At 40.5% G+C, this 267437-nt stretch overlaps 2 protein-coding genes across 2 annotated transcripts; both read right to left on the bottom strand.

Moving 5' to 3' along the window:
- Positions 1–60342: 60342 nt before the first annotated feature.
- Positions 60343–60723, bottom strand: PRR15 (proline rich 15; the record flags this gene model as incomplete). Its single annotated transcript, XM_080611231.1, has 1 exon — positions 60343–60723. The coding sequence occupies one exon, from the start codon at positions 60721–60723 to the stop codon at positions 60343–60345; it is 381 nt and encodes a 126-aa protein (XP_080467357.1).
- Positions 60724–68296: 7573 nt separating this feature from the next.
- Positions 68297–236454, bottom strand: CHN2 (chimerin 2). The gene is made up of 13 exons (XM_080610893.1): positions 236026–236454; positions 163368–163406; positions 156029–156084; positions 140087–140118; positions 136914–137027; positions 134646–134931; positions 93354–93431; positions 86647–86731; positions 84057–84230; positions 82243–82320; positions 75341–75478; positions 73671–73776; positions 68297–70129 (listed from the first exon to the last, which is right to left on the bottom strand). The coding sequence occupies exons 1-13, from the start codon at positions 236072–236074 to the stop codon at positions 69958–69960; spliced, it is 1407 nt and encodes a 468-aa protein (XP_080467019.1). The 5' UTR covers positions 236075–236454; the 3' UTR covers positions 68297–69957.
- Between the last annotated feature and the right edge of the window lie 30983 nt (positions 236455–267437).

The following is a 267437-nucleotide window of genomic DNA, read 5'->3' as shown; positions in this document are numbered from 1 at the left end:
ATTAATTTGGTGAAAGGACTGCAAAATAATGGATTCATTATTACTGGATTTGCAATCACTGCAACTGCACATTCTGAGGCAGCTAATTCAGCTTTGGGGAAATTAATAGGTCTTTTTTTGCATCAAAGAGAAGGCTGGGGTAGACATTTCAAAGGTGTGCAGGAAAGCTTATTTAAAATATTGGTCTTATTTTCCTAATTAAAAACTGAAGGAAAAAAGTAGACAACAAAATCTGGTTTTAACTTTTAATCGGCTTTTATATAATCAAGTATGATTTCCCCATTAATTATCCTGTTCAGAGTTATAGCTTTCAAGTCCTTCTATTTTAATAGAAAACTGAAAGAATTTCAAAATTACACAGGAGAAACAGCATCTGCTCAACTTTTATGATCTGAAAAGTAGACAGTGAGCCTAATTGTGTCCCCATTTGCTCCTGTGAAACATCACCAAAGAACAGCTGAAATCACTGGAACAAGCATATCACAGATCTTTCAGAGACAGTAGAACACATGCAGAGGCAGAGAAGAGAAACAAAAATAGAGTAGATGTGTGTTACACAGATAAAGTTTTCTGCTGTCTCTGCCTCACAACTCAAAATGACCTGGGAAAAGCTTCTGTTTGGAATGAACCAGTTTATATTTTAATTATAACAGAATCAAACCACAAAAATTTAAGCATCAGATGTTATATTTCTTTCTACTATTTTCAGTATGAATGACTTCTTGTGTTTAGAGAACAGAAAAAGGAAAAATCAAGGTAGAGCTTCTGAGTACCCTTACAGTCTTCTCCTTTGCAAAAATTACCCCACCCACAAACCCCTTGACAATCTCTGCTGTATATGAGAGATTTAAAGACAGTGCAGAAGTGTTAAACTGTTACAACCTTCTTTTACAGAAGAAAGACAAACACTCATATACATACCCATCTTACTATATGTATTTTAAGACATTCACATATATAATCCTACAGCTGACTCAGAAAATTCTAGTCTTTCATCATTTCCTAACAGATGGTACCTGGATTGTATGCAACTTAGAGAGAGAAATTTCTGCTCTCAGTCGCCATGTACATCACTGCAATTAAAGGCAGAATCTGTTTTTTTCAATTCAGTTGAAATGTACAAACCTTGAGGGCTCTTCCTCCATTTAAGATTTGTCTACAGAGGGTCTGTGGGATTGCCTCACAGCACATAACAGTATCCTGTATTTAAGCCAAGGAACATAAGTTCTCATGAGTTTGGACTACTTCCATCAGGCTCAATACAGCTAAGGGTTGCATCTCTTTTTTTTATGCCTGAAAAAACCAGCATAACTCTTACTCTGTCAGGAGCCTGATAACACTGCAACAAATTGGCCAGGGCTGACCTAGGCACAGATTACAGGAATTTGGAGATGCCTTGCTTCCATGTGTGTTGTGGGCAGATCTCTGCTGGGTTCCCTGCAGTGCTCAGGCTAGAAATTAAAGTGCTATATCTTGACAAAACTCCCTTCAGAGGCAAAGCTGCACAGATGACTTCATGTCCCTGTACATGACTATTTCAGGGTGTAACTTCCTCTGCTTCATGGGGATCTGCCGTAAAAGACTAGTTGCTGCAAGGGAGCAGAATAATAGAATTCATCATCCTCTTTTAAATAAGGAGCAAGAGAAAAGAATGACACAGAAGAAGAAATATATGCCTAATGTAGTGTTAACCTGAAGTTAAGGAGCCTAAGACAAATGAGGTAAATGAGAAGCAATTAGGACTTGCACAAAGACATAACTTTGGAAAGGAAACAATTTATACAAAGGGTGTCCTTTAAATATACCGTATCATCCATATGTATCATTCACTGCCAGATATATTAAGAATGGTGAATTCGATATACAGTCATTAGCAAAGTTAATCATTGGCCTAGGCTGAATAAAGAAAATGCAGCTCAGTGGAAGTTCAAGGTCACTGCCACATTCTGAAGGCGGCTGTTTACTTTCAGACTCCTCCAGAGTTTCAGTGTGAACAGCACTTGAGCTCTCTTAGTAAGCCAATCTGATGTTACAACTTAACACAAGTTTTGCAGTCTCTGCCGAGAAGTAAATGGCATGTTTTCACATGATTATTAATAACATATTTCTTTATAGGCATTCACATATTTCTTTATATCATTCATATAATACAGAGATATTTGAAAAGTGTACCAGTACACAGAATGGTTTCTACCAAAGAAATTCATACAGTTGTTTAATCAATTCCCTCAACAGAAGAAAGTTTTGCTTTCAATTAAGTAGCTAGCATCAAAAGAGAAAAGCCAAACAAGGCAGTGTACAGTATCCAGTATCCAGCTTTCTATATTCGGTATACACAGCTCAACAAATGTCTGCTTTCAAACGCCAGTCAAGTGAAAAGAATTTGCAAATGTAAATTTGCAATCAGCATCAGAAGACTACAGGACTTTCAAAATCCATGTCTCAATTCTAACATTTTCACTTTCAAACACATGATGTTTCATCAGAGATCCTGTTTTCATAGCTTTCCATCTGGAAAATATAAATTTATAGAAATGTGTATGTGTGCCACAACAGGCTAATATCTACCAGCTTAAGAAACACAGTCTAATGCAATGCAAGGAAAATAAATCTGTCAGTTCAACATAAATTATTCTTCCCTACAATGCAGTATCAGCACCATGCCCCAGCATGGGTTGTGGTCACTGAAAGCTGTAAGAAGAATTGTCTTTCATAAAGGATGTAAAATGTGATGATTTGGTGACCTGCAGGAATAAGTTGCCAGGAAAATCCTCACCTCAAAAAAAGAACGGGAAGCTTTGATCCTGGTTTTCAGTGAAGTTGTGATTACTTAATTTCCCTTCCAAATCTATTTCAAAAGGTAAAAATCCTATCCCTAATGTCCTGACAAATTCAACTGTAACTTCTGAACATGCATTCTTACTTTCATACTTTTATCTGTCAGTCCTGTTGAAAATACTGCTCCTTTTCAATGACGTAGTTGATAACTTCATCTTAGATGTTCTTTACCCAGGGTAAGCCTTCCATACTTGCAAGTAAAAGGTATATAAAACCCTATGTTATTAAGGAAGCCTCACTACGCTGCCATATATTGTATTTTTAGTATCTTAACTAATTCATTGTCCTAAAAAAAAAGATAAAATGCAAAGTGCCTTATTGCCCCTTAAATGTCATAGCGCATGCATTGATAAGATTTCCTATGTGCACGAAAATGCAAATATGCTTTCTTGTACAGAAAATTGACAGCTGTTTTTAAAGGCAATGGACAAAATTTTGAAGCTCCAAACTTCAATCCATTTACTCAAGGCAATGATTTCTCTTTATAGAATGAGCAACAAATCACAAAATCATTTGCAACTGCATAAAAGCCATCCCTGACAAAAGATGTTTTGATTTGTAGGCCTAGTTCCAAATTGCTGGTAAAACTATGTTCTCAGAAAAAACAATATGAGTTTTATGAAACTGAAGATTAAGCCCGTTGACTTATTCAAGGACTTCAGTTGCAATTCTTTGTGAAAGTCATTACATTCAGAGAGGACTGTGATTGTACCTATCCCTGTTCACACAGAATAAGCAATAAACACTAAGAATCCAAAAATACTCAATTAACTTCTGCTGAAGAAGGAAAGTAGTTCTAGGGATTAACTGGCAACAGCAGATTTTTTTGAATTTGTGTCTATCATCAATACAAAGCAGCAAAATGGTTTTCTACAGTTTTCTGTCTTGGAACAAGTAGATCAAAATCAGCTGGCAGAATGAGCTCCCAGGAATACTTCCAGCATAGCAAGTGTCTGCTACCATCAGACCAAGCAGGGGGAAGATGAGGATTCACTCATTTCCACCAACTCTGGTGTCAAGTATTATGCTGGATCAGGCCCTTTTCTGTCTCTATTTACCTCTGTCAAAATTTCTCTCCTTTTCAAGTGGTTTATCAATCTCTCCATTCCCCCCCTCCACTTTATTCTTTGTCTTTGCTCTTTTCACCATTCACCTCACCTGTTGTCTGCTGCTGACACAAGGAAGGCAAGACAAATAGACCCAATTCATTTCAAAGGTGGAGTTGCCTGCCATGGGGGAAAAAACACTGCAGATGGTGCAAAAGTAAGTAACTCTGCATGATGACACTGAAGGATCAGCACAGGTTGCTAGTATTGAGAAAAACAGAATAGATGCAGAACTAGGCTGATCCAGCTCTGGAAAAAAGGAAATGTGATTCTAGGAGGTACCAAGAGATAGATACATCCTGACTAGAGCTGGTAAGTATTAGCACCAATGTACAAAGCCTCACCTGATGGACTGGATAAAAGATTGAAATATTGGAGAAAAACAACCAGGTAAAATAATATGGCCAGAAGAAAGCAGCAAAGCAATCACAGTATACACATTCTGCAGCTACACGAGGCCTTTGCAGCTCCTGGTACAGCTTCTTCAGAGCAAGCTCAAGTATCCCACGTAGTAGTGCATCATTTAGTCTTACTGTTTAGTCAATGTAAACTCATGATCACTTGATCCAAGAATATTTTGAACAATCCATTTTTGCATAATTCCCCTGCTATACAGTCATTTCAAGGCTGAAAAAAGCATTCATTCTGCATTAAATGCCCTGTTGGGCTTCGTATCTGTCACTCACACAGCACATAAGTGAGTTAGCCCCTAAATTAGTAAATTGACAGAGGGGGTGGAGACTAACTCATCTCTTATTTTTTATGCTAAATTTTCCTTTATTTTCAATAGAAGTGAGGTCAGTTCTTTAGGGTTTAATTCTGAAAATACTCCAGCAAATACAAGCTACAGCAACACAAGTGACATCACTAACATGTTCAGCTGTTTGCACTCACACAGCTGATCAATCAAAGCAACTTTTAGTCCAAATCCTAGGCAGAATTTGACAGGTATTTCTGCAGTGACTCACGCATCCTCAGGAGGAGTAAACGTGCCCTCTGAAAAGAAGTTGCTGAAAAAAGAAGTCTATGTAAGCCTGGCTTGCCTTTACTGCGCCTTATGATTTGCTTTGTGTCTACTCAACTAACACAGCAGTTCCATAGATTTTGTACAGATATAGTGTTATTTCTTTTCTTCTTTAGCATGCAACAAAAGTGTAACTGACTTGGACAAAAGCCCAAAGCCTGCTAGGACTATTTTATATGCTGTCAGTAGGGCTGGTGCATGTGTATTTTTCGCTGCACAAAACTATGCCAGCTAGGAAAGCAATAACATAATACCTTTCACACAAAAGGATACAAAGGAGGAACAAAAGATCTCAAGACCTCCCTTATGATCCAGTACCATATCATGCTCTCCTCTTTCTCTGTTTTTGTTGCTTATAATTAAGAAGGTAAAACATGATATAGTAACTAGAAAAAGTTAAATGGTACAGGAATCACTTACAGACCTGTGCATAAAGGGACCAACACAAAGGAGTTACTATCTCTAAACCCATTCGTTCACTTTGTTCATCTAGAAGGAAGCATGTTACCCCTATCTTATGAATCAAGGAGAAGCACTGTAATTTCCAGCCAATGTTTTAATTTATCGAGGCAAACACTGCAGTTGCCAACAGTGTAAATGAAAGATATAGCATATCCATCACATAGAAGCTGCAGAGCAGACACAGTAGGTAGTTTTCTTAGACATTTGAAAGAGCAGTGTCAAGACTGAGCAAGTGCTTTTATGTGGAATTTTCTGTTCTCTTGTTTAGTGAACTTTATCTTGTAGGGACCTTTGGTTCAGTTTTCCTCTGGTTTTCACTTTGCATTATCACTTATACTGTAGCAATAGTGTGGCTTTCAACATTGCTCTCCTCTGCCTGGGCTGGCTACAGAATGACACCATTCTCATCACAGAGGGTTATATATCTATTCATAACAGTGCTGTAAGACGACACAGGGTCATTGCAAAGAATCCACCTCCCTATCTTACTTGAGAGATATTTCTGGTAGTCTAAGTAAATCCATTTCAGCTGTTGTCTGAATTACCAAGGCATGAAAGCACACTTTTCACACTCTATGAAAATTCCATAGTTGCTTCACAAACCTTCCAAGCAATCCAAACGCAGCTTCTCAGCTATCAAGTATGCAATACTAAGTAAGTCCACTTGACGATACTCGGAAGTCAAATTAAGGTGGGTAGACTCAAAAGAATACAATTTTGTAAAAAACCACTTTTTTTCTGTGTGATTTGGAAGTCCCAAGGGCATTTTTTTTTCCTGGTTGCAACTATAGCACTGCTTACATCACAATTCAGTGTGGCTACGAAGCCACTGAACAACCCTGCTGCAGAACGATCAAAGATGAAAAAGCAACTGTGAAGTCACATTAAGGTTTTGCTACTATAAGCTAATTTTCAGAAAGCTTCAGCCTTTCAAAGAGAGCAACTACTCTGCCTGAGAAGATCTACAAGAATAGTGGTGAAAGCATTCCAGAAAGCTGTACCTCACAACTGCATAGCAGTCACCAGTAATTCTGTGTGAGTACTGAAGACTTTACATAAAAGAATTTATGGGATATCACAGTTATGACATTTGGTTAGATATTAGTTTTTACATATACTTGGAAGAAGCTAGGAATCTTTATTCTGGCACAACAGAGCCCAATATCATTTTCCAAAGCAATCACCTGCTTCAATTTTTCATCTGTGATCTCATTTATTAGACCTTAAAATGAATGGCATAAAATACCCACATAATAATGCAGCAGATGCTCACACACATCCAGGACCAGTAACTTATGAAAATAGTAAGAGCTGAACTGAGCTAGTCCAGTCTCACCTACTTTTCATAACTGAACAGAACTTGTCCCAGTCACTGAGCACAGAGGAGTAAAGCTTCCACAGAAGCAAATGTTTCTGAAAAGATCATGTAATTCTTATAGGCAAGTTATGACTAACAAACATACAAAGAAATTTGATGCCAATCCTTTTACTGCTTTGCTTTTCTTTGCATATTTTAAAATATTAATATCAGACTATGTAATACTTATTTTACATGCAATATAAAATAGTAAATCATGTCATTCACCTTTAAAGCCTTTAACATCTGTCCCTTACAATGTGCAAATACTTTTCTATTTGTTATGACTAAGTTGCTGGTTTCAGTTCAAGGTCTTCTTTTCAGAGGACAAAGAATTACCCAAAATACTGACCTCATCAGGCAACAAAATTACTTTTTTAAAGTATAAACAGCATCTATTAAGATCTATGCTATGTTCTGTTAAGACATTCAGCAAATGCTGCTGACTTTTATGGTGTGATCACCGTGATGCGACACTTCCATGTTTTAATTTACTGTTAAAAAAAAATGATCTAAATACTTTCTGCAAATTCAGATTTAGCCATCATTATGTACACAGTCCCAGCATGGCTCTCTGAAGTACTGCAGGAACAGAAATTGACATGTTACAGGTCTGTATTTGCATTTCTTTTTGGAGGTACTGATGGAGAGAAACAAAGGAGTCAATTGCTTTTTATTATACTATATGATTTGATAAATACAGTCATATGTTGCTCTTTCCAGTGCAGTGCAATCACAGAATCTGGGTCTCAATCATTTTCAGGAACAGATCCTAAGCAGCAATGACTTGAGCGCTGCAGCTAATGAATTAAGCTTTGCATCTGCCCCTAAGCAACCAAAATCTGTATGCAAACTATTGATCAAACTATTTATACACCTGTCTTCACAGAATTTATATCCTTAATTTAAAAAAATCAATCAATGAATCAAGCTTCATATTGCAAGGTGGCACAGGCACCTGCACTTTCAGGCAATTTCGTACACCACTTAGCCTACTAGAGCCTCAATCTTTGTAAGATGGTGTAGATAACACTTAAAAATGTTTAATAGCAGTGTCATCGTAACATCATGAGGGGTTGCATGCTGGTTGTTAAGCCCCATTCCTTGACCAGGATCTTCTGCAGGAAAAGAATCAACTTATGAGTCTAACCCACTTTTTGTCATCATCACCTATGGCAAAACATTCAAAGCATTCTATCAGCGAAACAAAACACACTTACACAATCCTCTTTAAGGGTCCCACACTGAGCTCCTGGTATGTTACCTTGTACGTAGAAGCTGGTAGCTGACAGCAAAGCAAACTCAATCTTTCTACCTCACGCCGGCAATATCCCTTAGGAGCTGTGGGTGGCAGCAGCGTCTGCACCGCCCGCGCATTCCAGCCGGGACACTGCTTTGGGTCACAGGTCCAGGAAGTGAACGTGAGCCATCCTCATGCACACATATCATGCATATATACATACCATGCACACATACCTAATAAGTGCCCCAGCTCAAGATGCCACCACAGAACAAAGATGTATTCATTTCCTTGATCATTTTCCCTGTGGCTTGTCTTTCAGTACGAAGGATGCAGACTGAAGACTTCAACAATGATTAAACACATGTGGTTAAACACACGGGCATTTGTGCTGGATATACAGATGGAGAAACTGAAAATACTAATTGTATCAGAAGCAGTTCAACAATCAAACTCATGCAGCATGCATGATAACAGTTATTACTGTTATCACAATTTCAGTTATGTTTCACTACCTGAATCAGCAGGACTTGTAAATTTTAGCCACATACTGTCCCAAGATTGTTCTGTGTTGAAATCATCAACCTTTATCTCAGTGTCAGTGAATCTCGTAAATCAGTGTCTTTTCTCGTAAATCAAATTTATTTTGCTACCTTCCAGAAATCTCACTTAGTAAGATTGTTACTAAGTAAGTTTGTTACTTTCAGTAACACATGAAAAAAACCATGCTGGCTGAATGCAGCCTTCCTGTTCCTAGAACTCCTGAACAACTCGTGGGACATAAACACCCATTCCTCCACTCCTCCCTACACGGGCAGAGATGCTTTGAAATAACCTACCACTGCAATACCTTTGATAAAACATATCCTAAGAATAATAACAGAAAACCCTCTTGCTACCTACCCTTTACCAACACATTCCTTCCCTCTCCGTATTAGCGCCAACAGGCTGATGCAAAAGTGAGGTTTTAGCCTTATTTTTACCCACGTTAATTGCTATTAAACCTTCAAGAACTTCTTTCCAACACTTCTCCAGCATTCCCCCTGCAACAGGTATATCAGCATTTAACACACAGTAGCTTTTCCAATTACCCAACCCCGGTTTCTCAGCTGACCTATTCCAGCACACCTATTTCAAGGGCGAGAGCTCGGGAAAAAAGTTCTTCCTATCCACCGCCGCCTGCAAACAGCCCGTTTCCCTTTACTTGGAGAACCCGGCGAGCAGCACCACGCACACCCCGTACCTAACAGCAGCCACTCTTCCTCCACCGCTCTGGGTAACCGCATCCCCAAAGGCGGGGGTGTCCCCGTGTCCTCCTCCCCCCGCCGCAGCCTGGGGTAGGGCCCTGTCCGGAGGGGCAGCAGAGCCGGGCGACACGGCCGGTTACGAACCGCGGTGGCGGCAAGTTTGTCCGCAGAGTTGTCTCGCCTCACGCGGAGCTCCAGCCTCCGGCCCGACTCGCCCACCGCGGACCCCTGCCCGCCCTCACCCCGGCTGACTGCTGCGGAGAGGCCGGTCGGAGACACCGAAACCCTCGCAGCCCCAGCTGCTCCGTGCCCACCCGCTCAACGGCCGCTGCCGTGAGACCGGGGAGGCGCAGCGCGCTCCTCCCCGGGCAGAGGGCGCCAGGTATGGCGGCCGTCCGCCCCCTTCCCCTCAGGGGAAGTGGGAGTTGGCTGGGAGGCGGGGGGAACGATCTTAAGATCTTGAGGGGAAAAAAGCCGGTCCCGGTGCTCGGGGCAGTAACAGTTGTGTTTTCTTTAAGTAGTAGTTAACACACAGGCCGGCCCGAGCGGAGAGCGAAGGGAGGAAGGTGACCGCCAGCCGCATCTGGCCGGGTCTGGAGGCAGCAGCACCCCAGCGCCGGGCGCCGGAGGCGCCCCACGGCGCCCGCGGCCGGCAGCACCACGGCGCCGGGCCTGGCGGTGCCTCCGCGGGGGTATCCCTCAGAAAGGAGGCGCTGGCAGAGCGTCCACCCTTGGGCACCGTGTTCCATCTTCACCCTCGATGAAGTTTCAACTTCACCCTCTGCTTGTGGGTGAAGCCCAGCTGCGGCCTGGCGTGCCCTCCCGCAGGCAGGTGCCTTGGCGGAGCTGGTTGTCTTTAAAAGCCCATGTGGAAGCCAAAATCCTGCCCCATGGACAGCTAGGTGCTGCTACCCTGTCCCGTGCCGAAGGCCATCCATCTGCCAAACTGCTCCTGCCCAGCAGCCTCCTGAAGGCCTGTCCTTGGAGCTGGCTGGGTGCCCTTGTTTCTTGTGCCTCAGATTGTGCACTAGAAGCATTTGCAAAAAGATAAGAAAAAAAAAATCCTGTTTTCTTCTGTATTTTTTCAAGGCAGTTTGCATATGGGAATGTTAAGACCTCACACTAGTGAACCTTCCTTGTCAGGGTGAGGGAGCTGCTGCTGAGTGGCCTTCCAGCCAGCTGGAAGAATGAGGCACCCCCATTTTGTCATGCAGCGAACACCTCAGGAATGGGGATGCTGCTGAATAACTTAAAGATCATAGCGTGGGTTCTTGTCTGCCTGGTTGCCTTTGGATGGTGCTTGCAGGTGGCTGAGAGGCAAGTCCATCTTCTCGGGAAAACCTGTTTAGTTGTAGAAATGTAAAATCAGTTTTTTCATTGCCCTGCTTGATTATAAAGCAGTCCGTCATTTGGTATCTGGACAATGGCAATATCAGCCTCTGAGACTGGTGGAGGTCACTGATGGGCTGAGACACCTCTGCTCATCAGGGCAGGGACATAAAATCTGATTTCTAGGACATAAAACCAGGATCTCTGTCCTGCTTGTGCAGAGGTGTGAGTTTGATTTATCATTCTGGAAATAGCCTCCTGATTGCTTGTCAGACTAAATAATTCTCAATCTCAAGTATCTGCCCCAGTTGCTTCCACAGTGGTCAGGGAGCTTTAAACCCATTTCCAGCTGGTGACTAGTTTGAATTCCAAAGCACAAAGCAAAGCCAAATGTGCCATAGGTAGTGCCCCAGCGGAAAAAAAGTAAGCATTTACTTTTTTTTTTTTTTGCCGCATTTGGAAACAGCTTTCATTGTTCATGCAAATTAATCTCAGCTGAGATTTGATGTTAGATTGCTAATGCTGAAATGGACTTTGTCCACCTTTTGGTTTAGATAAAAAAGGAACTTCAGGGGAACAAGCTGCAAAAGTGCAGGAAAAAATTGGTTTTGTCCTGTTCCTATGACTTTTCTTTCACTTCCTTTCACTTCCCAACGAGGTACACATAATGCCAGCAGAATTTGTATAGTGCAACAGTGATCACTTTCAACTGTGCAGCTGGTACAAAGTTTATGCACTGATCTAGTTTAAAATAATCAGCTTTAACCACGGTACACAGTTTCCGTGTGTTTAGTACACTGAAGTGTACAATACTTGCCTCTTGGCATAGTGGTAGCTGGTTACAGAAACCTTCAGAGAATTAGATGTTATTAAAAGATTACTACAGGGCTGCATGCCAAGGAATTATAAGTCTCCTCATTCTTGAAAGGCATAGGTGAAAAGAAGTGCTCCCTTTCCAATGCTGAATTGGTATGAAGGCACTTCTGGAACACACAATGATAGTGGAAGAGGCCAACGACTTCTGTACAAATGACTTCTGCACAACAGCTTCTGCAAGGAGATCTATGAAGGCTAGTGCACTGAAACCCCCATTTCTGTTTTTGGATATGACATCTTCCTCCTCTCAGCTGCATCGAAGGTCACAGGAAGGGTAATGCAGCAAGGACAAAACTGACCCCAAATTAATATATAGGAGTGCTTTTCCTGGGTTTTATTATCTACCAAATTATTTGAAGTGTTTCAAATACAGAAAACTTGCCTCAAACATTTGTAGCTAACACTGATACATTTTACAAAGTATAGGTATAAATATGAATTTATTTTCCATACGTTTTATCTGCATAATTATTAAATTTTTTTTATACTCAAATTATGTTTTTACTCTTGACAAATGCATTTTAACATGGATCAAACAATCTATCCATTTCTTCAGAAAAGAACAACCTTTGCATCTTGTCTGAGAGGCAGGCTACCAGTGTGATGTTCTTTCTGGTTCCTTGGTTCCATGTTGCAAGCAACTGCAAGACTTATTTTGGGTTTTGCCACAGGTTGGGAACGTGTCTCTCAGGTCGATGTGGGGAGTACTTTCTGAGTGGCTGTGCTGAATGACATAACAGCTATACTCGGTATCTTTCTCCTACAGTTAATTCTCTTGCTATATTTTTCACAGCTGAACCCCAACTCAGACCTTCAGCCTTGACAGCCTAAATGAGATGTTTTGCACCCTTCCATTTCTGGTCTTAGCCCTTCTGTGGAAAGCTGAATTCATGATGAGCCTGTAATTTCTAAGATATTACAATTGTGTAGTCTAACCTAACATAAAACAGGAGGAAACAGAATCTCTGTGCTGTACACCAAGAAGCCATTAGGCAGGAGAGATGTGAATGGCCTGTGGTGACCTGCCATAGTATCTAGTGGGAGAGTGATGCTTTGTAGCAACAGAAACTTCATTTTGATTAGTCTGTTTTTACTATAAACAATTTTTTTAAAAAACCAAACCAAATTCAGAGAATGCAGATTACTAAGTGGGTGATTCCTCCCATTCATAACTTGTTCAATACTAGATAATCATTCCTAGCAAATATATAATTGACCTTTTCTTCTTTAAAAATATCCTTCTCCACTAAGAGCATTCTTATTGTACTGTAATCTTCCAGACCCCTCAAAATCCCACCCAAGAAAATGAAAAGGACCCAAAGTAAATGAAGCAATTTAAGAGGAGATAAAGAGTCTCCCAAACAGATGAAGAAGAACCACGTCTCCTATTTGGCATATTGTTACTCATTTTGAGTAGAACAATCTGACATGTGTACTCAAATGGCATGTTAAAACTATGGGTCAAGGCATTTGAGCATAATGTAAAAAATAGTTTTTGCATAAAAATGCATGAAACTTGAAAGCTTAAGAGGAGAAAGAAAAAAAAGAGTTTCTTGCTTTTAGCATGTCATTTAATTACACTTCTGAATAGGTTTCAACATCTGAATATTCTGTTGCAATAACAGTCTCAGCCATTGTATTTGATGAGCTTTTAACTAACTCCACAATTAACAGAGACATTTCCACGTACGAAGAGAGATATTCCCTTATGTTTGTGTCCAAATACTGATCTTTTCCTTGTTGTCTGTACAAATTCTGTCCTTTCCATAGAGAGTTAATAATAACTCAGAACTTTAGTTTTGCTCTAATATATTTTAATAAGAAACTCCTAGAAGTGGCTGAGTTGCTTTTTACAGAACGATGGAACCATGTTTACAAATGCAGTTGAGACTGCAATACTGAGGAAAGCTGCAGACAAATAATTAGTAGAGATGATTTCCCTAGAGGAGAATATTAGTGTTTACTTTTCCAGTGTTTTAAATCCAAATCCTAAACTGTTACTCCTGATTTTGTTGAGCAAGCTGTTTGCTGAGTTCATTGGAAACGATGTCTAAATACATGCAGGCTCATAGTAAATAATTAGTACTTAATGTCAACTCCTCCTCTAATTGTATTTCTTCTACTTATTTCTGTTTATGCTGTGGGATGTCTTAAAAAGTATTTCTTAGTAAAAAAGCTTCGGATTTTTCTTCAGTGCTTGGTTCTGGTGTTCATTTTCTGCATGACCTCTGTGAAAGTACTTAATCGCTTTTAATAGCGTGAGTGGAACAAGAATGCATTCATTAATATTTGTGAGGCTGCCAGATAATATGCTGTTGCAAGCATTTACAGTACCTTAAAAAAATTATAATTGCACTACCCAGCTGGTTAATGTTTATCCAGTTACTGAACAGCTAAACAAAAAGCAGAAACGCAGACCTACTCTTTGCTCTCCATTGGCATTGAATTTGAAAGGAATTTTTCCATGTTAAAGCTGTAGAATTAGGCAGTAGATGAAATACCATTAGCAGGCCTCTGTAGAGAATAATGGGCTGAAAGCATGCCTGGTGCTAGCCTGCAATTAGGGTGAAAAGTGAAATATGGCAAGAATCAGAATACCATTTTTGAATCTCACTTTTCAGAGTATAACCTTTTCATCCCCACCAGGGGGAGTGTACTTGAAGATAATAATTAGTAGGGACAAATAGTCTGTTTCAAGAGGATGGTTTCCTTTGCCACTTTCTTGAAATAGAAAGGTACTTTGTGATCTTTGTGAACAATTTCCTCCCACAAAATTCCTTTTGCTTCAGCTATCACATTATAGCAAAGAAGCAGCATGACTGTTTTTCTCCATCCTGGGCTTTGAACATACTATTCTGAACACTTCTTTTTTTTTAAGCATTGATGTGTCAAATACAAGATTTAGCTCAGAGTTTACCTAGAACAGGATGATGAACAGCAAAAGTAAGTCTCCTACATCATGGCAAACACAGCTATTAACACTGCATGTGCTGCTTAAGCATTAGCATAATCAAAGAGAAGGGTAAGTCTCTATTTTGTCACCTTGAGTACAAATGCCCAGGTAGTCCTTACTGTTCCTGACAGTAACTCAGGAACAACTGAGTTTTCTCAGCAAATTATTGTACTTCCCTTATACTCTGCCTCTGAACCGCTCCTCTTCTCTATCTAGTTCACCACCACTCAGACCTGAAAAACTGTTCAACTCTGCGGTCCTTAAAATCATGCTCATATAGAAGGACCAGTCTATGCTGTTAGATAGTAGGAGATGGACAGGCAGCAGGTCTCATGATTTGTTTGCATAAGCAAATTTGCAGCTTTACCATCTGGGTATATTATTGAAAATACTCCAGATTTTATTTGAAATAATAATTTGGCTCTTTATGTCTAAAGAAAGGTATAGCCTCATTTGAAACCAAGATTTAAATATATATTAGTAAATGCCTGTTCAGCTTTCCAGCACTTAACACCAAAATCTGAAATATTTTATGGGCTGCTGATCGGAAAAATAATCACGTAAGTCCTGTTGGAACAAATGGGCTCGCACATATTCTTAGCAAGTGATGGTATCAACATTTTAATAGATGTTTAAAGGCATTTTCCCCTTTGAAATATAGTTGCTATCTCTTCCAGCCCATGAGAGCACTTGAAGTACGTTAGACGCATTGTAGGGATCTGAAGAAAGGAGTGCCCTCTGCTGTGCTATATGTAGACAGGACTTTCAATCAAATGGTTAAAGAGGAAAGATGACATTTGAAGGACTATCATCGCATTCACTGTCAATATTCTCAGCAGCAGTTACTGATAGTATCACCATCTGGTTTTGTCCAAAGTGACATTATTATTTTCAGTCATTCAATGACATAAAATTCAATAAAAAATTATTATCATGGACTACTTCTAAGTGGAGATTTTTTTCTCAGTACTGATTTGGAGAAATCTCCAGGAACTCGCCAACAAAGTTCAAGTTGACAAGCAGGTATTCTTTATTGCGGTGCTGGGGAGACACAGGGGATAGCTCCACCTAGCATGTGTCCCCCAGTTGCTAAACAAGCCATCCTTATATAGTCACTAGGCATACATATTCATTACGTAATACATGCATATTCATGATGCTGCATACGTATTACGTCATTCTTCCAGACAGTTTCCCCGCATGCGTACAAAAATGTGGTGGTGGTCTCTGGGGGTTGTTTAAATCTTCCAACAATCTTCATCACTTCTGGCAGCCTTTGAAGCACACACAGCAGATAATGCTTACACCAGCTTAATTGGTTCGGTAACGCTGCAGACATAACCATCCTGTGCTTCTACTTATCAGTTAGTTTAGCTGCAGCCCATGCTGGACATCTGCTAGTTTCAGATACTCTTCTTCTACACGTCCTGTTTTTCTATCCTGTTTTCTTGCACTTATTTTTGTCCTAAGGTCATAAGGACCTAAAACTACGTCAACTACAATGGTTTATCTTATACAAAGATTCTCATTATGTTCTCTAACTGCACTCTGACTATATTTTTTTTTTTCTTCTGTGAAACATGTACCTCAGTTATTTTCCATTACTACTGTTACAAAGCCATCAAACTTAACGTTCCTTAGAACTGATTCTACTTATTTACAAAGGTTTGTATTTAATTTTGTGCCTCCTCATCTCAAATCCCCCCTTTTTCTGTCCTTTTGCAAATTCTTTTGCAACACTTTATATACTTCCATTACTGTTTAGAGTCTTTTTGAAATATTTTCCTGTTTCTACCTGATGCCTCATTTCATTCCTTTTCCAATCTTCATAATTTATCATAGATCATTTACAACATCAGAAGAAACATTGTATCAGACAACAAGTAATCAATATTGAAACAGTTAATATTAATATTCCTACAACCGGTTGCATCAACCAGGAGAGATTAGGTAACCATGAAGTTAACTTTTTCCATATTTCTTCAAAACCCCAAGAGGTATAATCTTTGTCCATTTCATGAAATATTTTAGTTTGTTTCCAAATTTCCTCCAGATCTGTTTCAATTTTGCCACTTTGATCTGTATAGGAACAGCAACTATCTTTGATTATGGAACAAACTCATCCTTGTGAAGCCAGATCTGTTTCAATTTTGCCACTTTGATCTGTATAGGAACAGCAACTATCTTTGATTATGGAACAAACTCATCCTTGTGAAGCCAATAACATGTCTAGAGCCATTCCGTTTTGTAATACCACTTTAGATAGGCTAGTTATCTCCTCCTTTTCTGCTTGGATTATATCAATAGTTTTACTTTCCATTTCCTCTATGGTTGCTGAGATATTTGCAATTGCCTTCTCTAATTCACTTACTCCCAAAGATGGAATCAATCATCTTGCAAAACTATGAAATGCGGTGTTCCATTCAGCAGTAGGGTTAAACTCTCGTTTGATCCGTTTAACAAAACTTCTAACCCAGGTTCCAGAAGGATGTATGTCAATAGTAGTAAGATTGGGTACCACAGCACCTAAGGTGCATGCCCTCTTCCAACTGGGGGGGTAGAATCTTATAAGCATTTTCTGCACACAACCAATACCATCCTTTCCCTTCAGGAACAGGCCACCACTGAACTACAATACCATCTATATTAATAGTGTGATTGCAATTTGAATGGTTACCTACACCTGTGGCATGTAAGCAAACATGATCTCCTACACTGGTTCCTGGTGTAATACATCTTTGTACACAGGTATAACATTTTCCTGCTTGGGTTAGAATTAACTATCCCAAGTCTTAACTTCTCCCTCGGATGTAGATTGCTACTGTTCACCCACAAATTTGTCCATGAGACAGTGTTGGCAATTGGAATGACAGTTAATGGAAGGTCTGGATTTTCTCCGGATTTAGGCAACTGTGCACAAACCCAGCAGTCACTATGATTAAAGACTTCAGTAAAACTCTGCATTAATTTAAGGTATAAGTTTTGGTCCCAAGCTTGTATGCCAACTATCATGTAAGTCCAAATTACGACCAACACAATTTCATATATAAGGGTCCTGAAGGTTCAATCCGCTGTATCTTCTCTGGCTTTGGTGCTTTCTTTATTCTTGAATAATTTATTCAAGCAGATTGTTCCTTTATCTTCACTGCTGTAAAGATAGTCAGTAATATCTGATACGGTCCACTCCTCCTCTAGGGGATCTCCTGAAAAATCCTTAATATAAACCCAGTCTCTGGATCTGAAAGGGTGAATCGGATAATCCAAACCTCTTGCTCTTGTCCCTAACATTCTCTTATTTATTTCTTCTAATTGTTTTCCCAGATTGACCAGAAACTGCTGGAGATAGCCTTCTCCCACTTCCTGAAGACTTTCTTTAAACTGAGATTGATATGGTCTTCCATATAGAATTTCAAATGGACTAACCTCTTCTTTCGACCAAGGTTTAGTTTGAATTCTCAATAGAGTCGGTGGTAAGGCTTGGTACCAATGTAAATTACTTTCCTGACATATTTTACTGATCTGTTGTTTAATCAGATGGTTTACCTTTTCTACTTGCCCACTGGCCTGAGGCCTCTATGGAACATGTGGTTGCCAATCAATTTCTAATTTTTTGCTAATTTCTGGTATCAATTTTGCACTAAAGTACGAGCCTTGGTCAGAAGAAATTGCTTCTGGTACTCCAAAATGAGGTGTTATCTTGTTTAATAACACTTTGATTCCTTGTCCTGTATTATTTATTCTACAAGGGAATGCGTCTGGTCAGCCTGAAAAGGTATCCGTTAACACCAACAAACATCGATAACCTCCTTTTCTCGGTAATTCAGAAAAATCTATTTGCCACTGCTGTCCCAGATAACTTCCTCTCCCAGTTGTCCCAGTTTGATTTCTATTTTCAGTTTTAGGATTATTCTTAAGACAGAGCTGACACTGTTTTGTCACTTACTGATATATATACTGATATACTGATATATAGATTCCTTCCTACAATTTGTCTAAGTATTTATATAAAGAGTTGCTACCCCAATGAGTTTTATTATGTTCCTCTTGAAGTAGTTTCCAGAGTTAATTATAGGGAATTACAATTTGCCCATCAGGTGTCTGAACCCAACCCTCTTTGTTTTCCTGTCCTTTCAGATCTTCAATCAACTTTCTATCCTCTTTCTAATATCTAGGTTTAGATTTCTCGATTGTTTTTTGCCATCAGGGATTAAGGACATGATTTTAGATTGTTCAGCTGCCCCTTTGGCTTCAAAATCGGCCAAATTATTTCCAATTTCCTGATTAGAATCACCCTGTTGATGCCCTCTACAATGCATAATAGCTACTTTCTTCAGGTAGCTGAACAGCTTCTAGTAGTCGCAGAATTTCTGTAGCATGTTTCTCTGTTTCCCTTGTGTGTTCAAAAGTCCTTGTTCTTTCCAGATGGCACCATGTGCATGGACCACACCAAGCGAGTATTTAGAATCAGTCCAAATATTTATCCTTTTGTCTTTAGCCAATTCCAGGGCTATTGTTAATGCTATTATTTCTGCCTTTCGGGTGGAGGTGTTCAAAGCTAAAGGTTTAGCTGTGAAGTGGTGGTAACCGCACACCACGCCTTCTGTTCACCATTTTTCATGAAACTGCTACCATCAGTAAACCAAGAATCAGCATGTTCCAGAGGTTTTTCTTTCAAATCTGGTCGGCTCAAAAATTCAGTCTCTATAATAGCCAAGCAGTCACGTGTTAGTAGTTCTGTCTATTGTTCCTGAAAAAGGATGCTGGATTCACAACATGAGTGACCACAATTTCTATGCCATTGTGTTCCACAACGATGGCCTGGTATTTTAAAAAATGTGAAGGAGATAACCAATGGGCTCTTTTCTGTTCCAGGACTGCTGATACAACATGGGACACTAGCACAGTAATCTTTTGTCCCAAGGTTAATTTGCAAGCTTCTTCAATATTCATGACAACCACTGCCACAGCTCTTAGGCATCTGAGCCATCCTCTGCTCACTTCATCCAGCTGTTTTGAAAAATACCCCACTGCCCTTTTATAAGGTCCTAATTTCTGAGCAAGGACCCCCAACGCTATTCTCTGTTTTTCATAGGAATATAGCCAAAAGGGTTTAGTCACATCTGGAAGTCCCAGAGCTAGAGCTCTCATTAGCTCTATATTTAAATTTCTAAAAGCGTTCTCTGCTGAATCAGTCCATTCTAAAGAAGGAGGATTTCCTTTTAACAGTTCATATAGCGGTCTTACCAGAACACCGTAATCATGGATCCAAAGTCTGCACCATTCGGTCATTCCCAGGAACATCCGGAGCTCCTTCATGGTCGACGGTCGTGGAGTTTGACAAATGGCTTCTTTTCTAGCGTTTCCAAGTTCCCTCTGTCCTCCTGTTATTTCATATCCTGGGTAGGAGACTCGGGTTTGTATTAGTTGAGCCTTTTGTATGGATACCCGATAACCATTCAGTCCCAGAAAAATTAACAAGCCCACCGTCCACTGGACACATTCTTCTTTTGTTTCTCTAGCAGTTAATAGGTCATCCACATATTGCAAAAGAATCCCCATCTGAGTGGGTGGCTTTCATGATTCTAGTTCCAAATGATTTCCAAAAATTGTTGGACTGTTTTTAAATCCTTGAGGTAATACTGTCCAAGTTAATTGAGTTTTCCTTCCTGTGTCAGGATTTTCCCATTCAAAAGCAAATAAATTCTGGCTGTCTTTGGCCAATATAAGCAAAAGAAAGCGTCCTTTAAATCCAAGATGGCACACCATTTCTGATTTAGTTTTAGTTTGGTCAATAAAGTATATGGATTAGCCACTACAGGGTGGATGTCCTCTACTATTTTATTTATTGCCTTTAAGTAAGTCTTAAACTAGCGTATAGCTTTTCCCATCTGCTTTCTTTAATGGTAAAATGGGGGTGTTATATTCCGATTCTCATTCCACTAATAAAGTGTATTTTAGATACCTATCAATTATTTCTTTAATTCCCTTTCTATCTTCTAACCTTAAAGGATATTGTTTTATTCAGACTGGGCAGGCCCCCCTTTTTATTTCAATTTCAATAGGCAAAGCATTCTTCACCTTACCTGGGATTTCAGATGTCAGAACTCCTGGATATACCTGATTGAGGATTTCTTCTATTTCAGGGAGGTCCTCCTGTTCACTTTTCTGTTGAATTAAAGATAAACTCAAAACTGCAATTAATTGATTGTTTTTAACTCTTAATTCCATTTTGCCTTCTTTAAATGTTGCTTCTTGCTCTAATAAAGATTTTGGAGAATTTGGCATGCATAAAAATTTATGCATTTCTGTTTGTTTTCCCAATTTGTACTCTAAGGGTATCAGAAAGAATTCTTTTTTTTTTTTTTTTTTTTTTTTTTTTTTTGGCAGCCAGTAGCTGCCACAACTGCAAAAAATTCTTTTCCCTCTGATTTAACGCCAAATAAGTTGCTCCTGTATCCACTAAAAATTCCACTTTATTTCTTCTAGTCTCTAGCTTTAATTTAACCAGTGGATCTGCTAGGGTAGATTCCTCAGGTTCTCGTCAGCCTAGTTCTAATTCAGACACTGGAACCACCTTATGGGACTGCTTTTAGAGCAGTCTCACTTTCAATGTCCATATTCCTTACAATATGCACAGTGATCCAGTCCCACAGGAGAAGAATTCACTCTTTCACCTCTGCCTGACATTCCTCCTCCACCTCTCCCTCTCATCACCATTCCACGACCACGACCTCTGCCTCTCATCACTATTTCACTATATCCTTCATTCACTTGTCCCAATGCTGTGACTGTAGCCATTGTCAAGACCCTTCCTAATTTTCTTTCTTTTACTTGTTCTCTATTCCTGTATACTTTCCAAGCCACTTCCAATAACTTTTCTATATCTCTTAGTTCCAGATAATTTTTGCCTGATGTCCTCCGATGACTGCCCCAGAAAGGAGTTTGCAAGCTGTAATTTGCCTTCCTCTGAGGAAGAATCCATTGTGGTGCATTTTCGCATCACTTCTCTGAGCTTGTCCAGAAACCCTGTTGGCGATTCTTTTGGTCCCTGTCTTATTTCAAACAACACCGACCAATTTACTGTTTTAGGTATAGCATTTTCAAGCCCATACTTAATCCAATTTTGGTATCTCTTCAGAGATGTATAATCTCCAGCATCATCATAATCCCAATCTGGAGCGGTAAAAGCAATATGATCTTCAACCCTCCCAACCATTGCTCCTGCAGTAATCTGAGCATTTACTTGAGTACAAGCAATTTTTACAGCCAATTGTTTTCCTGTCTCTGCTAATGCATCCAATATTACATCTATGTCCTTCCAATCAGGATCCTGACTTTTTACCAGTATCTCAAATTTTTTAGCTACCCCCATAGGGTCATTTCGATATTTTTTTACAATCTGCTTCCAATTATCTAAATCTCCTAAAGAGAAATTCTCTATTATCCTGGTATGTCCCTCCAGTCCCATTGCTTCCCTAGGAGGAGCTAGTAGGACAGTCTTAGCTTTACTACGGACATGGGTGGCAACAGGAGTGGAGGGAATATTCTTTACACTTTGTTCTCGCTCTTCATCTGAATCAGAGGATTCCTCCTGAATCAGAGGTGGTCTCTGATCCGGTACCTTTGGGGAAACATAATCCTCCATTCTATCCTCAACCATGTTACCCTCAGTTCTTTTCCTAAGTTTCAGACATATATCCCCAATATCACAACCAGAACAACATCTTTCCAATCTGTTCCTAGCCTGCTTCCTTTTTTTTTTTCTAAAGCTAAAATTAAAGGATCCAAAGGTGCTATATTAATCCCACATTCTTTCTGCCATTCCGGGTGGTTTTGCAATGTGAAAAACATATCTGCATACATTACTTCATCCCATTTTCCTTGCCGCCTCAAAACCAACATTAATTGTAACAATGTATTATAGTTCAAAGTTCCATTTTTAGGCCATTTTTCCTGATCCTCCAAAGTATACAAAGGCCACCATTGGTTACAATATTTTATCAATGTTTTCTTATTTACCGAGCCCCCAGGAGACCCTCCCAGGTCTTTCCAATGTGCCAAAATGCACCCTAAAGGACTCTTTTTCAAGATTTCTCCACTCTGTTGATTTCCCATTATTAATCTCTCATTCACACACACACACACACAGAGGATCCCACAGACACACTCCACACAGTTAACACTTGAGACAGAGACTAAAATTCAATAAAACAATTAATAACACAGTTACAACATCCTGTCATGAATACCAAAATCACAAGACCAAAATCATTACTGTAACAAGCCACAAAATGTGTTGAATACCAATAAGATCCAAAACCATTTCCACAGGATGCCCCCTGCTTCTTGTGGGTGTATACCAGATGGACACTAGCAGCCTTTACCTATGAGATTTCCTATTTCGATTTGCAGAAGGCTTCCAAACCTTGTGTACACTTACCAACCCAATTTATCATAGAATCATAGAATAGTTAGGGTTGGAAAGGACCTTAAGATCATCTAGTTCCAACCCCCCTGCCATGGGCAGGGACACCTCACACTAAACCATGCCACCCAAGGCTTCGTCCAACCTGGCCTTGAACACCGCCAGGGATGGAGCATTCACAACTTCCCTGGGCAACCCATTCCAGTGCCTCACCACCCTCTCAGTAAAGAATTTCTTCCTTAGATCCAATCTAAACTTCCCCTGTTTAAGTTTGAACCCGTTACCCCTTGTCCTGTCACTACAGTGCCTGATGAATAGTCCCTCCCCAGCATCCTTGTAGGCCCCCTTCAGATACTGGAAGGCTGCTATGAGGTCTCCACGCAGCCTTCTCTTCTCCAGGATGAACAGCCCCAACTTTCTCAGCCTGTCTTCATACGGGAGGTGCTCCAGTCCCCTGATCATCCTCGTGGCCCTCCTCTGGACTTGTTCCAACAGTTCCATGTCCTTTTTATGTTGAGGACACCAGAACTGCACACAATACTCCAAGTGAGGTCTCATGAGAGCAGAGTAGAGGGGCAGGATCACCTCCTTCGACCTGCTGGTCATGCTCCTCTTGATGCAGCCCAGGATACGCTTGGCTTTCTGGGCTGCGAGCGCACACCGCCGGCTCATGTTCATTTTCTCATCGATCAACACCCCCAAGTCCTTCTCCGCAGGGCTGCTCTGAATCTCTTCTCTGCCCAACCTGTAGCTGTGCCTGGGATTGCTCCAACCCAGGTGTTTAGTCTTTATGTAAGGTGCCCCCTGCATCTTACATACTATATAAGAGAAAAGAAGGAATCTTTCATGAAGATGGTCCTTGTCTGCTACCGCAGTGATCCGAATGAGTCAAGGGGTCCCTCTGGGAAAAGTTCCTGAGGGCCTTAGGCAGCCCTGTCCTCAGTGGGTCCTGCAGCCGAGCAGAGCTTGTCCCATCTGGGTTGCCAAATTGATTAGGAGAAATCTCCAGGAACTCGCCAACAAAGTTTAAGTTGACAAGCAGGTATTCTTTATTGCGGTGCTGGGGAGACACAGGGGATAGCTCCACCCAGCACGTGTCCCCCAGTTGCTAAACAAGCCATCCTTATATAGTCACTAGGCATACATATTCATTACGTACATACATGCATATTCATGATGCTGCATACGTATTACGTCATTCTTCCAGACAGTTTCCCCGCATGCGTACAAAAATGTGGTGGTGGTCTCTGGGGGTTGTTTAAATCTTCCAACAATCTTCATCACTTCTGGCAGCCTTTGAAGCACACACAGCAGATAATGCTTACACCAGCTTAATTGGTTCGGTAACGCTGCAGACATAACCATCCTGTGCTTCTACTTATCAGTTAGTTTAGCTGCAGCCCATGCTGGACATCTGCTAGTTTCAGATACTCTTCTTCTACACGTCCTGTTTTTCTATCCTGTTTTCTTGCACTTATTTTTGTCCTAAGGTCATAAGGACCTAAAACTACGTCAACTACAATGGTTTATCTTATACAAGGATTCTCATTATGTTCTCTAACTGCACTCTGACCATATATTTTTTTTCTTCTGTGAAACATGTACCTCAGTTATTCTACAAAGCCATCAAACTTAATGTTACTTAGAACTGATTCTACTTGTTTACAAAGGTTTGTATTTAATTTCGTGCCTCCTTGTCTTAGTACATATGAAGCAATTGATACAGGTAATGGTGCAACATTCGGGTACTATTACTAGCCACGATACAGCAGGGCTCAAAAATATGATAATGGGTAATTTCAGGATGAACGGCTGGAGAGGAGAAAATAGGCTCCTTGGAAAGGCACTGCATCCATAGAAAGGAGTGTGCGGCAGTGGTGAGGAGAGCCAGAGAAACAAGCTTGCCAAGTGCCAGAGTACAGAAATGCTGCTGGACTGGAGTCTCAAAGGGATAGGACATCTCCAGATATTCCTGGGAGGAACTTGAGTGGTTTCCCTTATGTTTACGTGGTTTCTGAAGGCACCAGACTGGAAGCAATCAGATAACTGTATGGAGGGAAAGAATAGCTTCTGTTTGTGATATTCATTGCTTACTTTTCTTTCTCTGTAGTTGTATCACTTTCAGACTGAACTTTCAAAGTGTAGAGTTAACAGAAAAATGGAAATGAGGAAATACAGCAAGAGTCTATGACCAAAAGTATTTCTTTCTCCCATACCAATTGAGCTCACTCATGCTGTAGACAGCACTTAAATCAGGGAGATCAGTATAGAATAGTGCAGTGCATGGTGGGTTTTTTTTCCATAAAATCATTTTAAAAGCCTTCAGAAAATGTGTTCAAGGCCTCACATGTGTGGCAGGAGCAGTGTAAATGTTACTTAGGTTTTTATCTCACTACATTTTTTTTTGCAGAATAAAACTTGACAACGTATTGACAATAAGCATCAAAAGGTGAGGACTGGATTCTCCTCTTCGTTCTCTTTCTCCAATAATCCTTTTTATTTCTTTCTCTTTTTTTTTCATTTTTTTTTTTTTCTTTTTTTCTATTTATGGCAAACTGACACGATAATTTCTGGGAGTTGGTGGTGTTACCATAGAAACAGCCTTGATTTGATGATATCACTGCAGGTTGCTGCTGTTATTCTGCTATGTTCTAATTAAAATGAAATCTTCCTAGACACATTGCATTTAAGTCTTTGGATGCTTTTCTAGGTTAGTGTACTGGTATAATCTCAGTTTTTCTTTTGAGGCCAAAAGACTTACGATGACCAAGACACCATTCTTTTCAAAGCAATCTTTTTGTCTCAGTTCTGCAGCGTTCATAAAACCCAAGTGGGCTTTTATAGCTAATAATAGTAGTTACAAGTGGCTTTAAGTGATTTGTGGAGTAAGAGCTGTAACTATTACATGCCACCGAGGAGCTGCTTCTTTTTCTCAGCATTTAATACTTTGCAATAACAATTGTTTTTCTTTCAGAATCTCAATGCACTTTCCATTATTAATTATAACTTAAGGTGCTAATGAATTCTGCATTAAAAGCCAGATGTTTAAGTATCTGGGATAAAACTCTCAAGAGAAGGAGTTCAATTGCCTTGCAGTAACTGTCCTGGAAGTGTTGTAAAAGGCCTCTTTTTCAACTTCTTGTTTACATCCACTTCCCCTGTAGGGCACAGAAGAGGCTTAGTTGCCAATTAATTTTTCTAGATACTGTGATGAAGATAAAATTGTGGGGTTTGTCTAGTTGTAAATGATCTTAAAGGATGGAAAGGCAAGTGGAATGTGGTTACTGAAGCAGCAGGATTGCTTCGAGTTTTTGTGAGCTTGGGAGAGACCCACTGCAGTTCTTACTGATGCAGACAAAGAAGCCTCACTTTCTTTAGCAAGCAAAAACCACTGTTGTGAGATTTATTTGCATCCTGTTTGAGGAGACAAAACACAAAGAAAATAGCCCAGCTTTCGTTCTCTGATTTCTCCACCTGTGGCAACCTAACCCACATACCCACAAGCATTAGTACTTCTCAATAGAAGGCAACATGATTAACACTGTAACTTCAATCTCTCCTTAGGAATACTTAGATTAATAATCTTTTGCAAAGGAGATGGTAATTTATGAAACTGTAGAAATCCCACAGGTGGAAAATCTATGAGCAGAATTTGGGGCAAGATCTTTCTTTTGCACTTTCTCTATTACAGACTTGCTATCAAATTCCATTTTATTTAGTGTTTTTATTGTGCTTTTTCATTTGCTTTTGATAATATATTTATCAAGTCACTATGTTCATCCACAGATAAATTCTCATAAATAATTTACCTGAATATGAGCTAAAACAGGCCAAAGCTGAACACATTCTTAGGAAATACTGGGAAATGAAATGTTTATTCTGAGGTTAGAGTGTGCTGTTTATGGTAGGTTCAGAGAAGGCTGTCTGAGGATCCTGGATATGGCAACAGTAAAAAGATATAAGAGTATTTATTCCCTTAGAAAGTGTTGCAGTATCCAGAACTGCCCAATCAGCTCATCTCATAAGCATGGCGTGCATGTCAGCTCAAAACCTAAATGAATAAGTAAACAGAACAAGCCCGGGTAAAATAATTTCTAATTGAGTTTCCAACATTAACAAAGACACACTGTGCAGAGGAGCAGCTGAGCACTAATCAGGTTGATTATTCTGGCATTTAGTGTTTAGTGCCAGAGAGCTCCAGAATGTAGTCTTCCTCTGAAGCCGTGCAGGTAGCTTTCAGTTCCCTTTCCTTCTAGAAAACTCTGCAGCAGGCTGGGTGCCAGGTTCCACAGTTGCCATGCAGCAGCCGGCTTTGTGCAGCTCCCTTCACCAGCTCAATTAGTCTCAATACAAAGGGCAGAATGACCCTGTAGAAAACAAGCCACCAGCACACAGTCAGCAATCAAACACCACCTCTGGGTTGTACTGGGCTGCCAAGTCTACACCAGCCAACCAAGTCATTAACAAAACTCACTTTAAATGTCTCCAGACAACAAGGTCACCACATCTTCACCGGTTATGTCATTTGTTTTTTACCCAGCAGGCAGCTACTTTGTCTTAATGGCTAAATTCTGCCTTTTCTTTGCCTTCTAGTACTTTGCAGCATATTGAATGCTGCAATCATTCTCATCTCCAGTTGGGAGCCAGTTCTGGAGTCCCCACTAAAAAAGAAAGGATTTTGACTTGCTGAAATCAGTGGTTTCACACCATGTGGCTTCTACCACAGCTATTGCATTTAATACAGTTAGTGATCTTTCACAGGTCTTTTTCTTTACTCATCTCTGAAGTCACGTATGTCTCTTTCATTCCAATTTATAACAGATTGTGCCTTTATTTCACTCTTCTCTAAGATTTATGGATTTTTAATTTTGTATTTCAGACAAAGACAAAAAATGTTTATTTTTTAATTTACGGTTCATAAATATTCTGTGAATTAAACAAAACTCATTTTAAGGAAAAAAACTCTTTCTGAGTTTTGATAGAAGTATATACAGTTTGGAATAAAATGAGATCAATTATGCAAAAATGTTGCGCTTATACCAGGTTCATCTTAAGGCATCTTAACGGCATCAGCAAAAATGAATTTTGCTGCTTGGAGAAGAGGTCTGGGTTCTACCTACCACGGGAAAGGAGGAAGGGAGAGAGGGGAAGGGCAAAGCTGTGATGACGAGTGGAGAGGACAGTTCAGGAGAGACAGACTTGCTGCTGCCAGAGGAATGGGTGAGGATGACAACTACTTATTTTGAAATGGCTCATTCCCTGATCTAAGCAGCAGCCCTGACTGGGTTTTCAGGCTCTGGCTCTGACAAAGTGCAAAACAAGGCCATGGGTTTCTGCTGGCCAGGGAGCTCTTGTCTCTGCTGCTTGTACTGGACCTATTTACATATCCAGCTTTCACTCAGAGTACAGGAAGATGATGTTCAGATCCCTTCCTTGACTGATTTGGAACAAGGAATTATATTTGTGTCTGATATTATAGGAGAGTACCTTGGTCATCGACTCAGGGAGTGTTTGAACATCTATCTGCTTTTGAAACTGGCCACTTTGTTTAACTCCAGTCATTGGGACTGGCCCTGGAAGTCACATATGAGTGCTGTGAACTGCACTGTTTCTTGCTTTTTGACCCAAACAACATTTGAAGTGTACGAAGGTCTCCTGTGGGAAAGACACTGATAAAACTGTTTCGTTTCCATGACTCTGGAACTAAACCTGGATGTTGTTCTTTTTGCCCAAAGCACGGAATTTTCTTGATTCTCACCTAAATATCCATGTCCACATTCTGCTTTTCATCCAGTTCAGCACAAAACTGAAATTTATGTTTAGTTTTACATTATTTTAACTACAACATGATTTCACCTCTTTGACTTCCACCCTTCTTGTAGTGGTTCCCTTATTATATCTCACATTACTGTAAGGTTAAGGTGATGCAGAAATTTGAACTGCACCTACAAAAGACACAAGAAAGTGGTTCTCTCTGTTTCCAAATCAAATCCAGTTTTCCTTTCCTGGTTTTTAAAGTTCTGCATTTTTTATGGAACTCTGCCAATCTGATCTAGTGTGTGTTTCTGCAACCTTAGGGCCCACACACGTGATTGAGGTATGAGAGCTTAAATTACTGCACATCAGCTAAGCCATGGCAACTGTCAAGCATTCAGGCTTAGCCCACAGCAAATACAATGTAATGTGAGTTATGTTAAGCCTCTTTCATGATGGACTTATCTATTCTCTGTACTTCCCTGGGAGGCTGCTGGGTGTCATTATTCCAGCTGCACTGATTTGTCTATTTGGGCTTTCTATCCCCCTATCCTGTAAGTAATTTAATCACCTCTTGCTACACATTTAACCTTCAAAATTTTTCCTTTTTTAATTCACTTTAATCATCTGTTGCTGCAGATACCTTATCGTACTTTGCTCTTATGTGGAAGTCTGTACTAAACATTATCGGCTGGTTAGAGAAAGGTTTTCAGTACAGAGGAAAGAAAGAACAGGACTGGATGCAAACAAGTCTGTACACAAAGGCAGAAAATCCCTTTCCAAATGAATTCCTGCTGTATATCAGACCTCTCATCTTACCTGGCTGCTGATGCATGAGACTCCAAAGGTCTCATCAAAAATGATGGATGAAGAGAGAAATATGCAACCAAAAGCAGAAGGCCGCCTGACAGATGTAAGACGGGTGTACAGCTCTTGCTTGGGGATGGCCTTGGTGTAGTCCTCCTTTGGTTATGGGGCAACCCTTGGAGGCTCTGCTGCGGCTTCAGGCCACACATCAGGTGTATTTGTATTGCAAATGGTAGAAGTGCAGACTCTGCAGCGAGGCACAGGTTAATGCAATGCAAAAAAGGGCTGGAAAACAGCAAGTCTAATTATTTCAGTTGTGCAACTGAAGTAAAGAGGCAAGTGTGACTGCTAAGGGCTCAGATACCAGACAAATGAGCAGAATGTCTGTAGCCCATGCAGGCACTAAGAATGATCTACAGAAGATACCTGTGTTATTGTGTCTGCAGATTGGGACAAGTCCAGCTACAGCATTCAAAGAAACATAGCCTGATCTGAGTACCCATCATTGCTGAGGCCTGGGGCTTGTGTGCCTCCTTAGGGGTTAAGTATGTAACCATTTAGAAAGGGCATGATAAAAAATAATACCCAAAAATATACTACAAAATATAAGGAACTAAATAAATGCATACAAAAGAGACAGCTTGAGGGTTATAGGATTTGGGTAGCTGGACAACTGACCACTACTTGATTGACAGTAAACCATTGCTGTTTGTCATCCTGTCTTAATAAAGTAAGCTTAGTGATAAATCTGGTATCAAGTTGAGCGCTCTGGCTGAGCATGGCTGTGAGTGAATTTCCTGGAAAAAATGGGATTTGAAATCAATTTAGGATAACCAATTGTAGTTTAGCAGCTGCACCCTGGAGAGACAGGAGCATGAGTGAGGGGGACCTTTGGGAAGAAGCCAGTGCATTGGAAGCCTGTGGAATGAATTTATTTGAGTGCACTTTGTTCTTACAGCATGAAACACAACAGGTCTGAAAACAATGAACAGAACTGGTTTTGAACAAATATCTTCTTATCCATGTTTTCAGCCTCTGGGGTCTTGGCTTACCCTGCTAACACACAGAAGCGGAACTAAAGCAATCCTGACATCCAAGTCCTGCTAGGGTCCAAAGTCTAAACAGCATTAAGTCACCTAGCCTTTTCCTCATCTTCAGTCACTAGGTTTCTCCTAGTATCCAGCAGAGGATGGAAGTTCTCCTTGGCCCTCCTTTTATTGCTAATGTATTTGTAAAAGTAATTTTTATTATCTCTTATGGCAGTGGCCAGATTTATTCTCATCTGTGCCTATACCTTTCTAACTTTCTACATAACCGAACAACATCCTTGTACTTTTCATAGGGTGACAGTCCCTTTTTCCACAGGTGATACATTCTCTTTTTCACCCTGAGTTCCAGCACTATCTCCCTGTTCAGCCAGGCTGGTCTTCTTCCCCATTGGCTTGATTTTTGGCACATAGGTATTGCCTGCACCTACGCCCTCAGGATTTCATTCTTGAAGTGTCCAGCCTTCCTGGTTCCCTTTGTCCTTCAGTAATGTTTCCCAAGGAATTCTGCATCCTAAACAGGCCAAAGTCAGCCCTCCAAAAGTCCAAGGTGGAGGTTTTGATGACCTTCTTTCTGACTTCTCCAAGGACTGAAAATTCAATCATTTTGTGATTGCTTTGCCCATGACAGCCTCCAACCATCACATCACCGATGTGTCCTTCTCTGTTGTGAACAGCACATTTAGCCAGGCATCTCTCCTAGTTGGCTCACTCACCAGGTGGGTTAGGAAGTGATCTTCCACATCCTCCAAGAACCTCCTGGGTTTTTTCTTCTCTGCTGTGTTGTGCTTCCATCAGACATCGGGTAGGTTGAAGTTCCCCACAAGAACAAGGGCAAGCGATCAACACATCAACCGTAGTTTCACCCTGGCTGGGTGGTACATAACAGACTCCTATCGGGGTATCAGCTTGGCTGGCCTTCCCCCTGATCTTTACTCACTAACATTCAGCCTTCTCACTCACAACATTGAGTTCAAGGTAGTCAATGCACCCTGTGACATACAACACAACTCAACCACCTCTTTTTCCTTGCCTATCCCTTTTGAAGAGCCTGTAGCCATCCATTGCAGCACTCCAATTGTGTGAATCATTCCACCACTGCTGCTGTAAACTGACCTATGGTCAAAACCCGAAAATTCTGGCACTGACACCGGTCACAGAGACAGGAATTAGTGAGATTTTTCTGATGTAACCATTGTCATTGATTGTGGCTGGCAAGGTCAAGTGATTACCTTCTATAAGAGTTTTTATCTCTTTGACAGATTGCTCATTGCAGCGCTGGGTCTGTGAAGAGAAGATAGTTGGCCTACTGCACTATTTCATTACTTTAACATTAATGAAATTGTATAAATTATATATTGTATAATTGTATAATTATATATTATAATTGTATAATTATATATTATAATCAAGAGTTGTGCAGATTAGATGGAAACAGCCAAACATAAACTTAGACCCATGAACAGATGTTTATGTTCTTAGACAGTTGACAAAATTGTGACTATTTTCATCATACTCTTCTACACAGAGAAATAAGATCTCTGCTAAACATGTTAAATTTCCGTTAATGCATATGAATATGTAAAAAGAAAAAGAGTTCGGTTTTACATAAATATGGTTGTCATTATTATAGCTAAGTATATGCATACCCAAACACCGGACGATGCTGGTAAAGAAAGCTGATCCTCATTTTCTGCTTCAGTCTCTCAACATGGCTTAAGCTGACAAAAGGATTAATAACCTTAGAATCATAGAATCATAGAATAGTTATGGTTGGAAAGGACCTTAAGATCATCTAGTTCCAACCCCCCTGCCATGGGCAGGGACACCTCACACTAAACCATGTCACCCAAGGCTTCGTCCAACCTGGCCTTGAACACCGCCAGGGATGGAGCATTCACAACTTCCCTGGGCAACCCATTCCAGTGCCTCACCACCCTCACAGTAAAGAATTTCTTCCTTATATCCAATCTAAACTTCCCTTGTTTAAGTTTTAACCCATTACCCCTTGTCCTGTCACTCTAGTCACTAATGAAGTGTCCCTCCCCAGTATCCCTATAGCCCCCCTTCAGATACTGGAAGGCTGCTATGAGGTCTCCACGCAGCCTTCTCTTCTCCAGGATGAACAGCCCCAACTTTCTCAGCCTGTCTTCACACGAGAGGTGCTCCAGTTCCCTGATCATCCTTGTGGCCCTCCTCTGGACTTGTTCCAACAGTTCCATGTCCTTTTTATGTTGAGGACACTAGGACTGCACACAATACTCCAAGTGAGGTCTCATGAGAGCAGAGTAGAGGGGCAGGATCACCTCCTTCGACCTGCTGGTCATGCTCCTCTTGATGCAGCCGAGGATACGCTTGGCTTTCTGGGCTGCGAGCGCACACTGTCAGCTCATGTTCATTTTCTCATCGATCAACACCCCCAAGTCCTTCTCCGCAGGGCTGCTCTGAATCTCTTCTCTGCCCAACCTGTAGATGTGCCTGGGATTGCTCCAACCCAGGTGTAGAACCTTGCACTTGGCATGGTTAAACTCCATAAGGCTGGCATCAGCCCACCTCACAAGCATGTCAAGGTCCCTCTGGATGGCATCCCTTCCCTCCAGTGTATCAACCGAACCACACAGCTTGGTGTCATCGGCAAACTTGCTGAGGGCACACTCAATCCCACTGTCCACGCCACTGACAAAGATGTTGAACAAGACCGGTCCCAACACCGATCCCTGAGGGACACCACTCGTTACTGGTTTCCAGCCGGATATTGAGCCACGGACCACAACTCTTTGTGTGTGGCCATCCAGCTAGTTCTTTATCCCCTGAGTGGTCCACCCATCAAATTGATGCCTCTCCAATTTAGAGACAAGGATGTCGTGTGGGACAGTGTCGAATGCTTTGTACAAGTCCAGGTAGATGACATCAACTGCTCTACCCCTGTCCATCAGTTCCGTAGCCCCATCATAGAAGGCCACCAAATTGGTCAGGCAGGATTTCCCCTTAGTGAAGCCATGCTGGCTGTCACCAAGCACCTTGTTTTTCATGTGCCTTAGCATGCCTTCCAGGAGAATCTGCTCCAAGACTGTCAACCTTGTCACATCACAGAGGTTAGAAGTCACAAATTGACATCTCTCCTATTGCAATAACTGTAGGAGTAAGAATAAAGGCAAAGAGATGAAGAGACCATTTTGATAGTGCTCTTCATAGCCATTTATTCATTAAACCAGTAGAAGTTTAAACACACCAGTTCATTGTTCAACCCCCTGGCCAAATATCATGTGCTTGAGGTAGCTAGACTCAGATGAAGTGCAAACGCCTCAGGGTATGTGATACAAATCCCATTTGTGCTGATTCACACAGGCATTTTACAGCCCACAGCTACTCTTCAGCTCAAACTGCAGCAGCACGTAGATCCTTGAGGTTCGTTTATCCCAAGGTCCATGGTTCATTCCTCAATCTACCAGTCAAGGCAGCAGCCTGCACACGAGCTTCCATTGCAAAAAAGAAATTGTATGTGGGACCTTGATATGATTGAGAAGATGACAGCCTAGTAAGTATGATTAGACAACACCATATCTTAGGCAGTCAGCGCGAGCAGCTTTTGATGTATAAGCTGTCCACGTAGTGGACTGAGGCATTAACTTTGAATGGTATCTTCACCAAGTAAAGCTTTACACTAATCAAGAAATTGCAATTGTGTGATAAATTTGGAGGCATAAATCTTATGTGATGCACAAATCAGGCAGTTTAGTCCAGCAACAGCTACATGAGTAGAGGACAGATAATACACTGATATGGAAGTGCTTTGCATCTTTATTTCTTACTGCTGCCCAGTTTCCCTGTAGTTTTTCTACTATTTAAGCTATATCATCTTAAACCCAAACAATTAACATGCTAATCATCATTCTGCTAAAACAAGGATGACCTAGTCCCTTGAATTTAGAATTCATTTCTAGGTAGCGTTCATGTGCACCAAGACCACTGTCATAATACAATATAATCCTCACCAGTTTGCATGCATGCATGAGTGGAGGAGCCTTACCTCTCCTGCACTCTTTAGGCCTGCATCCTGCCCACTACACAACAAATTTCAACAGCACCCTGCTCCTTTAAGCAGCAGGAAGCAGGAAAATACAAGTCTGGTGTGCCTTCCAGGTCTTAAGCAAACACGTACCTAGCTACACAGTTTAATGAACACATTCCAACTATGAGTAACATTTGTATAACTACATGCATGATAAAGCACTGGGTATTTTAGTTTTGTCACAGTATCTTCAGGACACGAATTGTTTATGCCATAACAGTGTGATTGTGACACGGGTAGTGGCTGCATGCTGAGCAGTTTGCTCTGATACCCAGGGAGTGACTGGAGCTGGAGCTTTGCTTTCAGGTTTGAGTTCCAATGCAACTGCCAGAAGTTGGACTTAAGTGTGCAATCTGCCTTGAAAGATAAAGTTATTTCACAAAGCAGCAATCTTTATGTAAAATTCTCTTTGGGTATGCTCCAGAGAGGCAGGTCGGCCCTTGCTGCTCAACAGGAAGCCTGTTGGTATCAGCAGTTTGGAGTATGGCGTTTGCTGAAACACAAATCAGGATTCCCTGGCCAAGGTTGTCTGTGTTGGATCACTGCCTCAAAACAGGGTACAATGGAGCTGCAGGAGGCTCTTTATTTCAGAGAATGAAGGAAAAGTCTTCTTGTGTATGTGTGTGTTTTTCCATCTTTGTAGCTGATTGCATTAGGTGATGTATGTGGCTGGTCACAACACAGTGAATTACCAACACGAACATTTAATGGCGATAAGGTTCATGGATCACTGGAGACACAAAAGACTTTCTTTGTTTAAGTGCCCAGAAAGAAGTTACTGTCTGGCAATTTTATTTTTCATTGAATAAATCAAGTGAAACTCGAGACTTGTCTCCCACTGTATAAGTGACATTTTAAAACTCTGGGGTAAACAGGAGAGGATTAATGATTATGCAAGCACTGCATTTCACAGAGGGCAGGATCCCAAACACCCTCGCTTTTGTTAGGTAGCAGATCAAAATCTGAAAATTTCTGGATGAAATTAATTCTCATGAAATCCAGAAACATAGGAGGGAAACACTACGGGCTGGGAGCTGGCCTTCACTTATACTGAATTCTGTGGCTGCACTTGAACATACCATGTGGACCACAGGGTCCTGAAGATTGCATTTTCCTTCTGCGTAATTAGATTTTACAATCAATAAATAATGTGGAATGAGATAAGGCCTTATGATCGCAGAGCCCTCCAGCAGTATTGTGGAACACAGAATCAAGTCTGTCTAAAAATACTATTTTAAGATGACTTTGCTTTAAAGAAATTGCTAGTTTTGATCCCAAGCATTAACATAACCTAAAAGTGACATGTGAGGTACGTCAGCTTTACGGAAGAATCCATGATGCTGGATTTGTGTGTTTTTCTGACTTTTCTCATAGAATACAGAAAATATTTTTGAAATGGCAAGCAAATAAGAATGAATAAAGTAATTGAAAAGTCATATTCAGTGGACTAAATACATCAACCACTACATAAGCTACATAAGATGTATGTACATAAAATGTAGCTGATGAAGTTCCTGTTCTCCCCTCTTTTAGCACTTTCAAGTTGACAGCTTCTTTTTTTGAATCAAGAACTTCACTTTTAAGCAATAGCTCTGGTAAGCTAGGTGTGGTAAATGGAAACAAACCAGATCACTGTCCTATCATAGAATCACAGAATGGCTGGGGTTGGAAGGCACCTCTGAAGGTCATCTGCCCAGCTCCCCTACTCACACCAGATCACTTAGAGCCAATTACCTAGGACCATGCCCAGACAGATTTTCAATGACTCAAGAGAGCGAGACTCCACAACATTCCTGGGCAGCCTGTGCCAGTGCTCCGTTACCATCACAGCGATGTCTGGACTAGATACCTTTAAAGGTCCCTTCCAACCCAAACCAGTCTTTGATTCTATGGACATGTCCACAATCATAGGGCTTTTAGCAACCTGAGCTAGTGAAAGTTGTTTCTGCCTACAGCAGGGGTTTGGGCTAGATGATCTTTAAAGGTCCCTTTCATCCCAAACTATTCTATGATACTACAGTGTTTCCTGATGTTCAATTTATTGTTCCTATGTTTCAATTTATTGTCCTGTCTCTGGACACCACTGAAAAGAGCTCCATCTTCTGTATATACTCCAGCCAGATATCTGTACACATTGGTAAAAACTCACTCCGAGCCTTCTCTCCTCCATGCTTAAGCTCTCTCAGCCTTTCCTCGTATGTGAGATGCTCCAGCTCAGGATACTGCTGGACTCCTTCAGCAAAGGCACACCGCTGGCTTATGTCCAACTCATTGTCCAGGACTCCCTCCGAATAATCCTACCTCTGTGGCAATCATGCAGCTTACCAGTAACATTTATCAGTCCAGAAGAACTGTGACTAAATAATAGCATGCTAATTTTTCAGACTTAGCTACTTGAAACCCAGCCAGCTAAAAATGTCGACGTGTTAATGCAATCATTTCTATTGAGTTTTCTGAATGGTGATAAGTAAGAGTTGTGGAGTCCAGGAGGTTCCTGCCTTCATAATAACCAATGTCAGTAGTTCAAATAATAAGTTACCTAGTTAGGGCTCTTTCTTGTACAGCAGGGCATGGTATGGAAAGCTATGCCATCTACATCTCAAATGGTTTACCTCCTTGATTAATCCGCCCAAAATAAAAATTCATTTGATTGCATGATCCTTAATATTTACTTTGCACGTGTTATTATGGTGGTATTTTGGTCTGCACCGTAGTTTCTAAGCTTTGCTATACGCACACTGCTGCTGCCTACAGCAGTTCAAAACTGACACTAACTCTCTTTCACCACTGGGTGGCGACCTCTTAAAAATTATAAAGGCTGGAAGTATGCTGCCTGATCGTTTAATTCCGGTATAACCAACGAAAGTCAGACTTAATACTGCTGAGCAGCAGAGGCAAAATCATTCTGAAGCAAAACAATATCCAGAAGTCTGCTTTCTGAGCATAAGACATGGCAGCGGATCTGGCTACACAGGAAACAAATAATTTTATAATGTCACCTGTGCCAAAGTATTCAAATGCTGCAGAGTTTATTATGACTTAGAAGCAGCAAAGAGCTTTTGACACAGCCAGATGTAACTCACAGCTTTGGAGAAATGTTTTAGGTGCTCAAGGCCAGGTTGGATGTGTCTTTGAGCAACCTGGTCTAGTAGAAGTTATCCCTGCCCATGGCAGGGGGTTGGAATTAAGGTCCAAGGTCTTCAAGGTCCTCTTCAACCCAAACTATTCTGTAATTCCACAAAGCTTAGCAATTAGGTTTTAAGGCTTCACAGAATCACAGAATGATGAGTCTAACATGTAGCCTTAAAACACCACTGTCTGTACAGGAGCATTGCTGAATACTCTGAGTTCACTTACCTAGTTGAACTATCAAGTTTTTCAAATGAGAGTTAGGTGTAGGTTAGGTACAAAATTAGCATCCAGTCTTGCATCCCTAGACGAGAAAGGTTTGAGAAAGGTTTAAGAAAGTTTACAAAAAGTGATACCTCATAGATGCATGTGTTATTGTACTGCATCTATTTGAAAAGGTATTTGTAGCTCAGGATAATTCTGATTCATGTTGAAATATGATTGGAGAAGTCTTTTATATATAGCAATGCTTCTCTTAAAGTTTTTAAGGACTCTTTAAAAACTCCAGCAATAATGAGCTCCACATTTGGCCTGGATGGCCCCACAGTCCTGCAGCAAAAAACCTAGATTTAATATAAGGTGCCCACTACCTTTTCCCAACCCAATCAGGAGCCACAAGACATGCCCATTTCCTTTTGACAACAACTAAATACAGAGATATGGTTTTCAGTGAATAAGATAAATAAATTGAGCCTGGACTCTGCCAACTGCAAACAAAAGCACATGAGCAAAGGTTGGCACCACACCTGGCTACCTCTACCTCTTTTATTTTCATTTAGTCAGCTTAGTTACAGCCGAACAGCTTGTGATATGCCTTCCTGCAGTTACAGGGCATGCTGCAGAGGTCACAGAACCAAATGGACAAGGGTGTTTTTGGATCTACAGAATCTTTCATCTGCTGCTTATCTCAACAAGATAAGAAAATAAGTGCTGTAATTTTTTGAGTTCATAAGACAGTGTTCAAAGTATGAAACAATATAAAAGCAGTATCACAGAAGGGGAGAAAAAGTCCTTAGCTACAGGACTGCAGCTCCTCTACCAGGGAACTGTTTCCAACATGTTTGTCCATATGTAACACGTCATTAGGATAGCAGTAACTGGTGCCATGTATTCCACAGACTTTCTTCTTTCTTGCTGGCTTTTGGATTTCATTGGGAAACTTAACCCTCTGGATGCTGTGGAAATGCATAATCACCCTTCTGAGCAATCACTTGGCTTGCAGCCGAGACATTCTTGCATTTGCTAAGCAAAATGGAAAGGAATTATGACCGCAATAAAGCGTTCAGCTCACTAATTGCTATTTAATTGCTGTTCAGTGTTCCCAATGCATTAACTAGCAATGCTGGTGTTACATAAATACTTAAAAGCACCAGCCAACTCTTTAGAATGCATGGTGTGTCTGGGTGCACGTGTATGTGTGTTCACGTGCATGTTTGGTGGCACTGCACATGAAAAGGGTTCCTTACCCCATGTTGCATGGCACACAGGCATGTGTGTCCCCTCCATATGGATGTCCCTTACATATGGATGTCCCCTCCAAAGGAGTAGCCACCGACTCTGAGTGATTCTTTCCTACAGACTTAATATCCCCAAAGGATGTATATATATTCCAACTCCAGAGCTCTCTGACAATGGGCCTCCATTTTTTTAAGTGCAAATCCTGGGTTTTGCTTCCTCTCCCATCCAGAAACACCCTGCTCAAACTGTTCGGCTTCACTGGAAATGCAGTCTGAAAATGCAGCATGACAAAAGAAAATTAAAACAAAAGCAAAGAAGAATCATTTCCTCTTCTGTAAATGCAGAGAACAAGGAAGACAGGGAACTAATTAAAATCTGAAGAGATTCAGTGTTTTTAGGAATAGCTGTCAACAAAAACCAGTTCCCTTCAGCTCTTGAAGAATGCTCATTTTTCCATGAAAAATCCTTTCTGTCACTGCATCTCTGCCTGCCTGCCTTGTTCAGGGCTTCTATGTACCAGGCCATCCACACACAGAGGACAGACCTGGAGCAGTTATAATCTCAGGATGGGTTAAAGACCACTCCTTGGGAATGTATTGGATGTGCTGGGAGCAAGCTGGTGTGACCTGTCTGTACCAAGCCCCTTTGCCTCCATCCTCTTGCATTGTTGTCAATGCACAGGGAACAGCACACACAGGGAGGGCTGGGGGAGGTAATGGGACCAGGACCATAGGGCACCCTACAGTGTACATCCAAAGCCTAGACAGTCAGTCTGATGCAATGGCTTCCCAGGAGCAAAGTGTGGTTGTGGTTCTAGTGAGCTGAGAGGTAGCTTCTGGGCTGCATTTCCAGTGCTTCCAGAGCAGTACAAATCCTGGGAGCGTTCTCAGCTTTGTGCACATTAGGAGCATGGACCTGCCTTTCCCATCCCCCCCAGTCTGTGTCTCTGTATCTGGTACTGACAGGTTAACAGCTAATTCACATTATGGGAATCTTATTTGACTGTCCTCTGCAGGCTCTAATAAAAAGAAGAAACACTGATCCAGAAATCCCATCAGTATTGACCCATCAGCAACAGTCGAGATGCCTTCCCTGTGAACCGTACGCACACGCCAGTATTCCTCACCGCTTTCCATCTGCATCGTCCATTTTGCAGCATAAGGGGTGAGCCGCTATAGCAAGTGGGCACTGCAAAGAGCTGAAGAAGGACACTCACTGTGGGAGCACACAGCATTTGCAGATGTCACGGTGGATGTGGATGTGTCAGGTGTGGATGACATTTTAGTTCAGATAGGGCTAAGGACTACGTAGATCAGAATCAATTTTCTGCCACAAACTTCCTGTCTGATTTGTGACAGATCACTTAATCTGCAAAAAAGGGCATAAAATAATTTCTTTTAGAACTCTTTTGGGGCAGAGACTTTCTCTCTGGGCCAGAGCTGTGTAGTACTGACTACCAAGAATTCTGGATTTCATTGAGTCTCTTAACATGCTTGTAACATATAAAGAAATAATAATGTAGCAGTCATGGGAAATTTTCTTAGTAACCCATAGATTACCTGGTTTGAGGGATTATTTTGGTTATTGAATCTGACTTCCTATATACCATGAATTAGGAGGTTTTCATGAACAATTTCTTGCTTGAATTAGAGCCTCTTTTCTATAAATAATTCTCTTACCAGCTTAAGATTGAAACGATTCTATAAAAAATTACATCTTATTTATAATCTCAGTTTGCTGCCATCCTGCCCCAGATCTTGTTGTATCTTTGTCTACTAGATCAAGGAGCCTGAGATCAAAGTTTTGTCATGCTGTGACTCCTTTGTTAAACTAAATAGATTGAACTCCTCTTGTCTTATCCTATGAGGTATATTTTCCAGTGCTTTAATCATTCTTGTATGATCTTGTATGATCAGTCTTCTCTCTAATCATTACCAGATAAATGAACTAAATGTTCTTTTAGAAGTGGCTACACCAGTGCATTGAGGGAGGCAATATGCCTCCCCCTGTCATTCTCACCTTTCTCCTGCTCACGCATCAAGGTTTATAGCAGATATTTTGGCCACTGGAAGCTTGCAAAGGCTTCCCCTTCCTGGGCTGCTTGCCCTGTCATCTCCATAAGAACTAATTTTTATTTGGACACCTTGTTTGATGTGACCAGAAGGCCAAGACTGGTCTCTATCCATAACATATCTTCCTCAGTTCTTACACACTACCTCCAGTCTTTGTGTCAGCTCAAGCTTCCAGCAATCATTAAGGCTGGGAACTATTTTTTATTCCATGTCACTGATGGAAATGTTAAATGACATGAAAATAAGAGCCAATTCATGTGAGATTTTACTGGCAATGCAACCATGCAAATTTCCCACTGACACTGAGATTCTGGACCTGTCAAGTTGTAACTACTAAAAATATGTACCTTTTTTAAAAATTCTTTTAATAAAAACCCTAGTGTCTTTCCATGAATATTTCTGTGCACAAACTTTTTTTATGCCTTATAGGCCATACTCTATAATAAATGTATTTAAGGATCATTTCCCCCCCCCCTGCAATTTCTCCATCCTGTGTTTAAAACTGAAATCTAAACGCATTTGGAAGGGAGCAACTATACCCGGTCTCACATTGTCCTTTAAAGCGGAAGGGGTATAGCTCAGTAAGCATCAAGGCAGCTCCCAAATCCTTCTGTCTAGAGGCAAGCCAGACCAACTCCACATCAGCAACAACAAGGGTAGGTGGGAGCAGGCTCTCCTTGCAGAGGTTGTGCTCCCAGAGGAGCACACATCCGCACCTAGGTCTCCCTGCTTCAAGGACTCTGCAGCCTCCCTCCAACTTGATAGCTTTGGCTTGCTCTTGGACTGTCATGAGTACTGTAACCAACTCCTCTTCTTCATTTTTTCCATCTTATTTTCAGATACCGGTGTTCTGGTGTTCAGACTGGACATCAGAGGTTTACACAGGCAGTTTTTAACCTGCTCTGCTTTTTCCATGAACAAGTGAGAAATCTGTGAAACCTGTTTACAAGTAAGCAGTGAGAGCCTCTCCTCATCTTGCTGTAAGGAGACCCAGCCACGCTAGGGTGGTTCACAGTTGAACATCTGAACTGAATGGGCAGACAGTAAATGCTAGTTCTCGCTCCATGATCTAAAACTTCCCAGCTACAGCCTTTTGCTGCTATTTAATCATTGAATTTTTATTGCTACTCGCTAATCTGAGTTGGCAGATTTACTGCTCCAAGGCTGTGCTTGCTGCTGACAGATGTGAATGTGAATATTTGATGTCTCCTCAGATTTGTGCAGCTCGAGGGTGGGCACTGTGCTGCCCACTGTGTAAAGGAAACGTTCAGGGACCGCTGCAAGGGGCTAAGCTAAGGCATTCCTTCATGTTGACTCATGCCTCTTTTAGGCTTCTATAGCTGCAAACTATCTGAACAGCATTTTTGCTTGGTTAGGAAACGACTGGCTTCTGCTCAGGCTGGAAAAGGTAAATGTTTGTGGGCACACTGTGAGTAAAGCACACACGCTGGCGTGAGATTTGGAATCCTCCCACACTGGTTTGCTCCCGACCCTGGAAACACCTGCGCTGGCCACTTCTTACAGAGCTTTTATCTACTGCTTCTTCATCAAAGCCACTAATCCCTTTAACATGCACTTTGCAGAAGTCATTTATGGCTCCAGCTTCCCCAAGGCCAGATGGCTGCACTCCTCAGAGTCATTCTGGATACGGCTGGGTTTTGGCACCTACAACCCCTTACAAATCTTACTGCTGAGAAAGATCCTGCATCATCCCCAGAAAGAGGCTTTTCTCTGTATTACTCTACCTTCCTGTAGTACATGCCAGGTATGGTGAAGGTGGTTATGGTCTTTGCTGGTGTCAGAATTATCCTAGGTCCATACAGGAATTGCAGTCATCCAGTATGTTCCCAGGACCCAATAAATGCTCTCAGAAAGATCAGCTTGGTATAAATTTCTTTCCTCAGTGGGATTGCTCCTCTTGTGTCCATAAAACAGTCAGTAGAGACAGATAGCCTCTATTTCTCCCTTTACAACCAGCTGCTTGGAAGGCTGGAAAGAATCCAAAGAGATCCCTGGCTCCAGCCTTCTGCCCCAAGGCAGTGTCAGCTGTATTGCAGGGAGGATCTTATCTTAAGGCCATGTGTGGCAAAAGCAAACTTTCCAAACTCTGCTTTTTAAAATGTCAAATCTAAGCTCCCTTTTTGTAGTCAAGACCTATTACTCCTTGAATTAGCTACCAAGGACACAGGAAGCAGATTATTCTTTCTTGCAGCAAATTTTATAGGAGTTTCAAGACCATTATGTTTCCTGCTCTTTCTTTTCCATTCTAGGTTAAAACCCACTAATTTCTTCAGTCTGTCCTCATATATCATGCTTTCTAGGCTTCTGCTCATGCATATCAAGTACCTCCTGCAGACTCCCTTTACTTACCCTCCCTCTTTATTAATGCCTGAAGGATTCAAACCTGGGTGCATGCTCCATTTGCCATCTCATCAATGCAGAGCAGACTTGAAGTATTGCTTTCTAGGCCACTCTACTCTTGATTCAGTGCTTTTTCTGCAACAGTTTCAAGGCACTGTTGGTGGGTAAAAAATGAGACACAGTGTTTAAGGGACTCCGAGTATCAACATGGCATTCCTGGAGACAGGGGCCAGAATGCAACTTTAAGAAGAAAAGAACTCAGAGGCCTGGACACAGAAGTCATTGTTACTTTTCTGTACTTTTCTTGTTTTGCTTTCAAAGAGACTTCCTGCTGTTTCTGCAATGAACTGGAGAACAGTACATCAAATGCATTGTCAGTAAAATTACAGGGATCTTATGCTCATTAAGGGTATAGACTCTTTGGTAAATTACTGTCATTCTTCACTTTCATTGACTTACTTCAGTAATGCAGTTCATCCAGACTGCAGCAATTCTCACTGCCCTAGTTGTTCTGCTACCGCATCCTGTCATTTGTATGAAGCCTTTGCACTACTTTCCTGGTAACTCCCATACTAAAGCTTAACTAAAGTTAACTAAGCTTACTAAGCTTAACGAAAGTTTCTAACAGCCACATTCCCATGGTCCTGAATGGTGATATCCCTGTAAATCAACATCTATCCTCTCCCTTGTTTTCCTTCAGTTCATTAAAATCATCAGGATGCTTCATTTGAGGTGAGCTGGATGGATTAGGAACCTAGAAAGGACACTTCAAGAATGGCTGAGAGAATTTCCCTGGAAAGCAGCAGAAGTTGTGCGGCTAAAACCTATTGAAAATTGCACAGAATTACATAAGAATCCTGTAAAGCTCAGTTGTGAGGCACCCCTTGGCCTCTGGATTATGTGAAAGGTTTTAAGCTAAGTGGTCAGTTGTTATTTATAACAGATGTTCAATCCTAAAGGCTGCTGTTTGTAACTCCTTGAAAAAAAGTGTGATTAATTTCTGAATGTTTTGCCTACTTGCATGAGTAATTCCATATTTCATTTTACAGAGAGCATAAAGCAGTGTCACCACGAAAGAAAAAGGATTTTAAAGACAGATAGGCTAACTCTTTGTCCCATCTCACTCTGAGAGAGCCTTTCTTCTATTCATTTTCTTCACTGAAATGGTCTTCATTTAAAATAGAAGATGTTTAAACATATCTCAGTACTCTGTGGAAAATACTCCACAGAAAACACCAAGGCATTTAAACAGATATACAGACATGAGCAGATCACTAGCTAATGCGAGAAGCGGCGATTCATGACTTGGGTACTCATCCCGAAAAGTAATTTAAAGGGACTGAATTTTCAAGGAGGAGCTCAGCTTTCCCTGAAAACCACAACTGCCAAAGGAGGGGCAGAATTTACCATTTTAGCCAGCTCTGCCAGCTCTGAGCTTGGTTGAGTTCCAGGTTTGTTTTCACCCTCCTTTTAATTTCCTTTGGAAACTTCTCATCCATTTCCTAGGAAGCCATGTTTCCCACGCACTTTGCAAAACTCTGCAGGGCAGGGGTGAAGTTATATGGCTGACCAGGACTAGCCTTACCTCTGTGCTCTCCTGCAGCTTTCCCTCCTTGCCCTTCCTTTACTGTTTACATTCACAAGCCGTTTGGCAGGGGCACAAACTGAAAGTTTGGTCATGGGGATATTTGGTTTTGTGGGTTATTTTTGTTTAAAGTGGAGTGAATCATCGCCTCCAACCCCAAAGCCTGTTTGCTAAAACATCTCCAGTTACTGATCCTCTAGGTGAACCCAAACATCCATTTTCAGTAGCTCATAGTAGCGAAGGGCAGCAGCAGCCACCAGCTTTGCTCACCTCAAATGTCAGTTTCCAGCTTCCCCGAAATGCCATACTCTCTCTCCTCCCTTTCAAAAAGGGAATGTAAGTTGATCAGTGAACAATGGCTTTGCTATTGCTATTTGCTATTGCAAGTATGCGAACTTCACCTACAGGGAATATTCCAGAGAAAGGAGTGATTTCTAAGCTAGCACTCAGGATTGCAGAAGGCGGCACTGTGTGAGTCACGAGCTCACTGGAAATTCAATTGCAGAAGTGGTGTTTGCCAACAGGAACAGGATTGTAAAGAGGGAAGTTCAGTTGAACTCAACCACAGCTATAAAAGGTGGTTTTTGTGACAAAATACAGAATTCTACTGAACTGTCAGATATCCCTTTAGTAAATAATTGGTATGTTGTTAATACAAAGTGCAATGTATTAAAATAATGTGAATATGTAACACAGCAGAGGCATGGACATAAGAGAAAGGTGTCTTCACCTTCCCCTTATGAGAGTAGGGCACTTTCGGTGCCTTTTGCCAGGGGAAATGTTTTAAACCATGTGAATTTTCTGCAGTGAAGTCTTCTGATTCTGAAAAGGAGGTTAGTCTGGTGTCTGCCTACATTAGGTCTTAGTTAATTCACATTTGTAAAACACTTGGAGTTCCTCAGATAATGAATGGTATCACATGAATGGGAAAATGTGCTTGTTCTCTATTAAACATAAACCACTCTTCAGATGGGATACCCCTATAATCACAGAAAAAAAAATCCTTTTCTCAGCCCTCTTTAACACATGGGTTCAGGATATTCATTCAGGTTTGCAGTATTTTGTAAACTCTTCGTTTTTTGAAGTCATGTTTTGTTTTCAAAGATTCATCTAAAACTATGAACTGTAATGCATCTCAGACCCACAGTTTAAGCATATCCTAACTTTTAAGATGTTACATATTTCAATTTATTGCTAAACCAGACCGATCGGTAACAAAACCTTGATCTCAAAGCAACCCTTTGACTTTAACAGAGAAATAACCTTTTAAACTATCATAAGTTCTGGCGCCAAGATTCTACCATGGCCTGTGTTATGAAAATAATATAATCTGCATCAATACAACAGTACTGAGTTAGTGCTGATAGTCTGATAAGAGCATAGATACCAAGCACATCATGCTAGTTTATAATAGCTCCCTGCAATATACTTGCAAGAGAATGATAAACTGCTTGTATACTTTTTATAGGACTCTCATAAGATAGCATGTATCATGCAGCACTATCTGATGCATAAACTTAATTTCAGTGTATTTGCCTGTCAAACAATCAGGTTTATGGTGCCCACATGCAGTCACACTGATCCGAGCAAAGGTCCATCCAGGCCAGTAGCCAGCCTCTGTGGCACTCAGTAGCAGATGTTCATGAAGAATAAAGTGAGTGCACAATTATATTCCTGCACTATACCCTACAGACCCTAACAATTTTGCTGGGGACTACCTGAGACAGAGACCTAACCCATATCTTCGTATTTAATAGGTTTTGATGAATTATTTTTACCTGCAAATGTATTCATAACACTTCTCAACCTACTTACATGCTTTGTTTCCACAACACCCTATGATGAGGAGTTTCACAGTTTCACTCATTGGCCATGAAGAATACAACCAGATTGTTTTAAAAGAACAGCTTTCTCAAAGCTTCTGCATAGAGGGAGAAAACAATGGTGTCCTGCTCACCTTTCTTTGTTGTTCATGATCTTGTATAGCTGTGTTACTCTTTACTGCACTTTTTCCTAGGCAAATCTGTCTAATCTCATCTTGAACAAAAAACTTTCCAACCTCTGATCATCTTTTCACCTTTCTCTATACCTTTTATAGCCCTACCATACGTTCCCTCGAATAAGGACCAGAATTGCCTTCAAACAAAGTCAAACTGTGGTCACATCATGAGCTTGCAGTGTTCAGGTTTGCTGTCTGTTCCTTTACTGATAAACCTTCACATTTTATTTACCCTTCTGGACTACCATGGACTACTGAGTTGGCATTCATGCTGAAATTGCCAACACAACAGTTTCAAGCTCTCTTTACTGAACAGTAATAATGTCTGGAGAGTTTACCATTGTAAGGATTGTCTTCCCTGGATCCATTACTGCACTGATTTTGACTTTCATCTGCCATTTTATTTGCCAAGTCTTGAGACTGTTGTGTAAAGTCTGACTTTTCTGAATAATCAATACACTTTCACCTTGACTTCCACTGTCTTTTCACTGACAGCTACTTCCTGCACTTGGGAAACTGACTGTTCATTACCTTTTGGATGTTTTTGCTTTGTCATTTGAATGACTATTGATTCATGAGAGGACTATTTCTCCTGTCCAGTTTAATAATTTATTTCCCAAGTAACAAGGGAATCATTCCGTTTAGATCTGGTTGCTGTGGAACACATAGCTTTTTAATCCCATGCCCTTTATACATTTACAGCCTCATTCTTCACACCCAGAATTAAAAGGAAATGTCTTTTCTTAAACTTAACATCTCTGGATCCTGCAGTCAAATCTGCATCATTTTATAATACACACAGTGGCGGCTGCACACTCAACTTAAAGCATTAGTTTGGCTGTATAGTCGTATGGCCCAATGATACCACAGTCTGAAAGCACAATAAAGCTATCAGTGAATATACCAGTAATTATATGTTTTCCAGGACTAGCAGGAAATCCCGACTTTTATGCGTATAGAACTTGGAGAATAAAAGCAGAAAAACCTCAGAGTTGCTGTACAGTGGCTGAGACCAGCAGGAACCATTGGTATACTCCACTGAATATTAGATATCAGCAGTACAATAAGAAAGCTTTTCCATCCTCAGCAGATTTTCTCAGTTGGGAAATTAAATGTCCTTTCATCCACCAGCCATGGATCAGGATCAACTTTACTACTTAAAATGCCAATATAGGATTTGTTAACAGGTGTTGAGTCATGCTTATAATGCAGATAACAATAAACACAGGCTGTCAACCCTACCCTGCTTCATTATTAGGCTGTTTTCTCTGACTGTACCAAATGAGATTGCTTGCCTATCACAGAGCATACAACATGCATAAATACTTACATCCAAACCTGTTTTATAATGCATGTCACTTCTGAAGACATACCATCACGACTTATTCCCTTCTGGCAGATTATCCTGCTGCATCTGTAACCAACACAGAGCATTTATTTTCTACTCCTTAGCTGCTGGAAGACCTACTCCTTCTACCTTTCATCCCTGGTGCAATTTACAGTTGAAAGCCACCAGCATTTGCAGCAATCATAGCAAATGCACAAAGATTTAAATTTATTCCTCATGCTCTGGGTAGGGGAAAGCCGGGGGATCAAGGTGCCTTCTCGGGTATTTTCAGAAGCAGATTATCAATCAGGTGCTGGCCTTGTGCAGCCTGACGTTGCTTTCTGTGGAGCTGGCAGTGTGCGTAAACATACTGTGGGAGACATCCACTGATCAGCTTTCCTAGACCAGTAAAAAGCAGAGTTGCTTAACACATGAAAGAGTCAACTCCTCTCACATATGAAGATGGGAAATTAAAATGTAGGTGATGCAGAAAAATTCAGGATTTGGAGAGCGTGAGAACAAAGGATCTTTTACCTTTACCTTACTTGGCAGCTACATACAGCTGAGCAGAGGACAGCAGCCACCACAGGATGTGAATGGAGTTACCAGCTAAGGTGACAGAGCAGGGAGTAAAAACTGTTTTGGTGCTCATTGAGACTGCTCCAGGTCCAAGACAAAACAAGGCTGATACATTGAACTGGAGAGAGACCTGTGTGCTATTTCTTAAAGCTCTGCTTCTGCTACATTTGGCAGAGTGAACTGTTTGTCCCTAGTAGAGCCTTGAGCACCCAGACATCTTTTGCATGAGTGTTAAGAACATCGGATTAACTCTCCCTCCCCAAGGAATCTAATAAAATTATACGCCCGTCTTAGTCCCAATTTAGTTATACACAGTACCCTTAAATTTAAGCTAAGTTAAGCTATTCCTATAGTGTATGATTAGTTGTGGATAGGAGACAGCTTTAGAAACCTCTGAAAGCTGCGTCTTTACCTGGGTCATCAGTGTCAGAAAGAAGGCCTGCAAACACAAAAAATTACCATTTATATGGCTGCTCCTAATGGATAAAGCTTTAGGATATTTATGTTCAAAGTAATTAAAAACCTGATTAAAACCTCTTGGAATCTCATGGATGTATTCTCCCTTGAAGTCCCAATCTGCAATTTCAGCATGCCTCTCAGAACCTTGGAGGACAAAGTGAGTGTTGAGACTAATACATCAAAGAGCAAGAGCTTTAAATGTTATGGAAAGCTTAAACCCTCCTCACAGGATCACTCCTGACGGATAGCCAGAATCAATAACAGCAGCTATTATCAACGCCCAACACAAAGATTGTGAACTGCGTAAGAGGGTGGGAAAAAACTTGTGTGAGCAGTAGATTGAGCCTGAGATTCATAATCCATACAGGATAAAACCTCAGTAGTTACTAAAAGTTGGTGGTCTGATCTCTTTGCCTGAAGTTAGTCAGGCAACTTGCAACAGCTCCTGCTGCACAGGAACTCGGTGATGTCTTTAATAAAAAACAAACCCTCAAACTTGGATTTAATTTTTTTCCTTTTTTTTTTTTTTAACAGATCCTGAAGTACCGATGACAAAATAAGTATTATTAGTGACTTTTTCTTCCCTGGGTTTAATACAGTAGTTCAAAAAGACACCCAGTTTCCATGAGACTGAGGCTGTTGCTGGAGACCATCAATTATAAGATTGCCAGCTCAGGAAATTATCAATGTTAAGCCATTTTATGTACACACAAAAGGGACTATGCAATGGGCAGCCTTATGCAGCTGGAGTCGTACAGGTAAAAGTCTCACTCTTCTCGCAGATTAAACTTCTACCAGGGCACTCCAGATGATCATAAGGTTACACCGTAGCTGATACAAAAAATACTTCCCCTGGTAGGTAGGCTTAAAATCTGGAGAGTCACTAGAAAGAGTACAGGAGTGTAAGAGCTGTCATCCACTGCAAAAGGAAAGCTCCTGGAGCTGACGGGCTTGGGTGTCTCCGTTGGGAAGGAGGTTGAGGATGCAAGATCCTCCCAAAGGATGTGGGTGAAAAGCTTATCACATCAGCCCCTCCCTGCAGCAGGAAGGACATTGTCTATTGCTGTGTAATTGTGAATATTTTATTGTTTGAACATTGGACAGTTTAGCTGCTATAAAAACCAGTATGTCATGTCACCCTGAGAGCGCTGGAGCTGGCTTGCTTTCTTTTTACTCTTGAATAAGACTAGTCATTTTAAAGATACTTCATGTTCTAGTGCAGGCACAGGAACTCCTGCCAAGTCCTCATTCACCCCCAGGAGCAGAAAGCTATCCCTTCTGCTCATACAGCTCCCATGCAGAGGCATTCAAAAGCATTTAGTGAATATTATCTGCCTACAAATTAGTACACGATCTGCAAAAGTACAGGCACGTTTAGATAAAACATAGCAATGATATAGCTCGTCACAGTAGTTGCAAAAAGTGTCTGCTAGGCTTGAACCACAGAGGAATCAGCACTCACAAGTGCAGACCTTACTGTACTTTGTGTAAAATGTCCTTGTTATGGTGCAAGTAGAATGCATGACTTTGGGCCTGCTAGCAAATCCCAGGTTCTCCAAGGAGCTTTGCTCTTCAGACTCCATTCCAGGCTGGGACTCCTCAAAGTTCAGGTGCTGGGCTTAGGTGAATGTCCTGGGGACAGACACGATATTTTTGTGTCCTCTCTTTCTGCTGGGACGTGCTTTCATCAAGGCATGCTCCAGAGACCAGGATCCCCTTGTGAGCTCAAGGGCCAGCACCATTGCTTCCATAGAACTTCATAAGGCTTACTTTTATTCTGTTGTAACGAGACAGATTTTTACCAGGTCAGGCCTAAGTCCATCTACTTCAGTACCCTCTAACAGTAACTGACTGCAAATAGTCCCATGTCTTATAGCCTCATTTCTTGAATGGGATGAACACAAGATAACTCCTTTACTATGCTCTCCCACTTCTGACAAGAGATCAAGGCTTTCTGTCTGTGAAGTTCCCATCAGGGGGTTATAACCCCATTTCTGTGTTAATAGCTCTCCAGGGACTTTTCTCACTGGAATTTGTCCAATTGAGTTTTTGAGCCCCATCAACAGCACTGACGTAGCCAGCCTGACATTTAAAGCACTTATCAAGGAACCTGGCTACCTCAACTGTGTTTCTCTCATGCCTGAGGAGACTCAAACCTACCTCTGTCAGGAGAGTTACCTGAGGCTGCAGATATTCCCAGTCTGTTGGATGGGCAGGTTTCTCTAACTACCTGATAGAGCAAGGCATCTTCCTCCTCAGGCACACTTTTAATAGCCTCTAGGCATATTCAGAGTGAAGATTAACAGCACAGAGTAACAGCAGCTGTCCAAAGCAGAGAGCCATCAGCTGGCCTAATGAGCAAACACCACAGCAAGACTAATCTAATGGCGATGCTATGTTGCCATCAGCATAAAAAAGGACTATCAATGTGCTTTCTTGAACCTATCATTTGAGTGACAAGTTTCCTACAGGTTGGGATCTAATCCATTAGCAAGGAAAATGAGTCTCAGTTTTAAGGTCCCTCAGAACATGTACAGCTTCTACTGTAGCGAAAGAGCATCTAGATCAACTGCATCTTCAGGCAAGATACTGCAGCTCTCATTCACAAGAATTTCACTGGTGGTTCATTAACAGATATGGATCTTAGACAGGGGGAACCCTCTCTACAAATGTACCTTTATTTTATCACACCAAAATGACTTCTCTCCAAGCTCTTTAGCCAAGCTTTCAGTGAACCACACCTCTTCCCAAATCTGTCAAACATATCCACATGATAATCTTACCACACTACTTAAAGGCAGATGAAAGCAGGCGGGGGAGCTGTCACAGCAAAAGGCAGCAGCAACACAGCTCCCACAAGCCAAAGCACAAGTAGCTTTGATTTGGCAAAGAGGATTTATTAAGACCTGCTTCTCCAGAATCCCTGTGGCAGTAACTCCTGCAGCAGCAGCTTTTACTTTCCGTTTTGCTGGTTTAGCAAGCCCTGTTTCCTCTCAAGGGACTACCAGGGTGCTCCAGGAAAGGTGTGGTAGACTCCAAGCCTTCTCAGAACAGTGCCATTGTGGAGTCACACGGGGTGTGCGGGGATGCTCCAGCCAATGCCACCATCCCAGGCAAGACGGGAAGGCCAGCATTTTCAAAATGCTTCCTGCAGGTAACAGGCTATGCTGATTTGCACAGGCCCACACCTAAATGCAAATCTTTCACATGTATTGGCAGCTGGCATCTTATGAGCAGATACCAAAGGCTGGGTGTCTGATACCTCCTGGGAATACTCCACTTGCTAGTGCACACTGGGCATTCACATACATAAGTTATGTTTCAGGAAGCCCGGTTTGTACTGCTGTTTTTGCTCGTCCCCAGACAGCAGACTTTTCTTGGTATCACTTCCAGAAACCACGACAGAGCATGCAAATTCCATAAAGGACCTGCAAAGCCTTGGCAAGTGACCTTTCCCCAGCCTTGGGAACAAGCTGAGGATCTATACGGTGATGGTTCAGAACTGAAAGCAAGTTGAAATTGTATTGCTGGTTTCTGCTGCGGATTGCAGGGTTTGGAAAGGTGTCATATGACTGCTGCTTGACACAGGCATTTGTTGAAGTAAACGTTTTTAAAAAGAGCTTGACAATCTCTTAATGAAATGGGTTTGTATTGTGCTGGGTGAGGGTGTGCCCACGCCGGCTGGCAAAGCGAAATAGGTAAAGGCCAAAGCCGTAACTAATACCGAAACACAGGGAGGGGTGGGGGGGTCCACACACCTCAGGACTTAAAGCAATCTTCAACCTTTGGTCTTGTTCTCAGTGAAGACAAAAAGCACAAGAGGAGATTTCACCCGGGTTTCTAAAGAAGTGGTTTAGCAGTAAAAGCTGATCCGCAGGCAAAGGACAAAAGAACAATGGATCTGCCGAAATGCTACACGGGGCTGAGCTGAAAGCATCTCACTGAGAGGTTCTGTAAGGACTAATTTTGAGTCAAGACTGGAAAAGATCAAATAGCAGCTGGAAAGCAAGAATATATCAGGGAAGAGAGGAGACAGGAGCTACACTGCTTCAGCACAAACAGCTGAAAATACAGACTAAAAAGCCCCATGTGTAATTAGGCAGCTCCTTTGCATTGTTAACTCTATTTGCCTTGGTAAATAAACCAGAAACATACCTTTGTAACTGCCTTACCTCAGTACAGTTTTGACAGTTTTGTGTAACCACGCTCCCTCTTCTAAGAGGTTTTACTGAAGCTTAGATTCACAAAGGCACTGAGACACCATTGAAGCAAGTGGAATCAGACACTTCAATGTTTTTGTCAACGTGACCCTTTGACCACACTGGAAATCTGCAGCTGAACGAGAGGAGATATATACTCACACAACCACACTAGCTCAAATAGACTTCTTAGGTTATAACTAAATTGTTTTTCCTACATGTACAAGTGGGATGTCAATGCCATAAATAAAACTACAGTTCCATTTCTGCCTGTCTCTGAGGTTCTGACTAAAATCCCAGCCGTAGTTTACAATGCACAGCACCACTAACTGTCCTGGAGGTAGCTGTGCAACGATGTCTAAGTTTAAACGATGTTAAAACTCCCACATATCCAAAGATTCCTCTCAGGGATCTAAAACCTTAGAAAGTCCATTTGAACCTCTTGCTACCACCTATTGCAGAGTGGTTTTCTTAGCACTTTCAGCATAGCGTGGTCTCAGACTACACATGTCATTCTGTTCAGGTACTTGCAAGCTTTACTTTAGCCCTGTATCTTGAATTTCCTTTCTTTAAAGCAGAGGCAATGCATGCTTCTTTTCAGGAAGATGAAAGGAACAGTCTTCAGTGGTGAGCTCACTTCTGCAGAGCTCTCCACCACTCCAAGGTATTGTTATTAACTTGAGCTTAGGTTTAGGCATAGGTCATAGGAGCATCATTTTGTGTAAACGTTTTGCAGGGGACAAGACCAGCAAAATCTGTTTTCCAGCACACAAAAAAAAAAAAAAAAAAAAAAAAAAAAAGAAGAAAGAAAACCAATAAACGAAACTAGAAAGGTAATATAGTGTATATACTATATAGTGTATTTAGTATATCGTGCATACAGTTTATATAGTATATAGTGATCGTGATTCCTCACTGAAAAGGTAATTGATGGTAAACTATTACAGCAGAAAAGTAAAAACATACAAATGAAGGAAAAATAGCTGTCTATAACAGAAACAGATGATTTTTTAAGAGCTTCAACTGATCATTTAAAATGGGGCTTCAGCTTTCCAATACTCATGTGGTTTCAATCACAGTCAGCAATGTTTGCTGTTCTAATGTGATTCCTCACTTTCTCACTGTTTTCCATTTCAGATCCAATTCAGCAGATGTTAACTAATACCTGCAATAGCTAATATATTACCTAGAGGCATTTTTCATATCTACTGTTAGCCAGGTGAGAACAGACCATAGCTTCCCAGCCTTGCAGGAAGAATTAAACTACCTTTAAATGCCCGGTGTAATGTCTAGTCATTGGTTTGTCTATTCCTCAAGAGAATGCCACTGCAAAATGCTGTTCATGTGTATTCTGCACGCCTATTTCATCAATTTTACTTCTGTAGCTGCTTTAGGGTCCAGCAAGGAGACTGCTCTAGTATTGGTAAGCCAAGAAAAGAACCCAAAAATAGAGGATCCAGAAAACAGGCTTTTTGTTTTCCTCTCAGAGGTCTGAGCTATTTTCTAATTTCTAATTTCTAGAAGTACTGTTGGTAGCACATCTCTTTTAAGTTTACACCATGCTCCTAGTCCTGAACCCAATGATGTTGAACAGGACAGGTGAATGAACTCTGATTTTTGGAAACCTTTGTCACTGAAAATGCACGCCAAGATAAACACAACTAAGGATGTGCAGACCACGAGGCTCCTTCTGTTCCCACGTAGTTGTGTTTCCAGAATCAAGACTAAGGCTCAGTTCTGCTCCTGTTGACAAAATTGAGTAGGAATGTGCCCAGAAGCACATGCAGAAATGCATCTATTACAACTTTTCCTTTTTCCTTGGCCACTCTCCCATCACTGAGCAATTCTTGTGAGATGAGTGGATAGTTTATCTGCTCACACATTCACAGGCTGGGGATAAAACAAAGACCTGGATAGCAAAATGAACTTGTCAGCAGGGAACAAAAAAAAGATTAAGCCACCAAAGTTCAAGTGCCCATTACCTCTCATTTTTTATTCTAACAGACAATACATAGGTATGGTTCTTACCTTCAGTAATGCAGAGGAGCATGCTTTTTACTTCCTTAGTGTAAAAGGAGCTACCGTAATAGATAGTAACTTTGGATAAAGACCTTAGGCATTGCAAACAGGGGGCAGAATATTCACAGCACACACAGGCTTGCACCTGAGAATCGAGCCTACTTCACACATCCCAAACCATCTGATAGTCTGTTAACTAATACCCTGAAAAACATTCTAACTCATTCTTACTCACACAAAACACGATGTTTAGATCTGATGAAGATTACTCAGCACAGTAAATTTTTCATTTAAAATCATGCCTTACAGCTATCATGGAAAACTGTTTGCTATCCCCAAAACACATATTACCTGATGTTATATTGCTTTATCTAGATAGATGGGCACTAAGTCAATTTTGTAAGCTGCAGCTGCTAATCAATATGCTTTAGTTGAAGACTACATCCAAATATTGTTTCTTAGAGCTATTTGTGGATTTTAGATGTGTCATCAACGATAAAACAGACCAAAAGAGACTACTTCATTACTTCTGGTGTTTATAAAATTGAGCAACTTTATCCCTTTTGGTTTATTCTGAAATGAAAAATCAGAGCCAGCAGGTCTCCCATCTAACTTACAATAAAAGAGTGATGAAGGCGAAAGGTTTGATTTTCAAAATGGTGCAATTATATGGTTTCAAATATAATTCTATAACCAACCCTCTCTCACCCCAGCTTTTTAAAGACATCTTAGAAAATACCAGGTTTGCATTTCTTTCTTTCTTTTGCCCTACCAGACAGGATCCCAAAAGGCAACAAAATGAGCTTCTAGTTTCTACCTGCACTTGAAACAGCTTTTCTTCCAATTAAATGTAAGATGTTTGAATGAGCTAAATTAAACATTGGCTTTAGCATGCAGGATCCAGCTGTGCTGGCCAGGCTAAGGCTGGGAGTTCTGTCCTTCAGATTGTAGCCCTTGTATGCAGTTATTGTGTTAATGCACAGGTGACTTGATATTTCAAATATGAGATTATCATTGATTGTACTACAGTGAAAACAGAATTAAAAACAAAAAAAATACCCAAACCAGTGGATACCCCTCTCCATTCTTTCAGTTCAGTTTAAGTCATATCCTGACATAATATCTGAGGTTAAAAGTCTTGACGCTTTCAAGGCATTTATTCCAGCGTTTCCAATTTAGGATCATTTTCTGCAGGTGCTCCCTATAATCTTTGTTTAGGTCCAGACTGACCAGCCTACAATAGCAGGGAATGATTCACCAGGCAGCTAACTAAGAGATTTATATTTAGTTTTGGCAAGAGCAGGAATAAGCAGGCATATACTTTGCAAGTGTATTTGAAAAGTTCACTCCATTTACTAAATGTCTATTTTTTTGCCCCAACCTTTTCAATCCTTGGTAGTATCTAGAATAATATTAAGAAAATTGCGCTACAACTGACGTAGCTGAGGTTGAACCTTGTCTGCTTATTTCCATTTATTTCGTCAATATGTCACTGCTTGCTTTTCAAAACAAACAGCAACTACTTTCTCAGCTGCCCTATTTCCTACACTTACCTTGTGGTGCACGATCTTTATAAAGGAGATGAGGAAAATACCTATATTAAGAATGCCAAGAGGCTTTTAATAATTCAATGCACAGAAGTGCACTATTGTTATAACTGAGAAAGTATTCCCCAACACAAAAGAAAGGTTGAACTTTCTCCACTCTAAGGGTTAAAAAAAAATATGTAATTCAGGTGTTCCATGAAATGCCACCTTTTTCTGTATCAGCTTAATTCATTTACATGTGTATAGATTAATTAAAGCTTTATCTGATGCTCAGACCGAGAAAAAAAGAGGACTGTTTCTGCACTGCAAGCTGGTTACGGCCAACGGGGCTTCTCACTCCTCGCTGGAGTACACGGGTCAGCACTAACCTAAAGATACTGCTGCGTGGCCCTTGCTCGGAGGGTGGGGAAAGTGAGACGAGGCAGTTAGCCCATTTTCTCATGGATCTTGTTTTTCAGTGGCTGCTATCAAATTCATTGAAGCAAGGATTTGACTGAGCAGAAAGATAGAATTACGTCTCCTTCCCACAGCTCAAGGTCAGGACAAAGATGGAGGATGACTGCGAGTCATTTTACGTGCATTTATTGATTTGGTATTCTGACCAAATTTCCAAGCTGAAAGGATTAAGACACGGCGAATATTTAGTCACACATTAACTGGTATTGATATCAAATCTTAACAGCAGCCATCTCAACAGCATACCAGACTTCTCAAATAAAACCCGAATTGGGAGGTATCTTGTGCCTTGGTAAAGACTTGCCACTAATAAACCTGAAATGTTTACAAAGAGCAAAAGGATGTTCACTGTAGAAACAGCTACTTGGAGATGCAGAAGAGAAGAAACTGTATTTTCACAGCAGTGTAGGATTAAAAATGCAGAAAAGCATCAGCATGAGATGTGCAAAGCACTAGTCTGCATACTCAGGCCTCTGAAGATCTGACCCACACAGAGCTTGCACCAAACACAGGAGTAAGAAATGCACCAGTGCAGTATCTGTTTACTTGTTCTTCCATTTTGGACACACACATACAACAAAGGTTCTTTGGGCCCTAGAATACATAAACACAGGCAGATTTGTTCACCTGAAATAAATATTGCCTTCCAAAAGGCAGTATGACAATCCTGGCAGCAAAGCTATGCCTTTCCACCTCCTTTCCCCTAGCCTCAGGCTAGCCGTAGTACAGCTCTTCTTCATCTCTCCCTCTGTTCCCAGGTTTTAAATTTCCCTCCTTCTCTCTTGCACACCTTCATCCGAGGCTGCATTTGCTCCGACTGTTGCTTCTTGACAGAAGGATTTCAGATGCCCCTTGAATGAAGAGGCTCCATGTAAGAAAAGCATCTCCAAGGAGAAACATTCATGAGCTCCCCCCACAATCCCCCAGCTCTTTTCTTGGTCAGCATGCGGTCAGAAACATTAAAAAGGCAGTCCAGACCCAGAACCTTGTAGTTTTACTAAATAAGAAGAGCATATGTCTATACATTGGGTAGATAAAAAGCTTTTATGGAAATAGATATGATGCTACCATCCCTCTGTCCTTGGGTTTCAGAGTTTGGAGGAGTAGCTGAGTGACAGACCAGTAAGTACCTAACCCAGCTAGGTTGCGTTTTATCACGCAGGAGCTTTCAAAGTTCATTATGTACACACATTGAACCATGGGGCACTTGCCCAGATTGTCAGTGACTGTTTTAATTGGTATTTTCATCTCGAACTCAGCTCTTGTTTCTTTTGGGTCACTTTTTATTTTTAATTGACCTTGAATCATTAGTTACAGCCAAACAAAATCATAACTGTGTAATACTGGACTCCTAGGAAATGATTTTCAGTCTCTGCCACTATGGATTATCTTATCTCACGTTCAGAAAAGGTCTAAAAAATATAAAGTATATTGGGAATGCATTTAAAATAAATAAATCAGTTGTTGCTACATCACCTACTATCCAGAAATCTGTAACTGCTGAGTGTTTTTAGCAGAGTTTGCTCTGTAAGGCACACCACCAGTACAAACCTGGCTTATAGTTTACTTTGTCCAAAAATCCAGGAGCTGTCAAAAGGAGCAGACAGTTACCCGAGTTAAAGCACATTATTTTGCTATCAAAAGAAATCCTGGGAATCTTTAATCTTGCTTCACAAGCCTTGGACATGGTAAACAGTAAAGAACATTTCCAGTGGTGCCCAAGCCTATTTCCACATTAGTGCAACCCTACCTGTGCTAGCCTCATCTTCCAAAAGGGAATTTACGTCTTATCACACAATTTCTTCATCTTCATTATGCAAAAATCATGCGTTCCCTAGGTAAATAGCACAAATTGCTTGACAACAAGCTGCCTCCCTCTGTAACAGAACTATGGGAGACCAGCCTCTGAAAACCCACTTATCATTACATAGTAAGGAGAGGGAGAATACCAGCACAGTCCTGCTTTTTGCATATTTGAATACAATGTGGTGTGCGACATGGGCAATGTAAGCACCTGCCCCTCACAATACCTCTCTTTCGACCCCTACAGGGCAAAGAGGATGGGCTCCCGGTGTGTCAGCGAATGCAGGGCAGGAGCCCACACGGCCCCAACCAGAGGTCCTTAGCCCTGAAATTAGATTAAGAGCACTTTGTTCCCCCTCCTTCGATAAGACAGCGTGTGAGACGAGAGCAGCAAAGCGCCTCCTCGGCCGGACAGCCGGGAGGAGCTGAGGTGTCAACATGTTGGCTCCTGGCAAAGGCTGGGGGAAGGTAGAGGGACCCCAGCATCGGCCCTGGGATAGCACCTTCGAGTCCGCTCACCACAATGCAGGGAGTGGGGTGTTTATTGGTGTTATTTTAAGACAATCACAGCGTCCTGTCACCTGAGGCTTTGGTCTTGGTGGTGCTGGCATGACACTGAACGTGATGCACTTGTCCATATGAGGTGCCGGGCTCCCCACAATGTCTGGTCAGTCCGGGGGGGCGGCTCCACGTTGCCAAAGAGGCTAAGGGAGGCCAACCTGGGCTGTGGGGCAGCCGCGGGCTTCAGCCCCCTGTCCTCCCGATGCTCCGGCCGCCTGTCCAGTGTCTGTTCCGGGGCGAACCCCTCCTGGGCTATTCGCCCCCTTGGGAGGCATGGCCCGCGGCACGGCCCGCGGCACCGCCGCCGTCGAACACGTCGGGGCTATCGGCCAGCAGTGAGGTGCGCACCTTCCGCCTCTCCTTGAAGCGGCCCGAGTGCGAGACGCGGAGGCTCCGCCGGTTGCCGCCGCCAGCTGCCGCGGCCTCGCCGCTGCCGAACGGGACCGACTGCTCCTCCCGGCCGCCGGCGTTGGGGGGTTCGGGAGGGTCCTCGCTGGCGGCGGCGGGGGCCGGCGGCGCCGCCGTCGCTTCCTTGTGCTTCTTCTTGCTGGTCAGCGACTTCCACCAGGGCCCCGCCGAGCCGCCCTTGACGCCAGCGCGGGGGGCGGCGGTGGCCGCGGCGCTGTCCGCCATCTCGGGCTCCTGCAGGGAGGAAGAGGGCGAGGACGGGCTGACAGCCGGGCACGCAGCGCACCGGGCCCCTCCGCCGCTGTTGCCCAGCGCGGGACAGGCGGGCAACGCTTCCGGGGGAGGCGCGGGTCTGGCACCGGCAGCCGGGTGCGGGATGTCGGGCTATGCCCCCGGCCGAGCCCCGGTGACGGGTTCTGAAGCGCTGCCCGCTCCCCCGTGCGCGGCGGACAGTTAAATCAAGCGCCGGAGCCGAGCCGCGGGACACGCTCCCTGCGCTCACCGCCCCCCAACCCCAGGAGTGAACCCTAAAGTCCGGTAGCTTGGGGCTGCTGCCTCCCACCGGGAGCCCGTGTACCTCCTGCGATGAGGCCTCGCTCCCTCCCCCCTTCCCTCCCGCCGGTTCTCGGCGCAACAGGTACAGGAGGCAACACTGACCTGCCCGCCGGCTGCGGGAGCGCTCTCCTTCCCCCCGGGTAAGAGCGGCCGCCCCTACGGCTCCATCGCCGCGGCCAGGAAGGAGGCAAGAGGCCGGCAGCAACGGCAGCTCTGCGGCCCCAGCAGGTGTCGGCCGGCCTCTGGCTCGCCCCTATGGGCGGGGCGGCGGCGCGGCCGGCCCCGGTGGCCGGGCGGCTCCCGCTCACCTGCGCGGCTCCGCCGGGGCGGGGCTGCAGGAGAGTCGGTGACTCCCTAAAGGGACACCCGGCCGTGAGGAGGTGGGAATCGGTCTGGAGTTGAGGGCGTTTTTGTTCGGATGAGGGCGTAGTGAAACCCCGGGCTAAGCAGTGGATGCGGTGGGGTCAGCTTGCGTGGCTGACACGGTAACATGTTCTGTGCATGCACACAGCGGGTGTGTACAGGTGAGGGTTTCACAGCATTAGAGAAGATAGAGTTGTCTTCAATTGCCTCTGTGGAAAAAAACAAAAGGAATGTAGCTGACCCACTAAAAGAGGCAGTGCCATCTTATAGCTTTACTTGAACTGTCTTAAAATTGGGATTTGAATTTCTGTGTGGTGATAGATTCAGAGCAGCCCTGGAGAGAAGGACTTGGTGGTGGTGTTGAATGGAAACTCAACACGAGTTGACAGTGTGTGCTCACAGCCCAGAAAGCCAACCATATCCTGGGCTGCATCAAAAGGAGTGTGACCAGCAGGTCGAAGGAGGTGATCCTGCCCCTCTACTCTGCTCTCGTGAGACCTCAGTTGGAGTATTGTGTGCAGTTCTGGTGTCCTCAACATAAAAAGGACATGGAACTGTTGGAGCAAGTCCAGAGAAGGCCATGAAGGTGATCAAAGGGCTGGAGCACCCCTACTATGAAGACAGGCTGAGAGAGTTGGGCATGTTCAGCCTGGAGAAGAGAAGGCTCTAGGGAGATCTTGTAACAGTCTGCCAGTACCTAAAGGGGGCCTATAAGAAATCTGGAGAGGGCTTTTTACAAGGGCATGTAGTGATAGGACAAGGGGGAACAGCTTTAAACTGAAAGAGAGGAGATTTAGATTAGGTAGTAGGAAAAAATTCTTCACTGTGCGGGTGGTGAGGCACTGGCACAGGTTGCCCAGAGAAGCTGTGGCTGCCCCATCCCTGGCAGTGTTCAAGGCCAGGTTGGATGGGGCTTTGAGCAACCTGTTCTAGTGGCCATTGGCAGAGGTGTTGAACTAGATGATCTTTAAGGTCCCTTCCAACCCAATCCATTCTATGGTTCTGTGATATGGCCATACAAGTGTTTTTACCTTTTTTTATTCATCCAGAAAGGAGAAGGAATATTTGCTTGTACCATGCCATCTGTTAGAAATGGTGATTTGTTCTTTGGAGAGCTCTGCCCTGTAACACACATTGGATGCCTAACACCCCTCCCATGACCTACACAGTTACTCAAGGATGTCTATGATCATGTGGAGGAGTTTGTGAAAGTGGTATTTCACCTTCATTGTCAGCAGATCACCTTCTGCTACTTGCAGCTTCTCTGAATAGCCCATAAAGATGTATGGAAATTGGTGACTGCAGGCTACTGAGAGAGAGGAGCCTGGGGTGTGCACTTACATTACTCTCTAGATTGCTCTCTTCAAACCCAAAGGATGCACACACCACTTGAAAGTGCTCTAAGCTGTCTATTATACTAATATCAGCAGCAAAAAAATCTTTCCTATGGAATAAAACAGTAACTTCCAGTGAAAAAAGACAGCCTTTACATTCCCTCCTAACACGTATGAAACTAACATTTTCTAAGATGCGTAGCACCAGGGCATTGGGCTTTCTTGGGCTAAGGACAGTAACAGATCATAGGGTCAGGTTTCCCTTACTGAATATGACCTACTCCTTTGCTGCCTATTTGTACCTATAGAGAAAGAGAGCGCCAGCATCTCTCCTCATCTTGTGTCCCAGGGGACTGCCTAGGAAAAAGGGAATTTATGGAGAAATAAAGGTAATTATGATTTTTAAAAGCTTTTTTCACAATGTTATTGTTTGACATTTATAGCTTCCATTCTGGTTACAAGCTTACATAGCACATTTGCTACTGTATTACTTGCATATATTATTTTGATTACCATGGACCTGACCTCTTAGCTCACATAAAGCCAAACTTACATCAAATTGGTGCATTTTTTCCCAGTCAAGCCTGTTTCAAAGAGTCTCCCAGTGAAAGAGGTTTGTCCTTTTTGACACTGCTGAAAGCAGGATCTGCTGAAAAGAGACAGGCAGGTTGGAAAGCTTTGTAAGAGACGTGCGTGTGGGAGGGTGCTGCCTGTGTGTGTGGTGGTGCAGAAGGACAACAAAACCTGCTCTGCATTTCAAAGTCACTGCTGGGAATCAGTCACAACATGCTGTTCCGCAAGATTGTCACTAAGGTTAGTGTTTATATGAAAACAGCTCTGACAGTGAAAATGTATGTCCTGCCCTTTTCTTGCTGCAACAGCACTCATTGCGTTCCTTCACTAGGCATAAATTTACAGTGTTGATATAAAAACGGAAGTAAAACAATCCACTCTTTTCAATGCATGGAAGTCACTATATTCATTAATAAAATTGGTCCTCTATCATGGTATCTGAAGATAAAACTAAGGTCCTGTTCCTACAGCAGAACAGAATACAAGTATTTGTGGCTGTTGACACCAGTACCCTTCCTAGCTCTGCAGGCCCTGCAAAAACCCCAATTCATTCAATATCCATACTCGGGAGCAGAGAACCCACACACTGAATAGGGAGATGGAGTTGATCATTACTGAGACCATCACGCTGCAGTTTTTGCAACTTCAGTAACAACTCTGTTCTTTAGGCTTTAGATTTCCAAAGTCTGTCCCTGATCCCTACCCTAACTGTGAAGCTCATGCCTGTAACAACAGAAAACCCCACTATATATTAACTGTCCTGTACTGACACTGGCCTTCCTAATACTGAGGACTGGGCAGCATGCAGTAGTAATAACACAGGTTTCTCAGTGTTTAGGTACCTAACCTATTACCTTGTTATGAATACCTATGGAACCCCAATCTCTTAATGTTCTTGGGCAGCAGCATGTGGTAAATAATACAGATCTTCATGCACATTGGTCATACCCATGCCTGCCGTATAATAGAACAGAAAATAAGGTATCACCAAATATTACCAGCAGCAGTTTATGTTCTTCAATATCTACAGTTTAAAATCCTGGAGCCAACCCTACTCCTCATTCTAACCTTTGTGTTAATAACAGATGGCTCATGCTTTCAAGAAAGAGAGAATACTCTGACCCTCACCTTGCCAGGCCCTGCAGAGCTTTGATGAGCTTGGATCCTGCTATCCCCAAGTCTATAGCAAACTGAACCCTGACAGGTTATAAGTGAACTGAACTGGCTATAAGTAGCTTCTCTACCTATAACCAGCTTATCATTTCTGTTGTAGCTTATAAAGCACTGGCTCCAGCTGGCACAAGCTTTCTTCTTACCTGCAGTCCTTACAACATCCTGCAATAATCCAGGGCCTTGAGGCTTTGAACTCTCAGTTCTGGCTCTAGCTGTAGCATCAGCATAATTATATCCAGAATACCATGCCTTCAGAGAAAGATAATAAAGTATGGCCCCCATGCAAGATCCATTGATGTCCTGACTCTGCAAGCCCCAGAGCATTCAGCTATAATCATAGTTCCCTAAGGTTCAGATTTCTGAATCTTAGCCACGATCTTTAATCAAGGAATTAATCTCTACAGCTAAAGAACATAAAATGGAGATAAGATTGAGAGCATCAATACATGAGCCCTATAGTCTCTTCATTGCCTTTGGATAGCTGTAGGGGATATAGCAATATAATTCTGCTTTGAAGATCCGGTTAGATGGCATTCTTCTCCTTGTGTGTTTGTGAATTACCTTCCTACTCAGAGTTTTCATCAGTTCTTGGTTATTGGCACAGGGGTCTGTTGGCACTCAAATCATCCTCCCTTTTCTGCAGACCTTGACTTTGTGCTTGTCAATAAAGAAATAAAAGGGAGCTGAGCCTGTTCAGCCTTGAGAAGATAGTGGGATCTGGTCAATATGTGTAAGTATCTGATGGGAGGGTGTCGATGGGAGGGTGTCAAAAGGATGAGGCCAGATTCTTCTCGGTGATGCCAAGTGATAGCACAAGAGACAATGGGCGTGAACTAAACCACAGGAAGTTCCACCTGAACATGAGGAAGAACTTCTTTACTGTGCGGATGATGGAGCATTGGAATAGATTTGTGGCCACACAGGTTCATGTGTAGAGCAAGATTTGGGGAGAGTGCAGCATCAAGGGAAAATGATGTAGCCTCTCCAGCTGCTGACACTCTGGGCAGCTTGAACAGCTGAAATGCCCACTTGTGGACTTTTCTGTAAGCCTTCCTCCCAGCCTCATCTCCTTTTCTGCCCCCTCTGGCCCCAGCCACTAGCAGGATCAGGGGAGCAGGCTGCCCTTGCCCTCTGTACTCTGCATGCGGGAGCGTGATGCTGGCAGCAGCTGAAGGTAGAGCAGGAGAGGCTGTCGGCTGTCTCCATCTCCAGGTGGGAGGAACAGGGAGAAAGCAGCAGCCTAGATAGGTTAGGAAAATGCTCTCCCTCTGGGTATGAGTGCAGGCAGGGCCCTGTGCAAACACAGTTAATCATCTCACAGTGTTTCATTTTACTACACTGTGCAGTGTTTGAGCTTATCATAAAAGACACAGCTGCTCCATGTACTCTGCAAATCACTCTCAGTACCTACCTTCAGTTTCACCACCTCACAGTGTGACTTTAAGCCTTCCTTCAGCCCAGATGTTTACTCCCACCACCTCTCCAAGGTCTCACTAAAACCAGAGTTTTGCCCAATACCACAGAGTCCCTCCTGTATCCTAAATTTGACAGTAATGCCCAGCTCAGGTCTTTCAAGCACCTTGTTTCAGAAGAGATCCCAAACCTGATACATTCCTCCCCGGAGTCTCAGGTGAAGCGCCCCTGCAGCCCTGTCTCCATCAAGGATAAACATTGTGTAAGCTTTGAGCCTGTTAAGTGTATAGCAAAGTGTAGTCTTACCTTTTGCTTAGAAATAAAATGAATGTGGTACCAGTTCGCCCAGTTTTGTGCTCTGTTAGACCCATTGTGCAGCTTAATCCGACATCAGCTTGCAGAATGGTGAGTTGAGAGCAAAGCTCTGTCTGCTTTGTAGCTTCATTTTTAAGAAGTCTTCCTGAGGAAACAGTATCTGCACTTACACTCTTTGTTTCTCTTGTTTTGCAAATTCTTCTTCCTCAGAAACTTCTACATCCTTGTCTAATTCTAATGGTATTTGACAGCAGGAGAGAGATCATTAAGTTTCACAACACTGGTCTCTGGGTAGAGGAGCCCCAAATCAGTGTCTCAGTTAGGGAAACCCTTCAACAGTTAGTTCCCTGTTTGGTCTTGACTGCCAGCTGCCTTTTCAGTACACTTTGGAGTCAGACACAGCACGTGCTGCCTTGTCTCCACCGTGGTGTTCTCAGGAAACAATTCCTTCACTCAGCTGCCCTGGAAGGTTTGAAATATTTAAACCTGACAGCAGCGAGTCTTGCAAAAACAGGTATAAAGAAGAGATTTCAGCTGTTCCTCAGCACTCAGGTAAGTTACCACCTTACGAACCATTAATGTCAGGACATATTTTAATAATTGTGACTAAGACACCTCTGCTTTATGGGTGCCAAGCTGTCTCACCCGCAGCTCCAAGGATGAGCTGTAAGGGGGCGCAGAGTTGCCTCCATCACGTCAGAAGATGGGGCTAGCTGAATGGCTGGTGGGATTCATGGATGGATGCCTGCAGTAGGGCACTGCCGCTGCACCCACGGCACTCCACCAAAGGCCTTCTGCAGCACCTGGAGTAGAAGATGGTTACAGCCCAACATCTGGCTGCAGGCAGGCTCCAGTGCAGTCAGATGCAGGTATCTCACCTGCTTCCAGAGGAGCAGAGCTGGTTCCACTGAAGATGAAATGACTTAGCAGGGAAGTTGCATCAGCTCGAACACAGCCTCATGGAGCCTTTCTCAAATGACTCTTACCACTCTCTCGTAGTGCCTCATGTGAGAGAAATTATGCTCTTACTGAACGCTTTGAAGCAAAGGAAAGGATTTGCTATAATCCATTTTTTTTCCTGTGTACTGCAGTATAGGCTTCCATAAATATCCTTTTTCTTCTGTTTTAGCAGTGAGTTTTACAGAAGTAAGTCTGCTGCCTTTTTATTTCCTTGCATGGTGGATCCGGAACAGAGACAATCTGATCTCAGACGTCCTGCTTGGCCCCAGGAGCAGCAGTGATGGCCACAGCAAGTCTGACATGAGATGAAGCGTGAGCACAAGGTGGCACTAATGAGGTATGGAGGGGACAAGGTCTCTTCACCTCCATGCTCAGTATGCTGCTGAGGATGCTGGGCATTGTTAAATCAGTTCGCCAAGACAAACATGAACAATTCATGAGATATTTGTGTTTTAAGATGCCTAATCATACCTTTCCTCTGTCCAACAGATTAGAATGTCTGCTCTCTGAAGACACTAAGCATGGGTGTTTTTAAACACATAGGTTTGTACTGTCACTGAATCCTTAGGATGAGAGGTATGTGGAAGACCTCAGATGGTGAGACATTTCAAAGCTACCAGTATGCTCATAGTAGAGGGAAAGGGAGAAGCAGAATGGCTTGCTTGTCTTCCTACAAAAAATAAATAAAAGGGTTCTAAAATACTGCTCCTGCCTTAAAAAAAACAAAACTCATTACTGAACTGACCAGAAAAAATAAAGAAAATCATTGGTAATTCAATAAATATTGAACACAAACGTTTGTGTTCAGGGGAGTGGAAAAGTGCTCTGATGGCATTTTTGGGTATTGGTTGGGTTGACACTGTGATTCATCTCTCACTTGAAGTTTTACACAGAGGTGTCTCAAGATGATCGCACAAAACAAATGTGTGCATAGGCTTGGCTGTGGTAGTGTGGGCATCCAAGTGCCAGTCTGGAACTGCTGACATTCAGTAAAACTGCTCTAAGTTTCCCCAGTAGGAAAGTTTCCAGCAATGTCAGGATTGTAATTAGCGATTGATTTTCATCTGGCAGCTTGCCATCTGGTCAGAGCGACAGACACCAGAACTCTTTAACACATTTAATGGGATTTCTCCTTCCATTTACACTATCATAAATTACAAAGCATATTTCACTTCACAAAATAAAACCATTTCCAGATCATTTTTATGACAGTATTAAGTAGTACATAACCTACAACAAATAGCCCTGTACAAGGCAGGAGGATCTATGGAAGTATTGGGAACTCAGACTATTTAGCATTTGCTCTGCAAACTGGGTTAATCTATCTAGCCCTTAGTTATTTCTCTAGGAGACGACAAGTTTACAGCCATACCCTCCACCTCCTTTCATTATCATAGTTACACGTATTTTTCAATTTGAATAGAAACATGTGCTCCCTGAAATAATTCAGGAAACGGCATCACTGAGTTACCAAGCATATGATACAAATGATCAAGATGAAGGGTTATTAGTTATGAGTTTGGTAGTAAAGTATATGTTGATTTTCTATGCTTGCAGAAAAATCTCATGCTGAGAAACAGTTGTAACATTAGGAATAAGTTGCTGTTAGACTATGAACTCCATAGGTCAATGTGTGAGGGGCAAAAAATAGTGAAATTTGGTAATAATTAAATTTACCAACCCCCACATTTCCTACTTTTTTCTTTCTTTCTTTTTTTTTTTTTTTTTTTTAAACAAACCATTGGGAAACACATTCAAGATAAATACCTACATTTTTAGCAGATTTACTGTACATTTATAAATACAGAAACATGACAAAACATAAGTAGCTTTTTACAGAAAAACCAAATCCTTCATATTGAACCCAAAAAAGTGCTAACTTTTCAACAAGGCCAGAAAATATCCAGTGTCCCAGCATCACTTAACTTACATATTTCTGTAATCCAAGAAAAATCTGGCATGTGAAACTGATTCTGCCACCAGGACTTTTCAGAAATTCTCAATACTGTATTTTACATAAGAGTTAAAAAAAAAAAAAGGAGAGAAAATACTGTGTGTTTTGGGAAACAGCAAATGACTAGAAGTGTACAGTCTTAGGATGCTAGTGCCTAAATGCAAAGAAACTTAAGGAAAGCTGGAATACACACAAGAAAACAAAAAACTCGTAATACAAGAGGTATGTCAGAATAATACTGCAATAGTAGTAATTGTTTTCATTATATCGTAGCAAAAATGCAAGAAAAATTATGTGGAAAATAATCAATGCACCGCATTGATTTATAGTTTGCTAAAATAAAATGCTGGTTTTTTTTCAGCTAGGTAAAGTAAAAATATCTTTATAATATAGGTTCTGCTTCACAATTGACATATATAATTATGTCTCATGGAAAGGGAAATGTATAGGCGTATACAAGTAACACTGATTAAGTACCTTTTTGCTTCTCTAGCCATATTAAAATACGTTTTGTGTTTCTTAATAAGTTAACAATAAAATTGTTTGCAACTTCTCAAAACAAATATACATCTGAGGCAAGGCAAAAGATACAAGGTAAGAGGATTTTTTCTGACCTTTTTTTTTTCCCTTCTACAAAGAGGCATATGTCTATGAGACATAGGCTTTCCTTAACCATTTTGGCATCCATCTGCAACTTTGCAGAAATTGAAGTGCAGTCAAGGAACTTTTTCCTTTCTGTTTAAAAAAATTTAAAGAAATGTTTCTCCTTCAAACGAATTGTTTTAAAACAAATGGCTTTGAAGATTTGCCTATCCCTGTCTAAAAGAGAACATCTTCATTTTCTATTAAAATCTGCACGATTAACTTCTGGTACCGCATGTCATTCAGCGTCGCAAGGGTACTGTCCTCTGGAGGTCTCATTAAAGTAGGCCCAAACACTATTCCCAGGTTTTCAGCATTCATAAAATTATCCTTTTCATGCAAGGTAACCCTAAAATACAAGGAAAAAAAAGGAAAGGTAAGTAGTTGTTTACTTCCAGAAGAAAAGGATATATGCATCTTAATGTGAAGTCCTGCTTCACATCAAGCATTGGTAGATAAGGACATTTTTCAGTCACAATTTTTACTTTCACTTATTATAGTAACTGTTTCCACAGCAAGTCCAATACAGCTATGGTAGAGCTGAGATTTCCAGTGCCTTTAAACTTCCCTCATGTGACTCTTAAGTGATTTTTCCACCATTAGGGTATAAGAATTAGTGGCAACTGCTTTTTTGAAAAGCATAGTCATTATTTAACTGATGATGTGTGGAGCAGTCCCATATGCTACAGGGACTACTCTGGCACTTTGTGCTTGGTGTGCATTACACCAGAGGTGTGGGTGGGCTTTCCAAATATGACTCCAGATTTTATATTGATTACTAACACCTCCTGTGCTCCCAGACATGCTTCCAGCACACAGGAACCTACTCCTTCCCACATTTCTGCCTTGCTGAGTGCCTCAGGTCAACTAGCAGCTGAGTGATTACTTGTTATACTTTAGGAGCAGGCCCAATCCTGGAGCAGCTTGGAGAGGGGGCTTGCTAAAGTCAGGCTGCTACAAATGCCATCTATCCTTGACAGAAAAAAGGGGCACTTCTAGGAAGGAGCCCAGGCTGTTTCGTTCCCTGACATGGGTCATACAATGTAAGAATACAAGAATAGGTAGACTATGTGTGACTGGAGCAGAGACCACCAAGGGTTGCCCAAGCTGCAGAGAAGTCAGCCCTGACTGGAAAATCAGTCAGACTTGCTGGAAAGTGTGCTCAAGGTTTTCCCCCAGGTGGGCCACGTCAGTGTTGTCCCAGCAAGCCTTCGGCATTCAAGTTTGGTTCTGAGAGTGCTTTTGCACTGCAGTGTAGACACAGACACAGTCCCTTGAATGGTCACTGTCCCTCCTGGACCAGATACTTGCTGTTACTAAGTCCAGCATAAGTTCTCCATGGAACTCCTCTGCCAGAGTGGACCACTTCTGGTATTGGAGCCAGCTCTTCTGGGACCAGCTGAGACTGCCCTAGCCATAGCAATTTCAAGCTGGGCAGCAGCGGATTCGCTCATGCCATAGGGGAACGAACAGGCTGAAACCAGAAGTAATCTGGTGTTCCCTTGATTGCAAGGTCTTTAGATGACTAGGTCCTGCTCCTACTATTGGCTTCTGCAAGGAGTGGCTCTGTCACGGAAAAACACTTCCTCTTTGCCTTCAGGACAGAAGTGCATTAATGCCCCTACTCACAGATGCATCCTAATCTTCTAGCACAGACACATTGGCTGGACTTTGCAAGGAGAAAAGACAAACAAAGGCTGCCATCTCTGTGCAAGTGTATGTGTAACATTCTTCTTTCTGTCTGTGGATGTATGCAGCACAGATGTTGAATAGCTATTCAGTGCCACATACATCTTCCTAGCATCTCTGTGCAAGAGTGCTTGCTGGCATAGGGAGAAGACACAGGAGATTCACAGCTTCACTGCAATGTCACCGTGGATGGAGCTGTATGTATTTCACCACATGGGGGACTGCTCGTGCTATTGTATGCCCTTCAGTTTTGAGCAAAAAGTTATTGCAAAGATGAGTGAAAAAAGCAATTAAGTCATTGACTGACAAACTCAATTTTCATTGCTGACATTGTCCTTTGCTGGATTTCCCTGTGCTTTAACAATAACTCAGTGCAGTTTCTTTTCTGTTGAGAAACAATGCTGGTGATCCTGCAGTCTTTACATAGACTCCTTGAATGGGCATGTGTTTTCTCCATGCAGGAAGAGCCCTATGGGGCTGGAGTCGGGTCTCTATGTTTAATCTACAGAACAGCATAGGCTGAACCTAAAGGATCCTTTCCTCTTTCATATTCATATCTCTCAAATAAATTCTCTACGGGAACTAATATGCATAAAAAAGTAGGCTCTGCTTGATTCTTGGCTTAACTGCGATGGGTGCAAACAAACTTGATTTCCTTGCAGACACTGAACGGTACGGTCTGGGAGAGGAAATACATGGCGTGACTTGCAGGTATTTGAGAGAGAAGCTTGATCAGCTGTTTGGACTATTTCTGTCTCATCCATAGCTCAGCTCAACAGCTGAATCAAAGCCTGTTCTGCAGTTTATGAAAAAGAAGGAAGGCAAGTTAATACTTGCCTGTTATTGATTCTGTGTGCAAGTTGCTTGTCCACAGCCTCCACGGGCTTTTTTAAAAGCCAACATAGTTCATCCCAAGTTGTCCAAGTGTACGTGCTGACAAGGGTTTATATTTGCACATCTCATTTCTGCAGAGTCCGAAGAAGTTCCGGCATGCCCCAGTAATGTCTCATTGAAAGGAAAAATTACTCAGTTGTAATGACCTGAGCCGACTCAAAATGAGGAAAAGTCTCTGCATAATGAGAACCTGATTGAGCATGAAATGCACTTCACATAAGCTCTCTGATGGAATTTTACGTGACTTGAGGCCTTTTTCTTTGTAGGTTAGCATTAACAGTGCAGAATGGTGCAGATCAAACCCAGAAAATACTTCAAATTTGCAGCTGTGTTGCAAGTAGTGGGACCACTAAGCAAAGATCAAGGATTTGCTGTATAAAGGTAAGTATTCTATTCCTGCCTTATCCCCTTTTCTGTTGATTCCAAGTAGCACTATAAACTTTAACCAGAGACAAGGGTCATCTTAGGCAATGCACCTTAAAATGAAGGCCTGCTTTGAGATGACAGTGCCAGTTTTTGCTTAGCTTTGATTTTTGAAAACTTACAAAGAAGACTTCCTGGGGCATGTAAATACCCGAAGTAGCAAAGTGGAGTTAGCATGGTTTTGCAAAACAGTTCTGCTTGAAATTAGTGAAAGCCGGGCATCCTCTTTGGAGCACTTCCTAGTTTTCCTAGGTATCTAGCTGAAAACTTAGAAAACTTGGCAGTACACTCCCAAGTCACTTCAGAAAATTAAATATAGGCCTTATGAATCTGTATGTATGCCTAAAGAAGCTTTGTAAAGTGAATGAGGCAGTGTGTTTGAAACTAAAACAAATAAAACGGGTAAGGGCCTGTATTTCTTTTACTAGTCATATAAAAATAGGCCCTGTTTGATTCTTGGCTTAACTGTGATGTGAGCAAACAACTCGCAAGAGACAGCTCTTTCCTTTTAGGGTTATCATTCAAGAAGACAAATCAGGAGGTAAGGGGAGGCAGAAGCAAAGCATGATCTAGTGACTTACTGCAGCACATCTAGTACCTACCATTCCAGTATTTTTCAGATATTATCCATCTCAGAAAAGCGTGACAAACCTCAATTAACTCTTCGAAGGTTTGCACTGATCTGCCAGCAAAAGGATCTATGCTGTATATGTGCATAGCTTCTATGCATTTACACAAACATAGCTTGTCTGCTGATTTATAACATTACTGTTTTAGTGGCAGTGTTCTAATGGAAGCTTCATTGGCACTTTCTGTAATTCTCTCTTTCAAAGCAGAAAATTGTTAAGCTCTTCAAGAATTATCCTGCATGCCAATTAACTTACTTTTTGAGATGAATCATTAGGTATCTAAGTGTCTCGTAGTGAGCAGCAGGGAGTAACATCAACACTTCATGTATTGCTTCTAGTCGTTCATCAGGATTGGAGATTTCTGTTAAAACACCGAACAGGATTAATGCTAATAGGGCTTTCCATTTGTAAACAGCCATAATTCAGGAAGCAAACTTATTATTATGGAGTCATTTACAAGCCATTGAGTGTGCTTAGAGGGATAAATATTAAACTCATAAACATGGAGCTTATCAGCAACTGCCGAATCCTCAAAGAAAGAAAAAAAAGCTTTACAAAGAAACCAGCAACAAAGACCACCCAATAGTGTGGTGTGTAACTCTATCTACAGGCTTGTATAGGTACAGTACCTGAGCTTTGCTAAGTGCTTCATAATACTCTGCCCAGAACTGACTCTCTAAAGTCTTATGTAAGATTACTTCCATTAAGCTTCAAAACCAGATGAGAGTGTGGATATATGCCTTTGGAGACTATGCTTGAATATATAAGTTTAGCTAGAGATTGAAATGACATGGAATTGCATAAACAAAGATTTCTGAACATATTAAAATATGTAGGTATCAGTGATGGGAGAGCATCAGTGCTCATTTAAGAATGTTTGTCAATCTCTCTAAAAATCTGATCAGGATTTACAAGTGAAAAGTATAGATTCCTAAGCTGTGAACTGAGTCAGAGATATTTGCTGCATGACTTTTCATACAAATGGCACCAGGACCCCAAAATTTTAGAAAATTAAGAATCTCTATATCCTGCTTTTAAGAGATTGTTGTATTGACATGATAGGAACTGCTTCCTCTGGACAAGTTCTTTGTTGGACAAGTGACAAGAAACAATAATTTCTCTGCCACGGAGGGAGAGGATAGTGCAGGAGAGAGGTACCTGTGGTTGCAGGTGGGGTAAGCCAGAGGGGAACGGAAGGCAGCACAGTCACACAGACAGACCACCCTTCCCGCTGCTTATCGATACACAGGGTACCATTTCAAAATTATTAAGGATACTTTTTTAAAGAAGAAAGCATTTTACTTCTTAGGTACTTCAGGTCTTTGACATGTTTGCTAATAAACCCAGTTTGATGCAATCCATCCGTTGAGTTTTCATTAACGACTATCATTAAATGGAAGGCTGTGCCTGGAGAGCAGAATTTGAGGCAAAATGGTGGGGAAATGGGACACACACTCAAGGCTCACACTGTTCACTCAGCCCTTACCCCTCACTCATTACTCGGTCTTGCACTGTCAGCCAGAACTGTGGCCATGACACCAGCCCTGGGCTCCTCCCAGTGTCAGATGCAGTCCTTGCAATGGCAGTGGACATTCTCCCTCTTGGCATAGAATTTGAGTCATTTGCAAGAAAAACCCTGTCCCAGGGCATGCCTTGGCTTCACTGACTGGTACTGAAACCACACTTTCTGAAACTGGTCACTTATTTTGATACCCTACATTTACTTTTATTTTTTCAACCTGCATGGTGTCCCATCTGATTAGCAATTAAGCAACAGTTTCTTGTTAAGATGGGAATAGCAGAGAAGAAATGAACAGAACAATGCCCTTGCTTCCAATTTATTACCTGTCTTCCTTTTCTTTAACACAGCTTTATGGATGGGAAATGTAATTAAAGATTGGTACAAATTACTATGCAATACTTACTTGCTGCCTCTATGAACTTGGAATAGGTGTCATAGGTGATCACGGGAATGGGTAAGTCTCTGAAGTATAGCTTCAGTGCTCCAGCAATGATGTTTATGTCTGGATAAATACTGGCAGAAATATCAGCCTTGTCACCATCTGGAAGAGGAGGAAGAAATCTTTTTGAAACCAGGCTAATTTTGACTGAAGCAAGGCAAGGCTTCTAATGTAGATTTATTGTGTCCAATCTGACAAGAAGAAACAACCTAATAGCATTTGGAAAGCTTAAATGAAAATATATTGCTACCAAATTTACTGTATATGAATGAGGAACGGTAAGTTCTTTATCTTCTAGCAAACAATTTATTTGCTTACATCTTTAGGAGGGGCTGATGATTACATCAACAATATCTGCAGTTTTCCATTTCACACATAATGTTTTAATGTTGGATGAAAAATCATGTTAATAATATATTTATTGAATTTAGCCCATTCACTGAAAGTAAGCTATTAATAACTGGTTCTGATGTTGTATTTTGTATCTGCAGATCAATGCACAGGAGTATGAACCACTCATTTCATTTTTCACTCAGGGAAACAGAGGCACAGAGAAATAACATAAATTTTCAGTGATCCTCAGGAGATCAGTGGGTAAAGTCAGAGTAAACATCCAAATCTTGTCAATCTGCACCAATCTATCTATACTGATTAGCTAGGAAGAAAGCTGCCTTATTTTCTGGATGTCCTCTAATCTCTTAATATTTGACTTACTTATTGCAAAGATTTGAATTTAAATAGACATGCTATGGCATTTAGCTGTACAATTTATTCTGAAATGTGGATCAGAATTTGTTAAATGAATATGGATGCTTGTAATGCATGAAGAGTTAAATAGATGAATTATGCAACTGAAAAGACATACATTTTGTTTGCCGCATACTGTAACACAATCAGAACTTCATTACGAAGCACTTTTAATCCAATGAGCTTAACATTTACAAGTGTTGCTGGTAAACCCTTGACCAACGCATGGCTTGCAGGGAGTGACATTACAAGAACTAGCAGTGAGGCTGATCACTGTTATTTTTCAATTTCAGATGACTACATCTGTTCTGAACTACCTAGTACCCTCATGCCCACATTTTTCTCCAGACCAAGAAATTCCGTTGTCCTCCCTTCCTGGCCCTTCCAGTAGGAAGGTGGGATAGGACACTGATCAGGCAGGGGCTGGGGCTGTTTGGATTTAACCCCCAACTTTATCTCAGGCTTCTTTGACATCAGTTATACCTCATAGTCCTTATTTCCCACCTTTCAAGTAAAGATATAAGCTCTTTCCTCACAGGAGGTGGTGAAGATTAGGAGCATACAGTGAGTAGGGTGATGTGTGGTTCTGCTTGCTTGAACACCAGAGAGAAGTTCATTTGTATCTCCCAGGAGGTGAAGCACAAGCTTTGGCTGTCACCACCGAGGTGCTGACATGCAGTAAAGCCATCGCCTTGCTTGTCTCTCAGTAGTACTTGTAGACATGCCCTGATACAGACAGATGAATGGGTATGCTTGATAGACGATGTCTAAGATGGTGATAAAGATTTTCACAGCAGGGTAAAATAGTTTATATTGATTGTAGACATTTTATAGAAACCTATGGCATTAATCTTGAAGGGATATGTCCTGTCCGATGTATGCACATAATTCTCATTAAGACTAATAGCACTACATGCTCTCATCAAGAGGAGATTATATGCTTAAGTGTTTAAAACAAACAGCCTTTCTTGATGCAGCTGAGCAGTCTGAATACATCCATCAGCATTTAATTTAATACAGCATCAATAAGCCCTAGGAGGATGTTTACACTGCCCCAATCTTTTGTTTAATCCACACGTTCCAGGCACAGTAGCATTAGTCTTGTAAAGCTTTGTGTGGAGAGCTCTATTTAATTGATGGACACTGAGCACTCAAAATGCTCCACTGAAAACAGATACCTCTAAGGAGCCAGCAGCTGCATCAGAACAGATACAGAAAAGCAGAAGGTTGCATCTATTATCCAGGTCACCAGTATACTAAATGGAAGTGTTATTACAAAGCAGACCAGCAAGCTTCCTTAAAGGGGCACTTCAGCTAGAGGTACTTCAAAGTACAATGTACTTCTAGCATCCCTCTTACTTACATATTTGCTTACTGTAGGAAAAATGCATTCATTCCTGAGTCAGAGATTTTTCTCTTCACTTCAGAGACAAATATACAGCTATTGGAAATGCACTGAAGATTATTTTAAAGTGAGTGTAACAACGTGGCTGCTGAAATATTCCTACATGTTTCTGCAGTGGGTATGTAGGGGGAGGGGGATTTTTACTTCACTTTTATAGAATCATAGTTTGGTAGATTTTGGTTTTTCTTTTGTTTTCCCTTTCAGTTTCAGCAATTGAAAGCCCTTGAAATTCATTGTCAGTAAAGTCATGACACATGTTTCACAGAGGATCCTCTGCAGTAGCATACTGTATGAACTGCATCTATTTCATATGATACCTTCTGCATTACCACAATCATTTTTTTCACCTTTCAGTACAGTAGCTCAGATTGTAATTTGTATTTTCAGTATCACTGCAGTGACCATATGTTCATGCAATCTTTTATAAAATTTTGGATTTTTTTTTGTTCATTTTCAGCTTTACAAATGTAATTCTACTCAAACCCTGTCATTTCTCTTTCCCTGTTACTCTGACTCTCAACATATTTTGTTGCATTATATTGAAGTTTGAGCAGCTCAAGACAAAGAAAGTCTTTATTCTGTTCCTTAAAGGTTTCAGCTGACTTTGGATGCTATAGAAATATATATCAATAGTTTTATTAGAGAACAAAATAGAGTATTACGTTCTTAAAGCCTCAGCTATGCTTTCTGAATACTGAATTACATCTCTAGATAAGTTCCTTTTTGCTTAACGCTTTTTTTTCATGGCAGAGCCTTTGCCATGCTAACGTGCTGCTTTGTGGGGTTTTTTTTACTTGCATTTGACAGGTTTTCAGCTACACTGGCAAAAAAGTGCGTATGAGTTAGGATGCCTCTAAGTACTCATGTAATATTTAACAGCATCATATTTTTAGTAAGTGTATTGTACCAGCCAGTCACACAAACAAGTGGGAGGGCAGAATGCATTGGTGACAATGGCAGCTGTGTGGATAAAGTGCACAATGAGGGTTTTCTGGATGCTACACCACCACAGCTCAACAATGCTGACAGAGAGCAACTGTCGTTCTACAGCACCAACATTCACCAGATTAAATAAATCCACATTATTCCCCTCCTTCTCATTACAAAAAAATCACTAAAATGGAACATTGTCAGTGCCTCAGAGAGCCTAATGCTAATTTACAGTAGGGGTATTTACACTGCTTAGGCTTTGGAAGGGAGTCTTAGTTTAGATCTCCCTGTTTTGAAACTATCACAGCTTCATTGAGCCCAAATAACATTATGTGGGATCTCACTCTCCTCCTGTCATGTTAACTTTCAAAACTGCCTTTGGTTTTTTTTTTCTTGCTATAATTCTTTGGAAGCAACAAGTGAGTGTCCCTTTGGCAGAGCAGAATTAGCCAGAGGGAGGGCTGGTTTCTCTTCACTGTGCTCCTTCAGCTGCACATGAAATCAGTAGGAGAGGTGGGTACCCTGTGGCTAAGTCAGCTCTGCATCATCCCTGTATCATACTGTCTTCTGGCTGCTGTGGCTTGACAAAGAGCTTGGGAAATCAGAAAGCTTGATGGCATTATTTGAAGGGTGCATCCTGCACATTAAAATGAGAGGGCTCCTTGCTTCTTTATTTTCAAACCCATTTATTAAAAGCTGTATTTCCAGAGATGCAAAAGCACACTGGAATTCCAGCCAGGTGGCTGGGGACTGACTCAGAAAGAATGGGCTGGGAGGGACCTTTGTAATGGCAGAGTGCTCTGCTACTGCAGGCACCATGCCATACAATCCTTCTCATAAACCCCTCAACTTCCATTTCAAAACTAGTTAAGGTTTTTATCCCTCCTCTTATTACAAGGTTGTTTCAGAGCCTTGCTTTCAGATGGTTAAAAATGGTCTTTAAATTGTCAAACTAAATCGATTCCTGGCCAGTGTACATCCTCTAGTGTTGTGCAAACACTATCTATTAGATTAAAAGAGTTTTCTTTTCTGGTTTATACCCCTTCTCCTTCAACAGCAGCTATCCCAAGCTCTGTTTAAACATATTTACCTTCTGCTATGCAGTGTGCTCCAGAGATGTCTGAGATGAGATAGTGACGTGGCCACAGATATGGCTATTTCTGCTGCAACACCTATCTATTAATCAGAACTGATCAGGAATTTTCCACATGAAATTTCAGACACAGTTTTTTCTTTATTTTGCCTTTTTTTACTTTTGAAAATATGTTAATTTCCCATGATGAATGTGGAAACAACAGCTCTGAAACTCCCAGAAAATTCACCTTCTGGGCAGAAAGTGAAATCTGAACAAAAGCCTTCCAGGCATTGCTGGAGGTGAGACCTGCTACTTGACTCTCAGCTCCCTTCTGTCCCAGCTCTGTCACCTGGTTCAGAGATCTGGGATACTCCACATCCTTGGGACAGTCCAATCGCTTCTGCTCTGGCTTCTAGAGCTAAGCAGGGGTAACCAGGCAGCAGAAAAGTGATCCTCCTACCCATCGGGCTGGGATGCTAAGGAGCCGGGGGGAGCCTGTTTCTGTAAACTTGGATCTGACAGGGAAGCAAGCCCTGAGCTGTCAGGGTAGAAGCATCTTGCCAATTCAGCCTTCTGCCAGCTGACATCCACCTTCTAGCTGCACAGCCCTCAAGTCAGAACAAAAAGTCTAGTTTGGTTTTCTTTAACCCCTTCCTGCTAAAAAAAACCCCAAACCCCCAACTCCTTCTGCTTTTCCATCTCTGTTCAGGGGGAAAAAAAGCATTTTCAAAACTGCAAAGTTTTGGAAGTTCTGAGCTTCTGGTCTCTAGTCATGCAATTCTCATAACAAGGTTCCCTGTTCCACTGCTTTTAGCATTACTCACGGCAACACTCTCCTTTCTTAGCTCTTTTCGCTCATGAGACTGTTTAAAGAAAATTAAGACACAGCTTTTAATCAACTTACGCCCAATGGTTTTCCCCACAGCCTTTGTATGCAACTTGGTTCTTGCTTTCTCTGCTTCCATATTTATCCATTCTCTTTTTCCCTTGGAAATCTGATACTGCTGCTGACCTTACTCCTTCTGTTTCTAGGTGCTGCCTTCTTTGCCAGTAAATCATGCTTTCTTCCTTGCTGTGGGTCTAATTAAAGTGTGTATTGCCAGATTATGCCATGAGCAGAGGCAATAATAACAGATATGCTGTCTGTAAAACTGAACTGGCTCAAATGGTTCAAAGCATTTGCAAAGGAAGTACAGCTGCAGCAGCATTAAAGTCATGCTTAGACATAAATCTCCATTTGCTTTCCTCAAACTCTTTCCTCTCCAACCTGTGCTCCTCCTTCTGGGTTTCATTCAGGTTAGATATTTAGAGGAGAATTAACACAAAGAACAAAAGGGTTTGCCAGGCCAGGTCTACCTGCAGAGAACAGAGTGGGACCTATGGGGACTGTGACGCTCTCAGTAGCACTGCTTCGCATGGCACGTCTGCAAAATATATCTTCCCATGATAGAAGTCATATATCAGTGTGCATCTCTTTCGCCTATGTGTGCATATGTATTTATGTTCACAATTGCATCATCCAAGACATTTTCAGATATGCATTATTTTTTAAAGGATATTTCAATACGGCATGAAAACAGTCACTTTGGAAATCCCTAGTTTGAATTTCCAGTGATGTATGCATGACAAACCGTCTTCAAACAAAGAAGTATTCAGGCACAGCAAGTGTAAGATGTGCCACCCATAAACCCTGCTGGTCCTGCCCAGACTCCCCTGGAGCTCCCACACCTCTTGCCTGTGGGATCCCAGTCCCTGCCTGAGTAACATGTAGCTGTCTTCAGCTACACCATGGCCATACCTGTGCCTGGCCATTCACCCTTCTGGTCAGTTCCCTCACCCACAGGCTGACACTCTGGCTTGACCTGGACCTGCCTCATCCCCACAGGCTTACAATCATTGGACTGTGTCTGTCTCCCTAAACATGTTACAGGTAATAACTGAAAAAAATCAAGTAGGAAGGAAAACACTATTTATGGAGAAGGAGAAGAGTATTTATGTAACTTCTTAAATGTACTTGAAAACGTACTTCTGTTGATGATCCATACTCTGCACCCACTTACATGTATACTTGAATGTGTACTTACACGTGAGCAGAGATGGTGTGCACAACCAGAACCAATGTAATGAGCTAAATCATTTCAGAAGGGCTACTCAGATGGTAATCAGGCAATGTTTTAATTATTAGATTTTCAACATGGTGTACAACTAATCTCCTTAATGCTCCTCTCATTTGTTGCGCAGATGCAATCACATGCACGGTGGTGTGGTGCTTTCTACAAGGCTGCATACAGAATGATTTTCCAGTTGAAGTTCCTGGTTTTCATAACTAGATTATTGTATTGTAATGCACTACTAAATCTACTAAAGATAGGACTAAGAATTTTTCCCCTGGTACTATCTAGGCTCATACCTGAACTAGGAGCCCAGGCTGTGCTGCTAAGTTTAGCAATCATCCAGCCCCCTGAGCACTTAGCCTTCCACCTACCATTACTTACTGTTTAATTATTCCTTCCAACTATGAAATATGATTTCTTCTTATGGAAAGGACTACAGATTAATTTAAGAACTCAGAAAAGACAGGATGCTTTCTGTACTAATGCTTATATGCCTCTTTTGTTGCAATGGTACCTATATAAACCTCAGAAGAACTAAAAAGTCCTAGGACTGAAAGCTTAGATTAAAATTGTAGAAGATTAAGAAATGGTATACCTCGATCAAAGGCCATTTTCACATCTTCAATGTGCTCAGTGAAGCCAGAGACTCTATAAAGGCCCTCGGACTTTAAACCTGAAACAAAAAGTTCTTGGTTAACTTCGTTTCTGTAACCAACATATATTTAGGCTTAAAACCAACAAAGCAAGAACAAGAGATCTGGTAAGTGCAACAAAATATTAATTATAATGTGAAACTCTGGAGCATTTAAGGAATGACCAAAATAATTTTAAATAATTTTTTTAAGGTTTAAAGAATTTTAGAATTTATACTTCCCAATTTTGTTAGTTACATGGTTGATTATGTTAGAGGAAAATATTGCAATTTGCTAATGTTGGGGCATGTGATATTATCATGATTTATTCATTTTACGTGGGAGGTTTTCCTGGATTTGGCTACAATTAACAAAGCTTTAGAGGGCGCCTTTCCTTTTACCAGTTGCTTAATGATAAATAGCAACACAAGTAACAGACTGTCTTTTCGTATAAACACATTTGTTCCCAGTTTAGCTGTCAGCTTTTACTTATATACAAATTGATAGATGCGATGGATATTGCTCTTGTCCATCTCAGTATGTCCCTTCTACTTGCACAACTCTTCCCTCATTGCTCCAGACCAACATAAAATGCAGGGCAGCCCAGCAGAGCAGGCAGAGCTAGGCAAGCAAAGTTACACATACATTATTTATTTTAAACCCAGAACTCCTAATTGTGACTGTGCACCGTGAAAACCTACTTGTAAGATTCAATACACTTTGTTTTCTTAAGAACAAAATCTGTATCTTACATAGTTCTATGGCAAATAAAGAAAGAAATTTAAAGATGTTCAAAAAAACGAAGCAGCCACAGATTTTATCTTAATAAATGTACAAGTGATTAGATCTCAAATACAACATTGCTTCCTGCTATATCGCTGCAGTGAAGCTCTTCCGTTTTAGTAAAAACTAGTCTATTTGTTCCTGCAATGATGATATAATCCCGGTAGAGCTTTACGGAGCGATGCAGGGGATTTACTTGTAAATCTTTGATTCATTTCAGTAGACAATGTGTGGCTTTGAAATCCCTATGGCTAGTATCAGCGTGTTGCCATGCAGATTACTGGGATGCCAGGAGTTCAACATTATGGGATACCTGTGCTGAAGCTATGACTAACAGGGAAATTTAGGCAGCATGACATAGACATTTGCTTTCCAAAGCAAAAATAAGTGATCATTACTGTGTTGTGTTGGAAGGGATATGGCATTTCTTCAGTCTGCCACTCATCTGTGTATCAAAAACCTGTCACAAGATGGAGTCTTGGCTGCGACATAACACCTGATCTATGGTATCCATCAGTCAGCAGCTGAACATAATGCGAAACCCTGTGCAGTTTGTGACATACCACAAAATGCCACTGCCTGTGACCTCACTTATCTGATCACTTCTGTTCTCTTGCCCATAATGTCTGGAAAGGTTATTAATAAGGATTTGATTTAAACTGATTACTCTGAAATTGGAAGTGTCCCTAGGTATGTTAAAAGAAAATAATGAAAAAAGACACACAGACATGAACTTAAAGTTCACTTTAAAGTTCACCCCTTTCAGAAGTGTAATGTAGTACATGTTTTGACATGTTTCAGAAAGCATTTCAGGAAATTGCATTATGAAATGCCATGATTTAATTTTACTACCTAATGCAAAGCAATGTATCACCTACACTAAGAAAACTCTCCTTTCATCCTGTCTTCAGTGGGCATGAGCATACTACCCTGTCCTTAGCTTAGCACTTAAGTCATCTTTATTTAATCATTCATTTAACCTAAGCACACAAACCTCTTGCTTCGATCTCTCGAATGCATGAGTCCACAACCATCGGCCTTTGGGTATTGTGGGCTTTCACTAGCGTGGTGAGATCGCAGCAGTAGACTCGCTTTATCCTCTTGAGGTCTGGTTGGCAGTCATTGGGCACGTATTTGGAGCACTGCTTATGTACGTTCAACCCACAGTCTGTAAGCAAAATTAGCAAGGTTAATTAATACTAATGCTGGTAGGTCTTGTTTAACAATTGCTTTCCTTGGGCCATATCAAGCAAGAGGCATCACTTCTCCATCAGTTAACAAAACTAGAATAAATAAAATGGAGATGAGAAAGATGAGCATGGAAATCTGTAAAAAAACTATGGTGGGTAAAGCGAGCTCTAGTAAAGCTGTTAAAAAGCTGCAAAAGCTTTGGATGTCCCTCACACCCCTCTGTGCTGTCTGGGTTAGTTCACTGCCAGACACATAGCTCTAGGTGTTGCGTTTGTATCCGTGGGACTTTACTGGTATTATAGTTTAGCCTTTTATAAGATTAGCACAGTAATGATTGTCTTCATCTGGACAGCTTGTGGCTTAGTGCTGCTAATGGATGAAGGACCAAAAATTCACCTGAGCACTCAAACGGGGACAGTGCTTTGAGATGGAGTGCCTCCCTTACCCATTCCTGCAGTGTTGCATTTTGGCTCCCTTTGCCACACCAGCACCCTTCCCATCCCTGTCTCATCACTTTACTGGTGACTAAAGTGTCTGCTATGTTTAGTCTGTAGGTCAGTTTAAGAATATAAAATGCTGCGAAAGGCAGGATGTAAAAAAGTGATTCACTTTACAAATGGTTCTTGGTATCTTACTACAGCATCAAATCCTAATCTTGGTTGCACTAGAGGGTTTCTATTAACTTAAAGATCACTGCTTCACCTCCACAAATTGAATTTTCCTAATAGATTCAAATATTCAGCCAAATGGACTTATAAGCCTTAGTAAAGCAAATGCTACCACTGTGAGTTACATTATCTCACATAACTCTGATTCCTAATTTAATGGCTTCCCAGTCATGCCCATCATTGACAGTACCCTTTGGGATAACTTCACACAACTAATATCATCACTAGCAAGTTACTTACTATTTTTTCATGTAGATTTATTACCTGAGCTATTAAAAATGTAAACATGATACTATTCCTTGCAGCACATTTCAGTATTATTCTCTATAAAATATTAATTGAGCAAAATAACATAATCACTACAAACACACCTACACATTTAATGGAATTGCATTGGTGTTTGTGTGTTTTTCTATACAGTTATTACTGCATAATACATTATTGTTCTGTGAAATCTAAACAAATGTGAGCAGCTGCAGTCAGGAGCCTCACTGTATTGTTTTCAGTGCTGTTCTCCAAGCATGTAAAGTTAAATACAAATGCATCTTTCTACTTAGAGTTAAATGTTTGTAATTTAATGAGGGAGAGTGTTATGTTCCATACTAAATAAATAAGCTTTTTCATAAGTTTAATATTTTATGCATGTGAACAAAAACAGAGCTATGCATTAGTGAGGTAAGTTTTTGCACACGTGTTGAAGATCAAAAAGCTTGAACAGCAAACTACTACTCCTCTTCCTCTTTTTTCATGTCCTCATATTCTTTGTGTTACCATTATTCATCTACAGGCAGACAAGACATAGCAGTAGCTGAGACTGCACTTACTAAAACTGTGCATCTGTAAAAGGTATTTTGATCCTTCAAACTGTGGTCTAAATTTTATGTAACAACCAACTCCTCTGTCCAAGACAGACAGACGTTAGGATTGGATATGTTCAGTGCCAATTTGAGATCAGGAATGCCTGGAGGTCAGGGCAGGGAGAGGTAAGACAGAAGCATATGCAGGTGAGACACAGAAGGGATTAAAGGTCCGTAGAAAGAACGAAACCCCATTTGCAGTGCACTGAATACTTTTCCTTGCTGAATCCAAAAGCTCATGATGTGATGATTATTGCACTTTACCAAAATGATTATTTCCCACAAATTTTAAATTATTAAAGCACTATTAAAATGCTAATACAGTTATAGTGGCACCAGAAAACTAATCCTTCTATGAAAATGAAGGTTGCACTTTTTGCTTTCCCTCAAGGTGGGATTCTTCAGGCTTGCAGCAATGCATGGTATTTTCATAGGAAACAGGGGACAGCCTTTTTGCAGACAAAGGCGCTTCTCAGCAATTGGTGGCAAAATGATGAGTTATGAAGCCTAGTTGCTGTCTGGGTCTGCCATTTCCAGGGCTTGTTTCTTAAGACATTCAGGGATAACTTGACCATAAACACCAATTCTTTATGGTTAAGTTATCAATAAAGATCAATACACCATGGCACACACATAGAATATAACCAAGGTACTACCGAAAGGATGTCATCCTCAGTGACCAGTGGCTGGTGGCTCCATTTCTAAACCAGCTAATGGGGTAAATGAGAACAGTCTAAGTTACACAGAAGGATTTCACGCCTTGTTCTGTAAAGTAATCCCTACCCCCCATCCAGCAGGGAGTGCAGGCTGGGGGTGGGAGAGGTATGTGAGCATTTCAAGAGAATGACAGAAGATGTTGAAGGGCTACCTGAACACCTCACTCCCTGAGCGATGAGACCCCACATGAAGTTGGCGCAGTATTCACACCAGTGTGGACCTCGAAACGTATGGACCTGTAATACAAACAGGAGGGGAAAAAAAGAAGAAATGGGGTCATTGGGAGGCAGATGGTCTGACAGATGGAACAGCTGAAACAGATAAACAACAGAAGACTCAGGAGGAGTAAATCTTTAGCACGCAGTGCCCACATCTTTCCAAAGTCTAGATGAAATAAACCACGGGAACAGAAATTTGCTTTGATCTTTAAGTTTATCTTTCAGTAGGCTTAACATAACAGAGAACTGGGTTGTGTACAACATTGAAAACAAATCATTTCTGCTAGCTGACATTTCAGCTATAGCAAAGGGCAGGAAACCAGGTTTAGTAGGCAAAGGAGAATAAAGTAAAACTAATAATCCAAGGAACTGCAGTCAGTGCTTTTATTTGAGTAGCTCAAACAAAACAGGAATGTTTCTGAGATTCAAATGCTCTTCAGCTGCCACTTGAAACTAGGGGACACAGTGACAGAAAGTCCCTTTGAATGCACCATGTTTTGGTTTCCCGTAACCATGTGTGACCACAGATCTGGTGTGAGACCCATGTTCTAAGAACACTGCTCAGGTTTGAACACACTATGACTATGGTGTTACGTGTGCATTTCTATGCAGCTACACTGAAAAAAACTTGAGGTGATTGCTGTAAATATGTATCAGGGATGAATGATTTCTGCAGCCACTCCAGGCAGCAGTTGGGTAATGATCTTTGCACACTGGAATCCTTTAGTGGTAAAAGCAAACGATACTCTTCCCTACTCTAGTGAGTGAACTGAACTCACAGCGGGAAAAGATGTCAGTAGGCTCTTTTTCAATAGACCAAACTTCATTTTGCTACAGTCCAAATATAAGTAAATAAGGAGGAATAAAATGCCCTGCGTGCTGACAGAGCCCACAGCTCCCTGGCCAGGTTTTGCATACCACCACTGCTTACTCCACTGCTTTTCTAAGGCTACAGTGGAAGACTGTTTTATTTAAGATGCATGTTCTGGTAAAGTAAGCATTTCATTTTCACTGAAACCAAGAGTAAATAGTGAGGTCCACATCTGTGTGAATGGACATGGTATGAGCTAGTGCTGGCCAGAGACTTAACTGAGCTTAACAAAACATAAATCATGCACACTCTGGCTGCTAATGCTTTCTTTTCCTTCTCTCTGCTCTTGTTTACCCGTCGGGTGGATGGCTGAAAGGCCACTTCCACCCCCTGGGCTGGGGAGAGCTGCTCTTTTCTTTTCATAGAGTTAAAAGAAATGGTCATTGCCCTTTTCAGGCAAACTTTGTGAAGTTTTAAGCCAAGCATTTGGCTTGCTAATGTTCTGGCCCCATTTGTCTGCAGGATCACACCTATAAGAGCCTGTACTCTTGAGTCCATTCCCCAAGAATGATTTTAATACAGACCTCTCTGATTAAGGATAAAAATGTGAGCCTGACCACAAATGAATCCTGACCAACTGCTCACAGTCAATAATTGAATTGCATGAATAAACTTAAAGCAATAGTAATTATTCCTCCCTTGTGATAGTAAAAGGTCAAAACTGAAATGTCTGACTGGTCATATTTATTTTCTGAAATGGTATTTTACCCTTCAGAAAAATGTGTAGTCCTGGGCAGCAACACTTTGCAGTAAAGTTTGAGATAGATTGAGAGATACAGACACATACTTCTTTCGCATTTTATCTTATTTTTCAGGGTGGGTAGCATGAATTTTCAGACATGGCTTTTAGTGGGGGTAAGCATCCATACCTAACATTAGTTGATGACCTGAGTTTCAGGCATATGCTTTATGTGACCTCCAGTGGATACAAAGCTATGGATACAAATAATTATGCCTGCATCTTTACCATTTTTAGACTGATAACCACATAATTAGTAGGTCTGCACCTGCATTTAATTGTGGGTGAAAATCATCTGCTGTGGGAAGATCTCTAACTGTTTTCTGCTAACCTTGTGAGAGGAGGCTGTAAAAGCCCATTCAGGATTTTAAAACCACTGCTTTTCACATTTAATGTCCATCACAGTTGCTAGGATATTTGGGGCCTACTTGCTCACTTTACATAAAGCTTATTTCAGCTGATCTCACTGCAGCATATTTAGAAAATACCAGCTGATTATTCCTTGAGTTCTGCCGTCATTAATGCAAAAGTCATCAGCGCTGGCTGAGGGCTCCACCTGAGAAATGCTGACTGCACATCCTTCCCTTGTTCCCTTCTGCTTGGTGGCCCTCAAAGGTTTAGCTCTCTTTATTCATGCACTTCAGTTTTTCACTGATCTGCATTTTAGCTCTAACGGCCAGTTCCCAGCTGAAATGTCCTGTGAAAAGCTAGTCTTGGTAGCTTCTGGTCAAGTTGAACAGGGAAATATTCACTATCTCTAACTGAAAAAGGGAGATCTTCAAAAGTTTTTATTAAAAGTGCAAAAAATCTCTGAAGATGCAGTTTTGAACCAAGCCTCTTATGGCTTGCCATTAATTTTAAAGAAATAATGAGACAGTCTGTTATGAACACAACACTCGAATGCAGCCCAAAGCTTGCACGCAACACTTTTGAATGGTAAATAGGAATTTTGCCTGCAAGACTGGCCTCTTTTCCATTTTAAACAAGGAGAGGAAGCAGCTGGTCTTAGGTCTGTGAGATGGGTTTTTAGATTTTGCCCCATCCTTTGTAACCACATCATTACAAATGGATCTGGCTGAGGTGTTCAGGAAACGTGATGAAGACCTATATATTACTGGTCCCCACACCATTCTGCAGTCTCAGGAGACCTCTCTGTGTACACAGACCATGGGCTCAAGCTTCTTGGGCTACAGCTGATACATCATTCTGACTTTGAAAAGAATTTACAGGGAAGTATTTCTTCATGTAAGCCAAACCATGATGTTTCAGACTATACATTGTACTTCTCTTGTTCACTCTTTCATCTTCTTTCCAAAATGTCTAACTCCTTCACTTTGTTTCCTTTCCAGCTCTTTCATTGAAAAATTGTTGCTTACATTCATCCTCTGTTCTCTGTGGGACAAACCCCATACTACACTGTGTGACTCTTATTGCCTTCCTGTGCTCTCACCTTGGCCCTTTGGCCATCTGGTGCCTTTGTTTCTAAATAGCAGAATTCCCCCCTCATGCCATAGGTGCTGTCTTGTTCATTTTCAGTTTGTCTGAGCCATTTTCACAGAGGAGAGAAACTGAGTCCAAAGTTGAGGACTGCCCATACATTGGAAAAAAAAAAGAATAATCCCTTAAAGCAACATTGCAGAAACAAACTAAAACATTGCCTTCATTTGAAATGCATGGGTTTTATTGGCATTATATAGTGCTGGTTCTGAGACAATGTTATTGTTTACGTGACCTGGGTTTGAAAACTTTTCTATTTGCCTCCAAAGAAAACACCGTTTTTTTCATACTTTCACCTGAATATATGCACATTTGTGCTCTCCTGTGGACTCCTGCTGAACCTGAGCTGTTTGCAAGGAATAGCTGACTTTGCTGCTATTTTTGTTTAAATGTATACACATGGTCTTCATGATGTCTGTAAAATGCCTCACCCTTTGTTTCCCAGAAGCAGTTGATCTGCAGTGATTAACACAAGGGGAATTTTAGTCCAGAGTATCCTTTCTCCCAGCAGATCTTCTGACTTGTATGTAATCAGCTGCTTTCACTCTGCTAGCCCGCCTGCAAATGGGATTTGCCCACACTATACCGGCAAACAGGCACTATACTGTGGTAAATGCACATTATTCAGCTGTATTTGGCTCACTTATAGCAGCAGAGAGGCCTTCTCATGGATTCTCAGCCTAGAACAAAACGTATGGAGCATCCCCAAACCCCACACTGCTGTCCTCAGGCATGAGGCTGGCCTCACCACCAGCTGGGACCCCACTGAAGTTGTCAGGTAAAGCACAATCCAGTGACCCTGCTGGATCCTATCTGTAAGGAGACGCAGGAGGACTTTGTGTTCAGGTTAGGCTGACGCCCACAGAGTTACAAAAATACCAGTGTGTTTTTTCTAAGCAGGGCTTCAGAGATTTATTCTCTTTCCGGAGTTACGGTGTGTCTACGCTGGCTTATGCAAAGTTGTCCCGCCAGACAGACGCCAGCTCCAAGCCTAAATCCATGCGATTGCGGTGTGCGCTCAGGATGAACCCAGCTTAACAAATCAGTCTGGATACTGATCTTTTTTTTTGTTCATTTGCCATGAGTACTTTGAAATTTGGAAGAGAGGCTGAATGAGGAAGCGGATGCTCAGAGGGGCATAATGTGGTACCCTCATGCTTCAAACTCCAGCTCTCCTTTTTATTTTGTATTAGCTTGGAAAGGATGGAGGGAGAACTGTCCTTGCTCTGAAATTGTGCCTTGAGTCTACTTCTTTCTATTGTTCTTCTCTCGTCCAGTAGGTAGGATCTTCAGTGTATGATCTACAAAAGTCTCATCAGCTTTGCTAAAAATGTGCCCTACATTTTTAAGATCCTTCATGGCTAAAGGACAAGAGCTTAAAAGTGTCTGTTCATGAAGAATTGCCTGTGACAAGATTACGAAGGACACTGACACATAACCTTTGTTTCTATGGAGTAAAATGAATGATACAATACATGTCAGTATTCACTTAAAAATGGGGAAGACAACTCATTGAATGTCTGCAAAATAGCTTTCTCCTTCAGATAAATCCCATATCATCATGGCCTGAGTGCTGTCAAAAGCCATTAAGGATTTTGCCCAGGACCCATGAAACCATTCTTCATGATTTCTTAACCCTTTAACGTAATGAATATATTAGAGATATTAGACTTGACTTTATCTGTCTTCTAAATCTAAAAAATTCTAATCTAAGCTTCTATCCACATTTTTTGTTCTACAGAATTTTTAAATATATTCCTTTGTTTTAATCCATGTTTTAGTATATTCCTTTGGAAAACTAACTGTATTTGCATAGTGAACATATTTGTTCAGTAAGTAAACGTAACACTTTTGACTTGCCTTTCTGGACAATGTTTCTTCCCTAAGATTTTTATTGCCTTTACTAGGATAAAACAATAATTTTCTCCTGTCAAGCCTTTGAATACATATATACATGAATCATGTGATTTTCCAGTTGAACTGTGACTCTTTTGAAACAGAAGGGAACAGAGACTATACAACAGCTAGATTGTGCAAACGCAAAGTTAACTGGGCACATGTCCAATTATAAATCAAAGCCAAAACAGGGGAATTTTGAAGAGCAAAGAATGCATGGGTCAAAGTGGAAAAAAGTCTCAGTCATGAGAAAATATTTTCTCGTTAAACTAAAATAGTTTTGATATTAAATGATAATGAGGGCAAAACCCAGAAAAAAATGAAACTGGTTTAATCAAGCAAGAAAACTCAGAGTATTTCCCCTATTTCCTTCAGTGCCAATCAGTGAGATAAATATTGACTTTTCTGTAGACTGGGTCAAGGAAGGAGAATGAGAAGAAGGATGCTATTATTTGCTTTTCTTGCTAATATTAAATTATTGATTACCAACTACAGCAGAAGCACTGCAGAGGAGAGCAATGTCTGCACAGTGGAATACATAGAAAAATAAGAAGTGAAGCTCTTTTGCTAAGCCAGGAAATCAGTGAAATCATTTTAATCAGTGCTTCTCCTTTTTATTTATTTTTTTTTTTTTTTTTGACAGGCCACAATAAATACCAGAAAATTCTCTTTCTGCTAATGAGTTGAATTATTCTGACTGCGACCCAGATCAGCATCCTCAAGGAGCATTAAGTAAACTGAGGTTTCAAAGCTGAGATATGTTCCTTTCTTGCCTTGTTACAGACTCTTCTTCTCTCTGTATCCATTCCGATAAGCATCAAACCACAATTTGACAGCATTAGATACAGTAACTGGCTGGCATACTCCGAAACTAGCACAGTCCCTTTGGCAAAACATTTTAGTACAAGCTGCCTGGAAGGTCTGTCTCCAAAGCTGAGTCACTTCCCTGCTGCAGCATGCCAGACACAGCACTTGGGGCAAAAAGCCCTAAGAATCTGATTTTGTATGTATAAGACAGTCAAAAGATGATCCATTTAAGCATCTCCGTGTTTGTCCAGCTATTTGGTTTAGTTTGACAAGCAAACACAAGCTCAGATCCTATAGCTCAGTGAGACTCTAAGAGCATTTCCTTAGCATATGGTGGTGGAACAAAAGCGAGGAAACAATACCACCGCTGTGCTCTGCTTTATTGTTGGGGAGCACCCCAGCTCCCTCAACTTCTGAGAACAGAAACAATCAAAATGTTTGCAGGTAAAATCCTATTGGCTTCCGACAATTGCCAGGTTTTGAAAAGCGGCCCTTTTCTCATTTAAAAATAGTTACACTTTAAGATAAAAACTATCAATATGAAGTACTTTGTTTCTGAACAAAAAAGAAAGAAGAAGCTGGGCAAAAAGAGCTAAAATGCCAGTCAAGTAGTGAAGTGAGTAGCAAACCTGTTAGTTGGATGAAGTGCCTATGTAAAGGCACATTAAGAACGCAGTCAAGGGGACTTAAAGTAGAAAGAAAAAATGATTGTTTTCAACACTTTTCTCAGAGCTAATATAGATGGATGCATGAAACCCCCTCACAGTAAAAATCCAAACGTGAGGCATCTAAACAGAACTTTTTAGCCAAAAATAGGAAGTTGTGCTTACCTTAAAATTGTGTGCTTTTTCATAGTTGAAGTGGTTGTCATTTTGGGTTAAGGCTGCTCTTCTGACCAAGGAGGTGATCTGTGAATAGGCAAAGAGTTTCAGAGGTTGCCACAAAAGTGCCCCCTTGACTCCCACCTTCACCCCCAGGGCTACGGCCAGGAGCTCTTGGCGCTTCCTTGCTCGCTTTGACTTGTGAACAACAGCACAGTTTTTCTCATTTTCCAGCCACAGATCCTCTGAGAACATAGCGCTGGGATCCCAAATCTTTTCTCTGTCTTCCTCGGCGCCGGGGAGCCTGACTGTAGTCAGTACAGCACAGTTTGTCCAACTGCTTCTGATGTTAGACAGCAGATTTGAAGCAGCTGCAGCCCATTCTGCTGAGACCTCTGGCATGTGACTTGAATGGGCTGTCTTGTGGGACGGAAGGAGCTTCTGCATCTGAATAAGTAACGGCCTGTGCCGTGCGATTTCTTAAGGCAGATGTGTGCCTTGAACAATAGCCCGAAGTCATACACTGAGCAACTTTCCTTCCCACCTCCCCTCCTTGAGTGGTGGTCTCCAGCTAGGTGCTGCCAAAATGCAGGCTGGGGGGGGGATGACAACGTTACAGCTTCACACCCAAAGGCATTTCCAGGGACAGATCACTTCAACTCTGCAGTGTGTTAAAAATGAAGAGACACACAAAAAGCCCCAGGAAAGCCCATAGAAATGAATCCAATGCTGCATCCAATTACACTCAGACTTATCAGCCAGCAGTCTGCATGCAGATTAAGCCCTTAAAACCATGATGACTGTTTAATCTTATAGGGCTAAAAAATCTTTTCTTTTCCCTTTACTTTTCATATCCTGTACAAGGAGAAAAACCCAGCAGCATTCCAAGCATTAATAGCACTTTTATGCCATGTTTTAAACTACAGCATTTTCTCAGTGTGCACTTGGCAGCAAGCAGCCAGCTCACTGTCAGGGAAAGCTGAAAACGCAGCAGGTTAGGAAGCCCCTGAGCCCTGTGCAGCGCCCAAGTGAAGGCAGCGGGGGAGCTCCACATGGATTGAGGAAGCCCATGTGCACAGCCCTGTTTGCAGAACGGGGTCTGCAAAGTAGCAAGAGCACTTGTCCTTCACTCTAGTTATGTGCTCCATAGATTTGGGGGCAGGGGTTAGGGGAGAAACTGATTTCTAATTAAAGGAGGGATCTGGACCCTGACCAGTCTGCCTTACAGCTTTTAGTGTTACTCTGGTCACCTGATTCACTTCTTTATGGGCAGGTAGTTCCCTGTCCCAGGACATAGAAGATGGGCACATTCAGTGCCTCCACCCTGCCAGCTCCCCTCTCCTGCTCCCTTAGTGAGTATGCCGATTCCCCACCCGTAAGAGGAAGATACGGGTTACCTCCTCAGCAGAGCACTCTGAGGTTTAATTCTCTAACGTGTGCCTAATGCTAGAGATGCTGTGACAGGGCGAAGTAGGGGGTTACCAGTGCTTCTGGGAAAACTGTGTCTTTGAACTAGAGACACTAAAGACCGTATCAGCCTTTTAGAGTCTGCCCCACTTCAACTTGCCCAGAAAATATGTGAAATTAAAGTATGTAATTCACTTATGCTAACTTGCGGAGTTGAACTTGACTCTATTTTTTACCTCAGGCTGAAAAGTCAGAAGGTTCACTTAATTCACTTACTCCACCATATAGACTGCCTGCTCTTAGTAAAAGTGATGTTTTCCTGATTTGAAAGCCTGTGGGGACAGATGGTTGGCTGTCAGTAACATCAGGCCACACAATTTCATATAGTGCCCTACTTACGGTTTTCAAGAAGTTGTGCAGCCTGCAAAATCAGCTTCTAGGCTATAAAACGATGCACTTAGTTCTATGTATAGCACACTAAATTCCTTTCATTTCCAGGTAACTCACAGCAGCTCTTTTTATGTACTCCCATCTCCAAAGCTTCTGCCCCCTGGCAGGGAGGACTTCTACACAATACCATTGCTCTCCAAGCATTTGCTGCCTGGCCTTTCCCCAGGGCTTGGCACTGTTACCTGACCACTGTGACAACTGGTTGTGGTGTTATGTATGAACACTGCTTTGCCTGGATGAAATCCCTGCTGCTCTTCCCATATGTCTTCCCACTAGTGAGTCCTGATTTCTGCTAGCTCAGGAGCTGTATCTGCTTTCCATCAGAAAAAGAAAGACTGTAGCTCCCCAGCTCTCCCTCAGTGTATATCAAGAGATGAGGAGCGCTGGCTTTAGGGATCTCTCTGACTCCAAAGGCTTCAATTTGGTCGACCACAAAGGACACTTTAGAGCAGCTTGAAGTTCTTACCACACTCCAATTTCTTTCCCCAGTACTATTTTAAATGTATTTACACTTGTCAGGAACAAAATCCCCAAACTAGCTCTGAGTTGTTAAGATATTTCTGAAGCTGTAGCATCTAAATCCATGTATATACATAAGCTACTTTCTCTCTGACTTCCAGCATAACAGATTCAAAGTCACAGAGAGGTTGGTTTCCTAATAATGCTCTAATATTTGCATTTATGCCACTAGACTGATTAAAATCCCATTATATAACCAATATATATTATGTAACATGGCAGATTTGATACTCAAACTACAGGCTTATGATGATGCATTTTGGAATTTCTATTTATTAAACTATTTTTGGAATATCAGTGTCATCCTGGGATCAGATGTTCAGCACTATACTTAATGGAAACTCTGAGTGTTCACATAGAAGCATTAAACTTAATAGACTTGGAGGAGGGCAACTCAGCCAAACCAGTTCATATGACTAAGGCGGATCAGTATTTACTGTTTATCATATATGAAATTATATTTATTCCCTAGATTGCTTTTTCCGCCTTGCTTGGGCCCTGTTTAGATAGCTGTTTAATGGGATCCCTTGAAAACACAGGATGTGTACAGAAAGCCACAGTGAGTGCTTCTTCTTAAGAAGTTTAATCATACGACTGGAAGAGGGTAGATTGAGATTAGATATTAGGAAAAATTTCTTCCCTGTTTTGGATGGTGAGGCACTGGCACAGGTTGCCCAGAGAAGCTGTGGCTGCCCCATCCCTGGCAGTGTTCAAGGCCAGGTTGGATGGAGCTTGGAGCAATCTGCTCTAGTGGAAGGTGTCCCTGCCTGTAGCAGGGGGTTGGAACTGGATGAGCTTTAAGGTCCCTTCCAACCCAAATCATTCTATGATACTATACAAAGCCCAACCAGGTTTGGTGTCCAAAACGTTGCTGTAAAACTGAGATGAGCCGGACCACACATATAACCCCTTCCCTCTCTAAAAATAATGTAAACAGCAGCAATGACAAATTCTCAGCAGCAACCAGTTCCAATGTAACTGATGCCATGGGCCAACCCCAGTGCTCTCCTTTATCCATCTTCTTTTTCTTAATACAAAATTTACTGCACATGGTGTCAACTCACTTAAAGAGCATCTCTTGATCAAGTTAGCAACTTAGCCTGCAGCTAAGGAGAAGAATACCAGTGGCTAAAAATATTATTGCTGGTTGTCACTGAATGTCTAAGCTACTGAAGGCTGAAAGGCAAATACGGGTTGCCTGCGTTTTCAGACCAAAGGATTTCTGCATAACGTATGATTCTAATTTACTAGTCTCTCTGTAAAACACATGCACTGTGTAGCAAATTGGGCATTTACAGCAAAATAAATGTCACTGAACCAGAATAATAAAAATAAAGTGGGGGGAGAAGGGAGACTCAGCTGTTGGCCATTTCCAGCATGCCTTCACAGAGTGAGCTGAACCACACCATTGTCTCTCCCCTCAAAGACTGGCGTCTTGTTTGCTAACAAAGGCCTCGGGGGTAGGAAAGAACAAATTGCAGTATGAAAAGCTTTCGGTTTTGTACATGTGGCATGATTTCTATTGTAGCTGTGTGGGCAGCACTGAGAACTCACTGGAAGCAAGCCATAGGGGATCTTCACATATCGCTCTTCGCATGCCGCCCGACTCCTCCATGCCAGCGTCACCATGGCAGGAAAAGTTGCTGGAGGAGCAATGGCTCTTCTCCTGCAGCCGCTGCTGTGCCTGCCCAGGGCTGGCAGGGAAGGAGTATTAAATGGCATGTCCTTGGCTCACTGTGGCCCTTGGCTCACTTGGCTCCTACCTGCCAAAGGGCACAACTATGGCAGACGGGAGCAGCATGTGCATGTCTCCTTGGACAACACCACAAGTGAAAGGGAGTTTGCTCCATGATGAGGCATTGTGACAAATCAGTGGCTGCTCACTAACTAAATACACGTAACACTGCACATAGATACAGTCACAGGTCAAAGAGAGGCCTGTTTCCTTGCAGGCGTGGTGTACTCAGTAATCTGCCAGACAGATTATGTTTGCTCAATTGCAAACACACCGTGGAGATGACACACAATGCAGGAATCTCCCAGCTATTGGTATTTTCCTGGTTTTCTCCCACGAGCTCTTCCCACAATGTACTCAGGAGACAATGCCAAAGAAGAAGTGCTCTCTTAGGAAAATACAGGGCACAGAGGGGAAATGATGACGGAGGCTGGTCAGATAAAGGTCTTTGCCATACCACAGTGCCTCCAGCCTATGCCTCCCACTGCCAGTAAAAGGCTTCTGTGCTGCTGAAACAGTGGGAGGAAACAAACTCCAAGCAGAAAACGCAGTGTACATGAAGCAGAGCACAATGCCTGCAGAGTGGCACTTGCCAACCTGACCTTGCAAAACCTACTTTCCTAAGAAACCCTTCCTCTGGCGGGAAGGCTCTTGACATCAATTAGCTGAACAGAGACTGCAGAGGTGAGCAGGGCCAGGAAGCTTCCGTCAAGACTTCTCCAGTCTTGCCCACTGAAAACCCAACAATCCCTTGTTCCTAGCACAAAACTTCCTTTCAGGTGTGCTGGTGCTCAGTAAACTGTACACTGTCATTAAAAACAACATAACCGCAGGTTTTTTTAATGGATTAAGACATAACTATGATTTTGACTTTTACTCCACTGAGTTTCAACTTTCTTTTTTTAATAACCACCTCAGACTCTGCAAATAATGAGTCTGAGGAGCTACCAAAAATATGCATAAATGCTTGTGGCAGCAGATTACCTACACTGAGCTCCCATTCTGGAGAGCCATCACCACCAATCACACTTATCTTTTGAGGATAACCCACTTCAGAGCAATAGGAACTGCCCATTTAGGAGGACTCCTGCAGTAAATGCTCTGAAGCTAAAGTTATTAAATTTTAACCTTGACTTTTAACCTCTCCTAAATCAATGTGATTGACTGTTTATTAGCATCACAGTGACCAGCTGTCATTTATATGTACTTCTTTCTCATAGAGTATTTAGTCCCCTCTCCTGATGATAAAAGACATAATTTACCTATGGCAAATGGAAACATAATCTCCCTTAAACTTCAGATCCCCATTCTAAATCCTCCTCAAAAAGATTTTTCTGTATGCATCATCATTATTTTGTCCAAAACAATGTACTGAACCAAAAAGTTAAATGCTGTAGAATCAGCAATGCACTGGTGAGACTATTATTAAAAATAGTAGTTGCCTCTTATAGAGTATTAATATAATAAACTATTGCTTATTTTGGAACAACAACTGGAGGTTACATTGAGTGGTATGCAATTACACAGTCATCTCCAATTAAAAAATAATGGGTGGACTAAAACCTCTCGTGATGTCAGGCAACTGTATCATTTAATGTGTTGTGTATGTTGCATCCATCACTGTATTTAATATGCCCGCAATAGTATTTTGATTTCTTATTTTTATGAACTATTATAAATATGCATTGTGTTACAAATGCAATGTCAGTATCAAGGAAGAACTAGTCCAGAATTAAGGGAAGGATCCAGGTATAGTATGAACTAATTCAGCAATTCCCTCAAATATCCCTGTAGAGATTAACACGGTAACAGCAGGTCTAGCCTATTGGTTGCCTTGACTTCCTTTCCTCCCACTCTCTCTTTTATTCTTCCCAATCCATCTCCATACTTGTCAAGGTTATTAATGACATTTTCCTGGATAAGTTCATGATCCTCTCTTCTGTGCTTAATATTCATGACCCAAATGGCAGCAGAGCAATGAAAGAGTGAGTGCGTGAACACTAAGCAGGACGGATGAGAGCAGAGCTGGACACCACTGCCATTGTGGGTGCCACAGCAGAAAAGACGCACCAGGTCTCCTGTGGTAGGGGTGGCAGGAACCACTTCATTTGCAAATAGGACTTTCTCAGGGAAACTGCACTGAATTTACTTCTGAATTACTTCTTCTTCTCTGTGTGGATACAACACACAGTTGACTGCAATGCATGTGAATGAGTACTGTTATCACACTTATAAATGACAGTGTGTCTATAATAACATCTGGCCTGTAGGCAAACAAAAATTCAAACAATTTTTATCCTGATATTTGTAAAAAAATCAGCAGTGATCCCACTATTGTGTCAATGAAGTTGCTTTTGCTGGCAACAAAACAGAGTATTTTTCTAACAATATAGCCATTTAAGGATAGGATGGATGGATGGATGCATGCATGCATGGATGGATGGATGCATGCATGGATGGATGGATGGATGGCAGATGTCTGATCTAAAACAGTAACTCAGACTCTCTTTATAATCAAAGGAGAAAAACCAGAAACCTCCAGACAGTGATTCATCCTTTTATATGACAGATGAAGTTTAAAATGGGTGAGCACAAATTGCCTCCTTGCAGCTCTCTTATGGATCTTACAAAGAAATTAGATGACTCAAGTAGAAACAGATAGCTTACTTTAAGATATTAAAAATTAGCTAAGATTAATGTCTCTCCAAACTCTTTCTATTTCTATTATATATTCAGTATAAATTAAATAAGGGATCATTTATTTCATCAGCTTCAAATACACCTATAAGTAATTACAGAGTAATAATCGTATTTTGTTTTGGTTATCAGTACTTCCCATACTTCAGACCTAGCTAAGACTCATGCTCTGGCAACACAGAATACCTGGTTTACTGTATAATTTGTTACACTGCACGTACTTCTATTGGCTTATCTGGGCTCATTGGATGAACTTGCACAAGAAGTATAACTATAGTGGAATCAGTGTGTAATTAATAAAGATTTCTGATGCTGACTATATAGGTAGCCAATATTTCAACATTTCACCCATAGAGGAAATAGCCTAGCAACATAATGAACTTAATAGGATATACAGTGACCTTTCTGAATTAGAAGGGAAGTGACTCATGCTCTCTGCAATATATGGGACTATTAGTCAAGAGACAGAGATTTAAAAAAACATCCTAAACATCACAGTTTTTATCCAGACCCCAGTGGGTGCTGGCCCGGCACCATGTAAACCATACATGTATATGATGTATTCATCTTTTTATGTTTTTGCTATGAAGCTCCTGCTTTCTGAAGAAACAGCACTTTGTTTAGGAAAGCCAGCTTGCCATTGATCAAAACTGTCACTGCCCTGCAAGGAGACTGCAGAGCTTGAACTAGAGCCAAACCTGCTGAGCTACCAGAATGAAGTGGAGCAGTTAATGTGCTTACTTCCTGGTCTGGGAAGAGAGAGGAAGGCAAGAATGTCCTCAGTAAGAAAGGTGAAGCCTCCGAGTGCTGCGCAGCACCCTTGAAAGGATGGGAATGGGGCTAGGGGCACCATAAGTGCAGCAGTCCTGCCCTTGGGGCCCTTTCGGCTGGCTCTGTGGGGTTGTCATTAACCATAATTGCTTGTGCACTGAAGAAGCTGGTTGAGTGCCATGCTCAATCACAGGGTTAAACTGAAGACCATGTTTTGTGAGACTGCATTAAGTCTGTTTCGTGTCAGGACATCAAATGAATGAGCTTGATAATAAATCCCAGTGCTATAGCCAGTGGGCATAAGGCCTGCATGTTTGACTGTATGCCTCATTACACACCTCAACACACACACAGCACTGTACACAAACACCTATATCTTCATATTTGGGATAATTCTCATTTCTGTGCCTCAAACACTACTACACCCTACATGCAGGTATTACCCCAAAGCAATACAGTAACCAGCTATCTGCTCTGTACACACTAAAACTTAACACAACAAATATAAATACCATACAAAAAATAAACCACATAAATTTCTTTTTTTTTCTCACTTCGAGTTCTGATACCCTGTGCTGGTGGGAGTAAAATTGTGTCAGAGTGAGAGCAATTCAACCTTGCAGCATACGCTCCAGGCTGGATCTTACGGACCGTAGTCAGAGTTTCTGTTCGTACAGAGAAACAAAAATCCTCCCCTCCTTGGATTGTGGCAAAACATGGAGAAAAACAGCCTTCAGGAAAGTTTCCCAGAAACCACAGACTCAGACAGCAATGGGATTTATGTTTAGAGCCACTAACCACTCAGCAGAGCCAGCTGATCTCTGGGGGGGCTGTAAAGCAACACCAAGAAAACTGCCAGAATGTAAAGTATGCTGTGGAAGTCTTGGGAACCAACAGCAGTGCCCTAAGTTTTGCTCCAGCTCAAGAGAGCTTAAAACAAGGGAATTTAATGTGAGTTAAAGAAGACATTTATGTAAGTGAAAGAGAACAAATAATTTTTGAACCGGCAATTCATGAACCAGTGATCATCTTGTCTAAAGTACAATGGAAATCTGTAAAATTGTTCCTGGACAGTAACTGTTCAGGAGCGGAGTTTCAATGGCGTGATGCTCTGTTCATTTAGCACTCACAGGGACATGGGAATAATAAGCAATTTGAAGGGAGGACAGTGCAATCAAGCATTAAGCATGCAAAGCATCAAGCATGCATCAAGCAGCAAACAGGATTTTTTCCCAGTTTTGGCAGTTTCTGTGTGGTGTGAAAGAACTCTAAAGCTTTTCAAAATTATAAACAGTGTGACTGAGTTACACTGCGGCTCAGCAGGCAGGACACTTTTGGTAGAACGCACAATAAAGGACCTAGAAATCTAGGCATGTGTTTTCCATCATCAGTAATATTTCTGTCCCCTTTTACTGCAGCATCTTGTGACTTCTTCCTGTAAAAACACACAAACTAGGTAGACAATCAACGGTGAAAGGAATTATGCATGCTATTTAGGACACAAAGTAGGTAATTAGCAAACAGGAACACAAGTTTTCAGTTTGAAAGAATATTTTTTAACAAGCCTGAGCCATTGTACTTTACCAAAAATACTGTACTTCATGTCTGTGAACTTCTATTTCAGTATCCTTTATGAACTGCATGGCAAAAAAAAGAGAGAGGGCAATAGGAAACCATTTTCCATGTGCGTAAGTGGTACTGTGGAATGGAAGGGATCACCGGCTTTGGTGCTGAGCCAGCCATGGCTGTCTTATGGCTTGTCTGAGCTAAGCTGTATATCCATGAATGCCTCTGCATCCCAGAATGTGTTCCCCTGTGGTGGGAGCATGCACTGTTTACAGCTTACCCATTTATGAAGTATGTGCTTCTGTCCCATCAAGCTTCAAGGAATGTCACCCTGTCCATGAGAGACGGGGTCAAATCCCAGATTGTCATCCCAAAAGAAATATGACCCCTGGTACATCTCTGACTAACGGCTCCAAAATGCATGCTTGCTTAGAAACAGAGCAGGAATCCATGCAGACAAAAGTGGTGTGGTGTTAAAGAAAAGATAGGAGGGTCTGTACTCACCTATGATCATTACCCATTTCCTTATATGTGTGACCTTTACCCTATATTTTATGTTCCCCCTTTGAAAGGTTTCTATCAGCTTCTGTTGTCCTTATGGACCCAGCACAGAAAAAGAATAGCTGGGACAGGACTAGTACCACTTGTTGAAAAGTAGAAAGTGACATGCAGGAACGGGCAATTTCATCCTGTGGAGTATGCACCCTCCTCCAAATTACCATGCAGAAAAAGCAGCTCAGAGCTTAACCAACTTCTCCTGGATGTGGCTTCTGAGCCACACTCAGCTTCCCTTTTCCCACAGAGGAGCTAGGGAACTACTGTGTGCTGCAGGCTGCACATGAAAAGCATGGTTCACTGAGCTTTTACAAGTGTTTTATAGGATACACACTTGAGATCACACTCTCTGAACTTGTATAAAGTACCACAATGAATCCAAGTTGTTTTATTTTCCCTTCGAAAGCACTGTTTTGTGTCATGTTTGCTTTGCCTGCTGCTTGAAGCTGGTTTTGTTACTCCATTACTCCGTGGGTAAGTAGCAGTGTGGCTAGCCTTGAAAACACACATGCATTCCCATGGCCAGTAGAGAGAAACTCAGACAAAGACTGACCCCACTTCTCTGCTAGTGAATGAACACATAAAGGCTGCATAATCTGTGTTTTATTTTTCTGTACAGGTGTCATTTGACCCTGATATCCTTATAACTCCCTATGACCTGCAGTCCGCTGCTCTCTGGTCTGAAGCAGCGGCTTTTGTTCCTGCTGGCACACCATGCACAGCTGCTTCCATCATTGTTTGGAGGGGGACAGATGGCTGTTCTCAGCACAAAAAGGAGATTAAAAAGAACTGAGCAAATGACATCACTTCTCCCCGGGATTTAATTCACAGGGCCTATGGGGCTACCACCAGCATGAATCAAACTGCAGTCAGCTCTGCCCATGGAAAGCAGAAAGTTTGTGTTTTGCAGAACGCAAGACATTGCTTTTGAAAAATGTGGTTTCCACCACCCTAATATTCATATTTTTTAACAGCTCTCAAGCCAAGCTGAACAGACACTGCCCTATCAGCAGCAGCACATACAAAAAAAGACTGATACTGTACCCTACCTCTATCCAGGCCTGTAGTTCAACTGCAGTAACATGACTTAAAGCTTATTTATTTTGTTTCATTTGTGATGAGGAATTAATAAGAAATGGTTGGGGAAACAGGAAGCACAAGGAGTTGCACCAGTCCTGCTAAGACATTTTGTAGGTAAAACATTTCATCCGTATCTCATAGCCCCACTTGAGTCAATGGAACTAAACAGCACAAAGTTTGAGTTCTGGAAGTAGTTAGCTTTGTAGTCACTTTTCTGCCTTGAATTAACCTCCAGATCTATGAAACCACTTTCAATTCTCCCCTTCTGGACAACAAAGGACAGCAACCATTGTGGTACTTCACAATGAATTCTCTGGGGAACTACAAATACCTTCAACGGACTGTATATACAGTGATCTTGTCCAGCTAAAGTATTTTCTGCAGCTAGTGTTTATCTGAATTTATGTTTTACCTTAAGTATATTACCTGATCACTGTTCGGGACAGAGGAATTTGGCCTCTGTGTATGCATGGTACTTGGCACCATCTGTACCAAAGTTTTTCTGCAGAGCAGAGAATTTTGCTTTTCAACATGTCTCACCGAAGACACTCATCAAAGTGGCCATGCAGCTGCTATCACCCTCTTTATGTTACTTACAGTACTAGATATGCAGGAATGGTGCCATGTGAAGATGAAACCATTCCACAAAGAATAAAAAGCTCCTTCAAGATGGCTTTGGTTGTGTGGGTTTTTGGTTTGGTTTGGTTTTTATTTGTGTGTTTGTTTTCCTTTAAGGAAAAAAAGGAAGCAATTTCTTCTTTCCTTGAACGACTGGGAAGAGCAGAGTCATACTCCTCCACTCAGCCTGAGCTGGGGCTGGGATCCGCTACCCTAATGTACCATACTGCAGCTCCTGCCCCAGCCTCCATGGCTGAACCAGGCTCAGATTAAGGATGGTTTTACTCCTAAGTGCAGATCAGCATCCGTGGGAGATGTCACTGTCTGTGGTTTAGCCCAAAGAACCAAGCTGAGCCTACTTCTTCCTTTATGTAACCACACAGAGTAAGGTTCAGATTATCCCCTTGGGCACAGCTGTACAAACCAGCTCTCTCTGGGAGACTGCTGGAGCAAACCCATGGGTTTGCACAGCTGTGGCCATCGGATAGGAGCACACAAAACCACGATGCTGATGAGACAAGAGATGTAACAGTTCCAGTCAAATGTGCTCTGAGTTTAACTGTCTCAGCAATGCTGACAGCAGCATCAGCATACACTAGAAGGGCTCGAACCAACAATGCACTGCACGTCTTCCACTAATTCATACCTGAAAGCATTCAGCACACCACAGAGTTAGACCAGAGGTTATGATAAAAAAAGAGGGAGGACTCTTCGCTTCATAAAGTATCATCATTTTTTACTTAGCTAATCTGAAGAGTAGAACAGCCTATCAATCAGCCAGCACACTTGAACTTGGAGGGGGATTTTTCAAGGAAATGTTTTTTGTTACAGAATACGTGACTCATCAGACCAGGAACTTTACACAGGGAAGTTCTGACCAAGACCCAAATTCCATATTATTTTCGAACTTTGGAAACATTTAGTTTGAAATATTTTTAAAAAGCAGTTTTCTGTTTGCAGCTTGAAACATTTTGTTAAAAACAGTTAATAAAACATTAAAAACACTTGGAACAGTTTCAGTCAATCTAATTCAAATGTTTTTCTGCCTTTAATCGTGCTTCCTCAGGGCTCAGTCATGAGAAGTTCAGTGTTTTATTTTTACACAACTCAGAACAAAGTAAGAACAAAAGTGCAGAAATTGCCCATTACTGTTATGACCCTCCACTACAGTCCTTTCACAAAATGTTAGTTTCAAAGGTGATCCTCTACCCGAGCAAAGTTCCATTCCCCTGCATCAGCTCAATACAGAAACACAGGGGCTTTTCGTTCACTTTTTTCCGTTAATCTGTTGCTCCTCAGGGCTCTTTTAGTCTGCAGTGACAGCCTCAGTCCCACTGAGAACACCTTTTCTCCTACTAAAACAAAAGGCACATCTCTAATACTTCATTAATTCCAAGCAGGGAAGTGTTTTGGTTGAAGAACGCAGTAACAAAAGGCTCATGTCTGAGCAGGCTGACCTGAATCGCAGCCTTCTTCTGCTTTCAATTTTGCTCTCTTGGGACTCCAACTGAAAGACAGACTTAATCTAGCCAGCCCAGGAAGAAGGAACCACACTGCAGCCATGCCCTTGCAAATGCCTGTTGACAAGAAGCACCCATGAAGGAATGCCTTAGAAAGACTCTCAGCTGTTTGTAAAGGATCACACTTCAGCCCCAGTGGAGGGGACAGACACACTTAATATAGAAGGCATTAACGAAGGATTTATTCAGTCAGGAGCAGACAATGCAGCATTTTAAGCCTCATGTTTACACAAACTAGTCAAAGACTTGCCAAAGCACAAGACAACAAATAAATCAGATTAAACTGCAGTGAAAGAAACCTATAGCTCCACACATCTTTTTGGTGGCACATTTTCACACCGCATTAATTGCCTCCATTTACATCAAGTTCATTTCCAAATTAGACAAAACTTTCTTTTTTCTTTTTTTTTTTTTTTCATTGCAACATTGAAAGTAACAGCTTGTCAGCTCTACATTTTGAAAAATAGGCTGAGCACTGAATTGCCCATTCAGAAAAAGTAAGTTAATTTATCACTTAAATGCATTTTCACTTCATTTTAAAACCATCTGATTTTCTTTTAGAAGTTTAACAAGTTGGTTTACTATTGCTCTAATACAGGGAGATTTCATTAAATGTCCTGCCATCTTCTATTAGCATCATCATGATTACATGCTGCCCTTGTTAAATTTTAATTTATAGGATTTTTTTGCAACTTGCCAACATGCATTCTTAGCAATTTAACATAAGTACAAGATCAGTATGGAATACAAGCCAGTCGCTTCCGTTTCCCCTGTGCTCCACATTTCCTTCACACCCCAGTTTCACAGCTTTCAGTGCTGCATGGCACGTGTAAGGCACCAGACCTGGAGACTTTCCTGATGTATAGGATGAGAGGCTTTTTGCTTTCTTACTCATCTTCTTCATTAACTTCAGCAGTGGCAAAATGTTACAAAGAGAAAGGTTATCTCCACAGGCAACAGTTCACAAATGACCTCAAGCTTTACAGGCCAAACCCCAACATCCTAAATTTGTTTGCAAGTTAACAGGCAAAACGTGCCTTACAAGACAGGCACCACTTGCTCCGCAATGCTCAAACCACTGAAGAGGCTGTTGCTCTAGCACCGGTTCCTAGCTTGGTTTTTAGTAACAAGCAGCTTGTAGCAGCAGTGGGACAGACCGTGGTGGCAAGGAATGCTTCTAAAGGAAACCACTGCAATCCACAGGTAGATTTAGGTTAAAAAAAAGAAAATGTCCTTACTAGGTACTAATGCTTATAAATGCCAAAGAGCAGTGGAGGGTGTAGTAATACCCCCAGCTGCAGGCTTCCAGTAACACACACCAAGCAGACACCAGCACTTGAAGGAGCAGCTGTAATCACCAACAGACTTACAGGTTGCTTCATCACATCACCTAGATTGGCTTCCAAGTCTAGAGCTTGACTTTGCCACTGACTGCCACACTGTTGCCTCTATCCACATGATGCACTGGATGTTGGTGAGATGAAGCCCTGCACCTGTATATCGCCTCAGCTGTATGGACTCTGTGGGGCAGAGGCAAGGGGGAGCATCTGTTCCAGGGAGCCCCTGCTACAAACAACCAGCCGCTGGAAATGAACAAGTGGTTGCTTTTGGCTAAAAACAAAGCCATTAAAAAGCAATTGTAGCTTTTCCCCCAGCTGTTTCTCCTGACAGTCCAATCAATGATGGTCTCAACAGTGTGAAAAACATATCTGTTTACTCATAAGGGGAAGAGTTAAGAACCTTCTGGGTTCCAGCTCTCTACCCCAGCCAGTAAGGGCTCGGTACCAGGTTTTCGCACACTGTGTGCAAAGGGAAGGGATGAGGGGGAGGCACCACTTCTCAAAAACCATAGCAGCGCTAAGCACCAAACGAGATCAGAAGGGATAAGGAGATCACTCAGGGACAAGGAGATTAGCTCCATGGTTTCCCATGGACCAATGTCATGGGAAGTTTAGGCCACAGGTGAGGAAGAACAGTGGTGATGCTGGCAGATCAGAAAAACACCAGCTAGGGAATCAGAAAGTTATCCTGAACAGCCAGAGCAATATGACCGAAACACTCCTACAAAAGTGCATCAAAGACAACTTACAGCTGCAGTACTTTCATTTCTTGTTTTTGAATGAGAAAAAGTTCCACTTGAAAGGAATTAAAATTCAGGGAATTTTCTACTGAGACTCTTCCATAGTTCAGCACCAGCTCTAAACAGGATCTCTGCCATTTCATAATGACAGACTTTCACCCTGTGCATTCTTCACCTTCTGCTTCTTGCCCTTTTGTAATTGCCTGTCTGACATTAGAAGTGGAACGTCCATCCTCCTGAACATTTTTAGGCCACTATTTTTAATGCACTTTTACATACTATCAATATCCTTGTCATTTTCTGCTCGTATTCAGCTGAGATGGTCCCACAACCACATGAAACATCAAATGAGAAAAACACTTGCTGAGCTAATTCCACTGGTAAAGTTTCATTTTTATGCTCTAAGGTGAACTAGAGAAACTTATTTCTTTTTATTTTTTAGAAAAAATTAAACGTCCTCTACTGTTATCTATACAGTAATTCATGTAGTGAATTGAATAATCAGACAGTCTAGCTTTACAGAAGTACTTTAATGTATACTTTAGCAATTCTGCAGTTCACTGTGATTTATATTTACAGATTCCTTTAGGATTCAAGGGCTTTTTAAATGGCAGGGTCACAGAGTAAGAAGAAATTTCCTTTGTTTATTTGGAAAATGTGTACAGTCTCACTATTTATTGTTCAGAAGAAATTGTCATCATATTTATCATCAGTAAATCTCCTAAAGTCTACAAAACATCAACTAGCTGCACAGCTAATTTATGAAACTCATTACTGTTTTAAATTGTTGCTATGTGCTGAGCAACCCATAATGGAGAGCATTGATTTTGACACCTAATTTCCTTGTGTTCGTACTTGGGCAAGACTCCAATTGACGGAACAGACTATTTTTCAGTAGTGTTTATTATTTGCATTGCAATAGTGCACAGGAGCTTGAGCCTTTGACCAGGCCAAGGCAACAGCAATGCTGTACAAACACGAAGTAAGAGACCGTTCCCTGCCCTGAAGAGCTTACAGTCTAGAAAGCTGCCCCACCTGTGCAACAAAGGCTTTTTTTCCACACAAGAAAAAATATGAAATGAAACATAACCACAACAGACAAAGACATTCATGTTTAAGCCTGTGAAAAAGAATTTGCAAATATTGGAGAAGGACCGAACAGCAAATTACCAATGCGTTTTAAAAGTGCACTATATATTACATACCAGGTAAAGATCCTCTCTCTGCTTTGCTTAAGTGCTAAATTAATGATTACCATCCAAATGAAGAGGAGGAGGGAAGTAGAAACCCCATTTTAATTCACAGCTTTTTCTCCTTGCTGTCCCAGAATAACCAGATCCCTTATTTCTTTGGAGAATAAATCTGTACAAGTTCAGGAGAGAAATGTGTACAACAAAGGCCAGTCAATTTATTGAACTTTTATAAAAGTCTTGAGCTCTCCTTGAAAATTATAATAGGATGCAGATGGTTTTACAACCCGATACTCCAGTTTGCAATTCCTAACAAACCCCAATCTGCCTGAGAACCAACCCTTGTTATTGCAAAAGTCTGCTGTAAACAACACATACGCAACTAAAATATTTTTAGAACATCTACTGAAAAATCACAAGTATCTCAGTTCTAAATGAGCCTCTCTTAGACTTTCCATTAAAATAAATCTTTAAAATAACTTCCTAAGTATATAAATAGACGCAAACTAAAACATATCGGAGTCAAGAAATACCAAAGCTAAGAATTATCTGAAGAATTCCAGTACTGCCCTTCTGGGTACAACACGAATCTACCAACTTACAGACAACATATTTTGTCTAATTTTGTATATATATATATATATACATACACAAATATATATGTATTTATAGAGTCTGTCATTCCATGGACATAATAGGAAAGCGGCAAATATTAAGATAAAGGTGATAATGTGTCCATGAGTGTGAGCGGATTAGACTTCGCTGAAAAGCAAGGTGGTTTCTTCTGTGTAAAATCTCTCATGTTTGTTTTCCAAAGTGTTAACCCCAGGGGAAATGGTGCACTTCTGGTGGAAGGAGTTCTATGGCAAAATTTACATAGTTTCAGGTCTGCTGTGTCTGGGGAAGATCTGCCAGCCAGACTGTGGTTTGGGTTCTCAGCTTAACGGCTGACTGCCTGAGGCCCAGGGATCATTAACTTCCAACATAATTAGCCAATCTATCAGGCAGATTACACCAAGGCTGAGGACACCTAAAGAAATCCAAGGAAGTGGTGAGGTGTGATGTGTGAATATATATGGTCACTTGGATCGAGCATATTTTTTTTTTTTGAATGAAATATTTCAGGCTCAAACATACATTTCCTGAAAAATAAAAAAAGAAGAAAAACCCTAGGTGTTGCTGGAAAATTTCCAAGTATATCTAACCTGGACTCCTGCCGAAGGAGATAAGACTGTGCTTACTGGAAGAATCAGAACTAATTTAACGAGCAGTGGGTCTACTTTTTCAGCAGTGAAGGCAAAAATAAATACTGAGCAGCTGCCTACTTCACTATGCAGTGACCAGAGGCCTTAATCCATTTGATAGACCATAAATCTGCATGGAAACCAAAGAACAGTGGGTGCATTTTTATATTTATGAATCTATTATACCCATGTAATATAACATTACCCTATTTTTCTTTAATACATCTGCATACGTATATATCTTTTGATATGCTAAGCACATACAATATATATGCATATAATATGCATATCAGTATAGAAGCATCTCTGTATCTAAAATTAACTAGTTCGTGATATTGGCATGTCGACTGGAGCCATGCACAGTAAACACCACCCTCACGTACCCAAAGTCTGTCTCTAAACCAGACATTATTGTGCTAAAATGAGCACAGGTAAAATACAATTATCAGAATATTTCATCAGAAATATGCAAATATTTAGACTTTTGGAACCACAGTTCTATATATTACAGTCCCATACAACTGTATTTTTAGCAGTGGATATATAGGGATAAAGTACAGCAGTTAGAAAGATTGCACACATTTTTTATAGGGATTGAAGTTCACAGCCAAATTAAAATAAAGCTTTTATTCTAAGCAAAACATGTCACCTGTTCCTCTTCCTGCATACCATTCTAATGTTATTGTTGAAATAAAGACAGCGCTAAGAAGTATACTATTAAAATAGCTTTCTATCTCGAGCAGCTGCGTACATTTACTGTCAGCAAGTGTGTTTGCTAAATAAAAGCCTGAGCTGCCTACCAAAGGAAAAGAAATTATCTTTCCTTAAAATGATATCAGCAATTAGCAGAATTTATTAGAGCTATCCCTTCCCGTCAAGGAAGAGTAGTGCCTTACATCCCTTAAAATGCCAGTGAAGCTGTGAATTTTTTTCTTTCTCATGTAAACTTTGCAAGAGACTTCCTTGCTTTACCCACTTTCAGGGTGAAGTCCTGAACACATGTTTAGGTTTGCTCCTAAACATGCCATTTGTTTAGGATCAAACCTGGAGCACCCACTAGAGACTCTGCAGGACACAGGTTGCAGCCACCACCCTCCTTGGCAGGGACAGGATGCTCAGAGCACCCAGCATCTGTGCTGAGCTCTCTGCTATTTACTCCTCTCCAGTGGTTCTCCATCAGGGAACTGTGCTTCTCCCGTTTCCTTCTAACATATACATTTGGCAGGCTTAAGAAACATCTGCTTGGCTGAGTTTGAGATGGCTACATTTTGGAGGCTGAACAGGAAGAAAACAAACCAGGCAAGATTGATCTGTGAATGTCTTTTCTTTGGGTTTGTTTTTTCCCCTTAAAATATCATTCCAGCTGCAGGTCATGCTTTGATTCCACTGTGGATCACCCACTGCGTTTTAGTTTTTGTAAAACAAGAGCTGTCACAGCCAGGCATGCAAGATAAATCGTTACAAGTAATAGATTAATAAATACAGCTCAGAGAGATTCATTTTACACTACTTCAGGCAAACTCCTATTGATTGCAAGCTTCTAGGAAAAGTAACTCGCTTCCTTATTTGTCTGTAAAGTGCATAGTATGCACTGGTGCTCTTATAGAAAATAGATACTAACAACAAGGGAAAATATTAATAGTAATCCTCAGGATATCTGTGAAATGAGCAGATACTTGCTTCTGGGTGATGAAAAGCAAGTGACAATTGAGCATGGTCTAGGGAGAAAGCCTCCAAAGCATTTTCTGAAAAAGCCGATTCATTTTCCTTTCTTTTTATTACAATATTGTGACTAAAAACTTTGCTGCAACAATCACAATGCTGGCAGACTGCTGCCTTACCCACAGAGGTAAGAAATGCGCCCTTCAGCCACATTATGCTCTTAAAAAATATCAAACACTCCCTGTGTCATTTGTTTTATTTGTTTCTTCCCATGACTTTATGGAACAAACTGGTGGCTATTTTTCCATCACGCTGACTTGCACTCAGTGAACAGCTGATTGCTCACTATCATGCAAGCAAATCTTTGATGTGATAAGCAAAGAAAAGAATGTCCCTATTTACATCTAAAGTGAAATTCCAGCATCCAGCAGAACTTTAAAACTGATTTTTCTAGGGCAGTGTTTCTTTTTCATCTTCCCAACACTAAATATTAAAGAAGAGAGATCTGTCTTAATTCAAGCTGTCCTCTGATCCTTGAAGTCTTATGATGCTGTCTGTGTTTACATGAGCACAGACTATTTTTTTCAAGACAGTTCTCATCATGCATGTTCCTCTCAAACTCTCTTCTAAATCATAGAATCACAGAATGATCCCAAATGTTAATGTCCCTGCCTCATTCCCCAGCTCTCCAGGGAATCAGGAAGCTCTGTAGTCTGGATGCTGCATGACAATTTTCATCAAAAGGCTGGTATTATTCCCATTTCACTGGCAAAAGACTGACTTGTTATGTAAATCTTTTCTTCTTTTTGGCACCTAATTGGAGTTGCAGCTTGCATTTCTTTTTTAATAACATTTAATAGGGTATATTATTTTCTATATTCAGATAACATATCCCATTAGTTTCACCTGCATTTACTCAATACTCCTGCAGAATCTAATTTGTGCACTCAGTAACAGAAGTAGCCTCATTAGCCTCTGAACATGTTTGAGCTACTTGCCAAAATGAAATGAGGGCTCTGGGCAGGGATGTAATCCAGCCCATTGTGCAACTTTGAACCAGTTTCATCACTGCAGTAGACTTTTTTCCTTCTCGTCACATGCCTTTCACTTCCATAAAGAGCAAGGCAAAGCCACCCACAGCCACCCACGGACCCACAGCCATGACCTAACAGTCATCAAGGAGTGGAAACAGTAGAAATTGTCGTCAGCTACAGCTCTGTCATTTAGGGAAAGCAAACTTTGGAAATTCTTCCTGGTTTTAAACCACTTGAATCCAAACCAGGGGCAGCAGAATGTTTAACTACATAACCATGCTGAGCAAAGTGCACTGAACGAGGGAGAAGCCACACAGCAAACAAATGCGTAACTAAAAACTCTACCATCATGTAAACACACAGATGGAGTTGTACTGGAGAGCCTTCGTTTGGCCTTCCCTGGCTTCCAATACTTAACTTTGTGCCTTCAAAGCTCTTTTAATGGTGAGTATTTTTCTAAATTCTTTGGACTCCTGCAGCAACGTGAACCCCCTTCCCAAGCTAAAAATATGAACTGCAGAAACCCAATGACCCCAACATTAATTTGGTTAATCACCCAGACTAGACCAAAGCTTAAAAACCCAAGGACAGACATCTGCAGTATGAGCCAGCACAGTGACTGCCAGCCAGGAGCGGGTGATGACTTTGCGGGTGGGTCAGTCACGAGAGACATCATGAGCATGAGGCATCAATGAATTTTCATTACTTTTTACTGACAGCAGGGCAATGATGAGACTTTGGACTCTGAATTTTTAAGCCCTATGAGGGAGAGAGTCATAGGGTACAAACACCACCCTGTGGTCATCAGCCTGAGCCCAGCCTCTTCTACCTTCGGGCTGTCTCTGTTGAAGTGAGTCATTTGTTGGAACGGACCCTCCTCGGCAAGGGATTGGTATTTTTCAACAGAAGAAAACACTGTGTAGAGAAATTCCCATTGAACTGATGTAGCTGGGATCTTTCACGTTCTGTCAAAACCTTGTACTTCCCCGCAACTTAATCTGAGCAGTTTTCTGCAGTCAAAGAAGAAAAGCCAGCTTGACATGTGATGTGGAAACCTCCCAGCCAAATGGCTGACCACAAGCATTTCTGGGGTCTTTTTCAAAGGGAGAAAACCAGACATTGACCTCTGCACAATCAATACAGTAACTCACTAGGAGTAGTCTCATTAAAGAAGTAAAAGATTCACTTCAGAGGATTCACAAAACAGATTCCCCTGAATGATACAGTGGTTGCTCAGATACAAAGATAAGACCCACTCTGAAGGCCCTTCTTGCCACTGCAGCAAGGACACAATGTTGACTTCTCAGCCAGGGACCTAACTATCACAGAAGCGTGATGCCCTTTGTCCACCACGCAGAGCCTTTACTTTGAAGGATGGAGGTAAAAATGGGCAGTTTCACAGGGATATCTGCTAAAGGAGGACAAGGTAAGAGATTCTCTCTTTTATCCTCTTTAGGTAAAGATATGGGCACTTAGCCACTTCCAAAGCTGCTATTCCCAGGTGCTAAAGACAGCAGCAAATGCTCTCCTCCCTTCAGTCCACCCAAACAGCAGGAGAAGGCTGGGAGCCACATGTTACTCAAGAGCATAAAGAGCAAGCACAGTAAAACCTTTTTTTCTCCATCCCATACAAACCCACCAGCCACTTTCTGGAGAGGCATGAGTCAACCACATCACAGATTCAAATGAACAGGTCTCAAACACTATCAGCAAGGTACTCAACTCACCCATAGCCACATCATCTCCCAGCAGCCATCAAGCCGTGGAAATTGCAGTCAGCTACAGCTGTGGCATCAGGGAAAGGCAAAATCTGGGTTTTTTTTAAGCCACCTGAAGCCAATCTGTGGATATTGTAAGTTTGCAAGTTGCAAGGTACCTGGCTAGCTCTATAAAACATTCAGAAGTAGTCTGTGTGGCAGTGGTGGAAATCAGAGGAGTTTATGCAGCCAGGTATTTTGCAAAAGAGGTATGTTTACAAAGATAGTGGGAAGGGAGAAAGAAAGAGAGGTGGCTCTTAATCACTGCATTTACACTTACAGGGTGGTAAAGAGCATGTGTGGAAACCGTACCTATGGAACTTAAAAAGTTATGAGTAAAAGGTAATATCCACCTCAGATCAGCTTGGTTGCTTACAGAAATGTGATTGTAGTGGTAGTGCATGCCAACCTGTCTTGCTGCTTGCCCTGACTATCTTCTGAACCAGCTGGCTAATTTTAGCTGAAGTTGATGGAGCAATAGATAGAGTTTCATGAAATTTCGTAGATGGATGGAGGTGAGAGATGCAGTCTGAGCTCCTGTGCTCTCTCCTGCCCAGCCTACTAGCAATGGTTTCTGTCTCCATTTCAGGTAGCAAAAAGGAAACGTTGAGAGGACAAGAGGGTAGGAGAAGGAATGGGGGTGAGGAAGAGATGAATGAAAGTTCTGGAGGGATGGCTGGGCTTCCTACGGAAGTGGGAGTAAGGTGTGCAGGAAGATAGATCACAAATGAATAGAAAATCCCGCATCACCAATTCCAGTGCTCACATTAAAAACCAAAACCCTTTAAGTGTTTTGTGTCAACCACAAATATCTGGAATTGTAAAGATTTATTCTCTTATATATTCATAGATTTTAGTACTTAAAATTTCAAGGCATTGCATATCTTTGCTATGGGACTCCCTTTAACCCCTTTGTTGCTGGTTCTTCTTGCATCTTCTGGGCTGCGGCAGAATGTGACTGTTTTCCTTTGCTGTACCGGTGCTCCATAGGTAGAAACCAGGGTATCTGTGTTGGGGTTTCTGAAGCATAAAGTGGGAAAAAGCCAAAAGAAAGTCTTTTTCTTGTCCTGGGAAGGCAAGAGGGGAAATAATGAGGAAAAATAAAGGTGGCACACAATGTTTTTTAGGATGCTAGCTTAAATAAAAGGAAAAAAAAAAAATTGATGGGAAAATTGCAGCAGGGAGGTGGAGGAACTCCAGTGCAACAGATTGGAGAAGAGTTTGTTGGTTTCTAAGGTGATGTTCTTATTGAAGAATTTAAAAAGAAGGATCTTAAGTGTGTTAAGTCAAAATTCTTATGGGGGGGGGTGTGCTTTTGAGAGACAATTTTATTTAGCAATTGAATTTGCAACTTTTGCTGACTTTCTCACAGCTGAGTGGGGCAAAAGTTATCTTCAGTGTCATTTTCTCCAAGACTTATCAGAGTAACACCTGAGAACTTTGTAGGCAGAATCCCAGTGTAGGACCCTGTTTGAAAGACCCGGTATGTTGGGATTCAGTATGTTTAGTTGCTGCCTGTGAATGAGGAAGACTGAGGAGAAGCACAAAGCAGTGTTCCCAGTCATGACAATTCAGCTGCCAGAGAACAGGTGTATTTATTTTTTTAATGGAGCAGCTCTGAATTGCCTTCTTCCCATCCAGATCCCTGCTGTCAGCAGTACTCCTCCTCTACCTTCCATGCTCCTCTTCCAAGAAAGCTGAAAGTAGAAGAGCACGAAGGCAGCCAGGCATGCCGCCTCATGAGCCTCAGCTTCAGAGAAGGAGACCCAACAATGTACTGGGTCTTTCATATACCTCCCCAGGGCATTTTTCTCTCCAGATTCTCTGAAGAGCTCCTATTTCCACTGGGACATCTGAAAGAAGGTAGCAAGGGCTGAGCAACCTGGTAGAGACTGTCTGTTCTGACGTTGCTTGCTCTGATTAATCCTGCTATGGCCAACACAGCGTGTGATGTCCAAAGCTCTCTTTCCTAATAAGGGAAAAGCTGAGATTGCAACACACTTGATGTAAAATACTCCCTTAATGAGGGTTTTACACACGCAGTCTGGATGACCTTGCTGGGGAAGCTAAAAAAGGGCAATATTGACAATGCCAGTCTTTTTTTTTTTTTTTTTTTTTTTTTATCCTGTCTACCTGTGTACATGAATACACATTTTTTTTTTTTTTTAAAAGGCTGTTTTTCTAGAAAAAGATAAATGTTATGGACATAGAATTCCTTAAAAGTTATTGTAAGAAAAAAATTTGTATGCATATATATATATCATGACCCTAAAAATAATGCTTCGAATTCTGCAATGACTTTTTTTTGGCAGGCAAGTCTTACACCAGCCTCAAACTGATGCAAGCTGTTGGAGAGCCAGATCCAACAGTTTCTTAATACAGAACTTCTTTTGCTTAATGTAATTTTCACATTCACATATTACCGACATTCAGTACTCGCATAATAGTTATGCTATACATTTGGGGCCAAAATTAGTTTTATTTCTTCATAACCTTGTTCCTTTAAGTGATGGCAAGTGGAGCATTTGTTACCATTCCCAGATGTACTAAAAGGACTGTTCCTGAAAATTAATACTGTAGCTTAGTATGCCGTATTAGCTGGATCCAACCCTTTATTACATATTATGTATATATTTGTAAAATATGGCCATTTTGTTCTGAATTCGAAGACTTCTTTCCTCTTGTTCCTGTGCCTTCAAGGCGACTTAAGACAGGCAAGAAGGCAATTCTGTAAATCCTTTAAAAATTCACAACTTTGTTGAATAGTTTGCTTAAGAATGTGTCTACATCTTTAATGAAAAGAGAAGTCAATGGAACTAAGATTTGCCAATGGACAGATCTTTATTTCATTTTTTTGAGCTTGCCTTCTTCCCTCTTTGCTTCTCTGGAAGGGATGTCACTTGTCAGAAGAAATTAATAATGCTCTGTTCTTTAGCAGCAGCAATAGGAAGCCACATTCCTTACCATGTGCTTCTCTTTGCAACAGAATCTGGATAAACCTCAAGTCCCATTCTTGCCAAAATTATCTGCCATTTCATCCTGTGAGAGAGATTTACGTTGCAGAATAGGGACTGAGGCTGACCTCCTGCCTTTCAGGGTGGTATTCAGTGGGTGGGGAAGATTTGCAAGTATTGATAGGAAGAGTATAGATAAGAGCTGGTGCTACACCCTCTTCCTTCTGTGGGATTAGGGTAGATGCCACAACACAGCTATGATTTTTATCGAGTCTGGTCATTCCACAGACAAGCAAAGGATGAGGCAGTAGGACATAGTTTGGGTTGCCTCTTCCCAAGGTCCAGGTACTTGAACTTATTCTAGTTTCAGCAATGGCCTGTTGTTGGAGTTTCCCCTTCACTGAAGGGTGGCCATGTCAGTAACTTAATGTCTCTTACCCTGGGGAAAACTGGTGGTGTACACAGTACAGGAATACAGACTAGTTAGAAATCACTGCCTCTCCTATCCCTCTTGCCCAGTGGAATAGGCTGACTGTAGAATCATAGAATGGTTTGGGTTTGAAGGCACTTTAAAGATCTAGTTCCAACTCCCCTGCCATGGGCAGGGACACCTTCCACTAGACCAGGTTGCTTCAAGCCCTGTCCAACTTGGCCTTGAACACTGCCAGGGATGAGGCATCCATAACCTCTCTAGAAATAATATTGAAAAAAAATACTGAATTTTATTTCTGCTCCCTTTGACCAGAGCAGCAGAACCTCTCCTGAAGTGACAGCACAGCATCTGCATTTTTAGAAAGTCAGCAGCACAGATTTAAAATAGAGAAAAAAATGGTTACTGAGGTAGGACATACTTTCTTATACAGACCACATGGTCAGATTCAGCAATACTTCTTTGTTTTGAAGTGTCTGCTTCAGATGTGGAATATAACCATGGTAATGCTTTTAATTTTTTAGAGGCCGCATTTCCTCAGCTTCTGGCTTGGACAGTCTCTTTTGCCAGAACAAGTTCCCTGGACTCCCTTATTACACCACCAAAAGTTCTCAAGCTTGATTTTGGGAGAAAAAGTAAAGACCTGTAAAAACAAATAATTAGACTGAATGGAAAGGCCCAAAGCTGAGGAAGTTAAAGCTTGAAGCACCATTACCAGAGATACACCCATGAGGAGTTAGCAAAGTCATAGGTGAGAAAGCTGCAAAGTGTTTAACGGAAAAGGATGCCCTGGCTGCAACACCTTACTGGCCTTGACTACAATGCCAGACTAGGCCTAGTCTTGTCATGGACACAGGTACATGCTCAGGTACAACCTTGGCCTTCAGTCACAGTCCCACTAGCACAAGTGTGCCTCCTTAACATCCTCCCACCAGACCCCCTCCTTTACAAAGTGACTTTTGACGGCAGCTAGATATACAAAATACATCATGCATCAATATTACTATTCCAGATAAACTACTATGAGAAAATATTTAGAAAACTACCCTATTACCACAGCCACCTCAGGACACATCATTCTTAAACAAGACAGAACTGTAATTCTGTCTTAAATTCACTGTGCACTTTTGCCTTCCTATCTGTGAATGGAAGGAAGAAAGTATCTGCCTATAAAGCCATATGTGCAATGGTGGCAGAGATAAGGACATCGTGGAAGCCAGAAGAAGGTACTTTACAGCTGCTGAGATACTAACGTTAATTCAGCTGGGTAAGGCATTTAACCCTACAGTGATAAAGAGCAGATAGTGAAGAGTGTCCAGTTATTTTGTCAAGCAAATGCCAAATGGGTTTTCAGTACATTGGGCAACATGACCATTGACAGGCCAAATGCTCTGTGTAGAAATGGTGAGGGAGAAACCAGCTCCTGGGTTCAACAGAATATGTGCTGCTAATGGAAGGAAAACTGAGAAGGACAAAGAACAACAGCATGCTTTCTGGGAGCAGAAAGGTATCCTCTGATGCTCTGTGTGACAACTGTTTTCATTAGGCACAGTGAAAGCCAGCCAAAAACCCCCAACAAGGCATCCTGCTGAAAATAAAACAGATAGTTTGAGGCTCATTATTGCATATTTTGCCTGCACCTATGTGTGGACTGAGAATCCTTTCTGCTAGGTTTCTTGCCTTTTAACTATATCACACACACAGATGAATCATGAGGCATAGACCTGTCAGGTGGCAGACTAATGTCATCACTTCAGCTTCCTGGCTGTCAGGTCTGATTCCAAATAACCTTTTGTCTTCTTGCTCCAGCTACTAAATTACAGATCAAGTGAAAAACATAATTATTCCCCAAAAGGCCATGGCTAACTTCTGAAAATACATTGAACTGTGAACAGAGCAACAATAATAAAAAGATAAGGTAGGATTACCCATGGTGCATAGCCAAATGCTCCATAGTCCCACATGCGTTATTATAGAACTGTTTCCTATTTGATGATTTCTCTTTTGCAGGGACAAGCACGTTCTCCCTTCCCCCTGCCATTTTTAGTATAATTTTTGTATTTGAAGTCTTGTGAAAAATACATCTCCCCTGTTGCAATAAGAACTTTGTTATCCTGTTTCTGAATTCTACAGTATTTGGTGTTGTTTTTTTCTGAGATGATGCAGAACTTGAGCATTTGCATTTTTTGAAGTAAAATTATTCCTAGCAACACCTGCCAAGGTAAAAATAGGTTGTGGTGTTGAAGAGTGCAAACCTCAACAACTGTTAACTCATTCTACATAAAATCAGAAAGGCTGCTGATGGCTAAAATTTTTATTTCCTCTTTCTTATTAATGTAATGATTCTTGCCTTTATTCAACAATTTGAACTCATGTTTTAAAATTAAAAATAAGCAATAAAATGGAAAATCGTTAACATTTCAGTCACTGCCCCTTTATTTGAAATCTTCTACCTCAAATACACCTTGCAGAACAATCAAACTCACCATCCCCATCTGTTTGCACCAAAGAGGGTTGTCCTGAGTTAGAGAAGATACGAATATTTATTGCTCCATAGATAGCTCATACACTAGCCAACATGGTACTCTGTTCCCAAGTCTGATCTTGAATTCTGCTGCAAGTAAGATGTTCTGCTTGTGCAGTAAAAAGATACTAGATACTAAATTGAACTAAATACTGATTGATTCCCATTACAAAAGTCTACTTAAAAGACACTGTGGTAGATGTCTGAACTCCATCTGTGTTCTAATGTGTGGTGCTTTAATCTCCCTCTTATTGCCACCCAGTAAGATGCATGTACCCAGATCTCCAGGTAACCTGGTCACAGCACTAGCCCACATGCTCTGTGAACTGCACCTGAGCTGATGTATGACAAAGCCACCTGAAAGGGCTGTATGAGCTGCCTACACTGTACCCGGCAGTAGGCTGGTTCACCATAGCCCCAAGGCACTGGACTCTGCAGATGTGTATCACAGCATACTTGTCCGCATTTTCAGTTCCGGGCAGCTCTAATGGGAAACCTACATACCTTGACCTGTGCTATGTAGGCTTGCTTGCATTTCAACAGCAGCAGAGCCATGCCTTCGTTGTAAGCATACACTGTGACCTACAAAGGAAAAAGATGCTATGTGTACCCTCACTACTTCTAACTACATTTTTGTTTATATTAAATTTGCAACATAAAATTTAGTAAGAAATAGAGCAAAGGAAATGTCAGAAGATTTTTTATTTTCTCATGAAACTCAATGTCTATAGCTAGATGCTACAGAGCTTGTACACTGCTCACATGTGGAGAAGGAAACTTAAACCACTGAATTGAGAGCTTATTAAAAAAACACCCATGGAAAAATTCCCTACAAAGCATCACATGGAAGTTATATGCATCCTGCACTAAACACAGTGTCTCACCAGAAGTGGGTTATATCAAATGATGACTTGACTTTATTCAACTAGGATTCTGCCAGGCCACAGAGAAACCACAATATAGCCTTTTCCCTTAATTCCTAGTTCTTTGAGGTCTACAAGAAATCCAATGATGTGAATAATGTCCTTGAAAATACATTCTCTTTAGTCTAAACTCTGCCAGTATACTTCATTTTCAGCCATTCTGGAAGTGCCTTAAGCTTTGTCTGCAAATTCACTTGGCCTGACATTCGGCAACGCATTATAGACCAAATGGATTTAGGAAACTGCACTGACAGGATTAATCAAATTAAAGGGAGAGGAAGAGGGAAATAAAAGGAAATAATTTTTTCTTTTACTTCCTAAAATATATAAATAAATGGAATTAATTTATTTGGAAGAGTTGCCCAGATGTCTCTCTATGTACTTATATTGTAAACCACAGCTTTGTGAATGCAGCCCAGCAGCAGCAAGGGAGCCAGCCAGTGTGCAGGGCAGCAGACCTCAGTTCACTGCCTGAATTACACACTGGTCCACTAGTATTTTCCTGAGAGCTGGGAAAGTTATAGGCATAAAAAACTTTACATAACATAGGCATCAAAAGATACTACTGAAAATGAAAATAGCATAAATTCATCTCTGTGGTACAAACCTGAGTAGATTCTCCTGATGCCAGAGCAAAGATGCTTTGGATACATTTTTGATGTCCTAAGGCAAACTGTAAGATGTTCAGCTTTTGCCCCACCACATTCCCTGGCATCAGACAGTTCAATAGCTACAGCTTACTTCCTGTGGGTCAGGAGAAGATGGAAAAGGGAATGGGACTTTCTTTTCCCCTTGAAGAGGACAGGCATGTCTGGGGCACAGCTAGTGTCAGACAAGGAAAGAACTTACCCCCATAATCCCGTTCTCATAGCAAGGTCTATTTTCCACTCTCCTCAGCCCTGGCATAATGAGCACACCCCAGTTCAGACCTACATACTTAGCTCCTTTTTATACAGCCTGCTTTTGTTTGTAAGAGCTCGCACTGAGTGGCTATAACCAATTCTGTTGACTCGGAGGTCCACACGTAGAATCATAGAATGGTTAAGGTTGGAAAGGACTTTAAGATCATCTAATTCCAATCCCTGTGCCATGGGGTTACATGAGTTACATACATGAGTTACAGCAGAGTCATCCCAGAATTTGGCTGTTGCTGGATGGGGACCTACAACTCCCAGGGAGAGCTGCAATAACCTGTGCAACAAGCAGCATGGATTATCTCCTGCCCTAAGGAAGATTATCTTTGCAGTTAGTCCGAATTATCTATTTGTCTTCTGAAAACATCCATAGGAAGAATAAAGAATTTTTAGAGCAGACATACTAAACATGGGGTATTTTTGGCAGAGACTAAGTGTTTGCCCTGGTGATGGCTGTGGCTCCGGGTTTTCTTCAGGATGAACCATGTAAAAAGGCATTTCTGTAAGACAGTTGTATTTATTCTTTCATTGATGGAGAAGCAGAAGCATATGGAAAAACTGGAGCCTGGCTGAGTTAACAGCTGTCACACAGACATAGAATAAAAGCATATTTTCTGCTTTTGGGTATTTTGTCCTAACCACTGGATGCTACTACTTAAAAAAACAGCTCTGAAATCAAAAGCTGTGTTCTGCATTCACATAAGGAGAAATGTTAGGTTTTCTTCATTTGACTTTTTCAGTGCATTATATATTCTTACATTCAGCCTCTCAGACAAGTTAAACAAGTAAATCATACTATATCTTCGCAATTAAGCCCTCTCACTATTTACACAAGTCCTCTGAGACTGGACTCTGTAGGATCATTGCCATTTTCACCTATTCCTTATTGCACATTTAATAATCTGCATTTATACAGTAATAACTTTAAAGCTAAAGACTAACTTTAAGGCTGAAGTAAGCAATGGTGTCCGTGTCAAGACTTTAAAGAACAAGATGAATGCTGCTTGGTATAAAAAGGCATCAGGTGGTCATGTTCTCATGAAACTACACTCATCACGCAAGCACAAATGGGTGTCAGCAGCGTATCATACCCTAATACAGTCCCTAGAAACTCTTAAGTAAATATGCCACCTAGTGTTTAATTGGGACAATTTCATTCATAAATCATCTTGATCAATCCCTCTCAAGCTCTTCCCTGCAAGTCTAGATCGTACAGAATCTGGCAGAGGCATCTGGATATGCCTTTCCACTTTGTCCCCTTCTTCTCCCCTGAAAACCCCTCACTCTACAGCATTCTCATTGAAGAAGTATTTTCCTTCTCTCGCTCCTGATGGACTGCCAAATGGCCACGCCACACTCCCAGCCCATCTTTTTGGTTTGAGAAGCCCACACCTCAGACTGCTGCAAGCGATGCACAAGGCAGCAAGAACTGACCCAGGAGGGTCACCCCACTGTTAAGATCCCAAATATGCCTGATGACTTTCAGAAAAGCCACTTCGTACACATGATACCTGGACCAGCACATAAGGCATGGAGTGTACCTCCCTTCCTGCAGGTACTAGGCACAATCATTACAGGAAGCAGAAGCACCACTTATTTCTGGCCACAGCTTGCCAAAATGAGATGAGTTACCACAGTGATAGCTATTGTTTTGCTGGTGAACAAGCAAAAAATCAGGTAAAGAGGCTTTTGAAGTGTAACATCTCCACTCTTGACAAGCACTGGAGACAATTTCTTCAGCGTCTATGGCAATGTTCTCCTTCTTCACCTCTAGCCCCTGCTTAATAGTGGCACACCTGGCTTAAATGCAAACAATCCCCTTGCTCTTGACAGAAGAGATACTCCACATACGTGGCTTGGCTCCTTTCATGTGCTTAAAACAAGCCATTATTTGTTTTCTTACATTTTCTAATTGAGACTTTCTTGATGTTTCTGTCATGGACACTGATTATATTTCTAAGGATTACATTCCTATATCGAGTCACATTATAGCATAAACCGCCTGGAGTTTTTGGTAATGTCTTTTTTACACTTTTTACAGATCAATAAAAATCTTAAGTGAAACCCCTGTCCCTGCAGTACTTCATCAGCCACCTTTCCCCAGCTTATCAAGTTGCTGCCTATTTTATTCTTTGCGTGAAATTCCTCTACCTATTTTTGGTCCATGTGACCATGTTCTTGCGCCAACCAATTTGAATTAATGTCAAGAGTATGATTTCACGAGACTTTGTACTACTCTGCTAAAAATCCAATTATTCTGCATCTGCTGCATTCTTTTCATTCAGTACTTTTGTAAATCTATCAAAAAGGCAATCAAGTCTAACTGGCAGCATTCATTCTTTATAAGTCACGCTGACGACCATGCGCAGTCCCACTGTTCTCCAGGGCCGAGAATACATTACAAGAAAAAGCCCATTGTTACAATTTGTACTTTTCACACCACAGCTTCTTCTTTTCCAAATATTAGCAGTTATAAAAACTACTGGTTTCTCTGTAGTCAAGCCTCAGCAGAGAACACTGTAAACAGCATGTGCTTCACTGTGGCCATTACTAGCTGTCACCCTGCCCAGGCTCCTGCCTTCCCCTGCTTGGCAGCTTTGCCAGCCCCGCAGCTGAAACTAATAGCTGCTGAGCCAGCCCAGAAGACATCCCACACCTGGATTCCCAGTATCCCAGCTGCAGGATGAGGATGCAGGCTGCTGAGTCAGCTCCCTGTGGTGATCAAACAGAGGATATTTGCTTGGCCCTGCATCTGACATCACTCGAGTGCCCACATGCCTAAGGGCTGAGACCCACTGCACCCTGGGTATGGAAGAAGATACTTAGTGGACATGACATAGATGTTTCATGCTCAGAAAGGATAACATCCTTGAGCGTGATGGGACAAGTGCCAGTCAGTGTATAGGGACATAGGAAGCCAGGCAAGACCTTCCTTGGTGGGTCTGCAGAGCATATGGAAATAGAAAAACTTAGCACATTTTAGCTAGCATTAAGCATTCCGTGGAAGCCTCTGACATTAGGATCACGGTTGCAGTTAATTTCTCAGTAGTGAAGCAGCGATTCTGAATTGAAGGTGGAATGTACCCTGGTCCAAAGGAGAGAAATCAAATAACAGCTCCTTAGCTACATTAGTAGGATGTATACATCTAGACAAGATGAATCAGAGCCCAAGTAATATTTTTTTCAGGCACAGCAAACCATGGAGAAATAGGACTAGAAGGTACTTTAGGAGGTTTTTCTCCAGCCTGCCTCAGGTATTAGTGCTACCTGTGATGCTTCTCCTAGATGTTTCCTAATGTGTTTTTATGCCTTATGACAAGGGAGATTTTGTCACCCCCTCAAGCTCTCCATTCCAGTGTTTTATTGCTCTTCCTCTTTTTTCTCGTAATAGCTAACCTGCAATGTTCATCACTGTATTTCAGGCTTATCATCTCTTGTCCTGTCCAGCATGAAGACAGAGGACAGGTTATTTTTTTCCTTATAATTAGCCAAGCAAACATATGACCTAAACAAACATGTCAATAAAAATAATTATTTTCTAAACAAAACACAAAGGACAAATGTTAGTCACTACTTAAACACTTTCCTTTTGACACCAGCTCCGAGTCCTCCACTAACAGAAATAAGTTTATCTCTTATTCTCAACACTTGTCTTCCAAGATCAAACCATGGCAGTTTAGAGGTGCTTGTAAAGTTTTGGTGCCTATTCCTACACTTCACATGAGACAATCAAATATAGATTTTTACTTAAAAAAGGGGTTTTCATTTTCCAGTGACTAGACAAATGAAATGTTTATGCTGAAGGCTCCACCTCAATCCCTAATAATACTAATTTAATACCATCAAACTATGTGAAGAGTATAAAACCCCAAACAAAACCATATAAGGCTTTTATTTTTAATACATCAAACTAAGCACGTTTTCATGCAACAGTCATTGAGTTTTATCAGAATTATTAATATGCTCATATCAGGAAAATACCCCAAAGATTAATTAATGTTTTCAGCAGATCCTAGCTGCAGGTGCAATATGTACTTGAAGAGCCAAGAGGCGTTTGCTTTAGGACTACTATAGTACTTCGGGTATATCAAATCACTTTTAGTACTAATCTGACACTCTTCATTTGAGATAATTTCAATCTACAGTTGTAGTATTCAGGTATGAAGTTTTTGCATCACTTCCATTTGGCTACTTTTCTAAAACACTGGATTGCGAAACATCTTGGTAGCAACAAACTTTATATTCACCTTGATTCCATATGCTTAGCAGTGCCCTGACCTGCTCCAAAACTCAGTGAAATCACTGGGAGTCTTCCCATTAATTTCAGTAGCATTTGGATCAGATCATATCCATTACCTCATGTCATCTGTGTAAATAAATCGGTGTTGCTTCCAACTTACAAGCTCTCTTCAGGTATAATCATATCACTTTTTCTGCTTAAGGCAAAACTCATGAATCCTAAGCTGACGGTAATAACATAACATAAACCAGGAACCTGGAGAGATGCTAACAGCTCAGGGAAGCAATGTAAGCAAATACTTTGCAATGGAACCTCTTTTTCTCTTGATTCTCTCAATTTCCGTTACTGTAAAAATGAACCCAAATTATTCCTCTTGGAAATCCTTGCCTGATCAGGCAAAACACTAGGTAGTAGTTAAGAATGCCACAGTCAACCACAGAACAGTGTCCCTTTCCCTGTGCACAAACATACACAGCCAGAGGCAAGGAATTAGAAAAGATACTTCCCGTTATTTTACTTTGGTAGCTTTCTTATTTTTATTTCCTATATATTGCCTGTTTCATATTTATGATGCTTTAAACAAAAAAGGAGCTATAAAGAGACACAACTGGAAAATACAAAAGAAAACCAACACCGAAAGGCAAAAGAAAATAATCAGCTGGCTATATTTTCATAACATGGTATTTGTCTCTTCAAAATATAAAACTGTTTACTAAAATATATGTACTGCTAGATTTGCTGTATTCATATAAAATCCTCTTCACTGTGGTATAACACCAAAGAATATTCTGGATGAAATCACTACTGAATTGCTAACAGTTATTTAAAGAAGACAGCTGGGTATGTAGTTAAGTAGTCATGTCAGGGCATGCAACATGCAAGTATGTACATGTAGTAACCTGTGTGTAGAATACAACTCTTGCAGAACAAACCTGAGTGTCTGATGAAAGGAATTAATTATTTCCAAAGTCATTTTGATGTATAAGTTTGTTGCTTCTAGCCGCAAAAATGCCACACACCTTTTATCACTGCAAGTATTGCTGAAATCTGCAGATAAAGGCCACCTTCCTGTATAGGCTTTATCTATTACTGCTTATCCATGTGGTGTCTGAGCCTCTTCCAGGCAAAATCAGTATTGCCAGGCAGAGGTCCCCCATGAATTCTGTGGCTATGAATATAGGAATGAGACTGTAACCCCTAATAAAAGAAGGTGGTGGGTTGTTAATGTCCCTGACACTTCAATTTGTTCTGACCAAGCATGCTGCAAAAAACCGGAAGCTGAAGGCAATCTAAAACACACCAAGTCAAATCATCAGTGTGGATCCAGATCAGAGTCTGCAGGAACAGATGTTACTGCCCACCATCTTCTTAACCCCATGATCTGCTGCTGGGACAGTGCAGTGCCCTGCAGCCCTCATGTGAAAGGAAATGATCAACATCTGGATAGACATCCCCACAGAGAATTAAACACTAGCTACCAACCTATAATGGGATCATTAGAGGTTTAGAGGAGCTGCAGAATGGGAAGAATAATGAATAGACGAAAGACTGAGGAGATTTCTTTATCATTGGCTAACGGCAGTACCTGTAGAAAATTCAATGAAGAGACAAAAATGGAGTGGTAAGATGAGGCTAAAAGGCCTTCAGAAAGGGACGTGGTGTGAATAACAATGTAGAAGTGTAAATACTTATAAAAATTGAACCAAACCAGAGGTTCTCTTAAAACTGGCTGCCTCCTGTGCACTTTTGATGTAAGGAAAATTGCAGTGCCCTTAAAAAATTTAGTTCCATAACTAGATTACATCTTCAATTAAAGGATGTTAGAAAACAGTCTTTCCTGGAAGTCCTATGTTTTCTTTTGTGGGAAACTGTGTGTGAGCAGCATGACTAATACGGACAGTCATACCAACTACAACTTCTAGCAAAGTTATTCTTCCTTTTCTGTCACCTCTGCCTTAATAGGAATAGCTTTCTTATCTCTCTCTCATTTGTGGAGGATTTTCTGCTGAGGAAATCTACAACCTTCCAGACTCTGTGATATGCTTATCGTTTCAGCTCTTTAGTTCTAGATGCAGTATTAACTGTGGGCTCTGTTGTTTGCACTTAAATGCAAACATTTAATGAGTTCCAGCAAAACAGATAAAGATTACCACGTCAAGCAGCAACACAGTTTTCTGTGCTGTCCTGCTGTTATGTGAAGAGTCCACACACAGCTCCATCCGGTTTAGCTCAAACTGCTACATCGCTCTTTACAGACTATCATGGTTAAATGCCTCTTGCTGCTTCTGGCTTGTACTTGCAACAAGAGAGTAGAAAAAGCATTCCAAGAAAACTTGTATTTCATGTACAACTGGTATGTTTGAACTGACTGAGCCTGATCCTACTTGGAGAGAAGTTGATGGGACCTTTGCCAAATCCAAGTGGAGACCTGGCACTGACAAAACCTTCCTTAATCTTTACTGTGTTTACCAACAGTTTGTACTCTGTCAGATAGGTTAAGATTATCCTTTTAGCAAATACTTTAAGCTCAACCACTGCCAAAGATATCCTTTAACTCCAGCCTGCTGTTCTTGTCATGTCCCCCGTGACAACATGAATACTCAAGAAGCTACAAGGCAACCCAAACCAAGGAACTGCTCGTGTGTACGACCAGCATAGTAAAGAAACTAAATGTAGGGCACAGCTTTTGCCTGACACAGGGTACGGTTTCAGAGCATCCCAGTCTCACTTAAGGCATGGGGTGTCTGTGGTAGTGCACAGGGCAGGTCATAGGCGTGGGAATGACAGTGAAAGAGCAGGGAACTCTCTTGAGATGGTTTCTCATCAGCAATCGTGACAGCTTTTACCTGATCCAAGCAGTCATGAAGCCCCAGGCTGCATTTACTTCCAACATTTCAATTCTTTGACTATATTTTCCTAAATTACACTCACTGGGATAGGGTTAGAAAGGAAGATTTTCTTCTCCTCGCTGGGACACAAAGATCACTGATGCAGTAAGGGCAGCAGTTGCAGGATAACATGATATGTGACAGCAATAAACATTTCAGAACTACATATTTTACTGACAAGACTACTGCATTTATTTTTTCCTACATGTGAAGATTAATCGCTTACGCAAGTTGCACTTCTGTGTTCACCAGCAATGTGATTAATTACAATACGTAGCAGTACCAGGTACTTATCTGCCCTACATCTTCTAGTATGTGTTCATTTGCCCCAAGTACAGCATTCCATAAGCAGAGTAAACACGACGCAGGCAATCACAACTTGCTCAAGCTTAAATCACAATCTAAGCCGACAACATGCAATCTTCAAAGGTTCTTTGCACAAAAAACCTGTTTCACTATCCAAAATCCTTTTGAAGCTGGATCCTGTTAAAATGACAATTGCCTACATTGATAAGAAATACATTTGCAGCATGCTGTTCTTTCACAACACTTCATTCCTAAAAATCACTGCAGCTCCTTTCAGATTAAAGATCTGTTAAATTATCTGGACTAAAATTTGGACTCTGTCTACAAAACTAGCACCTCTTTAAAGTCAGACAGAAATAGCTTTTGGATGAAACATCGGCATTAAGAATCTCAAAGCATGAACATTTTCTTAGGCCTGCTACAAAAAATGTTGGACAAAAAGGCATGAACAACAACAGCTTAATCCAGCCCATGTATCACACCCCCCTTCTGGAATGGGCATGACTCCACTAATTACAACCTCAAAGGAATTATCATTATGGGAACAGACAGGTACCCGAGGCAATACCAAGACACTCAGTCCGAATGCTGGCTCCTCGTGCCAGTCCATGCCTTGGTGGATCCCTTCCATCGACCTACCCCACGGGGAGCGGTGGCGCTCAAGTGATTGAGACATGGGATAATCTCTGCTGCCAATGTGGGAGGCAACAGAATGAGCAGACTCCCTGGATGGTGTTAACAAACCCGCTAAGGAGACAAACGCCTTCAGCTGCGCTTTCACACCCTGGAATTGGTTTCAGTATAAAACAAAATCTCACTTGTAAAAAGCCTAATCTGTAAGAGGATGCTTAACCTTAGAGCACTGAATTCTCACCTTCCTCCTAAGAAATAATGGAAGTTTCTGTCCTGCATGTATGGCTTTCCCCCCATTGTTTCTCAAACAGTCAAAATACTCCAGCCAGTACTTCCAAATAAATGAGCTCAGCTATCAAAAAATGCCATCTGACTGGTTCAACCGGCCAGCGGAAACACACCTTAAAAAAATCTCAATGTTTTTTCACACATGCAGCAAAGAATTCACTTTGCAGAAAAACGTCATTCTGAATATTCATTCACTTATTTCTAAAGGTCTGAAATTTATTGGAGTAATTGAAGTGGGTGAAGGTTTCGGTTTGTGGGCAAACCATGGCCTTTGTCTAAAATGCTGTGCAACACATGACGGCCTCAAGCAAAACATCTGATACAGCTCTCTCTCTACCACTTCCCCACATTATTTTTATATTCTAGAGGACTTCTAAAGTTTATATAAAAACAAGCATTAAATTCCCTTTATCCTCCTTTGTCCCTGTGTGCTGACAAATGCTCAATATTTCACCAGTTTATTCCAAAGCCCAGGCCATACTTTATCTGAGGTTACTGTGAGGAACAAATGCAAACGATGACCCTTGAGTCTTTGTCTTCTACTAAAACCTCTCATGAGCTTCCCCCAGGAACACATGAATCAAAACCAGACATAGTAGGCTTTTCTACATGGATTTTGGTGATTTTTTTTTTCAGGTGCTAATAATTTAGTTGACATAATCTTTAATCACATGGATTTGCATGAGTTGATGGAAAACCACCACTACCAGTAGAGAAACCCATTAGGAGTCCTAAGCATCAATCGTAAGGCTTCATTTGCTACAGCAGGTCTTCAGCCTGTAAGCAGAGTATCTTGCCTTTTTAGCCCTCCTCCTCTTGTAGCTGGGATTGCTCCTACTCCTCCTGGCAAGGAAAATATGTTAGAAACAGCTGCTATTCCTCCTTCTGCTGCTTCCCCTCAGTGGGAGGAAGGCAGAAAGGGTTGCCAACAATGTAATGGCTTAGCTGAAACCAGCTATTTTTACACGACAGTGCAGCCATGCAGCCCAGTCTGGCAGGCTGCAACTGCCTGCACGTATGCAAATCTTGATGAGCGCTAATCCTTGCAGGGTAAGGACCTGTGATACTGCCTTTCACACCACGAGCACCTTGCAGGTAAATAATACTCTAAACAATTATACTTCATTCAGCTACAAAACAAAAGATCTAATCTAATCACTAAAGAGGTCCAGAGGTATATTTTCACTATTGACAGCAAGTTACATCAAGTCCAAACATTTCATCATTTTCTGAACTGTCTTCAGAAACAAGTCTTGTCCTCTCCTTTGTTCTGTGTTCCACTCATATGAGGTGGATCACATAGGAGATTTGACTGAAAATTCAGGCGTATTTTCTTCTGGCTGAGTTAGTTTTAATCTGGAGCCATTTTCTAGTGTCACCTACTGTGTAGCTGCATAAAACCGCATGTCAGCAAAAAGGCGGTGGTGAAGGACAGAGGGCAGGGGTCCTTTCAGCTACAGTTTGCCTTCTGTTGGTGTAAAAGAGTTTTTACAGTAATTACTCAGAACTGCCCAGCCTGAAGAAAAAGATCCAACCCCAAGCACAACAGAAAACACAATCTGCTAGGAAATACATGGTACGAGAAAAAACACCTTTGAAGTCTTTGAGAGCACTGTGAGAGATACAAAGGACCATTGCTCCTCAACTGCAAGAACTCTGAGTAAAGCTGAATACAATTCTGAAATTGTGTTCTTTCCTTGTACAAAAAAAAATCTAATTTTTTCCTGATTTCTCAGAAAATGTAGCATGATTTTCAACTGTCATGACTGCATTATTTCACTACAGTCATGTAATAATATTTACAGTCATCCCAATACAGTCCAGTATTTTCTTGATACAAAAGAAAATTTCCCAAAACATCCTCTGGACCATTCTCCTACTTACACAAAGACATCTGCCACACTGCACTCTGTTTATTTTTTATTGTGCCTCAAACAAAGTCAAAATTCACCTTCTGGTGCCTATTACAGCACACAAAATCAACCAGAGTCCAATCACAGGAATCAACTGAATGAGCACAAAGCCTGTGTCAATGGCATCTGCTCCTCTAGGATATTACAGCACCATCCAATTGAACCAAAACCTATTGTTATCAATGGATTCATTCTGAAATAAAACTGGAATGGCTGACTTGTTGCTGTGCCACTCTCCAAAGGACTTCCCTGTGGCAATATGCCTCCCCTAAAAAATGTCATTGTTAATGGAATTAATTTGTTAGAGGATGAATAGGTTTCTTTGTCAGGTCAGTTTCTCAAGCAATTCTTATTACTGAGAAATCCAAACCAGTATATGATCAGCCAATGCAGATATGTGAACCCAACAGATAATAATGCTAAAAATGTCCTAGAGTAATGAGGATACACACAAAAAAGCTGATATCTTTTCATGCTCAATATCACTATATGACAGCAAATTCACTTCCTGCTTCTCAAATACAAACTACCTCTAGTTCCCAACTAACTAGCCAGCACACTGAACACTAGAACACTGCAGTGGTATGCTTACAGATGCCAGTAAGTCAATTTAGCACAAACACCGAACTCAAAAAAAGTTTTGTTTGACAGTTCTTACTGCCTTACCACCTGGGAAATGAAAATATCCACGTCAGTGCTTACAAGACTGTTTCTTTTATGCAAAAGAATTTCTAGTTTTACATCTTCAAATGGCTGCTAACTGCACAAAATTCTCCATTTATGATCATGTAAGTAAGTCCTAGCCCATACAATGTTGTGGAATACGGATGCATGAGAGAAAGAGATCAAGGAAAGCCCACTTCAAATGAGAAGAGCGAGAAGAAAGGAAAGCAAACACATAATATCCCAATTTCAGACCCATGAGAAGAAAGTAAAGAAAACACACAATATTGCAATTTGAGACCCATCCACCAAAGACTTGGCAGAAAAGAGGAGCTTTGCACTGTGAATGGAAAGATAACAAACTTGAGCTGTGGTGAAGGGTCAGCGGGAACCAGTTTCATCATCTTACTGTATAATATGCTTCAGGATACATGGACGAAGAAACATAACTTGTGAAAAATTTTAGATGCAGTTCCTAGGTTAGATGGTATATATACCTATATTTATACAGTGAAAACATTCGCATTTGGTACTTATTAGAAAGCTTTCATCATAAGCTCCAGTCAAATATTAGTTTGGAGCCAAGATTGCATTAACAGGATGCAAACTTTACAGTGGGACAGTAATACTTAATGCAGTATAGAAAAATAGAAACAGGTCTTCGGACAAAACATTTTTTTCCTCTCAGATTTGATAGAAAGACTGGTATTAATTACCAAAATTTTAAGCTCAGTACTTACCTTTTCAACAGGGGTATTTTCTTCACTCATTACACTCGCTTTTCTTGATTCGTTTTTTGTTCTACTCAGCCTCCGGGACACTTTTTCTCTAAGCAAAGTGGCATATCCAATGTGCTCATAGATGGGGTTTGTTGTCATTTTGGAAATATACTCAGAAGCCTTTGTTTCTATATACAATGTTATCAAGCCATCTGTAACCAGATCGTGGATTGATTCGAATCTTTTCTCCCCAACAAAGTGCTTCCCATCATAGAACAACCTATAGTTCAAGGTCTGATTGCCAAATCTGAAAATACCAGAAAAAAAAGAGGGAGAGCAGAAAGATACAGAGGGAAGAGTGAGAATTCATACTGGCAAAACACTCAAAAGGTAACTTTGCTGGCAAGTCTATGTCTGCATTACATACTGAATATGCATGTGGCTGCAACTGGACCTCTGTGGAGAGACTAACTCAAACCCAGTCCCAAACCTGACTGCATCACATGGACTGGGCTACAGAACTGAGGCCAAGTCTTTGCATCAAGTTACGTGACCCAGACATCCCTTTAGGATTTAGATTAAAGCCTTGTACTACTACAGTGACTGGAAAGGTATGTTTGCATTGACAAGACATCATACCTGGATGTATAACCGTGTTAAGGGCTCTTCCATCCAGAAACATTTTTCAGGTGCAGAAAGTGGATGCTTAACCACCATGGGTGCATTTACAGTCAATTGAAGAGAGATGAGAATCTCTAGCAAGTCATTCAAATACTAAGGGTCAAGTCACTCTCCGGCAGGAAGTCAGAGAGACTGAGCTCCTAATTCAGGGGCCCAAATAAACACCCAAAGTACTGTGGGATAACTGTGGCCCTATTCGTGGCAGGTGTAATCTATGGGCTTTTTCTAAAGTGTTTTAAAAAGCAAAGTGCTGTAGTAGCACATTCAGTTTATAACACCAAGGTTGGAATCTCATTCTTGATTAATGGATTCAAAGATACAACATTGTGTTAAACAGTCCTTATAGTGCATCAAATATGCCTGTCTCTGTATACTTTGTTACTCATTCAAATAAAACTGTTTAAGCCTCTTATTTTTTTCCCCACAGTTTTCATATGAATTCCCAATTTATAATCAAATTCAGTTTTTGATTCTACAAAAAAGATTTAGAAATCATGCTGTTGTGTCAAAACAACAGGCACTTTGCCATAATCCCCATCCTTTAGTAGTTCTTTATTTTGAAATTTCTCACTAAGACTCTAAAAAAATGTGTTTGTTCTTTTTCAGCTGACAAAAGTTGCTTTTAATTTACACCACTTTTTAGTTGGCATGACTCACCAGCTTTTCCAGCTCTACCATCTGCACATCAATACAAATCCTGAGGATGGTTTCAGCATTGTATCACAGCTACTTGGAGTAACTCCTTAAAGGATTTTTCCTTCTGGCTTTCCAGCAGAAGGATAAAATACACAGACTTTTATTTTGTGCATATCTTACAGAAGTAATCATGCTACAAAAACTGCAAACTATTGCCAGGGATATTGTTTTGTCAAAGCCCAAGACAATATCTTGTCCTCCTGCCACTAACCCACAGTAGCTTTAAGACTGTTGCATGGGCAGGTTTTGAATGGCAAATCTAAAGCCAAGAGTGGCTGTATCTTCGAGGAAGGGCACCTGTGTGGGGCAGTGAGGCTGTAGCTTGGGCTCCCACTGAATTTTTCATTCAGTTAAATAGCAGTCTCTTATTTCTTTGAACAGCAGCTTCCCATTCTTTACACTGTATTATATACAGCAAGCTTGAATTCCAGACAGGGAAGAAAACTCAAGTGCAGCATGGTGCCTATGACAGCTGCTCAGCCACGGGACTTCATGATTTTCCAAGTTTGTTCAGGAATTTTTTTGTGTTCAACACATCACTGAACTCAGAGGACAGCTTGGCTGTGTCCTCTGCTGGCACATTCTCCTGTTCTGTTCTTACTCATCTCTTACACAATTTTAAAGGAGAAGCTCCATCTTAACAACACTCTCACCTCTAGGTAGCAAAGATTTTGAAAATGAGCACAGTCTGCTTCTGAAAAGGGACTTCCTAGCCAAGCGCTGATGGAGCGACTGAATTGCTGCAATACTGTGATGGTCAAACTGCTGCCAAAAGGGTGTAAAATCCTTCTGACACCATGAAGTGTATTAAGTAAGGCTGGACGTAGACTTTGCTCAAAAGGGACTGGTATAATCCCCTCCATTAAACAGATTTACATTTGAATTATAAGCCTTCATTAAAACGTTATTTACCTGAGAGCAAGAGTATAGCAGCCAGGTTGCCGCTGGCTTTCTCTAAGTATATATGCTCCTTCTACACCAGCAAGTATTTCATCTGCTTGCTCCCGAGAAATGATCCCGTGAAACCTAAGGGAAGATATCTCAGTGATTTACAGAACAAACCAACCAGAAACACCTCCTCCTCCACCCCAAGAAACCATTTCAAAACTTCTGCACTGTGGAGCATCATGGTCTAAAAGTGGCAGGACAGCCATCCAGCATTGGCAGCAACATTGAGACAAAACAAGAATTACTCTACGTATGCAGTTTCAGTGAGCAAGCACTCAACTGCACCCAAAGATTATGTCCTGTAAATGCCTCATCTTTTCACAGCTTTTCTCCTCTAGCAGTCTATGCCCCTCTTCCGTGTTTCCTTTCTACAGGCCTTACAACAAAACTGAAAACTGGGCACAAAGGCATTATATTTTTAAATGGAGGGTACTTAAAATGAGAGGTGATTCTTACTATCAGTGTGCTTTATTTTTATATTAACATTGCTTCTTCAAATTTATAAGGGAAACTGAGACAAAAAATGGCGATTATTCCAAATTCTATTCTGCATATATTAAAGTAGAAGAATCAGAGTAGCCTTAAGAAAAATACTGGTTTCTTCATTTCAGTGAGTTCCGCGTTCAGTGCTGGAAAAAAGCAATACTTCTCTGATTCTTCTGTCATTGCTATTTTAAGAAAGAAAAGAGGCCCTAGGATACACAATTAACCTTACAATAATCAATATTTAGTGGTGATCTTTCCATAAGTAAGAATGCAGTCTTTACAGCAGTTTAAGTCTTAACTCCTATGCACATTTTGTTAGCTGATAATTCTCCAAGGGTCTCCTCAGAGGTTCTGAAAGTTTCTATTTTTGCTGCTGTCTGAAAAAATAGAACTAAAACGTACTGGCCTTCAGCATTTTCTCTTTTCTGACAAAACATATGAAGTGGCACATTTCTAACACTGCCTCTGGCTCCGCAGTGAAAGAGAAGAAAAACATGCTGAATGCAAATGCGATTGTTCTGTTCTCTTTACAATGTCTTTTCAATTTCTACATGTTGGAAGTATTAGGTTTAGGTGATCTTTCCAGAGTGACCTTCTAGTCAAAATGATGTAAATTAATTCATACTTTCTGTCTATGTTGGTGGGGACATCCTCATTTACTGCCACATCCAAATTGAAATGAGCATCCCCTAGATGACATAATTTAAGCATGTCTTTACCAGTAAACTCACGACAATCTGTAACTTTAGTTAAAAACAATGAGCATTCAGCTATTTGCCATCAGAAGCTCAATGTAAAATATAGCAGGTTTTAGGTTAGATATTAGGGAAAAAGCTCTCCTGGTGATCACTTTAAGAAATCACTGGGACAGGATACATGGGGCAACTGTGAAATTTGTTTAACCATGGTTGGATAAGCACTGGGTAATCCAAGATTTCTCATGGATATGTTTGGTACATTTATATAAGGACATAAAACCAGATTGTACATGGTTCAAGGTCCCCTGAATTCAGATGCCTGCCTCTGACAGCAGTCAACAAGAAATGCTTATGCAAAGATTACATGGAGCAGTGACATATTTCTTTCACTTCACATCCCTGTCCATCCATCACTGGTTTAGCCAGAAGTTGTGTATGATCAGCTGTGACCTTACCCTTCATGAATCTCACTTTTAAACCATTTGGTATCTTTATGCTTTTAGCCTTCACAGCACCCAGTTGCAATGAACACTGTGCATGTCCTTCTATTGGACACCCACTGAGGAAGACCTGTTCGTTTTCCTCCTATGGTAAGAGCTGCATACCTTTGCTCCACTGTTGCACTTCGCTGTACCTTTTATTTCTTCTATAACCTTTCTAAAAAGGAGGGAGGAGGAAGGAATAGAGAGGGACCAGAGCTGCATGCACTATTTAAAATGCAGCCACATCATAGATCCATATAGTAATATAATTATGGGATTTTCAATTTCTTTCCCTAGAAATCCCTGATTCTCTTTCCAAGCAGTACTGATCACCAAGTCAATTGCTTTTAGAGGACTGTCTCTGTGGTTCTGAAACCTTTCTGAACAATAATAACTAATGTGATCTTGCCTAGGCAAGTTCACTGAGGTGACTTCTTACAGTTCCTGCCAGCCCTGCTGCTCCACAAACCCCAAGTATGTTAACAGCCAGGCAGGTTCCTGGATAAGAGACTTTGGTAATGGTTTTACACGTTCTGTTTCAGGAAGTGTGACAGGTTACTCAGCTAGGTACTGTCTTCAGCTCTGTGGTACTCTAGTGGCTATTATCTGAAATCCTTGCTGTCAAAGATAATACTTAAAAATGAAACTTCAGTAATTCTGGGCAAAGCTACTGGCTCTTGAGGTTTTTGATGGTAGAAAAGGATCATTAAACACAGATGAAGTGTCTGGGATGGAAGAAAACATAGAATATGTGATCTAAGTAATTTAGCTAGTGATAAGGGCTGGGGCCTCAGCAGATTACTCTAGTAAAGGCCAAATGCCAGATCTGGGTGGCTCCTGCAGTTGCTGTGCCCTTTAACTTCACCTGCCTGAATTTTTATGCCAATGCAGGGTCCAGCCCCTTTCAAGCTATTTTACTGGCAAGAAGACTACTAAGCACAAAGGTCCGTTATTTTCCTCACAACAAAAATACACCTCTTCTTTGGATATTTTTGACCTCATAACTTTAGCAGGGAGGAGAGCATTTATACATGCAGTAGCACATATGCATATTTCCACAGCCTTGTAGGGTGGTGAATGTATAGGAAGACACACAAAATGGTAAGCAGAGAAGCGTGATGCTTTTCTCCTCCCTGGGCCACTGTAGGATGACTAGGAGGCTTAAGCAACAACCAAAATAAAAGGAAGAAATATTGCAGACATTGCTTTTCTACCAAACTGCCCTGAGAAAAGAAAAATAAACGTGGAAGCTCACAGAGCAGCACAGCCCAAGGATTGTGAGCAGCAGTACTGGACTGTAACATAGCTAGATTATGGCTTTGGCATACTTCACTCCTAGTTGATGTGAAAGGTGAAATAAAATATTTTATTATACCTTCATTGTGTCCTTTATTTTTCTTTTTTTTTTTGTAGTTCAAGAAACAAGTACTTTTGGACACACCCAACACACTTCAAAGAGGAAAATACTTACTCTCTTCCATAATACTTCGGTCTGTTCTCCACCTAAATTTTGAAACAAAGGAAAAAAATATTAAAAAACATACTTGATTTTAAATAAACTACATAAAAATCAATTGTGTTTGGTTACTAATGAGAACTACTGCACCCATCTAAGTGACAAAATTCTGCGGATTCAAAACTCTGACTGGAACATGACTACATAGTAGAACAGAAAAATGAAAACACAAGAGGTAGTTTTATTGATGGATTTCTGGGAAGAATAACATGTATCAATGGTGGAAAAGTAGAACTACACATAACTGTATAAAACCTGATCAAATAGATAAAGAATAGTTTACTGCATTTTTGCCAATCTAGTCTTTCTAAAGCAAGAGTGTTTTTGCTATACAGCCTTTAGCCTCTTAAAAAACCTTTTTTGCCTATATAAGTTAACTGCCTGAGGATAAAAAGTTTAGTATTCCTGGGAAAAAACCAAGGTTTCTGGATTTAGACCTCATCTTAAATTCCTTGAAGTATCAAGAACTTGCAGGGCAGATCCAAAGTATGCTTCCGGCTGCTGGAAGGACACCCGACTATTTTTAAGAGCTTTGAACCAAGATTCATGAACGTCCCGTTGTTGCCGAGGAACTCTGGCTGCTTCTGGCACCTGGAGACGGTTCTAAGACCCCACTTTTAAGACAAGTTCTCAAGAAGTGAGGGACTTTCTCAGCCTTCCTCTCCATCAGGCAGGCCTGCCCGGCAGGGGGCGCCCCAGGCCTTTGCGCTGGGGCTGGCACGCGTTTCCTCTCCACTATCGGGGCTCAGGCTGCTGTTACACATCTGGTCACCACAAATGTGTTTTCAGGTGGTTTTCAGACGTATCCATAGATACATCCAACTCATTTAAGTGTGTTTATAAAAAGATGCTGTCTGTCTGCCCAGCTATGGCGCTTGTCAGTAGCATCACCTTACCCACAATGAGTTTTCAGGTGGTCTTCAGGTGTATTCATTAATAAATCCACTCTTTAAAGTGTCTTTATGAAGAGATGCTTGCTCTCTGTCCAGCTATGGTGCTTGTCAGTAGTGGCATCTTTGGCCGGCGTTTCATGCGTGAGCATGAGAGAACTAATGCAAGATATACATAAAGTCTCCCGATTATTAAAAAAAGTCACCTGAGTGAGTGCATACCTGAGTAAAGCTGTTCATACCAATGGAATTACTACTTCATACATACTGACATGGATGTAGAAAATGTGTAGTTTTAAGACTTTCATCCTTTAGTGTAAAACCAATGAATTTTCACCATTTTATCTGACCGGAAACAAGCATTCTTGTTCTTGTTTTGATTATATCACAGTATTTAACACATAAAAACTTCAGATTGATGAAGGTTTCTGTATTTCTTCATGGCAAATGCACAGAAGTCATATTTTTGATTCAATAATCTACATGCCACACGCTAAACTGGAGCAGCTGACTTTCTACCCTGCAGTCACTAGGGCTACAACACAGAGTAAGATGAACGAAGTCTGCACAAGATAATGAGAATCTTCAATGGAAGGCTCATGGGAGTTCAATAACGTCTTGACTGCACTTCTTTCCCAGCTCGGCATTTCTTTTCTAGCACGGCAACTAACAATAGCAGTGTCACACCCTTGAAACTCCTGCCTAGGAATAATACCTTGATACAAACATTTCTGAGCTCTGAGGGGCAGGAATAAGAGGAAAAAGCAAACAAAGAAGTGAAGAGAGCAAAAATCAGAGGAATTGCCAAGTGCAAGTGCTGTGTTTCTATGTGCATATATGGCAGGTCATATTCCTGTCCTCCTTATAGAACTTAATGACCCCTCAAGCATATATTTAGCTGGCAACTTAATTAAAAAAATGGGTATCAGATGCTGGGTTAAGTAAGACCACCACAAAGGCCACTCAGTGCATTGAAACTGGTGACAAGGAATAAACAGATAAACTTTCATTCCCACAGAAAGCCAAATAAAACCTTTACATCACAGAAGATAAAGGATGACTTCCACCTAGCATTCAGAATCTGCTTCTACTTAAAAATATAGATTTTTCTTGATTGTATGTACACAGAAAATAAATCCCAACACTTTTGATCTCCTTCAGAAAGAATTAACAGTACTGGCACTCACCCTCGAAATTACCTGCAAGCACAAGTTTCTCCACTATTGTATACATGTAACTATAAAATCAATCTGGAAATAACTCCCTGTGTAAATGGAGGCACATTTTGTATCCTTCTCACAACACCATTTATACAAACCCAGAAATTTATCTGTGAAATTTTTATCATTAAACTAGCAACTGACTGGATTGCCCTGGACACTGTGATTTCCATTTTTTCCTGCTGATCATGAGCTAAAAGATTTGCTCTTCTGAGAATCCACACAAAGTCCATCAAATCCCATATTCTTCCTCTTCTTCCATAAAACAGAAACCTTCATTCCAACATCGTTCAGCATCCATGTGTCTAAAATAGCCACAACTTCAGCTCTTGGCTTTATGCAAGAAAGATACTGTAGTATTTCCCAAAATGAAGCTCCAGATTTGCCAACCAATCTAGCTGCCCCAGAATCGAAAAATCCTTTCTTGTGCTCACTGCAACCTTTAACCTGAAATAATCATTTCAGTCCTAACCAGCTTCACCAATAGGAAGAAACACAAGGAAACAAAGTTAAAGCAAGATAAAAGATCAAAATAACATCAGGATCTCTAGATCAAAATCAGAATGTTGGACTAAACTTGGAAATAAACCAAAAGCCTGCACTATTGATGGAGCAGGGGCTTAAAAGTATCAAAGGAGCAGACTCTGTATAAACTTAAAGGGAAATTCTATATATCCCAGAAGGCAAAAGTGACTGCAATTCCGTTGGGATTAGCTTTCCCTCTCCTGCTATAAATAGGCTTGCACACACAAAGTCAGGCAGATCTAAGAGAATTCTTAGTGGTGGAAAGAACAGAAAATCCACAGGTAGAAAAGTGACTGTTTCCCAGTGGCAGGAGACCAGAATAACCAGCTTTATTCTGAGGACACATACACTTAGTTTTTTTTCATAGATCTTGGCTATAAAGAACACTTTGGTCACTTTCTGTATAGCTTTCACAATTTCTGTGTTGAAACACGGGCCACTGTTCCCAGGTCACCAGCTGGTTTTATCCATCACTCTGGCCCATCTCCCTAGAGACAATGAGCAATGGAAGAGATCAGAGGGTTTAAACCACTTAGGACTCTTAAGATAATAGACAGAAACAAAGTACAAAACTGAGGAAAATCACAATAAGCAAATAATAGTGAAAATATATTTTGTCTTAAAGAGCTCCACAGCTTGGTTTTACTACTCCCATGCAGAGGATAAATTAAATGGGTTCTCTCTCTCCACTAAAAGTAAGTGGCAGCTTTCAATTCAAATGTGAGATGGTAATTTCCTGGCTTAGAAAAAGGTCTTATTGCAAATCTCAGACCAAAAATGTTGCAGAGCAGGCATTTCTAACCGTTGTCCCAGAAACCATGGGGAAAACCCTGAAAATTACTACTGAAATTCATAGTTGTATAAATTGTGAATAGCAATGAATGCCAAAACTGTTGAAAACTAAAGTGAAGTTGATTAGGAAATAAGATGTATGGTGAAGTAGCCTAAATCACTACTAATCCAGTATTTTTCAAAGCCAATGATTCAATGACATCTAATCTTTAAGCATGCTCAAAGAGAATAAAACTCAGCACAGCTCTCCTGGCACTCTCCAAAAGCTTTTGGAAACTTGTGTTTGAGAGACTCCGCATATTCCAGCCTTGACTCTCAGCCTGCCAAACCTGATTGCCTCTCCCCACCCCCAAAAAAACCCTTCACTTGTACACTTAGTCTAGTTTTACAAGTTTTTTTACAATGCTACAACATCTTTTTCAGGGTGCAGAGTTAGTTGAACTGGGGTTTGAAGTCAACACTGAGAAGGAAATAAGTCTTCTTCAAAACATACACTAGTTATCCAAGCTAACTCAATATATTATGTTTACATAATTTTGAAGGTTACTGAATTTTAATGCCATGGGATTTGTGGCTCCTCTTCTGGCCAGGATGGTTTAGCCCTGGCATGACATACTCCTGCTAATGTAGAGATTATTATATTAAAATCCTACACCACTCTGCAAGATAACTCATCACAAAACTACTGGGAATCATGCAGGCAGGAGGTGAGCATCCCTTAATGTGATAGATTTTCATCACAAGCATTGACATCCAAGCCACAGTGCAATGAAGATTTGAAGATACCCTGAAGAATTCTTTCTGCCTAAGTACCGCCACAGAAATAAGATAACCCTAATTTCAGAAAATTTAATGTCTCTTCAGCTTCATTGAACTGGACATATTTCCTTATGCAGCGGCCAAAGCTGAAACCTAGAAATGTTGGAATGAAAATTTAGAAATCCCTCTAGGACAGCAATCTGTCTGTAATTCAGAAGGGCCAGCAGAGCTTAACATTGTATAGCTACCTATTTCGACCACTGCCTTCACACATCCATGAATGGTATATTAAAGGGGAAGGGAAACAATAAGGAGGGTAGCTGCACCTGGCTCTCTGTTCTCCGCAGTACACAGAAATTGCAGAGAAACAAGATCCAAGAGTTAATAATGTCAGTGTGTTCACTTAGGGCAGGCAGTGAGGCATTTTCCCAAAGGAAGTTTCATCTGATGTATTTTCTGTTTTGAACAATCCTAATTATTTTTCAGTAATTCTAGTTGACTAGAAATAAATTCGTTTTTTAGCTCACTTTGAAATAAACAGAAATAGAAGAGTTGGAACAGAAACTTTCAAGACAAGCCCAGTAAAAACACACTATATAGAAGTTTATTGTCTGAATCATTCAGCTTCTGGCAGAATTGTCATAAGCCAACTGTAAACTTTAGCGTTTACAATCAACAACCAAAAAGGATTAAGGAAGATTGCAAGACTCCATTAAATGTAACAAAGTAAAAAAACTATGTTGCATTTCATTACTTCTGTAATTTTTTTGCCTCCGAATTTTGTATGTCTAACTTTCCCTCCACATAGGACACATTATTTCACATCAATGAAATGGGGAGTGGAGCACCTCTTGTATGAAGATAGGCTGAGTAAGTTGGGGCTGTTCAGCCTGGAGAAGAGAAGGCTGTGTGGAGACCTCATAGCAGCCTTCCAGTATCTGAAGGGGGCCTACAAGGATGCTGGGGAGGGACTATCCATCAGGGACTGTAGTGACAGGAGAAGGGGTAATGGGTTAAAACTTAAACAGGGGAAGTTTAGATTGGATCTAAGGAAGAAATTCTTTACTGTTAGGGTGGTGAGGCACTGGAATGGGTTGCCCAGGGAGGTTGTGAATGCTCCATCCTTGGTGTTGTTCAAGGCCAGGTTGGATGAGGCCTTGGGTGGCATGGTTTAGTGTGAGGTGTCCCTGCCCATGGCAGGGGGGTTGGAACTGGATGATCTTAAGGTCCTTTCCAACCCTAACTATTCTATGATTCTATGATCAATAATTCTTTAGCAATTTAAATTGGGAGAACATTCTTTCTGAAAGAAAATATTTATCTACCTATTTTACTGCCTTTTTATGACTTTCTCACCATTACCTATGAGGCTGTCTGGCACCAATGTTTTCAAAGAGGAGCAACTCTTGGTTTTGTGGAAAGTATTATATCATAATGCTTGCTGCTAATTTTGTTAGTATGAGTAGCAGCAATCTAACATCTGTACTCCCTGGCCAAGGACAGGCCAATTATAGACACTCGCTATGTACATACAGAATGAAAAGATAGTCTTCTCCCCCATGATTTTCAGTCAATGGCATTCAGCATGACTGATGGGACAGGCTTCATTCAGCAAGCCCATCCAGCACATGTAACTTTACTTCACAAGTATGTTCATGTAGCTTGGCTACATGATGAGGGAGGAGCAAAGACATTCCTCAGAAAGAAACTGGCAATGCACAAGCCCCCAGAACACATTCCACCTGTGCTGCCCGTGTTTCAAAGGCTCTCCAGAGAGAAAGGTGACATGAATAGTTTTGGAAGTCTGCATCTTCTTTAGTCATGCAGTCACAGAGCCGCAGGGATGCCAGTGTTACAGCCACTCAACGGATGCACATTCAGCCATGGGACTATGGTGCCTTCAAGAAAGTAGCTAGGAGCAAGATGTCAAAATCATTCAGAATACCAGAGAGACAATGAATAGACAAGTTCCTACAGAAAAGGATCCTGGCATTGTTACAGATCATAAAATGAACATAAGTCACTGATGCTGTCTTGCAAAAACTGCCAAAACCAGAATGTCATACCAGGGTATAAAAACAAGAGTGCAGTCAACAAGACACTTAGAGCAATCTTCTCCTTGCAATATCCACTCAGAAAGTCCCCTGCTGGAATACTGAGTGTGGATTTGGGTACCACATCTCAAGAAAGACTGGAGCAAATGGCAGGGATTTAGAAACTGTGAAAGACATGAAAAGAGGTTGGCCTAAAAAAAAAGAAGAAAGAGAGAGGCTGTAGCAGACAGGTAGGAAAAAACCCACTTTCAAGAGGCTTTCTAGACACAGCAATAAGTAATAGGCTTAAACTGCAAAAAGAAAAGATAGAGTTTAGACCTTAAGAAAGTGTTAAAAACAATTAACAGTAAATAAATAAGCAGAGATGGTCATGAAATCTTCAATCTTGGAAGGCTTTTAGAAGAGGCTAGGCAAATATCTCCTGACACAGTGATGATGACCTCTTGAGTTTCTTCTGGCCCTGAGATATCATAAACCAGCCTATTCTCTCCCTGGACTCCTCTCAGGAGATAAGGATTTATAGGAAGCAGACTGAATAGGTTGTATAAATTACATATAAAACCATAATAATACCATGTCTCTAACCACCTCTCTTAAGGCACTCAGGAGAGAAGGCTGCAGGGAGAAGGCAGTGCATTGACCGAACTGTTCTAGAGGAGAAAACTGAACCTTCAAGTGATAAACTGGTCACTGCTTCTCTAAATAAAAAAACCCAGTTTAAATCTGTCGGCATAGCAACGCACCAAATTGTGTTTGATATCTTCTAACAGAATAGTCTGCAGTAAAATCTAGAGCACTGGGTAGATGGTAGGAGTGGAGTTCACTACCGGGAAGAAAGAATACAAAAGGGAAGACAAAAGTGAAGAACACAAAGAATGCTTTTATTAACTGCTGCTCAAAGCTGCACAGCTTCTCTGCTCTGATAGCATGCTGTAACCCACAGAGAAGGTAAAATGCATAATGACCTGTTCACAGCATAACGCATTGCAAAGAAACATACAAAGCTTAGCAGCTCTGGTTGTTACTGTGGCACTTCCTGCAGGCTGGCTGAAACTCAGTCAAGGTTTTTTCTATCATTTCATTTTTAAAACCAAAGAATTTAAAAAGAATTGGGTCTGCTCACTTGCTTGTACCAAACTTGCAAAATTGCTGCTTTAAGACACCCTTTATTGGGTATTTCTAACTCAGGTTTGTTTCCTATCTAGGACCCTGATCAAACTGTCCAGCAGCCAATAATCAATATACCAGACAAAACACTATAAACTCCAGAGGGTAACAAAAAACTCCCCCACATGGACATCTGCTATTGCTACTAAACCAGAATATATTTCTGTATATATTCAGCACTAGCAGAAAAGAGTAAGACTGAGCAAGGTATCTTCTCACCTAGTAAAGAAAATAATGTGCTCCTGAACATGAGCTAAAATAAACTTAATCAAGAAGGCTGCTGCTAAATAGTCCAGGGTGACAGGGTCAGGTTCAAACAACTTCAACAGCAAAAGCAGGAGTCATCTATTTTATTATGCATCTTGCATTCACATAGTAAGGGCATCATTAAATGTAAGAGGGAATATCAATGTTGCCTTGAATGCAAGATGAAAAATTTGAATATAGCATTTAAACTGTTCTCCCTTTTTTCAAGGATGATGTGTTGAGTCATTTAAATGGGAGGAAAAATATCCCCAGGAGCAGCGGATAAATGAAGTAAGCCACATCAATGCTTTAAATGCTCTTCGGAATTCTGCAACCAGTGAGAGCACTAAAACATCCCTATGACACATGCCACAACAGCCCACAATGCATCTGCACAAAATTATTGGTGGTATGTCACCTACCTTAAAGCATCCTCAAAAGTCATGCTTCCTAACCAGCTCACTGCTACTATTTGAGGCAAACATGTAGCCCTTTAGCAAGGTTCCCTACTGAATCTGCTTGTGAAGCGCCAAACAAATGTTTATAACCATTCTGCTGGGAGACTGGTTATAAACTCAAATATGAGCTGAAGGCATGGAAGAAAAATCAGGAAACAACCCAACAGAACTGAGAGTGGATGGGGTATGTGGAAAATGAGGAGAGGACCTTGGATAAACCTCAGTGCAGCATCATGGGTGAGACGCACTACCACTTAACTACACTAGGAGAACATTTCCGCATGGGGAGAGGGGAAGGGTGAAAGCAAAAATACAAGGAAGAATAATAATATTAATTCAGTTTATCTCCTGTCATTGATTTTATGAATACTTCTGCTCTGTGCTTGGGAACCACAGATGTTTCTCTTAAGTCAGGATATCTGCAAAGTCTGAAGAGGAGTGAGAGAGTTTCGGTAGTGCCATATCTTCCAGAATCTGAAGAGATCCTATTAACTCCTCTGCAAAATACTAAGCAGGAAAATATTTATTTCCCAAATGATGAACAATATGGTAACTTGCAGATGCTTTCATTTCAACAAAGCTGAATGTTCTGATAACTATAAGACATACTACTCACAAAAACATCTCTATTACACACACACACACTGATTTGTTCAGGGCATTTAAAACGTGTCAGTGTAAAAAGACATGTAATTGGATGATTTGATCATTCTGTGTGTGTGTAGCTAATATACATACATGTTCAAGAAGTGTAGGAAGCAAGACAGGTATGGAAAGTTTCTATATTTATTCATATTAGAAAATACAAAATCATCAACTGCTCAATATTCTGTTTCTCGTCTTGAAAAAAGACATCAGACACCTCACAAAGTATCAGTCACAGAGCAGAGATAGTAAGATCCCCTTCTACATATTATTTTACCAGACACAAGGAATACTGTCCTAAGTTGGAACAGATATGTAAATTTATAAAAGCACACAGCATTTTCACCTACACACAGGCGTATTCATAAACTTTATCTAGGCTGAGATATGAAACAGGCTTTCATGTATTTTGGCTTGAAAACTACTTACATTCAACATGATGTCAAAATAAAACGAACTAGATGAAAAGAGTGATATGTAACAAGGATAAAAGGAAATAAAAAATTAGGAGAATAGCAAACACAGACACACACATCATCCACTTTGAAGGGAAAATGGAGAGGAAGGGTGAGACTTCCCAAAGAAGCCTTCAAACAAAGCCAGAGGGATAATTAGGAAGTTCATCAGTCAATAAAGACACCTACATACAGTTTCTGCTCATTAGTCAGAAGTTGCCATCTTGTTTTCCAAAAAGATGGCTTTAACTTTTCCATTTCACAGTGATCAATAAATGCACCAACTGGTTCGTACCGGATTCCACTGACAAACATGAACACTAGTCTAATTTGCACATCATAACCTAGGACATTAGATATCAAACTTGATGAAATTCAAGTGGAACAGAAAAACCTCTTCTAGTTTTGTTTAGCTGCAAATACTTAAATGAAATATTCACTACCATGTCTGCAGAATAATTTGGAAGCTTTCTCCTCCATTCAGTAGTCAATGGACCATTAAAATGAGAATAATGTGGCTTCCTCTGAGTGTTCCACCACTCTACTACTGCAGCAGGATGAGACTTCACGGACTCTAGGAGAGATATTTTCCTGTCAGTCCTTAGTGTGTCTCGAAAAAAAACATTGACAACTTTCTCTGATGTGATAAATACAAGGGAATTTTGGGCAAGCAATATTCCAGACTCTCTTCTTCCTTTCATCTACTGCTGCAAATCTTAGGCATTCTGTGGGACGACATTCATTATGGAGATAAAGATAAAAATGATATTGGGTGTAACCCCACATTTTAAACCTAACAGGAAAACCTGCCTGTGGCCAGTTTACAGGAATGCTGATACAATACATTTTGACATTCCGCAGGTCCTCTGCAACAATATAACTGAAGACACTTCCTGGTCTTCAACTGTTTTCAGCCCTCTCCAGTGCAACCAGGCTTTCTAATTTCGCTATGAATTTCAGCTGAAGAACTTTCCTCCTTTTGTCAATGTCTATTCAAAACTGCTCTTCAGCTTCTGCTGAAGAAAGACTACTGCTGTGTGCTCCTTGTTTCTTTTTGTTTCTATCATAAAGTCAGCATTATAAAACACAATTAAAGCAGCAGCAATATTATGAGAATTTGAAGATATAGGCTCCATTAAGTCTTACGTGTACAAACATTTTCAATGAAATTTTAATGAAAATAGGTTTCGGAACAATTTCTACTTATTTTCACTTAATTGCTAGCTAATGGGATCTCTTGGCACGTCGCTCTATGTGTTCTAAGGTTTCTTTCTAAGGAAAAGATAACATTCTGAATTATCTTAGAGAAGCTCTCAGGACTGACAGTAAGAGACACCTTCTCATGGTAGTGTCTGACTTTTTGCAGTAGAGTGGTTTGAACAAGTGCCATGAAAATTACCATTTACTCCCATTATTCACCACCAATTTTATGGCCAGTTTCAATGCCCTTGTTACAGCTCTCTAGGACTACCACAGTATAGATAACGTTCTTAGAAAGATGAAGACAGAGTGAAAGACAAAATATTCAGCTTGTAAAGGTCACCAAGTGAGCAGAATAAGGAAATTCATGGAAGACTTATTGAAATGATTCAATAGTTATTATCCAGTCAGGTGTACTCTTAGCAAACATTTTACTAAGGCTTAATTTTACCAACCTTGATCAAGCTTAGCTAATCACAAGCTTTTTCGTATGTACAAATACTGAAAGAAGAGCTGACAAAAGTAAGCAGCACTTTTAAAGGACTTTTCAATATTGCTCTTGTTTACATGATACTCTGCTAATTGCTTTGTTCTTAGCTTGAATCCTATGCTTCAGAAGAAACTTTGAGGATAACTGACTAAAGAATAATTTGCAGTGGTTCAGTTTTGGATGCCCACAATGATTCTGTATATTCTCTGATAGTAATGTACAAGATGGCAATATCATTATAAACCTACTAGTGATGATTTCAACAGTTACGCTCTATGAAATGCCACTATCTATACACTTGTTTCGATAAATCTGGGTAATGGATACCCAGAGGGTCAAACAGTTCCTGACCCTCCGGATGGTTAAAGACTCTCAGCAGTACAGTCTGAATATGCCATCTTTATTTTAGTCTCCTACAATCACTTAAGCAAAAAGAGATATACATGGTGGGCTCGGTTGTTTTTTTGTTTTGGTTTGGTTTTGGTTTTTTTCAAAGAGAAGTCTCCATTTGTTATCATTGTTATCATTTGCTTTTAATCAAGCAACTGTAATTTTTATTCTTTAAAGGCAAAGACAATAATTTCTACCACTTCTGACACAACCTATTTGGAATTCAGAATGACGAGGAAGGCAATTAACTGACATTTTTCTACATAATAATATAAGTTAGGGCTCTAAGGCTTTGTCTACACTAGGGAAATTTAGTCGAGCTTCTCACCATTGCTGACACTGGCTTGGCCAAGGCACTGATAGGAATATTCAAGGTCTAATGCAGACAAACTCACCAGCCTCAAAAATTGCTGTCAGCAATTAATGTTTGGAACAGAACAGGAATAGCATTCACAGGCATGAATATCTCTACACAAGTAATTTAAAAACTCATGGGTAAGACTCACTCCCTCTTTGAAGGAAATATTTAACAAGCCTACTGTTTAACCAAAAATATGCCCAAATAATGTCACTATCCTTCCTTAATTCTTTTACTTTGTTATAGCCTCCATTTCTTTAAAATATATTTTAACTTTGATTAGTCTACTCCTGAAATGTTTCTTACAATTAAGAATCCTTTAAAATATTATTTTTGAATAAAACCAGGAAGTTGAATGCTTGAATTATTTTCTGAGAATGTAATTTTTTTATCAGCATTACTGTAAATATACCCTAAAAGATGCTTTATAATATGAATTCCTCACAACACAAATCTGTATTTTTGGTGCCCATCATCACAGTTGCACAATAATTAGAAGCTACTCCTCCACCTGAGTGGCGCTTTTAAACTAAACTTTTTCTATTTAAAAAATAAATCATTAAAACACCGCTGGAAGGAATATGGTTACAAATGAGGATATTGGCAGAAATCCAGTGTTATTGGGAAGGTAGGATATTCACACTAGTCCCACTGCCAGTGGTGATTAATTAAAAGCCGTTAGATACCTGAAGCACTAATAGTTCATTCAATATGATTCCCATTGCAGGAATGACCTGCTTTTGCTGACAAGATATTTATGTGGGGGAAAAGAAAAACAAAAAGGAAAATGAAAATCATGATAGCAAAGCTCAAAGAGACAAAGATAGAAATGCTCATGTTTTATTTACAGTCCCAGCTTTTCGTCTCGTGGTTTGCATATCAGGAGAAGTGATTCCTGTCTCCAAAGTATAGCTAATCAAGAAATCCACACAATCAGATGGTAGAACTGCAGAGATCTGAGGCTAAAACCCCTGTGACTATAGAGTAACAGAAAGGTAATGGAAAAGCAAATGAATGCAGAGAATCTGGAAGATGGCAATGGAAAAGATTGAGGAATGATGAAAATGCCAAGTGGTGAGAGAAAAAACCCAATTCTCCAACCCTTCACAAGTTTATCTGTTGGTGCTACAGATTTTGTTCACAGCAGATGCTTCAATTTTCTTGCAAACAGTGCAGAATTTGGCAGTCATGAATGAAAGACATCTTGCCATAGCATGAAGGATTTAAAATGATTTGCAATCTTTACATTTGTCTGAAGCTGTTTGAATCCTAAATTATACAAGAGAACACCTTCCACAAAGTCCAGTTCCTATGATATGCACATGGAGAGATAAATCTTTCCCGTCAGTCACGCATTCTTCTGACACCTGCTCTCCAGATGTTGAATGAGCATCATGTTGCATACTAAATAACTATTGTATTGTCAATTAATATATTTTCACCTACATAACACAAAATTTGATTTTGAGATCTTTCTTTCTACATAACTGGCAGAAATTTAGGATTAATAATGCACCATCTTTAGTGAGGCAAGCCTATACAATCACCAGATTACACTGAATCAAGAGAAACAAAACATCCAAAACACCTTACAGTCTGTGTGCTAAGAAAAAGCTAATAGATGCCATAAGAACATGGTGCTGAATTTTGTCTCTAACAATCTGTGACGTTCTATAAAACCAGTCTGTATTTCTACTTTATATAAAACTGATAATATGAACCACAAGGAACAACGTAGGTATCAGGACACCCCACCAACCCCACCTCACCCAGCTGTACGTAAAAATAAAATACATCATCAGTGCTCTAATGTGTTTTTGCTCTTGGGTCAGCGAATCTGAGTTTCTAGCAATTAGGTTGTGAACACATACAGTTAAGCTACACAAAGATTCAAAATCCAAGTAATGAACCCAAACAAAGACCACATTTGTGGGAGTTCATACTACTTTATATACGTACCCCTGAATAAAGTCTCTTATTTTCAGATGTTTAACTAAACTAAAACAAAAAATAACATCAACTGAGTCAAAATAGGACTCTTCAGTCAATGGGGTGAGCCACTAAAAAAGGCTTATTAGTCAGAATCAAACCCAGATTGTGTGAATTAGACATTTTTAACTTACTTTGTTACTGCTTTGCCAATTACATATTAATTTAGTTAATATAATGTGATCTTATCTTCTTTCTGCAAATCTTTGGAAATTACCTGAATAGGCCTTCAAACATCAGGCAAAGGGAGCAAAGGGTAAGTTCAGTTGTACCTAACATGTTCTTAAATCTAAGGAAATAAGTTTAGAACAGCACACTGGTAAAGAGTTCACAGCTTTGCATTTACTCGACTTACTTGTGTAGATAAGCGCATGTTTCTAGCACAAGAATACGATTGCTACTCCACCTTAAAAGCACATTTTACCTTGATTCAAATTTTCACTGATGGAGGCAAGACAAAAATGCTTTAATTTGAGTTAGCAAAATAAATTTTGGATCAAACTTATTCAGACTAAGTCACTTCTATCCCAACAAAGATGAGTTCAAATTGTAGACAAGGGTTCCTAAGCATTTAATGCGTATTAATCAGATTTTCTCAAGAGAAGTTGTTCCTCAACATAGTGCCAGTGTGAAATAGATAAATAAAAGATTAGGTAAATCGTTATCTCACACAAATTGAGAAACTCATCATGTAATGCCGAACTAGAAGTAAATAAATTATTTACCTGAACTATTTTGAACTATATCACTACTAGTTCAATACCTGTCATGTGATATTCATTTAGTAAAAACCTTAATGTTCTCTCCTTTAGAGAATACCAGCCTCAGATACCTACCTGACATTAGTTTTGCAAACGAATTTTAGAGAGGAAGGTCTTGCTGAAACCCCTTCAGCACGTGTGCACTGAAGTCCCACAGGACTATAACATGCTCCTTCTCCCTGAGCCTTCTCTTTGACAGGGAGAAAGGATGACATGAGCATTCACCCACCCTGGTGTTCCGCTTGTCCTTCTCAGCATCCTGCGTTATATGTCTTGGGACCATCCTGAACTGACGGCTTGAAGACTTCAAGTCTGAGGCCAAGACTCTGCCCTCCCTGCCCTAAAGAAACTGGTAGGCGGCACTTGAGAGAAAAATGCAATGGCTTTTTTGTTAAGGCACTTGGTGGACTAAGGAAAACCAGATTAAATTCCTGGCTTCCAATGGATGTTTTTCACCACCCTGAGCAACCACCTATGCCTTAGTACAAAACCTCCTGCCCCACACAAACCTGTTTTGAGACTGTATGTGTTAATATTTGACAGATGCTATGCTAAGGCACCACTTCCATAAGTACACAGTGCAGGAAGCAGGTCAGAGCTCACAATGATGTTTGAGAGAAGGGCTATATATCACGCTGATGAACCGTAGCTTCTGTCTTCTTTCACATCATCTTTTATACCTTGTGCAATCTGTTCATGCGTTTAGTATTTCTATTACTAGTATTACATGTCTATTTTCACAAAATTTGTCCCTAACATTATAGAAGATAAAGCTATCACAGTTTTATTGACTGAGCAGACATCTACATACGTTTTCCATTACTATTATGCCATGTAGGCTGAAGAATTGACAGATTTAACTAAGTAGAAATGGAGAAATACAGAAAAAGAAAACAGGAAAGGAAAATGACTCAGCCAAACCTGCAACCCTGCAGGTTTCTAGATATCCTATAATCTTTAAAGTTTGCATAATAGAACCGAGCCCTAAGGCTATCACTTCAGTATTTTCACTTGAACATAATCCTTAGCAGAATGCATTCAACAAACTGGAGCTATGTGTATCATGTTCAAAAACTGTAGATGAGGCCCTCAGTGATATGCTTTAGAAATGGACTTAGCGGTGCTGGGGGAATGGTTGGACTTGATGATCTTGAAGGTCTTTTCCAACCTAGCTGATTCAATTGAAGGTAAAAATCCACCTTCCTTTTGACAAGGAAACACAAAACTTTAGTTGGTATACAGAAAAGCATGCCAAGCAATGATTAATGAGCATTTGCCTAATGAAATGGCTTCTAGTGGTAGAATGAGGCCTCCATGCCTAATTAGCAAATATTAATCTGCTTGAATTAATCAACTGTAAGAAAAATGATTCTATAAAATAATGGCTTAGAAAACTTAAAGCAAATACTACCCGCAGCCTGTACAAAAGATTTTTTGGTAATCATATGCTGCTGACAATTCATCAGCTTTAACAAGGTAGAGAGAAAGAAGAACTGACCTCCCGAGGACAGATGATTCTCTTGGGACGTGGTGCCTCTTGTTGCAACTGATACACTGTCAAACACAAAAATGTACAGATCATTAGAAGACGGCAACACACATAAACTTTTATTCAGATGAGTCTTTTTAGCCAGGGGCTGCAAAGGAAAATGCAAATGTAAAGAAAAGGACAGGAAACGGAAGGATTTCAGTGTAGCTAAGTCATTTACATGAAAATTGGTTGTTGACCTGCACACTAACAGAACTGATTGCTAGTTTAATTTTAGAAGTGTTATCTCCTTTTGTACTCATTATTACATCTCTATAACAGGGAAGACCAGCTAGAAAGATTTATTAGGTGTATCTCAGGATAAAACCTTACTTTTGCATATACCATGCTGTAACAACTCAAGAACAGATTGCATACCAGTAACACCAGTACTTTTTTGGATAGGCCATGAAAAAGTTCAGCATGTTTGCAAGGGTTCACCACAGTTTCATAATTTATTTCAAGATCTGCTAGCAATTACTGCCTGCAAGCAAGCATTCTTTTCAAAGCAATTATGCCCTATTCAAATGGCCCTGGATCAATTTTGTGAATCTTCTGAGGGCTGGAATAGAGAGACCTGAGGCTAGGGGTAGTCGCTGAATCCTGGCCCCTAGCCTCTTCACTGCATGCATTTAATGAGATCCTTTCCTTCCTTTCCACTCCAGAGTCGTGAGAAGAAGCTGACATGCAATGACAGTAATCAATTCCAGCACAGACAGACTGTCTCTCTGTAACTCCAGTAAAAATCCCAGAGGTTTGGCTTGCCTCCCTCGAGAAAGGCCGTCTGTACACTGACCTTCTTGTATTTGGAAAGATCATATCGTGCCTATGAATTCTTTTAAAAGACCGAGTTTCTAGGACAGGGCTCTTCACAAGGCTTGTGAAGCTCAGAATTATGCTCTGAAAGGTGGTAGATTATGGCAGGAATATAAATGCCTGTAGGTTTTACAAACACAGAAGCCCTGTTGCATAAAGTGAATTGAAATGATGTGTTACTTCTCAACATCTTCTTCCACCTTCTGCACCTTCTCTTTAAATGGGGCTAGGAGCAGTGAAATGCGAAAAGTGAAGTCCTCAGCTTGCTCCCAGGTTTGTCACTGAGGGGATGTGAAAGCTTTGGGGGCTTCTGTTCCCTGCTAATGAAAAAGTGGAAAAAAACCATAATCTCTCCTTTTCCCAACCCAACCTTCATCTCTAGTTCTTCAGAGGGAAACAGAAAGAGTTTATGGTTTCTTATATTCCCTATCAGTTTTAATGCATATGGATGTGATCCAGTTCTGAATTCATACTAAGGCTTTGGATTTAACCTGCATCATTCATCACTGCCAGATCTCCCACTACTTTTCCTGATAACTTGTGGTCTTTCTTACCTCTTACAATTCGATGACTAAGATTCAAAACCTTCCTTCTACTCCTCTGTGATCAAATGACTTGGTATCCATAAGAGTTGCCAAGAAAAGCGTGATTTTTTTGCTTCAAAAATCACAGATCGCTTTTTAAAACTGATTATTCTTGAGTCTAATGTTATGATTTTAGAGTCCAACTCTGAATGCCTGAAATCAGCATAACTGCTGACTCAGAAGGCTACTGATGCTTAATACTAAACATATCCAAGAGGAAAATAGTAACTTTTCTTTTCTCCCATACATTTCCAGTAGAGAGAAGGAACTGTACGGATTCAAAATATTGCAATAATAGTATTGCTTCCCATTTAAAGTAAAAGATCTATTTCCCCAATTTATTTATATAAATTGTAATTAAAAAAAAACATACTTCATAAAAATCCTTGTTTTCAATAATCAAACCTGTTAAATAGTAACTGACATAGCAAATTAAGCTAGTAGAGCTGTTTCTAAGATAACCTTGATTGCTTGATGCAAAACAAGTTGGTCTGAAGATCATATTGTGATGTGCTAGATTTGTAAGAAATGAGAAGAGCAAAGAGCTCTCTGAAATGACCAAAAGGATCTCTGAAGCCGATAGCACTGGGGAAGCAAGAGTGGAGAGAAGAGTCAGCATTTCATAAAACAAAGGAAGGAATGACTAATAGGAGAGGGCAGATATATGAAAGATTTGAAAGCAAATACAAAAACCTGGATGCTGATAGGTTGCAGTGGGATGAATCAGTGCAGGCATTCGTGATGAATGCAAGGAAGACAAATCGTCTTAACAACTGTATTTTGAATAGACTGGGAAAGGTTGCTGTCGTTCTCAGAGAGGCATGCGTAATTAATCTGCACAATAATCTGAACTGAGAAAGCTATCTGATTTAGAAATACATCAGAGAAAAATGTAGTAAGATTATTACTATACAAATAAATAATAGTAATAATAAATTATATGTGACTCTAAATGTGCAGGATAAGAAAACGTCCCCAAGTAACAAGCATGATTGAGATTGTGAATGGTGATAATCACAGAAAACATCATGAACGGGAAATGGTTTCCTGTGAAAGATAAAGAATTCAGATTTAGCCATATTAGTTTTAAATTGAAAGACATTAAACTGACAGAAAGACAACCCAGTGGAACTACTGGAGAGAGAAGCAGAACCATTAGACAGAGGGAGAGAAGACAGATTGGGAGCAGGAAGAAATGACTGAGAACCACCAGTGGCTTTGTGGTAAGGGATGCCAAGCAGTTCAAGGAGACAACAGAGAAGAGACATGGCATACAGTGGCCAAGGGTACCCAGAAAAGGCACACAGCAAGACAAGGATGGCAGAGATAAAACAGCAGTGAAAATGCAGTTAAGAGAAAAACTAGGAGAAGGCAGTATCTCACAGACCAAGGTATTAAGGAGCAAAGCAAATGTGACCCTACCAAAAGCTGTGCTCTTCTCTAGAAAGGTTCTCTCCTGTTTCTGCTTCAAATAACTGCTGTATGGAAGCCTGCTAGTGGGCTATGAATACAAGTGCAATATTATGGCTAAGATGACTTGAGAAAAATGTGCCCTACAGCTAAGTTCCAATGAGCATAGACACTTCATTAAGTGACCTCATTTTCAGAAGTGCTGAACATTCTGCAGCTCTGCCTGATTTCATTATACATTTTAGCCAAAGTGCTGGGCACTGGCTGACATCAGTGAGACCCCAGCAGGTTCCAGGGGATAGACAGAAGTTCAGAAAGCCTGGGCCCTTCATTTACTTGCTCTAATGACAAGTAAGCCTTGCCTTCCTGGCTCCCCGCTTCCACTCCTGAAAACCTTAAACAAGAATCCAATGTATAAAGATATGGTTAACTGAAATAATCAAAAAAACCACACTTATTTAGGACAGTGGTAAGCAGTGATCAACATCCAACCCAGTCTATTCCAGCATTTAGAACTGACAGGTGAGTTAGAGACAAACCCGCTCTGATGATAAAAAATACGACGCTGGAACATAATGATAAATTATTATTTTAGCCCTGAGAAAATTAACCTTATAAAAAGTCAACTTCATGCAAAAAGAAAATGTATAATTACTGCTTAAGCGAACAGCATCAGTCTGCAGTCGCATTTTGTTCAGCATCAGATGCAATTGAAATGTGTGGTAATGCTACACACTAAATCTTAGACCAAAATGCAGCAATATGCTGCAATAGAAAAACACAGTAGCATTTAATTGGCCCTTTAACATCTTTATCAGTTTCATAATTCAGGTAGTTTGCCAGAATCCACAGTATCATAATCACCTGGGAACTTAGAAAGTTAACAAAACTTTAATTTATTTTTTAATTTCTAGGAGAACATTAATTTGAGACGTAAAGTGACCAGTTAGAATCTGTACGTCTTGCTCTTGCTAGAGGATGACTCCTGTCTCATGGGATGAATAAAGGAAATTCTACAATCAGTTTTAGAAAGGACTCTAATTCTGAAATCTGCTTTAAGAAACAAAGAGATGATGTGCAAAAATGAACACTTACTCCTTTTCTGCCAGAGAAGAAGGCTATCACCGATTTCTTCATACTTTTTTCATTCTGCAGTGTGCCAGGAACTCAAGCTTTCTTCATTAACTCACCTATGACTAGTGTTCAGTGATGCTCCAGCGGAGAGGAAAAATTCCTATCATCACTTTTATAAAGCAGCAAAGAAACATACTGCCTTCTCTCCGAGAACACTTCACAGAGTTCCCTACTTTTTCCTCCTCGTCCTCACCTCGGGCATTTATCCATGCGCTGAGCTTGAACAATATGAGCTGTCCTATTTCTGCTGGATTACTCACATGCTTAATTAGGAACCTAAGTGCCTGGCTGAAATACAGCTTTAATTTCTAGCAAAACTGAGTTTCAGACACTGTGCCTATTATTTGGTGAAGGGCAGAAGGCAGAGAAGCTTTGTGAGGAGCTGAAGCATGGCATCAGCTGATGCTCTGTGCCTTGCCACATTGCTTCACACCAGCGAACTGATCTTAAATAATGCAAATAAACATTGAAGTGGCATTGACATATGATTTGCTTAGCACATGCCAATCTCAACAGTGGTAAAAGGAGAAAGAGTGGTTTTACATCTCTTCAAAACCCAAGCACGTACATGCTGCAGCTGGAAGTCAAAGTGACTACACTGTTTCAGCACTCAAACAAATTGCCTGCTTGTCACATGAAGCAGCTAAGATCTTTGGTTCTCTTCTAAGAGAGCAGTGCAGCAGTGGAACAGGTTACCCACAAAGGTGGCAGAGGCTCCACCCCTGAAGGTTTTCAGGACTCAGCTAGATAAAGCCCCAGCTGTTCTGCTCTGGAGCTGACAGCAGTCGTGCTTTGAGTGGGAAGCTGGATCAGCTTGCCCCAGAAGTCCCTAACAACCCACATGTCTATGATTCTTATCTTCCTTTCTTTCATACATCAGTGATGGTAAATAGGCAAAATGCCGTTTCATGCAATATTCCTAACACACAGCAGAGTACAAAAATAAATCTGTTATTGGGTATTTATTTGTTGATCTGTCACTCAGGTATAAACACAAATCCACCACCTAGAGACTGCTGGCTGCTAGTACCTTTCCAGATTTCTTCCCCAAGTCCCTTCCTGGTAATACAAAATTATTCTTGCCATTTCTTTCTTTCTCTGTGTCCCAGGGCTATCAGAAAAAGTCTGAAAAACCTTGTAATCTGTGAAACCTATGCACCTTCTAACAATTCTTCACAAGCAAGTGAGGATCTTCTGAATTAGAAGTGTCCATCTTTTCCAAATACAGCTGAAACAAGCTTGCACATTATGCCAAAGGGTAAGGCTTGGATTCTGAAAGCTGTTCCACTTTGATCGGCACTTGCCCATGGGTATGTGCAACACTTTAGTTGAACATTTTGCCTGCATAAGCAGCAAAATCTGCCTTTGTTGAGAAGCTAGAAGGATTGAAGCCTTGATTGTGATGTCAATACAAAGCAACATAGTGCACCTAAATTTATCCCCAGGACTTAAAAAAGAAATCAAAACTATATGCAAACTGTCTTACTAGTAGGTTAGCAAACTTTTAAAGTTACTACCTAAAATACACTGAACATAACTGTTAAATAGGCAGTAAACACAAGCTGCTAAGAGTGAAATAATACATTAAACCTGTGATGGGAGAGGACAGTTAGATTACATCATAGACTAATGCTATAGTTGGATGTAACCTCTATAATTAATTTACCAGATTGGTATTTTTCTAGGACAGTAAAGAAACATACGTTAGCTAATACTGCAATGAAAAACGTATGTCTGTGGCTTAGCAGTCTCAGCAGTAAACCTCTGTAACCTTAAACTATTTTCTGCACTTTGGAGCTGCTTAAATTTTTCCAAGGTCATTCATGCATGGGGTTCAGATGCTGAGGCCATACTTTTTCATTACCACAATACTGGCATCCTACGTACATCCGAATAGGAAATTATATATGCATATTCTATTAGTTTATTCTGGGGTTCTATTTTTTAATTTTAAAAATGTTTTCTTGGCCCATGTGCAAGCTCTCAGGCAAAAGTAACTAACTTTTTCACTGCATACCAGTGATCTCTGCTGCACCAGTGGGGCAACTAAGAGAAGGTAAGTAAAGGCATGTGCTATTCCCTGACTTTTCAACAAAAGCTTCCTTCAAAAAAGGAAACATCTGTCATTTCAAATCCTGGTGTCAGCAGAGTCAATGGGAGCTTTTCCACTGATTTTGAGTAAGCCAGATTTCTCTGCTAAAAAAAACCTGCTCAAGTGCTTGCTTCTTTACAAGTACCCAGCAAAGTACCCTGGAATGGTCCAACTCAAATCAATACACTTTTGCTGACTCTGGACTTACACATTCCAAATATTGCGATAACAACAACAAAAAAGCCTCTAGAAAACAGTGTTCTGAGAAGCAATTTTTATAATTTAATGGTATAATCAAATATTGGTTGAAAAAATCCCAGTCCATTTTAAGGCAGAATATCATTCTTGGGTAACATAGAGGTTATGTCTTTGAAGTCAGTGTGGTTGTTTAATGTGCATATAAGTGAAGTCAACAAGTTTATTCCAGTCTAAAATTATACATGTACATGCATGTAACTACTGTGATCCTTGTCTTTTTGTAGTTCCATTTTGGTAATGGCACTGTACTGAATTTGAAGTTGCCACAATAAAGAGACGAATTTTGCTTACGATAGTTCTATATCTGAAAACAGCAACCATCACCACCACCCCCAAACCAAAAAACTCAAAACGCAAAGGTACTGTTCCATTAAATTTCCAGTAAGGGTTTAAAATAAAATGATAAAATTTAAAGGGCACCTTTAATAAGGGTTTTAAAAGCCTATGTTTTGCCTTAGATCTATGCAAGTTTATTAGAAAATATATTTGGAACAAAGCAAAAAGAGCATAAAATATACACTTCTGCATTGCAGTCTATATAAATGATTTTTCTAAAAGCAGACAGGAAGGTTCAAAGAACTGATAGTGGTGTCTCCAACTTCTAAACACCACTTCAAAAATTGGCCTCTATTGCTAGGGATCAAAAATATTATTATCTTAGAGCAATCTGGTGACCCATATAAAAAGACAAGTATACTCAAGCCTGACCTTTAGTAAACACATGAAGTATTAACCTCTATCTCTGGAATCCTTCCTGAAAATCTCAGCAGAGGAACCATGAAACCCAGGATTTGAACACTTGTACGGCAACCCAGAGAGTCTGACACTCGTAATCCTGTTGTACTCTCTCCACAGAGAATCAGAAAAGCTCAGGTTTTGCTGCTGTCTCATACAGTAACTTCTACAACCACCTAGTACGTTTATGTCTTTTTTTTTCTAAACAAAGAAAGGGAAAAGACCTAACAGCGACACCTTGCTAAGGTACCAAGGTTATTAAAAATTCTTGTATACTCACAGTATGATTTCCATATTGGAGGCTGGTATTCTTCAGCATCTGAAATAGAAGTAAAAAGAGGGAAAAAAATCAGTCAATTGGCCACTGGGTCAAAGTGTCAGCATGCATTTTTCTGCTGAGAGACCTCAGCTTGTCAGCAAAACTCACATTTCTTTCCCAAGAGATATGCTAGCTCATTTACAGTACCGTTTCCTATGTGAGAGAAGAATATAATCTTCAACCGTGGATGCAACGTGCCTTTTCCAAATTATTCAAATGTAACAGGAATTAATTTCTTACCGATTTGCATACAGTTTCCTGACTCACCAGTATTTTTAAAATAATTAGCTAGACTAGTAACTACATTATTTATTTGCTTTTCTTGGCACAATAAAACAACAAATCACTACTGCTTTTCAATCTGGCTTCTAACCCCGTTGTTAAGATTTTAGAATGAGCATCAATGAATAACATATGCCTTAGCTAAAAGATGCATAGCTCAGGCTGGACTCCAACGCACAGACCCAACAGTTTCAAAAACAAGATTCAGTTATGCTTCTTGAACCCACTAGAATATGTAATTGGCATATTTTCCAGAAACTGCATCAGCAAAAATAGTAATAAAAAAGTTATCAAAGACTGCAAAACCTGCAATTGGAAACAGACAATTACTGCCCATATCAGTTGAAGAGGCACAAAAGGAGTTGGTGTCTTCTGTTAGTGTAAGAGTTGTATGATGCTCATGGGCAATTTTTTGGCAGAGGGAAAAGAGCTTCTGTGTTTAAAAGTGTAAGTTTCTGGAGCCTCAGCTAACTCCCCCTTTCCCCAAGTTAAAAGCCCAGCAAGCAAAGGGGTTTCCAGGCTGGGAAGCAGACAGGCTCAGCTGGAGGGCATGGTGAGTGTATGATCCTGCTCCACAGGGAGGTTTTTCCAGCTCCCTGCAACAAAGGCTATTGCTTCAACTTCCAGAAATCCCAGCAGAGGCCAAGCTCGAGCAGCAGCAGTTAAAGTTACCATACACCAGCCACAAAGGGTGGGGTACTGGGTACTAGTTTGGCTCTGAACTGCCATGTTGCCAAACACTTTGAAGACTCATTTACAGGGGTTATGTCATTAACCTCCTAATACTTGTGCAAGTTAATTATGGTGTTTGGTATTTACTGAACTTCTACTTAAGTTATGCTAATGTAATTCAATTATAGTTGCATGGTTCATGCTCCTTGTCTATTTATATACACACAACCACTTTAAATATATCCCTGCAAAAGTCTGTTTACTACGAATGTTAATCAGTAACTACCATCTACCACTTTTAACTCAATCGTTTTAAAGGAGGGTAAATCAAGCAATGGTCACAGTTACTACCTGGAATAATACTGTGTGACACTTTGCAAATATGTTGATTGGGAAACCCATTCAATTCCAGTTTTGACCGTATCCACTTCACAACTTTGGCAAAATTCAAAGCCCTCCCAGACTGACAGAGTTATACTGCACTGTGGCAATCCAAGAGTAATTAGCTTGAAAGTTCATTATACAGAAAGATTACTTTAAATTATATGAAGCTATTCATGAGACCAGTGAAATTTATTCATGCAAAAGCTGACTAATTTTTTTCTCCTCTCACATTATAATGGTAATATATTACTTTTTTTCTCCCTATACATCTGTTGCTCCACAAATATTTACCATAACACGATAATATTGTGTATTAAATTCCTCTGTCACACTTCTGCAAGAGAATTTCTGGATTTGCTTGTTCACAATATATTTTTCCAATAGGAGAGACATTGATAAAATGCAAATATCCAATTATCTACACTCATGACTTCAGAACAGGAAATAATAGCGGGACAAACAATTAAAACCCAACAGGTATCAGTTGTTGCTTTAGCCTTCCAAATTATTTAGAAAGAGCACAGTAAATTGAACAGTGAAAGCTGATCTACAAGTGGCCATAAAGTGCTTCATTAACTTGAGACTGACTGGTAGTGTGGAAACACTGCAGCCTAGGTGGAGAACAATCATCCAGGAAACAGTCATAATACAAAACCCCCAATGACTGTGTTAGATCTGTCACAGTTATGAATCTGTCAGCCCAGGAAAGAGTAGACAGAACAATTCCTCAATAGTTAAAATCATTCTTAAGGGCAGCACACTTAGAGGAAAACCATGGGTCACTGGCTCCACATTCACCCTGCAACCTCCTCTGCAATCCCTTCAGCTGATAACATGTACCTAAATCACAGGGAAAAAAAACCCCATAGAGGTAATAGTATTAATACTGTTTATTGTCAAGCTATCATGCATGACATTTGCATCCATCTGTAGGGTAATAAGGAACCATTAGTTTAAGCACAACCAGGAAACAGAGGTCATGCTCAAGGATGAGGGAGATGTTTAATGGAGCCCTGATACAGACCTCTTGCTCTTTGTGGAAGGAGGCCACCGGGCCTGTCCACACATGGGACATGTACAGTTGAAGATGCCATTCTACATGGCTGTTGGCATGGAAATTAACTCCAGGACAGCAATTACCATGTCTGAGTCATCACAGAAATACATTGACTCTCCTCCTTGAATGATACAATCTTAAAACTCCCTGACTAGACCAGATTAGACTAAACTTCTACCCTTCTTAAATCAGAGGTCACATGAGACAAATCCTACTTTAGCAGGCTGGTTTACTATTATTTGCCCTTTTCTGAGATTTCTGTTCTGCTTTTTATTAGTCCTCTCTTATTATAAGCTAGCTCTACTCATTAAATCACACTTCACTCTCCATCACAAGGTTTAATACAGCAGGTTCACAGAAGTTGCCAATTATAGTTTGGGCAGTTGGATCAGTTACTACGTGACATCTGAACTCCCACAGCTTCTGCCTTCAGTCCTGCACATGGCAATGGTCTCGGACCTCAGTTTTGAGGCCACTTAGCAAAAATCAATCAATCAATTAACTAATGAATCAGTCAGACTTGGCAAAAATGACAAATGCCCACAATTGATCTCTCATTAAATGATATTCTTAGTATGAACTTCGATCATAATACCTATCACAACTGTGATTGGCAGCATGGGAAAAAGGGTTCACTGAAGTACTCTCAGATGATAAGACAGGGTCTCTTCAATTGCTGTTTTCTTGAAGGGTTCATGCTTTCATCAGTGACTTCCTGTCTAAATTCAGAAACTGAGACAGCTGAGGTTGAAAGCAGTTGTCAAAGGAGAAATTCAGAGCACAAAATGAGTATCAGTTCTGAAAAACTCAACAAAATGTCCAAGGGCCACCTATGAAACACCTTTCTAAGTCTAGAGAGACCCATGTAAAAGAATTACAGAATGTCTAGTTTAGGTCTTTTATATTATTTTGACTCTTACCAATACTCCATCAGAAATGACCTCAGAAAAAGGAGTACTCACTGGAAAGATTAGAACTGGCAAAAAACCATGACAGACTTCCACAAATAATAGTACAGGTGATCCTTCTAATTGAAAGCTTTGAAACATACAAGTTGAGAAGGTTACGATTTATTAGACCAAAAAAGTAACTAGAAATTAGTTGTGTGCTCAACACAAATGCACAAGGAATGGTGAATGCTGACTCTTGGGTAATATTACAGCTACCAGAAGGTTTCTCACTGCATGTGTAATTGACATGAAAAGATACTGGAGAAAAATGTCAAGCCAATTGGAACTGGAAAGTGGGAGTAAGGAAAAGCAGGTTAGCTCTTCACTTTATTTGCTTTACTCTTCTCAGAGTAGAGAGGAAGAAAAGCATTTTAGGAATAAAATATTTTCATAAAGCTGATGGAGCACAGTAAAGCTGAATAAGTGTAAAAAGATTACAGTAAAGAGTATGAAAAGCTGGCAAAGATTTAAGGATCCAGATAAAAAGTAAAACTACATAAGATATTTTTTTAAAGAAACATGAAGACAGAAGACAGGATTTCTGTAAATAATGGATGGTAAATGGTTAATGCATTACTCAGAGAAATTCTTAAGCAATTTCTGAGAAATAGGCTTGCATTAATTATATAGCAAGTGAAGTTATCCATGGACTTCAAACCTTGTTCTTCACTGTGCCTGGCACTGTACCAAAGTGACACCTTTCTGGATGTAGTTGTGAAAGACACTGGAATTGCTTTTTACTACTTCCATGTACTTTGTGAAGATGATGATGTTAATGCCAATGCTTGTTGTTCTGGTAGCACTGACCTAGCTAAAGCAGGTCTAGTAACATATCAACTAAGCTAAAACTTTGACTCTTCTCACTACCAAGACTGATAAGAGGAAAAAAGGAACTGTTTTACAGGAAGGATCACAAATTATGTCACATGAATCAAATATTTCTGACTTATAAATGGCATTTCTGATTATAAGTGGAACTGTAATATACATACTGCACCTATATGCCATGCCCAGTTCTAGATATTCTAAGAAGTATGAATGATTTCTGTTCTAGTAGAGAGTCGTGTGGACTAGTAGCAGGACAGCTACCAAAGGGGGACCACCATTCTTTGCCAATTTCTTCATACCCACTGTGAAAGAGGAAAAGATTTTTTTGATTTTTTTGCCTTTGTTCTTTCTAAAAGTTTCTAAAATCTATTCTGCAGTTCACCTTGGAAGAACTGTCGCAGTTTGAATGTTTTGCCGCCATTGTCTGAAGTTCAGACTTCCTTTCCAGTAACAACTAATTTTAAAACTATGACCTACATGTGCAAGAAAAGACACTCGTGTGTGAGGAAGAGCCAATTGGCTTACTGGCAGTGTGCACATAAATAATACACCGGATGAACAAGCCTAGTTACTAATTTTTTTATCTTCTATTGCTATTTTCAGGACCAAGACTAATAATTATTAGTATTTGAATGCTTTTTGTATATTTTCTTTAAAGATATTTTTCACAGTTTTACTATGTGCACTTTCATATTTATAGCTTTGCTTCCAAAATATTTAAGTATATTATTAATTCATTTTTATTGTTTTATATACAATTACATATATAACAATAACATATAACTGTTGAGTAAAAGGCCATGTGAAAAATGAAGTGTTTGTACTCTTCAGGCATATATAATATTCTTATATTTTTCTTCATACAGCCAGAATTACAGTATACAATTGACTATAATGTGAAAAGACATCACAGAATCACAGAATGGCTGAGCTTGAAAGGCACCTCTGGAAGTTACCTGGTCCAACCCTCCTGCTCAAGCAAGGTCACCTACAGCAGGCTGCCCAGGACTGTGTCCAAATGGCTTTTGAGTATCTCCAAGGATGGAGACTCCACAACCTCTCAGGGCAACCTGTGCTAGTCCTCAGTCACCCTCACAGCAAAGAAGTGTTTCGTGATGTTCAGACAGAGCCTTCTCTGTTTCATTTTTGTTCCCATTGCCATTGGCCATGTCACTGGGCACAGCCTAGCTCTGTCCTCTTTGCATCTTCTCTTCAGGTATTTATACACTTTGGTAAGACTTCCCTGAGCCTTCTCATCTCAAGGCTGAACAGTCCCAGCTCTCCAGCCTTTCTTCGTAGGAGAGATGCTTCAATCCCTGCATCACCTTAGTGGCCCTTCGTAGAACTTTCTCCAGCATGTCCATATCTCTTGTACTGAGGAGCCCAGAAGTGAACACAGAACTCCAGGTATGGCCTCACCAGTGCGGAGGGTAAGGATCACCTCCCTCATCCTGCTGGCAACACTCCTCCAAATGCAGTCTAAGATGCCATCATCCTTCTTTGAGGGAAGGGCACACTGCTGGCTCATCTGCAGCTTGGTGTACATCAGGACCCCCAGGTCCTTTTCTGACGAGCCATTTTCTAGCTGGGTGGCCCTCAGCATATATTAGTGTACGGAGATTAGAGTGAAAGAGTAATAAGGGGGCTTCTTTGATAAGGTCAGTTCTACTTCAACACATTAAGCATCACTGCATTATTTAATTTCCACTCTGTGCTTAAAATTTACCAATTATAGAAGCTCATTTTCATCTTATCTGAACCCCTAATGGCTAATCTTGTGGATGGAGAAGGGCTATTTTCATTTATTTTGCCCTGTCACCAATTAATACATATGCATACACAGCTATCTCATGTTGCAGTCATTTTGCAAACTGTTTGAAACAGTCACTTTTTTCTAGGTTTGATTGTCACTTGGTATATATGTTTGGGCGTTATGATTACTACTACTACATAAAGTAACTGTCCTCGCAGGCACATCTGACTACACTTTGAGAAAGAACACTCTTATTTTTTAAGTCACAAATAATCAAACTGTCAGATGAGCACCTCTCTCTAACTCCTGAAAAGTCACTGCCCCTTTGAAGAGCAAAATTAATTCTCTTGCAGATAATAATTAGAGATGAAGCTGTTGAAACATTTCAGTGTGTCAAAAGCTCTGTTTAATGTTTCGTTCAGAGTGCACAGTTGCCCATGGAGGAGCCTGTAGTTTCCAGCTCTATTGCTGAACTTTCTCATCATCGGTACAGGGACAGCTAAAATATGGAATGAGAATTCAGTTCTTGTTTTAATGAGATACTTCAACTTCCAGCATAAGGCACAGAAATGAAATGATCAAGTTGTTTATTTCCAACACAGTTTATAATTGGTGTATTAATTCAGATGATGGGTGCTTCCCACTATGCTATTCTCTTTTTTTATAAAAACCAACCCTGCAATATTGTGTAATTTAAAATGTCAAAAAATTCTCACAAAAGGGCTGGAGTTCTCTTTTGCACAGCAATTAGACTGAAACAGTAAGCTTTTAATAACCACAATATAAATTGACAGCTACTTTGTATCTTTTGCTTTTGCCTACCATAAAATTTCTATTAAAGCCACTGCTGTAAAGGTAGCTCATTTAGTCTGTTCTAGGAATCCGAGTCTTTCCAAATTACGCTCCTGCTTTTGCTTCAGATTTCAAAACAGTATCTTTCCACTAATAGGCATGTGGTCAGCCCACACATATTGTCTACTTAGTACAAGGCAGATGAAAGACCATGCAAATAGGTAAATCTAATAATTTAGAAGAATTACCAAGCATCAAATAAAATACGTCTGTGAAATACATGAATTATTAGGGACCTCCTCCAACAGATCACAGGAGACATGAATCAGAATCATAGAATAGTTAGGGTTGGAAAGGACCTTAAGATCATCCAGTTCCAACCCCCCTGCCATGGGCAGGGACACCTCACACTAAACCATGCCACCCAAGGCCTCATCCAACCTGGCCTTGAACACCACCAAGGATGGAGCATTCACAACTTCCCTGGGCAACCCATTCCAGTGCCTCACCACCCTCACAGTAAAGAATTTCTTCCTTAGATCCAATCTAAACTTCCCCTGTTTAAGTTTTAACCCATTACCCCTTGTCCTGTCACTACAGTCCCTGATGAATAGTCCCTCCCCAGCATCCTTGTAGGCCCCCTTCAGATACTGGAAGGCTGCTATGAGGTCTCCACGCAGCCTTCTCTTCTCCAGGATGAACAGCCCCAACTTTCTCAGCCTGTCTTCACACGAGAGGTGCTCCAGTTCCCTGATCATCCTTGTGGCCCTCCTCTGGACTTGTTCCAACAGTTCCATGTCCTTTTTATGTTGAGGACACCAGAACTGCACACAATACTCCAAGTGAGGTCTCATGAGAGCAGAGTAGAGGGGCAGGATCACCTCCTTCGACCTGCTGGTCACGCTCCTCTTGATGCAGCCCAGGATACGGTTGGCTTTCTGGGCTGCGAGCGCACACTGCTGGCTCATGTTCATTTTCTCATCGACCAACACCCCCAAGTCCTTCTCTGCAGGGCTGCTCTGAATCTCTTCTCTGCCCAACCTGTAGCTGTGCCTGGGATTGCTCCGACCCAGGTGTAGAACCTTGCACTTGGCATGGTTAAACTCCATAAGGTTGGCATCAGCCCACCTCACAAGCATGTCGAGGTCCCTCTGGATGGCATCCCTTCCCTCCAGCATATGAGCCGAACTACACAGCTTGGTGTCATTGGCAAACTTGCTGAAGGCACACTCAATCCCACTGTCCATGTCACTGACAAAGATGTAGAACAAGACCGGTCCCAACACCGATCCCTGAGGGACACCACTCGCTACTGGACATTGAGCCATTGACCACAACTCTTTGTGTGCAGCCATTCAGCCAGTTCTTTATCCACCGAGTGGTCCACCCATCAAATTGATGTCTCTCCAATTTAGAGACAAGGATGTCATGTGGGACAGTGTCGAATGCTTTGCACAAGTCCAGGTAGATGACATCAACTGCTCTGCCCCTGTCCATCAGTTCTGTAGCCCCATCATAGAAGGCCACCAAATTGGTCAGGCAGGATTTCCCCTTAGTGAAGCCATGCTGGCTGTCACCAAGCACCTCCTTGTTTTTCATGTGCCTTAGCATGCCTTCCAGGAGAATCTGCTTCAAGATTTTGCCAGGCACGGAGGTGAGACTGACTGGCCTGTAATTCCCCAAATCATCCATTTTCCCCTTCTTGGAAATGGGGGTTATATTTCCTTTTTTCCAGTTATTGGGAATTTCACCTGACTGCCATGATTTTTCAAATATGATGGCCAGTGGCTTAGCAACTTCATTCGCCAGCTCCTTCAGGACCCGCGGATGGATTTCGCCAGGTCCCATGGACTTGTGTATGTTCAGGTTTTTAAGATGGTCTCAAACCATATCCTCTCCTACAGTGGGCCTGGGGTCTTCATTGATCGTTTGAATCCATGGCTAAACTTCTAGAACAAAACCTTAAGGACCCATGTTCTGCAGTTTGTAAGTGCTGTTCAGCCAGCTGTGACCATCCATTTGGAGCAATATAGCACTTGATTAATAAATCTGCCTATTTTGCATAGATTTAAAAGTGTTGAAAATATCGTTCAAAATTTAGAAATGTAGGGAAGGAATAACAGGGTTCTTAATAGCAATAGGAGAAGTGTAAAAGGGAAAGGTATTTTGTACAGTTCCAGTTTTAGAAGTCTCTTTAGGAGACTAGACTTCCTTAGGGCTACTGTGTGGGGCTCAAGAAATATAATTAAACAGGCTCTTCCAATGAGCAAAGAACACGATGGGTCTCTAAGCAAGCTGATGCAGATAATTCCAATGCTTGACATCTTTCCTGGGAATTACGTAAGATTTCATAGTGCAGACGGGTATTCCCACTGCCTGATCTTAGGCAGGTAGGTCCTTTTTCATGCTGCATCTCACTGAATATATTTCATCTTGGATGGCATTTAAAAGCCCCCATGACTTAGGTGCTTTGAAACATTTTAGTCATGGAACAACAATGAAGAATGTCTTCATGCAAGTCATTAAAGGATTATGTCTAAAAACTAGAAAAGTAGACAATAAAAAAAAATCAAAAATATTTGCTTCATGCTTGATTGCCAAAAATCTGTTTAAATTAATAGCTGCCAGTAAATTTGATCTGGTCACTAAAAATTACACCCCAATGCTTGTTAGCATTCTCCATTTTAACAGTAATGTCAGTGTAATCAAAATGCAACAGTTATTTTCACATTTTCATGTTTTAGATCTATAAACCAGAAGTATCAAAACATTAAAATGGCACAATCAGGGCTCCGCGTGACTGAGGAATTGACATTTCTTTGGTAGGAATAAATACATGACATAAATTAAATCACATCACATCAGCAGACCTCCTATCTTATACAGATAGACTCTAGCTTCTAACTAAGGACCAGTTAGTTCCTGGCTAAAAATCAAGACCAGATAATCAGCTGGCATATAAGAGAATAGCTCAGCTATTTTATCACTGTGCAGAATGTGGCAATGCATTTCCAGTCATTTACTTATTTCATCCTAATCCCCTCCCTTAAACCTCCAGCCAATGATCCCTGTGCTCTTTGGAGCAGTCCAGGCATTGTATGAAAAAGCATGGGACGGAAATAACCATAATAATGCCTAAAAAATATGGCATTAAAAGGGTCACTGTGAAGTATTTCAATTAGAGCATTTATGTTGAAGTAGTGTCAGCACATTCCCTGTTCCAGAAATGCACTCACACATTGACATGATGCCCGTTTATCTTGCTTGTCAAAGGAGCCAGCACATTCCCTGAAAACTTATTAACCTTCAGCAAAATCCAAATCATTGCTTTTGGTAACTGTTATTTTTGACACATGTCATTTTATCATCCCTTTAAGCAAGGGCACAAGTGTTTCCTTTTGACTATCCAAGGGTATGGGGTGGTCCTAGTCCTGCAGTTGACTATGGAGACTGTTCTATAACTTTTCAGAGATCATTTCAATCTTCCCTCTCTAGCCCCACATTCGCTTTTCTCTGGATATAGAAATAGAAGTATTTTTAAAGGCCAAAACTGTAGCCTAACTGCAACAAGTGGAAACCCTGTAGTTCATCTCACTCATCATGTGATTCAGATAATTTACATTGGTAACTTACAAAAATCACAAAATGTGTTGTACTCAGCACAGGGGCTACTCACATACACTGGGGACCTTACTGAACTCTGCAGCCTAAACACAATTTCAAGCCTCAGACATAAGAGATGAGAACTACTCTGCCATCCAGTGCAAGCATAATGACCCACAGGAGAATAGAAGTTTAGCAAATAATTAGACCTTTCTTTGGCTTCCTTTACAGGTCCTGTAGTATTGCTGCAATATTTGCTTCTATACATTAAAACACGAAAAACAGGAAGAACACCACCCACCTGCAAAACATATTCATCATTCCCACAGCTCTCTGATAAAACTCTGAATAATCAGGGCTCTCCTAGGATAAGAGACAATACTCTATCTGTGTACTTCCTCTGTTACAAAACTATGTTATTTTTCTTTTAATTACCTTCTTTGGTGAACAGTTTTAAGTGTGTAAATTGCATTCCATGCCAATTGAATTATTATTATATGCGAAGTTTCTTGGATCTTCAGTTTCTCTGTTTTTAAAAGTTAGTTTTGAGTAATCAATATCAGCTATTACTGAGTGACTCACTTTCTGTTTAACTGTGTTGTACAAATGGACAAACATTTCACAAGCATCTTCTATTATACCACCACACACCATTTAACTGCTCCCCAACTATTGTTGTTCCTACAGCTGTTATTTTGGATCTAAAATTCGGTTCTGTAATAATATGTTTATGCTGACAAGATTGTGTTTTGTAATGCCTTATACCTATGTAACTACACTTTCCTCCCCGCAATCTTAGCAATAAAAGAGTTACCACCAGTATTTAAAATAACCAGAAAACTATCATGGACTATTTATCCTCAGAAGAATATGGTTTGTGTATTATTCCCTTTCTCAGGAGGAATTTTAATTGCTCAGTGGAAGTCTGTAATTCTTCCAAGAGCTTTTGACTGCAGCCTAGTGCTTTTACAATTGATAAGAGTTCTTAGAGTCCCATACATTTGCAAAATACCATGTATGACACTATGAAACTTAAAAATACACTTATGTCTTCCACAAGTTTTATCAAATAAACCAACAGGGCTGTGCAAAATAACCCGATGCCTGGGCATGAGTGACAATTTCATTTTGTAACTGGCCAAGTTGATGGCATTTTCCCTAGAGAGCCACTGGTTAATGGCATGTCATACGAGGCAAATCCCATGGTTCTCTTAACATTTTCATCATCAAAACAAATCCAAACCAGTGCTTATAGAGCAGCTGTATGAGTGCCTCCAGTGGCATTGAGTGGGAGGACAGAATTTAGCCCCACTAAGGTGTAGAGGAAAATGTGACTACAGCCTGGCTGATATCCTGACTTCCTACTTTGTAATTTTTAAAGATGCATGCAACACAATAACAATGCATTTAAGTCTCTTATAGCACACAAAGCTTCTTTATGTGAGGTAAGTAAATCAAATACAGTGAAAGCAGTAATTCCCATGTAAATATGGATTTTGCTTCTATATTATCAGAGAGAGGTTTGTTTTTCTTACATAAATAACAAAGGAAGAGGAAAGCACACTTTTTTTTCTGTAACTTTTCTGGAATTGTTTTTCACCCTTGTAGAAATCACAAGTTTGTTTCTTACCCTACTTATCTTGCAGATACACTCAGAAGACAGTCAAGCCAGTACTTGAAAGCTCATCCATTAGATCACTGATAAAAAATTGGTACGTTAAGGAAAAAATACCATCTTCCTAGAGTTATTTTTAAAGATACACACAGATGCCAGAATTTTGAACAAACCCTCTAACTCATTCCAAGAAAACACTTTGTGTAAGGTCAATTAATTATGAATAAGGCTATGGTTTTGGCACAATAACATTTAATATATTTCATGGCAGAGACACAGAGAAAAGAAGCAATAGTCATCAAAAGCTTAGCAAATACATTTGCTTTAAGCTTCCAGCACTTAAATAAGAACCAATATTCTACACAATATCAGTAAGCAAGTACACTTTTTACTGTAATTTATACTCTGAATGATAAAAAGTTTAGACATCAGATATCCTGATCTTCTTTTTCTGTGGATAAAACCATCAGCCTATCTTTATGACCTAGCACAGCCTCCTCTTTAAACAGCAAATGAGTCAATTCTTTAAATGCTGTGACATAATCATGGCCTTGACAATGAAACCTGACTAAAAGCACTGCAGAATTATAGGAGCCATTTAATGCCTGTGCCTCATTTCACAGGGCTTGTATGGAGGTACCAGTATGCTGGTGGATCAATAACTATGGACAGAAAATAAAAGCTTTCCAGCAATTGCTTCCTAGTAATGAATCTAAGGAGAGCTTTGCTCCTCTGATAACATATCAGTCTTCATCTAACAAAACAAGGTTCATGTTCAAGTCAAAAATTACTCCCAAAGAAAGAACGTGTGTCTACATGCTCAGAGACTCAAAACTGACTAATGTTACTCCGGAACACAGAGAAGGAAGAACAAAACAACTTCAAGCCTTTCCTTTCCAAAGATCTGGCAAATCGCCAAAGCGATACGATCCAATTTTTTTAAGCTAAAAGGAAGGGTTGGTGCTGAGCAAAAACTGCAAGTCTTAGTAGTAACCACTGCTCTTCAGTTCTGCTCCCATCTTGGGAGACAGGAAAGCTGGGTAAAAAGATGAGCTAATGCTCCCATCTCCAAACCTTCAGAATTAGGATGGATACTTCACCTTGTAAAGACATTGATCCACGTGAAACATTTGTTTAAGATTTTCCTGCTTTTCCAATAGGTTTGTTATATGATACAGGAAAGCCTGCAGAACTTGTCAGATCATTCTAGTAGCTACACCTCCCAAAACATAGATTTTCTTGAAAATCCAGAGGCTGAGGTTGCTGGTTGTCTGTGGGTTTATTGGCAACACTTAAGGTTTGTAACTAATGACTAAGCCAGTGTGCTGCACTACAAGCCACCCCCAATGAAGCCGAGTTCTTGCCAAGTTTTTGCTTCATCAACATTATTTGATGCTCACAGAGAGACAGTGAGCAACTGTGTCAGCTTTGTACACCAGGAACAATAAAAATGTTCAACAATTATGAAATATACACTTATTTCAAACTCTTACTGCTTGTGCTTGTTATTTTTAAGAATAGTTAAAGGTAAACCAGGCTGAGGGATTAAATATACTTGCTTATGACAGCAGAAAATAGACCTGAATATTAAAAAGAAACACATCTCAGAAGGCAAGCACAGTGAAACTTAAATCCAAACTGTAAGATAAAAGCTTAACTGGACCACTTACTATTGCCATCTGATAGCATTCAATATAGCTTGAAATTCATTAATATGCTAGCTAATGTAAGTACAGTGCATGTATACAAAATTAATTCTATTAATTTCTACATTTGAAAAATCTACTGAAAGAGGAGGAGAATAATTATAAGGCAGTCTTACCCATCTGTGGAAAAGGCATAGCAAAACCAGTCTAAACCTCAGAAGAATAATTATCCCATGAGACTCCCATCTCCTGGGAGTGCCCATTATTGTGTTAGGAGAACATAAAACTGACAGCTATTCAGAAAGACCTCCAGAGCAATTTTGGCTTAGCTCTACTGCTTATCTTACTTTGTCATCGCTTTAGAATATATACAGGCTTCCAGTTAACTTACCAATATTATATTTTATTTTTATAAGCAAGCAATAAATGTTTCTTTCACAGCATATACTTTGCCTAACAGAGCAAATGTTGGAAAAATGCTTATGCATCTTAAATAAAAGGCTATTCAAATTTAAACAATTTTATAGAGTAATACTATTTCATTTAGATCTACCTACTAACTGCTGATTGTTTAGTTAGATTAGGTGGAACTCCAAATGAGGCAGAAGCAAAGCACTTTATTATCATTAAATATTCACATTATGGCAGCATTTAGAACCCAAAATCAGGTTTGGTGTTATGTCCAACTGCTAACAAGTACAGTTTAAAAATAAAACACAGCAGTTGCTGACCTAAAAGTGCTTGTGATTATAGTGTGCGGCAAACATCCAACAGATAAAAGGCAAAGCAAAAGGGTAGCAGGAGGGCTATCCATGTCAGAGTCATAAGTACCAGTCACAGCATCCTCCCAGCTATTAAGAGAACAGTTTCATCTGAATGCTGCACAAAGATAGTTAGAAGAAGATGGTATTAAAAAGAAATGAAACAAATTTTAAAACCATGGAGCATCACAAGAACACACTAGGGATAACTTCAGCTGATTTATTAATACATTAGGAAGCTCTGCTTATAAATGTTGAGAAAATCAGTGGAGATTTAGTTCCTTCTGAGAGCATAAGAAAAAACAACCTCAATGTATTTATGTTAAATTTTTACTGAAGTGACACATTACATAAAGAATAACATTATTCTAGATCAAAGTTTTGTAACAACTTATTTCTACAGAAGAGTGAATTATTCTAAAGCAAACTGCAGCTCACCCTGAGCATATCCTTCCTTGCTTAAGGTGCACCAGAGAACAGCACCTGACTTAACTGCATTTTCAAAGATACGCCTATATCCTTTCGCTCAGCAGTTTGTTTTCAGTGCAACATTTTATCCGATGCCAATTTGCTTTCACCACTGCTGTGAGAAGTCTGGTCCAAAGTCCCCAAGTGGTAAACATTTTCAATAGAGAAATGTTTCTTTTCTGAAACTAATTTATTGTCTAGAAGAATCACATTTCCTCCCAGCTTCTCGCTCATTAGGGTCCAAAACTCAGTCCCTACCGGAGTGAGAAGGCCAGATTTGAGAGCAGTCATGTGTATTTGATGAAGTCCATAATACACGACTGGTGCCATTAGACAGTGAAATTCAGGAGAATGCCAAGTTCTGCTGCAGACAATTTACGATGACATAACCCTTGGCTAAAAGGAGATGTGAAATGTGAGCTTCCATCTAACCACTCGGTGGCCATGCGCAAAAGCACTGACAAAAAAATCAGCGTGAGGTTGTGCATCACGATCACTAGCTGCAAATCACACCTCCCCAAGAAATGCATTGCAGGTGCTTTTAATATAGCAGGAGAGCCCTGTACAAGTGCTAATGTCAAAACACTCACTTGAAAATGCTCCACTGGTTTTATGACAATGGAAGAGATGACTGATTAGGTGCCAGAATGATTTGATGCCAGCTCTGAAGAAAGCCTTGCAGCTCTTACAATTTCACTTAAAATAGGTTCAACTTTAAGTTAAAGTGTCCTTCAAAGTACAGGTGTCTTTTTGCACCAGATCCAGCTGGGATTTCATAGCTGTTCCCTGACTGCTGCTGCTGCTGTAGAGGAGTGTTAGCCTAGCAGGCATACTACTTTTTGCATATCCTAGACCAGTGAGCTACATTCCTGCACCACTTATTCCGCATCTAAATTGCTATATTGTCTTCTGAACAATAGCTGACAAATACTTGCATGGTTTACTTAAGAAGGGTTACAAAATATGTATTAGCTTTAAATTAATCAAAAAGTGAAGAGAGACATGGAGCTACTGCAGAGGGTCCAGCGGAGTCCAGAGGAGAGATTGCGGGAGCTGGACCTGTTTAGTTTAGAGGAGACTGAGAAGGGATCTCATTAATGCAGATCAGTGTCCCAAAGGTGGGTGCCAGGAGGATGGTGCCAGACTCTTTCTGTGGTGGCCAGTGGCAGGACGAAGAGCAATGGCCATAAACTAAATCACAAGAAGTTTCACCTCAACATGAGGAAGAACTTCTTTACACTGAGGGTGGCAGAGCACTGGAACAGGCTGCCCAGGGGAGTTGTGCAGTCTCCCTCTCTGGAGGCATTCAAAGCCCACCAGGACAAGTTCCTCTGTAACCAGCTCTAGGTGGCCTTGCCTTGGCAAGGCAGTTGGACTGGATGATCTCCAGATCAACCCTAATGATTCTGTGATTCTGTGAGTGTAAGTGGGAATAAAGTGGCATAATCAGCACCAAGGAAATACCGCCTAGGAGGTAAAAAATGAAGGCAGTCTACAATGGAGTGAAATCCCCAAGATACTCTAATTCAATAAAGATTTTTAGATCAGAATGTGCCAAACATTGATTTATTAAGCTTACAATTGCTCCATTGATTTCAGTAGGGTGGGAGCAATTTATTTCAGCCAACAAGCTGTCCAGAATTATATATAAGCATTGTAGGCTCAGAAATCTGAGTGGCATGGTGTTAATAGCTCAGTACCAATGATTAGAATGTATTCTACACTGAAGTATCAAGAACTTATGTTTATCAATTATTATAATTTTATTCATGCACCATATAACAGTAGACAGAGCCAGACACTCTGATTTATCCCTTACAGTCCAGAACTCTTGCCACTGAAGAGGCACTCAATCTTGGCACCCATGACCAGATCTACAGAAGTATTCTGCTATGACAGAATTTACATGAACTGCTAATTCAGTAAAGATTAAAATTACCTACAGAACTACAGAAAGGTATTCCCCAGACTACCCTGGGTGAACACAGATTCTGATGATCACTGAAGTAAGTATTTAACTTCATCTTAAGTATTTACTTAATGATGAAAAAAAGGCACTAGTAAAAACCTCTTTAAAAGCTAAGCTAAAATCCTACCAAAATCTGACGTTATAAGCAATATCAAACAATTTTTAACCCAGATCCAGTTTAAGTCCAGTTCCTTCATCCATAAATATTGTGAAGATAACCTTATTTCAGAACTGAAACTTGAATCTTTACCTATATGAAAGTAAACCACAGATGCTCTGACACAGCTCAGGGGCATACTGGTAGAGAACACTGACATCTGAAAATGATAAAGGATGGTTTTGCAGTTAAAGGACAGTACTGAAAAGTCAGGCATTGAGTTTAATTTCTAACTTTTCCAAATGCTCCCTGTTTTACTCTCCATCCCTATAAGAGGGAGAAAAGCAGCATAGTCTTTCTCCCAGCCTCTCTGAGCTTTCCTGGGGATGGAGCCACCTTGCCCTGAGCTTTGTGCAGCAGCAGACTCTCAGTTGAAAACTGACCTTTAGACATTATCATAAAATGAACTACAAATACTTCTGATGCCTCAAATAACAGAGCACATTTCAAAACCAAGCAGCTCTGTGTGCTGGAACAAAGTAGAGACAAGGTATGAAGACAGAGAGACAGAAGTAAACAAATCCAATCTTCAGTGCAAAGTTCAGTGGAGTACATATTTCTAATCCAACAAAAACTGCCCTGTAGTGCTGCAGTGCTCTACCAAGGGACACAGAAATCAGTGGTAGCTGTTGAGAGCATCTCTGAAGAGGGGTATGGGGAAGAAAACTGCTGTTGCATTTTGAGTCAAAACGAGTCTCAGGAGCCTTCCTTCAACATTTCCAAAGAAATCTCTGTAGCAGGCAGTGGAAGCTGAATTCCTGCCCTCCACTGTGATTTCAGCTGCAATCCCTCCATGGAGAAGTTAACTATGAAGCTGTAGGGTGTGTGGAAGGAAAACAAGAAGAAACTGTGCTTGCACTTGGTGGCATGTCTCAAAAAGTGATGGCTCCACACCTATCCCAAAGCAAGGAGGCTAAGCAGGAGAGAAGGAAAGCAGCCAAGAAAGCAGCCTGCCTTAATTCCCTGCCCTCACTGTGGCCCCTGTGAGAAGAGCTGCTCGCCCAAGCCGGCTGGCAGCACGCTGGCAGAGCACAGCCCCAGCAATCTGCTGGATCATACCTGCACCTACCAGCTACACTCTAACCCAATGCTTTAATGTGGTTGCTGCTCTCTCATACTACTTGTTACAGACAAAAAGAGCAGGTCAGGTCAGGTCAGACAAACCTGGTGTTGAATGTTTTATCTTGGTGGCTGTTTATTGCTTTCTTTATTTTGAGTAGTGCAATGAGGCCTCGGCAGGCACTGCTGCCTCTTGGGCTCATCCCATAAGTGCTTCTGCATGCTGGACTAGTCTCATCACCTGCTTCTGAGGGCCTTCAGTTCTGATCGCTGAGGTATTTTCAGCCAGCAGCTTCACTACATCAAACAGTTATTATCACTCTGAGCACTCTTTTCATTAGCCAAACATTTCTCTCCACTCTTACAAGCTGAAACCACCATTTCTACTTAATAGAATAGCAATTAACTTGAAATACTTGGCTTTTTACTGCAATGCATCACTCTTTCACAGTCTGATATGCTAATAAAAATTGCATGTTAACATAATGTATAAAATATCATCCCTGATTTTAAACCAAACCAAAATTTATTGGCTCCAACAGTGCAATACTAATATACCCAATGAATATTAACGCATTAACATAGGTAGTGGAGTTTTACACTGTTGGGGAACTAAATCAAAGCGGAGCAGACCATACAGTGCATGGGAGAAAGTCTGGTTTTCTGATTCATTAGAATTTCAGTTGTACTCAAACCTGAATGTAGCTCCAGACTGAAAAGTAAACCTGAAATGTTAAGGTATTTTTTGCTACCTGGCAGCTCTCATACTCCATATACCATTCCTTCAACCCACCAGTAAACAAATTAATTGGCAATCTTGCCAAAAAAATCCCAAGTTATTTTACTTCTTCTAAGGCATCATTAGCAATTATAGGATGCTGGTAGGACAAATTATGCTCTCAGTTATATCTCTACAACCCACCTCTCTCCTGCTTATGCTCTTAATCCTTCTCCAGCTCCACTGAAAATGCAAATCTTTACAATTATGACTGTCGGGATAATGGTACATCACCATTGCAGTAAAAATGCCCATTTACCTCAATGGTGCTTAAACCCCAAGCCTTGCACTGCATGGATAAACATAAATTAACTGCAACGTTTAAATGTTTAAGCTACTATTGAGCAACCACCGCCAGCAAACAGCTCTGCTAGACTTCAGAGAGCTACACCCATCCATTTCATCTGAAAAAGGAAGCTGATGCAATGCAAGATGACATGAGAAAGTGATGACTGATTTAGCTTCTCATGAATAACAAAGTACTCCCTAAGTCGGCAAAGAAGCAGATAAGTGCAGGAAGTAACTGAAGTACTGAGACAAAAGTTACCAAAGGAAAAAGGAAAAAAAAAAAAAAAAAGGGAAAAAAAGAAAATTCCAAGTATGGTGGGACAAATGGAATTATCCAGGAAAAAAACAAATTTCACACAGCTGTACAGTTCAGGTGTCTCTTCCGATTTCAGGCTGTGTACTCTTTTTTTTTTCCTGTTCAAACTGGACTAGGCCATGTTTGCCTCACCCACTTCCAGAAGTTACTGTTATATATTCAATTCCAGCTCTATTCATTATTCATTTGCCAATTTGGAATTTCATCTTGCAAACAAGCTGTTATTGAAAATCTTTCGAGAAGTGTCTCTTGTGACCTTTGAGATGTCTTCTTAAAAGAAACATAATTCTGAAATACAATTGTGCAGCAGACCTTGCACACTGGTGTCTCACTGAGTAAACTGAATTAAGGTCAAAGTCAACCGCTCTTTTGTGACTTTGTGGTACTAGAAACTAACCCAGAAATAAGCTATTTCAGCTTGAATAAGAAATACTATTAATGAAATAGCAGGCATGTGTGCTGCCATTAATGCATTACAAAACAAACAGATGTGCTGAAAATTTGATTTGAAAAAGCTTTCACAGCATTATTTATTTATCCATCCTATCGACAAATTCCACTTACCAATAAAATGTACCAGAAAACACATTCATTTGAACTAAATATGTATAAGAGAAAGTTTAAAGTATCAAGATATAAAAGTCATAATAACAAAAAAGTGGCAGCGATAGCAAAGGAAGACCAAATGCCCTTTTCCCCCAACACATTATTTCCAACCATGACCAACAACACTGGCTCAGAGGAAGAGTTTGAGAGAACAACCAAGCTGAAGGAAGTTCCTTCCCACACGACACCATCAGAGCTACATCATACCTATTGACTCTGGAGTGCTTTGGACATAAACAATCCTATGGCATACATTAGTACTCACATGGAATAACCACAGGGAAAGTCTTACATATAAATTGCTTTTTCTTAACTATAAAATACAGAATGCAGCCAGCTGCCATTATTCGGCCTCTGAAGTGAAAAATATGCAAGCTGCAGACAGGTTCACATCCTATATTTCAATTTCATGACACTTTAACTGCACTGAATTCAAAAGCAGTAACACTGTAGTATAACTGTAAAAACATTATGTTGAACCAGAGCAATTCTTCTGAACAACATGGCATTTTACACCAGTATGCTAATACAGTACATATTTATAATAGAGTGCCTGGTGAGATAAATTAGTCATACTGTAAATAGCCATCAGGGATATGGAAGGTAATAGTTTCTCATGACCTGCTACATGTGTACAAAAGCAGGTGACTGAAATGATGTAAATATTAAGATGGTATCTCTAGCAGGCACTCCTCTGCCCTGGAGGGAGAGCAACAGAAACACTGTCTGTGCAATTCCAGCTCCCCTGTGCTGGGGGAAGCTGGAAGATGCAAGCTTCAGATACATATCCTCTCCAAGAAGTAGTTCTGCTGGTTAAAAAGGCAACAGAGAAGGAACTTAGTGCTTGGTCACTAGGGGATAACATCAGGAAGGTCAAAGGCCAGCTACAGCTGAATTAGCCAGCTATGCGAAGGGAAGCAAGAAGAGCTTCTGCAAGCAATGCCAGCAGCAAAGGAAGTTCAGTCAAAATGCAGGTCCAGAGATCAATGGGATAGACAACCCACTGACAGGCAGTTTGGAAAAGATTGCTTCCAGAACTCTGCATGTAATTCTACAGTTTGGGAAAAGGATGGACAGTTGACAGTTGGGAAGTAACTGGGTAGAGACTCATCATCAAAACTACATGTATTTATCAATTACCCAGGGCTGGTTGGGATTCATCCAAGGGTGCTAAAAAGTTGGCTAATGTGATTATGTAGCCACTATATATGAAAAAATGCACACAAACAGGGTAGTTCCCAGCAGTTGGAAAAATGCTGATATTATGCTTCTTTTAAGAAAGGCAAGAAGGAGGACCAAGAGAGTGAGCCAGGACAGTCCCTGGACAGGACAGGTGTCCTGGTTTCATCTGTAACAGTTATTTTTTTCCTCCTTCCTAGTAGCTGCTGCAGTGCTGTGTTTGGCTTTAGTCTGAAAACAATGGTGATAACACCGATGTTTTAGTTGCTCAGTAATGCTTACCCTCATCAAGGACTTTTCAGTCCCTCATACTCTGCCAGTGAGGAGGGGCACAAGAAGACGGGAGGAAGCAGAGACAGGACACCTGACCCAAACTAGCCAAATGGGTATTCCATAACCCAGCACATCATGCTGAGTATAGAAACTGAGAGGAGTTACCTGGAAGGCCCATACCGCTGCTCAGGTCAGGCTGGCTATCAGTTGGTGGGTGGTGAACAATTGTATTGTGCATCACTTGTGTTTATTGTTGTTTTTTTTTTTTCTTTCCCCTTTTAGTTTTGTATTCTCTTTCCTTGTTATTTCCCTTATGATTATTATTATTAGTAGCAGTATTTTTATATTATACTTGAATTACTGGACTGTTCTTGTCTCAACCCATGGGGTTTACATTCTTTTGATTCTCCTCTCCATCCTGCCTGAAATGGGAGGGAAGGCAGGCGGCTGGAGGGTGGGTGAGCAAATGGCTCCATGGTTCTGAGTTACTATCTGGGCTTAAACCATGACAGCAGGGAACATGTTCCTTGGAGTCCACTTCCAGACACATGAAGGGCAAGAAGACAATCAAAACCAGTGCCTGATTGAGCTGACTGCTCTAACAAAATTACCTGCTGTGTGGACAAGGATAGAGAGGTGGATGCAGTATACCTTGACTTACTGGGGTTTGTGACACTGTCATCCTCTCACTTGGGAGTTGAGGAAGTAAGAGCTAGAAGAACAGGCTCTTAGGTCAGTTGAAAATTGGTTGGTTGGATTGCCAGTCCTGAAGGGTGATAATCAATGGCTGTATAACTGCTTTGCAGATGGTAATGAGTAGAGTACCCCAAAATCAATAGCAGGCTGATATTATTCATTACCTTCATCAACTATTTGAGTGATAAGACTCAACAACTTTGCAACTTTGTGGGCAACAGGAAAGTACCATTTAGCTTAATCCCTCCCTGAGAGATTCAATCCAGAATGGCCTTTATAAAATGAGGACTGGGACAACAGAAGCTTGTTGATGTTCAACACAAAATGCAAAGTTTGGTCTCTGAAGCATACTAGCTCCATACGTCACTGAAGGCTAAGAATTGACTGGTTGTGTAGCAGCCTTGCTGAAATGACCTGGGGGTCATAGAATTATAGAATGGTTAGGGTTGGAAAGGACCTTAAGATCATCTAGTTCCAACCCCCCTGCCATGGGTAGTGATGCCTCCCGCTAGACCATGTTGCCCAAGGCTCTGCCCAACCTGGCCTTCAACACTGCCAGGAATGGAAAATTCAAACTGTCTTGGGCAATCCATTCCAGTGCCTCACCAGCCTCACCGTAGAGAACTTCTTCCTTATATCTAACCTGAACTTCCCCTGTTTAAGTTTGAACCCATCACCCCTTGTCCTATCGCTACAGTCTTTGATGAACAGTTCCTCCCCAGCATCCTTGTAGGGTCCCTTCAGATACTGGAAGGCTGCTAGGAGGTCTCCACGCAGCCTTCTCTTCTCCAGGCTGAACAGCCCCAACTTTCTCAGCCCATCTTCATACAAGAGGTGCTTTAGCCTCATTATCATCCCCATGGACCTCCTCTGGACTTGCTACAACACCTCCATGTCCTTCTTATGTTAAGGACACGAGAACTGCACAGATTAATCCAAGTGGGGTCTCAGGAATACGAACCAACAGTATGCTTTCTTCACAAATAGTACAAACACCATCGGAAAAGGCACATCACCTACAATGAGAGCTTAAAGGAGCTGGGTTTTGTTAGTGTGGCAAGAGGAAGGCCAAAAGGCAAACTAACAGTAGCCTACAATTGCTTAAAGAGCAGCTGGAGTGATGACAGACCCAAACTCTTTTTGGTAGTAGCAGACAATGCAACAAGTGGCAAACATCACAAACTAGAGCTTGGATGGTTCAGATTGGACAAACACAGTTAAACAAAACTCCATTCCAAAGAATCCATCTCTCTGGGCAGCAGTGGAACAGGTTTTCTAAACTAATGTGGACAAAGGCATGGCTCATCAGATATAGTTTTGCTTCAAGAACTCCACAGGCCCCTTCCAACCAATTCTTCTATGATTCAAAGAAAAGATTATTGCCCAGCTCCCTTGCACAGCCCTCTTGCCAGATGTCTTAGCTCCCCAAGTACAGCAAGTAGGGTTAAACAAAGCTCTGTTTTTAAAGCTGCATAAATTAACCAAGCTTGTTTTGGATGGAACAAGGTCAGGAAACGTCTTAAACAAGCATATCTGTGGGAAGATCTGAGAAAATAGTTACTTCCAGCAAGCCAGCCATGATAAGCAATTGAGGATGGGCTGGAAAAACAGCTGCAACATGTTTCAGTGTTGGCAATAGCTGCTATATAAGTAGCTGCACGCTTCTTAGCTTCTGCCAGGATTGCTCCCTGAGCACACCAAGAACTGTATACCTTCAGCACCTCCCAGCACTGGCTCTAAAGTTTCATGCCTTGTACTCTTTTTTTCCTGATTTCCAACCAGACAGGCAGGTCCAGCTCACTGGCACACAGCACATTTCATATAACAGTAAAAACTCATGAGATCTGAAGTTCAAAATTTATCACACTTCATTCAAGCAGAAATGGCAACTATGCTGATCAGTCTTAACATCTCAGCCAAAAGTCTCAAAATAAATGCAATTTAGAAGCTGATTAACAAGATCCAGTTATCTGATTAGTCAAGATCCAATGCACGTAGGTATACAAAGTGCAATGGTGTCATGATAGTGGGTGAAGATAGTGTAGGCAAGAACAGCCTAAACTTTAGCTAATAGCTTCTGATGGTGTGGCACGGGCAGAGATAATACAGTGGCAGAAAGCCTGACAAAAGCCTCTTTTGCTCCCTTCCCCTCCCAAAAAGGCAGCTGCATCTTCCCACTCCTACCATAGGGAAAAAAGTCATTCCAGAACAGTATGACAAGTGGTCCACCATGGGGAAGGTTTTGAGGGGATTTTCATCTCTACCTCTACCGCACAGAATCTGCTATGTGACTGAGTACTGGGAGAAAATATAAAAGAGAAATGTTAGGAAAAATATTGCTTAACTAAATTTTGAAAGGGCAATTATTCTGAAGTCAGGAATTTCTCATGCAAGGTTATAAAGAAGTTCTGAACGTGTCTGTGCACAAAGCAAATGCACAACATATATATGCATATGCACTACTTTATCTATACAGCTCAGAATAAGGCTTCACTTTCAATTGTCTAAAACTGAATCCTATTGCCCACACGAATTAAGAGAATACTCTCAGAGAAAAGATCTCATGGGATCAATTTCAATCCCTGGATGAATACATACACATCAAACTGATTTCAGGGGAGTGCAAAATTTGCTTCTCAAGAGTTTTAATTTATGTGAAATTACCAGAGGAAATTAATTTCCAACCCATAATATAAAATTTTGCTACATATTTTGTTGTTGCTATGCAAAGTTCCTATTAATGTTAGGATCTCCACAAAACATGCCAAAGGAATTTAACTTACCTAACATAAAGAAAACCCCAAAAAGCCCCACTACCTGTGTTTTATAAATTGGATGTTGGCTGTTGTGTAGCCCTGCTCAAAAGTTATCTGTATCTGTACTTATTTCAACTAAGAATTCTTTCAGCCATTTTTTAAAACAAAGGTAGGAAATGGGAACAGAAAGGTAAATAATTAAAATTATTTCTTTTGACAGAGAGACAGGAAATCACTGTTTTAGTTTCTAAATCCTGAGTTTAAGAAGTTCCCTTGATGAGGAAGGGAATTTTTAGTCAGCACATGCTTCAACAAAGTTGAAAAGAGTGACACTAAATGAGAGTTAGCAACACCAATTCTGATATCAGAACTTTTTTTTTCCTTAAATGAGTTTCCACATTTTCCTTTCATTACTGAAGATGTTCTCTCCATTCCCAGGTCTGCAGAAGGTCAGGCTACCCTCACAAAGATGGCTTTAGTGAAAAGGAACTGCCACACCACCCATTAGATCCCATAAAAGCCTTAACATAGGCCTTTCCTCAGACTAGATACTTGGGGATAGATTTGTGGCACAGCTTTCCTTTCATTTTCCAAGAGGAATACTTCAATGAAATAAAATTCACCAGCCTGCAGGTTATTCTGCTCCACCAGGGAGGAAAACAAAAGGAAATGCATAACTCTCCTGAAAAGCCATTCAGTGGTCAAAGACCCACTAATGATAGGGAAGGAAAGAGAAGATTATTCACATTCCTGACTCAAACTTAGCTTTAATTGGTTAGGATGGCTAAAGTAATAACAATGACATGCTGCTTCACTTGGCACTTAACACAGTGCAACATCTGGAGGAAGAAAGAAATAGAGAAAAATAAAATACTAGAGCATCGTACCTGATCTTGAATCAAATCCCATGTATTACTGACAGCTCTCTCCTTTCAGACCCATCTAAGTGCTTTTTGCTATGTCCTTTGTATTAAATAGAACAGCCTTTTAGCCCTTTTTGTAAAGATTAGTGTGCAAGGGGTAGAGGTCAAGACACAGACTAAATGTCATTAAAAGCCTAACAAGGTACAGAGTCCAGAACATACAAGACCATGAATTTCTCCCATGACTGATCATTTTCAGAATTGACTACGGTTAAAATTGAGGGTACTTAGCACTTACCAGAACTGATGCTGCGTATAAAAATATAGCACTGCTTTTAATAGCATCACTCAGATCCTTCTGGGGAGGGTCCTAATGACCAGGGATTTTGTATGGCAACCTATGCTTCCCTCTTAACAGGCATTAGCTGTACTCCCTCAACTGACCCTTCCTTGCAGCTCCTTTTGAAGAAACGAAAAGGTGACACAGCTAAGCAAGAAAAACCCATACCAGTAACAAAAAGTTAAATTACATTTTAAAAATCACTCGGACCTCAGAACAGCTACTGAAGAGGCTTCCTCACTCTTAAAAATAGTACAGTAAATTTTATCCATTTACACCTCAACATCCTATAATCTTTCCTGAAAACCTCCTTCAGAAGAAAATAAAATCAGAATAGTGAAATTTAAAAAAGTTCTTGCAGTTGGTCTAACGATCATCAGCATTACTGTGTAAGCATTTGACCCTAAAATACTTTTTGCAGTATTTTTGTCTAATGCTTTTGAAAAGCCCATCTTCCTGCTCCTGCTTCCCCAATCCTGAGATACTCTTACAGCCATAAACTTAGAGGAAAATGGCATCACACACACTTTGCTCTGCATTCACAAGGCTGCTGTCATTTGTTCAATTTTAAAAAAGCAAGTAATTATTGTGAATTGCAAATCAATCAGTATTTTGTCTTTCCTCTCTTGGCTCTTCATCACTGTTTGCTTACCAGCGCTTTCACTATCACGTGTATACTAATTAGTAATGCTGCTCTACAAATAAAAGTGTTGTGAGATGGTGAGAGGTTTAAAAGACAGACAGAAATTGTTACTCTGAAATAAGTTTTTATCTAACTCTTACCATAACTTAACCATTGAAGTACTTCAGCAGTGAAAGAGGACAGAGTGTAAACCAGGCACCTTTACTTACATAAAGGCTTCTTGTGCATTAACAGCTATGTTACTGTTTTCAGCCAAAGTGATCTGGTCATTTCACTAAATTTCACAGGACACCAGGCCTGAGACTGTATAATGTCCTATATATCACACCCTTATTTTTACTAATGTTTTATGAAAATGCACCTTTTTGAAAAGCATTCAGTGTTGACTGAAAGAAATCAAGGGATAGTCTGCACCATCTCCCTCACTCATTCATCCTTTCTCACATTAAACTGAGTACTTTATTTCTACTTTAACTTTATCTGGTTTCTGTTTCTGACTATTACTCATTTCCCACTAAATTAAAAAGAGCCTTTAGCACTCCCTATCTCCTCTCTGTGGAGGAATTTGTACGCTGTAATCAAGCTCTCCTTCAGACTCCTTGATAAAGTGAGCCTGATGTGTTTTTCACGTTTATTGCGTAAGATGCATTCATTACCCAGGCCTCGTACCATTCTGGTGTCTGTCTCATTTGCTGCTACCCTTTACAGATTCCTTTTCAAAGGATATGAGGACTGACTCAGTACTCTAGTACAAATTCCATCAGTGACACACATACCGTAAGTCTGCTTCTGATGGTTACTGGCCTACTTACATTTTCTCAGAGTTTATGAGCTCAACTTGCCAAAGCCTCTCAAGCTTTTTCACCATCACCCTTCAAAAAAGTCCCAGTCACTGCTTGCTGGAACACTGTAGCCCCATTCTCACACAGTTCAATCAGAGAGCTCCCTTTAAAGTAGAAACTACTTCAGGGTTTTTTTGGATTGGCTCAGCTTGTCCAGATGAGCATATTGTTCCATTCAACTGTCTTGTCTTCCTCATTACATATAGCCATGAAAGAAATCAGCAGCAATTTTGTCTTCTTCAAGATTACGGATCAAAGCTTCATTCCTCTATAACCCAAACAGTCATAAACCCAGTTCAGTCTTTATTCCTCACAAATACTTTGCGGTAAATGTCTTATTACTTTTCAAGCCTATTTGGATCACCACATTAAAATCTGTTCCATATTAAAATTAAAAAGAAATCTGAAGGACATCAGCAAAGAAGCAAAATTAGGGCCAATGTCCTGTTTTGTTCCAGCTCCTTTCATCGCTCAGGCTATTTGAAAAGCCACAAAGAAAACCAAAACAAATCCACCAGAGTTCATCGACACTCAGTAATCAGCTCAACTGTCATGGAGCATATAAAGCAAAACCAGGGAGAAAGAGAAATGCAACTGTACTGCACGGAAACAACAGCAAATACTGCCAGAGCCATACTTTTAATGATAGATTTACTGTGAAGTGCTACTACAGCTAATAACATGTTGTGCAAGAAGATTGTCCAGATTCATCTTAGTACTCTGTCACCTTGCAAATGAACATTTTGCAAATCCTCATAGTCACAAAACCACAAGAGTGCACCACTCCTATTATCCAATACAGGCATATTAAAAGAACTTTCTTAATCCACTGTGTAGTGAAGGAAACAAGTTACCAAAGAAGCAGTAAAACCTAAATGCTCGCTAAGAAATATATATAATTGGTAGAAAGGATAAATCTTCACTTTTCCCCTAAATTGGTGAGAGTTAATCAGGAGTTAGTCAAGAGACTCTTCACATCTTAAGGACTACAGAGTTTTAAAAGTCACTGAGATCCTACAGTCCAACTGATATAAAATATGGTTTCAAGCTGCAAAATATCAGTCTTAAGTCAGACTTTGAATATCTCAATGTTTTTTCCCCAACTAGTGTCTTAAGGTTAGCCTTGCATTCTGCCAGCTGCATTCTCAAGAACGAAGGTAAGATTTGTGACTTACCCATGTGAGAAAGGCCAAAGCAGGGATTTAAGAGTTTGGTTTATTAAATTTAAAAACAATGTATACTGCCTCCAGCCTAGCTGGCAGTTAAAGAAGCATGAGGGGTGGAGGGAATATTACTGGGAGGAGAGCACAGGAGATTGCTTTGAGGCAAGAGAGCACTGAAGACCACAGGTACTGCAGCTGCAGATATTGGGGTGAAGCACATGGTGAGGAGGTGAACTCATGCAGCTCAGTGGGTATGTTACAAACCCATAGGAAACCAGGTTTCATTGCAGTTCTGCTCATGGAACAACTCATTCTTGATCATCGTGATTGCTCAATCAAGGAAGTATTATATTCATTCTCTCTGGTGCCAGACCTCACTGGCATAACTGTACATCTAGCCAAAAACTTCATTCATTGTCCTTTTATTCCTGCAATTGTGAATCATCTTCGCCTTTCATATTCATGCCCAAACCTGCAATTAACCATCCAGCCATATTACTCATGGTTAGAAATTGCTAGGTTCCTTCCCTATTATTTATTTATTTTTGCTTGGGCAGTGAAGATACAGTAAATAAATATCAATTTAAATGGTATTCTACATACTCTCTAACCTACACCTTATTATTAACAGCAAGTGATTCTTATCACATCAGATACAAAGTCAACATCCTATGACAGAACAGCCTTTCTGAATCAGATACTAAAAGGCATTTAAGAACTAATTAAAACTTGGAACCAAATAAAAGGAAAAGCAGCATGCAAATCTTTCACCAAAAGCTTGTATTACAAAGCATGAGTGTTTACTTAGTGAAATACATATAAATACTTGTGTTCAGGTATAAAGTATTATAAATGAAGCATTCTACAGGTTCTCCCTTCCTATCAGCATCAGCACAATACTAATTGTTCATATTTCTCAAATACTAAGGACTTAGCACTGGAAATTTGATGTTAGCTGGGATTTTGTCCCTGTTTTCAAAATAGATTCTGAGTCCTAACTTTTTCACTTTAGAGACTTCCAACCAAGTATCCTCAGAGCACCAAGCTGTTCACCAAAAATTAGGATACGCTAATTGTCAGTTGTTCTTGATGTCACTGCTTTATGTCAAATTTTCATCTCCTTTTTGTCAAGGGAAAATCTCCATATACATTCAGTGCTTAGCACAGTTCTTCACTGCATTGGACACAGCCTTGGACAACATGGTCTAGTGTGAGGTATCCGCGCATGGAAGGGGGGTTGGAACTAGATGATCGCAAGGTCCTTTCCAACTCTAGCTAGTCTATGATTCTATAGCCCTAAAAGTTCAATTGCTTAGTTATTTAAAATACCCGTGCAACAGATTCACTGCGGGCTCACCAACTGCCTCACCTTGGATGTTTCATGCTATTAAAGTATACTCAATTACAGTCTTCAAAATGTATTCTGTATTTGGCTTTGATTCTTTTCAACCCTGCATTTCAGGCATTTTGAATTACTGGGAACACTCTCCACTATTCAAGTCTCTCGAAGAGAGGTGATTTGAAAGTTACAGGTAAGGTAACAACATTCTCTTACACTGTCAATGAACATTTTGACTACAACCCTAACAACATTCTCATAAATGTGATTACTACATAGAGTTGAAAGAACTTGAATAGCTGTGTTTTATGCACACTAAGATTATGCTGTTACAGACTTAAAACAAAGAGCAGCTTCAAACACCCACAGTGCCAGGGGAAAAAAGGGCAGAGGGAGGCTCCTCTTGTACCTAAGAAGCTTTGAAGCTAGCAGCATTAGGGGCAGGTCTAGACTAGCATCAAACCCATAAAGTAAACAAAAAACATGCAGGTAAAATTTGGGACTATCAGACTTTATGGTTCCTCTTAAAAGAATTATTTCATTGTTGGTATGCTCCACTGCTTTCAGAATCAAGCTTCCTATCAAAAAACCTCATGTGTAGCATAAACAAAAATTATAGGGAACATGATATAAAGAAATACAATTAATAGCTCTGGGTTGGTTATTTCACAACACTTCACACTTTTGATCTCTCAGTCATATAGTTGTGTCTTGCTTCCTTATATTAGGTGTTAGAGAATAAATTACATGTATTGGACTTAAATGTAAATGACAGTTCACAGGCACATGGAACTAGAAGTCAATCTATTATAAAAAGTGCTCTCCTGACTGCGTTGCAAGTATGGAAATAAAAACTTCTGCAGTAACACCACATGAAGGAGTAAAACAGAATTTGTATGACCCAGTTTTGGCAAATTATTATAATGTAGATTACACATTAGATTTTAATTTTTAAACCAAGAATGAGGCATTTATTTCCACTTCTCATGTCCAATAAAAGAAATTAACTTTATAGCAGCTTAATAAAAAGCTGCTTAAAAGAAAAAAACTCTTAAAAAGAAATTACTTAATAGCAAATAGGGAATTTGTCATGGTCTTGGTACCTTGTGCAAGAGACCCATGGTAGTTACACTATTACGGCTTCACATATCCCAAAACAGTAAGCAAATCCATCAGTAAATCATCCCTAAACACAGGATGAAGCTGTGCCAAACTGTTCCAAGTTGGATTATTGAATCTGGAATGCCTGATCAAGCTGGGAGTGGTGCTAAGGCATCTGCTCAGAGATAGGCAACCACAATTTCTTTCTGCGCAGTTTTTAATTATAGCAGTATACACTGAAATATCTTTCTAGCAACACCTGGAGTATGATCTATGTGATGAATTCTGAATTCTTTCTAAAAGAAGTTCTAAATTGTCATTTTAAGCTTCTATTAGCAGCCCTTCCCTGATGAAAATGTAGCTAATATTGAAGTTGGTTATACCTGCCTCATTCCTTAAGGCATTTGCCTGAAATACATGTAACAAAACCCACTTTTCATAGCATGCAAATGTATGCTACTGTATAAAACATTCAGGTCTTTCTTAAAAGAAAGATAGAGTCTTTAACACACCCAGTTCTGACAAGTCCTAAAAGGCAGTTAATCTTCAGAAAGGACCTTTCCGTTTTGAAATGTAAAACTCCTTGTCTCTTAAACTGTCTTTGCTCTATACTTTTTTCCATTTCCCAGTGTCACCCACCACCCTATTGAGTTCAAAAAAGCTGCAGACACTTTCTGTTTCTTCCCCTATCCAAGCAGTGCTCATGCAGTGCTACTTCTTTGCAATGTCTCTAGAATCATCTCCTTTCCAAAACAAGATACAAACTGTTCTTCACATCCCACTGTCTCCCATCTCAACTGCTCATCTCTCCAACACCTGGAGGTGTAGCTAGACCATCTAAGGGAACGCTGCTTCAGCATAGAGACTTCTCGACTCCCCCAGGGTCTACAATGCTCTAACAACCTCTGTCTGGACAATGATTACAACTTATCTTGACCTTTTGTCAGTGGAGATCTGATTCAATGTTTTATAGAATTTGTTTGCAATAAGACTGTGCAGAATACTTCGTATGTGTATTCCCTGCACTCCCAAACCTCCTACTGCCATATACAGTCACTGCTGGAAACACAGGAAACACAGGAACCAATTCTAAATAGCATCTTAACACACAAAAATCATGTTTTCCATGGGGGAATAATACACAGATTGTGCATATGACCAGAAATCTCAACATATTCTTTGATTTCAGTCACATTCTTGAAAAACATGCAGCAGTTGGTAAATAATCTCTTCCTTCTGCAGAATTATCATCACTGACTGAAGCCACACTGCACAGTTCACAATGAGGTGGTTTTGCTGAGCAGAGCGCAAATGGAAGCAAGAAATTGCATATAAAGGGCAATCTTTAAAGATAGCATTTTAATGTCCTGTAAGTCTGACAATCACTTCTGCCAACTAAAGTCTTTGGTATTACACAGCACTTAGAATTAATTAGGCTTTCTGAAGCGGTAAATGGTGGTTTGTGCAGTGATTATCCCACAAGGTTCCCAATCCCAGATCGAACACTCTGGGCAGTATGACAGTAAAACATTAGACTGTAAGAGAGAGCTAGTCAAAACCTTCACCAGTCCCAAAAGAGACATCCATGTTAAAATATTTTTAAGCGAAGATAAAATACCGCACCTTCCCAGTTCTGGTTTTGTGTGAGACATTTAATCATTAACTTTAAAAAACAGGATGCAAACAAAACTCATAAGGAGAGTTAAAGCATGCAGGGCTGCACATGATCATTTCCTGTTGGGCTTCACTAGCTACTTCGGTGACCCACGCTAAGAAAGAACCAGTAGGAAACGCCAAGAACTATTCCACTATGCAGAATTCGAAGCAGATTTTTAGTAATAAATACCAAAGCCAATGTAGCTCTCTTGGATTACACTGTTCTGTAAATTACTCTCTATGTTATTAAAAATTTATGCTTTTCTACTACCTGAGATTTCTGTTTCTATATGATTTGTATACCTATTTAAGTCTTCCAAAAATTATGAATTTGGAACATTTGACTCCTCTGGAGGTAAAAAAGATTTTAATCTCATAATTAAATTTCAGCAAATTGAATATGTCTTTGAAGATTCGTTTCATATGGAGGATTTTCCCTTTAGACTGTAATCTGCAATTTGCATTGTACAATTACTACTATATATACTATTACTACTATTATATATTATCCTACTAAACAAGTAGGAGATATTGGACTAGATGATCTTTTGAGGTCTCTTCCAATCTCTAGCATACTGTGATACTGTGACACACATCCTAATCTATGCTTTCAAATTTGTTTTGGAATCTTCCTGTTTCTTAACAAGAAAGAGCAATCATCCTGAGAAGTGCCAAGGTATTCCATTTCCTCTTGGACACGGGGCTATTATTGTTTTCTTTTTCTTTTCCCTTTTTTTTCTTTCCCCCATCTGTGTTATAAGAAACTTTAAACTTTACAGTGTAAACCAAAACACCACTATTTTGTCATCAACAGCCTTGCAAAACTAAGGTGACTAATATATCAAAGGCATAGCTCCTCAGCCATTCCCTTCACTGCAGTCAGATGTTGCTTTAAAATCTGTCACTAAATTCTATCAGTGGTGTATGGGTCAAAGCACTAAAGAAACCTGAAGCAGTATGTCAGCACTCAAGCACCTATTCTGACCCAGTCTGGTACCATTCTCAGAATGCTACTTCAAACCCAATCTTTGGTTTTACACATATACAGTCTAAGGCTGCAACAGCTGCTTGTGTGAACAACACCATTAGTAGGTTTGCGCATTACAAACATTGTTTTTCTAGAATAACTTCTTTCATCTTCTGGATAGTGAACAACGAACCCTATCCCACATTACAGAGTATTCACCTTCATTAACTTCCATTATTTATGGGAGCAGGGCTACTCTGCAACTACCTCCTGCAGCATGTTCCCTAAAACTTCAGATTTGGGCACAAGGAAACATAAAACTTTCAGCCAAAGCACTTGTAGATTTTAAAGGAAAACTAAAACACAGAAAGCCCTCAGACAGAAAAAGCCAATATGGGCTTGGGATGCTCCAAAAGTAAATACCAGCTTCCTACCACTAAAATAATAGGTTTCTTATTTAATTTCATTTACTCCTTTTTGCTACCACTCAACTGTCCAAAATTTCCCTTCTTGCCCTGCTATTTTTGCCTTTTCTCTACTCTCTCTATTGGTTTATTCTTCTACAAATAGTTACATCCATTCACAAGTAATTTTTTCCATTTTCCTAATATTCAAACTCCATCTGTTCATCTTTCATTTCTCTATACCCCTAGGTTTGTACCAGTCTTTCCCTTTAAATTCATCTTAAAGCTAGTGAGCATATTGGCTCAATGCTGTTGCTGGAAAGAAGAGAAATTGAGGAGCAAAATTATCTGTTTAAGCATTCTTAAAAATGTTGTGCTGTGCTTGTTAAGATCTAAGTAATGCAAAGGTAAATGCAAAAGTCCCTTATTTACATAAACAGCAGGAAGAATGTATGAGCATTAACATGCAAAACATCTATCCATGAACTCCAACTGAAATTACAATCAGAAGAATGAAAAAAGATTTGGGACATAGAGATGGACTTCAGAAAACTCAATAAATTCCACTTGGAAAGTGGGCCATAGTCCTGTAACGTTTCTGTTTACTTAGTATTTCTCCTGCTCTCTCAATTACATTCCAAGCTCCAAATTTTGGCTAACACATTTGCATATGCTTTGTACTTCAAAGGCTGACTTGCTTATTAGCCTAGCCTAGTTCCTGTTACTTGTATAAATACCTACAAACAGGAATCGCATTGATCTGGCTGCACTTGATTTCCATTCTCTGTATTGGGAATTCTTCAGATTCAAGCTCCCATGGAAATTTGTAGTTGGTTTGGTAGAATCAGTTATGTGCTTCTACAGGGGAGGAAAAAAAAAAAGCTTTCATTATTAGAAGAAACTAATTTTGTTAGTTGAAAATTTTTGTGGGCTCAGTGGTAGTAAAATGTTGACATCAAAACAAACTAAGATACAAAGTGCTAAATACAAAGTGCTAAATACAAAGATTAGGAGAAGACAGAATTTGATATGATTTTCAAACAGTTTGAAAAAAGATTTCACAAAGAATTTTACCTAAAGAGAGTTTGATTTTGACAGAATTAATTTTATATATTTGAAAGTGTATTAAAAAGTTTACTTCACTTAGCCAGGGGTTTTTTGCAAGTCAAATAAAACTGATAAATTATAATCTATGGTACGCAGGTCAGGTAAAGTACATATACAGGCCTGCTCAGCTCTAACTCGCAACAATATTTAAGGCCCCAAAGGTAAACTCCAGGTGAGTCTTGTGGCCACTGAGAAGCTGCTGAATCAGACCTTTTGAAACGTCCTTTAAGAAAACATTGTGAGGATTTTATGAGGATTCTTCCTCCTCGATCTATTCAGTCTACAGCCACTCCTCCTTCCTCTCCCTTGGCAAGGAATCCTTCTTCTGAGAAATTAAAGTTTTGGTCTTTTTTTCCTGAAAGAGCACATACTAAATGCTTTCTGATGGCATCACCATTTCCTGCCAGTGACCATAAAAACTTCTCCTGCAGGATGGTCAGAACACCTCATCCTGGCAAGTAGGACAGAAAAGGAGCTAGACAATTTTCTCTTGGGGTGGGGGGAAGAGGATGAAATTAATTTTCTGGGGTTTCAGATTCTTCCCTATAACATACATTTACATACATTTTGGGAATCCTAGAACTTCTCTGGAACTTTCACCTAGTCAAGGCTTACTCAGGGTCATCATTCAATAACAATTCATTGACTCTGCCCACCTCTAACAGGAGAGCACTAAGGATGCTGGACAGATGTGCCAGGGCCTATGCCATCTACAAGGGCCCAGTACTTCCTCAGCGCCCCAGTTTTCTCACCCTATTATGACCAGCTGTGGCCATAGAATGCCCATTCAGATGAAGCTCATCCACCCAACATATGGTACATTCTCCTTGGTAATGCACTCAACAAAGCCTGGGCAGAGATGGGTGTTTTGAAAAGTGTGCTTTCTACTTGCTTCTAGCTAGAAAACAATGTACAATTATTCATTAATTTTAATACCATAGGACCTAGTTTGCATAAACCATATATCCCATGTCAAAACAAGAACAAAGAGAAAGTTCCAATTTCTTCAGAGCTTCTACTGTGCATGCCGTCACCACCAGCATCGTTATGGAAATGAATAACGCATCCTTTTGGAAATGCATTGACAAGCATCTCTTTAATCTGAACTCCAAACTCAAGATGACTAATGGCAATATGCCCAACATGTTTGTGTGCTAAGCCAATAAATGAGCCTGTCAACCCTCCATTTTATTCTGTGCCATAGTCCCCTGTGCCCTGGCTTAAAAGTAATTTATTACTAATCAAGTGAGAAGACACAGCAAAGAGGAAAAAGGAATAAACTTCAAGTGTTCAGAAATTAGCATATACATTGCTTGAATGGCACCACCTTTCCTGCTAATCCTACTATAGGTTTTAACAGGAAAAAAGCCTTGTCTGACATATGTTCATTATTAAAGAAAAAAAAAAACCAAACAAAAAACCAAACCTCTTTGCTTTCTGAAGTGCAATGCGAACCTTATCATTCCTTTACATTTTTTGAGCCCTGGTTTAACTTAAGTTTTTTTATTCTTATATTAATTTTTATATGTCAAATATTGCCTTTAGCATATATATGCGCTTGGTGCTGTAAGAGAGGAAATGATCTACGTATGGGGTAAATGATACTTAAAAGACAACAAATGACTTAAAATCCAAATAACAAGAACTAACAAAAGTACTGACGGATATATATATATATATATATATTTGGTTTTTTGCTTTTGTGATATATCACATTAAACGGGATTTTTTTCCTATGTGAGGGCAAAGCTGCTTTTAGAAAATAGAAGTGTGCAGCTCTTCATTTGACATCACTTATTCAGGAAACTAGCAAAAATTTACTTAGGAGATGGATTGTTTGTTCTTTGGCTGGTTTGCTGCTAACAGCAACATACGCAAACAGACCACAAACTCAAATCACTCTTAAGGTGTGTGAATTCTTGTCATATGAGTATTTCCTACCTTGTAATTTAGTCATCAGTGCCTGTTAGCCAACTTCTAATTTATTGAGGATGTTTACAAAAAGATTCATTCCACGGAAAATTCACATCAAAAAGTTAATCTGTCAAAATGAGTAATGTAGAAATAGGTGATACAGCTATCACATACTCATCACACATATCGGGGCAAGATTGCGTTCGGCTGCATTTTGAAGAGAAATGCACTATAGATTTTGCTAGTACACCGCCAGATGCTCAAATTTCTTTTAATGGAGTTAAGCAGAATAAATTTCTTGAAAAACAGTTTCATATATGCTGAACCAAGCATTCCAGAAACACTGCATTTCCTAAGAAGTTAGATAGCTTTTTCCCTCTCAAATAAACAATCCAACAAGTCAGAAAGTTTTCTTTATGAATTTATTCCATATATGATAAACAGAACGCTATATATATAAACAGCATTTTTAAGTTCACAGGCTATCTTTTCAACCCCTTTGCCTTGGGAAGCCCTATTTATATACCTGAATTAACAAAACTGAATTTGGATTTTTAATTCCTCCTGCAGCTCCAACACTCATTTCCCTCAGAAACTGATCATAACATTGATCAATTACATACTTGTGGAAGAATGGCCAGAAAGTTGTTTGGTGGAGAAGGTCCTGGGGGTGCTGATTGACAGCCACTGAACATGAGCCAGCTTCTGCCCAGGCAACCACGGCCAGCAGCATCCTGGCCTGTATCAGCAGTAGTGCGGCAGGCAGCAGGATGAGGGCAGTGATCATCCCCCTGTACTGAGCACTGGTGGGGCTGCACCTCAAATCCTGTGCTCAGTTCTGGGCCCCTCACTACAAGAGAGACACTGAGGTGCTGGAGCAGGTCTGGAGAAGGGCAACGAAGATGGTGAAGGGTCTGGAGAATAAGTCCAATGAGGAACTGGGGTTGTTTAGTGTGGAGAAAAGGAGGTTCGGGGGGACTTTGTTGCTCGCTACAACTACCTGAAAGGAGGATGGAGAGAGGAGGTGGCTGGTCTCTGCTCCCAGGTAACAAGTGACAGGACAAAGAGGTAATGGCCTCAAGCTGCACCAGGAGAGGTCTGGATTGGATGTTAGGAAAAATTTCTTCAAAGAGAGGGTGGTCAGGCATTGGAACAGGCTGCCCAGGGAAGCTGTGGAATCACTGTCCCTGGAAGTGTTCACAAACCATGCAGATGAGGCCCTCAGTGGTATGCTTTAGTGGTGGACTTTGCAGTCCTGGGGTAAAGGCTGGACTGATGATCTTAAAAGTCCTTCCAACCTAGTTGATTCTATGAGTCTATGTCCCTCAGTGACTGAGACATGTGAATGTATTGCTACAAACCTCACAGATTTTGCAGGTCAGCTAAAATGTTGTATTTGCTAAAGCTTTGCTAGCTTTACTAAATATATGTGAAAAATAGCACTATTTGAATTGTTAATTTCTACTTACGTTTAAATGCCACTGGACACATAAGAGATTTTTTTTGAGGTCAGACCCTATTCTCAGTACCCAGCCTGGACAGAAGTTTGAGTGCTACATATTCTAGGCAGCTGACTCCTCCACCACCACTGCTGTGAGAAGAGATTCTGGCAATCCTTCCAGTCCCTGCTTCCTTCTGTCACAGAGGTTTTGGCTAAATATACACACGCACATTTATCCACCCTTCAAACACTTCCGCTTCAGTTCAGTGCTTCACTGCACACAAGGAAATGTTTCCAGCCACATTCCCCTCTGTGAACTTGACTAGCCTTTACCACTTCAAGAATCTTCCAACCTAAAAAGAAACGATAGGAACAACTTCACTTTCTGTTATTAGCAGTTTGCCTAAGCTTTAAACCATAACGTGGCTTATTTCTTAAAACCATATGTAAAATTAGAATAAGACAGACTCAGTCTAAAACTATACTCCACCTACATAATCCAAGCGCTACACTTGATTGAGCTATGTTTAGGTCTGCCTGCTTTTCACGTTAAACACATTTTCCACTACAAGTGTGTTCTCACCAGCCCTCCTGAAGACTTCCTTTACGTAATCTGTGAAGCATGACTTCTATAGCCCCAATTGCTCCTGATCAATGGGTCATGGCTCACTTATCCTGCTGCAAATGAGGCCTTTATCTCAAAGCTCCTGCCCCTTGCTCTCTTCTGGGCTTCTTCCATAGGAAACTGACACCATTACGCAGCCTGCACCTGCACTTCAAGGCTGGAAGGCAGGAAAGAGCCAAGAACAGGTAAGTTTGCGAACTGCTGACATACAAGATGGATCACTTTGAACAGGCACTAATAAAATAAGGTCACATAACTTGCAAATATTGCCTTAGCATTTTTCAAAGATACTCCTCTCCAGTTCTGTTTCTAAAAGTGACACATCAGACATGAAAGAGACTTCCTTGCATTACAGAATACATTGCATCATGCTAAAATAACCTCAGTCAGAAAATTTCTTCATGGAGAAAAGACCCAATACAATCCTATAGGAAAGAAATGTAAACACCAGCTTCCCCTACTATGCCACTTCGTTTCTGAGAAGAGAGAATGCTCTTCTCAGAAGACAAGTTAACAGATAAATTCAAAGATATATAAATTTCACAACCCAACAAATATTCAGCAATTGAAATGGTGTCAATGAAATGACTTTTTACTCTCTTTACTTTCAGTTTTTGAATGTTAGGGTACATGCAGAATTTGGCAGATAGAGCTACATAATAGGCTATCTACACATAAGGGTAGTCCTCTTAACTTGATCCCTAGCTGTTTGGCGAGATTACATGAATAGTTTAGAAATGAGGTCTGGCACTCCACAGCAGTGCTCTCCCATTTGTAGAAATACCTTGAACATACCTTGTCCAGATGAAACTCCACTGGGACCAACAGTGGTTCCATGCCATTACCCATAGGTAAGGAACTAAATTGTTTCCAAAGAGAAGCCCTCTCCATTCTACATTCTGCTACACCATCGCAGCCCCTCAATAACCTCAGAACATGTGACTGGCATAGACTGTGAGACAAAGAGCTCAACAAAAGGTCACGTTTGCAGGGGCCTCCCAGCAGCAGACAGAAGGCCTCGTTGAAGAGTCCATTTCACACCAAATGAACTCACAATCTGCAACAACCTTGAAAGATTCCTAAAAGCAAGCTATACTAAACTGCTCTGAAGGCATTTGGTCACACTACTTTTAAGTCATGGGAAAACTTAGCCATTTATTGTGGTTTTAAGAAAGAGGAAATTGGTTTTCAATACTAGAATAACTGCTTGCCAGCTAACAGTACATATCTCATAGCAAAATGTGAAGTTTGAATCCTGTTTTCCGATGTTTCTGTTCAACCTTCAAGCTCAGACCAGTTAAAGGCATATATGCTTTTGGGATTGTTGCTCTTCCCCTACACCATTTCTACTAAAGACTCAGTCAATACCTCTGATCCAGAAACCTCAGCAGAAAAGAACCTCTGTGCGATTCAGTTATGGATAATTTATGGATTGGAAAAGAAAGCATTTTAGAAACACGCAAATACTTAATCATACGAAATGCATATATTGAGCAGTAGTGCCGAGAAGCAGATTTATTTCGGAAGCCCTTAAGATTACAGAGCTCAATGATACTGATGCTGTGGCCCCAATTAGTAAAAATACTTATGCACAAGCTTTGTATTAAGTACCAGTGTAATCCACTGAAGTTTATGACAAGCATGTTGCCTCAAACAAGCAAAACTTGTGTTGAATACAATAAGAGTTCTGTCTGTGACATGGAGAGGAAAGGCTACCTCAAAAAAAAAAAAAATTCAGTATGTGAGGGTAATACTGGGGCTGAATGCGTAATCTTTCCTATTCAGATAAACCTTATTTACCTGTTAAGGAAATTCTGTCCCACCTTTTAAGGTGTTTTCAGTCTGGTGCATATAATAAAGTTAATACTCCATCCATAAGATTTCAGGAGATGAGCTGTGGAGCATTTAATTCTATTATAGTTTTATCAAAAGAAGCTCCTTTCATTCAGTTAAGGATCAGGAAAAAAAGCACTTCTAATTCAATGACTCTAATTTTAGTAATGGAGACCTAATTTAATTTTAGGCACGTACATAAAAGGATACTAAAAAATGAGACATATCAGTGAAGGTGTTGTTACAAGTACTGTAAACAACTGTCCGTTTTCTCTCATCTGTCTTGAAGCCCAGTGTGAAAATGTCTTCACTAAAACTGGTTCCTTCAAGAGCAAGCAAATTGTGTAAAAATACAATAAAGCTCATAAAGACATACTAATGATCCACACTCATGCTCATAATTTCAAAGAATATCAGAGGCAATTGACTCATATTAAATTTTTTAAAGTGATTAGTTTCAAAATAAGAGGAAAAACATAATGCTGTCTATGGGATGAAATCTAGTGCCCATTTTCTTTTTCTACATCTCCTACTTGCAAGAGACCTGCCACTGCCATCCCAAGTTAACAGAATTTTTTATGGAAATAAGGCTCCCACATACACACCAGAGAAAAATCTTGCCAGCAGCTTGTAAGACACCATCAGACACAGAATGACAACACTGGAGCTATTAGTGGTGGTGACCCAGCATCACAACTCTTGCACTTGCTGGTCATCACACCAGGCCTGCATGAGTTGATGCTTGAGATTGTATAAACTGTACAATCACTTTTCTAATCTAATGGCCAGGGCAAACAGAAGGATTGTGGCTTGAAGAAGGTGTTCCCATCCCTTCAAAAGCTCCTGGACTTGTCATCCTGCGCAATAACATGTAGGCATGGTGAGGGGCAAAGGAAGGCTAGTAATACATCACTCTGGTTGCTACATCACTTGTATTCATCAAACATGTTAATGTGCTAAGAATGTACTAATTACTGCTTTCCCAAGACAATTCTTCCTGTTAATGTCTTCGGTTTGCACAGTGGTCACTAGCAGCATAAGCTGCCAAAACAGCAGCAGTAGCAGGCGTGAGTAGTTGCCCTGTGAATTTTCAGGCTACCTATACCTGTTTTCTGCATTAATCTGAAAACCTGTACCATTTCACTGTCAAATGCTGCCTATGTGGTACATCCAAAATATCCTAACAAATTACTTATGTCCGGCATCAAGACATTCTGTATCATAGAGATTACATTAATAAGCACCCTCAGTACCCAGCCAATTTCTCAGTATGTTCAACCCCGTAACTTGTCAATAGGAATTCTTTTTCTATGATTAAAATCAAGAAATCTTTTTTTTTTTTCTTTTTTTTTTTTTTTCCCATCAGAGCAGATAACACAGAATTGGGTCTATTTTCTATCACAGCATTGCTCAAAGATAAAGCCAGGAGCAAGAAAACAGAAACTTGGCTCTCAAATAAAATAACATCCTACTAAACACATGTACTTCAGATATATGTATTCATATATACTACTTCAGAGCACTCACATAAAGGAACAAATTTACTCTTAGAATTCATACTGCAATATACAATTCAAGTCTGTAACGCATACTGCAAAGCCAACCCAAGCATGACTCAAACTTGTTTCAAAAGCATTTTTATTCTTTTGACAGTCAGTAAGAGGGAAACAAGTAACTGGTGATACAATTAATTGTTCATGTGTCAGATTTTAATTTTGATACTCTGATGTAAAATCATCCACTTTGAGTATTTTTCAAATTTGTGGAAAAGAAAGACAGACTTTCAGCTTCCCCTTAACTGCTGCTATTTTACCCTTTTTTGCAAGACTCCATTTACTCAAGCTTACTCCCCACAGTCAATAGTGACTAATAAGGAAGGCCTAATGAGCTTAATTCCCTCTTTCTTTTGTGCTTTTAAACAAACAAAAGCCCATGCTTTCTTCCTTCTTTTCAACAGCAGAAAAGAAGGGGAGCCCTGGCAGCCCAGGACCAGGGTAAGGACAGATGACAGAGTGGCAGATGGAATCCTAATCCCTAGCAACCTTCTCCCACCCCAGTCCCTTTACCCTCCCCAATTCTCCATCACTTTCCTATTAAGATCTGCTAAAACTGACAACCTGTCTCCAACATCTCCTCCCTTCCCATCCACAAAGGCCAGGTCTGGGACCTCAAGAGAGGACAGTGGAAGCAGAGGGACCATGCAGCTGAACACTACAATTTCAAGCAGAAGGGAGAGAGGAGAAAAGGCAACCTGGCAAGAGGGATAAAGTGGAAAAAAAAGAGCAGGACAGGGAGGCGAGAATGGATGCTTATTAATTTCTGAGCAGACAAGGAGACGAATGAGATTTCTGGCAGAGTAGGACAGCGGAAATGCACCTAACAGTAAAGTTGGTCAAATTATTTGGAGACAAGAAACAACTTTGTGTAGAGTTAAGAAACAAACATTTTTTGACTAAGTGATAAAGGGTAAGTGGCAGCAAAATGACTTCCAGCCCACCAATCAAACCTTTTATTTCAAAGCACAGACTTATATCTATTATGCTTAACACCTTTTCATAATACTGTAAGAAATCTGTCAGAAACATACAGCCTTGGTGAGGATGGGGAATAATTTCTGAAACTTCACTTCACACAAACATCTCTTCAAACAGCCCTAATTTACATAGAAATTTGTTAATGAACATAAGGAATAATAGGAGGGAATAGCCAGAAAGCAAGTCCACTCCCCCTCTGTGGGCCATGGCTTCACTCTGCTTGTGTCTGTCAATACACCAGGCCTCATTTTCATCTAAAATTGGTGTCATGCTGCAAAATGTAGTCATTCTCTTTAAGAACTGCAATTATTGCTGTGCTCACATGCAGCAAAGCACCATCTGGCCTGTTCACAATGCAGGCACAATGCAGGAAGAGTGAGAGCTGATGTAAATGGTTTTCCAGTAATGCTGAATTCCTCCATAAAAAAGCAAGGACACTTGGATTTCAATAATTACTCACAGAATCAAGTGCTCTCAGATTTAAATGAATACTCAAGATTTTTGAACAAACCCTACTATCTTCTGTTATGTATCAGTCAATACTTCATGGACCTGAAGAATCACTGAATATTAGAGTTTCAGTCTGTCTGGATACATGAGCAAAATTTCTGGAGGAATACTGGCATTCCCCTAGGCATACTTAGGTTACAAACATCTATTCCTATTATTTTAGTTAGAGCAACCTATGGATTATTCAAACACATAGGAAATAATACTCATGCATACGATCCTCCCAGTAAAAAATTATACAGCTAGTAAGTGCCTACCATTTTTTGCAACTATTAGCATTTAATAATAATTACAACTATTAACATTTAATAATGCTGAAGCTAGTATTTCAGCTATGCCTCCATGAACAGCGATAATAACATTTAAAATAAATAGCCCGCTACAGTCACAGAATGCATTATTGAGCATATACTGAATTAAGCTGGTCACACTTACAGCGGTTCCTCCTCTCTCCTTCCCTTCCCTCCACTTTGGAAATATGAGAGATCAATAGTGATGTGGTGATACAGGCTAAGGTACACTGAGAAGCAGTAGTTTGGATACAGTGGCAAGCTTTACACTAGAGTTTAGGCACGGATCAAGCAACTGCTTTGGCAGCAAGAGCAACCCAAGGTGCTAGCAAAGGTGATAACTCCGAAAACCAGCTGCCACTGCATTAGCAGAGATCTCACAGAATTATTTGTTCCACAGACGTTGTCACCTCTTGCATTGCAACTTGATAAAAAAAAAAAAAAAAAAATCCCTGCTCTTGGCAAAGCCTGATGTCTTCCCAACCAAAATCAAGAGAGAGAGATATACTCAGTGGATTTTGGATTTGTCCCAGATCAAAATGCAGAAGTACTTGGGAACAAAGTTTCAGTTTGGGGCCAAACCTGATTATTATGCTTAGCAGAAAGCAAGTGGCAATTCACTTACCAAGCTGCCACATTTTAACATTTTGTTACAAAGAATAAAACTTGCAAATTTCAGCGTAACTTCACTGTACATGTGAAAAACAAAACAGTAAGGACTACCAACCGTAGCAAGTGTGCTTTATCTATGAAAATTTGCGTTCAGACTCGGATTCAGCTCACTGAGCCATCTGACGCTGCTACAAGATCATTGAATACAGCTCTTTAAAGAAACAAGTACTGTCTTTTACAGAGTGATGAACTCTCATGTCAAATACCAGGGAACATGGACGAGACCCCAGCTGTTAAAAAGCCAGAACTTGAGGCTCAGGGGGAGAAGAGAAAGCAGAGAGGGACCCTGGGAGTTCTGGCTGTGCCAGCTTTTCTTTGTCCATAGAGAAAACCCAGCTAATGACTATTAAATCAGAGTACATGCCAAGGTACTCCAAAAGATCTCATTTGATAGGGGAAAAAAGCCAGCATTAAACTGAGAACAAGTACAGCAAGGAACAGACTGGGGAAATGAATAGGAAATTTAAAAAGATAGCATATTATTTGTTTCCAGAAGCACAGCATAAGATGTTGGACACAGCAGGCATGTCTACCATTGTTCAGATGATGTCTTTGTTATGAAAGTAATGTAAGTTTTTTGTGTAGAATATAATATACAACCAGGACAGATAACTGAATTTCACATCACCCAGCTGACATGTCTGCAAGTGGCAGTAATATAAAAATTAGGCTTGTACAGATTGCTTCCAAACACTTCAACAAATATTTACACATATTAGAATGCATCTATTAAGTTTACAAAGATATACTGAAGGCTAGTGAAGTTATTTTAAAACAATTTAAAAATGCTAAGAAAACAGTACTTCTGCAACAACAACAACAGATCTGCTAAATGTCAGCACATAATAGTGACTGGGTACAGTTGCTCACAATTGCAGCAAGAAGGCAGCCAATGCATGCAGTCTGAAGGATGATTTACAAGCGTTCTCTGTTATAACCATAAAAGGAGGAGAGGAAATCTGATGGCCAGAAGTAGAATCACTGTAAATTAACCAGGGGAAAAAAAAATGCTAGAGAAGTACATGATAAAGGAAATGGTTAATAAAAAGATGGGCAAGCAAAAACAAGGACAAAGAACTGAATATCAAATTAACATGCAGGGATGCTGTGCAAAAATGCTCTGTAAAAGATGGTGCCAGGCATGAACTGACTGCTAAGATCAAGGAAACCCCAAATTACCGTCCTAATGCTAAATGATCCTCCGTGAAGGAAGGACCAAGTTATTCCATCTTGCAGTCTTGGTCTGCAGATTAAAGTCAAGGATACCTATGTACCTTTTGGACAGGGTAACAGGGAATCAACCCATGTCTTAACAATGCTTCGAACACTGCATGTGAAATCCTGGTTCTGCTCAAGCCAGTGGAACTTTTAATGCTGACTTCAAGGATTTTATCCAAAATTTGCTACAAAATGTTGGCTGTTATTATTTAAAAGGACTTTAACGCTTTTATACTCAGTCTTAGTTACTTCCCAGACCAAATTTGCTCAAACTGTAAATCAGGAAACAGGCAGGGATGTGGAAATCCCACTCCCTTTTTCCTGCCTTGAGCAAAGAATCAGGATTTGACCCAAACTGACACTTGCTTTCTGTGTTAACAGAGAAGCACCAATTTCATTGTTATGGAGCCAAGATGGTTCTTCATGCTAGCACTAATAGAAAACTGCAAAGAATTATCTATGAAAAATACACACAGAACTTCAAGGCTTTCAGACATAAAAAGCTGGCATTACTATATCGCAATTTTTCCTAGAATAGCTATTCTCCAGTATCAGCCACAGAGAATTCATTATAGACACATAAAGGAGAGGGAATTAAAAACCCACACACAAGATCATAAAGAAATATTTCATGGTATCATTATCCCTTTTATTAGGCATTTCAGAATGTAAAAGGAACTGTCAATATTAACATTATGAATCCAAAAACAAACATTCAGAAAAGCTGAAATTACAGACAAAACACAAAAACAGTTTCCTGTTTTAAACAATGCTGCAAAATAACACGCTGCTAGCACTATTACTGGGAGATAACTTCATGCCAACATCGTGACTTCTCCATATGTCAGTTAAGACGACAGAAGTTGTTAGTGAAAACTTCCAGAGTGCTTTACAGAAACTGGGGGGAGGAGTGCAGGGAGGAAGAGGAAGGAAAAATCCTAACTAATGTACATCAAATTCTTTTCAGAACAAATAATACCTCTCAGGAACACATTACACAGAATCATTTAGGGTGGAAAAGACCTTTAAAAATCATCAAGTCCAACCATTAACCAAGCACTGCCAATTCCACTGCTAAACCATGTCCCTAAGCACCACATCTACACGTATTTTAAATACCTCCAGGGATGGTGATTCCACCATTTCCCTGGGCAGCCTGTTCCAATGCTTGACAGCCCTTTAGGTGGAGAAAGTTTTCCTAATAGCCAGTGTAAACTGCCCCTGGCACAACTTGAGGCCATTTTCTCCTGTCCTATCACTTGTTACCTGGGAAGAGAGACTGACACTTTTCCTCCCAGCTTGCAATGCTTGAAAGAACCGATCCCATCTTGCTCCTAAAATCTCCAGTGCAGAAGTTTTAAACGTGGCTCACCCTGTTTTGCAGAAATACTGGTTCTTAACAGAAGCTCTCCCTTGAGGCAGATTGCAATTCTTATTACCAGTTTGAACTTGTGTTTGTCAGGTATGGTCCTCTTAACATCTGCAAGAGGGAAAACTAATGTATGAAATTTACCTCAGCCTTGCAACAATCATTGCACTGGGATGCAAACAAATTATATTGTAAAATGCAACCATCATCTCTCTGTACCTTTTTCAGCTTGGAGACTGAATGACATTTTTATTGAATGTAAATCTTACAATGGTCAAAGTCTAATTCTTTATAAATCACTCTTCATGCTTTGAGTGCATTTGCAAAGTATTAAGAGTTCAGAAATGTATGCGAAACAGTAACTAGGAGCTTCATTGCCCATATTTATCATTCAAATGTATCTTACAAACAAGAAGTAAAAACACAGCTTTGCTGTGGGTGAAGAAGACGTCAGTCCATGCATTAGCATCAGCTACCAGGTTCTGGTTTCTTGTGTCCCTGTCATGATCAAATGGTTATACAGTTCCTTCCCACCATGATATCAAGACACTATCTGCTGTGTTACAATTTTTACAAATCTATGTTCTGTTATTTCAAGACACTGAAACTAAAAGCATGTCTAGACAGAAAAATGTGGCAGATTCTACCTCCACCATTTAAGTCAGTGCATTCTCAAGTCTTAAAACACAGCTACCGTGTGATAGACTTTGATGATAATCACAGCAGCTCACCAAACATCTGTAATAAGAAGTGGGTAATAAGTCTGTGTTCAAGGCCCTCAGTTTAAGGGTGACAATAACATCATCCTCTGGATTTGCACTGACCTGATCTTGCAGCACAGTGTGCAAAGTCTATGTGTTGTCTGTGGCAGTTTTTAGAGAAAGCCATAAACCAGCACACTGGATGGTTCACTTCATGACTCATTTTACACCAATGGTGGCAGTGGCTTCAGTATTGGTACTGAGTTTCCCCTGGGGTGCTTGCAGCCAGCTCAGCTACAAACTCTTTTGCAGCAGTAGATGCTTCCTAACTTCCTCTGTTGACTTGACCTTGCTGTGTGGTGTAAGGCTTTGGCAGCGGTTAACCCACATTCTTCTAGTGTATCTGAGGCAGTGAAGTGCCTGAATTTCCTGATTAAATGCCTTCCACGCACACAAGGTATCAGCATCATCAATCAAACCAGCTGGTAGTGTCTGACCTGGCCCCAAAACTGGCACTCTCTTGGGAATGAATGGATGGCTTTAACAACCAATCACTTTGGTAAATAGGTATAATTTAAAGATACTTTAAATTATAAATACTTTAATTTTGAGCTATCTAAAATATAGATACTTTATTATTGCTAGGGTAAGTCCCAAGATGAACTGGAAGAACTCTGACTTAAAGTCACAGGAATATGAAGTTTCTCAGTGTTTTATTCACTGAGTTTAACACTGATATTAAGTCACAGAACCATAGAACAGTTAGGGTTGGAAAGGACCTTAAGATCATCTAGTTCCAATCCCCCTGCCATGGGCAGGGGTGCCTCATACTAAACCATGTCACTCAAGGTCCTGTCCAACCTGGCCAGACATACTTCAGATTCTAATGAATACATTTTATCCCCCCTTTTTTCATCGTATGTAACTAATCAGACTGAAAGGGATCACATTCAGTCACTCATACAGACATAATAAACCAGGTTGCACATCTCTAGAAAGTTGAGTTTCAACTTGGTACCAGTTACAAAATGACAGTCCCTGCTTTTCTCACAGGCAAGTGAGACTTACCGTAACTTGTCACCCAACCGCCACCCAATTTAGCAGAGAGTGAAAGATCTTAAAGACATAAAGTTCCTCTAGGTTTGATGAAATTACACACCTAGGCAGAGATTCAGTGAAAGACCCAGAGAACTCAAAAGCTTCAACCCAACTGTGTTAGAGGGAAGAACCTCACCAGAGACATCATTCTGCAGATGGACAGATGCCCCTTCTGCTTACCTGACGGGTAAACACACAGTTGCTGACCAGTGAGTAAGCGCATGTATAACTAGAAACTAACAAAGGCCAGGCTTTTGCCCAACTAAGCCCAAAAATATAGAGGGTACTGAAAGAAGAAGCTTACAGTTTTGGGAGGAGGTGGAAGAAAACAGGGAGGGCTGCAGGGCATTGGACAAAGGGAAAAATATGAGCACATATGTGAGAGGAAGGCAGACAGGGACAGCACCTGGAGCATTACAGCTGTGGTCTCCATAGGATGTAAATGGGACCTGGTGTCACGGCAGTGAGTAGTTTGCATGGTTTAGATGGTTCAGGATAAACAGGGCTCAGATGACCCTCTCTTCACAGAATTTGTTATTTTAGTCCCCATCCTCCAAGTTTTCCACCAGAAATTTCCCCAGAAATTCCCATTAGAAGAAGGTGGTTTCGATCCAATCAAAGCCTATGCCTGTGTTATCCCAGACAGCAAATAAAGACTGTAAGAATACCTGGATGAAACACACTATTGAAACAGCTTATGGAAAACAAAGTAATCACAGGCTTTATCCTCATGATCCAAGAATACCACACAACATTTAGCCGACCGATTGAGACATGCTGTCACTCCATTTTGATGATGCAATCAGCTCTACACAGTTGATCCATGTACTGTGTGGGGACCTGCTGATAAAAGTGATGCTCTGCAAAGGCAGAAATGTCTATCCATATGGAGCTCATTGCAAGAATGAGCCTCTCTTTACACTCCTGGTTGGATTTCTCACTTATGCTCATTATCTGTTTATTGAGCATTTGCAGGGATCTAATATTCTGAACTATGGAGCCAATTCCACTTTTACTGCTCTCCAAAGCTTTTCTACTGTTCCACCGAAAAGGTTCCAAATATTTAAGTATAATGGGCATTTACTGCCTGTTGTAAAGATTTAGAAGTTTTATGTTTTTCAAACTGTTTTCCCAAAAAGTTTAAATTAACATCTGTGTCATCTCTGAAATTCCCTACACAGCTATTTAATGTATAATGAGCCGCTTCCCAAGATCCAATGGGACCAAAGTGTTTCATGTAAATAAAAAATTTATACTCCTTATTTTTTATCATGTCACTTAAGATCATGCATCTGAAAATTTAAACTTATTGAGTTACTGACAGATTAAAAAAGTCTGCAGAACGTGTTTAAGTTACAGGAATTTGTTTCCTAAAATAACCTGGTTTTAAAGTTATCTTAGTTTCAGCTGTACAATATTTCATCATCTGTGGATGTTATTTATCTACAGCTGCTCAAGAGGACAGTTTGGGTTAAAAAAAGAAAGCAAAACAATCAGAAAATTTTGAATCCAAGGATTAATAATTAACCAGTTGCTAGTAACTGCTTTATTGAATAGGAAAGACAAGCTGTCAGCTGCACAGAAACTCACTATCTTTTTATAACCCAGGTAGGATGAAATATTGAACGTGAAAATTGGTACTATTTCTCCAGGCAGAAAAGTTTCTTTGGCAGTAGCCCAAGTTAATACAATAGGTCACAGAACATTGCTGTTTCCAGTCCACTGTTTCAAAGAAAGGGAAAAAAATGATAGAAAAAAGACTGCATCCTTAGAAGAAGTCTTCCCATGTAAACAGCAAAACAGGACTCTAAAATGTTCATGCACAAGTACACTTCTCCCCCTTCCCTTTTTCTTATAATCCTTAGGCATACGGTATTGCTAGCTCTGTTCAATAAGGACATTTCCTCTAAACAGTTGTGCTCCAGCTCACATACGTCATTAAACACAGTGTTTCAGAGACGCTCCAACATTGTAAGCACAAACTGCAATTATATTTCATTTTTTCTAAAGTATCATTTCATCATATGCTTGACAATTACACTTTAATATTGATGTCGACAGCAGCCCATGAAAATGTGCACCTACACTCTCAACTTTGGAATTTTACGGCTTCTCGCAATTTGGTAATAAACTCTCCTTAGCACCATTTTTGTTTTGCTTGCAATACAGGATTATCGTCCTTCTTTCTCAGAAAGTTCCCAGTCTGATCAGCTGTGCTAAAATAAAATATCCAAAGATGCTTTGTCAAAAGGTAAGAATGGCTCAGATACTAACAAAATCCATGTACAGTTAATACAATGAACACTGCTTCCTACATGAAAGGAATGAGACAGGCACCAAAAGATTTTACAGTTATGACTGAGGGCCGGCAAGAGGAGGATCTGAAGAGAAAGGCATGGGCACTTTGGAACACCTCTGAACAGCAAAGCTGTAAGAAGCGATCGACATGCCATGTACTTTAAGGGAAAGAAAGATTCAGGCTTGGGGTGATGCCTACTGAGATAAGGAGAGCAGAACCTTGCTAAGCAAATGCTAAAATGAGATTTCTGCTTTTCTTTCAGCCCTGTCTCTCAAACGGTGCCAGCTGCCACCTCACAGAAGGACGAGATGAGTGCCAGAGCTGTGTGTGGCGGCAGCACAAGCAGGGACCCAGAGCAGGCAGCAGGCTGGGACACCCCTCTCCAGCAGCAGCAAGCCATTCAGTCTGTTCAAGCTGCCTCCTGGTTCTTCACCCTTCACTCTGCTCTGTATCAGGCTTATTAAGCCCCCTCTCTGTTTTCCTACACATCTTCTCTAGCGCTGGGGATTACCGTGAGCACAATGGAAATGGTGAGCGAGGGTGCAGGGCTTGCTAAGGCAGAGGAAAGCCACACAAAGCGGGACAGGTGCACTCAGGAGGAACATACTCCCCAGGGATATGCCTCAGGAAAGGGAGAGGTGAGAACACATAATCCCAGTCAGACGAAAGCCTCTCGGGTGGCGCCTCTGCTGCTTCTGGGAACAGACCTCCCTAACCACTAACAGGAACAGATTTCAGTGCAAGCTTTTCCTTACCCAATTAACGTAGAGCCACTCACCTTAAAACTCATACTAAAAATATTAATAAACTATAAACAACCTGAAACCAAGCCAGGACTTTGGCACACACCCTGTATCTGTTCATGTCATGGGCAAACTGAAATCGTGGCCAGCCAAGAAGAGGTGCTCCTCAAAGAGGGGTATTTCCAGGCCGTTCAGTCTTTGCATCTTAACTCATGCAGCTGAACTGTTCCTTTGCAAGGTCTAAAAATAAATTCACTTTCAGATAAAGCTCAATGGTGTAAATTTCAAACACATAGAAGAAGGTTCAGAAAGACAGCACAGAAAAATATTGTATTATCATAAAAAGAGCTGACGTTTGAAGTTTAAATAAAAAAGTTCTCGGAGCACAATTCTTGCCTGGAACAGGTCAGATCAAGATTAATGGTTGGGTAATATGACAGCTTTTGTGTACATGTATATGTACACTGACTCTATTAAATTCAAACAAACTGCATCATTTTGGTCTAAAGGAAGAATGCCTGCTTGCTGTTTCATCTTCTCTAAAATTTTTTTACCTTCTTTTATTACAATATTTAAAAATCACCAATCCCGCTCAGTTTTAATTCCCTTTGAGCAGCAGTGTCAATGATGTCCTATGATGCAATCCAATTACCCTTACATTTTCTGACTAAAAAGCTTTTTCATTAAAAACACTACCACAGCTGAGTGACAGGACTTTGCTAAGCTTGTTTAGACCACATCAGTCCACACTTATTAAGGCCCTTCATTAACAGTTACTGACTCCTCAGCTGGATCTATCACAGTCAGCTGTGACACAGGCAATTTTAGGGGAGTGCTCCAGCTTCTTCCAGGAATAAAGTTTGCCTACTTTGGCTCTTAAAAAAAAAATGTGTCTAATTGCATAAGTTATCTTGCTAAAAATCATCTAGATCCAAACTCTAAACCACAATAGCTCAAACCCTTGAGACCTCACTTTCTAGACTTCTTGGGTGCAAAGGCAGCTTGGCTGGCTCCCAGGCAGTTACAGGGGCTGGAGATGGTGGCATTGCAGCTGAAGGGACAGTTTCTGCTAGCTTAGAGCCTGATAAAAACAAACAAAAAACAGCTTTGACTGCTTAGGTTCTACACTTAGAATTATTCGTCCTGTCAAGAATGATTATCTGCTCCCTATCTGCGATGAACAGACACACGTGCTTACACATTCACACATAGTTTTTACAGTTTGGACATTTTTAATGGGTTTGTAACTGTAGGTAGTGTTGATACACATACTAGGAAATTTTGACAGGACTGATAAAACCTTCAAAATCTGATTTTTAAGTCACCCTGGAGGATACATTAAATCTTGCTAAAAGGAAGCTAGCTAAATGGGGAAGCTAAGAGAGTTAAACCTTCCCAGGCAGTATGGTAAATAGAGATACCACACTGGGGGCTGAGAGCAAATACATGCCACATAGCAAAAAAGGATTTAAGAAAGTGGAAGAGGAAGCATAGCTGAACAGCAGGGTGCAAGAGGTTATCAGAAGCAAGGCAACATCCTTCTGAAAGCTGGAGTCATGTCTAAATGAAGGAAGTAGAAAGACTCATGAGCTACTGCAGGTTAAGTAAATAAATAACTAAAACCGAAACTAAAGCAAACTCAAACCACAGTAAGGCAAGCCAAAAGACAGCCCGAGAAACGACTAGCAGAAGACATAAGAATTAATAACCCTTTTTTTCATGTACAGATGCAAAGCCTGCCAATCTGGCTTATAGATGATCAAGGGATAAAAGCAGCACTTACAGCAGAAAATAATCCAGTATTTTGAGCTCTGCGTACAAAGAACCTAGAGGCTGGAGAAGCTGCCACATCAGTACATTTCTTTATGAGGGACTGCTTGGATCATCCATTTCAAACAGAGGTTTCAGTGGGCAAAGCTGCAGAATGAACATCTGAGCAACGACAATTTGTATAGATCAGATGATACTTATAAAAGTGTTCTTAAGGAGCTCATAGATGAAAAAGCAGCATGACTGACTCTTTTAAAGCTGCCTCGGTATCAGAGGACTGCAAAATAGCTAACATCATGCCAGCTTTATAAATGGCCCCAAAGGAAAGCCAAGAAATTTCAGATAGCCTGACATCTGCACTGGGCAAAATGGTAGAAACTATTAAAAAGAACAATATCAGCAGACACATGATAATGTTGTATTAGGATTCATAAAAGCTTGAAAATACCATGAAGAAAAGCAGAATTAAGGAACAGAGAACAAAATGAGAACACCTGAATTCCAGTGCAATAAGTACAAGATGCATCGATCCCTTGATGACTGCTTTCATTTCTGGTCTGCTTTTATAAGAGTACACGAGGACTGGAAAAGAGTAATAGAAGATAATGTGGATGACCAAAGATATGTTGGCTATCCCATACAAACATCGGTCAAGCAACTGCATCTCTGCAACTCTTCAGGTTGGAAGAGTTGACTGACACTGTGATGGCTCTATGCCACTTAAGATTTCACACACGTATAAAAAAATTAATATTCTCTATTTCTTTCAATAACAGAGGTAGGGTGTATGAAATTAAACTAAAAAGCAAGTGAAAAAGGTATTTTTTTGCATAACACATTCAAACTCTGGAGCTGTTTGAAACAGGATGGTCGAGTTTACACAGGAACCACAGAACAACTCGCCAAATTCATGAAATTAAATAGAAGAATCTGTTAAACTCAGAGTCCAGCTCTTCATTTCAGGAAGTTCCCAAGCCACAGATTTCTGGATGCCAACAGAATATTCTGCATTTGTCCACACATATGTCCTATTCTTACACTCTCTTCTCAGCAGACTTGATGTTGGTTGCAGGTGGGAGGAAGACAGGGGGCTATAGCTAAGCTTGTGACCAACTCTGTACAGCTCTTCCTACACAACCATGCTCAGGCCACTGTTCTGGAAGCATGCTTTAGCCAGCTGCCCAGCACATTCAAGTATCTTGCAAAGTGACCAAGAACAAGGAAAATGTAATGCCCACAGTCACCTTAAAGGAATATTGTTTGCTCCCCTTCATACTTTTCAGCTCACCTACCTTCTGCTATATTTATTCTACTGTTTCCAAAGGCAGGGAAAGCAAGGACCAGAATGAGCAAGATGTTATAAGAAAGTGATGCTGAGGGTAAGATGTAGCCTCCTCCTACTTGTACCATTGTAAGGCTGATTTCTATTTTCCTCTTACTAGGCCTGTCCAAAGAAAAATTATCCCTGACAATATAAGCCCAACAGCAAATACTACAGATTTGGACATTTAGTAGCCCATTTGTTTTGATTCCTCTTTGCACTAATGAGAACTTTACACTGCTCTGATAGGTCAACTAGCTCTAGAATTTAAGTTCTCATAGTAAACTTAAAGCCAGATTCTCTGATGGTGGGACCCAGCTAAATTTCCCCAAGGTTTGATTCCTTAGGATTACAAAGTATAAATACCGGCGTGTTTACTAGGCAGAAGGGTGGAGTTTTGGCTGTTTTGGAGGAGCAGTGGGAGCGAGATGAAGACAGACTAGCCTAAAATCTGGTTTGGCTTCAAGTAATAGCCTCACTATGCAACTCTCTCAGTATTTCAGAAAGCTGGTCCAGGCCTGAAGGTGAGTTTCTCATTCTTTCGTAAAGCTTCCTCAAATGAGAGCTGGCATCTCCCATTACATGGACTGCAGGCTCCGATAAATCACAGGCTACAGTAAACCGAGCTGACGACCGAGTCTAACCCATAATATTGTATTTCTTTAAGTTTGTCATAACCTGGCAGGTAATCAGAAAGAAAATGCCCTTGCTCATGCACTTACAGGAGGCTTAGATAGGCAAAAAATCCCCCAGTCATTCCTGCTTGACATCACACAGTCAGACTCAGTATCTTCAAGCAACAAAAACATATTCATGGTGGGAAAAAATCTGTTAAAATAAAATATGCAAATGCTTTCAGGCTTGCATGTCGCTGATACTTTGGAAAGGTTTTGTGTGCCCACGATGCTTCTCCTTTCAAGGGTGGCAGGGGACACGTCCAAATTGTTACCTCAGCAGCTGCTATTCCAAATGGTGCTCATTTGAAATCCCAGAAATGAACAGCACCAACTTCTTCAAGTACATAGCAGTGAATAAATCTGTTCTGAAATGTTTACTAGGGAACAGTCTGATCATCAAGGATGGGGAAAGTCAGTGTAAGACTAAGAAGCTGTCAGAACGCAAATCCAGGATAAGACTGTTCATATCATTGACATTACTTGTCGTTACTTAAGTGGTTTAATTGTTAAGTCCACCTAATCACAAGCCTAAGTGTAGCAAAGCTTTACATTTGGAGGAAGAGAGTATATATATGAGAAAGGAGGGAAAAAACAAAAAGAAATCTAAATTTTACTGAGACAAAGCATGACCTAAACTGATTTTACAAAAATAACCAAAAATTTATAAGACAACTTTGTGACATAGTATTATATAAAACAAAAATAAGGTAAACAATACTAAGGGGGAAAAAAATCCTAAGTATGTCTCTTACGTGGGGCAAAGTTCCCAATGAGGTCCAGGGGGCACCTCAGTTCATTCCCCAATGAACTGAGAATGCTTCTGGAAAAATCTTTTCCTTTTGCTCCATGTTGATTTTAATTTTAGTCCCTGGTAGAAGCTGAGTTGTTCCATTTTTCTGCCTAATTTCTTCCCATTTATTAAACAGATGCTGTGAAGATTAGTTAAGTATTTAGAGAATTATTTTTTTTAAATCATGCTATTATTAAGCTGTTTATTATATATTACAGTATATCCCATACTTTTGAAGTTAGCATACTTCTTTCAAACCCTAGAGAGTGATGGAGTTTCTTTCTATAAAACACATGCCTTTCAGATGAAATTGTGTACACTTATATTTTCTAGGCACTCTGGATGCTTTCAATCAATACATTACTGCCTGGGGTCAATGTGTAGTTTTCCAAAGCTGCTTAAGAGGTGAAGCTGAAAGCCTTTTCCTGTAAAGTGAAAGTAAATTACACTCCTCAATTACACTCACAATCATTCTATATTGAGTTTTTTCTTCCTTAATTTTTGAAAAGTCTGTTTTGATAAGCTTATTATGCATATTGATAAGACAGATCAATTAGTTTAAAAAAAAAAATCCACCTGAAGCAGACTCCCCCTCATTTGCACCATTTAGGCTGCAGTACTTGCCAGTAACTGTGAATAATGTACATTTTAAATTGCACTTTTCAGTGAATGTATTTATTACTGTCATATCTGAGCAAGAGGAAGCGACTGCAATACCAAGTGATGACACACACTCATCAAACCAAAAGAGATCAAAAGGTCTGAAACAAATACAAGACAGAAAAGGCTTTCATGAGTCAAAGCCCTCTGCAGCAATTCTTTGAAGACAATGTGTCTCTTCTCTCTAAGTTAACAGAATTAAAGGAGACATAGTTCTTAGGGAGTGGGGGGCAAATTCCTGCTGTTTTCCTAAACATTCTTGTTCCTGTTATTTTCTTTAAAATACACGTTTTGATACATGCAATTAATAGCAGTGTGCCAATTCTTCACCGTTTTGACTGTATTTTATACTCACTCATGCTCTGGCATTCTTCAAGTTATGAGATTTTTGGGGCCCAAGCTGCCAATTATTCTGTATTAATACAGTTACCAACCTCCTTGTGGCCTTTCCACGCAATCTCTCTATAAATGTATGTCAGCAGAAATGAACAACAGTAATTATAATATCCTGTTCAACAACATCCAGCAAAGTAGACCTCCAGACCTGACTGCACCTCTTACATGCATGAGATGAATGCTTCTAACTAATAACAACCTGTTCTGTTTAGCAAAGTTTAGAAATGAATCATCTTTGTCTTCATGTTGGTTTACCCTTTTACAGTTTAACCATCATGGGATCAGCTCCTCCTAAACAACACAAACTAAATACAAGAAGGAAAAAACCTTGAAAATGGTGGGTTCAGGTTTAAGTTCCTGTCCTGGTTTTAGCTGGGATACAGTTAATTTTCTTCCTAGTAGCTGGCACAGTGCCGTGTTCTGGATTTAGTGTGAGAATAATGTTGATAACACACCAGTTGTGAAGTAGTTGTTGTGAAGTAGTGTTGCTCAGTAGTGCTTACTCCAAATCAAGAACTTCTTCAGTCTCATGCCCTGCCAGTGAGGAGGGGCACAAGAAGCTGGGAGGAAGCAGAGACAGAACACCTGATCCAGACTAGCCAAAGGGGTATTCCATACCACAGCACGTCATGATTAGTGTACAAACTGCAGGGAGTCACCCAGAAGGGAGCAGTCACTGCCTGGGTCAGGCTGGGTATCAGTCAGTGAGCAGTGAGCAATTGTATTGTGTGTCGCTTGTGTTTCCTGAATTTTATTCCTCCTTCTCTGTTCTTTCCTGTTTTTATAATTATTATTATTGCTATTGTTATTATTTCTATTATTATGTTTTACTTAATTTTAATTATTAAACTGTTTTTATCTCAACCCTTGGCTTTTATCTTCTTCCAAACCTCTCCCCATCCCACCTGGGGAGGGGACACAAAGTGAGTGAGAGACTGTGTGGTACTTAGCTACTGGCTGGGGTTAAACCATGACAGTCCTTTCTGGCACCCAATGTGGGGCATGAAGGGTTGAGACACAACAGTTTCTGATGTCAAGAATGCATTATGTCTCTGAAAAAAAGGAGAAATGAGCTTTAAAGAATACATTAAGCAGAAAAGAAAAAAAGAAGAGGGGAGCTTAGCATCACTTGACAAATGAGTAGAATTAATGCTATATTTCTACACCTTTCAAGTCAGTGATATATATTACTATAACTTAACTGAACAGTGTTCAGGAATAGCTGTTCCATATTAACTATTCCGTATTATTCTCATGTCTGAACATTTTTTTTTTCCATTATATCTCCTTAGACTTTGGTTTGTTTTTTTTTTTAATTTTTATGAGCAAAAAGCCCACATATAACCTGGAACATCTGCCAAATTTTGTATTTCAAGATTAAACCACAAAGTATATGTTGATTTCTTAAAGATTTACTGTTACACTAATCATTAAAAACAATACACTTAACTCTTTGGTTTTGCACTTAATTTTTCCAGGTTTATTTTTAAAATCAATGGTATAAGGCAATTTAATGGATTTCAGAGGAAATTTCTTGGGTTTTGTTTCTTGGAGCTTATTGAATGAACTAATCCATCACTTCTGAAAGGAAATAAAACACCTGTTTACCAATGCACAATAGCACACTACCCAGCAATGCTGCCCAAAAGCATGCCCAGAGAAGCTCTTTGTGTTACATTCATGATACTCTTTCAAATTGCAGGAGAAATCACTCAGGCTTGAGTTGAGTAATACGGAAAGGCACCACAGTGGTCACTTCAGGCACTGTGTCGATGGAAACGCAGCTCTCAGAGTTCCATAAAACCCCAAAACCTCCTATCCTAGAAATCACACTGTATCATGTGTGTCCCTAAAATGCCACTGCAGCATAAGGATACTTCTTCACTTTGACAGCCAACTGTTGGTTCAATAGGAGCAAATACAGTTATTACCTAATTTTTCATGGACAGTGACTGATGCTTTCAGGTATGCCTTAGAGCTCCCCTGCTTGTGCACTCACTCAGAAACACCAGATAAGCCCAGCATTCAACATTTTGTATCAGACCTTAGGCTTTTTTCTCACATATGCTTAGACATGTTCATCTACTACCAAAATGACCAGAGGTTCAGCATTAAAAACTCTATCAAATTCTCCCTCTATTAAATAACAGTCTGATACTGCAACCTACTTTGTAAATAGAGTTCAGGATCCTGTATTCTTCCCATTATATAACCTGAATAAAAACATCTCTTTTTCTTGTCTACATAATTTTGTAAATTCTCACCAATCTGACATCTACTTACTTCCATCCTCCAGTTCATCTGTTTTATTTCTTGATGATTTACCTATTTAATGCTGTTTTTAGTGTCATAATGGAAGAGGAGAAAAAGCACGCCTGTCAATCACTATTTCCATAGCTTACATTGTCTCCCAGCCTCAAGCATTCACTCAGGAGCACTTAAGTTTCATCCATGACAGCCAGTTCTATTTAAGTCATTATTTACCATTATTCTCTAAACTTAAGCAAAATTTCCAACATACACCAATATGTTAGACACAAATGAGCATGAGAAAGCTTAGAACTGAAATTTGTCTTTCCATTTTTGTTAAGATATCAAAGGGTTCAATATTCTTTCAGTAAATAAGTTCATCAACATAAAGCCATCTAACTACATGATTCAGATTGCAAAATAAAACAAATAAAGCTATCACAGCATGATGCTAAAAGCTGTCCATCATCGTGCTTTGCCTGGCAGGAGATCAGGAGTTATGAAAAGTATGCTCTCTCCAGAAGCAGGCATTTATACAAATTAGGTATAATTTAAGACTTGTAAATAATCCTTGGAAATTTATCACCAATGATTTGAAATTCTTTTTTTATATATATTCTCATATGTATATATATGAATGTTGTAAATACAGTGAATATTAAATACGTTATATACCAGTACTTGGAGGAGGAGAGGTTTACTATGTAGCCTATCATAATTTGCCCCATCCTAACAGCAGATGTTGCTTTAATGGAAACTGCATAAAAACACTCAGACAAGCAACTGCTCAGTCCTGCAAGCTGCGGATTTACTACCTCAATACAGTGGGAACAGAAGGTACCAATCAGCTTGAAGGGTCAGGCCTTAATACCTTGCACTCATAAAGGGTGCTGCATTTAAAAAAACAAAATCTTTTGCAAATAATTAAATCAGGTTTATGACACTTCTGTGCATTACACAAGTTTGATGGCAACATTCAGCTTTTTGTAAAGCCCTAAATCTTGGAACTTTGAGGAACCTTATATGAAAAACTGTGATCTATGTCTTAAAAGTTCATTAATGGCTAACCTTAATATTGGAATAAAAAAAATGAACTGTGATCCAGCTGTAGCCAGATAATAAATCAAGCTGGGTCAGATGTCCATAGAGCAAAAGAGAAGAAGTTTTTTCAGTCAAAGGAAGAATGAGGATTTGAGACAAATCTATACATTGCTCTATACAGCACACTATTAGTAAGATTTTCCTATCAGGTCTCCTTGCAACATAGGTGTTGTTTTCTTTTTTAACCTGCAACACAGAAGGTCAACATCCCATATTTCAAACCAACCCCAAATTTTTCCTCTCTTTTAGGAGCTCTTGGCTATAGAAAGCAGGACCTATACACCACAGTGTGTTGCCTCAGCAGTAACTCTGCCAGCTGTACCGGTAAGTACAGCAAAGACAGATCAAATTGGTAGATTTTCTCACACAGTGACTATCAGTGGATGCCTTAAGTGTAAAAGGATACAGCAAGCATATAGCATATATATTTCACCAGCTTCCCAGCCTACATATGGCTCAGGGACTTCAGGGAGAGGTGATATCATTGTGTTTTAACAGCAGTGGATGGATCTTCCTCCTGTAAAATTATCTAAACGTGCTAACAGCCTGCATCAGCCACTAGAATCCCTTATTTTCCATGCCAACAAGATCCACAGTTTCTGTATGTCTATGTCCTAGGAAGTAACTAACCCCAAACTCCTGGCTAGGATAGGGTATGGTTCACTTAAGCCACACATGCTCATACACAATAGAACCGCTTTGAAATGGGAGATATAAGGGCTGCCACTGTCTGTGGGACCACAGCACTGTATAATATGCAGAAATAGTACAGTGCTACATGCACACAAAGGTAGAGTTCAGCCACACATAAAAATACTACTGCCTTTAACAGAAACCATACAGATGCCCTGGAAAAGCTGGAAATGAAGGATCTGTCTGGGTCTCTCACGATACCCTCATCCTCTCTTTCCTTTGGGCACTTCGATGTAATTTATTGGGGAATTAAGGCATAATCAGTGCAGCTTCATGAAGTAGAAAAATACTACAACAGATACTCCAGGTCATGGCAAACTTAATGCTGAAAAAGCTGTTGGACTTTTTCTGCTTATGAACACAGAACAGGCCCTCTGGCACACTACATGTTGCTGGAGCAGAAGAACCACCTTCTCCCAAGAACTTCTGCCTGCCTTTGGCAGTGGTTATGCCCAGTATGCCCATACATGATGTGTACTTGCCATTTTTCTTCCTTGCCATAACATGAAGCCAAGCATTTAACCAACTGATCTGTCAAGATAAGACAAATTTTTAGCAATTAAACATCTGCTCAACAACTGAACGTCATTTACAAACTGAGGTCCCCATCTCTTCTAACATTCAATTTTCTTCTTTGATGAAATAAAAAGCGTAACACCACAGATTCACTTCATAACATGTTGGGTTTTCTAAAAGCTACAAGCTATGTTTAAAACAGCTGTCATGGTTTAAGCCCAGCTGGTAACTCAGAACCACGAGGCTGTTTGCTCACACCCACCTCTCTTTTCCCCCTGCTCCGGACAGGATGTGAAGGAGAACTGAAAGAATGTAAACACCATGGGTTGAGATAAGAACAATCCAACAACTCAAATATAATATAAAACTACTACTACTACTACTAATAATAAGGGAAATAACAAGGGGAGATAATAAAAAACTAAAAGGGGAAAGAAAAAAACCCAATAAACACAAGTGACGCACAACGCAATTGCTCACCACCTGTCGACTGATACCCAGCCCAACCCAAGCAGCGATCCATCCCTTCTGAGTAACTCCCCACAGTTTATATACTGGGCATGACATGCTGTGGCATTGAATACCCCTTTGGCTAGTTTAGGTTGGGTGTACTGTCTCTGCTTCCTCCCAGCTTCTTGTGCCCCTCCTCACTGGCAGAGTACGAGGGACTGAAAAGTCCTTGATCAGGGTAAGCATTACTAAGCAACAACTAAAACATTGGTGTGTTACCAGCATTGTTCTCAGACTAAAGCCAAAACACAGCACTGCAGCAGCTACTAGGAAGGAGGAAAAAAATAACTCTTAGAGCTGAAACGAGGGCAACTGCCAACATGAAGGTGAGGAGAAAGGAGAGGAACAGCTACATGACAAGCCTGTGAGAAGAAACTGAGAAATGTGACATGACACACAGGTCGCAGCAGGTGACACATGATTTACTGATGATAAGTAAGGGCCCACCTAGTACTTTCTACTCTGTCAGTAATAATACCATACTGGAGACACCTTGTCTCGGGGGAATTGGACTGCCTGATGAAGATATTCTCAGAACAGATGTCTTATTTACTGAACTAATTCTTTCGTGATGACCTTGATCAATATTATTGATCAATAACACCAGAAGCAACGCGTGCGACACTTGCACATTCTTCTGAATTTAAAAACCCCTTTAATCTCTCCTTACCCTACCAAACACATCCGCCTGTGCTGTCAAGTTTCAACTTATTCCTCAGCAAACTTTAAAGCACGTTTATGTTACAAGGACACTATTGCAACATCAGTTTCCTTCTACCAGGATACATTCACCCTCCAGCCCTGGGATTTGGATTATTGCTGAGTAAAACAGGGTGGTGAAACTATTATTGCTGAATTGCGCATGATTCATAGTTGGTAATAACCACCTCCAAATGTAAAATTCAAATTTACAGTCTCATAATCAAAGGTCAGAAAGAGACAGCAAGAATGGGTCATTATTCATCGCAGTTAAAACTACACATTTACACTAGCTACTGTATATAATTCTTAGACAAACTGTGACTACACCTGTAAAGAATGTGATATATACAGAACTAAGGATTTATGGCTTTTTGTAGAAATCCTGCTGCATTCCCTTATAACAAAAGCTTTTTCATGCAATATTAATGTGCCATTCTTTAACACACAGTTCTCCAAATATTTAGTCTCCTAAGTGTCTCTTCTTTTTGTAGAAAAGAAGAGCAAGTGACAACAGACTGGCTCCCCAGCATGGGAACACCTTCTTGCCAGCACTCAATGTTGCAAGTGAGGCAAATCCACCCACTGTTGCTCTTTAGCCAAAGTTATGCACATAAACAAAGCAACTTAAAAAAAAATGCAACACAAAATACTTTGCCTAAAACACCAGGTTTAAGACTTACCTATGTACCACAATAGCCAAATTATTATCATCTAAAAGATGTAAAACAGTATGAGCCTAGGCATACAAGAGGCCTGTGCACAATACTCAACTAAATTATTTCTGCCTACAAATGCCCAGCATTTGGCATATCTAAGCCTCCTTAGAGCCATCAGACAGAAGGCAAGAACTTGTCAGTTGAACTGGTATCCAGAAAGGTCATCATCATGACAGCATGAAAGACTGTTTGTCTGATCCTCCGCATATGTCTTTGAGACAAGCTGATCTGCAAGAATAAGAAGACGCTTGCTTTACAGAGTACCAATATAAGCTAAATAGTGAAGCAGACTTGCATTGTATCAGTTTCCAGGCTGTTTTATTCTCAGTAATCACAGCCTACATATTTAGTAGCTAACTGTTGAACCAATCACTACATCAGAATGAGGCACTTTGGCCTTTTTGCCTTTTGAATTTTTATTATTTTTAATAAAAATGGTGAATTCTTTATAATCACTAAGTACAAAAGACTTCAGCTTTAATTTAGACCAAGAACAGAAGCTTGGCATGAGGAACAGAAATAAAAAGAACTCCTATTGCTCTTTTAAAAAAATCAAAAGTAGCACCTTATCAGCATAATGGCAGCATTATTTAAAGAGCTTTCATGTGCCATTTCCATACCACTATTTCTATTAAATCATTGAGAATAAACATCTATTTTCATTTACTAATCTTTTTCCCCAATTAGAATCTCTCTGAATCTGTGTACAATAGTAATTTCATTTCTTTTCACTTGCTTGCATCTTAATTAAAATCAGCCTATGTTGACTTTCATTTTTACAATACATCTGCCTATTTCACATCATAGCACCTTCATGACCCCTAGAGAGTCATGAGCCTTTAATATTTTATTTTGACCTTGTTAAGTTACTGTAACCATCAAAGATTTTTCTTCTTCCCTCAGTAAGCATTTTTTTATCCTTCTTGAAATACAGAGTGTGTGTGAAAACATGTAGATGAGAATTATACTGCCTTTAAACAACATAAACAAGATGTCTTTGTTCATTTAATTAAAAAAACCCCCAACATTTTGTTGCCTTTCAATTTATTACAGGAATTAGTTTTTTAGCCATAAATGTTCATTCTTATTTAAATGAGGATCACTGCTTCAATGATACTTAAAGGCCTTTTCCCCTGAGCTTCAGAACAGAAAAACAGGTTTTGATTTTCAACTAAAAAAGAAATAATCGTCAATAACTGGTAATTTATTTAAATTAATTTAGAGGAGTCTTCTACACTGCTATAGAGTACCACTACTCAGGTATCCCGAGTTTACAAAAGCAGGAGAATGTGGGGAGAAGCAGTATCTTTTATTAGAGTAGCAGACACAGCTGAAAAGTAAAAATACCCTGACAAGACACACAAATCCTCCTCCAGGCCTGTAGCCGAAATTGCCTATGCATTTCAAATCTATCATCTGGTCTAATAACAGGTATTACTTGAAATGCACACAGCACATGCAGAAACACCAGTTCAGATGGAAAGCAGAAAAATACAGAGCTATCCTTTCAGCCTAAAACCTGCAAATTTATCTCTGGAGCTTGTAGAGCACACAAGATAAAGGGTACTGGCACGTACATTTACATGTTTGCCTTGGGTCTTTATCCAAACTGTTCTAGCGTTATCACTCTCACAGCCACTTCGTATCGGCTTTAGATGGCACAACTGCGCAGAGACAGAGATGTAAGGAGCGTGACCAGCAGGTCGAAGGAGGTGATCCTGCCCCTCTACTCTGCTCTCGTGAGACCTCACTTGGAGTATTGTGTACAGTTCTGGTGTCCTCAACATAAAAAGGACATGGAACTGTTGGAACAAGTCCAGAGGAGGGCCACGAGGATGATCAGGGGACTGGAGCACCTCCCGTATGAAGACAGGCTGAGAAAGTGGGGGCTGTTCAGCCTGGAGAAGAGAAGGCTGTGTGGAGACCTCATAGCAGCCTTCCAGTATCTGAAGGGGGCCTACAGGGATGCTGAGGAGGGACTCTTCGTTAGGGACTGTAGTGACAGGACAAGGGGTAATGGGTTAAAACTTAAACAGGGGAAGTTTAGATTGGATATAAGGAAGAAATTCTTTACTGTGAGGGTGGTGAGGCACTGGAATGGGTTGCCCAGGGAAGTTGTGAATGCTCCATCCTTGGTGGTGTTCAAGGCCAGGTTGGATGAGGCCTTCGGTGGCACGGTTTAGTGTGAGGTGTCCCTTCCCATGGCAGGGGGGTTGGAACTAGATGATCTTAAGGTCCTTTCCAACCCTAACTATTCTATGATTCTACGTCCGATGCCTAGGAATACTGCTGTGTGGAGTCCAGCTGGGAAGCATGCTGGGTTTTTTTCACAGAATCACAGAATAAACTAGGTTGGAAAATATGTTTAAGATCATCAAGTCCAACCATTACCCCAGGACTGCCAAGACCATCACTAAACCAAGTCACTGAGGGCTGCATCTATACAGTTTTTGAACACTTCCAGGGATGGTGATTCCACCACTTCCCTGGGCAGCCTGTTCCAACGCCTGATCACCCTCTCCATGAATAAATTTTTCCTAATGTCCAGTCTAAACCTCCCCTTGTGCAGCTTGAAGCCATCACCTCTTGTCTCATCACTTGTTACTTAGAAGAGACTGACCCACATCTCACGACAACCTCCTTTCAGGTAGTTATAGCATATAATGAGCCTTCTCTTCTCCAGCTTAAACAACCCCAGTTCCCTCAGTCCTTCCTCATCATACTTGTTCTCCAGACCCTTCACCAGATCCATTGCCCTTCTCTGGACCTGCTCCAGCACCTCAATGTCTTTCTTGTAGTGAGGGGCCCAGAACTGAACACAGTATTCGAGGCGTGACCTCACCAGTGCTGGGTACAGGGGGGATGATCATTGCCCTGGCCCTGCTGGCCACACTATTGCTGATATAGGCCAGGATGCTCTTAGCCTTCTCGGCTGCCTGGGCACAAGCTGGTTTGTATTCAGCAGCTGTCAGTCAGCATCCCCAGATCCTTTTCCACCAAGAACCTTTTCAGCCACTCTTCCCTAAGCCTGGAGCATTGCATGGGGTTATTGTGGTCCAAGTGCAGGACCCAGCACTTTGCCTTGTTGAACCTCATACCACTGGCCACAGCCCATTGATCCAGCCTGTCCAGATCCCCCTGCAGAGACTCCCCATCCTTCAGTAGAACAACACTCCCAGCCAACTTGGCATCATCCACAAATTTACTGGGGGTGCACTCAATCCCCTCATCCAGATCATCAGTGAAGATACTAAACAACACTGGCTCTAACACTAAGCCCTGAGGGACACCAGTAGCGACCAGTTGCCAACTAGATGTGATACCATTTACCACCACTCTTTGGGTTCAGCCATCCAGCCAGTTTCCAATCCAGCAAAGAATCCACCTATCCAGGCCATGAACAGCCAGTTTCTCCAGGAGAACACTGTGGGAGACAGTGTCAAATGCTTTACTTAAATCCAAATAGACAACGTCCACAGCCTTTCCTTCATCAACCAGGCAGGTCACCTTACAGTAGAAGGAGATCAGGTTGGTCAAGCAGGACCTGCCCTTCATGAACCCATGCTGACTGGGCCTGATCCCTCCATTTTCCCACGGAAAACATGCTTTATGACCTTACTTAGCATCATCTGCTCCATAAAAAGCTCCTTAGAGAAGCAGAGCAGGGACAGCCACAAAGGTCTTTTCACTCAAGCCTGTATTTACATTCCAGAAAGCAGAGCCTCAAGTTCATCAGTCGTGTACAATCAGTATTTGGCTACTGGGTGGAGGAAACTGGAGGCAGCTAGTGACGAATCAGGGGAGGTGAATTGTTTGCCAGGAAAAAACTGAAAAGTTTCAACAACAACAGCAAAAAGTTTAAAAAAAGAAAGATCAAAACGAGTGAGAATAAGGGTCAGTACTAAGATAGGGAGCAGCAAGGGAATATGTCTATTATAAGGAGGAAGCAGCATGAAGGAAAACTTAGAAACATGTACAGTCCTCTTCAGAGGATTGAAGAGAAAGAAAAGATGCTGCATGTGGCAGAATCATCTAGGGAGAAGAACAAAATTTAGGTGCTTGCAAGAAATGCAACTAATAGATCACCTGGGCATGTGCTATAGAAGAGATTACAGGAAAGTGAAGTGGAATTCCCAATGGAAGTAATTATAATTTCAGCATTTCATATGCTATGCAGATTTACCCAAGGTCCAAAGAAGCATACTTAATTTAACTGCTTATCATGACCACTTTCTTCCATCAGCATAGTGTACCTTTCTCCCCCAGCCATCTTCAAACGCGACCATTGGTAGTCAGAGTAGCTTAAGTTTTATCACCAAAAGCAGAGAGCTATACATGAAGAAATACAATACAAATACCCATGGCTCTCCTGTAGATTTTGTTACCAGTGAATGCTAGCTTACTGAAAAAAATCCTTTATAGGCTCCTGTTAGATGGAGCCCTTGACAAGCACCTAATATTATTGAAGCTATAATTAGCAGCCTCACAGTGGCTGTTGAAATGAGTATCCAGACCACAGACACAAGCTCTGAAGGACAGATAGGCAAAGGAGCAACAAATGCCTAAGTACGAATACTTGCTTTACCATTAGTTGATAGCTGAAGTCATAGCTCTCCATGTACGTTAGCTGTGCAACAGCTACAGCTAACCACAGTGCCTTGTCACTCTGTAGGTAGTGCTTATAAACGACTGCTTCAGAACAGAACCAAATTCTGGTATAGACACAAGTTCAAGTGAAGACTATAAATTCCACTTGCACATTTACAGAAACTTAAGTGGGCAAGCAGAACATCTACACCAAAAAATTCCTGCGCAGCTTCCTCACATTAAATATATTTGAACTGTTTATCTTTTTTTACTCATTGACATGAGTTGGCAAGAATTGAATCAGAACATTACATTGCAAATGGTTGTTTGCAGTAACACATTCTCAGGCTTCAGCAGTCAGCATTCATGAGCTGACTTACACCCCTCCTGGGTCTAACGTGACTACATTGTTCCTACAACACATCTGTACTCAGCTGTAAAGAAGAGTAGAGATGGACACTGTCTAAGGTAGGAGAACTATCAGTATTTTAAGAAAGGTGGGTAAGAGATAGAGAAATCATCCCTTTAAAAAAGTGAATAAAAATTTCCATCTGCCACTCAAACTCTAATTTCCACTACTATCATTCAGTCAACAAACCTTACTCCTTGTAAGATAGCTTGTAGTGAACCCTTGCCTTTCCATACAGGCAATAGAGGCTAACCAAACTCTTGATGTGGACAGAAGGAACTTAGAGATGCTCTGCACTACACTGTGTTCAGATGGGCCAGAATCTGCTCATCAGTCCAACTTGTGCTCACGCACAGGAAGTGAACCCAATTTTGTCCTGTGCATGGACAAATGCTAAACTGCTTTTAAAGATGGGAAAAAGATCTGGCAATACATTACACAGCTTGATCAAGGCCAAGCATCAAGTCATTGATAGAGCTGAGTTCTACAGCATAGGTAGTCTGCTATCAACCACAAACTTCACTCCCTTTTCCATCAGTAAAACGTATTGTGGTACTATAACATTCCCTCTTCTGTGGAATAGAAATACTTAGACTATTTAGAAGTCATCATATTGGTAAGTTAAACATACATATAAACTCTACCAAATTAAATTTAACAGCAAGACTGTTTGGTTAGATTATGTAAACAATATGCTGCAAGACTTGCCGAGTTCTGAGAACTGAAACCACAGACAGACAAAATACATCTGGACATAGTCAGATATGGTGTGTCTGCTAACATCGGAAACTTCATCATGCTGCAGCAAATTTAACTTTTGATTAGGATGTGCATAGAAGGAAAACAGACTGAATGCACTGGAACAAAAATAAAACCCACTCCAAGGTTATAAGTGCCAAGGGCACTCAGTTATTTTATGAAGCACTTGACAACATTTATTAGTTGTATTACTGTGGCATCGAAGAGCCCCAAGCTTGGGCCAAGGCTCAGCTGTGCTCATCCTCGCAAAAATGCACAACAAAAGATAAACCATGAAGTGCTGCAGCCTGTAGCTAAGGGCTTCACACAATGCAGGGTACTGTCAAGTGTCCAAACCCCTGACTTTTAAGTATCTACATCTAAAACCCAGAGCTCAGTTCCTTGGCTAGATGTTAAGTTTGGTGCTAGATTCACGGGCTGAGCAGGAGGCCATCTGGAGTTAGCCAATATCCACTGTTAGTACCAAGGATGTGCCTGAGCTCCCACCCTTCACTGCAGTTCAGGCATTCGAACCAAGACTGCAAAGGAGATACATCTGTCAGTTCTGGAGGCAGATCCCGGAACCTAGATTCAGTAAAGCCAGAGGGGATTCAGTGGTGTGGACTCAGCATCACTTCTCCAGACGCTGTAACACTATGCAAGAAAGATCTTGAGATCCATGGAGCAAGGAAGTTACGCATGGAGCAACATGCTTCTGCAGCTTAATGGGTAGAGCACCAAGGAAGAGAGACCCAGGATCCTGCCTAGGCTTTTAGGGTTGTTTCTGGTTTCATCATATAACTTAGATGTAAAAATACACAAATGATCCATAAAGTGAAAATCCCATTGCGTTAATGAGTACCTTAACTAACAAAATATTGAGCTGGGTTGTATCTTCCTTGTTTTCATTCTGGTCTTGCAACTCTTGCATTGTGAACGTGAACACAAGGCAGAATTTCTCATGCCTACTTCTTTCAAGTGTGTTCTAGTTAAAGCAATCAGGGCTTGCAATGTTTGTATTTTTTATTAAAAGAATTTGAATAAATATTTACTTTTAGGACCCAGTTATTTGTTTGGATCTGGCTGCAAGTGCCGCACGCTGGAACAGTGACACAGAATAGAGTAAGTTATGTAAGTCACATAGACCATCTTTAAATAAAACCCAAAACGACATAGTTGCTGATTGCCTTTTAAATGTATTTCTATTTTTCTGCAGTTGTATCGATAGTCAAAGGAGCTTGCCTGCTTTTCACAGCACATATTGCTATGTTTAAGAAGCACTCTTACAAATTCTCAATCTGGCACCTCAAATAAAACACTGAGTCACAAGTCTCTTGAACCCCAAAGTTGTTCATCCTTCTATTTACGCCGTCAGCCCACTAAAATGCCAGGATAGTATTCCTCTCTGCCAATTTCTCCTAATTTAAATATCAAAATAACTGCTCGTGAGCTAAGCAGCAGGCGGTGGTACTGTTCTACCACTGCTTTCAATTTCAGGCTGCCTTGCCTAGAAATGCACCGTAACTTTTCTGTCTTCCTGCAGGTCCGCAGCGGAGCCGGAGGGGCAGCAAGAGGCCCCACACTACCTCCCATCACAGCACCCCAAAACCCAGAGGTGGCACAAGATTCTCAACCTGCTCACGGCCCCCGCGGCGAAATCGTGGGGCGGATTTTCACCTGAAACATTTATGTACCCGGACCGGGAATTTCATCGCGCCCAGTATTGCAGTAATACGGCATCCCAGTATCAGAACCCCCCGTGTGCCACGATGCCCACCAAGGGGCACGTCGGGTAGCCCCTGACCGGCGGGGCAACCTAGTGGCCCGCGCAGGAACCCGCGCCGAAGAGCGATGCGGAGCCGGTTCTGCTCCGTAGGGACCACGGCAGAGGACATCCGTCAGCCGGGCGAGGTGGTCTCTTAATACCCTCGGCCACCCAACCCTCGAGGCGGGTGCTCCCAGTAACGTGCTGGCCGCAGAGCCGCGGGCGCGCCCCTTTCCGAGCCGGGAGGGATGCTGCTTTCTCGGCCAGGGGGGGCCCCTAGCTCCCGCCCCACACAAAGGCACGGCGGGGAGGCGAGCCGGGCCCCACGTCGCCTCTCCCTTCCCGGCTGTCCCGGCCCCGGGCAGGGGCGGGCGGGACGGCGAGGAGCTCTGCAGACAGGTAGCTCCCTGCTAAAATGGAGGGAGGGGAGAAACGCGGCGTCCTCCGGAGAAACTTACCGGAGGAAACCGACGAGCCGGACAGACTGGAGTTACTGGATGCTGCCATGGTCCCTCCTCCTCGCCCCTTAGCTGCGAGCCCCGCGTCGGCCGCCGCTGCTGTCCGGCCGCCGCTGCCGCCAGCCCATCGCAAAGTGCCGGAGCTGCGCCGCGCCGAGCCGCCGCTGCAGCCCGCGCTGGGCTCCCCGCGCCGCTGGGGAGCGGGTGGCGGCAGCGCCCCGCCGAGGAGCTACCGGCCGCTCTCTGGGGCTTGGTGAAGCCGCTCGGCAGGTCAGGGAAAGGGCCCCGCGGCTCTCCCACTGCCTCTGTGCGCCTGGCGAGCGGGGCTCACCTTGTGACGGGGCAGGGAGAGCCGCCCTGCCAGCGCCTTCCCTCGCGTCCTCCCTTCCCTTCCGTCCCTTCCCCGCCTCCTCGCGGGCAGCGCTGACAGCCCGCCGGGGAGACCCGCTGCCGCCGCCCGCCGCAGCTCCCCTCACGCACACAAAGGAAGCGGCGGCGCTGCCGGCCGGGCTGCCAGCCCCGGCTCAGCGGGCAGGGTGGGTCCCGAGAGGGCGAGCCCTGCCAAGCCGCTGCCAAGCCCCTTTCCGGCCGCCTCCGCCTGGCACGGGGCTGGAGGGGAGCGCGGCTCCTGCCATGTACAGGCTCCCGTCCCGGCGGGGTGGCAGCGCCTGTTGAGCGCCTCGTCCCGGCGCCCCCCTCGGCGGTGCCGCAGTGTGGGCTGCGCGCTCGGCTGCGCTCCCACTCCCTGGCCCCTCCGGCAATACCCCCCACCTCTACCTCGGAGGCCCCTGGTACCGCCCAGCTACGGATGGAGCGGGGCCGCACACCTGGTGCAGGGCTTCGCCCCTCGCCGCCCTTTGTCCACCTCCTTCCCCTGCGGGTTGCCCTCCGTTCTCGCGGGTCTCCTCTTCCATCTAACACGTTTCCACCTTCACTTTTCTGCCCTTTATTTTTAGTCCTCCCTCCTTCCTGTTTTCTTAAAAAAGCAGGCCAACACCAGCCCCCCGCCAGGTGCGCCGCGGGGCCCCGGTGTGGCCACAGGTAGGTTCAACCCCGCTCCCCCCCTTCCGCAGTGCTCCGGGGCCTGGCGGCTCTGGGGGAATTCGGAGGGAACCCACCAGGCCGGCTGCCAGCGTGCAGAGGGGATTTGTGACAGCCTGGGCCACTGCCCCGTGTCGTAATAGGCAGGTGGGAAAAAGAAGAAGAGCCGAGAAAGCATCACTTGGAGGCTTCCTCCTGTTGACTGTCCTTCGTGCTCCTTTCGCAGTGCTATAAAGCACCAGCCAAAGCCTCCATCGGGTTTTATACAATGAGGCTGCAGGAAGGTGGTCAGCTGCCGCACGGTTTGGCAAAAGCCGAGTGGCAAAGTCTTGCTGGCACAGGATCTGTAAGAAGCTTACAAACCGTTTGCCTTGATGATTTATGAAAGCCTGCCACGTTTCATAACAGTCTGTAACACAAAGTTGCTTCGGGATGAGCGAAGAAGCACATTAAAGTTTCCTTGGCAAACGAAGCCTTACCCACCCAGCTCCAGCTCCGCAGAGTCTCTAAAGGAGCATGCAACCCGTCTGCCCTCCCTGTAACCCGCACTCGGCGGCTTCACTTGCTCTCAGAGCCAAAGTACAGCCCGCGCTTCCCAAACCCTGCAGTCGCTTCCCACTTTTTCCTCTAGAAAACAGGTACATGGGCCCCCTCTAGCGGCAGAGACACCAGCGGCAGCGATCGCAGCCGCGCGTCCCGCACGCCCTTGGGATTGATTCCCTCATGGAGCTTCCGGGACGCGGCTTTCCCAGGCTTTGTTTTGTAATGACGGCTTGCTCCACATGAGCAGGAACAAGCTTTAAGCCAAGCTTTAGCACTAACTCTCATTAATCTCTAAATTGCCACGTGACGGATGTAAAAAACAGGACAGGCGTGTCACTGCTTTTTTGGTCTTTGGCCACATACTTTGTGTCACGCATCTTAAAGATTGAACGCCGAGGACAAAATGAGAAGGGCAGAAAGTTCTTTTATCTTCTGGATTAGCTCATGGAAACAGGCTGATACACAGGATGTAGGAAAATACTGCAGTAATATGGTACATGTCAAGATTGCACTAGTAAATTGTCCACTTGCAGAGTACATGATTTTTTGAAGTGGTATTCACTCATCTCCTATATGTTGTTTTCTTCCTGCTCCTCCTGCTATATCTTATCTGGCTATATCTTTCTTTGCCTCCTTGTGGTCCATGTCTTCATTTCCCCATCCGTAATCTAGCATTGTCTTGCCCTCATGTCTCTCCAGCAACTGCTGGAAACCTGTCTCATAGGATCAGTGAAATATGGTGGTGTTAACAACCCTGGCAGAATCTGCAGGGAAAGGGGCAACTAACCTAAAGGAGAGAAAACCCCCTCACTCTGCTGAGACTTTGCAGACAGAAAAGAATTTTAATAATTAATTTTAAATTATCTTCCCAGCCATAAATCTGGATAAAGCAAGAGGGGAATTTTTTCAAAGAATGACTATTCCAGGTATTCCAATAATTGCAAATGGAGTATTTTCTGTCTAAAGTAAGTGAGTCTGGACATGTATGATAGTGAACATCATCATCTGTCCATCAAAGGCCAAGCAACTGTTGATAATCTTTATGATAACAGCAGGTATGAGGTTGTGTAATCTCAATTTCCACAACATTGAAAGGTAAATTAATAAAGTTAAATGAACTCTACTGCAGATTAAAAGAAACTCTCACATTTCAAGACAAGATGGCCTTTTTTGTTAGGAGCAATGAACATAAACCCATTAAATTAGATGGGAAATTACTAGATAAAAGGGGAAACAAATTTAAAAGAAATAAAAGTAGTCTTCTTATGTGTAAAAAGTGCAAATTAAAGACAATGCAATCAGATATCAGTTCTATATTATAGAAACTGTGAATAGATTCTGTCCTAGTCTGATTTGTGCAAGGCCCAGATTCATGCTTGTACAATATCTGCACTTTTATGAGAAGTCCAGCTTCCCAAAGTTTTGGAGAACTCAGAAAAATCTCATTTCCCTATATATGACCTTAGAAGCTCCCCATGGATGGGCATTGCCATTGACATTGACAGTGACTTGCTGTCGTGGTTTAAGCCCAGGCCGTAAATTAGAACCACGCAGTCTACTTCCCCCCCCACCCCCCCAGAGGGATGGGGAGGAGAATTGAAAGAATGAAACTCCCACAGGTTGAGATAAAAACAGTCCAGTAACTAAGGTATAACACAAATCACTACTGCTACCACCAATAGTAATAATGATAAGAGAAATAACAAGGGAAGAGAATATGATACCGCCCGCCGGAAAAAGAGCCCGACAGAAAAGAGGACGTGCCCTTCCGGGTAGCTCCCAGTTACATCCCCCGGCATGACGTGCTGTGGTATGGAATACCTCTTTGGCTAGTTTGGGTCAGGCGTCCTGTCCCTGCTTCCTCCCGGCTTCTCCTCCTCCCTGGCAGAGCATGAGACTCACAAAGTCCTTGGTCAGGGTAAACATTCTGACCAGCAACTGAAAACATCGGCTTTATCAGTATTATTCCCAGGCCGAAAGTCAAAACCACAGCGCTGCACCAGCTACTAAGAAGGAGAAAAACTGACTGCTGCTGCTGAACCCAGGACACTTGCAAAGGGAAAATACCAAACTGTGTGCTTTGTATTACGCATGAGAAGGATCTGAAAGTTCTCTGGTTTTCATTCTTGGGGGAGATTCCTTCAGTATTTCCTTGCTTCCAGATTGGTTCAATGCAGTTTTTACTGACAGATTTTCAATGTCTGTTTTGGGGGGACTTCCCCCCCCGTTCTTTTTTATTTTAATGAAGACAGAAGGGAGTTTTACCTAAATTCCAAAATAGTGACTGCCTGCCTCAAGCTAAAGCCCGTCTAGCAACACGATATTGGAAATAGCATTTAACTCACTGCAGAAGAAGCTGTTGTATTCCAAAAGCTAATAGATATGGGAGTTGGAAGATTAAAGGAACCCAAAAGCATTGCTGCTTGTTTCCAAAGAAATCTAGGTAAGTATCTAAAAGGTTTCTCCAAACTTTCAGGGTATTAGGTTATTTCTGTACCCTAATTATCCACTCTTCTGCATAGTAAGATTCCTATTCAAGTTAGAGCCTATACACATTTTGTTTTCCAATAACCAAAAATGAGTAAATACCGTGGAATTACAACAAAGAAGTCTTACATCCTAAAACCTGTTGAACCCAAGAGGAAACTAAATGAATTTACATTTGGAAGGACCTATCTTTCACAGTTTAATTCTGAACCTGTTGATGTGTAGGTTTATGCACAATTTCATTGTTACATGAACTATGGTGGAATGATGTATTTTGGTAAAAGTTTAGGTATGAGCAGTATGAGGACCTGCATTTGGAAGGCCATCTGTGAAAACCATACTGACTTGGACATATTTGTGTGACATATCTATATCATAGTTACTGGGGACATATCTATGCTGCTTCTGTGCTATGGAGTGGCCTGTGGAGTGCCCTTGCTTCCCCGGCCAACTGGCAGGTACTAGTTTGTGTCCTTATTTCAAAATGAAGGCTCTGCAGAGCTGACCGACCACCTGCCTCCTGCACAGTCATAACTAGCTTGCAATGACTTTGTGAAGGCAAGGCAAGTTTTAGCCAATAAATAGGTTTTTATGTTCCCATGTGATAAAATCAAGCAGAAAGTCACCCTTCCCAAGACAGCAGGATGAAACCCTAGAAATAACAAATAAAGGAAAGTGGGCAGGACTGCATTGCTTTTCTTCAAGAAGCCAGATTTTTCCCTTTTGACCAAATCGCTTTTTGCATATTTAAGCATCCACACATATTTAACATCCTGGTTTCCTCTCATTCAACTTTAGACACAGTAGGCACTTTCACTGTGGACGCAAAGACCTCTGCTTAGAACTTCTTTCATTTTATTGAGTTCTCAGAATGCTTCCTGCTGCAGAAAAAACAATCTGAAGTACAAGTATAGATGAAAAAAAAAATATGGGTAGGTCACTAGATAGGGTCTGTAGCAACATAAATCTCTGCATTACCCTGGCTTACTCAGTCTGAAAGAAATCCATCTAAGGCAGACCATCATTTATATCGCTACCTTCCACCTGCTGAAGTCTCCATTATGCAGTAGCCCTTCCATAAGAGCCCTCCTGAAAGAGTCTGGCCTGAAATCAGGCACCTTGAGTCTCCTCAACCATAAGCCCTCCCCATCCAATACTACAGCCAAGCTTCATGCTGACTCCTAGCTGCCAAGCCTCTGTAGATGGCTGCAGTACAAACCTTCATGCCCTTCTAGTCATGGTATCTCAGATTACGTTTATGGAACCTGGCATAATCCACTCCATCAGACTGCTGGGTCATTACAGCAGAGTAGCAGTAGCCCACTGTGCACCGTAAACTTCTGCCTCACAGGGAGGACAGAAATTTGAGACTTAGTTAATGAATTTATTTCAGGATGAAACTGGCAGGTATTATTTCAGTATGAGTATAGATAGCTTGGCAAAAAAATTGGGGGTTTACTTAGTTATGCAAATTAGAGGAAAGTAAAGATGCTTGGCCCACTTCTGTGATTATGTAATAGGTATAGAAATATCAATGTTCTGCACAAGACAGCAAGACATATGACACAGAGATTTAGTGTTGTCAAAGACCTAAAATGCTAATCCTTCCTTTGATGTTTATATTGCTTAGCCGGAAAGGGAGGAAATGCATTATTCATTCTTTGATATTATGAAAGGGAAAAGCCTTTATAAGCAGTATATAATCCATATTTATATACTCTCCACAGTACGTGGAAATTTTGCTCAATTAAGGTACAAGCTATAATAAAGAAAATAACCCAAAATATGAATAAATAGCAGATGCACACTGTATTTGGGTATGAATAAATTATGTGAGTAGAAATGGTTGCAACAGCAGGTGGTGATGTAGTTCAAGACTCTGATTTTTCGCTTTTTTCCTCATACTCCAAAGAGGAAGGTATGAGACCCCTAACTCCTTTTTTTAGGTGCAGTTTCTAGGTCTGCAGCTTTTGTCTGTGAACTAACTAGAGGCATCTACTGAACTTTATAGCTCTGCAAAAAGCATAGAGCAAATAGGCTGGTTGTCACTTGTGAGTGCTAAACCTGCTGCTATCACTAATTTATGAACATTCATCCTATTTGTCCTTTCATCTTTCTTCCTGTCTCATGCATCCTATTTTAATTAAATCTCAGATCGAGAGTTCACTGGGGCAGAGAATTTCCTTGTTATGTTGTTTTCGAAATTTTCTATATAGTAGAGCTCTAATCTGTAATTGGAAGCTGATAAAGATTTTGAAATTACTAGAGTCAACAGCATAACTGCCATTAGGCCTGATTAAAAAAACCCAGTTGTACAGAAAAAATTCTGGTGAAAATGAACTTAATGTGTTCCTTCTTTCTTAATAATAAGCAACAACTTTCAAATACTTTGCCTCGAAGAACAGGATTCAAAAGTCCAACCTGCTTGCAGTGTAGTTCTTCTTTACATCATGATCAGGCTCTTACTTTAGAACGTGACAGCATTTTGTTTAATTTTTCCCAGGGATGGAACTCGAGACTACTAAATATTTAAGTAGATGTCTAATTTTTTACTAAACCATAAACATTCATTATTTTGGACAGTGAATCCTTTTCACTGCAAAATCCTTTTGCAGTGAATCCAGTACAGACAAGAAGCATCAGACAAGCCCAACATATATAGGAAAAGAGTGATTTTCTCCATGTTTCTGTATTGCCTTTCTCTCAACAGAATGGATCACATTTTAGTGTGAAGGTCATGTTTGTATAAAAGCTACTCTCAACCTCTCTTCTATAACTATTGGATACAATAGCACTACCACGTAATTTCATGTAGAGATGAAAAAGCAAGAATAGAAACAGTTCTGAAGAACTCAACAACAACCAGTCTTTTCTGGGTATTCTGACTTTCATGTTACTATATATTAACAAATTAAATGTGAAATATGGGCATACAGGTACTAAACCGGGATTTTCATATAGAATTGTTCCAAGCAGCTCATACTTAAAACAAAGCTCCATGACATACAATGCATAGCTTTTATTAGCCTTTGGCCTTTTATCTAGACTGACATTCAAATATATTCTTTTCCTCATAGTTCAACATCTCCTCTTTCTTGAACTTATGGTAAAGTCATCATGTTGAATTCACAGCTTCCCAATTACCATGACAATGCAGTAATATTACAGCCTCAGCTTTACTCTTTCGTTAAGATGGAAAAAAGAGTGGGGCTCAGAACAGAGCTGCTTTAACTCTTCTGTCATTTTTTTTCTCCTTGCATGTGAATTGTATGGGAACCTAAGAAGATTTAATTACTGAACTTGTTTGCTATTCCAGCATTCTCACTGCCTTTTTGCTACTGACAAAATTTTGGCTAATGGACTTATTTGACAACTGCTAAATGCAAAAATATATTGAATACTCAAAATTCATAAATAATGGTGGAGCTGCGAGAATTTTTGCCTAAGTCACATATTCTGAGCCTTTAGAAACAAAATCAGCAGTTGTCCGACATAACTTTTATTTCGGCTACAGAGCTGATAATTGTGTTCATCAGATTCTTGCAAAAACAAAGCTTTGCTCATTTATTTGTCAAAAGTAAATTGGTCAAACTATCTATTTGGAAGTTATTTACTTCAGATGTTCATGAATTATTTATCTCAATACTTCCCCGGTTTAACTGTGATACCAGATTCTCATAATTAACTACAAATATCTTAAATTATAGGGAGGCAGCTACTAGAGCAGAGTTCCCATCTTAAAGTGTTTTTTAGTTATAAATAAAATGGTTTTCTGATCCTTTATAAAATTCTGTCTAAATGTAATTTTGTTTACTTTGTGGTTTACTAATATAGACTGGGGCAGCCTCAAGTTTGACTGGTTTGTTCTTACATATGTTCAGATACGGATGCTCTGTATTACATACATGAACAGAAATCTTAGAGCCTATAATAGTTTTGCGGTTGGGTTCTTTTTTCTTCATTTATAGACTCGGGGTCAAATGTAGAGGTTTTGGATGTTTCATTGGACCAACATACCATTGAGCTATGTAATGCAATTTCCTAAAGGCCTACTGATATTAAGCATCCTAGATTCCAGATGAAGGCATTTCTCTTATCTTCTCTACAGTTTTACCTAGAAGATAAAATCAATATCTGGCTCCATGTTTCTTCCTTAGTGCTTGGACTGAAACCTTGCCTCTGCTGAAGGCAGTAGTAGTTTTTCTCACTGACTTCAAAGAGGCCAGTGTTTCACCCTTCATTTCCCTGCTGGATACTGATTTTCCCTTTAAGCTACCATGTAGCATAAAAAGTGATATGCTTTGGAAACTATAATGCACCACATTAAAAATTGTAATGCTGCAAGGCAATGTCAATATATATTTTTGTGTAGTAGTGGGAGGAGGAAATAAACCAGGAGATACAAATATTCCTACTCACAAAGCTCAGAGTTTTTGTTATAAATGAAAATACACCCTTTCAAGCAATAAAAGCCCCGTACACCAGTTTAGTACCATTCCACCAAAGACACCTGTCAAATAAGCACAGGTATACCAACAAGCCATTTCTCAGTCACAAAGGTTAGAAATGGGATTTTGAGCTCTAATGGGTTTGTGAGAAAGGGATCAGTAGCAAAGTAGTTCTGCAGGTCTTAGATATTGAAGCATGATCCTAAAAGGAATCCTGGATTTTAGTAAGTTCAGCTTTAAGATATGGCATCATGTATTACTTTGCTTTAGTTCCATTTTTCCAAGCATGTATATGGTGTCTGAGAACATTTGCTGTAGTTTTAAGCATCAAGTCCAAAATATATAAGGGATGATACAATGGAGTTCTACCACAAAGTTGAAATAATACTACCTGTATGCTGCAACCAATTCTTATTCAAATTCACAGGAAAAAGAAGGTAAGCTTTGTCTTCCATTCAGAACTGGATAAAATTATTTTGTAAAAGACTATAGATTTATAGCGATGCTAAGCAATAGGGACACGAACTCTTACACCTTGGGCTGTTGTTCCCTTTTTATTTCTTAAGTCAGGTCAATTTTAAGTATATGACAGCCCTGATTTGGAAGGAAGGTTAGGTCTAAGTCCAGTGCAGTTAAATCAAAACCCTTGTCAAATTCACTATCATCAAATCCTTCCCCTTTGAAACTCCCAGTAATACTTTAATGAAATCTGTGTTTCTAAACCTGTTAGTTTTGATTTGGGGGGGCATGTTTGGCCTGCAAAGCTAAAAGCACAACTGAGGAAACATTTTAATGGAATGGTAATAAAGAGTATGTCTATACAATGAAGAACTTGATACATATATACATATATATATAGTCTTTACCGTAAGTAGAACTTTGCTAATGTAACTGTCTAAGATTGGCAATGGAAAAAGCTGACAAAGTAAACCAATTCAAAGTCTCCAGTTCAAAATCAGCATTAGAGGTAAACAACCATGCCAGGAAAGGAACAAATGTCTCCCAGTAGTCAAGCCAGGATCCTATCTGCAACACAAGTCATAGCTTGGTTTGTTTCAGTTCAGTTGGTTGGTTGGTTTGCTGGGGTTTTTTAAGGAAAAAAGAATGCTTGATTCAGCTAATTCTTCAGCTTACTCCATTTGGTGCATAATTAACTGAATATTGAATACTCATTTTGCATGTTATATAAAATCAGCTTAAGTGGACAGGAAAACATTCAGGGTACAAATGAGCTTTCATCAGTGACTGAAGATTTTATTGTACATGACTCAAAAGGAAAGTAAACAGAGGTGCCCATGCCCAACCTGCCTTTCATTCCACAGATACAAAAAGAGAACAAAACCCCGGAAGTCCTTTTTTCATTATTATGCTGACATTTTGAAATATGCAAGAACATCGAGTGAAATGCACATTCTAGGGAATTTTATCAGAGGCAAGTGCCTCAAATTATACGATTCTACTGAATTAAAGATAAAATCAGATGAAAGGGATGTAAAAGAGCTGTAAATAAGTATCTGTGTGCAAATAACATTATCATATCATGAGCTTAGCTGGACAGAATGGGGGCTATAAACATGTTGAGGGTGATTTAATTCAAGATTCCAAGTTCTTAGCTACAGAGAACATACAGTGCAGGATTTCAAGGTCTGGGCAGTTCCCCAGGGAATGATGTGAAAAGAAAGTTGGATGTCATTCATTTGAACTCCTGCTGTGAACACCAATAGAGGGATGACGACCTTTTCAGGCTCTACAGAGGTCCCATTTACAATGGTGAGTTTGCCCAAGAGCATTAGGAACACTGTGCTCTTAAAAAGTTCGGAAAATGAAATGAAAGAGCTTACCACAGAAACAACAAAGTGCTTGTATATCTTCAGAAGGAAATGCCCTGGAAGAATGAAGTCGTTGGTGGAGCGACTTATGAATGACCAACCTCTTTTATCAAAGTTCATCCTAAAATGAAAATGGAAGGGGCAGGTACTTGAGGATGAAGTCAAAGCACATCTATCTACTGGAGTGCCACTGGGCAGCTGAGGAAGCTTGCCAATGACTAACCAAGGTGAAACCTCTGCACTCACCAAAGTTAGTAGAATTAAGGCAAAATGTGGCACAGGGCATATAAGGTTATCTACCATCCTTTATTGGTCTTCTCAGCATGTTAAACACTCAAAAAAATATGAGTTAAGCAAAATTTATCTTTCTTTATCCCTAATTGGGAAGAGCAGGCAGTGGGAAGAGCAGCAGAATTTCAGACAGCCCTGTGCCAAGGATCAGCCTGGTTGGAAAGAAGCAACAAATGAGAAGGATGTGCTTGTGTGAGTCTGTGAGTCATCACCTGTATACACATCTGTGAGTGTGTGCACCACTGCTCACATACATACAGCCTTGGGAAAGCCAGGAACATTTCATGACTGGCTGGATATGAAGCCATTTTTCTCTCTCCACTGGTATAGAAAAAGAAATAATTTCTGTGGTCATTAGAAAGCTGCAGATAATTTTCTTACAACATTTTGCCACATCTGGGGGTCTATTTTCCTCTCCATAGGCTGCTTAACTTCTATTAGTATCAATGGGTGTTATGCACACATGTGGAGAATAAATTAGATTCTTCATTGTTTCCTTCTGATAAAATTAAATGTTCTTTCCACATGTTAAAATTAGCTTACATACTGTTGTTCTCATGGTATTGGAAATAGAGAACATCAGCCATTAAATGAATCTTAAATTATTTTGCCTCTTAATAAAAGGCCTATACTATTACTTTTAGAATCAGAAACCAGTTATCAAAATCTTCAGCCAGAACTTGATTGGAGCATCAATTTTGGCATGGTTTTGTGGCTGCTATTGATTTCATCCTTAGGCTGGATGGAAAACCTTTTCTCCCAGTATCGTGCATTATACAGACTAGATTTGTGAGTAGCAATTGCTTCAGACTAATAAATGGCTAAACTCTTATCCAGATAAATTCTTTTCAGTCAATTTTTATTTCCTTTTTTTCTTAATTTACAAGCATTGGAAGACAAATGTTTCTATCATGGTCTGTATCAGGACTGTCTTAACTCATTTTCTTCTGATGCCTGTAAGTGAAAAATACTAAATGAATTTTCACTGACACCAATTTGAGTTGCAATTTAATGCTGTCATTATACAGGAGTCATTATTGTGCATGATCTGGTATATGTAAGATGCTGGGATGGATTTTATACTCTTTGAAGTGCTTTTTTTCTTAGGGCAAGTGCTTATATTTATAGCAGACCTATTAATATTTATCCTTGACATTGCATCCAAGAAATAGCTACAGAGACTATTTTGTAGACCTTTTGACATTTTTAGAATATAGAATGCTGATCATTAACATTCAACTCAGTCATAAACGCAACTCTCTGAGGGATGATGATATCAAACAAATTCCATCTTCTTAGTAACTGCATCCTCTATGGATCACAGTATCAGAGAATGATTAAGCGTTATAATTTCCTAGGACAGAACTGGAGATGCAGCTGTATTCTCGAATGGAAGAGGAATAGTGTGTTGGTAACGTCTGCCTAAGTGTGCCAGAAGTGGTGTGAGATGGGGGAATGTCTACAACTGGGGCATTCTGTAATATTAGAAACCTGTTGTAGATACACCCTTGGAAAATAATTTGACAGAACTCTATTGACTAAAACCTGTGTGAATTCAACTCTAAGCTACAGTTAAGAAAAGTGAAGAAGTCAAAAGAACTTGTACCAATGCCATAGACAGAGTGAAGAAATGGGAGTCAGTGAAGTTACTTGGTGCAAGAATCAAGCCAGTATTATCAGAGAAAAATGGATAATCAAATTATCAGAGAAGAAATTGTATAACAAGAAATACGTTTACCAAAATCCAGAATCAGCGTTTTTTCAGCGTTCTTTCTTTTAGTGCTTACTAACATGAAGAGTAGTTTTCCACTTCAATTTATAAACAATTTAGACTTCGATTTTTTTTCTCAGAACTATATTTAGCTCTCCTTAGCTGTAGGAGTTTGGTTTTTGTTCTAAACTCATTATGCTTCAGAATGTCTTTACAACCTTGAACAATCTTTTTGATGTCTAAATGTACTTACATTTCAGAGTTCTTTCATTTTTTCTTGCTAATTGCAATAATATATCTCAAAATATATTGGAAAAGTCAAAACTATAGTGTATGGCTAAACAAACTATAGTTTGTAATATTTATTTTTGCTCCTTGATTTGACTTCTGAATGTCTTTTAGGCTTAACTGGGATTTGACATGCTTTCTGGGTCATTGAATGCTCTTGTTCGAGAGATTATGACTGAGAAGACTTGCTATGAACATTCAAATCACCCTGTAGAGAGTGGGATCCACAATATAAGGACAGATACATTTAGACACCTAGATGCTTTGATGACTTATTTTATCATTAAAAGATTTTGTCAATATCATCAATGGATCTTAAAGAGCCATTCAGCTGCCCAGGTAATAGGTATTTATTTTAGAGAGAGAAGCTGATTCTGCTCTGCTGCAACTGAATCCGTCAGCAGCCGAGTCCTACCCAGAGTTTTAAAGAAACTGGATGTTCTTCTAAACCTTCCATCTTATTAAACTCCAGCTATTTAGCCCAGAGAGCAAGATCTGGTTTACTGACTTTTGTCTACTTGGTTTACAGCGATTAGAATTAGGGATTTGTTTTACTAGGCCAATCTAATCTCTGTGGTGCATTTTGTTTCAGGCAATTCCCCTATGGTGGTCTTAGAGAGGTAAGGTATGTTTTGTGCAGTCTTATTTCCTCTCTTTGAGCTTTTTCATGATTGAGAGTAATCTTAACCTATTTAGATGTGTTTATTCAGGGATTTGTGCCATATACAGGGAAACGGGATCCTGCACTGGCTGAAATCTCTGGGTTTGAGGAAGAAGAGTCTTGGTCAGTTCAATGCCATTCCAATACAGACATTGCTAACGACTTTCTCAGGTACTTTCCAGGTCTTGTGAAGCTCCCTGGGTCAAAGAGTTCTCAGGCCTGAGTCTGTGTGGTGAGAGAAGGTATTTCCTTTTCTCCACTTTAATTCTGTCTACACAATCACTGGAGTCCTGTCTCCCTGTCACTTGTTTCATCCCATTGTAAGTGAAAGAATGAATTAATGAATCTTAAGCCTTGCTTAAAAGAAAATATTTCTACCGTTTTTAGCATTCAAAAATAGAAGCCAATCAAACCTTTCCAACCAAAGTTATTGTGGAATTAGCTTTGCAAATAAATCCCAGAATGCAAGTCTATTGCAAGCTTAAGGGAAGAGAATTGCCTTTCAGTTTCTTCTGACAAAAAACAGCCTGCGAATGCGTTTACCATAAAGATACATTGCAACACGTCTGGAAGCCAGTTAAGCTGGTGCTGGCATGGAGTCTCTTCATTAATGTCACTGTCTGGAGATACCTTTCAGAAAAGAATCCTGGCACTTTGCAGAAAGTGTGCAGTTTTAAAATAAACAGTGGGTTGATAAGGCCTTTCCTGTCAAAGAGTCTCCACTGTCCAGAATGACTTCTTAAGTAAAGAAAGGTGGGTACAAACTCAGGGCAGAGACTGAGAGCTTTGCACAGGAGTCAAAGCCTCATTGTGTGCTCTAGAAATGAAAAATGGTACTGGCACCTTGTAAGCTATTGATTTAGTCATTGCTTAGTTATTTTCTCTGCAACTCCCACTGTCATATTGGGTATGTTTTGCAAGTGGATAACAAATACCAAACATGTAGCTCCAGCCCCTGCAAGCAGTAGTCTATATACTTTTCTATTCTTTCAAATGCAGATTTTTTCAAACAGATTAACACGTAAAAACAAATATAATCAGTCATCCTTGAGGGGTGAACTATTTGGCTATTGTGACCTTAATTTGAAACTGTTCTGGAGATCTTTGCTGCAGAATTACACAATAATTTCATTTCTTAAGTCTTTCAGGTTTATGCTGAGGACGTAAAGCTGTGCAGTTTTGTTTGTGAATGATTTTTTGGTTACCGTGACTTCCTCGTTCAAGAAGAGCAATTGGCCATGTGCATTGATGGTGGCCACTAAGTAAAGTATTTTGGTCTTTCCTGAAGGCATGAAGAACTGCTGTCAGATAAAAAGAAGAGTAAATGATGCTGAAGTGTTGCACTTAAAAATTATGTCTTAATTTTCTTATGGCTAATAAAATTCTAATTTGCAAGTCTTGATTCACTACAGTTGATATGCATGCAAGCAACATGAAATTCCTCTGGTTAGAACTGTTCAAAGGAGAGGTCTACATGCAAAATACATTATGCAGGAGAGAAGTAACTTGCATTTTTTTTCAGTTGAGGTTAATCTATACTAGCTTTCTGCCCATCAGGTATGCTTGGATTTACAACTTTGTGCTCCTAAATCCGAATTAATTAAGGGCAGTTCAAGTATGTTCAGAGATGATATTGGCCCTCTGATTATTGAGCAGACATTGAAACATGAAATTTCAACAGTCCGAACAGATTAGTTATTTATCAGCTATACTATAAATGCCTCCAGTGTACACTGTAAAAAAAAAACAAAAACAAGTTCTAAATCAAATACATTGAAGATTAGAAGAAAATTTTCAAATAAAGCGCAATGCAGTGCCTTGAACTTCTTGATGCTTTTAGTATTCATTAAAATGTGTAAAATGCATTCTCAATAATAGAAAATGGCTTCTTGCTCTGTGTTTGCATATGGTATAATGCACAGTTATGAATTGTTTCTGCAGATGGATTTTAATGCACATTATCTTGCCTACTTTATGTTATGACTAAATTATTCTAATTCTGCAGACTTAAACCAGAACTTCTGTAAACTGTAGTGTAGCTGTACACTGTCCCTGTCACTGCTGCCTTTTAGTCACATGTCTTAACCACAAGATCCTTCCTTAATTAGAGTAGCACTTTTGCAGGGACAAACATGTATGAAGAAATTTCATACTCTACTTTTTCCCAGAGGAAATAGATTGGTTCCAAGTGCAGTATCAAACTCCATGTCTGTGGATTTAACTATATACAAATTTAGTTTCAGTAAGATGGATTCTCTGTATTATTTAGGACTGTGGATGGAGTGAATGGAATAGCATTTATGTCAGAGCTGTGAACTGATGGCTGTGCAGCATGCCTACCCATTTTTCACTGTGCCGTATCCACTCTCAACACAACTTTCATTTTAAAAGGTAATAATCTGTCATTCATATGGAAAACCAAGGACTTCTCTGTGAGCTCATTATTTGTAGGTGAAAGGTACAGAAATCCTTAAACCAGCTTCTTGCAAAACCTCCTCATTTTGTTCTTTCCCGCGAAACAACTTTGACATATATAAGAAGTGTTTTGGCTTGCACTTATCTTGAGATATTCTGTAAAGTTGAAACAGTTTTGGATGTCAAATTGTTACCCTCTTCACCTTCTCAGAAGTGCTCTTGAGACATGTCACTCGGTTGTTTTTCCATCCCCTCTATATAGTCACATAAAACCAACAGTGAAAATAACTATCTTCAAGCAAAAAAATGGGGAACACAAAGGCTTGTGTGGTCGCTTATGCGCAGACTATGTCCAATGTCTACTACCTACTATCTTAACAGCATTTTGGTTTGCACTCATCTGAAAGACCTATTCTAGAGGAATTTTATCAGTTTTCTAAGCCAAACTGTAGCTTGCTGCCCACCAAAACTTCAGAGCATTTACATAATCACTTAATGGCAATAGGAGAGACCCAAGCATTTTTCCTGAAAGTCACTTAATTGATCCTTCTGTAATACTCACCTGGCACCTGCACTCTGAGATGTGAAAACCTGAATATCAACAGTTCAGTCATCTCGATGCACTTTAGCAATACACTTGGCTGCTTTTGCTGAAATGGGGTGAAATTTCTGATGACTTAAAGCTGAAACCAGAAATTGCTTGAACTGGAAGTGATGACAAACCACAGTGAAGGATTTTTGATGTACCTTCCTTTACACCTGAACCTGTTTGACCTGATAAACAGCTCTAAGCTTCAACAGTGGAAGAGAATGGGGAGACAGGGATGACAGTTAGGGGACTGAACCTCTGCCTCATGCAAAACCTTAAATGAGGTTAACAGGGGAGGACAGAAATATTCATTGCCAAGAAAGAGGTTGAGACTGTGGAATCCCCAGTCATGGTAACTGATTTATTCCTCTGTGAGCATCTCAAAGGTGACAAGGGGAAATCTTACCTTTCCAGCAGCTCTTGTAGGAGCAGCAGGATTTTGTATGGCAGTTGTGTTTAAAATTAAAGGAAGTGTTTTTTTCCAGTGACCTGGAGTCAGTCAGAGTACAAAATCCACGTGCTTTCTTTTTGTGCCAAAGTAGGAGAACCAACAACTATGAAAGGAAGTTATGTTCCCTCACACCTTTCCTGCCTGTTTTCTGAAAGTAGATCTTCCACCCTGCTGGTTACAGCCTGCCAGCTTTTATTTGTGTTGGTTTCCCCTAACCCGTATTAGAGCTGGTTTTGGTGTCCCCTTCATGCTGTTACTGCATTCACACAATTTCCTGTGACTTGCTCCTGCTATGTTGTGGAAACAGTGATTGAACCAGACTGGCACATCGTGGTGTGCTGTAGCAGCACTCCCAAGAGCTTTGTTGGCACCTCCCACAGACGGTCTGCTCAGGGTTATTTTCCTCATATTTGTGCTTCTCAGAAATCCCTGTCAGCTGCCAAGAAATGTGGTCGCTGAGAGTGCAAGGGTTGTGTCTGCTCTCCTCTGATGTGCTGGTGTTTGTTCCCAAACCCTGCTCCAGGGGCACAGTGCTGTGACCTCACGGTCGGGTGTAAATCCGTAATGTAAACTGCGTAAATCTCTGCCATGCTTGTTGCTGTCTCTGCCTTCTCTGGAGGGATTAATGTGCTTACCAGATGGTTAAAACACAAGTAACACACAAACACCATGCTGTCAAATATCTAGCGGACATATTAGACACACATTTTACCCAGGTTAGAAAACATGTTTTTAGGTGGACTGCCGAGCCAAGGGCTGACATTTTGATGTGAATTCCACTTGCTTCCCTAACTTTGCATCAGGGACTTTATAAGATAGTAACATCTTCAGAGAAAACACCTTGCTGCATCTTTTCTTCGCAAGTCAAAAGGCTGCAACAGTGTCAAATGCATTAAGAGGTAGAAGCCCTATAACTTCTGTTGACCCAATAAGGAACTTATTGCACGTGATGTGTGGTGAATTCATTTAATCCTCAGTGTTCTCCTGTGACTCCCTCCCAGCCACTCCAGTCTCTAAACAAAACTATCCCTGGCTTTTCAGACCACTGCACCCAGTACAACGCAGGCTAGTGACTGAAACACCACAAAGTGAATGTATTGCCACACGCAAGATTAGATCAAGAATATTCAAGAAGTCACTCAATATATCCTATACCCAAAGTGGTCCTGCGCCTGTTCTTCTTATACTGTTGCAAAAGCATAGTTTAGCCTTGTTTTCTGATCCCTCTCATTTACTTGCAGGAGTCTACAAGTACCACAACCTTGCTGCATGGCTGGGCAAGGGGCATTTAAACAGCTTCCTGCTCACCTGCTTTTCATCAGGTATCACCATGCTGAGCTGGAGAGGAATTTAGAAAATGCTTAGAAGAACAAAAATAAACACTGGACCCATGTATGAATGGTCTAAAATTTAGCCTTCGGGAAACTCACACAGGAAGAATGCTGGGTTGGCAACTCTCCTGGCAGTGTAACTAACACCCGAGCTGAAATCAGCATGAGAAATGCATTTTAGCATTGCTGGCATAAGAAAGCCACATTGCCAGTTTGGTCTTTCTGAGAGACAAATCAAAGTGGAAAGCAATAGCTAGACCCCAATGTGTAGCCGAGCAATGCAGCATGCTGCTCTCAGTGTGTGCTCAAGCTGATGGGAAGCATGGCTTTGCCAGATCTTCTGCTCCTGTCCTGCACACCCAGCTGCAGTGAGCTCATGGAGGAAGAGCTGTATGGCTGCCTCTGATGTGTGATGAGAGCGACAGTCCTTAGAGCCCATTTGCAGGCTTTATAAGGGGATAGGAAGACCATTATTGCAATGCTGCTATCCTTCATTTGTCAGATTAAGACCGTTTAATAGATTACACTAGTAGGAGAGTAGCAAGTAGCTGCTCTGATTTAAAGAATCTGGTCTATGATACTAAGTATGTAGCTCCATCGTATTCAGTGTGTTTTACAGGGATTTGTCTGCACACTTGAACTTTCTTGAGTATCTGAAAAGATATTACTTTAATAGTGTGACTTTAACCTTCCCTTCACATGTAACATTAGTAGCTTCCAATGATGATGATGGAATAAGTGATTTGCTTAAAAAAAATCTTCCATATGTGATTATGTTATCAGATCACAATAACTTTTAATATCTGATAGTATTAATTCATATCACCTGTAAGCAACTGCTCCAGGAGAGAGGCAACAATACGCACTAATGTTTCTGCAGTATAGCTATAGGCTACTGATGTCTTACAAATCACACTAACCAGAGCGATGTATCTTTGGACCGTGGTCAAGAGGATCACAGCAGGTTGCTTTTGCTGTCAAATTCTTTTAATATCAGTTAATTACCCTATGGGTGGTTGTTTTCAAAAACAGGCTTCTGTAGAAATAGTGGGTCAGCAAAATCAGTCTGAGCACTACAAGAAGCTTGGTCAGATCTTGGATGTTTCTTTGAAATTTCTTGTGTGACTGAAGTTCCAGGAGACTGATTTCCAGCTTTACTTTTGTGCCTCTGTGCTGCAAGAAGTCCTAGCACAAGGGTTTGCTTTTAAAAGTCTTCTTCCTGTGGTATGTGCAGTGCAATTAGCATTAAGCCAGTGATGAAACGTGACTGACTTGCATTAAATATCTTTGCAGAGCATTCTGTGCAATAGTCATGTTGGGAAATCAGAATGAGCTCGCACATTAAATTGTAATGGCTTGGGCTTAGTGAATGGAGCACTCCACATTGATTTCTGCCTTGTAAAGAAGTCAGGGAGTGAACAATGCTTACTGAACAGTTAGTATCATCTTCAAATGAACCGCTTCCACTAATCCAGACACAGGAGCAAACCACAGCTTTTCTCAGTGTTTAGCAATGTTGCAATTCAATTGCTTTCTCCTGCAATGTTTTTCTTTAAGGCTAAAAATGAGAAGGCAGATCAAGTGAACAGTATAAGCTCATCCTCTTATGGCTGAGAAATATGCATAGGTGTAACCACAAACTTACTTCTGCTACAGCCTTTACAGTCCAAATGGATACTTCAGTAGGTTTTGAAACACAAAACAGCTCTGTTCCAACATAACTGCTGAACCCAAATTAATCCACTGATTAACCAAGGCCTCTGTCTAACCTGTCTAGGCCTATAGCGTAATCTGTAAAGAACAACATGAAAGAAACAGCTTTGCTTGAAATACAGTCCAGCCTTTGTACGAATGAGGCTCCATCCACAATATTATGTAAATTTGTGAAGGTTTTCTGTAGAGTTGCAGATTAGTGAAGAATTTATTCTATTTCTTTGTTTTCCTTGTGATGTCTCTGCTCCATGAAGTTAAAAGAGTAAACCTTGACTTCTGTTTTCTCACTCAAATACTTGCTTGCAAACTATTTTAGAGCATTCAGTGTGCCTGTTGTGTTCCTCTTGTATGGTCAGAAAAATCAGAACAGATCTCTCCTGCAGAACAAACAATACTGGTTTCAGCCTCTGAAAGTAGGAGAATCAATAAAATCTGGCAGTCTTCTCCTGGCTTAGAGTTTTAACTCATGAGTCATTTAAACAGCACCAGCAACCATCTGACTCCAACCTTTTCTTGAGATTGTTTCTTTTGATTCAGATCCAAAAGGGCTGAGGCTGAATGGACTATCCTGTGTCCAAAATCACTAAGTGACCATGCTTACCAGATAGTTCTTTCAGATTTTCATTCCAGCAGTAGCAAATACCTTTTCCTTTTCCTTTTGCCCAGGACTTAGACAATCTCCAGAAGACTATCAGTTATTCACAGAGCCATATCACTACATTTTCAGGCTGTTGCCACCTTCCTTCCCATCCTCTCTAACCTCACACAGTTTTCTTGGCCCTTTGAATTAGCACACACATATCTGTTTTCTCTTAGCCCTCTTTGTTTTCGGGGAGGGCTGAAACAAAGTCTCTTGGTATTTGTTCCAGCCCTCCTGTAGTATATTTTCTGGTCTCTGTTATAAACGCAATTAAAGTCTTGAATGGACATGTTAGGGTGTGGGTGAAAACTTGTGATGTTGGTTAGCTGGTTTATTTTGCAGTGTTTCAGCTCAAACAAACAGCTGCACCTCGCCATAGTTCCTGTCTTCAAATGAACAGCAGGTTTTAGTTTTTATTGCCAGCTTTGGGCATGGGGTGTTGTGGAACTACATCCATCTGTGAACTATTTTTGCCCAAACCGTGAGCTGTGAAAATGTTGGACCTTCTGCAGGGTCTGGTATCCTGTAGTATTTAAATCCTTATAAAAATATAAATGAACTCTAGGAAAAATTCTTTCTTCTTTCCCTCTGCAAAATCTAATGTCAGAAGGCCTTAAGGAAGAGTTACTATCTATTCTTTCTTGGAATAACATCTGAAGCCAAGCTCTATAAAATATTTGTTTGCTTTCATTTAGAGGAAGTTTTTGAGCAGTCAGAAGTGTTTCAGGTTTAGATGAAACTCTATTTAGACTTCTTTATTTGATAATGTCAAAATGATGGAGCTTATTTTTCTGTATTAAGTGAATATTTATTTGAAACCAACATATGTTTGAAAACTGTATTGGTGCTTTACATGGGAGGTTATTTCTAAAATGTTCCTTCAGTATTCTTCCCACTGTCTCAAGGTCCAGAGCAGAGGTTTGTACAGTATTGCATAAACAGAAGAAAGACTTCTGACCTGAATATCTTGAATCATAGAATCATTTAGGGTGGAAAGGACCTTTAAGATCATGGAGTCCAGCCATTCACCTGGCACTGCCAAGTCCCTAGGCACCACATCTACACAGCTTTAAATACCTCCAGGTATAAATACTCCACCACTTCCCTGGGCAGCCTGTTCCAATGCTTGACAACTCTTTCAGAGGAGAAGTCTTTCCTAATAGCCAATCTAAGCTGTCCCAGCACAACTTGAGGCTGTTACCTCTTGTCCTATCACTTGTTACTCCTTTCAGGTAGTTGAAGAGAGCAAGAAGGTCTCCCCTCAGCCTCCTTTTCTGCAGGCTAAACAACCCCAGTTCCTTCAGCCATTCCTCATAAGACTTGTTCTTTAGACCCTTCACCAGCTTTGCCACTCTTCCTTGGACCAGCTCCAGAACCTCAGTGTCTCTCTTGAAGTGAGTGGCACAAAACTGAACATGGAATTCGAGGTGTGGCCTCACCAGTGCTGGGTACAGGGGTATGCTCATGGCCCTGGGTGTTCTGGACACACTATTTCTGATACAGGCCACCTTGGCGCAAACTGGTTCACATTCAACAGGCTGTTGGCCAACACCCCTACCTGCTTTTTCAATATGCAGCTTTTCAGCACTTTCAGCCTTACCAAACTTTGCTGATTTTTTGTTTCTCATTTCCCATTGTTTGGGAAACAATTGTGACATCAACACACAAAACCTTTGAGAAGTGCTGTGTTTAAAATTCAGAATTAGCTTGTAATATCATGGAAAAACAGCCTTAGATCTGTATCTGAACGCTGAACAATCCCAAAGTGCAAGAGGTTCAGGGCATAAATGCAAATTCTGTAGCTCAGGCCTTTCTGAAGTTACAATGTACTGTTTCTGATCTTGCCTTTTAGAAATGTGTTTATGAACACTTTCCGCTTCTCCTTTAGTGATGCCAGGAGGGCACGTTATCTGCTTCCTGCTGTAAATCATCAGAAACTTTCTTTTCCTGTGCTGTATTACTGTGAAAGTGAGAACAACTTAAAGAAGTAAAAGCAATTTCTTCTGTAGGAGATATTAGATAAAGAGTGCCTAGAGGATTCTTCATACCGTATTAAGATGTGGATTAAATGGAATGACATGCTAGACCATTAAGCAAAATAAGCACAGCAGCAAATGCCTTTCTTGTCTCAGATCTGTGATACATTTTCCTACCTTGGATGATTAAATGATGTTTAAAGCAACAGTTTTGTTGGCTTTGCTGAGCTGAAGTGGGACCTTAGAAGTCAGCAATGGCCTGTGTTCAAAGAGATTAAGCATTTCAGGCCACCAAAAGGAGGGCCAGGGCAGCTGCTCCTGCTTACCCCTTCTTTTGAAAATGGCAACACAGTGAAAATAACTTTATAGACTCCTTGCCTGGCCTTCAGTAGGGAACTGAAGGCCCCCATCTTGCCAATTTCTGAAGCTGCAAGAATTAAGAATGAAAGCAAGCGATTAAATGAATCTGCAATGTTATAGCTTCATGTATTGCTCATACGGCAATAGCCGAGTTCATTAACTATGTTTGTGCTTGAAATATTACTGAACACACTGTTAAGCAGTTATTTTTTAAAGGAATTCTTAGAAACATGAGACCTCTCTCTGAAAACTCTCTGAAAACTTGGAAAACAAAATCATGAGAGTTACAATTTGCGTTGAGCAAAGAGGTTTTCAATTTCATCCTCTCTCATAACAAGTTAAAAAGTGCTTACATTTTCCAAATTACTACTAAATATCTAGCAAAACACAGGATCCTATAAAACTAGTTCAAGTGAAATGCTTCATGCCAGAAGAAATAAGATCATTAGTAAACTAAATTACCTTCCCCTTTCACTGCCCCCCATATTACATGTTCTGTTTTAAGGGAGAATCACTTCTACTCCCCTTCTGGACCTCAACTGTTGTGCACAGTTGGAGCTGGGATGGGTAAGGAGGATAACTGCAGTGATCCAGTAATGTGCTTGAGGGACGGGACCTTTCCTGGATCACGTTTTTCCCAGTGGAGGTTTCGGCTGGATCCCAAGGGCTCACTACATCTCTTTCACTGTACCCTGGGCTTGGCATCCCACAGATGAATAGCAACCAAAGTCTTGGCACTTACCCTAAATTAAGATGTGGATGGTGTGGATTTTTCCCTAGTCTCCATTTGCTTACAGTCTGTAAAGAAAGGATCAGCTTCTTTAAATGCAGATGCTCAAATGGCGATGTTTGCTCAGGGAATAAGGATGCGTGATGTTGGTCTGTTCCCTTCTTCTTCTCATTCCACTCACCATTATTATCTGCTGAAATCAGAGCTTTTCCTCACCTATCCACTTTTTTTGTGATACGAAGTCTGAATCATCACTGTCCCCCCAGTTAGCAGAATAAATCAGAACAAGTCTTGAGATGGACAATGTTGTGTACAAAGAAGTGCTTGAAACTGTAAATATATTGAATTTTTAATGTATGAACAAAATAGATTATGCTCTGAAAGCTTTATCCCAATAATGTGTGTGTGCCTTACCTAAAACTGACTTTCTCACAAATATTTTGAGCATATACTTGACTCCTTTTAAACACTTGTTTTAATTTCCTCTTGCTCTTTGGGAAGGAAATGAAGTTTGTTTGGTCCCCTTCAAGGAATAAATCTGAAAAGTTACTCTGGCTTCCCTAAACTGAACAAGACTTGAAACAGCCGTCTCTTCTGAGTACTCTCTGCCAAGGCAGAGTTATCTTGCGAGAGGCTGGCAGAGATAAACCCTACGGAAAAACCCCAGCCCACTCTCAAACCTCAGCATGGCAGTTCATTCACTGTTCACAATAAGAAGATGACATTTCAGAAGAAAAGCACTATACCTCAGACACCAGCTATCAAACAAGCACAGAGAATAGTTCAGAGTTAACATCTGTGTAACAGAGACCAGATAATAGCAGCAATTCCTCCGGAGAGGGTCACTTGCACCTCGTGCCCTTTCTTTCCTACCCATTGTATTCTCACCAGCTACATGTTGGCTCCGAACTGCTTCAGGTTGATTTAAGAGGTCCAGAATGATCCCAGATCAGCTTGTGTGCATCCATCAAATTTCAACGACCTGTCTCAGAGGGCTCTCTTTTTTTTTCTAAAACCCAGATGACAGCAGGAACAAAAAGGTTATGAGAACCTTACATTCCTTTGTACTAATTTCCCACTGCTAATTATCTATTCTTGCTGCTATTCTCTTCCCTGCAACTCATCTCACAAACATCCTTTAGAAATTTCTGTCTTCTGTTTCTTCTTTAATTGTCCCCTTACTATTCTTTAGGTGGGAATTATCCCACTGTACTTGCCTGCTGCCTTCCAGATCTTATGTATCTTTTCTCAAAAAAAAAAAAGATGGGTGATTGATCCTGGTTTTTAAAGAAAGAGTCATTTTAGCTTCCTAAAGCAAGCATTGGCAGTGCACTGTATACTGTTACATCCTGTTAGGGTAGTGGGGTGATTCATTTAATGATGTGTGATTACAGTTTTTCCCTCCTCCTGAGTACTGAAGTAGAATATTTCATCTCATAAAGCCAGCCTTTACCAAACTGCTAGCAAAATAGATCCCTTATGAGAAACATATAATGTGTGCAGTCTCCAAGGTTAAAAAGGAAAATGAAAAATAACCATCTAGTGCAGTCCTATCACATTTGTCCCCAAGGATCTTGATACCCTGCACCAGCTGGAGACCAGAGCCTAGCAATAACTGACTCTAAGGCAGGTAGTATGAAGTCTTGAAGGGCATTTAACAGGGAGAGGCCACCACAATAAGAAGTCCTCAGCTTCTTGAAAGTGACTGACTCCACGTTAGCCCTGCCATTGACTCATTTCAGAAGTTTCTCATCTGTGTGAGTCACTATCACATGAGGGAAAAAGCGCTTGACAACACATTGGTATCTTTAGGTTTGAAAACAGCAAAGCAGCATGTCCCCACAGGGATGGAGCTGACTCCTCTGAGTCTCGTGTACCACAGGCTTCTCCAGTTTTACCCCCATATTTGGTGTTACACTTTTCCATGCCTCGTTTTTCTGCCTAATTAGGTCAGTGAGAAGGAATCTAGAAATGGTTTGCATTTTGCCTGTACATGTTGGAACAGGAAGGACTGCATATCAGTATGTTCATGAGGCAAGCTAAAATGGAAGCAGCTCTATTTCTTAATAGAATAGGTATTTTGATACTACCTACAGGGTTTTTTCCTATGAGGATTTATGCTTTCTATCCAGCATGGCCTGCAGGGGGCATCAAAAGAATTCAGTGGACGCTAAACATCGTTATCTTACTGCAACTCTTGATCTGTAGTGACCTTTAGAAGAAGTATTTTACCATTCCATTAAAAAAGCTGAAGAATGCACTTTATTAAAAGAGAGGATGACATTTCACTGCATCTTTTCTGTTTTTTCTGGCTGCTTGATAAAGAGGGAGTGGATTTTAAAACACATTCATCCTCCAAAGCCTTGCTATCAGAAGACACTAAGAGAAGGCCATGGGAAAGGGAATCCCTGAATATTCCATCCACCTTTGACAACAGGATTTAGAAGATTTTAACAGTTTCTGGGAAATAAGGCAGACTATTTCAGAAATTCCTGTGTTTTCTTTATATTGAAATAGGCTGCCTTTGAGTATCAAAGAATATTATTATCTGGGTAGAATCCTAGTTAAAAGAGTTTTGTTGCAGTTATGAGTGAGAAAACAGCACTGTTGGTAGCATCCACATTTATTTGTTGCACTGTGAGTGCAAGTATAGTGAAATTGATGAGGAACAATCAAAGAAAAATTAGCCTACACTTTCTTTTCCTGAATCTTTGCTGTTAGTACTACTCCATACTTCGTATAACTTCTAGTCTTGTTGGTTTGTATTGGGCTTTCCTGACCGAACTCTCTTCTGATTCTGTGGTGGCCCTGAATCTTAACAGTGCCAGTAGATAGGCTTTTGATGCAAATCTTAAGTATTCATAATGCTTTCAGATATTTTCTCTGTACTTTTCTGCAGCTTGTCAAACTTTCCTAGCTCTGCAACACCTTCTTTTGTTTTGCCTACCTCTAACATAAATCTCAGTTACATTTTGCCTTCGAGTAGGTGTCTCTGCAATATACTTCTGCCTGCATTCCATTGTGCTGGTTACTGATTTGTTGTTTGGTACAGGTTGTTTCTTATTTAATTCTCAGGAAAGGATGATGTGACTGATGACTTTCACTTACCTAGAGTATTTTTTTTTTTTTTTTTGCAATGAACTCCCTAATGCCTGTTTTTCTGTTACTTTTACACTTTGAAAAAAAAAATTCACTAACATTATCTCCTGTTTGTGTTTTCTCTGCTGTACATGGGTAATCATAATGTTTCATGTCCCTTATTGAGCTCTTTTTAAAATTAACCTTTATCTTCTGATAGAGCTGGTATTATTATTGATTTGGGACAGGTACCGTTGTACAGGAGACTAAAGATGAAAGACATTCAGACATCTTATTTTGTCTGGTTGTTCTTCTAGCAATATAGATTATGTCTTGTTCAGCCTTTTTGTGATTTCCTTGATTTTCATGAAGTGCCATGAAAGCAAACAGTTGCTAATCTGAGAGCTGTGATAAAAATACCCCAAAGAAGACTGAGCCAGGGTTACACAGGCAGTCTTAATCAGAAACTTTTTTGCTTTTGAGCTTTTCATTTGACAAAAACATTCTTTTAAAAGGCAGCTGTTATTTTGCCAGTGAAGCATAGGTTCTTCTGATACTTCTTTCCAGTCCCAAGTCTGACCTTCTGCTCTACCTTTCTCATCCCATCTGTTTCTTTGCCAGAACTGTCTCTTCCCTAGCCTTGTATCTCCCTCCACATTTTTCCAGTTTCCAGTGTAATTTTTCTTACCCACACAATCCTTTCAGGCTTGACATCTGAAATTTCCCCCCTGGTTATCCCAGTCTCACATCAGCATGCTCTGGGCTCCTCAGCTGCTACTACACTCATTGTTCTGCCACCTCCACCTTCTCCCAGTGCATTGTTCCTTGTCTGGTCTTTTCCTCTTCAGACTTGGCTACCTCCTTCCCAAGATCTCCCTCCTATAGTTTCTCTCCAGTTTTAGTGTTCCCGTCCCAAGACACTTCCATATCCTGCCTTACCAGGGAGAAGGACCACTTCCACCGTCCTCATCCCAACCACCAGTGTATTCTCTTTTTCCTTTCCCCATGCACCATCCCATTTTTCCCATCCTCAATCCTTTCTACATCGACTTCATCTCCTTTGCCACACTGTGGACAGACTAACCATCTTGCCAAAGTACTTGTTTCAAAGTCCAGAATCACAGGATCTGTTTAAAATGAAAATCACCAGTATCCTTTAAGATGACTCTTGGAAATGATCAAACAAGCAGAGCTGAAAAATGTTCTCCCCTGAATTGTCTTGGGTCAGAACCTTGTTGTGGAAAATTTCAGCAACATAGCTGAAATTAGGCAACTGAAAACAGGTCTTATAATGGAAAGGGTCCAGCACTTCTAATAGAGAACGTACTGGGAAAATACAGTAGCTGCTCTGTTTTTTGTGCCCATTTTCCGTGGCCATATTAATTTTATAACTGGTATTATAGCTATAGCCACTGAAATTAGTGACACACATAGGGGAAAACAGGGAAATATCTAGCTTTTGGGAATGGCAGGAAACATCTACTGCATTGTTCTGTAGTAAAATTACTTTATTAAAAAAGAGACAAGACTGGAAAAAAAATAAATCTGTTAGCAGTGAATAAATAAGTTTCCTTGTACATCCAGCTTTTCCATGCTTTCCATTGATAATCTTGTAAGTGCAAACACTGAATACATATTTCCTCATTCATACCTGAAAGTAAATGGCCTATAGTTGCCAACTACCCTTTAGCAATAAGCTCTTAAGACACAAAGAAACCTTTGGAGACAGATTACTTTCTGAACCGTGTGCGTGCACAGGGAAAATGGCGGTTATGTGTATACTTTTACATCTATTGATGAAAGTACAAATCTATTTATAACCATCTAGCCATTTTTTGAGCACCTCTTTGGCTAAATGAGCACCTTTAACATGCATTATTCACATGTGACCCAAAACAGTTTGGGTTTTACTGTTTTTCAAAAAAGGCTTGATAAAACGAAATATGAATTCCTGTCTTCTTGGGCTTGCGTAGAATGCCAAATGAGAAAAAACACAAGTGTATCTTAAATCTAGACATTTTTTTGCCCTAAGTATAATTTATTTTAATTTCAAGAAGCAACATGATTCTATTTCCCTAGATGGTAAAAAAAAGTGAGCAAAGCCCTACAAGTAGGGTTAGTGGTAAAGAACTAGGAGCAGGCATTTTTTTTCCATGTACCCTAGATTTTCTTTTATTGTTTGATTGGGATTAGCTTTAATTATGCTAATGCAACAGGATGTGAGGTAAATGAAAAGGACGTGGGAAGGGGTTTGTACAGGTAAGTGCTGCTTCCTTGCTTATATTATTTCTCTTGTCCTCAGAACTCCTAGAGCTGGTTACTGCTAGCATCTCCTTCTAAAATCTTTTCAGTTCATATTTTTCTCCTTAACATTTCAAAGAAGTTTATGTAAAAAGGGGCTGTAAAGAAGTCACTGCTTTTAGTGATAATCACTGGTGTTAAGAAATCTCTCTGGGGCACCAAATTTTCTCTAATACCTGTAATACAAATTATTATCTGAAAGAAAATCAGAAATAGAAAACTTAAGGGAAAAAAATAATGGTTAAATAATGATTCAAAATAGTAAACGAAAATATCACTTGCCTCATACTACCTCATCCTCATACTAGCTGGTTCCCACAAACACGTTATCTCTAGCGAAGAAAAATAATCGATTTTTCCTAAAATATGTCTGGTTTATGTCTTTAAGCTCTTCTGCTACCATCTTGATGTATATGTTTCCTTTTTTCTTTAAAAAAGGAATTCTCCACCAGCTTGCTTGCAAGCATCTGCCTTGATCTTTTATCTAAATAAACACACTGTGTGAAAAGTCCACTTGTGGACTTGAAGCCTGGATCCTTACAGGCCTGTTTGAATGGCTTTCAGAACAAGACTATGATTTTGGAGTGTTAATGGTTTCTTCAGAACAGTTATCGACTGTTGTCAACTAGTAAGATATTTTTGTTGGTTTGGTTTTGCTGTTTTCTTTTTTCATTCCTAGTTGAAGCAGATAGATTGTCACCTGCTGGTTTGAGGCTTTACCGGTGTTTTGAGGAACAAAATCTTCAATTGGGTGGATTGAATTTACTGTATTAGATATATTTACTTTCCTCTATATCTGTTGCCTCCCTGCACCCCTGAGCAGCAAAATGTGATCCTGGGGGAGGCTGAATGCTGAAAGAAATGGGTCAGAAGCATTGGGCTGGACGGGGACAGAGTTCGTCTGCCCATCAACACCATATGTTCAGGTAGGTTTACATTGTGGCTGTTCTCCTCCATTAACAAATGTTTTACTTGCTTAATTACCAGATGCCTTGATTTTAATGTGTCTTTTCTTAAGAATCCTGAGGATGCTTTAAGCTCTTATTTTCCACCCTTGGATTTTGTTGCAGATTCTGACCGACCTTCTGTGTGGCTATTCACTGCGGGCATGTCACTCCTCTCCTCTCGCATGATATATGAAGAGAAGCTAATTCAAAGCGTTCATTGTTTATGGCTGGGTTTTTTAGTTGTTTTAGCTTCAGGGTTTAGAGCTGGAGAACAGCTAATCAAAGGCTAGTGCAGAAAACTGTTTTCAGCTGTCTCTTTATAGGTTTCACATTTTTTTCAGGCATATTCCCCTCTCTAATCCAGTCCCCTTCCCTAGAACCACAAGGAAAGCAAAGGCAAGTTTAAAATTTCCAGAAAGGCAAGTCTAACTACAGGAAATTAAGGGCTGGTGGGCCACTTTTAGCTTTGTGCCCTCCATTCTTTCACTTAGGTATTCAGTCATTGTTGATAGTTGCTTCCAGGATTAACACACTTTGCTCACTCATAACCTCAGGACTGTTCTCTCCAACCTTGAACATGTTTACTGCCTACTTGTAACCAGGGAGGTACATATAGCACTTCAGAGAGAAAACAGCCGTCTTTATGGCCAGGGCTTAAGCCAAAGCCAGCTGCACTTCTCTGTCTTTGTCCTCTTGAAAGGACAGGCCTGTTTCCTAAACAATACTGTTCATAGCTTCACCAGATGAAAACTGTCTTACCCTTTCCACTGAGACTCAGTGATAGCTATTGTCTTGCTACAGAATTAAGAAAACAGAACTTAGTTCAACTGAAATGGTTGCATAGACACCATACTAATTTTCTTCAAATGAGCCAGGAAATTCTGAATATCACCTTGTTGCAAAGGACCTGCTGTCTCCAAAGGTCAGTTAAGAAATGTTGTGACCTGTGATGTCCTGTAATATTGGCTGCATCTCCCAGAAACTGCGTGAATTCTGGATGGGATAACTGCTCAGGCAGGAGTTATATATTCTACACAAAGTAAAGAGACAGTTTTAAAACGACATAAACTTAGCAAAGTGAGTTTTAATGATCAGACTAACAATCCAAACAGTCATGTCCTGCAAATTTTATATGGAATACTGCTGCCTATTTAAGGAAAATGTACTTCGAAATGTGTTGCTTGAATTGGATGAACATCTATATAAGCCTGATTTGTATTTTAATTTATAGTCTAGTACATGTAGCCAGTTTTTCGAGTGATTTCTGTGCTAGCAGAAAAATTATTCCTGTGTTACTGGGCAAATGACTTTGGATAACACTGTCCCCAGTCCCTGGAAACTATCTTATTTTTTAATTACTTGGGAGCTTGAGAAATAAATCTTCATTGCTTTACACTCAAAGACCCGTGAGCAGAATGATGAAAGGGAAGATTTAGGATCTTCCTATGGTAAAAAAGTGTATGAACAATTTTCTGTTGTAAATCCTGTATTTCTTTTCTTAGGTGAATATGAAGCATTTGAAATGCAATATAATACTCTGCATCAGAGCCCACTTCTTAAGGTTTCTATTGGCATATTTCAG

The sequence above is a fragment of the Psittacula echo genome (assembly GCF_963264785.1).
Source record: "Psittacula echo genome assembly, chromosome: 2".
Lineage (NCBI taxonomy): Eukaryota > Metazoa > Chordata > Aves > Psittaciformes > Psittacidae > Psittacula > Psittacula echo.
The sequence above is the reverse complement of the archived record's forward strand: the minus strand, read 5'-3'. Positions and strand labels throughout refer to the sequence as shown.

What these genes read in the sequence shown, in the direction of transcription:
- CHN2 (XM_080610893.1), bottom strand. Translation starts at nt 236,074, where the DNA reads ATGGCAGCATCCAGTAACTCCAGTCTGTCCGGCTCGTCGGTTTCCTCC. An exon ending in TCCAATATGGAAATCATACT is followed by an intron (nt 156,085 to 163,367) that starts GTGAGTATACAA and finishes TGTGTTTGACAG; the next exon opens with TGTATCAGTTGCAACAAGAG. An exon ending in CTAATGATTCATCTCAAAAA is followed by an intron (nt 70,130 to 73,670) that starts GTAAGTTAATTG and finishes CTTGTATTTTAG; the next exon opens with GGTTACCTTGCATGAAAAGG.